Source organism: Pleurodeles waltl, chromosome 11 (genome assembly GCF_031143425.1).
Source record: "Pleurodeles waltl isolate 20211129_DDA chromosome 11, aPleWal1.hap1.20221129, whole genome shotgun sequence".
NCBI lineage: Eukaryota > Metazoa > Chordata > Amphibia > Caudata > Salamandridae > Pleurodeles > Pleurodeles waltl.
Window position 1 is genome coordinate 228,812,997 of NC_090450.1, and position 288,358 is coordinate 229,101,354.

General features: G+C 45.7%; 1 protein-coding gene across 1 annotated transcript; it reads right to left on the reverse strand.

Annotated features, from left to right (window-relative positions):
- Positions 1–89,807: 89,807 nt before the first annotated feature.
- ATP6V1B2 (ATPase H+ transporting V1 subunit B2) lies at positions 89,808–219,704 on the reverse strand. Its single transcript, XM_069213455.1, has 14 exons — positions 219,538–219,704; positions 192,866–192,921; positions 191,931–192,029; positions 189,795–189,888; positions 189,513–189,590; positions 187,959–188,098; positions 187,618–187,719; positions 185,836–185,933; positions 172,524–172,647; positions 134,342–134,492; positions 118,733–118,815; positions 117,821–117,925; positions 96,882–97,011; positions 89,808–91,963 (listed from the first exon to the last, which is right to left on the reverse strand). Exons 1-14 carry the CDS (start codon positions 219,659–219,661, stop codon positions 91,821–91,823), a joined length of 1,527 nt encoding a protein of 508 aa, XP_069069556.1. The 5' UTR covers positions 219,662–219,704; the 3' UTR covers positions 89,808–91,820.
- Positions 219,705–288,358: the final 68,654 nt, after the last annotated feature.

Genomic DNA, 288,358 nt, shown 5'->3' on the forward strand with positions numbered 1-288,358 from the left:
ATATGCTGCCTGTAACCAGCATTGGTTCTGTTGGCGAGGCGATTTCCTCAGGCAGGTCGGCCATAGAAGTTTGCGAGTTGAAGTGGGCTTCTAGGTAGGCAGCACAAACCTCTTCTGAGATTCTGGAACCCAACCTGTGATTAATCCGAGTTTTTTAAAGCGTTCACCATTTTCCAGAAGATGTTAGAATTGTGATGCTTGTGATCCTGGATAAGTTTGGTCCAGAAAGTCTCTATGTTTCCCCTCTTAATGGCTCAAATTACTCATTTAAATTCCTGTTTAGCTTCCTTTAGGGTCACAATGTGGGATTTGTTAAATGAGGACCGGGGTACTGCTCAGAGGGCCTTATTAACATTCCATTTTAGTTGTTTCAAAATGCCAGCCTTGTGTAGCTTCTGATTGTTCAAAGGAGTGGGTTCAAATTGACTTTTAGTTGAGTTTTCTCTTGTAGGGAACTGTTTCATGAAGGTATTGGTGAATGCCTCCCCTTGTTCTGTGACTGAACATGTTAATTGTGGAGGTTTGATAGGTGTAGTTCTGCTTTTTGCTCCAAGAACTCCATTCTTTTAGAGGACCATTTAACCCTTTTTAAGTCTGTCATGTAAATAGACCCTTCTGGTTCTGCTGTATGTTTGTTTTTGATCAAATCGAAGGCAAATTCCAGCCGCGGGGGAGGTGGTCGCTTTCTGATCTTGGTCCCAGTTTGAAGGAAAGGACCAAGCATAACAGGGGAAAAGATATCAGTGTATAGTCAATTAGTGAGTTTCCCTTAGTTGAGTAAACCAAGAGGGCTGGTGGGATGTCCCAGTTGAAGCGTTCATTTAGGACCCGCAAACCTAGGTGCTCCAATTTGCTCAGCAAGTTTTGGCCCATTGAGTCCCTCCTTCCTAGGTTTGTTTGTGCTTGTTTGGGGATTTCCCATTGGCGTTCTTGGGCCTCTATAAACTTCATTCCTTATGGACTGACTGAGAAGTTTCATGTTGAAATCACCCTACACTACTAGTAGCGAATTTGGGTGGAACCCCCTCTACTTTAAGGATTTTTTTTATCAGCTTTTTTGATGTCTTGATGCAATCCTTGCACGTAGGTGGAACATCGATGTTTATTAGTACTACAGTGTGATATTTCTCGCTATAGTCCAACGTCAGGTGCATTATTTGAAGATTTTCAGAAACCGTTCTTAGTTCCCTGCTCTTGACTTTAATTGCTGTTGAAAAGTATACCCCTAAGGCGCCTCTACTTCGGCCAAATTTAGCATTTTTGAAGGATGGAATCAGGTGTGGGAGAAGCCTGGAATGGAGACTGGTTCCTGGGCCCACAATTCCTGCAAAGTTATGACAGCAAAGGACTGGAGGAACACTAATAGTTCCTGGTCTTCTAACTTGTCCCTCAGGTCGTGCATGTTCCGTGAGCAGAGTCTTGAATTGGATATTCTGTGGTCTGATCCTGCTGCTATGATGTAGGTTCACTTACATAGTGGCTGTCGGTTCATTGTTCCCGTGATCCACTCCTATTTGTTGCTAGGGGGACTCCTTTCTGTGTTGGGAAACTGAGTGGGTGTTTAGGGCCGAGCGCGTTACTTTGTTAACTTTTGGAGGCAATGAAACTTTCGCATTTCTGAGTACCAAGTAGGGTGTCGATGAGGTTTTCATGTTCCTAATCTGAACATCTATATGCTGCCGCAGAGGGCGTGGGTACCCTGGTTCAAAGAAGGTTTTCACTATAATTCCCCCAGTCCATAAATTGTTTGCTCTCATTTAGGACTTTCTGAGTTGTTTCTGTGGATCTCCAAGTGACCTTGGTTGAGTCGCTGTAGTGCCCTGGTGCTGGGCTAATGAACTGAACAGACTTGATTACGTCAGACACTACCCCTGCTAATGAGGATGAGGGAATCTGCTGAAGCAGCCTAATTATGTTGTCTCGGTTTAAAATTACTTCCGTTTCCCGTTGGGCAATATTTTGGATGAAACAGGGTTACACTTGGTACCCTTTTTGGGAGAGTCTATTGTGAGTTCCTGTCTGGGGGCTTCAAACTGTTTATGACTCCGTAGGCCTGGGGCCTGTTCAGGGCAGGTGGACCTTGGGTGAACTTGAATTGAGGGGATCTATTTAGACGTGTTTGCCATGGGAGATTCTCTATTACCTCCCTTGCTGACAAGGACCTTATCTATTATTTTATCCTGCTGTTGAACATGTAACTCCCCCTTCGTCCTGGGGGATTTGAGAAAGGCCGTGCCCTGCAATTGTGTTTAGGAACTTTCTTTTTATGAGGAGAGCACTTTCCATGTTTGTCGATTTTGGAATGAGTGGGGAAAGATTTGCCATTCCTGAATGTTTGCGGTCCCTGTGAATGGCAGCAGGGGTACCTGGGCCCAAGGTAGGATTGTCTGACGTCCTTCGCTGATTGTTTTTTAGGACAAGAAGACAGATGGCAGTTTCAGAAAGGCCAGTTGCTGGATTGCTTGCTGTACGTCTCTGGGGCATTGGCTTGAAATTCAGAGTCTGAATTTGGTAACTTAGATGGTTGATTTCTAATGGTGACTTGTTCAGATGTTGCGTCATTGTGTAGGGGGAAATCTGCGTTGTGTCTGCCTGGAGTAAGACCTGCTGTGTCGAAGATGGCATAGTTCAATAGCCAGTCTTTTGGGGGAAATTTTTGTTTCATGATTTCTGTTTTTGGCCTCATTTAGACTTTGTTTTGCACCCTTGATGGGCTCCTTCTTCAGCGTTGGTGATGTATTTTGCATTGATTCGTCCACTTTATTGGCAACCTCTGAAGATGCTGCATTTTTATCCTCATCCCTAGTCCTCTCTTCATTGCCCTACACCCATGAGCTGCCCATTGTTGGAGTCCTAGTTGAACTTTACCAAACATCATGAGGCATCTGTGCAGGCCCCTCCGCTGTAAGTTTGTTTGTTCGTTTGATAGTTCTTTACCCAGGGCTTTCCTACTAAGAGCTTCGCGTTCCTGCCATGAGGGTAAATCCATGCTTGCTTTCGGCTTGTTGATCACTTTTAAGTCCTCAAAGATTTTCCCCAGAAACTCTGTTAATGTGCTCAGCTTCTCCAGGACTGGGGAACACGTGCATCTTGGTGTGAGTTCCCTTGTTTCGTTGAGCGTTTTTAATTCTGTCAGGTCAGCAATTTTGCCATCAATTCCAGCCACATGGGCTGCTACAGCGTTTAGTATCTCTCTTTGAACATCCATGTTGACTGAGTGGTGCGCCAGAGTGTTGACCATTGATTGGATGGTCTTCAGCATGGAAGGCCAGGTGCCATTGTTAGACTGGTCAGCTTGGTTTGATGTTTTTCCGGGGGATTGACTCCTAGACATTGTCATAGTTTCCTCTATGATACTCCTGTAGTCCTTCTCTCATACATAAGAGGCAGCTGTGGGCCGTCCTTTAGGGCAGAGGGGCCACCCCCCCCACCTTTTGCCCCTCATGAAGAGTGGTTGTCAGACTGAGCAAAGGTCAGCCTGTCAGACATTCTTCATGTCAGCTCAGGCAGCCAGGAGTGAGACATGCAATTTGCACAGACTCCTGGCTGCCTGAGCTGAACTTTGCTGGGCTGAAGAGGTCACAGCTCCAATGGGCGTGACCTCTTCAGCTCAGCAAAGGTGCCTCGAGGCACTCCCCCTCGGTGACGAGGGGAAGCGTCACCCATTGACTTTGACCTGGGTGCTTCAGATTTAAGCCCTGAAGCGCCCAGGGCAAGTGTCAATCAGTGACACCTCGTCATAAAGTGGGGTAGGGTCAGCAGTACCACTAACCCCATCCCACTCTGTGACGAAGTTGGGACTGCTGCCTTCCCTCAGTGGCTGACCAGCGGTCAGCCAGTGACGGAAGGCAGCAGTCCCAACCCTCCTGAGACCTCCGAGCTGAAGGTAAGTGTGTGTGTGTGTGTGTGTGTGTTTTTTATTGACTGTTTGGTGCGTGCGTTTATGTTTGAATGTTGATGAGTGTTGTGAATGGATGTGCATGCGTGTGTGAATGAATGAGTGTGAGTGTACTTCTCGCCCGCCCCCCTCTCTCCTAAAATTACCCACCGCCACTGATAAGAGGCCAGCAACTTGTTCCACTCCTCGTGTTAAGTTGGAGAATTCAGTTTCTACTTCTATGGCATTCTTTGCCAGAGACAAGCGTTTTTTTGGCCGCGTCAGACCTTGCTTTGCTTTTTGGACTCTCTTGGACTTTCCTTGCCCTCCTGTTGGGTACTTGCCTGTTTAAGGGGGTGCTACCCATTTTTGAACCCACTGTCCAGTGCGGTGGTTGTTTTGCTGATTGCAGGGGACTCCTGTTGGGGTTCTCTGGGATACCGGTGGTTTATGTCTTTACTTGAGTCTGGATTTCGTTCCCTCTTGCCATTACTGGACTGTTTGAGCTGTTATTGGTAGGAGTCTGTTCCTGCTTGATTTCCTTTTCCCTTTTTTGTGCTATTGGGGCTTGGGGAGCTTCCCCGCGTTCCTTCTTCTGAGTTACCTCATTTGCCCAGCTGTTGACATGGAGTGGGGATGTCATTGAAATCGTTGATAGTGTGTGAAAACTGGCAAGAATTCAAGGTCACTGGGTGAAGGGCAGTTGGAAATTTTACCTACTGTTTGTATAAGAATGGTCGGTGTGAGTGGAACGGGGAACCCCGTGATTTGTGCAATAGTCTAATAAATTGAGGCACCGGTGTATTTAAAGAATTGAAATTTAGTGGCGATTTTAGGCTGTCTGTCTGATGGGGAGCCCGGCCTCACAAACATTTATAAGCATGAATGCACTTTCGTTGGGTTTCTTGCGTTTGCCTCTGTGCCGTGGTGAACTTCTCATTCTCCCCGACCTCATGGTTAGCTGTCCTTACTGTATGAAATGACTGCTGTAGCGCCGTGCTATGATGACAGGGCAGTTGCTGCTGTGTCCTGTGAGACCCCACACAGCAGGCTTTGTACCAGACTTTATGTATGGGTGATAGCGAGTTGCTGGGGATCACTTGTTTATTATTCTTAGGTACTTTGAGAGGTTTCTATAGGAGTCCTCAAGAGACCTTAAAGTTCGCTTTTGGAGTAACTTGTTTGAATGATTGGGCCTTTTAGCTGACCCTGGTGGCCCCTGGGCCTATTGGGCCTGGGAGCTAAGGTGACTGTGACCAGTTGTATGTGCTCCATGAGGCTTGCTGCGTGAATGCCCTTGCTTGCTTTACTTACATAGTTGGTAAAATTGCTTGGTGCGGGCTCCTCACGGCAGGGGCATAGGGCAAAATCTTATGCTTCTGCTCTCCCAGCACTGCCTCACTCCTGACCCCTTCCGCAGGTCTATATTTATTGCTTATGCCAAAATCGGCGGGTATGAGCCAGTGCTTAATTTGTAAATAAAAACGTGTCGGTGCCCAGAGCTCTCCTCTTAAACACGTGGCTGCTGCATTTAAATGTGCGAGCACGGAATACTGTGGCAACATAATCCTGAAGCCATTTCGGGCCTCTTTAATTCATTAAAAGCCACTCTCTGCCCCCTCAGCTCAGTCTTGCAGCTTTCTGCTTTCTCACATTGTGACGCTTTTTCGTTTTTGTCTTTCTCATATGTGTCTTTTGCTCGCAGTAAATGCTTGAGGCAGAAGAATAGGCGCCGGCCCTGAAAAATAAGTGCTGGCGCTCAAGCAGCAAGCACAAATTAAGCACTGGTATGAGCACGCTGTTGAGAGTTCTGTGGGTTGTACTATTGGCTGGATGGCTAGCAGGCTAATATTATGTGATCTTCCTGAAGGGTGAGGAACACACCTGGTAGCAAGCCGTACCCGGATCTAGCAGGGCCACTTTTGTGGCTCAGGGCTAAACCAACCAGTCAGTGGGCGCTGGCAGCACTTCCCCTCTCCCTGTAAGCTACAAAACGCTTTACGACTGCCAGAATACGTACGTGCAGAAACGTCCAGGGTAGATTGCCAGGTGAAGTTTAAAAGGCCAAAATTAGGCTGAATAGCAATAGAGTTAGGTGGCAGTGATACTTTAGGCAGCTGAGGTGACTTTAGGTGATATAAGTGCCGTACAGGGCCGGGTGCTGGTACAATAGTACAGAGAACGGGAGAGCAAGGGAGAGTGGGGGAGAGTGGGAGATAGTGACGGGCGACATGGGGCTACAGCGAGGCTGCAGGAAAACAGTATCCTGTGATGAGTTTTGGGGTATCACTGATTTCGGGGTATCACCCTTCATCAGTCAGGCTTGCTTTAATCCAGTGGCACAGTGAGCATGGGACCAATGACCGGGCATACCCTTCCCACCTAGGCTGACGAAAGCAGAAAGAACAGATGGACGGAATGCTCAACAATGCAAACTTTCACCTCCCCCCACCAATCACAGATCTGGGTTTAATCCATCATTTTGTTGCTCACCACACCACCCTGGTTTGGTCCCAACCACATGCAAATCAGTCTTGACCCTGCTCCCCATAGTCCACATTAGTCCAGCCCGGACTGCTAGCCCAGGTCAGTTCCTCCCTGGACTGGAACCCAGCATCCTGGGACTGGTTTTGGAGTATTGCCCCTCATCAGCCAGACTAGCATGAATCCAGTGTCACAGTGAGCACAGTAACCATGTCTGGCATACCCTTTCCACTTAGAGCAACAAAAACAAAAATAACTGATAACGAATGCTGAACAATACAATATTCACCCCCAGTCACACATCTGGGTTTTATCCATTGGTTTTTTGCTCACCACCCCACCCAGTTTGGACCCAGCCATATGCAAACCCGGTCCCAGGATGCTTGTTTCCAGTCAGGGGAGGACCTTGCCTGGCAGTTCGGGTGGTCTGTTCCCATAGGGAGCAGGGTCAAGACTGATTTGCATTTGGTTGGGTCCAAACTAGAATGGCATGGTGCACAAAAAAACATGGATTTAGGTCCAGATCTCTGTGTTGGGGGTGAATGGTTTACACTGTTCAGCATTCCGTCAATCAACTGTTCTTTTTGCAAAAAGGAAAAAGGCAGACGTGCCATATTTACCATTCTACAGGGCATTCCTGCTGGCGCACTTTTGGCTGCATAGTGCCAATGCAGGCACCCGCGCATCAGTTTGCAAGAGTGCCTGCACCTTCCTGCACAAAAACAACCTTCAGAGGTATTTTCCTCTTTCTATGTGTGCTACAGAATGCAGCACACGTAAAAAGGAAAAATGAGAAGAATTAAAGATATTTCTCTTTGTTATGCCTCACCTGGGAAAGTGTAGCATTTTGATTCACTCCCTTGTCAACCACTAATGGTAAATCTGAGAATGCTCTAAAATTCATGGGTGGATGTGTGGGAACACCCACGCTCCACCCATGGAACACCTCCCTGTCACAGACGAACACAAGGCAGTGATTTGCACTGCATTGCTTTACTCTAGATTCATCATGTCATGCAAGGTCGCCTTGTGTGGTCTGATACATCTCACTTAGGATTTTCATCACCCTTGTGCCTCCTTACGTGGCAGAAAGGCGACACAAAACTTTGATAAATATGGGCTCCAATCTCCCTGCTCCTTAAACAATATGAATGCAACTGGAACTCATGTCAAGTCCTGCAGATCCTTCAGGTCAACTTTGCACTACATTAAACAGCAACGAAAAGTGCCAGGAGCAGGTGCCGATGCCAAAACCACTCCTTTAAAGTGATGTTACATCATGTCTAATTGACGATACCAGTAGTCCATTATGCTTGTGGCAATAACTGTACAATATATCCGTGACCCGACTGGGGAGTTCGTGAAGCTGCGCTCCACTAATGTGATCCACATTTTTGTCTTGAAAAGTTGACATGTATGGCGTATGAGCCACGCAAAGCGGCAGCATTTTGGAGGCAAGCTGAACGCTTCCTTGTGTGCAAACAGAAGTGAATGTGCATGAGCGCAGAGCTTCTGCTTCCGCCTACTTCACAAAACGCTCACATGTAGAAATTCTCTCCACCCCATATTAGAAATATTCATGCAATATTCATAAATCTAGGGCTCACGAGGTTCACCGGTAATATCCATCCATCCAATACATAATTTTTTTGCACACCATGCCACCTCAGTTTGGACCCAGCCATATGCAAAGCAGTCTTGGATTTTTTTGAGTTCCAGGTCAGACAGGGAGCGCCTGGCCTGGCAGTTTGGGCTGAACTGTTTTTCTCGGAATAGGGTCAAGATTGATTTGCAGATGGCTGGATCCAAATTGAGGTGGCATGATGGTAAAAAAAAAAACCTGTGAACTAAAGTGTGCGGCCTGACGGATCGCCAGTGGCTGAGATTAACAGAAGCATTTCATCTATCACCTTGTTGTTGTTGTATGTATTTGGATCCACAGCTCCGGATGGACAAATTCATTTATGAGACACCCTTGAAGAGGTGCCTGTGGCTGACAAAGAATGGGTTAGGCTCAAGATTAGTCTCATGGGCCAATACACTAAGGGGAAAAATAGTCTTAATGCCAGACTTTTGTATTTATTTGAGTCCATCTCTGCTGGTAGTCTTTGGCAGATAGTCTCACCAATTGGTATTTTCATGTTGGAATGAGGAAGTCTCCTGGGGCTTTAGGGTACTTAAAATGTGCCCTTCTGAAAGAAATTCACTGTTGTATTTCAGGGCAGTCAACTATTGAACCGGATGACAGAGAGGAGGGCACATTGTTTCTCCATGTTTGATTTCATCATTTTCATAAAACGTTTACTGGGCTATAAGTAAGCCATAAAAGCACAACAACACATTCTCTTAATACACAGGCGATACAAACAAATAATTAAAAAGAACAATCAAAATAATATTGCTCAACTAATCAAAGACAAATAAATGGGTGTCAGTTTTATAAGCTTTACGGTTTTTTAAAACGGAGCGAATAAAACTGATTACTGCCATGCAAATACTTTCAGAGGCGAGCTGTTGAATGAGAAGCATTGCCGATTTATACCTCCTAATACAAAGATCATTCCATTGAGGATCACGTAAGCGTCTCCGAGGAAAACTGTACAATTTACAAAATAACCGTGTAAAGTACGAAGGCATCCAGTCAAGATTGAAAGCAGTTCACGATCCTTGAGAGCAGCACAACATCATCTGCGTTTAGGAAAACTGGAACGGACGACTTTCCATCTGTGGTCAAACTTTCGCTTGGCAAATTAGAATTGTTTCCAAGTCATTACTAGATATAGAAAATAACACCGCCAAAACATATCCCGTCTAACTCCTCATGAGAAACCTAATTTTTCTGAACAGACCCGTCTAGCAACCATGGCTGCTGTATGCGGGTGTGAGGGGCATGGCCCCACTGCTCATGGGAGGGGAGAAAAGAGAGATGTAGGAATACAGAAGCAGCACAAGGCCAGGAGGTTATATTTAAATTAGTTTCAAGATCGGTTTCGATATTTTTTCTTTTTGCTGTGTGGGAGCTACTATGCATGTGCCAGGTGAGGGTATTTGTCGTCCTTTAGGCACAAGCAGTGTTAATTATGTCAGGTGCGAAGGTGGCCTTGTTTTAGGCATTTCAATCTTGATAGCCAATCTTGATTGGCCCAGGGCGCATATTTATCTGGCCCAGGGCGTGCCTGCAAAATTCCACGGAGAATCAAGAGCTGGGGCAGGACTGACAGGCTGAGTCAGGTAGGAGTGGTGGTGTTTGGCAATTGGCTCCTCCCATCCTTATGTTTTCATCAATTGTTGGGAGGGAGGCGTCAACAGGAAAACCAATCTGTAGTTTCTTTCTCTGGTGTGGAGGTATTAATGCTGCAGTGCAGTCACTGTGTTACGGGTGAGTGCTCTAAACTTGCCTGCTCCAGTCCTTTTTGCTCTGGGATTGCTTCAAGCACATCCCTTAACCCTTTCGCTGCTAAGCCTGCCCCCTCCCCTCACAGGCCATCATACCTTTTTGTCCACATAAGCTATCCTTGCCAAATGTGTGCCCTTTTATTCCAAAATCCTGGGAAGTCCAAAGGTACCCAGGGTTTGTGGGTTCCCATGGAAGGGACCGAAATTTTTTAGAAAAATGGGGAAAAAAAACGTGCTGCAGAAGAAAGTGTCTTTTTTCCCCTGCAAATGGCATCAACAAAGACTTTGCAGTGTTAAACTCACCATCTTCACAGCTTTCAGGAACAGGCAGACTTGAATCAGAAATCCAAATTTTTCAACACAGTTTTGCATTTTACTGGGACATAAACCATTTTCCCTATTTTTTTTAATACTTTCAACCTCCTTCCAGTTGGTGGTAGAAATGGGTGTGAAACCAATGGTGGATCCTGGAAAGCTATACATTTCTGAACAGTAGACAACATTTTGAACTCAGCAAGGGATCATTTGTGTAGATCCTTCAAGGTTTTCCTAAAGAAAGTAACAGTTGAAATAAGCAAAATATTGAAATTGAGTTGAAAAAAACAGCCATTTGTGTCTACATTTTTATCTGTAACTTCTTCTATGGCAGATTTTCAAATGCAATATACCGTTACGTCCACTGGACGCTTCTGGCTGCGGGGATATAGAGGGCTTGTAAGTTCACCAAGAAACCTACGTACTCGGAGCCAATGACTGAGCTGCACCTTGCAATGGTTTTTCTTTGTGTACCTGGAATACAGTAATTTATTTGGTAAAATGTGAAAAATTGAAAAATAGGTATCAAAGAAAACTGTTTATTTCCGAAATGGGAACAAGATATGGAGTTTAGAAGCAGTGGTTATTTGTACATCTCTGAATTTTGGGTTATCCTTACTAGCATGGGAATTAAAGAGCATTTATCAAATTTACGGCCCAGATTCTGGTAGGTGTCACGTGGCGCAGTGCAGCATCCAAAAAAGCTGTGCTGCATGACAAGGAGAAAGCAGGAGAGTGCCATATTCACATAGAAATGGCACTCTTCTCCACTCTCCCTAGCGCTGGTGCTAATTTCAGCTGCCCTGCGCTACGCACACACCTCAGCACCATAGTGCTAGGGTGTGTGCGTGAGTCTAGCATAGGTTTTGGAAAGGAAGGGTATCCTTCCTGTACAAAATACTATGGCCCATATTTATACTCTGTTTGCGCCAAATATGCGTCAAAATCTTTGACACAAATTCAGCGCAAACCTAACACCATATTTATACTTTTGACGCCTGACCCACGAACGTCAAAATTCAGCAGTGTGCGTCATTTTCTGGATCCGGGAAACCGCCTTGCATTAATGACATGCAAGGTAGGCGTTCCCGTCCCAAAAATGACTTTAAGGCATGTTCGCCTTATTTATACTCCCGCGTCATTTTGACGCACAGGAGGGGGCGGGCCTTAAAAAATGGCCACATCCTAATTTGTGCCATTTCTTAACGTCTGGGTGAGGGAAGGCGTTAAGGGACCTGTGGGCTAATTTCCATGGTCTCTGATCATGGGAGCAGTCCACAGGTGCCCTTCCCTGCCCCCAGGGACACCCCCCCACCCTGGAGGACACCCATGGATGGGGGGGACCCATCCCAGGTGGCATAGGGGAGCTTAACTTGGGCCCCCCCTACATGCCACTGTGCCCAATGACCATGCCCAGGGGACAGAAGTCCCCTGGGCATGGCCATTGGGGGCTTAACTCCTGTCTTTCCTAAGACAGGAGTCATTTCAATGGGGGTTGTGCGTAAAAAAATGGCGCAAGTCTGGTTAGAGCCATGATGTTTGACTCTAACCTGACTTGCATCATTTTTTGACGCACAACCCCCATTCTTCCCTACACCTGTGTTTTGGCTGGTTAGAGTCATTTTTTTTTTTACTCTAACCAGGCCGCAGCGCCGGCTAACGTCAATCCGTAAATAAGGCCCCCGCCTGGCACGTTGGAATGGCGTTAGTGGCAGTAAATTTTTTCATGCAAACCTGCGCTGGCACTGGTTTGCGACAAAAAGTATAAATATGGGCCTATGTTTAGACAAGTGCAAATGCTTTTTCCACTTTGTGTGTGCTGTACAGTGCAGCACCAATGCAAAGTCAGAAAAGCAGGGAGAAATGAAAACAATTCTCCGTTTGGACCAGCTTTTAAAAGGCATTAATTTTTGGCGCTAAACTCTTTCTTCTGGTCTTTCAGAATTGGGATTAGCATAAAAAAGCATGGGTGGTAGCACAGGTACTTCCATGTACCACCCATGTAACGCCCCCTTGACGCAAAGTAACACAAAGCAGCATTTCGCACTGCTTTGCGTTCTTTGCCACACAAACCAATACGTTTGTGAATGCCCAAAAAGTTTAGCGTTTGGTTTAGTGTTGAAAAAGCACTGCTAAACTGATGCTAAACCGTTGATAATCTGGGCCTACTTCTTTCTCACAAACTGTCTTACATTTGGAAGGCACAAATGCAGAGAAAGACACTTGATTATTCTACTGTTCTGTGTTCCCCTAAGTCTCCTGATAAAAATGGTAGCTCACTTGTGTGGGTAGGCTAGTGCCCTCAACAGGAAACTGCTCAAAACACAACATGGATACATCAAATTTTTCTATGTAAAACTGACCTGTTTTTTGCAAAGAGGGTAGCTGTGGTTTTTGGGCCCTACCTCAGCTGGCACCTAGGGAAACCTAGCAAACCTATACATTTCTGAAAACTAAACACCTAGGGAAATCCGGGGAGGGGGGGGGGGGGAAGGATGACTTGTGTGGCTCTCATCAAGTTCAATTTCCCAGAACCCCTTGCAAACCTCAACATTTGCCTTAAAACACATTTTCCTCACATTTCTCTGATGAAAAGTTCTGGAATCTGAAGGGAGTCACAAATTTCTTACCACGCAGCGTTTTCATCCTGCGGCGATACCCAAGCAGGGATCCACTAGGGAGGCTTACCATTGGAAAGGGGATATTCTCCTCTTCCTGGTGAATCCTCTCTGGTCTGCTTGGTGGGCTGAGATAGCCCCCTGAGCACGAGCCAGTAAAAGTGAATTGAGCCGATTGGCTCATTTCACTTTCTGTTTTAGTGAAATGACGTCAGTGCGCAGCGTACACTGATCATTATTTCACTGAAACAAAAGAAACAGCCTCAGGAGATGGGGGAGCTCGCCCCCATCTCCTGAGGTGGTTTATTTCTAAAATAATCCCTCTGGTGCCCGCACCAGAGGGAGTTCTAGTGCCATGTGCGGGGACAGCTGGGAGCCGTCTGATGATGAACAGAAGCACTGTAGCGTTGGACGGCTCCTGGCTGCCCGACGCATGGAAGCAGTTATACTGTCCGTACGGCAGAGCTTCGCACCACACAATCATCCAGTCCTGATGGCAGAACAGGTTCTTTTTCCGAGAGGACTGCAACACGGAGTGCAATGAGGTAACACTAAACATTGGCATTGCACTCTCTGCTTCTGCAGTCTCTGCATTGGCTCAACATTTTGTAAGTAAAGGCAAATCACTTAATCTCTTTTACCTACAAATTAGTCCATTCTTGGGTAATGTAACTTGTGCACATGCAAAGCACTCCTGCACCTTCAGGTTGAGTTTGCGCTATGTAAAATAAACATAATAAGAACGGGCCCTGCCGCAGTTAACTGGGCGGCTGACTGATTTCTAAAGGTATATGTTTGTGCACATGCACAATCCATCACCCCAAAGCATTGAAATAATGTGTAGTTATGTAAAGTCCAGCTTGCCTGGTGACTTAGGCCTATTTCCGTAAGTCACCAGCTGCCGCTGCCATAGCATACCCTGGCAAACAAGTCCTGAAGTAACCTTCTCAGAATGGTAATTAAAGGCATCTCCATTTTCTTGCATTCCATCAGCTCCCATAGTTTCAAGCGGTTTACTAGATCTAAAACGCTTACTATATCGATAAAACCCTTGTGGATGGATTCCTTCCTTGATTTGGTGTATTTCCCCGTTAACAGGAGGCGGTTGAGACATTACTCCACCATTCCCAATACCAGGCCGAATCCATATTGGATCTCTGAGAACGTCCCACTTTTTTCTCGCCTCAATAGTAGGACTATGCTCAATATGTTCAATGTTGAACAAAGAAACAATATGAAATGATAGCAGGTTCTTACATACCTTTTTCAAAAAAGGGGCTGCGATTGCCTCTGTCCAGGTGTGTCGATTTATGCCAGAGATAGCAGCATGTATCGCACTCATCAAACAGCGTTGCTCACAAAGGTATACTATATTTAAAAATGTCGACCAGTACACCAACCGGTCCCAAGGCTTTGCCCGATACACTAGTCATCAATGCATTGCTTTCTTCCTGAACTTGGATTAAATTGGAAAAGTTAGACAACCTCTCATTGTCGGCCACTGCTTCATGCAACTCTGAGATAACATGCATATCTGTGGAGTTAAACACTTTCGAGAAATGTGCAACCCATTTATTGGCAGGAAGTAAGGTGTCAGGGGATGACAGTGTTATTGCTAAAGAAGGTGGATATTTACCACCATCCAAAAAGCCCCAATATCTTCACATTTAGCAGCTACTGCCAGCTCTTCTCATGCTTTGGCCCTGAATTCTTCCTTCCTCTTTTTTAGGGTTGAGTGCGCGCAAACGCTCCGGCCCCTGCTGTAATCTCTCTGTGGGCTTTTAACCATGCCCATGCCTCGCCAGTCAGTTTGATTGGTTTGTGGGCTTGCCTTTTAAATTTGCTTGATTTCATGAGGGACAGGTATGCACATGTCATGCCATTTCTGGCATTTAGCCCTCCTCTACAGCACCCGTATACTACTGAAAACATACGAGGTGTACTCTGTGTTTTCAGAATGGCTTTTGCACTACTTTATCTTTTTATTTCCTACGCAGCACGATCTCACTGGGCAGTAGTCGAGCACTTTCATGACATTGTTCCTGTTACTTGGATAATTATACTTTTGCTGGTTACATGGATAATTCTACTTTTGCCGGTTACATGGATAATTGCACTTTTGCTGGTACGTTTCACTGCAAGCAAACTTCTGTTTCCTTTTCTGTGTCTTTCACGCTCATGGCGACCGTCGGCTCGCATAAGTGAAACTGTTTTACTTTTCATTATCAGTTTATGTGGCAAGAAAAGTTTGGTTAGGAGTTTACAATGCTAACAAGCTCTAACTCGAACAAATGCTAGACCAATTGCATTGAAAATACTTGTTTATCTTGGTATAATAAGCCCACACACTTTAATTTTGTTTGTACCATGTGGCACTTTTTTTTTTTTTTTTTTTACAAGCAGCTTAAAGCTGTTTATGGTTACTATAGCGAGCATGGTTAAATCAGCCACTTCAGGCTCACACAGGAGGTGATTCCTAACAGTGAGCCTAAGGTGAATGGCATCACAAAGGGACTGAAAAGTGCAAACAGTACCCGGGCAATCCTCACAGGCCAGCATGTTTTAGGTCTACTAAAAATCCAGAGGAACCAATTCTCTCGCCCAATCCAACCCTACATCTTGTTTTTTAAACATATTTGACAGCCAGGCCCTTTTTCTGCTTAGTTTTCACACCATTGTGGATGGTAAGTAAGAGTTCCTTAATTATTTTGGAATTACCTTACAATTTGACACCAAGGTGCTTAAGGTTGAAGTAAATAAAATTAAATCAGTAGTGCTCCCCGAGCCCTTTCTTGTGAATGTCAGGGGCCTGCAGCGATTTATGTTTGATATTACTAATTTATATTATTTTTTTAGCCATATCATACAAGTGCTTACATTAGGAAAACACTTTTTAGCAAGAACCATAATAATACTGTCAAAACGAAAACCATAAAAAAACATCCACCTATGGATATTCCAAAACAGAAGTAGTACATGTATCTGAATTAGCAACACAAAGAATATACAATTGAATCTGCTCTATAAAGTGAAGTAAAACTTTCAGAATAAACACAGCGATAACATTTAAACCTTCTATATATCAGGGTACCCAAGACTACCTCGGTCTGTGCACCTCAGTCCCTTCCCGCCCCCAACTCTTCTGTACTTTGGAGAAAAAACAGCAAATATCAAGAATACAAGATGAAGGAGTAAGAAAAGACAAGCATTTGCAATGTAATGGGTCTCGCATTTGCTTGACTTACAGCTATTAGCTTTGTAAAGTCCTAACCAGACTTTTATTGCCACATAAAATGATAATGAAATGTAATACAGTTTTACATAAGCGACCCGATTTAAAGTGACACGCCATGAGAGTGAAGGAGCACACAAAATGAAACAGAAGTTTGCTTGCACTCAAACGTATCAGCAAATGTGCAGTAAGATCGTGCTGCATAGGAAATAAAAAGTAGTCCAGAAACTATGCTGACAACATGGAGCCTCGTATGTTTTCAGTAGTTGGCCATGGCACTTGAGGAGGGCTAAACACCGGAAAAGGCATGACGTATGCATGCCTTTCACAAATAAAATCAAGTGATTTTTAAAAGGCGAGCCCACGAACCAATGAAACTGATGGGCGTGGTTAAAAGCCCACAGAGAGATTACACCAGGCTAGAGCACTTGTGTGCTCGACCCTAAAAAATCAAGTGTCTGAACTACCTGTTTTGGGATCTGTTCCTTTGTGAGCAATAGTGGTGGTTGGTCTTCTCTGGTTGGAGCTTGTCCTCAACCCCCCCACCCATCAACTACACCTCTAGCCCACCAGACCGAGCCCAGAGGTCCATAAAAGCTATTGGTGTTCAGCATCTCGGTGAGAGGAAGCTACCCTAGGTGGCTCAAAGGTGGAGGCAGTGTTCTAATTTATATATGACCTGTTTGTGAGAGGCAATAAGAAACACCTCTCTGAGTCGTGGGGAGTGTGGATGTCTTGCAGTGTCAGAAGGGGCAGTGTTTAGCAACTGCCATCGATTTATATTTGAAATCAAACTAATTATATCTTTAGTAAGATGTTCAGAAGTTTAAATGTGTTAGGTTTCAGGCAATGCCTTACATGTTTCAGCATTTTTCAACAATGGAGTCAGGCTTAGCAGGTTCAAAGATTATGCGATATTTGGCAATAAGGGATATCCGCCAAAGGCAGTGTTTATTTTTTAAGGATACAGTTTGTCACATATGTCATACATATACAACACAGAGACTGATGAATTCTAGTCATGTCACCACCTTCTACAAGAACCCTTTATAATTGCGTGCAATGCCCTCTCCCATTTGTGTGGCGTGCTTCTTCATAGGGCATGCTACCAAACACCAGATTGTACAGTTGTGCGTTCCCAAGGTGGACCTCTTTAAAGAAATTAAGCTCCTAACAATATTCTTGGATTGGTTGAAACAAAAGGTAAAAACTGTCTAAAGTGATGTCTGATATATTTGACTTTAATTGTGGGCTCTCTTTGACAAGGTTATAATATACGTAAATGGTCAATGGGCACTTTTCACAGTAACGTCTCTGGCTCAACATGTTTCTGCTGGAATTTAACATCCAGACGTGTCAGTGGCCTTCATCAGAACTCACAAATTCCTATTGCCTCCAAACCATAGATACTGTTCATCGCTAAATGTGTTGGTGTTATTAATAAAACAATCTTATTTTACTTTCAATTTTAGACACTGTAGTAATCCACTAGAGACAGAACAATACAAGCACATTTTTATAAGAAGGTGTCATTTCGAAACAAGTGACATGCTGTCATGATGTTCACTAATTTGTCAATAAACATCCTTCATCCCTTTAATTCTTCATATCTTGTGCTTAAACGAGAGAACATTGCAAACAAGTGACATAGCAGGGCACACAAAGGGAGTGAAAAACTCAGTGTCTGTGGGTTTCTAAACTACAATCTGTATCCTAATCTTACCCAATCATCACAAAAGGATCCCGATGTACGATGCGATTTTGCGGTTGCAAAAGTCGATTTGTGCATTTTGTGACTGCAAAGTGGCCTTTCCTATTGTACCATCGCTATTTTCTGAGCCGGCATGCAAATACCGACTCTCAAAATAGGGATAGTGACTCGCAATTAGGAAGGGGCGTTCCAAGGGTGTCCCTTCCTAATTGTGAGTCGCGGTGTTATGTATGATTGTTTTGAGACCACAACTGCAGTCGCAAAACAACCATGGTTAACACCAATTTCAAATTACTGCTAACCCGTTTGCAAATGGGGAGAGGTCCCCAAGAGACCCCTTCCCCTTTGTGAATGGAAGCGAAAATATTTTGTCAGAGCAGGTAGCGGTCCCACAGACCACTGCCCACCCTGAAAAAATGAAAAGAAAACTTTTCATTTTTTTGTTTGAAATGCAACCCATTTTCCTTTGAGAATAACGGGATGCATTAAAAAAAACTGCTTTATTTAAAAAGCAGACAAAAAAATGGTTTTCTGCTGCCCAGCAGGCCATCATCCCTGTGAGTGCGGCCATTCCCAATGGGGTTGCAAACTGCGACCAATCTGATGAATATTGATGATGTATGTCATTTGCGACCCCAGTGGGAATCACAAACAGTGCACTTAACACTGTTGTACATTTTGTTTTGCGACTCACAATTTGTGGTCCCCAAATGGATCGCAAATTGCGAGTCGCAAAACAAAGGTCGTACATCTGGCCCTAGGTCCTCTAAACCCTGGGTGGTCACAGGGTGGTTGCTGTGTAGTCACACACTACCACAGTATAAAGTGACGAACGAAGACAGAAGTTCATCGTCCGTAGCTTTATGTAAATTTGTATTATATAGTCAATCATAATACTCAGCAGCATGGCGTAAGATCATCAGTACAGTAATAAGCCGTCACCTGGCTTGCTTGATTATGGAAAAAAACTAAAGTGGAAAAAAACAAAAAGAATCTGGTTTCAGTATAGGAGCTCCTATCATACTATTTTATTAGCACTGAACAGCAGGTCCGCACCTTCTTGGTGCATAATTGCTAAAATGTCAGCATATATTGAGTAGGGGCAGAACAACACAGCACCGATTCTCTACTCGCTTGATCAAGGGGTCAATGCCGTATTCAGGACATGCCCCTACCTTCTAACAATAAGTGGAAAAGAACCAGCTTTTTTTATACCACGTTGTGTGTAGTACGCAAGTGAAGTCTTAATACCACACATCTTTAGTTATCATGTTTAAAGTCCAAAACACGAGAGCGTTGTGAATAGAATACACTGGGCACTAATGGACACCATCCAACGGTGAGAAGGTTCCTCCCCAAGCGCAATCAACCAGAAAGTAGAAGTTAGACATATGTATAACACTGACCTGTACATCAACAGCATCATACGTTTTTCAATGACCTTAACCAATGTTCACGAGAAAAAAACAAGTGATTATTTTGAAATGATTCTGGTTGTTTTCCATGAACACTTCCGTAATCTATTCGTCCAATGAGGAATCTATGGGCATAATGTGAGGTTATACATGTACTGTATTTTGATAGTTTACTCAGTTTTAGATGTCCTGAAGACAGATTGTGTGTGCAACTAACATGAACAGTCTCTAAGTGGATTTCTCCCCACCATTCTGTCATGCTACAGAATAGAACCTTTTATTGAATGGTCAATATGATATTCCTTGGCAGCAGCCGAATATCACTCAGACCCATCAACCTGCTACCCAATCTATAGATCCAGTGCTGTTCACATTTCAACAGTATACATTTCAAACTATTAGCATTACATCGTGTGTCTGGCTTGTCCAAAACAGTACTCCACAAGTGGCCTGCGGTGTAATTGTATCCTAAGAAATGTGAAGGGAGTTTTGTCATCTTTTTTTGGACCAAATGTTACTCCTGTGCTCTGATATATGTATTTTTACTCTTGTAGTTGTTATGCCTACATAAAGCAGATTACATTGACATTTACTCAGATCGATGACACTCTTTGAATTACATGAAGCATGCTGGTTCAAACCGAAGGATATTTGAGGCCACTATTAACAGACTTGGGTGTGCTGGTGCAGTGGCAAATGCTGCACCCACCACAGGGGTAATCTCCCTTGGCTGGTGTGAACGTCCGTAGGGTCAAACCTTATGCTACCAGATTCAAGCCAGCCTGGGTCATGAGGGGTGACACCCTGAAACCGGTCCCAGGATTCTTGTTTCCGGTCCAGGAACGGACTGGCCTGCCAGTTTGGGCTAGACTGTACCCATGAGTAGCAGGGTCAAGACTGATTTGCATATGGCTCTGTCCAAACCGGGGCGGCATGGCTGGCAAAAATAAATGATGGATTTAGGCCCATATCTCTAACTGGGTGAATGTTTGACAATGTTCTGCATTCCATGCATCATCTGTTCTTTTTCTAAAGGAAAACATTAGTTTCTGCAAGGAGAGAGTGTTGGAATTAATAATGTGCCAATATTTATTGATACTTCTTTTCACTGCAATGGATGCTGTGCAGCATGTGGGCACACATTCAACCTGTCCTTTTTTACATGAGGCCTATTTCACGCTCGTTAGTACGTTCTATATATGTCATATATACATAGTGCTTCTGCTTTTCAGTTAAAACAGAGTATAACTGATAAGACCATGCAAAGAACAGAAAGATAAAATAGCTGGTCCAAGTGTAATATGTACACCTGCAAGGAGCACATCAGTCTCATTACTAATTCCGAACAAACAGACTCTCGCCCTACAGAATATGACACTTTGTAGTACTCATGTTCACTTCCAAATAAATACAGTAGGCCCAATTCACAACAATTTTGCTGTAAATTGATGTGGCTTACAATTATAGTACTCCCGATTTACTCTTGAATTACAGGAGTACTATCGGCTTCCACTGGAATGCAGGAGTAAAGCAAAATCTTTGTGAATCTGGCCAATATATGGTAGGCACGGCACAACCATGCATAAAAAAAAAGAGAAGGGAAGAAAATCTTTAAAAAAGTACAGATCTCGCTTTGTGGTCTTAACATATTCAGCACGTCACTTCCTTCCTTTGTCACACTTGTTAACTTCATTCACTGTGTGACTTGCACAGTCAAACAACAAAAGGTATTCTGTAGGGCCTGAAGCTTTTATTACCTCAACTGTTTTTTCCATAACGCAGCTCAGTCTGCTGTAACCCAAGGTTATTATAGCCAACAATATACATAGCAATTCCTCGAGCAGGCTTTTCTCCTCTGACCATACAGTAATAATACATCTATTAGTTATTTTCTTTATTGGTATTTTGAAACAAAGAACAGGACAAAGTAAAACCGGCATTCAATAAAAGAGCATGCTGTACCCAACACCATGTATCTCGTATTTCTCTCATATCTTAAACAGAAAATCCTGTTTCAGCTGCTCATTGCCATTGGAGTAAAGAAAGAACTGCAGGGGGGGTTGTAATCCCCAATATAATCTTTTATCTACTGCAAATTAAATCTGAATGATGGGCAAACATATATATTCAACCATGCACCTTTCACATAGGGTGTCACAAATCTAATGTGAAGATGAGTTTGCGTGCTGGAAAACAAGATAGGAGAAATAATGAAAAGTTACACTTCAGAGCATATACATGGGTTGAATAGAAGGGGCTGAGGAGCAGGAAAGAAGTAACACAGCTTGACAAAATCAGGCTGACGCAATTTAGAGAAATGTAAAAATGACAGACTACCTTTCCTGCGAAAATAAAATGTTTTTGTGAAAAATGTAAATATGTTTTTAAAAAAGGACTGCAGTCTTCATTCGTTTATGTCTACTGCAACTCAGTAGTACATAAAAAGCAGGAAGATAGAAAAGAACGGGGAGAAAAAGGTATGAAAGTAAAAGCGCATGGGTAGAGAAGATGGTGGTGGTGTAGATGGGAAGAGGGATTTAGCTAGGATGGATTAGAAAAAAAGGCAAGTTACAGCAGGTGGGGAGCAGCAGGATACTCAAGACAGGTGGAAGCGTGAAAGGAGCAGGGAGGGTGGGTGACTTCCCATTAAAAACATAATAAAAAATATTGGTGGGGTTAAAGAGAGAGCCCTCCCTGCCCCTTATAAGGCTCAATTCACCAAATAACCAACCACCACCTAACCTGGAGAAATCAATATTTCTTCATTGATGACTTTTAATAGCCTGGTGAAAGCTATGCATTATTTAAAAAAAAAAAAAAGAAAAAAACTTAGCAAGATTGATTTGGCGGTAAAAATCCTTCAAAACCATTTTCTTCATGGTAGTATTTCACATAACTATTTGCAAGACGGAGGATGAAGGCTGTCGACAGAAAAGTGCAAGGACAGACAATCGCCACTTCTTCTGCTCTACTTTTCCTTTGTCTCCCAGACCTGGCTGAGGGCAAGAAACCAGGCTACAGGCGGGCCCCAGAGGTTCCAAATGGCCATCTGCATGTACGCAAAAACCACAACAGAACATTCTGGAAAGCGGGCAATGGGTGCTTTCCAGTAGATCCACTGAGGACGACCTTTTCCATTCTGCAATATCCTGGAAATATAAACTAGAGCCTCCCTTCGGCTTAGTGAATACAAATTTGCTGCTGCTGTTGCCTTCAGATCATAAAGCTTTTCCTCTTAGACCTAGAGGTCCTGAGGAAACTCTGCTGGCTTGCTCTCCTGATGCTGCTCCTTTCACTACTATTAAAACCCCTAGCCAGACAACAGAAGTACTTTTTAGCCCTCACAGACGGCTGTCTTACCAATCTACTGCTACAAGTGGGTGAGAGCCGAGTGATGCCCCTATCTGGCAAGCACATTCCCTCTTCTGAACCAATTTTATTTTTATATTTTGATATCCCACTGTGTGTACAGAGGTCCAGCACCTGCTAGTTGCCTTACTTCGATTGAGAAGAACCTCTGTGGCCCAGAGCAGGGATCATGGGCCAACATACCATGTGTTTGGGCCAGGCTGTGTCTCACCTTGGTAAGTCTCCGATGACAAAGAAGGCGCACCAAGTCATAATATATTCACATTTAACCTTCAATCTGGAATAAGGCTTAGCTGCCTGGGGCACAAACTCCACTGCAGAGCAGGAACAATTGTTGGTACCAGTGTGCTGATCTCTAATGCATGAACCTTATAGATGTTATAAAGAGGCCACACTGCAGAACCATGGAGTGTGAGGGTGGTGAGGAATCTGCACTTAAGCTAAGTATCTTGTTGTTCTGACGGATATTCTTAACAGCAGATTTCTCACATTTGAATAAATACCAAAGCGGTATCTCTCCAGGTGGAGGGTCTGTGGAGTGGGCTCAAACCAAAAAGTCTGCAGGACAGAGTGGACAAAATGCCCTTCCTGCCGCACCTAGCAGTCAAAGTATTAGAGAACATATGCACCAGTGTCAACGGCACAGCCTGGCAGATATTAAGAACAAGAATTCCATTTGCTAACATAGTGGTAGCAACCCTAGCCGTAGTGGAATGGGCATTCAAACCTTTCAGCAGCTGCTTCTTAGCCAATGCATTGCAGAGCTTGCTGCAGAAGACTATCCAAATGAAGAGTCCTCCTCTGCACAGCCTTCCCTCTCTTTGGCCCTAGAGAACCCCACTAAAAGCTTATCGTCCATGTGGTGGTTTTCAGTACAATCAATACAAAAGGTGCAAATCCTTTTGGAGTCCAACTGATGAAGCCTGTCCTCCTCTTTCCAGGGGTAAGGTGGGATGCAAAGAAGAAAAGCAGGGAGATGGATTGCCCACAACGAAAAGGAGCGACTACTTTAGGCAAAAAGACTGTGCCAGAGAAATGACGGAGGCCGTGGTCAGCAACAAAGTTTATTGGTATGATCAGGGGAAGACAAGCAGTCTGTGAAAGTTAACCAACAGATCTTCATAGAAAGCCTGATCACACAGCAATATGAATGTTACTTACCTTCAGTAACGCTTTTTATGGTGGATACAGTATCTACCTGTAGATTCCTCACCTTTGGAATATCCCAGTAGGCAGCACTCGACGGAAACTTTTCCATAACTTTCCACATAGACAAGGACGTCACAATGGTACTCCTTATGACGTCATTGGAGCCATAAGAAGTCCTTGCTGAAGTGCTGACATCAGTTTCATCCACTTTTTTCTAGGCCTTTGAGGCAAACAGGTGAACACCAACATCACAAGGAAAGCATGTTCGAACTTAACCCAAAGATTTTTTTATATATATATATATATATATATATATATATATATATATGGAAACCAGTGTACATCTGTTCGTGGCATGTTCCGCTGCAGATTCACATGCTATGCACTGTTCCTGCCATCTAGTGTTGGGCTCGGAGTGTTACAAGTTGTTTTTCTTCGAAGAAGTCTTTTCGAGTCACGGGACCGAGTGACTCCTCCCTTTCGGCTCCATTGCACATGGGTATCGACTCCATCTTAGATTGTTTCCTTTCCGCCATCGGGTTCGGATGTGTTCCTCTTCGCTTCGGTTATTCGATTCGGATAACTTCAAAAATTGCCAAAAAGCGTAGGTATTGTTCTCGATCGCGACCCATCTTGCATTGACACCTCGGCACCGGCGAAACACACCTTTGGTTGCCTTTCGGGGCACCTGTGCCCATACTGGGCCTGGACGGCCTGACCGCAAGAGGCGTCGAAGCCTCATGGACCAGACCCTGTTCTGATTCTGCCCTCAGTGCCACGCAAAGTATCCATACACGGATCAACATTGGGTCTGTAATCTGTGTTTGTCACCAGATCACTGAGAGGATACTTGTGAGGCCTGCAGGTCCTTACGTTCCAAGAAGACCTTGAGGGATCGAAGGGCGAGAAGACTACAAATGGCGTCGAAGAGCACCGAAAACCTCGACGCCGAAGAAGAGGAGATGGCATACATATCAATATATATATGTATATATACACACACACATACAATTTGCAACGTATATACAATATATACAAACAATTTACTTCTTGGTATATCCAGACAGGCAATGGGGTAGATACTGTATCCACCAGAAAAAGTGTTACTGAAGGTAAGTAACTTGTTCTTCTGACTGATACATCTACCTGTGGATTCCTCACCTTTTGAAAAGAGTCCCAAAGCAGTCTCGCACTCGGACCAAGAAATCCTGTAGCACTGCACAGGCAAAATGGCCATCCCTCCTCACTTCAGAGTCCAAGCAGTAATGTTTTGCAAAAGTGTGGAGGGAAGCCCAAGTTGCTGCCTTGCAAATGTAACAACAGGTACACCTCTAGTCAAAGCCCAAGAGGCAGGCTTAGCTCTGGTTGAATGAGCTGTTATACCCTTAGGAGGTTCCTTCTTTGCCAAAGCATAACATATTTTGATGCAAAGTATGACCCACCTTGACAATGTTCATTTGTGGGCGGCTTTGCCCTTCATCTTGCCTATGTAGCCAATTAACAACTTATGGTCCGTTCTGAATTCGCTGGTCCTGTCCATGAAAAAGCACAATGCTCTCTTTGGATCTAGAAGATGCAGCCTTTCCTCCTCCTTAGAGGGATGGGGAGGAGGGTAAAAGGACGAAAGAGTGATGAACTGCCCCAAATGAAAAGGAGTCACTTACCTTTGACAGGAAAGCCACCTTGGTTCTCAAAATTACCTTGTTGGCATGAAAAGTGGTAAACTGGAGTTTTACACTCAGAGCCTGCAGCTCGCTAACACGTCTGGTCGGCGTGATTACCACTAGAAAAACAGTCTTTATCGTAAGGAGACTCAACGGGCAACTATGAAAAGGCTCAAACGGTGTGCCCATTAGGTACGCTAAAACCAAATTTAAATACCACTGACACATGATGAATGGAATGCGAGGAAACATATTAGTCAAACCTTTAAGAAACCTTCAAATTATAGGGGACTTAAACAATGAGGGTTGGTCAGCTAAACAAATAAATGCAGTCAAATATTCTCTCACTATTGCAACTGCACAACCCTGTCGTGCTAAAGAAAGAGCAAATTCCAAAACATTGGATAAGTGAGCCTTTAAAGGGTCAACATGCCGTTCTTCACACCATCTGACAATTTTTTTCCAGCTACCAGCATAAACAGTTTTGGTAGTGCCGCCTGGCCAATAGAATACCATCCACCACATCAGCAGGAAAAGAAATGGAATTCAGGTTGCCCCATTCAATCTCCAGACATGTAGGTGGGGGTGTAGAACCCACCACTGCGACTGCGAGAGGAGGTCTTCCCTGTGAGGGAAATAAAGCAGAGGGCACAGTGACAGTTGAAGAAGGTCTGTGAACCACACTCTTCTTGGCCAATCCGGGACTATTAATATGACTTGGGCCCGGTGTTAACGAATCTTCCTCAGAACCCAAAGAATCAAAGGTATAGGGGGAAAACACGTAAAGCAACTGGCTTCTCCAGTCCAACTGAAACAAATCCTCAGCGCTCCCTGCATCAGATACTGGAGATTGCAGAACAACTGGCAGTGCGCGTTCTCGCGAGTGACAAACAGGTCTATCTAAGGCACCACTGGAGAGCCCTCAAGTGCCAACGTGCATGAGCGACCAACAGAATACAGGAAGTGAACAGAATAGTCAGAAGCAGGACCTTTAGGACTGGAACAACTGCTCCATCCCGAAACATAGAAGGAGAGTAGGTACGATTCACTATGAACAAAAGGCTCCAGGTGAGACTTGGGTACATTTAACGAAAAGCCCAGGTTGAACAATAACTGGATCGCCACTTGCAAATGGTGCAGCACCAACTCTGGAGACTGCTTTGATTAACCAATCATCCAGGTAAGAGAATACTGGTATTTACCACCTTCTGAGATGCGCTACAACCACCATCTTTGTGAAGACTCGAGGTGCGGACGTAAAACCAAATGGAAGGACTGCAAATTGATAATGCTGCGGCTCTACCATGAACCGGAGATACTTCCTGTGTGACTGCAGAATGGGGATTTTTAAAATACACATTCTGCAAGTCGATGGAACCCATCCAGTCTTCTTTGTCCAGAGCAAGAAGAACATGAGCCAGGGTCAGCATTTTTAACATTTCCTACCTGAGGAATGAATTCAAAATCCTTAGATCCAGAATTGGGCGTAAAAGCCAGTCCTTTTTGGGAACCAGGATATCTCGAATAACATCCCTGACCCCCTTGAAAGAAGTGTTTGTACTTCCTGCTGAAGCAAAAGAAGATGTTCTCCTGAACAATAACTATGCTGGGGTGGAAAGTGAGGGGGAAACTCTTGGAAGGGTAGGGCATATTCATTTTCGACAATGCTCAACACCCAATTGTCCGATGTTCTGGACCTCCAAGACTGTAAAAAATAAATTAGCCGCCCTCCCACAGGCAAAGCGTGCTGCAAGATGTCAGAACTAGGGTTGCTTTCCTGCACTGGTGGCCGGCGAGGCAGAAGAGGAGGAGGGAAGCTGATGGACAGAATCTCTCTCTGTCTTGACCTGCCAAACCCTCTGTAGGACCGATACAGGGGACTGGCCAGCTGCTGTTGCTGCCTCCCTCGAAAGGAGTTGTAAGACCAAATCCTCTGAACCTGCGCAGTGGTCTGTAGGCCGAAGAGAGAGACTAAAGGCTCAACGTTTTAACCTTTCAAGGGCTGAATCTGCTATTGCTCCAAATAGTCTTGACCCATCAAACGGTAAATCCATATGAGTATTTTGAACATTGGTGGAGAAACACGAGAGAGATAGAATGCGTGTGTGTTTATTTATATGTGTGTGTGTGTGTGTATATATATATATATATATATATACACAAACATGTGGCATTTACCAATTTTAATGCCATGCTACCAGAGGAAAAAGACCTTCTTAGCAGTCTGTTATATACTTTTTGATTCTCTTTCCCCAGGGGCTGAAGGAAAGGATCCAGGAGCAGACCTGTAAGAGCATGAAGTCTGTACCACTAGACTCTCCGGCATCAGATGCTGACTCAGGAATTTAGGATCTCTTGAAGCAGTCTTATATCTCCTAGCTATTGGCCTTGACACTGCTGAAGTCGACATAGGCTTCTGCCAAATCTTCAAAATCGGTTCTGTTAATGCCTCATTACCAGGCAGCAAGGGCTCTGAAGAAGAAAGTGAAGAATGAAGGACCTATCAACAAATTGGACCCCACCTCAGCTGTTGGGAGAGAGAAGTCCAACATATCAGCGGACTTGCGTACGACTGTATGGTATGATGTAATTTCAGGTGGGGGCACACCCTGTGGGGACAACCCCTCCCACTCTGGGGAAGTATCCAGACCACTAGCCACTTCAATCCCCTCAAAGTCATGATTTGGGGTAATAATCTCATCTTCCTTGATGTCCCGACCTTGATGTGAGGCTATACTGCTCCTCCTCCAGCTGTCTCAAAACCTCTCTCCTGGATCTTAGTCTTGACTCCAGCAACAGCGTCAGAAGAGCAAAGGCTGACGTCGGTGATGCTGGAGATGCGAATCGTACTGAACAGTGACACAATGTTAGCTGAGACCTCTCCGATGTCGGTACAGGCGCCACTGGCGCCGATGATTCCAGCAGAGAATCAGTCAGAAGTGGAGTCATCTTCTGCTGTGCCGGCGAAGGCCAGGGCAACTGGGCCATTGGTAAGAAGGGCAGGAATGGAGCCTGCTGGTATGGCACTGGGAATCCTCCAAATGAAAAGTACATTGGACCACTAGGGGCCGGCCGGCGAACCTGAGGGAGTTGTGGCCCTGGCGAAAATGCTATACATTTATAAAATGGGACAGATCCGCCCCAGGAGCAGGAACGCTCGGAAACTTTTGCTTCTGTTGAGGAGGATGAGAAGGGCCTGATGCTAATAGAATCTCTTCCTGCTCTGGGGGAGTCACCGGAGAAAATTGTAGCGACGCCACTGGCGAAGTCTGAATCTCCACTAGCGACAGTGCCAGGGAACTTTTGGGTGACTTTAGAGAAGATGTGCGAATCTGTGGAGTCACAGCCCTGGAGGACAGGTGCCATTTTTTTGTTTGTGCTCCTTCCTGAATGACCTCAACAAGCAATGTGATGGTGACTTCGAGTGAAGCTGGGACCTCAGATGACTCAGTTTTTCTTTCTTCTTTGCTTTCTCAAGAAACAGGTTATTTTCCCTCTCCTTTAACGCTTAGGGGTTCATGCTTTGACACGACAAACACAACAATGTTGTGGTCAGAGCTCAAGCACCACAAACAGTCCCACATGCGGGTCAGACACAGACATTTGACGCCGCACTCTCTACATGGCTTAAAACCTGATGTCTTCGGAAGAGACATTGTCCCATATAGGATAAAAGATGACTTCCCTTCGATACAGAGTATCACCAATGGAGAGCCAAGAAAAACCAATACATGTGGAAGGTGCAGAAAAAAGGGAACTGACGTCAGCATGCTGGCGAGGACTTCTTGGGGCTCCGATGACGTCACACAGAGTCGCGTGCGGAGCCGTACCATTGTGATGTCCTTGTCGACTTGGAGAGCTATGGAAAAGTTTCCATCGAGTGCTGAGGAATCCACAGGTAGATGTACCCATCAGAAATATATATATATATATATATATATATATATGGAAAATGTCACTTACCCAGTGTACATCTGTTCGTGGCATGTTCCACTGCAGATTCACATGCTGTGCATATACTGCTGCCATCTAGTGTTGGATTCGGAGTGTTACAAGTTGTTTTTCTTCGAAGAAGTGTTTGAGGAGTCACGGGATCGAGTGACTCCTCCTCTTCAGCTCCATTGTGCATGGACATCGACTCCATGTTAGATTGTTTTCCCACAGCGGGTAAGGTAGGAGTGATAGAGTATAAAGAAAAGAGATGTCCATGCTAATGGAATGTTTAATATGGAAAATGTCACTTACCCAGTGTACATCTGTTCGTGGCATGAGACGCTGCAGATTCACATGCTTTGCACATCCCACCATCTAGTGTTGCGCTCGGAGTGTTACAAGTTGTTTTTCTTCGAAGAAGTCTTTTCGAGTCACGAGATCGAGGGACTCCTCCCCTTTCGGCTCCATTGCGCATGGGCATCGACTCCATCTTAGATTGTTTTCCCCGCAGAGGGTGAGGTAGGAGTTGTGTATTATAGTAATAGTGCCCATGCAATGGAGTAAATATGTATGTACATAATGTGGTTTAAAGTGATATATTTACAAATTTACAAATGTTCAAGATCAACTTCTAAACGGCTACAGGCTCCCGGGGAGGCGGGTGGGCGCAGGTGAATCTGCAGCGTCTCATGCCACGAACAGATGTACACTGGGTAAGTGACATTTTCCGTTCGACGGCATGTGTAGCTGCAGATACACATGCTTTGCACAGACTAGTAAGCAGTTATCTCCCCAAAAGCGGTGGCTCAGCCTGTAGGAGTTGAAGTTGTTTGAAATAAAGTTCATAGTACTGCTTGTCCTACTGTGGCTTGTTGTGTTGTTAACACATCCACGTAGTAATGTTTGGTAAACGTATGAGGCGTAGACCATGTGGCTGCCTTACATATTTCAGTCATTGGAATGTTTCCTAGAAAGGCCATAGTAGCACCTTTCTTCCTAGTTGAATGTGCCTTTGGTGTTATAAGCATTTCTCATTTTGCTTTGAGATAACAGGTTTGAATACATTTAACTATACATCTGGCAATGCCTTGTTTGGATATTGGATTCCCTCTATGAGGTATTTGAAAAGCAACGAACAGTTGTTTTGTTTTCCGTATTTGTTTTGTTCTATCAATGTAGTACATTAAAGCTCTTTTGATGTCTAATGTATGTAGTGCTCTTTCAGCTACAGAATCTGGTTCTGGAAAGAACACTGGTAGTTCTACAGTTTGATTTAAGTGAAACGGTGATATGACTTTTGGTAAGAACTTTGGATTAGTTCGTAAAACTACTTTATGCTTGTGTATTTGAATAAAGGGTTCTTGTATGGTAAATTCCTGTATTTCACTTACTCTTCTTAGAAATGTGATGGCAATGAGAAACGCAACTTTCCATGTTAAATATTGTATCTCACATGAGTGCATGGGTTCAAACGGTGGACCCATGAGCCGTGTTAAGACAATGTTGAGGTTCCACGAAGGAACTGGTGGTGTTCTTGGTGGTATAATTCTTTTTAGGCCTTCCATAAAAGCCTTTATGACTGGGATTCTAAAGAGTGAAGTCGAATGCGTAATTTGCAGACAAGCTGAAATTGCGGTGAGATGTATTTTAATGGATGAAAAAGCTAGCTTTGACTTTTGTAAGTGCAGTAAGTAGCTTACGATGTCTTTTGCAGATGCGTGTAAGGGTTGAATTTGATTATTATGGCAGTAATAAACAACTTGTTTCCATTTATTTGCATAGCAATGTCTTGTTGTAGGTTTTCTAGCTTGTTTTATGACCTCCATACATTCATGTGAAAGGTCTAGATGTCCGAATTCTAAGATTTCAGGAGCCAAATTGCTAGATTCAGTGATGCTGGATTTGGGTGTCTGATCTGTTGTTTGTGTTGAGTTAACAGATCTGGTCTGTTTGGCAGTTTGACATGAGGCACTACTGAAAGGTCTAGTAGTGTTGTGTACCAGGGTTGTCTTGCCCAAGTTGGTGCTATTAGTATGAGTTTGAGTTTGTTTTGACTCAATTTGTTTACTAGATATGGAAGGAGTGGGAGAGGGGGAAAAGCATATGCAAATATCCCTGACCAACTAATCCATAACGCATTGCCCTGAGACTGATCCTGTGGGTACCTGGATGCGAAGTTTTGGCATGTTGCGTTTTCTTTTGTTGCAAATAGATCTATTTGTAGTGTTACCCATCTTTGGAAGTAAGTGTTTAGTATTTGGGGTTGAATCTCCCATTCATGGATCTGTTGGTGATCCCGAGAGAGATTGTCTGCTAACTGGTTCTGAATTCCTGGAATGAACTGCGCTATTAGGCGAATGTGGTTGTGAATCGCCCAATGCCAAATTTTCTGTGCTAGGAGACACAACTGTGTTGAGTGTGTGCCTCCCCGTTTGTTCAGATAATACATCGTTGTCATGTTGTCTGTTTTGACAAGAATGTGTTTGTGTGTTATTATCGGTTGAAAAGCTTTCAACGCGAGAAATACTGCCAGTAATTCTAAGTGATTTATGTGAAACTGTCTCTGTTGAGGGTTCCATTGTCCTTGGATGCTGTGTTGGTTGAGGTGTGCTCCAAACCCTATCATGGAGGCATCCGTTGTTATTACGTATTGAGGCACTGGGTCTTGGAAAGGCCGCCCTTTGTTTAAATTTATAGTGTTCCACCATTGAAGCGAGGTGTATGTTTGGCGGTCTATCAACACTAGATCTTGAAATTGACCCTGTGCCTGTGACCATTGTGATGCTAGACATTGTTGTAAGGGCCGCAAGTGCAATCTTGCGTTTGGGACAATGGCTATGCATGAGGACATCATGCCTAATAGTTTCATCAATATTTTGACCTGTACCTTTTGTTTTGGGTGCATGGCCTGTATTACATTGTGAAATGCTTGTATCCTTTGTGGACTTGGAGTGGCAAACCCTTTTGTTGTGTTGATTGTTGCTCCTAAGTATTGTTGTACTTGACACGGCTGAAGGTGTGACTTGTTGTAGTTGAGTGAGAAACCTAGTTTGTGAAGGGTTTCTATGACATACCTTGTGTGTTGTGAGCACCGTTCCTGCGTGTTTGTTTTTATTAACCAATCGTCTAGGTACGGGAACACATGTATTTGCTGTCTTCTGATATGAGCAGCCACTACTGCCAGGCATTTTGTAAAAACTCTTGGCGCAGTTGTTATCCCAAATGGCAACACTTTGAATTGGTAATGTACCCCTTGGAATACAAACCTTAAGTACTTTCTGTGTGAAGGATGTATCGGTATATGGAAGTACGCATCTTTTAGGTCTAATGTTGTCATGTCATCTTGTTGTTTGAGCAATGGGATTACGTCCTGCAGTGTCACCATGTGAAAGTGATCTGATTTGATGTAGGTATTTAATGTTCTGAGATCTAATATAGGTCTTAGAGTTTTGTCTTTTTTGGGTATGAGAAAGTACAGTGAGTAGACTCCTCTTCCTCTCTGATGAATTGGTACTAACTGTATTGCATCTTTTTGCAACAACGCTTGAACTTCTAGTTGTAGAAGATCTATGTGTTGTTTTGACATGTTGTGTGTTTTCGGTGGGACATTTGGAGGGAATTCTAGAAATTCTATGCAATAACCATGCTGAATAATGGCTAGGACCCACGTGTCTGTTGTTATTTCCTCCCAGTTTTTGTAGAACTTGGTTAGTCTCCCCCCCACTGGTGTTGTGTGTTGGGGATTTGTGACATGTAAGTCACTGTTTGTTTTGTGGAGTTTTGGGACTTTGGAACTTCCCTCTATTCTTTGGGAATTGTCCCCCTCTATATTGTCCCCGAAAAGTTCCCCGCTGGTATTGGCTCTGATAAGTGGGCCTTGTTTGTGAGGTTGTGGGTTCAGTGCTTTGTCCTCGAAACCCCCCTCGAAATTGTGATCTTCGAAATGTGCCTCTGCTCTGTGGGGAGTAGAGTGCGCCCATGGCTTTGGCCGTATCAGTGTCTTTTTAAAGTTTTTCGATAGCAGTGTCCACCTCCGGCCCAAACAACTGCTGTCCGTTAAATGGCATATTCAGCACAGCTTGTTGTATTTCCGGCTTGAATCCAGATGTACGCAGCCATGCATGTCTCCTTATTGTTACTGCTGTATTGACAGTCCTAGCAGCTGTGTCTGCTGCATCCATTGCTGACCGTATCTGATTGTTCGAGATACACTGTCCTTCCTCTACCACTTGTTGCGCTTTTTTGAAACTCCTTGGGCATATGTTCTATAAAATGTTGCATTTCGTCCCAATGAGCCCTGTCTTATCTCGGCAACAAGGCTTGTGAATTGGCAATGCGCCACTGGTTGGCTGCTTGTGCCGCCACTCTTTTCCCAGCCGCATCGAACTTACGACTCTCCTTGTCTGGAGGTGGTGCGTCTCCTGATGTGTGTGAGTTAGCCCTCTTGCGTACTGCACCTACTACCACAGTCTGGTGTTAACTGTTGTGTGATGTACACAGGGTCTGTTGGTGGCGGTTTATATTTTTTCTCCACCCTTGGAGTTATTGCCCTTCCTTTGACAGGCTCTTCAAACACCTGTTTGGAATGTTTTAGCATTCCAGGTAGCATGGGGAGGCTCTGGTACTGGCTATGTGTGGACGACAGTGTGTTAAATAGAAAGTCCTCTTCAATTGGCTCCGTATGCAGGCTAACATTATGAAAAGCCGCTGCCCTTGACACCACCTGTGTGTAGGCGGTAGAGTCCTCAGGTGATGACAGTCTGGCTGGATAACAGTCGGGACTGTTATCTGACACTGGCGCATCATAAAGATCCCACGCGTCTGGATCATCCTGACTCATCCCTGTATGAGTTGGGGATTGCATCATTGGTGGAGTGGCTACCGGTGATGGCTGTGGAGAGCATTGTGGTGATGGTGGCGGGGTTACTTGTTTAGCCACCTTTGCCTGTGGCTGCTTGTCTTTCTCTTGGAAGGCAAGTTTTCGTTTCATCCAAATAGGAGGGAGAGTACTGATCTTCCCTGTTTCTTTTTGGATGTGGAGCCTTCTTTGTGTGTAATCTGGCTCCATTGACTCTAGTTCCTGTCCAAATCTATGTGTTTTCATTTGTGAGGACAGGCCTTGTTCCTCTGTGTAGGAACTTGTTTTCGGTTCCGAGGCCGGATGTTTCGGTACCAAAACCTTTTCGGCTGCCTTTTTCGGCTCAGACGCCACTTTTTTGCTCTTCGGCGTCGTGCTCTCTCGGTGCCGAGATTGCTCTGACCCGGTGTCTCGGGGTCGTGTCTGCTCTGTGCCGGTATCTCCACCGGAGTCGGATGACTTCGACACATGCATGCCCTTTTTTGGTGCCGATGCTCGGTCACCTATTTTTCGGGTTAAGCCATGGCCTGCTGGCGGTGGCGTCCCCTGGGCTTTTATGGTCTTTGCGTGAGTTTTGTGTATCGACGTCTTACTCACGGTTTTTGGCATCTGTTCAGGTTCGAGCTCTTCCGAGTCCGATTCCTCGATGGAGAAGGCTTCCTCTTCTTCTTCCATCTGTTTTTGTCCTGTCGGCACCAACACCATCTGTAGTCTTCTTGCTCTTCGGTCCCTTAAAGTCTTTCTGTACCGAAATGCTCGACAGGCCTCACAAGTATCCTCCTTGTGTTCTGGAGACAGACATAAATTACAGACGCTGATCTGTATAAGGATACTTGTTGTGACATTCGGGGCAGAAGCGGAATGGGGTCCGTTCCATTAGCCTTGAAGACGCACGTGGTCGGGCCGACCAGGCCCCGCCGGGGAATCGAAAACCCCGAAGGGCCACCGGAGCTCTTCCAAATTCGGTGTTGATCTGTTGTAACTAACCCGATACCGAACGCAAACAATACCGTCGATTTTTCCGAGATTTTCACTAACTTTCCGAACCGAAGCGTGGAACGAAAAGGAACACGTCCGAACCCGATGGTGGAAAGAAAACAATCTAAGATGGAGTCGACGCCCATGCGCAATAGAGCCGAGAGGGGAGGAGTCCCTCGATCTCGTGACTCGAAAAGACTTCTTCGAAGAAAAACAACTTGTAACACTCCGAGCCCAACACTAGATGGCGGGATGTGCAAAGCATGTGTATCTGCAGCTACACATGCCATCGAACATATACATATATATATCTCTACCTATGTACAAAAACTTAAACGCCTACAGGCTGCCGCGGAGGTGGGAGGGTCCATGTGAATCTGAAGCGGGACATGCCACGAACAAATGTAGACTGAGTAAGTGACATTTTCCGTTCGATGGCATGTGTTGCTGCAAATACACATGCTGTGCATAGACTACAAAGCAGTTAGTCCTCCCATAAAGCTGTGGTTAGCCTGTAGGTGTTGAAGTTTTTTGAAATAATGTTCTGAGTACAGCTTGACCTACTGTGGCTTGCTGTGTTGCTAAAACATCTACACAACTGTGTTTAGTAAATGTACGTGGTGTTGACCAAGTAGCTGCTTTACATATTTCAGCCATTGGTATGTTTCCTAAAAACAGCCATTGTAAGCACCTTTCTTGCTTGTGGAATGTGCTTTAGGAGTAACTAAAAGCTGTCTGGTGGCTTTAACGTAGCATGTTTGGATGCATCTTACTATCCATCTTGCTAGTCCTTGTTTTGAAATGGGGCAACCTGCATGAGGTTTTTGTAAAGCTACAAACAGCTGTTTAGTTTTCCTGAATGGTTTTGTTCTGTCTATATAGTACATTAGTGCCCTTTTAATGTCTAATGTATGTAGAGCTCTTTCTGTCACAGAATCTGGCTGTGGGAAGAAGACTGGCAGTTCCACTGTTTGATATAAAAAGGTGATACTACTTTTGGAAGAAATTTGGGGTTAGTTCTTAGTACGACTTTATGTTTGTGTACTTGTATGAACGGTTGTTCAATAGTAAAAGCTTATATTTCACTGACTCTTCGCAATGATGTAATTGCGACTAGGAAGGCAACTTTCCATGTTAAGAATTGCATTTGACATGAGTGCATAGGTTCACATGGTGGACCCATGAGTCGCGTAAGTACTATGTTTAAATTCCAAGAAGGAACTGGAGGTGTCCTGGGTGGTATGATGTGTTTTAGGCCCCCATGAAGGCTTTAATAACAGGGACTCTGAATAAAGAGCTGTGCTGTACATTTTGCAAATATGCTGAAATTGCAGTAAGATGTATTTTTATGGAAGAGAATGCTAAATTTGATTTTTGCAAATTAAGTAAATAGCATACAATATCTTGTATTGATGCTGTAAGAGGGGCAATCTGTTTAGATTGACAATAATATACAAATCTTTTCCATTTGTTAGCATAGCACTGTCTAGTAGTGGGTTTTCCTGCTTGTTTAATCACTTCCATATATTCTGATGGTAGTTGCAAATATCCAAACTCTATTACCTCGGGAGCCACATTGCTAGATTGAGTGTGTTGGGATTTGGGTGTCTGATCTGTCCTTTGTTTTGTGTCAACAGGTCTGGTCTGTTTGGGACTTTGGAGTGTGGTACTACAGATAGGTCTAATAAGTTGTGTACCACGTTTGACAGGCCCACGTTGGCGCTATGAGTATCATATTGAGTGTGTTTTGACACAATTTATTGACTACAAATTGAATGAGTGGGAGTGGGGGAAAAGCGTGAGCAAATATCCCTGACCAATTGATCCATAAAGCATTGCCCTTGGATAGGGGATGTGGGTGTCTGGATGCGAAGTTTTGGTATTTTGCGTTTTTGCTTGTGGGGAACAGATCTATGTTTGGTGTTCCCCATTGCTGGAAACATTTTCTTGAGGGTGAATCTCCCAATCATGTGTTTGTTGATGATTTCTGCTGAGAACATCTGCTAGTTGGTTGTGTATCCCTGGAATGTATTGTGCTACCAGGTGAACTTGAATGTGTATTGCCCATTTCCAAATTTTTTGAGCTAGGAGTAGAAGTTGGGATGAATGTGTCCCTCCTCGCTTGTTTAGGTAATACATGGTGATTGTAGGAAGTTGGCTCTGTATACTGTATACTATTTCAAAGTAAGAAATAGTGTGCACAGAGTCCAAGGGTAAGATAGTGGCAAAAAGAGATAATTCTAATGCTCTATGTTGTGGTGGTGTGGTTGAGCAGTAGGCTTACCAGAGGGTAGTGTTAAGCATTTGTTGTACACACACACAGGCAATAAATGAGGAACACACACTCAAAGACAATTCCAGGCCAATAGGTTTTTATATAGAAAAATATATTTTCTTAGTTTATTTTAAGAACCACAGGTTCAAGATTTACAAATAATACTTTAAATGAAAGGTATTTCACTCAGGTATTCTAGGAACTTTTAATTATCACAATAGCATGTACAGTTTTGTCAATAATGGCAATAACCTATTTTAAAAGTGGACACTGCAAAAATCAACAGTTCCTGGGGGAGGTAAGTAAATGTTAAGTTCACAGGTAAGTAAAACGCTTGCAGGGTTCAAAGTTGGGTCCAAGGTAGCCCACCGTTGGGGGTTCAAGGCAACCCCAAAGGTACCACACCAGCAGCTCAGGGCCGGTCAGGTGCAGAGGTCAAAGTGGTGCCCAAAACACATAGGCTTAAATGGAAATAGGAGTGCCCCGGTTCCAGTCTGCCAGCAGGTAAGTACCCGCGTCTTCGGAGGGAAGACCAGGGGGTTTTGTAGGGCACCAGGGGGGACACAAGCAGGCACAGAAAGTACACCCTCAGCGGCACAGGGGCGGCCGGGTGCAGAGTGCAAACAGGTGCCGGGTTTTCAATAGGAATCAATGGGGAGACCCGGGGGTCTCTTCAACGGTGCAGGCAGGCGTAGCCACCACCTGGGCTAGGCAGAGGGTCGTCTGGGGGTCGCTCCTGCACTGGAGTTCAGTTCCTCCTGGTCCTGGGGGCTGCGGGTGCAGTGTGGTTTCCAGGCGTCGGGTTCCTTGAAGCAGGCAGTCGTAGTCAGGGGGAGCCTCTGGATTTCCTCTACAGGCGTCGCTGTGGGGGCTCGGGGGGGGGGGTCAACTCTGGCTACTCACGGGTTTACAGTCGCCGGGGAGTCCTCCCTGTAGAGTTAGTTTTCCGCAGGTCGAGCCGGGGGCGTCGGGTGCAGAGTGGAAAGTCTCACGCTTCCGGCGGGAAACGTGTGGTCTTTAAAAGTTGCTTCTTTGTTGCAAAGAGTTGCAGTTTCTTGAACAGGGCTGCTGTTCTCAGGAGCTTCTTGGTCCTTTGGATGCAGGGTAGTCCTCTGAGGCTTCAGAGGTCGCTGGACCCTGTTAGAGGTGTCGCTTTTGCAGTTTTATTCGAAGTAGGGAGACAGGCCGGTGGGGCTGGGGCCAAATCAGTTGTTGTCTCCGTCCTCACTGCAGGGCTTCAGGTCAGCAGTCCTCCTTCTTCTTTAGGTTGCAGGAATATATCTTCCTCGGTTCTGGAAGCCCCTAAATACTCAATTTAGGGGTGTGCTTAGGTCTGGGAGGGCAGTAGTCAATGGCTACTGGCCCTGAGGGTGGCTACACCCTCTTTGTGCCTCCTCCCTGTGGGGAGGGGGGCACATCCTAATCCTATCGGGGGGAACTCCTCCATCTGTAAGATGGAGGATTTCTAAAAGTAAGGGTCACCGCAGCTCAGGACACCTTAGGGGCTGTCCTGACTGGGGAGTGACTCCTCCTTGTTTTTCTCATTATCTCCTCCAGCCTTGCCGCCAAAAGTGGGGGCAGTGGCCGGAGGGGCGGGCATCTCCACTAGCTGGGATGCCCTGTGGCGCTGTAACAAAGGGGGTGAGCCTTTGAGGCTCACCGCCAGGTGTTCCAGTTCCTGCAGGGGGAGGTGAGAAGCACTTCCACCCAGTACAGGCTTTGTTCCTGGCCACAGAGTGACAAAGGCACTCTCCCCATGTGGCCAGCAACATGTCTGGTGTGTGGCAGGCTGGCAACAACTAGTCAGCCCACACTGGAGTCGGGTATGTTTTCAGGGGGCATCTCTAAGATGCCCTCTGGGTGTATTTTTACAATAAGGTGCACACTGGCATCAGTGTGTATTTATTGGCCTGAGACGTTTGATACCAAACTTCACAGTTTTCAGTGTAGCCATTATGGTGCTTTGGAGTTCGTATTTGACAGACTCCCAGACCATATACACTTATGGCTACCCTGCACTTACAATGACTAAGATTTTGCTTAGACACTGTAGGGGCATAGTGCTCATGCACCTATGCCCTCACCTGTGGTATAGTGCACCCTGCCTTAGGGCTGTAAGGCCTGCTAGAGGGGTGACTTATCTATGCCATAGGCAGTGTGAGGTTGGCATGGCACTCTGAGGGGAGTGCCATGTCAACTTAGTCATTTTCTCCCCACCAGCACACACAAGCTGACAAGCAGTGTGCATATGCTGAGTGAGGGGTCCCCAGGGTGGCATAAGACATGCTGCAGCCCTTAGAGACCTTCCCTGGCATCAGGGCCCTTGGTACCAGTTACAAGGGACTTACCTGGGTACCAGGGTTGTGCCAATTGTGGAGCCAAAGGTACAGTTTAGGGAAAGAACACTGGTGCTGGGGCCTGGTTAGCAGGGTCCCAGCATACTTTCAAATCATAACTTGGCATCAGCAAAGGCAAAAAGTCAGGTGCTAACCATGCCAAGGAGGCATTTCCTTACACCTCCCCCCAAACAAAAGAGGATGAGACTAACCTTTCCCAAGAGAGTCTTCCTTTTTTTAGTGGAAGTACCTGGAAAGGCCATCTGCATTGGCATGGGCAGTCCCAGGTCTGTGTTCCACTATAAAGTCCATTCCCTGTAGGGAGATGGACCACCTCAGCAGTTTTGGATTTTCACCTTTCATTTGCATTAGCCATCTGAGAGGTCTTTGGTCAGTTTGAACTACAAAGTGAGTACCAAAGAGGTATGGTCTCAGCTTCTTCAGAGACCAAACCACAGCAAAGGCCTCCCTCTCAATGGCACTCCAACGCTGCTCCCTAGGGACTAACCTCCTGCTAATGAAAGCAACGGGTTGGTCAAGCCATCATTATTTGTTTGGGACAGAACTGCCCCTATCCCATGTTCACAGGCATCAGTCTGCACAATGATCTGCTTGGAGTAATCTGGAGCTTTGAGAACTGGTGCTTTGCACATAGCTTGTTTCAGGGTGTCAAAGGCCTGTTGGCATTCTATAGTCCAGTTTACCTTCTTGGGCAGCTTCTTAGAGGTACGTTCTGTGAGGGGTTTCACTATGGATCTATATTCCTTCACAAAACTCTTGTAGTAACCAGTCAAGCCAAGGAATGCCCTGACTTGAGTCTGGGTTTTTGGAGCTACCCAGTCCAGAATAGTCTGGATCTTGGGTTGGAGTGGCTGAACTTGGCCTCCACCTACAAGGTGTCCCAAGTAAAACCACAGTTCCCTGCCCTATCTGACATTTGGATGCCTTGATAGAGAGGCCTGCTGCTTGCAGGGCCGGCAAAACCTTCTTCAGGTGGACCAGGTGATCCTGCCAGCTGGAGCTAAAGACAGCAATATCATCAAGATAAGCTGCACTAAAGGACTCCAAGCCAGCAAGGGCTTGATTCACCAACCTTTGGAAGGTGGCAGGGGCATTCTTTAAGTCAAAGGGCATCACAGTAAACTGATAGTGCCCATCAGGTATAGAGAATGCTGTCTTTTCTTTGGCTCCTGGTGCCATTTTTATTTGCCAGTACCCTGCTGTCAAGTCAAAGGTACTCAAGTATTTGGCAGCACCCAATTTGTCAATTAACTCATCTGCCCTTGGAATGGGATGGGCATCTGCCTTGGTGACAGAATTAAGTCCTCTCTAGTCCACACAAAACCTCATCTCTCTCTTGCCATCTTTGGTGTGAGGTTTGGGGACTAGGACCACTGGGCTAGTCCAGGGGCTGTCAGAGTGCTCAATGACTCCCAATTCCAGCATCTTGTGGACTTCCACTTTGATGCTCTCTTTAACTTGGTCAGACTGTCTAAAAATGTTGTTTTTGACAGGCATAATGTCTCCCGTGTCCACATCATGGGTACACAGGTGTGTCTGACCAGGGGTTAGGGAAAAGAGCTCAGCAAACTGTTATATGACTTTCCTACAGTCAGCTTGCTGTTGGCCAGAGAGGGTGTCTGAATAGATCACTCCATCTACTGAGCCATCTTTAGGGTCAGTGGAGAGGAGATCAGGGAGAGGTTCACTCTCAGCTTCCTGGTCCTCATCTGTAACCATTAACATGTTTACATCTGCCCTGTCATGAAAGAGTTTGAGGCGTTTCACATGGATCACCCTTTTGGGGGTCCTGCTAGTGCCTTGGTCTACCAGGTAGGTGACCTGACTCTTTCTCTAGCACTGGGTAAGGGCCACTCCATCTGTCCTGAAGTGCCCTGGGAGCCACAGGCTCCAGAACCCAGACCTTCTGCCCTGGCTGAAACTCAACCATAGCAGCCTTTTGGTCATACCACATCTTCTGGAGTTGTTGGCTGGCCTCAAGGTTTTTACTTGCCTTTTCCATGTACTCTGCCATCCTGGATCGTAGGCCTAGTACACAGTCCACTATATCTTGCTTAGGCTCATGAAGAGGTCTCTCGCAGCCTTCTTTCACAAGAGCTAGTGGTTCCCTTACAGGATGGCGAAACAGAAGTTCAAAGGGGGAAAACCCTATTCCCTTCTGAGGCACCTCTCTGTAGGCGAAAACCAGACATGGCAAGAGGACATCCCATCTCATTTTGAGCTTTTCAGGGAGCCCCATGATCATGCCCTTCAATGTCTTGTTAACCCTTTCCACAAGACCATTGGTTTGTGGATGGTATGGTGTGGTGAATTTGTAAGTCACCCCACAATCATTCCACATGTGTTTAAGGTATGCTGACATGAAGTTGGTACCTCTGTCAGAAACCACCTCCTTAGGAAATCCCACTCTGATAAAGATACCAATGAGTGCTTTGGCTACTGCAGGGGCAGTAGTGGACCTAAGGGGAATTGCTTCAGGGTACCTAGTAGCATGATCCACTACTATCATATACTGATTCCCAGAGGCTGTGGGAAGTTCAAGTGGACCTACTATGTCCACTCCCACTCTTTCAAAGGGGACCCCCACCACTGGAAGTGGAATGAGGGGGGCCTTTTGGTGGCCACCTGTCTTACCACTGGCTTGACAGGTGGCACAGGAGGTACAAAACTCCTTTACTTTCTGGGACATGTTGGGCCAATAGAAATGGTTGACTAACCTCTCCCAAGTCTTGGTTTGCCCCAAATGCCCAGCAAGTGGAATATCATGGGCTTAGGTCAGGATGTACTCTCTAAACTCCTGAGGCACTACCACTCTCGTATTGGCACCAGGTTTGGGATCTCTTGCCTCAGTGTAAAGGAGTCCATCTTCCCAATAGACCCTGTGTGTTCCACTGATCTTTCCTTTGGTCTCTTCAGCAGCTTGCTGCCTAAGGCCTTCAAGAGAGGGACAGGTTTCTTGCCCCTTACACAGCTGTTCCCTTGTGGGTTCCCCCTGGGCCTAAGAGTTTAACCTGATAAGGTCCCAACTCCATGGGATCAGTTCCCTCAGAGGCCTTCCTGGGAAGAGAGGTTCTTTTTCTTTTGCTGTGTTGAAGCTGGTTCCCCAGTCTTCTTTCCTTTTCTCTTGGAGGGTTGGGCCATTATTCCAGGCTCCAACACCTCTTTTTCACCCTGAGCCTTGCACTGTGCCCTTGTCTTGACACACACCAGTTCAGGGATACCCAGCATGGCTGCATGGGTTTTGAGTTCTACCTCAGCTCATGCTGAGGACTCCAGGTCATTTCCAAGCAAACAGTCTACTGGGATAGCAGAGGAGACTACCACCTGTTTCAGGCCAGTGACCCCTCCCCATTCTAAAGTTACCATAGCCATGGGATGTACTTTAGTCGGATTGTCAGCGTTGGTGACTGGATAAGTTTTTCCAGTCAGGTATTGTCCTGGGGAAACCAGTTTGTCTGTCACCATTGTGACACTGGCACCTGTATCCCTCAGAGCTTCTACACTAGTCCCATTAATTAAGGATTGCTGCCTGTATTTTTGCATATTAGGGGGCCAGGCAGCCAGTGTGGCTAAGTCCACGTCACCCTCAGAAACTAATGTAGCTTCAGTGTGAACCCTGATTTGCTCTGGGCACACTGTTGATCCCACCTGGAGACTGGCTATTCCAGTGCTAACTGGAGTAGTAGTAGAAGTGGAACCTTTATTGGGACAGGCCTTGCCTCCAGTTTGGTGTCCCTGCTGATTACAGCTACGACACAAGGCCTTTTTGGGATCAAAGTTTTTACCCTTGTACCCAAAATTTGATTGTGAAGAGGCTTTGGACCCTCCCTCCTGAGCAGGTTTTTGGGGCCCTGTAGAAGACTCTTTACTTTTACCCTTGGATGTCTCAACACTCTTCCCCTGGGGAGTCTTTGTGACCCCTTTCTTTTGGTCACCCCCTGTGGAAGTCTTGGTCACCCTAGTCTTGACCCAATGGTCTGCCTTCTTTCCCAATTCTTGGGGAGAAATTGGACATAGGTCTACCAGATGCTGATGCAGTTTATCATCGAAACAATTACTTAAAAGGTGTTCTTTCATAAACAGATTGTACATCCCATCATAATCATTTACACCACTGCCATTAATCCAACCATCCAGTGTTTTGACTGAGAAGTCAACAAAATCAATCCAGGTCTGGCTTGAGGATTTTTGAGCCCCCCTGGACCCAATCCTATACTCCTCAGTTGAGAATCCAAAGCAATCAGGGTAGCCTTCATGAGGTCATGGGATTCTGCATCTTTTCCAGAGTGTGAGGAGTCTATCCCTACACTTTCCAGTGAACATTTCCCAAAGGAGAGCACCCCAGTGAGATTTGTTTACTTTTCTGGTTGCACAAGGCCTCTCAAAAGCTGTGAACCATTTGGTGATGTAATCTCCATCTTCATATTTTGTTACAATCCCTTTGGGGATTTTTAGCATGTCAGGAGTATCTCTGACCCTATTTAAGTTGCTGCCACCATTGATGGGAGCTAAGCCCATCTCTTGTCTTTCCCTTTCTATGGCTAGGTGCTGTCTCTCCAAAGCCATTCCTTTGGCCATCCTGGCTAACAGGAGGTCATCTTCATTGAGGCTGCCCTCAATGCTTCCAGAGTTACAGGACTCCCCTGTGGGAGAAGCAGCATCTCTGACTATCACTTGTGGAGTCAGGGTTGGAGGAACCCTGTTCTCCCTAACTTGGAGTGGAGGGGGGACATTGTCCTCCACTTCACTAGCTTCATCCTCTGTAAGGATATCTTCAGAGGGGATGTCTCTAGCAAACTCTGGCAAGAGCTCCTGGAGCTGTACTTTGGTAGGGTTTGATCCAGTATTTAGTTTCTTGATTCTGCAGAGAGTCCTTAACTCTGACCTCCTAAGATGCAGGTAAGGTGTGAGGTTGAGCTCCACCACTGTCTTCTGCAGCAGACATCATTTTTCTAAAAGTTGGGATGCTTTTTAAGAATCTATAACTATTTCTAAAACTTAATTCAAACTTTTACAAAACTTTTAAACTCTAAAAGAAATGCTAACAGGGACTAACACAAGGCCCCAGCAGGACTGTGACGGGTTCTTTATCCCGAGTTGAAGAGATATTGGAAGAAGGCGACAGACTCGGCTTTTATGGGGTTAGTGAGTTTATTTCTGTTCGTTTGCGCTAGACAACTATATTACTTTTCAAAGTTGTCTTGTGGTCAGACTCCAAAGAAATTAATATGAATCCCTTTATTCTTTTTCAGGGTTCGGTGGTGCTCCGGGAATAGCCTGGTCCGGTTTGGAGAGAGGTCTCGTTCTCCCGACTCTCAGTGACACCGGGTTTCCCAAAACAAAGAATGAGAAAGGAACAGGTAAGTGGGGGAAAAAGTAATTAAACACAGTTAATTAAGGTTAGTAGGGCGTGGAGGGGGGGGGGGTTGTGAGAGTGGAGGTAGGTGGGGGCTACTTTTCCTTCGTGGTTTATTCTTTGTGAACTCTTCGTGCTCCCCTTTTATACTATCCCACTGCTTCCTGTTTGCGGCACTTTGTGCTATTATAGTCAGTTAGTCTCGGTCTTATTTACACCGTCTCCCCTTCTCTGCAGGATCTCAGCCCTTTCCCCTTAACGCCACGTAATCCAGCTAGCCACCCGGAACCCCAGTCCCACTGTCGGTACGCGCGTACCTTGGTTGGCCACGCCCCTCCAGGGATGTGGCCGGCTTCCAGGTGATCTCCCGACTTCTCTCGAGCAGGGGCGGGAGGCTCCCTGAGCTTTCCGCTCCTCAGCAATGCCTCTTCCTTCGTGGCGGGGTTTCCCTTCCCGGTCGGCGGCCCGCGGCGTTCCTCCTCTCGGCTCCTCGTCGATCCAGCGTCTCTCTCTCTCCTCCTCGCGTCGTCGTCTCCTGGTCCGTTTTCTCTGTCGGGTATTTCTTCCTGACAGGTGGCGTTGGACGTCATCACGTCCGGAGTTTCTCGGGTGCCCCCGGGGTATCCCTCGGCGGTTGTCCTATCTGCATATGAACCGGCGTCAGGAGGCGCCCGGTTACACATCCCCTCACATGAATTGGGCTGGTCGAGCCCCACAAGACCCGGAAACCGGGATAAATAGTCAGCCTGACCCATAAGGTCACCAGGGAGATGGCAAACCTGGAAGGAGAAAGGTTGGAGCTCTATAAACCATCTCAATATACGATTGTTGGTATTCTTATATCTTGAGAGCCAGGTAAGGGGTGCATGGTCTGTATACAACAGGAAGGGCCTGCCCAAAAGGTAATATTGGAGACTTTCGATTGCCCACTTAATGGCAAGACACTCCCGCTCTATAATGGGATACTTCTGTTCTCTGGGAAACAGTTTACGACTGATGAAGACGATGGGATGGCTTATTTCGTTTTCATCTTTTTGAAAAAGGACGGCTCCCACTCCGACGTCGGAGGCATCAGTCTGGAGATGAAAGGGTTTATCAAACTCAGGGCATTTTAAAATCGGTTGAGTAGTGAGACACCTTTGTAAGGTATGGTAACTATGAAGTTGAGTCGGGTTTAGTTTCGTGATATTGTTGGGCTGCCCTTTTCTTAAAAGGTCGGTTAGGGGGGCAGCCAAACTGGAATAGTGTGGGATGAACCTTCGATAGTAACCTACTAGGCCTAAAAAGGAACGAACCTCCTTTTTCGTGGTGGGAGCATTGGTGTGCAGGATGGCTTCGATTTTATTCATTTGGGGTCGAAGTATGGCTTTCCCAATGTGATATCCCAGGTAGGAGATATCATTAAAGGCCAGTCGGCTCTTGGCGGGGTTGGCTGTCAGTCCAGCCTTCCGTAAAGCCGAAAAGATTTCGTCTAGGTGTACCAAATGGTCTTCCCAGGTCTCACTGAAAATAACGATGTCATCCAGATAGGCCGCCGCGTATCTGTTATGAGGTCGTAATATAGTGTCAATGAGACGTTGGAAGGTGGCGGGTGCCCCGTGTAACCCGAAAGGGAGAACATTAAAGTGATACAATCCTGAGGGAGTAGAGAAAGCCGTTTTTTCTTTGTCTTCGGGGGCCAGCGGGATCTGCCAGTATCCTTTGGTCAAGTCGAGGGTAGACATATATTTAGCCTTTCCCAACTTTTCTAGGAGTTCGTCTATCCTCGAAAGGGGATACGTATCAAATTGCGATATGGAATTGACCTGTCTAAAGTCAATACAAAAGCGTATAGACCCATCAGGTTTGGGCACCAATACTACTGGCGAGCACCAGGGACTTTGGGAAGGTTCTATGATGTCTAGGTCTAACATTTTCTCGATTTCGTTTTCTACCAGGGCTTTCCTAGCTTCAGGGATACGATAAGGCCTTAATCGTACTATCTTCCCAGGTGGTGTGATGATTTGATGATGTACCAGTCGTGTTCTACCGGGCATCGAGGAGAACACCCGGATATGATTATCGAAGAGTTTGTTTAAACGTCTATTTTGGTGAATTGAGATATCTGCATTTATGGTAGGAACTTCCCTCCCGCCAGGGGGATCAGTGGGACACCACCCTATCTCTAATTCCTTAACGGTGTTAACTAGACAGCCTTGTCTCTGGTCGCTCAGAGGTTCTTCCCATCGCTTTAATAAATTAACATGGAAGATCTGTGACCTATTGGGATTATCTTTGAGCTGAACTTTATAGGTTACGGGGTTTACAATTCCTATTACGGGGTATGGTCCCTGCCATTTTGCTAACAGTTTGTTGTCTGAACTGGGAAGAAGCACGAACACCTTATCTCCTATGGAAAAAGATCTTAATTGGGTATTCCGATCATAATTCCTCTTCTGTTTGTCTTGGGCCCTCTCCATGTGTTCCCTTACGCTTTCCCATACTGTGTGTAGGTGGGTTTTTAACTCACGGGCATATTTCAGAATGGTCTTTTCTCCTTCTTCCTCTTCCCATATTTCAGCGGCCATATCTAGTAGGGTCCGGGGTTGTCGCCCAAACAACAACTCAAACGGACTATGGCCCGTAGAGGCTTGTTCATGGGTCCTAATTGCGTATAATACTAAGGGAAGTTTTCTATCCCAGTCTTTACCTGTCTCAGAGATAGATTTCTTTAGTAGTGTCTTTAGGGTACGGTTGTACCTCTCCACCAAACCATCGGTTTGTGGATGATAAACCGACGTCCGCAATTGTTTAATCCCTAATAACTGACATATTTGTGTCATCAAGTTGGACATGAATTGGGTACCTTGGTACGTTAAGATTTCCCGAGGAAACCCGATTCGGGAGAAGAACCCTATCATGGCGTGGGCAACACTCTTGGTGTTAATACTAGAGAGGGGGATAGCCTCAGGGTATCTCGTGGCGTAATCAACTAATACTAATATATAACGATTGCCTCTAGAAGAGGGCAGAAGGGGCCCAACCAGATCCATCCCTATTCTGGAGAAGGGAACATCAATGATGGGAAGGGGTTGTAAAGGGGCCTTTGTCCGCGAGCCTGGATCAATCAATTGGCATTTAGGACACTGTTGACAGAATCTCCTAATCTGGGAAAAAAAACCCGGCCAATAGAATTTCCTCAACAAATACTCTTCTGTTTTCTCCCTTCCATAGTGGCCACCCCCTGGCTGGCTGTGCGCTAAGTGTAGGACTTGTTGCCTATAAGGTTCGGGAACTATCAATTGTTTCTTTTCTTCTTGGTCTTTGTTAGTGACTCGATATAATAGGTCCTTAACTATGGTGAACGAGGGACCCTTATCCTGGAGGGTCCGGGGTCGTGCACTCTTCCAGGCATGAACCAAACTGGGGTCTTCTCTTTGGGAGGTCCGGAAAGGGGGAAGGGTAGTGAGGGCAAGAACCTTTGTAATTACCCTCGCGGGACTTGAGTTCTCTTGTGTGTAGGCTTTCTTAATTTTTCTTTTCTCATTCCGGGAGGGTTTGGGTCGTACCCTCGGAGGTGACAGAGGTATGTTGGAAAAGGGAGCGTCTTTCCACCAGGTATTCGTCTCTTCGACCTGTCGAACACTATCCAAGAGTTTCGAGAATTCCGAAAAGTCAGTTCCTATTATGGCTTCTTCAACTAGCCGTTCTACTAAACCCACCCTTATGGGGGTTTCTTTTCCTTCCCATGTGAGGGTTGTCCAGATTAGGGGATATTCTCTGGTTTCCCCATGGATACAACAGATTGATACCGTAAGTCCTGAAGTGAAGTGAGGTTTATCGAATAAACCAGCCCTGACTACAGATTGACTGCACCCTGAGTCGATGAGGGCCACTGTGGTTTTCCCATTGATAACCAGTCTCTTTTTATAAGGGGTTTCTCTTTTCCCAGTATAAAAGACTCTCCCCCTAGTAACTCCTATTTCCATGGGTTCTGTTTTTTCTGTTTTCAGGGGGCAACCGCGAGCTATGTGCCCCCATTCTCCGCAGCTATAACACTGAGGTTGTTGTATGTATGGCCGTTCAAGTCCTCGTGTCTTCCCTATGTCCTCATTGATTCTTCGCCCCACTGACGAGGATGCCCCAGAACCCTGACGCAGGGGACTAGGTGCTGATCGAGGAGGTGGGATCTTGAATTCGAGGGAGCGATGAAAGGCACAGGCTAACTCGATGGTGGTGTTGGTATCTGGGTTTGGATGTTGTTTGATCCAGTTGCGCGTATTAGGGGGTAGAGCGTCTAGGTATTGTTCCAAGAGCACGATCTCAATGATGTCTTCCCGGTTAGTCACTATGGGACCTAACCATTTGAGACCCAGATCTTTAATCCGGAAGTATAGGGCCTGGGGATTTTCGGAGGGCCCCCACTTGGCTTTTCTAAACCGGACACGATAATGTTCAGAATCAAAACCCACCCGTTCTAAGATGCTCTTTTTAATATCCCTATACGGGGTTGTTCCGCCTGGGTTTACCGCTTGATAAGCAGATTGGAGAGTTCCTGTTAATAAGGGGGCGATATATTGGCCCCATCGCTCCAGAGGCCAGGTAGCGGAAGTAGCGACCCGTTCAAAATTGGTGAAAAAGGCATCAGGGTCTTCACCTTCTTGATATCGTTGTAAGACCGAACTGGGCACATTCGGGTGTACTCGGGTGGCAGCGATTGTATCCGTGAGATTTTTGATGGCGGTCTCATGAACCAACTGGTTGTTGGCCATGATGGTGGCCTGACTTTTAAGGGCATTTTGTAGGGCCTCTCTTTCCAACCTAGCCTCTTTCTGTTGCTCTTCCCACACTATTTGCAGGTGCCTCTGTCCTGCGGCCAACTGTTGCATCATATCGGACATTGTTGGCTTTTCTTCCATGGTCTAGAAGTCCCTGTCGCCTGTTCCAATATCCCACTTCTGACACCACTGTGACGGGTTCTTTATCCCGAGTTGAAGAGATATTGGAAGAAGGCGACAGACTCGGCTTTTATGGGGTTAGTGAGTTTATTTCTGTTCGTTTGCGCTAGACAACTATATTACTTTTCAAAGTTGTCTTGTGGTCAGACGCCAAAGAAATTAATATGAATCCCTTTATTCTTTTTCAGGGTTCGGTGGTGCTCCGGGAATAGCCTGGTCCGGTTTGGAGAGAGGTCTCGTTCTCCCGACTCTCAGTGACACCGGGTTTCCCAAAACAAAGAATGAGAAAGGAACAGGTAAGTGGGGGAAAAAGTAATTAAACACAGTTAATTAAGGTTAGTAGGGCGTGGAGGGGGGGGGTTGTGAGAGTGGAGGTAGGTGGGGGCTACTTTTCCTTCGTGGTTTATTCTTTGTGAACTCTTCTTGCTCCCCTTTTATTCTATCCCACTGCTTCCTGTTTGCGGCACTTTGTGCTATTATAGTCAGTTAGTCTCGGTCTTATTTACACCGTCTCCCCTTCTCTGCAGGATCTCAGCCCTTTCCCCTTAACGCCCCGTAATCCAGCTAGCCACCCGGAACCCCAGTCCCACTGTCGGTACGTGCGTACCTTGGTTGGCCACGCCCCTCCAGGGACGTGGCCGGCTTCCAGGTGATCTCCCGACTTCTCTCGAGGAGGGGCGGGAGGCTCCCTGAGCTTTCCGCTCCTCAGCAATGCCTCTTCCTTCGTGGCGGGGTTTCCCTTCCCGGTCGGCGGCCCGCGGCGTTCCTCCTCTCGGCTCCTCGTCGATCCAGCGTCTCTCTCTCTCCTCCTCGCGTCGTCGTCTCCTGGTCCGTTTTCTCTGTCGGGTATTTCTTCCTGACAGGTGGCGTTGGACGTCATCACGTCCGGAGTTTCTCGGGTGCCCCCGGGGTATCCCTCGGCGGTTGTCCTATCTGCATATGAACCGGCATCAGGAGGCGCCCGGTTACAAGGACTTTTTAAAAATTTAGAAAAATAGCTCAAATTTCAAAAATCAGTTTCTAATGACAATTTTTGGAATTTAGTCGTGTGATCATGTATTGGCTGAGTAGTCCAGCAAATGCAAAGTCTTGTACCCCGCCGCTGATCCACCAATGTAGGAAGTTGGCCCTGTATATACAATTTCCAAGTAAGAAATAGTGTGCACAGAGTCCAAGGGTTCCCCTTAGATGTAAGATAGTGGCAAAAGAGATAATTCTAATGCTCTATTTTGTGGTATTGTGGTCGAGCAGTAGGCTTATCAGAGGGTAGTGTTAAGCATTTGTTGTACACACACAGGCAATAAATGAGGAACATACACTCAAAGACAATTCCAGGCCAATAGGTTTTTATATAGAAAAATATATTTTCTTAGTTTATTTTAAGAACCACAGGTTCAAGATTTACAAACAATACTTTAAATGAAAGGTATTTCACTCAGGTATTCTGGGATCTTTGAATTATCACAATAGCATGTACAGTTTTGGTCAAAATGGCAATAAGCTATTTTAAAAGTGGACACTGCAAAAATCAACGGTTCCTGGGGGAGATAAGTAAATGTTAAGTTCACAGGTAAGTAAAACACTTACAGGGTTCAAAGTTGGGTCCAAGGTAGCCCACCGTTGGGGGTTCAAGGCAACCCCAAAGTTACCACATCAGCAACTTAGGGCTAGTCAGGTGCAGAGGTCAAAGTGGTGCCCAAAACACATAGGCTTCAATGGAAATAGGGGTGCCCCGGTTCCAGTCTGCCAGCAGGTAAGTACCTGCGTCTTCGGAGGGCAGACCAGGGGGGTTTTGTAGGGCATCGGGGGGAGACAAGCCGGCACAGAAAGTACACCCTCAGCGGCTCAGGGGCGGCCAGGTGCAGAGTGCAAACAGGTGTCGGGTTTTCAATAGGAATCAATGGGGAGACCTGGGGGTCTCTTCAACCATGCAGGCAGGCACGGGGGGCTCCTCGGGGCAGCCACCACCTGGGCTAGGCAGAGGGTCACCTGGGGGTCACTCCTGCACTGGAGTTCGTTTCCTTCAGGTCCTGGAGGCTGCGGGTGCAATGTGGTTTCCAGGCGTTGGGGTCCTTGAAGCAGGCAGTCGCTGTCAGGGGGAGCCTCTGGATTTCCTCTGCAGGCGTCACTGTGGGGACTCAGGGGGGTCAACTCTGGCTACTCACAGGCTCGCAGTCACCGGGGAGTCCTCCCTGTAGAGTTAGTATTCCGCAGGTCGAGCCGGGGGCATCGGGTGCAGAGTGGAAAGTCTCACGCTTCCGGCGGGAAACGTGTGGTCTTTAAAAGTTGCTTCTTTGTTGCAAAGAGTTGCAGTTTCTTGAACAGGGCCGCTGTTCTCGGGAGCTTCTTGGTCCTTTGGATGCAGGGTAGTCCTCTGAGGCTTCAGAGATCGCTGGACCCTGTTGGAGGCGTCGCTGTTGCAGTTTTCTTCGAAGTAGGGAGGCAGGCCGGTGGGGCTGGGGCCAAATCAGTTGTGGTCTCCGTCTTCACTGCAGGGCTTCAGGTCAGCAGTCCTCCTTCTTCTTCTTTAGGTTGCAGGAATCTATCTTCCTCGGTTCTGGAAGCCCCTAAATACTCAATTTAGGGGTGTGTATAGGTCTGGGAGGGCAGCAGCTAATGGCTACTGGCCCTGAGGGTGGCTACACCCTCTTTGTGCCTCCTCCCTGTGGGGAGGGGGGCACATCCCTAATCCTACTGGGGGAATCCTCCATCTGCAAGATGGAGGATTTCTAAAAGTAAGGGACACCTCAGCTCAGGACACCTTAGGGGCTGTCCTGACTGGGGAGTGACCCCTTCTTGTTTTTCTCCTTATCTTCTCCAGCCTTGCCGCCAAAAGTAGGGGCAGTGGCCGGAGGGGCGGGCATCTCCACTAGCTGGGATGCCCTGTGGCGCTGTAACAAAGGGGGTGAGCCTTTGAGGCTCACCGCCAGGTGTTACAGTTCCTACGGGGGTGAGAAGCACCTCCACCCAGTACAGGCTTTGTTCCTGGCCACAGAGTGACAAAGGCACTCTCCCCATGTGGCCAGCAACATGTCTGGTGGGTGGCAGGCTGGCAAAAACTAGTCAGCCCACACTGGAAGTCGGGTATGTTTTCAGGGGGCATCTCTAAGATGCCCTCTGGGAGTATTTTTACAATAAAGTGCACACTGGCATCAGTGTGCATTTATTGTGCTGAGAAGTTTGATACCAAACTTCACAGTTTTCAGTGTAGCCATTATGGTGCTGTGGAGTCCATATTTGACAGACTCCCAGACCATATACTCTTATGGCTACCCTGCACTTACAATGTCTAAGGTTTTGCTTAGACACTGTAGGGACATAGTGGTCATGCACCTATGCCCTTACCTGTGGTATAGTGCACCCTGCCTTAGGGCTGTAAGGCCTGCTAGAGGGGTGACTTATCTATGCCATAGGCAGTGTGAGGTTGGCATGGCACTCTGAGGGGAGTGCCATGTCGACTTAGTCATTTTCTCCCCACCAGCACACACAAGCTGACAAGCAGTGTGCATGTGCTGAGTGAGGGGTCCCCAGGGTGGCATAAGACATGCTGCAGCCCTTAGAGACCATCCCTGGCATCAGGGCCCTTGGTACCAGGGGTACCAGTTACAAGGGACTTCCCTGGGTGCCAGGGTTGTGCCAATTGTGGAGACAAAGGTACAGTTTAGGGAAAGAACACTGGTGCTGGGGCCTGGTTAGCAGGGTCCCAGCATACTTTCAAATCATAACTTGGCATCAGCAAAGGCAAAAGGTCAGGGGGTAACCATGCCAAGGAGGCATTTCCTTACAGTGGTCATGTTGTCTGTTTTGATTAGGACATTCTTTTGAGTGAGAAGAGGCTGAAAAGCTTTGAGTGCTAGGAAGACAACTAACAACTCTAAGTGATCTATGTGTAGCTGTTTGTGTTGGGCATCCCATTGTCCCTGGATGTTGTGATTGTTGAGGTGAGCTCCCCAGCCAATCATTGATGCATCTGTTGTAATTATGGTCTGAGGCACAGGGTCTTGAAAAGGCCACCCTTTGTTTAGATTTGTTGAATTCCACCACTGAAGGGACATGTATGTTTGGCAGTCTATCAACACTAGATCTTGAAGTTGACCGTGTGCCTGTGACCATTGTTGTGCAAGGCACTGTTGTAAGTGCCGCATGTTCAGTCTTGCATGTGGAACGATTGCAATACATGATGCCATCATCCCCAATATTTTCATGACTAATCTGACAGTGTACTGTTGACCTGTGTGTATCTGTGCGATTATATTTTGGAATGCCTGTATTCTTTGTGTATTTGGACTTGCTAGCGCTTTTTGAGTATTTAGTATTGCACCTAAATACTGTTGTATTTGCGAAGGTTGCAGTTGCGACTTTTGGTAAGTTATTGAGAACCCTAGCGTGTGCAGGGTTTGTAGTACGTAGTGCGCATGGTTTTGACATTGCGTCTGACTGTTTGATTTTATCAGGCAATCGTCTAGATATGGAAAGACATGTATATGTTGTCTTCTTAGAAAGGATGCAACTACTGCTAGGCACTTTCTGAATACCCTTGGAGCTGTTGTTATTCCGAAAGTTAGCACTTTGAACTGATAGTGCTTTCCTTGAATTACAAACCTGAGATATTTTCTGTGCACCGGGTGGATGGGTATATGAAAATACGGATCCTTGAGGTCTATTGTTGCCATGAAATCGTGTTGTTGAAGTAGTGGGATAACTTCCTGGAGAGTTACCATGTGAAAGTGTTCTGACAGGATGTAAGGGTTGGGGGTCCTGAGATCCAATATTGGTCTTAGGGTGCCATCCTTTTTGGGAACTAGGAAGTATAGTGAGTAAACTACTGTCCCTACTTGGTTTTGTAGCACAGGTTCTATTGTTTGTTTGAGTAATAGAGATCTGCCTTCTTCCTGTAACAGACTGATGTATTCTGTGGATAATTTGCGTGGTTTTGGTGGAATGATTGGTGACGTTTGTATCAATTCTAGGCAATAGCCATTGCAGATAATTGATAGTACCCAATTGTCTGTGGTAATGTTTTGCCAATTGGTGTGGAACTTTTGTAGTCTTCCTCCCACAGGGTAGGCGTGGAGTGGAAGGGAATGAAACAAGTCACTGTTTATTGTGTTGTGAGGTTTGCTTAGCTGTTTGATATTTCCCTCTAGTCCTGGGATACTGTCCCCTATATGTGCTCTTAAAACCACCTCATTGGTATTGAGGTTGGTAGGCGGGTTTTGCCTGCGAAGTGGGTGCCTCAGCCGTTTGAGCCCTAAATCCACCTCTAAACTGAGGTTTCCGAAAGGATCCCTTGTATTGTGTGGTATATAGTGCACCCATAACTTTTGCAGTGTCTGAATCCTTACGCAATTTTTCAATTGCAGTATCCACTTCTGGGACAAAATTTTGTTTTTTGTTGAACGGCATATTCAACACCACTTTTTGGATTATGGGTTTGAAACCTGAGGACCTGTGCCATGCATGCCTCCTTATTGTTGCAGCAGTGCTGACACTCCTGGCAGCTATGTCTGCTGCATCTAGGACAGACCTAATCTGATTATTGGCGATGGCTTGCTCTTCCTCCACTATTTGCTGTGCCCTTTTCGGATGTTCCTTGGGGAGATGCTGAATTATATCTTGCATCTCATCCCAATGAGCCTTGTCGCATCCAGCCAAAAATGCCTGAGAGTTGGCTATTCTCCATTGGGTGGCTGCCTGGGATGCAATTTTCTTCCCTGCTGCATCAAATTCCTACTCTTTTTGTCTGGTGGGGGTGCATCACCTGATGACTGTGAGTTTGCCCTCTTTCTGGCAGTGCTTACCACTACGGAGTCTGGAGGGAGTTGCTGAGTTATATAGACAGGATCAGAGGGAGGTGGCTTGTATTTCTTTTCTATCCTGGGAGTTATTATCCTTGCTTTGACTGGCTCGCTAAATATTTGATCAGCATGTTTTAGCATGCCGGGAAGCATAGGGAGCAACTTGTATGTTGAATGCGTGGAGGAGAGTGTATTAAATAAAAAAAAGTCCTCCAACGGTTCAGTGTGCATGGTGACACTATGGTATGCTGCAGCCCTAGTTAAAACTTGGTTGGCCCTGTACTATCCTCAGGTGGTGAAGGCTTAGAGGGATAGCAGTCTGGGTCATTGTTGGGAATGGGATCTGGATCATAAAGATCCCATGGGTCTACATTGTCTTGTTGCGAATCAAGCGAATGTGATGGTGACTGCATTGGTGTAGGACTTGTAGTTGGAGGGATATGCAGGTGAGGCTGAGAATGAGGAGGAGAAAATTGAGGAGGTGGTGGTCTCTCCTTTGGCTTTTGCACTTTAGCTGGAGGCTGTGTAGTGTCCAATTCCTCCTGAAAGGCTAATTTCCTCTTATGTTTTGGGAGGAGTTGCTGTTAAGATTCTGCCAGTTTCTTTGTGGATATGAATCCTGGCTTGCCTTTCGTCCATTACTTTAAATACTGGCTGTACTTGAGAGTCCTCCCCCGAAGTTTTATGGCTTTCTTTGAGTGTCTTAGAAAGTCCATGCTACTCGGTGTAACCTGCTCTTTTTGGCACCAAAGCTGGCTTTTTCGGTATCGAAAAAGATGGTGTTTTGAATGGTCTTGGCTCCGAAAGGGATTTCTGAAAATTTCGACTCCGAAGAGCGGTGTTTGCTCGAGTCAGACACAGAGCCTTTTGTTGACTCAGATGGTTTCGGAGGAGTGGCCTTTTTTGGTGCCGAACTGGCGCTTTGGTCACCGGGTGTCTTCTTTCGGGTCGAGCCATGGCCTTCCGGCAGTGGCGTACCCAAGGCCTTATATTTAGGTCTTTGTGATGGTACAGGGGCAGGCATACTCGGGTGCTGTCCTGCCGTGACCGGTCTGTCTTCCTCAGATTCCTGGTCGGAGTCGGAACCTCAAACGGAGACTGCTGTCTGCATGATCTCTTCCTCTTCAATGTCTAGATGTTCAGAGCTTTTGGACACCATCTCGAGCCTTCGTGCTCGTCTGTCCCGAAGTGTCTTTTTTGATCGAAAGGATCTGCAGGCCTCACAATTTTCTTCCCGATGTGTTAGGGAAAGGCAAAGATTACAGACGAGGTGTTGGTCTGTATACGGGAATTTGGCGTGGCACCGAGGACAGTATCGGAATGGAGTCCGATCCATAAGGCTTCCACGCGGTCGACCCGAACAGGCCCGAGTTGGCCATGCGCGCCCCAAAGGGCGAATAGAGATGTCTATTTTGACGGTACCAAAGTGTCAGGAGAAGATGTAACCCGATCGATACAATACCGACGAGAAATGAAGCGTTTTTAAAGTTTTACGAATCAAACTATCGGAGCAAAAGGAAACACGTCCGAACCAGACAGCAGAAAGAAAACAATCTAACATGGAGTTGATGTCCATGCGCAATGGAGCCGAAGAGGAGGAGTCACTATATCCCCTGACTCGAAAACACTTCTTCGAAGAAAAACAACTTGTATCACTTCAAGCCCAACACTAGATGGTAGAAGTATATGCACAGCATGTGTATCTGTAGCTACACATGCCATGGAACATATATATATAAAATGTCACTTACCCAGTGTACATCTGTTCATGGCATGTAGTGCTGCAGATTCACATGCTATGCATTATTCCGCCATCTAGTGTCTGAGTGTTACAAGTTGTTTTTCTTCAAAGAAGTTTTTTCGGAGTCACTGGATTGAGAGACTCCTCCTCACGGTCATACTGCGCATGGGCATCGACTCCATTGTTAGATTGTTTCCCCGCAAAAGGGTGTAGGAAGGAGTGATAGAGTATAATAATATAAATGTATAGAAATAGTAAATAAGAATAGATGTCTATGCAAATGTAAATGTATCTACATATGTACAAAAGAGAAACAACTGCAACGACTACAGGCGTCCGGAAAGGAGGGAGGGTGCATGTGAGTCTGCAGCACTACATGCCACGAACAGATGTACACTGGGTAAGTGACATTTTCAGTTCGATAGCATGTGTAGCTGCCGATACACATGCTATGCATAGACTAAAAAGCAGTTACTATCCCCAAAAATTGCAGTGGATAGCCTGTAGGAGTTGGAGCCGTTTGAAATAATGTTCTTAAGACAGCTTGACCTTACACAATAATGTTTTGTAAATGTATGAGTAGACCATGTGGCAGCTTTACATATGTCTGCCATTGGTATGTTTCCTAAGAATGCCATAGATGCACCTTTCTTTCCAGTGGAATGTGCTGTAGGTGGGATTAAAAGTTGGCTTTTTGCCTTCATGTAACACGTTTGTATACATTTACCAATCCATCTTGCTAACCCTTGCTTAGAGATAGGATTCCCTTTATGTGGTTGTCGAAAGGCAACGAAAAGCTGTTTTGTTTTTCTGAATTCTTTGGTTCTATCCACCTAGTACATTAGAGCACTTTTAAGGTCAAGAATATGAAGGGCTCTTTCTGCAATTGAGTCTGGCTGTGGAAAGAAGACTGGCAATCCCACTGTCTGGTTTGTGTGAAAAGGTGATACCACTTTTGGCAGAAATTTGGGTTTTGTTCTAAGTGCAACTTTATGTTTGTGTACTTGGAAAAAAGGTTCTTCAAGAGTGAATGCTTGTATTTTCCTAACTCTTCACAATAAAGTAATGGCAACTAGGGAGGCAACTTTCCATGTTAAGAATTGAATCTCACAAGAAGGCATGGGTTCAACAAGTGGGCCCATGAGTCTGGTGAGTACAATATTTAGATTCCAAGTAGGAACAGGTGGTGTTCTAGGGGGAAAAATACGTTTTAATCCTTCCATGAAGGCTTTTATAACTGGAACTCTGAAGAGAGAGGTATGTTGAATAGTTTGCAAGTATGCTGATATTGCAGTAAGATGGATTTTAATGGATGAGAAAGCTAGATTTGATTTCTGTAAATGAAGTAGATAGCATACAATATCTTGTATTGATGCTGTAAGTGGATCAGTATTTTTAGATTGACAGTAGTAAACAAATATTTTCCATTTGTTAGCAAAGCATTGCCTGGTTGTAGGCTTACATGCTTGTTTGAGAACTTCCATGTATTCTAATGGACGTTTTAAGAAGCCAAATTCTATGACTTCAGGAGCCAAATCGCTAAGTTGAGAGCACTGGGATTTGGATGTCTGATTTGCCCCTTGTTTTGTGTTAACCAATCTGGTCTGTTTGGAAGTTTGGAGTGAGGTACTATTGACAGATCTAGGAGTGTTGTGTACCAATGTTGTCGTGCCCACGTTGGGGCTATGAGTATCATGGTGAGAGGTCTAACTTAGTTTGTTGACCAGAAAGGGAAGTAGTGGGAGAAGGGGAAAAGCGTAAGCAAATATATCTGACCAGTTGACCCATAGAGCATTGCCCTTAGATAGAGGATGTGGGTGTCTGGATGCGAAGTTTTGGCATTTTGCTTTTTTGTCTGTTGCCAATAGGTCTATTTCTGGTGATCCCCACTTTTGAAAGTACTGTTGAAGTTCCTGAAAGTGAATCTTTCATTTGTGTGTCTGTTGGTTCATCCTGCTTAGGAGATCCGCTAGCTGATTGTGTATTCCTGGAATGTATTCTGCTAATAGATGAATGTGATTGTGAATTGCCCATTTCCATATTGGTTGTGCTAGAAGGGACAGTTGAGATTCATGTGTCCCGCCTTGTTTCTTCAGGTAATACATGGTCGTCATATTGTCTGTTTTTATCAGAACAATCTTGTGTTTGGGAAGGGGTTGAAAAGCTTTTAGGGCAAGGAACACAGCTAATAATTCTAAATGTTTTATGTGAAAATTTCGCTGTTTTGAATCCCATTCCCCTTGAATAGAAAAGGTTGTTGAGATGGGCTCCCCAACCTATCATTGACACATCTGTTGTTATTGTGGTCTGAGGCACAGGGTCTTGAAATGACCGCCCCTTCATTAGATTGCTGAGATTCCACCATTGAAGGGACTTGTGCGTTTGGCGATCCAACAACACTAGATCTTGCAATTGGCCCTGTGCTTGAGACCATTGCTGTGAGAGGCACTGTTGTAGTGTCCTCATGTTTAGTCTTGCATGCGGTACTATTGCTATGCTGGATGCCATCATTCCTAATAGTTTCATGATAAATCTTACAGTGTATTGTTAATTTGGCTGCATTTGTGGTATGAGATTTTGGAAAGCTTGTATCCTTTGTGTATTTGGATAGGCTAAGGCTCTTTGCGTATTTAAAATAGCACCTAGGTAAGGTTTCACCTGTGCTGGCTGAAGATGGGAATTTTGGTAGTTGAGAGTGAACCCTAGTGTAGGTAGGGTCTCTATTACGTATTGAGTTTGTTGTTGCCATTATATAAAATTACTTGATTTTATTAGCCAATCGTCTAGATATGGAAAGACATGTATGTGCTACCTTCTTAGGTAGGCTGCGACTACTGCTAGACATTTTGTGAAGACCCTTGGAGCTGTAGTTATGCCGAATGGTAGAACTTTGAATTGATAATGTTTTCCTGCTATCACAAACCTTATGTATTTTCATGAGCTGGATGGATGGGTATATGGAAATACTCATCTTTGAGGTCTAATGCAGCCATGTAAACCTGTTTTTGTAGTAGTGGGATGACGTCCTGCAGAGTTACCACGGTAAAAGTGTCCTGACAGGATATATAGATTTAGGGATCTGAGGTCTAGGATGGGCCTGAGAGTGCAATCCTTTTTGGGAATAAGAAAGTATAGTGAGTATACTCCTGTTCCATTGTTTACAATATGGGCCCAATTCTATTGCTTGTTTTAGTAGTAGCGAATGTACTTCTTGCTGTAATTGAACATTGTGTTCTGGGGACAGCTTGTGGTAACGTGGAGGAATGTTTGGAGGAGTAGAAATCAATTCTAGGCAATAGCCATTGCAGATAATTGACAATACACAATGGTCTGTGGTGATGTTTTGCCTATGGGAGTGGAATTGCTGCAGTCTTCCCCAACAGGAAATGTGTGGGGTTGAGGGATGGCGAATAAGTCACTATTTAGATGGGGTAGTGGCTTGTTTTGAAGTTTGGAACTTGCCTCTGGTTCTAAAGTATTGGCCTCTATAAGACCCTCTAAATCCCCCTCTCTGGTACTGCTGTTGCCCTTGTTTTGTCTGGGAGGTAGAAGCCTCAGTGGATTGTGGCTTGAATCCTCCTCCTAACTGTTCTCTGCGAAAGGAGCCTCTATAGGGTGTTGTGTATAATGCTCCCATTGCTTTGGCAGTGTCTGATTCTCTTCTCACTTTTTCTATGGCAGCGTCTACTTCAGGGCCTAACACGTGTTTTTTATTAAAAGGCATATTGAGCACTGTCTGCTGGATTTCTGGTTTAAAACCAGGAGAGGGGGCGTGCCCAAGATGGCGGACCACATCAGCGACGCGCGGCCTGTCTGGGGGAAGCCTGGAGGCTCCCCCCGAGCTGTGAGACACCCGTGGGGCACCTGCAGCTCAGCATCGGCCCGGAACGGGTGTCGGCGGCTCCCGCGGAGGGGCGGGGCGGGGCGGGGCCCGGCCTCAGAGTGGGGGCGTTGTCGCGGCTCGGCCGAGGAGACGGCCTGGGCCGCGGTGCGTGCTGTCCTCCAGCGGCCCTTGGAGTTTTGGGCACCGGGGGGGGGTAGGAGGACCCAGGGGCTCGCCTGGGGCCCTCGAACTGGGGATTTCTGCTGTGGGCGCGCTGGAGGAGTCGGGGGCCCCGGCCTGTGCCCTTGGCACGGGGTCCCGGCGCCGGTGATCCTTTCTGCGGAGCAGCGGACGGAGGATTGGTGGAGCGCAGGGCCCTGTCGGAGGCTGGGGGCCCGGGGGTGGGCCCTGCACTGCTGCTTGCAACCGAGGGACTGCTGAACAAGTTGGCGAGTGGCGGCTCCTGTCGGTTGGATCAGGTGCGGTCCCTAGCAGGGAGGCGGTTGCGGAGCGACACAGGAAGGAGACTCTGGTGGCTCCGGGGGACCGAGTTGGCGAGTCGCGACCAAGTCTGTGCAAAATGGCGATGGCAAAATCAAAACATGAGCGTTCAGTGAGGGACATGCTTGCAGGAATGCGCCTGGCTTCGGGGACCATCCCGGAGGAGGTGTCTGGAATGGGGACCCCGGAGAGCCGGGCTGAGAAGGACTCAGAGGAGAGCTCCCCAGTAACAAAGGGCTTTTGGACCTCCCTGTTTGACTCGCTCAGGGGCGATATTCAAGAGCTGCGCAGGGACATCTCGCAGGAGGTGAGGGAGCTGCGAGGAGAGGTTTCCTCCTTGGTTGAACGTGTGTCGCAGCTAGAAGATAATGAGATCCCTCGTGGCGAGGAGGTGGCTGGTCTGCAGCAAGAGGTAGTCCGCCTCCGTGAGCAGCAGGATCTCCTCCAGATGGCGGTTGAGGACTTGGAAAACGGCTCCCGGCGACAAAATATTCGCATTAGAGGGGCTCCGGTCGGCGTGGAAAAGGAGGACATTGGAGCCTACATGGTGGACTTATTCTGCTCCTTGCTGGGCCCGGAGGAGATGCAGGAGGTAGTCCTGGATCGGGTCCATCGGGTTGGGCATGCGGGGGGCCCTGGACGCCCCCCAGATATTCTGGCTTGCCTCTATAACTTTGTTCCTAAAGAAAACATCTTGCAGCGGGCCCGCAATCTGCAGCATGTAGCCTTCCGAGGGCATGATCTACAGCTATTCCACGGTCTATCTGTGCGAACCCTGCAGCGGCGGAGAGAGTTTAAACCGATCACTGGTTCACTTGCGGGCGCATATCGTGTCGTATTCCTGGGGCCACCCGTTCCGCTTAGTCTTCCGCTGGGAGGAGCAGCTTCGGCAGGTGAAATCCGTCCAGGAGGCTGGTCGTGTCTTGGGCCTGCAGGATATAGGCCGAGAAGCCTGTGAGGAGGCGGCTCTTCCGTCGGAGGGTCCCCCTCGTTGGCAGAGAAAAGAGAAGAGAAGGAAGGTGCAGCGTCCGACGGCCTCGGAACTGAGATCGGAGAGAGAATCCGCCTTGAACAATGTGACCGCCGGAACGTCGGCCTAGGAGGAAGCTCGGGGGTGTCTGGGTCTGCTTTGGGCCACACTGCTAACAGTATGCTGTTTGTCGAAAGGGTCAGGGTGGCGGGGGCGATGGGACAGGTTACTAGTAATGGGTGGATATACTGCCCCGTGGAGACTTTACCTCGTGGAGTTCAATAATCGAGGACTACTGTGTTGTAGGCACCTGTTGTGCTTGTTAGTTATTTGTTGCTGGGTTTACCTGCAATACTGGCTTTCTGTAGTGACACTCCTGGACCTGAGGGTTATAAGCGATCTGGAGTTCTGTGTAGGGGCGGCCCCCTGGTGTGATTCTGCTCCTTTGCTTGATCCCCTCCGCATGGGTTATGACTAATAAATGTATAAGCTTAAATGTTAGGGGGCTCAATAACCCCACCAAGAGGCTTGCCATACTGTCCGCCTTGGAGAGATCGGGGAGTCATATATGTCTCCTCCAGGAGACACATCTTGTCCATAAGGACACCTATCGTATGCGGTCTAAGTGGTTCCCCAGGCAGTTCTGGTCTTCTCTACCATCAAAGCATGCAGGAGTGGCGATACTTCTCTAGCGATACTTCCCTGGGGAAGTAGTATCACAAATGCATGAGGTCCCGGGGAGGCTTTTAGCCATGAGGCTTAGAGTGGGATGTTTCTCTTTTACAATCGCTTCATTATATGCGCCTAATTCCCAACAAGAAACCTTCCTAAGACAGGCTTTGACTCCGCTGCTCAAATCTCCTGATGGAGCCGTACTGCTGGGGGGCGACTTTAACCTGGTGCTGGATGGGGATCTGGACCGATCAGGCCAACGGTATGGGCAGACGGGGTCTTTGTCGGATGCCGGTCGACAGTGGCTGAGTGAGTGTGGTCTGGTGGATGTGTGGAGGAGGGCGCACCCCTCGTTGCGAGACTATTCCTTTTATTCATCAGCAACCAAAACATATGCTAGGTTGGACCTCTTTCTGGCAACTCGGGAGCTTCTCCCCCGGGTAAGAAACTCAGCGATTGAGCCACATGCCCTGTCGGATCATGCCCCAGTCTCAGTTGAGATCCACATGGATATGGTGCGGGTTGGCACACAGGGCTGGCGATTTAGAGACTCGATGCTCCAGAATAATTCAACAGTAGAGGCGATCCGAAGGGTAATTATCGAATACCTTAGGTTTAATGATGATGGGGCCATAAGTATTGCAACGTTGTGGGAGGCACTGAAGGCTGTCCTGAGGGGTGAGGTGATGTTGCTTTCTTCTAGGGACAATAGGGCGAGGAGACAGCTTAGGGAGGGGCTGAAGCAGAGAGTGAGGGCATTGGAGTGTTCACATAAACGTACTGGTGCTCCTAGAGTATGGCACGAGCTCGAGAAATTGAGGAAGCAGTTGAGGAGACTAGACTGAGACAGGGCAGAATACGCGGTAATCCGCCTTACACAAAAGTATTATTTAGGAAGTAAAAAAAGTGTGGGAGGCTGCTGGCACATAGGTTGAGAGCGCAGCGGGCAGCGTCACTGATTAAAATGGTCCGCTCCCCCTCAAGAGCAGAAGCTCATATGAGCGACCAAATAGCGGAGGCCTTTGCGGAATTTTATGAAGGCATGTATAGGGCTGAGGAGCCTAGCGTCTCAACAACAGAATCCTTTTTACAGGATATAGCTATTACTTCCTTGACAGCACAAGAGGCAGACTCGTTAGACCAACCTATATGGGCAGAGGAGGTTATATCTGCAATTGCTAGACTGCAGACCGGGATATCGCCTGGCCCTGACGGTTTTTCTGTGCTTTTTTATAAAACCTTCTGTGTGGAACTTGCACCCGTCCTGGTGCGACTCTTTAACTCCTTTCATCAAACAGGCACCCTCACGTCTAGCATGTTGGATGCCACTATCGTGGTCATCCCGAAGCCAGGGAAGGATCCTGAGGAGTGCGCCTCTTACAGGCCGATTTCCCTCCTGAATATCGATGCCAAACTATTTACTGGTATCTTGGCACACCGCCTCAATTATTATATGCCGGGCCTGGTGGATCCTGATCAGGCGGGGTTTATACCGCACATGCAGTGTAGCGATAATACCAAGAGATTGCTCCACCTATTGGATAAGACAGAGAGCTCTAGAAGGGAGGCGCTCTTTTTGTCCATTGATGCCGAAAAGGCGTTCAACAGGGTTTACTGGCCGTACCTGTTTCAGGTGCTTTCGCGCTTCGGACTGGGGCCGGGCTTTATGGCATGGATTCGCTGCATTTATCAGGCGCCACGAGCGGCGGTGCAGGTTAATGGGACCCTCTCTTTGCCCTTTGCGGTCCAGAGGGGGACTAGGCAGGGCTTTACATGGAGCCTTTGGCTCAGAGGCTACGTGACAACCCGCAGATTAGGGGTGTGAGGTTTGGAGGGGACGAGCATCTCATATCATTATACGCGGATTATGTCATCCTTACTTTGGCGGAGCCTATGACCTCACTGCCGGCGCTAATGGATGTCTTAGAGGAATTTGGTCGGGTCTCAGGGTTCCGAATTAACATGCTAAAATCGCAGGCTATGGGCAAGTTTATCAGTCCTGAGCATGAGCGGGACCTGAGGGCCCGATTCCATTTCATGTGGTCTCCCTCGGGGCCTCCATACCTGGGTGTGGAGCTCGGTTCCACAGTGGCCCGCACGGCATCGTTGAATTACGCGAAACTGACCCCGGAGGTGCAGCGTGACCTAGAGACATGGGGGAGGCTTAAATTGTCCAGGCTGGGCAGAGTGTCAGCCGTTAAGATGACCATCTTGCCGCGTATATTGTACTTGTTTCAAGCACTTTCTCTGGAGCCTCCGTCACGAACGATAGGGACCCTCCAGTCGGCGGTTCTAAGATTCATAAGGGAGGGGAAGGCAGCGTGACTACCACGACAGGTATTGTATCGACCGAAGCGGCAGGGTGGGTTGGCGGTCCCTTGCCTCCTACGGTATTTTCAAGCCTCACAATTGTGTTTCCTTTTGGAATGGGGCCGTCCGTCCTCCGAGAAACATTGGTGCTTCATGGATCAGGCGGTGGTCGGATCTCACATATGGAAGGAACCCTGGCTTAGGCATCAGCTTAGAGCACGGGGGCTGTACATATCCCCGGTCACAGATGTTTCGATGAGGGTGTGGGACCGGGTCGCTGGCAGAGGTGGCCTGATGACCTTTCCCTGGGTGCGAATCTTGATTTTGGCCCGGGAGTAATGCCGGAAGCGTTACGTTGATTGTATGAGGGGGGTTGTAAAAGGGTGGGATACTTATTCGACGAGCAGGGAGTTATACCCTTTGACCAGCTTAGGGAGACATATGGTTTGACCGAAGCGGATAGGATGTTGTACTATCAAATTCACCATTGGGCCCTGCAACCAGCCAATAGAGCATTAATTGACAGGCCGTTAACACCTTATGAAAAATGGATCCTCACGAAAAAGGGTGACAAGCGAGTGGTTTCTGAGCTCTATGCCCTCTTGCGGGAGGAGGCCCCTCTGCCCAAGACGAAGGGTCAACTGAGATGGGAGACGGAGTTGGGAGAGAGCTATCGGAGGATGAGTGGGAGAGTGTTTTTTTATAGAGCACACCACACAGCTCATAACGCAGCAGGTACTGAGACAGCTTATAAAGTGACCACCTCCTGGTATTACACCCCAACCAGGATTCATGCCTGGGATCACACTAAATCTAATCTCTGTTGGAGGGGATGCGGGGGGAGGGTCGCTGTACATTTATTATGGCATTGTCCCAAGTTACACCGATACTGGGAATACATACTGGACACTGTTGACATGGCTTTTGACACTCAGATTCCTCGATTCGCTGCATATATTTTGCTTGGCCTTCCCAACCCGGTCTCCTTCCCTTTGAGGTCACTGAGGGGTCGACAGATGGCTTTAGCTTTAAATGCTGCAATCCAACTGTTGCTTTCTGGGTGGGGCTCTGAGCAGATCCAGACAACGACTTCATGGTTACATAGGCTCTGGTTTATCCTCGCTATGGAAAAGCTCTCCCTGGCCTCGCTGCATCGGAGCGAGGACTTTAAAGAACTATGGCAACCATACTTGTGTATTCTATCTGGGGAGTTTTCTGAATTGACATGCCCTACCTATTTCAGAGTCCTGAATTTGACTTGAGTACAGAGGGCGAACTCTCAGGGGGAGACCCACACATGTCCAGGATTATATTATAAAGGAGCCATGAGATTATCTGCTTTCTGTACTATTGGCCAGCCGCGGGGAAATGCTGTTGTATTTTGTATTTAATCTTTCTTGTTTTTTTCTTATTGTTTCGCATGAACTAAGCTAAGTATGAGTCTAATAGCTCACTGAGATGTGGTTTGTATGCAATGTTTTATACTTTGAAATTAATACACAGATTTGATCCATAAAACCAGAGGAACATAGTCATGCAGTATAGTGAGGGCAGTGATAGTGATGGCAGTATTGACCATTCGAGCTGCTTTATCTGCAGCATCAAGGGCAGACCATATTTGATTATTGCTTATGACCTGATGCTCTTCCATAATTTGTTGTGCCCTTTTTTGGTGTTCCTTTAGGAGGTGTTGTAGGAGTTCCTGCATCTCGTCCCAGTAGGCTATATCATACCTTGATAGCAAGGCTTGCGAGTTTGCCATTGGCTGGCAGCCTGTGTGGCTACCCTCTTGCCAGTAGAATCAAATTTTCTACTCTCCTTGTCAGGGGAAGGAGCATCCCCTGATGACTGGCTATTAGCCCTATTTCTAGCCGCACTTACTACCACTGAGTCTGGACAAACTTGGTGGGTAATATAAACAGGGTCTGTAGGGGCAGGTGTATATTTTCTATCAATGCGTGGTGTTATCACCCTAGCTTTGACTGGCTCACTCAATATATGTTCTGCATGTTTAATCATGCCAGGTAGCATTGGGAGGCATTGATATTTTGAGTGCGTGGAGGATAGTGTGTTAAAGAGAAAATCCTCTTCTAGGGGTACAGTGTGCATAAGCACCCCTTTGTACGCTGCTGCCCTGGAAATAACCTGCGTGTATGCATTAGTGTCCTCTGGTGGAGAAGGCTTAGATGGGTATAAATCTGGGTCATTGTCAGGAATAGGATCTGGATTGTAGAGATCCCAAGGATCAACCGTATCACCATGTGAATACTGGGAATGGGTTGGTGAAGGCAAAGGTGGTGGGCTAGTGGGTGGTGGGGAAAAAAGAAAGTTATGGTGAATGAGGGGGAGAAGTATGGATAGGTAATGGCTTCTCCTTTTGTTCATACATTTTGGCTGGTGGTGGAGCAGTGTCTAAATGTTCTTGAAAGGCCAATTTCCTCTTAGTCTGTAGAGGAGGTGCAGTAATTATTCTGCCAGTCTCTTTATGGATGTGAATCCTTGATTGACCTCATTTATAATCTCAAGGATAGGTTGGATCTCAGTGTCCGAAGAAGGCCTATAAGACTGTTCTTCCAGTGATTTAGAGCTCTGTTTAAGATGGCTCGAAAGTCCTTGCTCTTCTGTATAAGAAGACTTTTTCGGCTTCGAAGATGGTAGTTTTTTCGGGCCTGAAAATATGACCAGTTGTTTCGGCTCCGAAGCAGGGCTTCGAGGCTTCAACTCTGAAGAATGAGTACGCTTGCTTGAGTCGGAAATACAACTCTTGATGGACTCACTCGACTCGGGTACCGATGCAGGAGTGGCCTTTTTCGACGCCGAACCCGAAGGTCAGTCGATGAGTCTTTTTTCGGGTCAAACCATGGCTCTCTGGCAGTGGTGTACCCAAGGCCTTTGATGGTTTTGTTATAAGTGGGTGTAGGGGCAGACGTACTCACGTTCTGACCAGCAGTGATAGGCCTATCTTCTTCCAATTCTTGTTCGGAGTTGGTGTCTCTGATGGAAACCGCTGTCTGCACCTGTTCTTCCTCCATGGTGTCAAGATGTTCCGTACTCTTTGATGCCATTTCCAATCTTCTGGGTCTCCGATCACGCAGGGTCTTCTTGCATCGAAACGGTCAACAGGCCTCGCAATCTTCTTCTTTGTGATCAGGAGAAAAACACAGATTACTTACAAGGTGTTGGTCTGTGTAGGGAAATTTTGCATGGCATCCAGGACAAAATCGAAATGGAGCCTGATCCATCAGGCTTTGACGAGATAGGCTCGAACAGGCCCAAGTCGGGCGCACGCTCGCCCAGAAGGATGAAATTTAGTTTCTGATGGTACGATCGATTCGAGGCTAGGTGGAAACGCAATTGAAACAATACTGACGATTAAGGGAGCTTCTTAAGTTTCCCATTCAAAATCTCGGAGCAAGAGGAAACACGTCCGAACCCGACAGCGGAGAGAAAACAATCTAACAATGGAGTCGATGCCCATTGGCAGTATGACCAAAAGGAGGAGTCACTCGATCCCGTGACTCCGAAAAGACTTCTTCGAAGAAAAAACAACTTGTAACACTCGGAGCCCAACACTAGATGGAGGAATAATACATAGCATGTGGATCTGCAGCTACACATGCCATTGAACACACACACACACACACACACACACAACATTTGATGGCAACATACAAGCACAGCACTTTAGGTGACCCATATGATAAGGCCAAGGCCTTGGCAGGCAAGAACAGAGTGAACAAGAATGATAACAGCAGAGCACACAGGGCCTGCCAAGTAGAAATGGCCCATCATCAGACCCAGAGCTGACAGGAATGAAAGGAGGGAGGGTTGCATCAAGTCAGCAGAGTTAGCGCAACTGTGCTTGAACGGTGTACACTGTGGTAGGTAAACACGGTCGAGGGTATGCTTATTCCACAGGTGGTCCGAACCTGTATAACCAGCTAGTCCGGTAAAAAGATGGTGAAGTGCAGTTGCGCCAACAGAGCCTAATGCTACCTCGTGCAACAAGCGGACGCAATCATGACAGACAGTCTTCAAAGTCAGGAGATGGTCATTCAAATAAGAAATATTAAGACCAAATTAAGGTCCAACTGTGGCATTACAAATTGTCTGGGAGGAAACGTGTCAAACCTTTCATAAACCTTATCACAATAGGTGATTTAAACAAGGATCGCTGGTCCAGCAGAGGCAGACAGGCTGAAAGGGTAGGTAAGGATAAGTTACTTACCTGTAAATCCTAGTTCTCTTCCAGGGGTATCCTCATCAAAGTCATAAACATTGAATATTCCCGCCCTTGTGCGGGGACCCCGGAGCATATATAAAATATATACACATTATACATGTGTAACAAACAGTCATGCAGGCTATCATGTTAAAAACAGGCTAAAATGCTTTATTTCTATGAAGTTTTTTTTTTTTTTATTTTTTTTTTAAATACTACAATAGAGCATAAATAAGTACCCAAGCTCCTAAAACTAGGCTTGGGGAAGTAAGCAGTAGCAAACTCTAGTGAAAAAATAGAGAAAACTGCATTGAAAAACAATGAAGCATTCTTAGCCAATAGGCTGCATGTAGGTTAACACAGGAGAACCATAAAAACTTTGGCACTGTGCCTTTAAGACCCTGAGCACCTCCAGTATCCCACCATGCCTCAGGGGTGAAGGAAAGGTGACAGTTGGTTCACAGTTAGGTCAGTTCTTTTTACGGTGACAATTTGTATAATTGAATCAAAATACTGTCTGTCCTGCACTTCCAGTAGACGTGTGTCCGGGGAGGAGGGTGGGTTGTTTATGACTTTGATGAGGATACCCCTGGAAGAGAACTAGGATTTACAGGTAAGTAACTTATCCTTCTCTTCCAGGGGATCCTCATCAATAGTCATAAACATTGAATAGATTAGCAAGCCCATCCCTAAACCCAGCGGACTGTCCGATAGAAGTGCAGGAATAGACATGTCTTACGCAAATAAATTCCTTAGAGAGGCCTGCCCCACTTGGGCATCCGCTCTTGCATCTGAGTCTAAACAATAATGCCTTGTAAAAGTATGGACAGACTTCCATGTAGCAGCCTTACAAATCTCAGATATAGGAACATTGTTAAGGAGAGCAGCAGTAGCCGCTTTTCCCCTTGTGGAATGCGCTCTAGGCCGCGCTAGCAATTGTCTATTAGCTAGCTGGTAAGTATTAACAATACAAGAGACTATCCATCTTGATATTGTTCGCTTAGATGCTGCTTCTCCTGTCCTTAAATGACCATAGTTCACAAACAAGCGGTTAGAGTGTCTAATCGATTTTGTCTTGTCCAGATAAAATTTCAGCACTCTTTTCAAGTCTAATGAGTGCAATGCTTTCTCAGCCGGAGTTTCCGGATTGGGAAAGAACGTCGGTAAAGTTATGGTCTGATTAATATGGAATTCTGACACCACCTTCGGAAGGAAAGATGGGTGAGTTCGTAGAACTACTCTATTGTCATGAAAAACCGTGTACGGTTCTTTTGCAGACAAGGCCTGGATCTCACTGACCCTCCTCGCTGAAGTAATGGCCACCAGAAAAGCCGTTTTCCACGTAAGGTGTTGTAAGGAGGCCTTATGGATAGGCTCGAAAGGAGGGCCCATAAGTTTTGCTAGGACTATGTTCAGTTCCCACGGAGAAGGCCTCCGAATTGGCGGAAAAACTTTCTTCAAACCTTCTAAGAAATCCTTGACTACAGGTTTCGTAAAGAAGGATTCCTGAGAAGGTGACTTGCGATAGGCAGTAATAGCAGACAAATGTACCTTAATAGATGATACTTGCAGACCGGATTTCGCTAGGTGAAGCAAATAGGACAGTATGACGTCCTCCTGCGCCCGTATGGGATTATGGCCTTGCTGACAGCACCATATGTAGAATCTCTTCCACTTAAAAGCGTAGGAACGCCGCGTGGAAGGCCGTTTGGACTCTTTCAAGATGTTCATGCACTCCTGCGAGAGTCCTAGGTGCCCATACTGCAGGAATTCAGGAGCCATGCTGTTAAGCTCAGAGAGGGTAGGTTGGGATGCAGAATCCTGCCCTCCATTCTGCTCAGAAGATCCGGTCTGCACGGCAGCCTCCTGTGAGGTTTTTCCGACAGGTTGAGGAGATCCGTGTACCAGAATTGTCGAGGCCATTGTGGCGCTATAAGAATCATTCTGGTCCTGGATCCGTAAAGTTTGCTGATCACTGCCGGAATGAGGGGAATCGGAGGAAAAGCGTAAAGAAATGTCCCTGACCAGTCGATCAACAGGGCATTCCCTCGAGATCCTGGACGGTAGAACCTGGATGCGAAGTCTGGGCATTTCCTGTTTACATCGTCTGCGAAGAGGTCCAGTTGAGGCCGACCCCATTGCGCGAAGATGTATTCTGCGACTTCGTCGTGCAGGACCCAATCGTGAACGTCCTCCAGGTGTCTGCTTAGAAAGTCTGCTTCTACGTTCTGCTGACCTGGCAGGTGAACTGCTGTGATTGACATTCCTCTGGCCAGGAGCCAATGCCATATCGCTTGGGACTCTCGTGAAAGGGGTAGGGATCTCGTTCCCCCTTGTTTGTTCAAGTAATACATCGTGGTTGTATTGTCCGTCTGTATCAATAGAGTTTTCCCCTGAATTAGCGGTGTGAAAGACTTGAGAGCCAGATGGACCGCTCTGAGTTCTAGCAGATTGATGTGGTACTGCTTCTCCTTGTCTGACCACAGACCCTGCGCTTGAAAAGGACCCAGATGAGCCCCCCATCCCTGAAGAGACGCATCCGTTACCAGAGTGTCGGATGGAAGTACCTGGTGAAACGGAGCGCCCACTGACAGGTGAGGTCTGTGCATCCACCATCTCAATGACTGCAGTGCTACCTCCGGTAGCCGCATTGTGTCTTCCCAGCGACCTGTTCTTTGGCTCCAATTGGCCTCCAATGCCTCTTGGAGGGGTCTCATGTGGAGTCTGGCATTTGGGACAATAAAGATGCACGATGCCATGGAGCCCAGTAGTGATGTCACCTGACGTGCCGTAGGTGCGCTGGCTCTCAACAGGTCCTGGCACTTCATGTTTATTGAGGACAGTCGTTCCTCCGAAGGATACACTTTTTGTAGTTCTGTGTTTATGATAGCTCCTAGGTAGTGAAGACTCTGCGTTGGAGTCAAGGTTGACTTCTGGTAATTGACCTGAAGACCTAGAGCTTCGCAAACTCCTAGTACAATGTCCCGATGGCTTCTCGCCTGCTCCGGAGAAGAAGCCTTTAGTAGCCAGTCGTCTAGGTATGGATATATGTATATCCTTTGTCTTCGTAGATGCGCCGCCACCACTGCCATACATTTCGAGAAAACTCTTGGAGCAGATTTCAGGCCAAAGGGTAGAACCCTGAACTGGTAATGCTGTAACGCTACTCGAAAGCGCAGGAATTTTCGATGCTTTGGAGCTATTGGGATGTGGAAATACGCATCCTGCAGGTCGATGGAGCACATCCAGTCTCCCTGATGCAGTTGAGGGAAAATTTGGTGAAGCGCTAGCATTCTGAACTTCTGCTTTCTTATGTATTTGTTCAGCAGTCTTAGATCCAGGATTGGCCTGAAAACGCCCTCTTGACCCTTCTTTGCTACTAGAAAGTAACGGGAGTAGACCCCCTTTCCTCTGTGGGCAGGTGGAACCCTTTCTATGGCATTCTTTCTTAGGAGGGCGAGAGTCTCCTTGCGTAGCAAGGTGAGATGAGCCGGATTGTGTTTGGTTGGTGGCAAGTGTGGTGGAGGCTGCTTGAAAAGGAGAGAATAGTCATGTTCGACAATATTGAGCACCCATTTGTCTCTTGTGATAGAGTGCCACTCGTGAAGATGAGCAATAATACTTCCCCCCACCGGAGTGGTGTACAGTGTCGAGGGAAGCGAGACTTCATTGCTTAGTGGGTGCTTTTGGAGTGGACTGTTGAGGTCTACTTGACCCTCGCTCCCTTGTGTTTCTTCGCTGAAACAGAGGGCGTCCCTGTCGTTGCTGAGACCTTTGCGACCAATGAGGGGTTTGAACCCTCTGTTGGAAAGGGCGTCTATCGTACGGTCTGTACCTCCGCCTGAAATCTTTCCTTCTTTCGAGGCCTACCGCCTTCATGGTATCCACCTCGGTCTTCATGCGGGCCATCTCTTCGTCTGCATGGGCACCGAATAGAGAATTCCCGGCAAATGGGAGATTCAGGATACGTTGTTGTGCCTCCTGTTTCAAGCCAGTGAGCCTCAGCCAGGAAGATCTCCTCGCACAGATACCATGTGCGTACCCATGAGCCGCCAAATCCGCCCCATCCGCTGCCGCGCTGATAACTTGGTTAGATACCAGGCATCCTTCCTGTAGAATCTCTTGGAAATCTTGCCTGTCTTCTCTGGGCAGTTTTTCTGTAAATCTACTGAGGGAATCCCACAGAGAACGATCGTACCTGCCCAGGAGCGCAGACGCACTAGAGACCTTCATTGCTGAAGCCGCTGTCCCGCACATCTTTCTTCCCAGAGAGTCTAAATGCCTGCTCTCTTTATCCGGGGGTACCGTGGATGAAGATGCCACCGGGTGGGTCTTTCGGGCGGCAGCTATGATCACTGAGTCTGGTGGCGGATCCTTCCTAAGGAATAAAGGGTCTTGCTCTGGAGCCTTGTACTTTTTAAGAATCCGAGCCGGGGCAGACTTAAGCGAGGCTGGGGCCAGAAAAGTGTCCATGGTCGGCTGCAACAAACCAGGCACTAGAGGCAGCAACTTTTTCGACGCTGATCTCTGTTGTAGCGTCTCAAAGATGATTGATGAGGAGGTAGACGGTTCTGGAACCTCTATATTGAGTTTCTGCGCTCCTCTTAGCAACACCTCGTTGAAAGTGGTTATGTCATCCACTGGTGAGACTCTAGCAGGTGGTGAATCTGTAAGAGTAGGTGAGTAACGCCCGACAGAAGAACCTGATGAAGACCAAGAGGGTGATCTTCTTGAGCGCGACCTGGATCTCCGTTGAGAGCGAGATCTGCTGCGGGACGCTGTAGCCGAGCGCCTAGGCCTCGCGGTCGGCTGTCGAGGAGCTGAACGAGCCCGTTCTGCCCCGGCTGTCGGCGATGGCGTTCTTGGCGGGGAGGCAGTGGGTGAATACATTCGCGAATATTGCGAATCTGGGGAGGCCGCTGGTCTGTTGAGGCTCTCCAGCCATCTCGGAGATAGGTTGATGGGCGAGACATGCCCAGGAGATGCTCTTGACCGAGAAGAGTCGCTCGGTATGGAGACCACTGGAGACTGAGCCTTGTCTGGCGAGGGGCGATGTTCTGCTCCCTGTTGGACAGGTAAAACCTGCGTCGACGTCGATGGCTGTTTCGACGTCGAAGGACGTCCAGACGGTAGGTCCTGCCTCGACGTTGATTGCCTCGACGTTGATTGCCTTGACGTCGAACGGCGTTCCTTGGACCTCGACCTGCTCGCCGTCGTGTGCCTCGACGTGGAGCGATGGGAGGTTGACGGCGGATGTTTCTCGTGCCGTCGTGGAGATCTCGACGTCGTGTGTCCTGACGTCGGGGGGCGCACAGCCTTTGGCGGCGACCGGACATGCCGGCGATGGCTCGACGTCGATCGGCGGGCTGCCGTCGACGGAGACCTGCCCCTGCTCTGATGTTCCCTCGACGCCGTTCCCTTCGACGTCGGGTGTGTCGCCGTCGACGGCGATCTATGCCGGTGGGACGGTGGTAGCGACGACGTCGACGGTGAACAAACAGGTATTTTCCTACCTGTCGACGTCGACCGGGCCATTCTCTCCTGAGAATGGCCTTCTGGATGCCTGGGGAGTGAGGAGGACGATGTTCTTTTCCTCTCCTGAAGCCCATGAAGTCGGATCTTCTCTCTGTCTTTCAGAGTCCTCCTAGACATGTTCTTACAGTACTTACAAGTGTCAGGGCAGTGACTCTGAGGCAGGCACACTATGCACAGAGAGTGGGGATCTGACTGGGCCTTCTTCTTCCCACAAGCAGGGCATTTGACAAAAAGAGAAGGCATTTTTCTGTCAGAAAAAACCTTCCTAGCTCAGACAAAGATGTTACTTGTCGAGTGAAAAGTGAAAAAACGCTTTTTTAAAGAATTTTTCTGAGGAAAACTCAGAAAAACTGAGAGCTCAATGCTCCAGGATCCTCTCAGAAGAAGCCGGAAAAAAGAACTGACCTAACTGTGAACCAACTGTCACCTTTCCTTCACCCCTGAGGCATGGTGGGATACTGGAGGTGCTCAGGGTCTTAAAGGCACAGTGCCAAAGTTTTTATGGTTCTCCTGTGTTAACCTACATGCAGCCTATTGGCTAAGAATGCTTCATTGTTTTTCAATGCAGTTTTCTCTATTTTTTCACTAGAGTTTGCTACTGCTTACTTCCCCAAGCCTAGTTTTAGGAGCTTGGGTACTTATTTATGCTCTATTGTAGTATTTAAAAAAAAAAAAAAAAAAAAAAAACTTCATAGAAATAAAGCATTTTAGCCTGTTTTTAACATGATAGCCTGCATGACTGTTTGTTACACATGTATAATGTGTATATATTTTATATATGCTCCGGGGTCCCCGCACAAGGGCGGGAATATTCAATGTTTATGACTATTGATGAGGATCCCCTGGAAGAGAAATAATGTTTTAAGGGCCCACTGCAAGACCATGCTGGACCAAAGACTAAACCTAAAGAGCATCAGACAGCTTGGCCTGTGAATGGTCAATCTTGCAGATACCACACAAGGCCACAAATCTATCTCAGCAACTGGTATACATGGACTTCATGGACGGAAACCTGGTGGTGAGGATGACATCCATCCTTCAGGAGGCAGATCAAAGGCAGTCAACTGCTGCAGCTCAATCTCCAGGCACAAAATTTAGGATGTGCAGTACCACTTCCATCTGGCCGAATCTGGAGATACTTGGAGGACTTGTGTTCTTGATCTTTTTCAGGACTTGGGGTAGGAAGGGCGAGAAGACATGTGTAGTCCCATTGGAGCCAAATGCATCTCCTAGCGAGTGTGTTCACAAAAACGGCAATGCGCAAAACTTTGATCACTGCACGTCCAACAGCAACAAAGAAATGTAGCTAGGGTTCTCCCCACTATTGGAAGATGCCCAGCGCCACCTCAGTATGTGGACATCATTTGTTATCTTGAAGATGCTGGCTGCTTAGCACAACGCCTGTGGATTTACAGAATCCAAGTAGTTTGCAATCAGAGTAATGCCCTCATGCTCAAACTAACTGCAGAGATACAGTGCCTCATGACACAAGGCACAGAAGCCCACTTCGCCCTGCCTGCTGCAATATCACATGGTGGTGGTGTTGTCCGTGAGAACATACACTAGCCTCCCCTTTATGGACTGCAGAAATTCCTTCAGTCAGATGCATGTCCCGCATCTCCAAGAGACTGATAGTGGGCCAAGCTTCTGATGGAGACACTAGTCCTCGCATCTCCACCTCCCCCAAATGACCCCCGCAATCAAACAGTGATGCATCCGTGCCGTCAGATCAGATTGTAGACGGGAGAGGGATCTGCTACTGAACTAACTGCATTTAAACAGCTACCACTGCAGATCATGAGACGTTTCTCCAATACCTGGATGGCATCCAATAAATATCCTTGCTGCTGGACCAACTGGAACTTCAGATTCCATTGTAGAGTCCACATGTGCCACCTGACCATCACAAGGAGGATGCAGGAAGTGAGGCTGTTGTTGCTTATATGCCATCCCAGTGGAAAAGCCTCAGAATTTTTTGAACTGATGCGGAAACTGTTTGGCAGGGGGTCAAAAGGCCCAAGACGCGCACAGTGTTTCTATATTTAAAGCGCTCTAAGGGAGGATCAGCTTTTTCACTGAAAAGGGGTGAGCCATCCAAGATAGTTGCTTGTACAGCTCCAGAAAATCGTAAGTCAGTGGAATACATCACTGGTGTCAACAGCCCTTTCTGGGCAGTAAGTAGTATCTAGGCTGCACGAATCACATATTTTGCCGAATTTTATCCTCCATGAAGTGCCTCAGGCAGAGGCCTACAGTCTTCCACAACTGCCAGTAAGATTTTGCTGGCTATGTCCCAGAAAGCATGTGTGTAGCAATCTAATAAACAGGATTTACTGATCTCTAAGCCAGGCTATCAAAAGAGAGCATACATTTTTCTTAGACTGCATGCGAAGTTAGGAGCAATATGTTGTTCATCTTGCTGGTTTAAGCATGAACTTCCAGGCTTTCTGAGTAGGATGTTTAGTTAGAAAATCAGGATTGCGAGATGCTGGTCTGGGACACCCAGCCACCTACCTATCCATCGATGGACACGAACAGGGTTTTGAACAACTGCCCATCAAGGTATCAGTGAGGGCCTCATTAATAGGGATCCGGGGCTCAAATATTGCTGGCCCAGGCTGCAAAATTTCTATAAGGACATTTGTTTTGGTCTCAATTGAATGGAAGCTACAAATCCAGGACCTCAGCTCCCTGTTGGACTACCGCAAATAACAGTCTCTTTCGTTGCCGATCCTAGCAAAGAGTGAAACCCTGTTTCAGGGGAGGTATCAAGCCCACAGGGCGCTCTTAAGTCTAAGTAAAAGTTGTCATCTGTATAGCAAGGTGGGGTAAAAACAAAAACCAGATGACAGACAGAACCAGAAGCAACCTGACTGGAGACCCCTGCAGTTCCTTGGCATCCAAAGGTAGGCCAGAAGTAGCTGGAAGTGCACAAAAAGCCTGCAGCATGGCCTCCATGAAAGCATCAGTATGCTGCAGTGTTGCAGATGGCCCGGGAAACTCTTTGGACAATGGAATCAGTTGTGGAATCAGCTCTGCAATCTGGCATTGTATGAAATCTGTTGTTTTAGGTGGGGACATCTTTCTCTAGCAGCCTAGATTAAGAAGGGAAGTCACTGGAAAGCTTCCAAAATTGGAAGCAGAGCTCCGCATCTATGTTGGAAGCCACAGAAACAAGGGAGCCAACATCAGCATGCAGGGGTGGTGTTTTTATGTGGCTCCACTCCATCACTTCAGGGGCAGTACTGAAACAATGCAGAGCAGTATGGCGCCACTGAGCAGTGTGTGAAGGAAAACTCTCAGATCCAATCTGGCACCAGCACTCGGGGAGTTTCTAAGGTTATTAGTAGTCATCTTTGAGTGAGTCCTTTATTTCTGAAGAGTACAGTACTTTTGCTGGATACCCACTCAAAAACCAAGCAAAGCATCAGGCAGCAGATGTGGCACGATAAGTCACTAGACACAAGGGGTTTTTATATCTGGAAAGAAGAATGAGGTGGGGCTGGCCCAACCTGGCATAGACTCTACCCCCCACCGACAGAGGTCGCAACCTTGTTGCAGTACCCAAAGGGCGCAAAACCCACTGGATACTAGATTTTTTTAATACATATCTGAGGAAATTTGGTGTATTATATGGTGTGGTTGTGTAATCTCACTTTGACCTTCTCAGACATCTAGAGCCAGTAGAAATGGTTGACCAGCCGTTCCCAAGTCTTGGTCTGCTCTAGGTGCCCAGCCAAGTGGATATCATGGGCCAGGTTAAGGTGAAATTCCCTGTATGGTTGAGCGACCATTAGTATCCTTGATGCCCATGGATTGGGGTCCCTTGGCTCACTATAGAGGAGCCCCTCCTTCCAGTATACCTTACGGGTGCATGTTTGAAAGCTGCTGCAGATTTTCTAGAATGGGACAGGTCCTTTCTACACTGCTCAGGTCCTCCCTAGAGGGACCCCCTGCTCCTTGAGATTTCTGCCAGATCTGACAAGTTTCCAGGAGTCAGTTCATTTTCAGGCACCAGGCCTCCCCCTGAAAGTTGAGCTCCTTCTGTGCCTGTGGACCTTTGGAGGCTAGGCTGCCAGCCTTCCTACCACTCCTCTTGGCTTTAGGGACCTGGTACTCAGTTTCAGGATACAGGATCCTCTGACTCTCTCAAGGCCTTCTGTGCTCTGGTTGTGACACACCCATTCAGGTAGACCCAGAATGATTGCATGTGTCTTCATCTCTACTTCTGCACAAGCAGACGTTTCTAAGTCAGCAAACACTCGCCTGGGATAGCAGGAGATACAGCTACCTTCTTTGGGCCAGTGACTCCTCCCCCACTCAAAATCAACTACAGTTAAATGGTGTGATTGTCAGCGTTGACAGTCTTGTGCACCTCCTCAGGTAGGATCTGGTTGAGTAAAACCATGGTAATACTGGCATCCGTATCCCTCATAGCATTCACCTCCACTGATTTTTGGCCAATGCCTATACCTCCATGCTAGGCCAGTGGGCCAAAGGCTTTATTTTCTCTGCACCCAGGGGCACTAAGGTGGCTTCTGTGTACCCCATGGGATCTCATCCCATGAAATCTCTACACTTGCCAACCATTTGGACTGTTCACCAATGGGTATCTTTTTGGTGCACACTCCTTCTCCCCTCTTGTGCCCCGGCTGGTTAGTCAAAGCACACACCTGCCTTCAAGGGTTCAGAGCTCTGCCTGATTCCGCTTTCCTTTGAATGGGATGTGGCTTGTGACTCCCATCACCCAAATTATTTTTGGGGCTCTTTGGTGCTATCTTTCTTTTTATCCTTTCCACCCTCATTCCCCGAGAAGGGGCCTGACCACTTTTCTTCTGGTCATCACCCAGGATATTTTTAGGGACTCTGGCTCTTACCCACTCATATTTACCAGCTCCCTGAGGCTAGACAGCTTAGAGTCCAACAGATGCTGATGCAACTTGCCTGAATGACAATTTGTTAAAATGTGCCCTTTAAACAACAGATTGTAGATCCACTGAGAGGAGTCCACTGTGTTGCCATTAATCCACCCATCTAGTACCTTAATTGAGGTGTCAGCAAAGTCTACCGTGTTTGTATGTTACCTTTCTGAAGGGATCTATGTTTCAGCCTATACTCTTCAGAAGTTAACCCAAAAAGCTAAACAAGAGCTGCTTTCATGTGGGTGTAGGATTCAGCAGCCTCATTTAGTGTGAGTAGGCTACCTCTATTAAGCCCTGGTGCTAACTCCCACAGAAGTGTTCCCCAGTGTTTTGTCCCCACCTTCCTCATCCTGAGAGCTCTCTTGTATGAGGCAAGCCACTTGTCAATGTCATACCCTGGAACATAACTAGGGACAACATTTCACCAGGGGAACACCCATCAGCACCTCCAGATCTGCTACAACCATCTTCTCTGGGCTCCAAGCCCAGCCTGGTCCTCCTTTCCTCTAGCTCCAACTTTCTCTCAAGCAGAGCTATGACCCTCTTTTCCAAGTGCAGGGCTGCCATGCTTTACTGTATGGACCTCTGGCTGTGCCCAGAGCCATGCAGGCTGCGTGCCTTGGAAACCTACTTGGGCAATCCAAAGGGAGGGTGGGTAGGTTTTCTGCCTGGCCCACTGGCTCCACTCAACAGGCTGTGATTGTTCTTTACATTTTTCTTATCCCCACTACTTTGGGGTAATTCGTTCCTCAGGAGTGGAGGTGCTCTACAAGCCCCCCCTCCCTTGCTCTCAAGGCCTTAACACAGGCTTCTTGGCTTTAGCTACCATTATATTTTGTCTCCCTAAACAAAATGTCCTCAGATCACCTTTCTTGTATGATGACAGATTTGCAAATCAAGTTCCTCTCCTTGTCAGAAAGTGTCTCCTAAGCTTTGGTCGAAAACGTTTTTCCTCCCAAAACTTGAGCTTTACAGGGAACTTTGGCAACTTTTCAAACTCTCCTCCACTTCTTGGAAAAGCTTTTGCAATTCTTTGCAGACAGTACTTAACAAAAGGCACAAAAATACTTTTTGGGAGCAAGAAATTCTTATCAAGTTAGGTGCCCAACTATGCAGATTCCCGGGTCTTAATTTAAAAAACTGTATGATTCTGCTAAACACTAGTTTTGGAATCCATTGCTAGCACCATTGTGAGGAAAATGGGTGTATTATATGGTGTGGTTTTGCAAACTCACAGTGTAATGCACTTACCAAAGATTTTAGGTCCAATAGGATTCAACTATAAAACCCTACGCTCAACCCTGGATAGCTGAGGCACTGAGCAGCAAGACTTGCATAGAGGAACAAGTGTTAAGCATTTAAACAGCACCAAAACAATTGAAGAATCCACATAAAACTCAAAAAATACAGTATGTTTTTTAGGGTCGAGTCTGCGTTGCATGCGCTCGCGCATGCGTATCGCAGCGAGACACTTTAGTTACTAGAAAAGGGCTCAGAGCCCTGTCGACGTCACGTCAGTGTCCTTCATTGGTTCATGGGCTTGCCTAGTAAAATCTGCTTGCTTTCAGTAGTCGAAGGCACGCATATGTCATGCCTTTTCCGGTGGCTAGCCCTCCTCGAGCGCATCGACCAAGTACAGAAAACATGCGAGGTTCGCAGTTTTCTGTCTGATCGTGGACTATTTTTTTCTCGATTTTCCACGCGATTTCGCTTGGCAGAACTCCAGCGCTTTACACATTTAATTTCACTTTTTTTGGTTACCTACATAAAAGTACTTTTGCCGATAGATGAAGTCGGGTTAGGAGTTTACAACGCGATCAGCTCTAACATGAGCAAACGCGAGACCCGTTGCATTGCAAATGCTTGTTTATAAATTGGTTTAAGATTTCTTAAGAACTTGGGGCCAGATGTAGCGAAGGGTTTTACCCATTCTGTGTCTATGGGAAAATGTGTTCGTACATATGGCCCTATATGGTTACTGAGATACAAATTTTACAGTCAATAATCAAGCAATTTCACTCAACCATGAACAAGCCTTGGTAAAGTCAATGAATTAGACACTTAGGAGCTTTTTCAATGAAAACTTAGATAAGTGCCAGTGTGGTTGGTTAGAAGGAATTGGGGCAACTAATGCTAGAAGGGTGCTAGTCAGGGGGACCACCAAGTTCCTCAACAGTTACATTCACAGAAGAAGCAGTCTTTCAACAGTTTTAGGCACTTTATCTGCGTTTCAACTGATTCCTACGGAGTGGTCCTGATGCAAAGGATTAAGGATGCTCCAAAGATTCCTTGGCCCACGAAGAATGTGAGGGGGGTGGGGGGGGGGGTGGGTGGAGGAATCCTGGTTGCACAGTTGACATCCCCCGAAACGAGCTCTGGTCTGGCCAAAGTCCAGTCACCACTGGACTAACAATTAGGCTGGTGTTGCGGCCACAGGCCAATCCTTCCTGGGTCGGTAACTCACCTTCTGAGGGTCCCAGCAACTCTCAGATAGCACTCCTGGGCTCAGCGAAACCGGGTGCAACTCTGTGTCTGGTCTTGGTCTGTACTGCATGGCGGTGGTGGTAGTCGGGTGAAAACTTTGGGCTAACAACTTGCCCCAGCTGACTTCTTCATCTGTTGTGTCCCTGTGCTGCGAACAGGCGCTCACAATATTACCAGGGAAAGAAAACTGAGAAAAGGAACTTGGTCTGGGCTAGACCACCTTGACATCGGGCCCTACTGCCACAACACCAGGCAGTATTTAGCCCACCAAAGAAAAGAAGAATGGTGGTGGAGGTTAACCTCCTCTCTGCCAACACAACTACGCACAAAGAAATCTCAATTTTATCTCATTTTCCAAGAAGAGTGGCTGTACTATTGGGTTTTAGATATGCCCGCAACCAGGGAACCCTACTAACACCTGGACATTTCTGAACCTCAAGATACATGATCGGACAAGCCCCAAAATGCAACACAAAGGCATCAATTTTTTATCACGAAAAGCAATCCTTTCTGTTGATGTGGGGTAGCTGTAAAATTCAGCATGGACCTGGCATTCACCCAAGGAAACCTCTAAAACACAGACATTCTGAAAACTAAGACACCCAGAGGAGTCAAGGTTGGTGTGGCTTGAGTGGATCTCAGAACGTTTTCTTATCCAGAATGCCCTATGAACATCAAAGGGCCAGATAAAGGCTACTTTTTTCATATTTATGTGAAAAAAAACCTATGGAACTTTCAGTGTCCACTCTCACACTTCTCCTGATTGAAATGCTACCTCTCATGTGTGGGTGTATTTAACACAACATTGGAAGATACTAAAACGATAACCATAATAAGACCTCATTGACTTTTAACAGTCCACGATTTTACCAGTTGCTGTTGCGGGTTATAGACCCAGCCACACAAGCGGGGTATCATTTTAGCTGGACAAGTGTGGTAACGCAGGGTGGAAGGAATTTGTGGATCCCCCAAAAACTATGGAACTTTGTCACAGAAATATGAGGAAAACATGTGATTTTACCCAAAGATGGACGTTTATAGGGCATTCTGGATAAGAAAACACAGATGGTTCAGCACAAATAACTCTTTAGTGATTTGGATGTTTGTAATAAAACACTGGGGGATCCACGCAAGTCACACCTCCCTGGATTCTCTTGGATGTCTAGTTTTCAGAAATGTTTGGGTTTGGTAGGTTTCCCTATATGGCTGCTGAGCCCAGGACCAAAAATGCAGGTCCTCGTACCCCCCCAGGCATAAACAGGTAGTTGAGGTGTCCACATAGTGTTTTGGGGCACTAGGCCTACCCACACAAGTGAGATACCATTTTTAGCGGGAGACTTGGGGGAACGCTGGGTGGAAGGAAAGTTGTGGCTCCTCTCAGATTCCAGAACTTTCTGTCACCGAAATGTGACGAAAATGTGTGTTTTTGGCCAAATGCTGAGGTTTGCAAAGGATTCTGGGTAACAGAATCTGGTGAGAGCCCCACAAGTCACCCCATCTTGCATTCCCTTAAGTGTCTAGTTTTAAAAAATGTGCAGGTTTGGTAGGTTTCCCTAGGGGCCAGCTGAGCTAGAGGCCAAAAACTACAGCTAGGCACTTTGCAAAAAACATGTCTGATTTCAATGTAAAAATGTGATGTGTCCATGTTGCGTTTCCTGTCGCGAGCATTAGGCCTACCCACGCAAGTGAGGTGTAATTTTTAATTGGGAGACTTGGGGTAATACAGAATAGCACAACAAGTGTTATTGCCCCTTGTCTTCCTCTACATTTTTCCTCCAAATGTAAGAAGACAGTGTGCAAAAAAGACATCTATTTGAGAAATGCCCTGTAATTCACATGCTAGTATGGGCACCCTGGAATTCAGAAATGTGCAAATAACCACTGCTTCTCAACACCTTATCTTGTGCCCATTTTGGAAATACAAAGGTTTTTTTGATACCTATTTTTCACTCTTTTTATTTCAGCAAATGAATTGCTGTATACCCGGTATAAAATTAAAACCCATTGCAAGGTGCAGCTCCTTTATTAGCTATGGGTACGTAGGGTTCTTGATGAACCTACAAGCCCTATATATCACCACAACGAGAAGAGTCCGGCAGATGTAATGGTATATTAGTTTTGAAAATCTGACATCGCAGGAAAGTTACAGAGTAAAACGTGGAGAAAAATGGCTGTTTTTTTCACCTCAATTTCAATATTTTGTTATTTCAGCTGTTATTTTCTGTAGGAAAGCCTTGTAGGATCTACACAAATTACCCCTTGATGAATTCAGAAGTGTGTCTACTTTTCAGAAATGTTTAGCTTTCTGGGATCCAGCATTGGTTTCATAATCATTTCTGTCACTAACTGGAAGGAGGCTGAAAGCACACAAAAAATAGTAAAACTGTGGTTTTCTGATTCAAGTCAGCTGGTGATTTTAGTACCGCAAACCCTTTGTTGATGCCATTTTCAGGGAAAAAACCACAAGCCTCCTTCTGCAGCCCTTTTTTCCCCCCTTTTTTTTAATTAAAAAAATAAATAAATAAATAAAAAAAAGAATTTTTTGCTGTATTTTGGCTAATTTCCTGGTCTCTTTCAGGGGAACCCACAAACTCTGGGTACCTCTAGAAATCCTAGAATGTTGGGAAAAAAAAGGATGCAAATTTAGCGTGGGTAGCCTATGTGGACAAAAAGTTATGAGGGCCTAAGCGCAAACTGCTCCAAATAGCCAAAAAAGGGCCTGACACCTGAGGGGGAAAAGGCCTGGCAGCGAAGGGGTTAAAGTCAGACTGTTGCATGACAAACAGAGGGGGAGGAAACAAGGTTGCAAACCTTTCAAAAAGTGCATGACAACTGGAGAATTAAACAAAGAAGGCTGATCTACCAACCGCAAAAAGCAGAACACAGTTTTTGTCAAGGGACGTCTAGCTGACAAAATGACATGAACTACCTCCGGAAAAGGGTCAAATGTGTTTAGCTGTCACCACTCAATCTCCAGGCATGAAGGTGTAGATTGTGAAGGCCAGGGTGTAGAATCCTACTCTGCTGCTGTGCCAGCAGATCCTCCCAAAGGCCCAGCCTCAGAGGACAGATACTCAAACCCAGGAGTTCTGGATACCTTATCCTCCATGCCCAATCCAGAGCCACTAAAATGACTTGGCCCGATCGTTCCTGATCATTATTTGGAGCAGAAATCGTATCAGTGGGAAGAAGTACAGGAACCCTGAGTTCCATTCTAGATGGAATGCACCTCAGACCGAGAGCACCTTGGAAAATGTGCAAAGTGCTGTCACTGTACATTCTTGGCAGACGTGAACAGATTGAACCAAGGTTCTACTGATCTCAGAAGACACCCTGCTCCATCTTTGGGTATAACTCCCATTCATGATTCGTTAGGCACGGATGGCTGAGCTCCAGCATTTGATATTGCCAGGTGGTTCATCGCAGGAAAATTCCTTGGTGGGCCAGCCAATTCCAGAGGTGCAAAGCCTCCTTGCACAGGGTCTGTGACCTGCACCCCACCTTGTTTGTTGCAGTACCACATGGTAGTGGAGGTTTCCATAAGCACCTGTATCACCCTCCCTTTGATGGATAGACAGATGGAAGGCCTCCCATGCTAAACAGATGCCCCTCAGCTCCAGAACATGCCCTGCCACCACCGCCATTACTTTAATGAACACCGAGAGGCACTAGTGAGCCCAAAAGGGACCACAGCAAACTAAAAATGCTCCTGTCCCTTCTCAAACTGCAGGTAACGCTACTGGGCTGGCAGGACGGGTGACTGAAAATGCTCCTGTTCCACCACAAATTGCAGGCAATGCTTACAGGCCGGTAGGACGAGAAGATGGAAACAGGCATCCTGCAGGTCCAATGCTACTATCCAGTCTTCAGGGCCTATGGCAGTCGAGACCTGGCCAGTGTGAGCTTTTTGAATTTTCCTTCAGAGGAAGACGTTGAGGACACAGGATTAAAATAGGATGAAGGCCTCTGCCCTCTTTTGGAACCAGGAAGTAGATGGATTAAGAACCACAACCTACTTCTGGCTCAGGTACCCTCTCAATAGCCCCTTTGTTCAACAGTGCTTGAACTTTATGCCACAAAACGGAAAGATGGCCTTCTGTCAGTCTTTGGGGAGACAGTGGAAGTTGCGGCAGTGTACCCCTTCCTAATTGCAGGAGCCACTTGTTTGATATTATGGCCTGCTAACCCACCCAATCTGGGGATGTATTGGCTGGCCATAAGGGGGTACCTCTGCCAAAACTGCAAAAGAAGTGATGGGGCTGATGCAGCTAGCAAGGTGGGGCAGAGAAGCCCAAGAAGAGGGCTGTGGTCCTGCTGGCCTTGAAGCACTCGAGAGCGGAGTCTGCCTTGACCCTAAACAAGTGGGTTCAATTGAATGTCATGTCCTTTAGGGTTGGCCAGACATCACCTTAAAAATGGTTGGACCGCAGCCAGATGTGCCCAATGGAACTGGTGGTGTTCAAGTCACAACGAATTGTGAACTTGGCAGCATCCAAACTTTCCTCAAAAACCTGGGCACGGAAAGGTTGAAGATCTTCAGGGACACCTGGGAGGAACAGAGCCCAAGTATGCAGCTATCATTTAGTGACTTGAGTGCTAAGCTAGTGGATGAAAATACTAATTTGCCAAAGGTTTCCAACACATTTTGCCTCTGTCTGCAGCAACAGTTGGGAATGTGTTGGCATTGGTCTCACTTGCGGATGCTAGGGAGACAGAGCCAAGAGAGAAAAGGCGGACTGCTTGGGGCATAGGCGATGGCGTCACACAATCGGTCTCTTGACTGGTGGACCAGAGCATGGTTTGGCCCATGCCCCCAATAAGGTGTCTGTTAAGGCCTTGTTACATGGTGGGAGGGGCTTAGAAGTTGTTTGCCCTGGCGTGAGAACTTTAGTCAATACACAGGGGGTGAGAGAAGGCCCATTTCAAGGGAGGTCGCAAGATCACTAGCCTACTACAAGTCATCATACCAATTATCATCTTGATAGTGCTGAGCCAACTCATCACCCGCAGAGCAAGCGTAGGAACTGTAGTCTGGTACAGTATCAGCCGAGGTCAGACTGGCCCCATCTCGGAGTCGGACAGTAATATGGGAAGCGTCTTGTGCGGTGCTCATGTACTCCGTACCGGCAATGAAGTCTTAGGGACAAGCGTGTGCCATGTCATTGGAGGCGGGGTCTGGACTGGGGCCAGAAGTACCGCAACCGACTAGGAGGGTTCAGCTGGAGCCAAACGTGAACCCGCTGGCAGCACTCCAGGTGAAGCTCCTCTCAGCTCCTTGGAGCCTGAAGATGTGCCAAAGGGACTTGAGAGGGGGCCAAAGAGCCAGAGCATGGCTGCACGGAACTCTTCAATCAGTTGCAGATGGGTCCATAAATTCATGTTGTGCTGGAACCAGTTATGGCATCGGGTACAAATGCCTGATATAGCAGTGACATTTAGGTCCATGGTGCCGTCCCAACGCCTGCTCAGGTGAATGAGAGTGGCAAGAAGGGGCTGAGTTGCACTTCGATTTTTTTTGTTTCTTTTTAGACTTACAGATGCTTGGATCACAATGAAGACCAGTCTCATGAGCAGCTTTGTCGACTCCTGCAGCAGGTACGGGACCAAACTTTGAACTTGGAGCTCAGTTTCTGTGAGGAATTTTCTTATGCTTGGCGATGTAAAGTTTCTCCTCGCAGTCCAGGTGACCTTTGGGTTCATCAACCTGCAGTATTTGGAGTCATGGCTACACCCCAGGCATGTGGGGATGTGTCACAGACATTTGCTTGCAACAGCCCCTATAGTGCCTAAAACATGTTTTAAAGGGAGACATCTCTTGCACACTGTGGAAAAAATATTGAGGTAAGGCGCCTCAGAGATGAATGGAGATCTGAATTCCTGTCAGGAGGCACAGAAAGAAAGGAACTGACACCAGAGCACAGAAGTGGCACCTATATAGGCTACAATGGTAACTTCTAAAGCAGTACTGGTGCACCAGTACTGCTGAAAAGTTTCCTAATCCATTCTGACACACAATGAATATTCAAAAGGCGACGAATCTTCAGCTAGAAGTCTCAATCAGAATGGGTGTATTACTTTAATTAAAGCACAAGCAGCAGAATGGACTGTTTTACTCCATGTTAAATTGAAAGTACCACAAAACACTTGTGGCAAGTGGCTTGCTCGCTTAGGGCAGTATTAGAAAAAGGGTGCACTGTCCTTGTTTGTGGAGAGGTGCTCTTTTAACTAGGTGTGCCACTCGCAGAGAGGGACAGTGCCCCCTGTTACTGATCTGTCCCCAGGACAGTTGTGAACTTGCGCTGCCCCCAGGGAAGCACATTAGTGAAAGGCAAGATGATTGATTGAATCGGCCAGTCTGTCTCTTTCAAGGGAGACAGACATACCCATACAAGGCGGGTGCACTGTGTGACTGCATCTGCCTGCAAGGGATGTGGGGGTGGTGGGGAATGGTCTGTGAGATCATCCCCCAACCCCCTCTAACCCCCTCGAAGGGTACCCTCAGGGGGTACTGACTTGCGTGTCATCTCTTTGTGCCTCACAATAAGTGCGGCTCCTGACATACTTTTTGGCTTTGTGCTTGCTTCCTCAGTATAGCACTACGTTTAAGAGAATTGTAAGCTAGCGCCTCCAGCCATACCAGAAGCTAGTACACAATTTCTATTTTCAAAAATAATTAATGTTTTTGGTATTATGGTCCTCTTTAAGTTATCCCATCACTCAAAAAGGTCGTTTGAGAGCATGCACAACATATGGAAGGTTAAAAATTTAGAAAAATCTAAGTTAATGATTTCTTTTCTAAGCTGTTGATTGAAGGGTGACATACACTCAGTCTCAGGGTAACCAATTTGCTGTGAAAAGCAAACCTTTGAATAATGTGAAAACAAATCTCAAAATCAAAATATGAGTAGGTTATGGGCATCAACACATTTATTTTCAATATTCAACTGACATTTCATGTAACACATTTATCATGCGAATGCCCTATTGAAAATTAAATATTTGAAACCTTTCATATAGAACTTCATTTTGGAATGGATTCAAGAGCCAGAGCCACAAAAGCTTGTATAACCAAATTACACACAGACAACAAAACTGTTCACTTGCATAGGGGAATAAAGCACTCAGGAAATAGCCATTAGCTCAGGGCTATGACTCAATAATACCTTTAGACTTTACATTTCTGAAAGCAGAGTGGGGCTTCCTGAGCCAGGATCTATGACTGCCTAATTCGGGTTCAATGTATATGCTAAATTTGCTCTAATCTGCTCTACATAAAACAAATCTTGTACTTTATTATCAGTCAATGCATGTAAATAAATACTATGAATTATGCACACAAACTAGCTTGACCAACCCTTACCAGAGGGACAGGGAACTAGTACCTTTCAAATCAGATTGTTTTGCGAGATGGAGAATACACAGACTTTAAGGTCCTCTCATCAAACGACAAAAAGCAAAACGGGGTTGTTTATGTTAGGTTGTGCAAAATAAAAGGTTGATTATTCTAGCAGAGTATGATGGGGAAGTTGTCACGCCTCCTGTACTTTGCTAGATTAAGTTCACAAGCTAGAACTTTTATCTCTTGTTAGATATGAAGAGATCTTTGTCTACAATGTGTGGGAAGAATCCAATCTCCGGAGGATCTCACTTGCCCCATATTATATGTCACGCACCAACTGAAATACCATATCTATTTGAACAACAGAATCCCTTCAAATTAATAAACAAATAAATACATCTAAGAGAGCTACAATCAGAAGCATGTATTTCCCATCAGTTTAAGTGTTTGTCCATTAGTGTGAGGCATGTCTCTGTGAATGGATATCCCCTCTCTGTTAAAGCCTGGAAAATTCTTCTTGGATGGCATGTGCATTCAAAGGTGTTCATATCAGCTCAAAATCACAAACAGTGCCATAAACATACAGTACTGAAATTGTGCTCTTGTTCCAAAGCATAACTTCAACAGCAAAATAGGCATAAGCGAGACGTACAGGCAAGAGAACAATGGAATACCTCAATAATTCTGATTTAGTAGGATCAGACTTAAGCTGCAGGTATGCAGAGGAGGAAGAAAGGCTGTCTTCTACCATAGACTTTAAGAGGTAAATGGTTTATAATTGATGTTTACAGGTGTACTGTACCATGTTGGCCAACACAGAAACAATAGTTTACCTGTAACAAACTACAAAATGCAGGATGGTTACGGGTGTCTCTTGTACAGTGCTAGAAGGATCAAACAACCCCTTACAAGCTTCGACAGTAGGCAATTATTTTGTTTATAATCCTACTGCTGGAGCACAAGATCTCTTACGAAGAACTAGATGTGGAAGCAGAAATATTTTCTTCTATTTTAAAAAAAAGCTGGACAGCCAACCTGTAAACTACTAGATGGTAGGAGTTGAAGGCAGCGTCTTATTAAGCATCTGTAGTATCTGCCCTCTACAACTGCAAAAGGTAGTCACAAAAACAAAAAGCATAGGTCATAGAAGTAGGTTATGAAATGCAGTCGATCGAGATTCCTTCGCTTCTACCTGGCCAAAGATAATATTTTAGACTCACAGATGTATGGGGAATATTTTAAGAAACAGCTGTAAAAGAACTTACTAAAAATCCTGTAGAGTGAGAGTCATCACTTAGCATTAGTGTATTAAATAAAAAGAAAAGCTCACAAAAAGGCATCACCAATCAAAATCATTATTAGAACTGCCTCTGGGACCAATACCTCAAGTACCTGTGAAGTTATTTTAAAACTCTTCTCCATTCACACATTACATCTGGCAGAAAAGCACGCAAGCCTCGCTTCCCATCTTTTTTTCTGACAATACAGACACAAAAACAACAAACACAATCAAAAGACAGTCAAACACCTGGGAGAGGACACAGAACATGGGAGGGTGAGTCAAGCAGTGACAGGCTGGCTAGTGTTTCGCGGTGGAATCGCGTGGATAGAACTCTGCCACCGTGGACTGTGGAATCCTCTTCAGCATCTCTTTGGGGAATATTCGCAGCAGCTGCCAGCCAATGTCCAGCGTCTCAAAGACTGTACGATTATCATATGCACCTAATAGGGGTTAAAATGAATGTTAAATAAACACATTAAAATAAAATAAATACAAATGCAGCATTATCACTAAGGTGATTAACATGGCTCTATGGGGTCCTGCACTTTCAGCATAACATTTGCAAATACTGGATTCAAAGCCTGCACCTTTCCTCCCTCTAGGCGCATTGACTGCTTTGAAAGAGGTAACATCAGTAAAGTTGCATATAAGCTTTCTTCCACCAACAGTACTCAATGTAGGGCATACCTAAAAATGCCTCGGAGAAGGAACTCAAATTCTACTCAACTCAGGTTCCATAATTAAAGAACAGGAAAGTCCCTCTTCCATGGTAAAAGAGGTGCAGTCAAACTGATTCATGGTAAGGTTTTGAATAACTTACTCCTACCTTTTGAATTTGGAAGTAAAATGATTTCTTAGAGAGGAACACAAATACCATTCTATATTACTCTACTTTCAAACAAAAGCTAAGCCCTTTTTAATATTTTGGATCAGCCTACCAGGATTGCACTTCGATTTCGGCACGCCAATCAACATTACTGATGTTTATGCTTTTTATGTTCAAGCTCTTCTGTGACAGGCAAAGTTGTCTGCTCTCACACCGGCAGAAGAGAAGTACTATTTGCCACCTTCCAGGAGCTTTGAGTGCTTCCCCTTCCATAGGTAAACTCAGTTGCAGGTCCTCATACCATACTAATTCGGTGCATGCTGACAACTAACAGCAGGGAAGGCATAGCTCTGAGAGATGGAGGACAGTATCATTGAATGGAACTGATATTTTAAAGTGTCATGATGTATAGTGAGCTGTTGTTTTAGATTGTCAATAGCTTTGTTCTGCCTGCATGCTGACAACTAGTATGGAGGCGCAGGGGGAGCCAGGTGTTTATTCGTTCCAGCCATCTAGTGATAGCCACTGAAACTACTGCTGCTACTCATCCTCCTCAGCCACAATCATCTTTGACAGAGAGGTGGTGTGCAGGCGCACTCTACCTATTGCTGCATGAAGGGGGGTTCTCCCTGCACCTCCCCACACACACATTGTCAAAAGGCACTGCGCAGTGGTTGCCCTTCCACAGCAACCCCCTTCCTAGGGAGGGCAATGACTGCAGATCTGACGGGATGTTGTGGCATGTGTGGGTTAAGCTCATCTCTGTATGCTTTGTAGGCTGTGTGGCAGTTTAGGCTAACACAACATCTTTATTATGGCTTCTCTGACAGGTAAATAGAGAGTAATACCAAGGGAAAAGCCTCGACCTGCAGAAGTGAGAAAGAAAACAAGTTCTTTCATAACTCTGTACTATCTTTCTTTCATTACCCCATATATCTTGATCAAGTGCCCATCACATAACCTCCACCAAGTCAGCAGCAGAGAGGGAAAGCACAAGACCACTAATGTCAGTCATTTACCCGCTATGTGTAAATGGGTTCTGTAACTTGTGATGTGTGATAAACAGCATAGAAGTTACTTACCTGTAACTGTAGTTCTCCACTATTGGCATCTTTCATAGATTTACATGCTTGAATCATTTCATGTCATCAAAGTGGGAGTGCCACAGTACATAGAGAGCAATAATTCAAAAATATGCAAAAGATATTCACTTTAATTGCTTATCAGTGTTATTAGAACTGACCCAAAGTCCAATCAGGCAACATCACCCTTTAGAACCTTCACCACAAAGACTCCAGTCTCTCAGATTTTCTAGGACAAGTGAGATAAATAACGAGAAGATATAAGGAGGAGCCTCTATGGGGGGGGGGGGGGGGAGTTACATGTGAAGCTATGAAAGTTTACAATTGTGGAGAACTACACTTTCAGGTAAGTAACTTATTTTCTTCTCCAGTATTGGATCTTCATTGATTCCCATGCTTGAATCCGAATAGTTAGCAGTAAACATCATAGTATAAAAAATACCATGCAAACAAAATAGTGGAAGGTAGGAAGAATAGTGAACTGCTTGTCCTACTGCTGCGTCTATTGTTTCTGTGACAACAAGGCAGTACTAAAAATGTCACAGCTAGACCAAGCTGCTGGTCTACATATATGTTGAATGGGCACACCTGCGAAAAGACTAGTGGAGGTGCAGACAGCTCTGGTGGAGTGGACTTTGACTTCGTTCGTCAATGGTTTTCATGCTTGTCGATGACAAAAAATTGTATGGCGGAAGCAATCCACCCTGATATAGTCTGTTTAGAAACAGAAATCCCTTTCTGAGGTCCCCCTAGACCAAAAACAACTGGTCTGCTTTGTGGCAGTTGTCAGTCCTGTGTATGTAGAATTATTGTTTGATATCTAATGTATGAAATGACTCTTCCGCTGGAGTGTGAGCATTTGGAGGAAAAGTTCTCAATATAACTTGTTCATTTAAGTGAAAGTCTTATTGGACCTTAGAAATCAATTTAGGATTAGTCCCGAGGGTGACACTGTGAGCCTTGAATTGGAGTGAAGGTTGTTTGATTGAAAACGCCTGGATGTCCCTGATCCGATTTGCTGAAGTAAGCGCTAGTTGGACCGCTGTCTTCCAGCAAATGTATTAACAACTCCACCTTGTGAAGTGGCTCAAATGGGTGTTTCATCAGTTGCGATAGTACAATAAGGAGGAGGAGGAGGGAGTTTCACTGGAGGAAACAATCTGAATAGTCCCTTAAGGAATTGTTTTATTATTCTTGAGGACCATAACAATGGTAAGTTACTAGTATGACAAAATCTGGAAATGGCTGCCAGATGTACTTTGATGGATGAGTGAGAAAGAAGTGATTTTGCTAGATGAAGACAATACGAAGTATCTGTTCTGGTGAAGATGAGAAAGGGATACCTCAGAATCCATAGGTTTATATGTCTTGTTTGTGGTCTGCACTCTAGCATTAGAGAGTACCCCTTGAGAATCAGAAGGAACACCTAGGTTAGCAAATTCATGGAACTCAGAAGCCAGGCCTACAACTGAAGAGATGTCGGTTTGGGATGATGGACCTGGGCTTGGTTAATTGTTAACAGGGTCAGTATTGGTCCTAACGGAATGTGAGGCTGCTCTGAGAGGCGTGGCCACTCTGGAGCTATGACAGCACTAATCAAGGCTCACTCTATCTTCCGTAGAACTCTTGGGATCAATGGAATCAGGGGGGAAAGCACAAGCAAAAATTCCTGACCATCTGATCAAAAATGCATTCCCCCACGATCCTTAGGGGCAGTTGCCAACTTGCGAAGTACTGAGATTTGCTGTTCTCTCTTGTCGAGAAGAGGTCTAAGCTCGGCTTGCCCCAGCGATGACAAAGATGATTGAGGGTTCACTGGTTGAGATCGCACTCGTGGCAGGTCGTGGTGGTCCTGCTTAGCGAGTCTGCAAGGGTGTTGGACACTCCTGGTACATGTTCTGCCCTGAGAGTTTGTTGTGTCGAAGGGCTCAGTTCCAGATCTCTTGCATCTGAAGAGATAGCGCTGGTGAACATATTCCACCTTGCTTGTTGAGGTAGTGCACACTTATGGGGTTGGGAAGGATGTGAGCGCCAGAGCAAAGGCCTTTCATTCCAATAAGTTGATATGGAATGCTGTTTCCTGGGAGGTCCATTTTCTTCTCACCGTCAGGTCTTGGAGATGAGTGCCCCAACTGTCAAGGGACGTGTCTGTGGTCATGACATATTCCAGAATCTGTGTTAGGAAGGAGAGCTCCTCGGAGATGTTGGATGTCAAACAACCATTTCATGGCTTGCGTCATTGTGGACGTAATCTGAACAATATTGTCGAAAATGTTTTTAGCCATTGTCTGTCCAACTCCTCCTGAAGTGATCTCATTTGGAGACAGCAGTTTGGAATAAGGGGAATACAAGAGGAAAGCATCCCCAGGAAAGACTTGTAGAGCCAGGGGTACCAGTTACAAGGGACTTACCTGGGTGCCAGGGTTGTGCCAATTGTGGAGACAAAGGTACAGTTTAGGGAAAGAACACTGGTGCTGGGGCCTGGTTAGCAGGCTTCAGCACACTTTCAAGTCATAACTTAGCATCAGCAAAGGCAAAAAGTAAGGGGGTAACCATGCCAAGGAGGCATTTCCTTACAATGACAGACTGCAAAGATGTGGGAAGCACCAAATAGCTGAAAAATATGGGCCACTTCCTAGTGCTATGAAAATTAAACGGCATATTTTCTTTACATTCTGGCACTTCCTCAAACAACTGTTATGTTCTTTTAATTACCTGCAACTAGTTTTCTCATTTAAAATGTTTATGCTGTGTAATGTGCAACAGGTTATTTTTTTTAAATTCTGTTTTCCTGTGTTAAAGTAAAAAAATGCACTTTACAATGATTGAAAATGTCCCATTTTGAGATAAGTTAAGATATATTTTTGCTTTTGCTCCAGAATTTCGAATTTTTCCATTTACTTTTTTTGTTGTTGTTTTAAACATTTTACCATCAAGCAGTGCCAATGATTCTTGTTCTCTGGGCACATGCTGAAGCAACTAGTAGGAGCTTTCATGCTTCTCTATTCAGTTTGCAAAGGACTCTTGGGACAAATGGAATCTGTGAAAAAAGAATAAGCAAATATTTGGCACCACAGAATCAAAAGTGCTTCCTTTTGTCTCCGCATTACATCACCTGGTGGTGGAAACAGGCATTTACAGCATTGAGAAGAGGTGAAGAGGAGGCGTGCCCCATCTTTGAAACACTAACTTTTTTTCTTTCATTCAATTCCCATTTGTGACAATCTACTTTGTTCCTGCTTAGGGCATCTGCCAAGGAGTTTTGCATCCTAGGCATATGCTCTGTTAGTGTGATTCCTTGCTGTAGAATCCAGTACCAAATACGTTGAACTTCCTCCTTGTTGCTGGTGTAGTAGAGTAACCTTTGTCTGTTATTGGAAGCAATTCTTGGTGAGAGGTTATTGGTATTCAATAGTGCCACATTAAATATCCGGTAAAGCTATAACGTACCTTGAGCAATAAAGTTCTTTTCAAACTTTTGCAGAAACTCGAGGTAAAGAAGATCATCTGAGGTCAGTGCTTCTTCCCCCACAACTGCTTTCATGGCCTGAACATCCTTGCCGATAGCGTAGCAGGCATACTGGCAAGAAGAAAGGAGAATGTTCAAAATACTTTCACAACAGCATAAACATCTTCAAAACAAGGTACTCTTTATAAGAGTTTCTAAATTAGATCCCATCCTATAATAACCTCATCCTTTATCTCAAAATAATCCCCCTCTTTCTACATTTGTCAGGCTGATCTGCCTTCCCTGTCAACTAAAACCTTTAGCAGATATATCTGGTTCTGGTAGTTGTGGTGGTTGCAAGCAGACGTTTAATGTTGTAAGGGATGCATCACATCAACACAGCAGATGTAATGTAGGGTGGATGAGAGGGAACTCTGAAAGTATTTCAAAGGACAGCCTCGGGTAGTGCAATGAGGTACAACTGGACCACTGCACAGCCTGAATCGGAACTCACTGTGCATGTAGTTTGCACAGTGGATGTGCAAAATAAATAATGGCCCAAAACACTATGTTCAGAGGTGCACTTTGATACCATGCCTAGAAAGAATTAAACAGCATAGATGTCCAATTGGCAGTATGTGCTACTAGAAATATCTGCGACTAGATGATTCATATTTGCTGAGCCTGGCAGAGTACAAATATACGTCCAAAAATACATAACCACCAAATCCGAATGAAGAATCTTCTAAAAGCCCCTCCCTTGATTCTCTTTTAATGTATTTATTCCTAAATGTATTATGCGCCAACATGTTGCCTTGCAGATGTTCTGTAGGACTTGCAAAAATTGGCCATGAGAATGTGGTTTGTCTACCTCCAAAAGGTCCTTTGTTGCGACCACTGAACTGGGTTTTTAGCAAACACAACCCTCCTATGGCTGTGTAGCCCTATAACTGCCACTTGGCATTTTCGTGCCCTGTCCCTCTACGACCATCAGGTTGCACAGATGTTCATAATTAGCATGGAAACTATTCAGTCTGAAGAGGTTTTCTTAGAACTTATATACAGTCATTTTTATTGTGGGGAAAAAACAATATCAAGAAAGCAGGCTGAAGAATAAATAAATAAATATAAATATATATTAGCTTTTTCCTAAATAGCCATCTTCCTGTAAGAAAACAGCACCCTGCGAGCTGAGAAATGATGAAGAAATATAACAAATGAAATAACAGATGACAGATTGACAAATGACAGAAAAAAAATCTTGGCACAAAAACAAAGGCATAACACTTCATCAGGTGCCAGAGAAACTGTTACAAAAATAATTAAGAAAATAAAAAGCAAGCAGTGCCCTGTGTTGAGGAATCCTACTCCAAGGACACTGAAAGAAAACGCACTTGGTGGAAACTGCATCTATACTGCATTTTGGGGGCAGTGAAGCTATGAGTTGGTTTGCTTATACAACTAGTTTGCTTTGATTTTTCTCGTTTGCAAAGGGACAAAAATGAAAACAAGTTAGGCAACAACTATCTTCCTATGCGTTTAAAAATCTATTTTCACTTTTTTTTTTTATACAGACATACTGAGAAATATATTAAGTAGACGGTTATATTTAATAGAAAATATTATTTTGCACTGTTAAAAATAGTTCTACAATCCAGGATGCAGGAAGCCATATTCATGATATATGAATAAAAACACAGATAACGACAGAGAAGGAAAATGTTACTTACACTGAACTATCTGTTTGTAGCGAGTATTACTGTAGATTCATATGCTCTGCATACTCCTGCCATCTAGTGTTGGGCCTGAACTTTTTGCAACTTATTTTAATTTTACGATGTTAGAGTCAGAATACTTGCTGCGACTCCTCCCTTGATCCAGAATGCATCAGCACAACTGCTCCACCTCAAATTATTTTCTGCTCAGTGAGCGACTAATGTAAGTGGAGTGCAGTATTGAAGACAGTGTGTGTTGTGCAAAAGAAAGTGCAACAGTGAAGAGATAGGAAACATTTGATGATCACGAGCTTTTGAAGGGGGGAGGGGGCGTATGTGTATTTACAGCACTACATGTTACAAAAATATGGTTACAGGGTAACATTTTAGGTTTTTTAGCATGTGTTGCTTTGCAGCGTCCATGGAGGAGCGGATCTGGTTGTTGGAGATGGCCTGTCCCTCCTCAACCACTTGTTTTGCCCTATTTTGGAAGTCTTTGGGCAGATGTTCAATGAGATGTTGCATCTCGTCCCAGTGGGCTCTGTCATAGCGCGCAAGTAGTGCCTGGGAGTTCGCGATGCGCCACTGGTTTGCAGCTTGTGCTGCGACTCTTTTACCAGCTGCATCAAACTTGCGGCTTTCTTTATCTGGGGGTGGTGCATCTCCAGATGTGTGAGAGTTGGCCCTTTTCCTAGCTGCTCCTACAACAACAGAGTCTGGTGGCAGCTGTGTTGTGATGAAAGCCGGGTCTGTAGGAGGCGGCTTATACTTTTTTTCCACCCTTGGTGTGATTGCCCTACTTTTGACCGGGTCCTTAAATATGTCTTTTGCGTGCCGGAGCATACCAGGGAGCATAGGCAGGCTTTGGTAGGAGCTGTGGGTGGAGGAGAGTGTGTTGAACAGGAAATCATCCTCGACCTGTTCTGAGTGGAGGCTTACGTTGTGAAATTGTGCTGCTCTAGCCACCACCTGAGAGTACGCGGTGCTGTCTTCTGGTGGAGATGGTTTTGTAGGGTATGCCTCTGGGCTGTTATCTGACACTGGGGCGTCGTATAGGTCCCATGCGTCCTGGTCTTGGTCACCCTGGCTCATGGTGGTGTGAGCTGGGGAGTGTGATGGCGTTTGTGCTGGTGAAACGTTAATCACGGGCGGAGGAGAGGGTGGTGGTGTAACTCTTTTCACCACTTTTGGTTGTGGTGCTTGTTCCGTCTGGAACTCCAACCTTCTCTTTCTCCTAATGGGGGGAAGGGTGCTTATTTTTCCTGTCCCCTGCTGAATGAAGATACGCTTTTGCGTATGGTCCGCATCAGTTGCTTGTAGCTCTTCCTCAAACCTATGCTTCTGCATTTGGGAGGTTAGCGAGTGCTCTTCTGTATAAGAGCCTGAAGCTGGGTCGCTTGCAGTTTGTTTCGGCGTCGAAACTGTGTCTGCGTGTTTTTTCGGCTCCGAGGTGACTTTTTTCCTTTTCGGGGCCGAAACCTCTCCGCGTCGATCTGTTTCGGTGCCGCTGTCTCGGCGTCGAGCCGTGTCCACACCGGCATCTCGGTGTCGAGGCTTGTCTCCAGCACTTTCTCGGTCCCGAGAAGGCTGCGTGCCGGTGTCTCGACCGGAGTCGGACGATCTCGGCACTGTTTGGGCCTTTTTCGGTGCCGACGGTCGGTCACCGATTTTATGGGTTGAGCCATGGCCTGGTGGCAGTGGCGTCCCCTGGGCCTTGTAAATGTTTCTTTGTGTGGTTTTCGACGTCTTACTCACGGTTTGTGTATCGTCGAATCCTTCGGAGTCTGAGTCTTGGATCGAGAAGGTACCTTCCTCTTCCTGTTCCTCGAACTCCCGTCGGGCTGTCGGTGCGGACGCCATTTGAAGTCTTCTGGCTCGACGGTCTCGGAGTGTTTTTCGGGACCGGAACGCACGACAGGCCTCGCAGGTGTCTTCGCTGTGCTCAGGTGACAGGCACAGGTTGCAGACCAAGTGTTGGTCTGTGTAGGGGTATTTATTGTGGCATTTGGGGCAGAAACGGAACGGGGTCCGTTCCATCGGCGTTCTTCAGCACGCGGTCGGGCCGACCAGGCCCCGACGGAGGATCGAAAAATTACCCCGAAGGGCACCGGAGCTCTTCGATCTTCGATGCGGTGTTGAATGTAAGTATGCCGATCCCGAACGCAACAATACCGACGAAAATCTTCCGAAATTAACTATTTTTTCTGTTCCGAAACTCGGAGCGACAGGAACACGTCCGAACCCGATGGCGGAAAAAAAAACAATCGAGGATGGAGTCGACGCCCATGCGCAATGGAGACAAAAGGAGGAGTCACTCGGTCCCGTGACTCGAAAGACTTCTTCGAAGAAAAACAACTTGTAACACTCCGGCCCAACACCAGATGGCGAGCTATTGCAGAACATGCGAATCTACAGCGACAGATGCCATCGAACATATGGTTACAGGGTAACATTTTAGGTTTTTTAGCATGTGTTGCTGTAGAGACAGATGTCTTGAATAGATTGTAAGGCAATCTATCTCCAAAGCGGTGGCTAGCAGAAGATGCAGATGTCTGAAGAAGTGCCCTTATTACTGCTTGGCCAACTGGAGGTTGCTGAAGTGTCTGCACAGAAATGTTAGGTCTAAGTGTGTGGCGTTTATCAGGTAGCAGCCTTGCAGGTATTCAGGTGAGATAAATTACTTAAAAAGGCTAATGTTGCTCGCTTTTTATTTGTAGAACGTGTTTTTGGCACATAGTAGAGTGATATCCACCAAGCAATGCCAGCCTTGGAAATAGCACACCCCAAGTAGGGTCTGTAATGAAAATGTCACTTACCCAGTGTACATCTGTTCGTGGCATCAGTCGCTGAGATTCACATGGTATGCATGAGCTCGCCATCTGGTGTTGGGTCGGAGTGTTACAAGTTGTTTTTCTTCGAAGAAGTGTTTTCGAGTCACGGGACCGAGTGACTCCACCTTCTGTGCTCATTGCGCATGGGCGTCGACTCCATCTTCGATTGTTTTCCCCGCAGAGGGTGAGGTAGGAGTTGTACTATAGTAATAGTGCCCGCGCAATGAAAAATGTAAGTATGTACCTATTAAAGGATTAAGTAATATATATACAAATGTACAAAATTGAAGGTAACTTCTGAACTGCTACAGGCTTCCGGGGAGGTGGGTGGGTCCATGTGAATCTCAGCGACTGATGCCACGAACAGATGTACACTGGGTAAGTGACATTTTCAGTTCGATGGCATCTGTCGCTGTAGATACACATGGTATGCATAGACTAGTAAGCAGTTAGTTCCCCATAAGCGGTGGTTTAGCCTGTAGGAGTAGAAGTTGTCTGAAATAGAGTTCTTAATACAGCTTGACCTACTGTAGCTTGTTGTGCGGATAGCACATCTATACAGTAGTGTTTGGTGAATGTGTGAGGCGTAGACCAAGTGGCTGCCTTACAAATTTCTTGCATTGGGATGTTTCCTAAAAAGGCCATTGAAGCACCTTTTTTCCTTGTTGAATGTGCCCTGGGAGTAATGGGCAGTTGTCTTTTTGCTTTAAGGTAGCAGATTTGGATGCATTTAACTATCCATCTGGCTATACCTTGTTTTGATATTGGGTTACCTGCATGAGGTTTTTGGAATGCAATAAATAGCTGTTTAGTTTTTCTGATGTTCTTCGTTCTGTCAATGTAGTACATTAATGCTCTTTTGACATCTAATGTATGTAGTGCTCTTTCAGCCACAGAATCTGGCTGTGGGAAGAATACTGGTAGTTCTACCGTTTGATTTAGATGGAATGGAGAAATAACTTTTGGTAAAAATTTTGGATTAGGTCGTAGGACGACCTTATTTTTATGTATTTGTATAAAAGGTTCTTGTGTTGTGAACGCTTGAATTTCACTTACTCTTCTTAGAGATGTAATGGCGATGAGAAAGGCAACTTTCCAGGTGAGGAATTGTATTCCGCAAGAGTGCATGGGTTCGAAAGGTGGGCCCATGAGTCTTGTTAGAACCACGTTTAGGTTCCATGAAGGAACAGGTGGTGTTCTTGGTGGTATAATTCTTTTAAGCCCTTCTATGAATGCTTTGATAACTGGTATCCTATACAAGGAAGTTGAATATGTAGTTTGCAGGTATGCAGATATTGCTGCAAGGTGTATTTTAATAGAAGAGAAGGCTAGCTTTGCTTTTTGTAAATGGAGCAAGTAATTTACTATATGTTTTGGAGTTGCCTCTAGTGGTTGTATCTGATTATGATGGCAGTACCAAACAAATCTTTTCCACTTACTTGCGTAGCAGTGTCTAGTGGATGGCCTTCTGGCCTGCTTTATGACTTCCATACACTCTTGGCTAAGTTGTAAGTGTCCGAATTCTAGGATTTCAGGAGCCAGATTGCTAGATTCAGCGATGCTGGGTCCGGGTGTCTGATCTGTTGGTTGTGTTGCGTTAACAGATCTGGTTTGTTGGGCAGTTTGATGTGTGGTACTACAGACAGATCTAGCAGTGTTGTGTACCAGGGTTGTCTTGCCCACGTTGGTGCTATTAAAATGAGTTTGAGTTTGTTTTGACTCAATTTGTTTACTAGGTAAGGAAGGAGAGGGAGAGGAGGAAAAGCGTAAGCAAATATTCCTGACCAGTTCATCCATAGGGCATTGCCTTGGGATTGCTTGTGTGGGTATCTGGACGCGAAGTTTTGGCATTTTGCGTTCTCTTTTGTTGCAAATAAGTCTATTTGTGGTGTTCCCCAGAGTGTGAAGTAGGTGTTCAGAATTTGTGGGTGGATTTCCCATTCGTGGACTTGCTGGTGATCTCGAGAGAGATTGTCTGCCAGCTGATTCTGGATCCCCGGAATAAACTGTGCTATTAGACCAATTTGATGGTGGATTGCCCACTTCCATATTTTTTGAGCTAACAAGCTTAACTGCGTTGAATGTGTTCCTCCTTGTTTGTTTAGATAATACATCGTTGTCATGTTGTCTGTTTTGACAAGGATGTATTTGTGGGTTATGATTGGTTGGAAAGCTTTTAGTGCTTGAAAAACTGCTAATAATTCTAGATGATTTATATGCAGTTTTGTTTGATGTATGTTCCATTGTCCTCTTATGTTGTGTTGATTGAGATGTGCTCCCCACCCTGTCATGGAAGCATCTGTTGTTATTACGTACTGTGGCACTGGGTCTTGGAAAGGCCGCCCTCTGTTTAAATTTATACTGTTCCACCATAGAAGCGATAGGTAAGTTTGGCGGTCTAGCAACACCAGATCTAGAAGGTGACCCTGTGCTTGAGACCACTGTGAGGCTAGGCACTGTTGTAAGGGCCTCATGTGCAGTCTTGCGTTTGGGACAATGGCTATGCATGAGGACATCATGCCTAGGAGCTGTAGTATTGTTCTTGCTTGTATTGTTTGGTTTGGAGACATGTGTTGAATGACCCTGTTGAAATTGTGGATCCTTTGTGGAGTTGGCGTTGCTACTCCTTTTGTCGTGTCTATTATGGCTCCTAGATATTGCTGTACTTTGCTTGGCAGAATGTTTGATTTTGCAAAGTTGACGGTGAACCCTAGATTGTAGAGGGTTTGTATGACTTGATTTGTGTGGTTTGAGCATTGTGTGAGCGAACTGGTTTTGATTAGCCAGTCGTCTAGATACGGGAACACATGTATTTGCTGCCTTCTGATGTGTGCAGCGACTACTGCTAGGCATTTTGTGAATACTCTTGGAGCGGTTGTTAAACCAAAAGGCAATACTTTGAATTGGTAATGTATTCCTTTGAATACAAACCTTAGATATTTCCTGTGTGATTGATGTATTGGTATATGGAAATATGCGTCCTTGAGGTCTAGGGTTGTCATGTAGTCGTGTTTTCTGAGCAATGGTAACACTTCTTGTAGTGTGACCATGTGAAAGTGGTCTGATTTGATGAATGTGTTTACTACCCTGAGGTCTAGAATTGGTCTCAGTGTTTCGTCCTTTTTAGGTATCAAGAAGTACAGTGAATAAACTCCTGTGTTTATTTGTGTGCTTGGTACTAATTCTATTGCATTTTTTTGCAGTAGTGCTTGAACTTCTATCTCTAGAAGCTGTGAATGGTATTTTGATAAATTTTGTGATTTTGGTGGTATGTCTGGAGGGAATTGCATGAATTCTATGCAATAACCATGTTGGATAATTGCTAGGACCCATGTGTCTGTAGTTATTTTGTCCCATGCTTCGTAATATTGATGTATCCTCCCCCCCACTGGTGTTGTGTGGGAGGGGTGAGTGACGTGTGAGTCACTGCTTGTTGGTAGTGGTTTTGGGGCTTTGAAATCTTCCTCTATTTCTAGGAAATTGCCCCCCTCTATACTGGCCCCGAAAACCTCCCCTGTACTGTCCCTGGTAGGTGGGCGGTGCGGACTGTGAGGTGCTAGCTTGTGTGGCCTGACCCCGAAACCCTCCTCTAAAAGGTGTTTTGCGGAAGGTGTTATAAGATCCTCTGCTCTGCGGGGAGTAGAGTGCGCCCATGGCCTTGGCAGTGTCAGTGTCCTTCTTGAGCTTTTCTATGGCTGTGTCGACCTCCGGACCGAACAGAAGTTTCTCGTTTACTGGCATGTTAAGCACTGCCTGCTGAATTTCTGGCTTGAATCCAGACGTTCTGAGCCATGCGTGCCTACGGATGGTAACCGACGTATTAATGGTTCTTGCGGCCGTGTCTGCTGCATCCATGGAGGAGCGTATTTGATTGTTGGAAATGTTTTGACCCTCCTCAACAACCTGTTTTGCTCTTTTTTGCAGATCTTTTGGGAGATGTTCAATGAGATGCTGCATCTCATCCCAGTGGGCTCTGTCGTATCGCGCTAGCAGCGCTTGTGAATTTGCGATGCGCCACTGGTTTGCTGCTTGGACAGCAACCCTCTTCCCGGCTGCATCGAACTTCCTACTTTCTTTATCTGGGGGAGGTGCATCCCCAGAAGTGTGTGAGTTTGCCCGTTTTCTGGCAGCCCCTACCACCACAGAGTCTGGTGGCAGCTGAGAGGTGATGAATACAGGGTCCGTAGGAGGCGCCTTATACTTTTTGTCCACCCTAGGCGTCACTGCCCTACTTTTAACTGGCTCCTTGAAAATGTCCTTTGCATGGCGTAGCATGCCTGGGAGCATCGGCAGGCTTTGGTAGGAGCTGTGGGTTGAGGAGAGGGTGTTAAATAAAAAATCATCCTCTACTTGTTCCGAGTGTAGTTCCACATTATGGAATAATGCTGCTCTAGCCACCACTTGTGAGTAGGCTGTGCTGTCTTCCGGTGGTGATGGCCTAGTTGGGTATGTGTCTGGGCTGTTATCAGACACTGGTGCGTCATACAAGTCCCACGCATCCTGATCTTGGTCATCGTGGCTCATGGCGGTGTGAGCTGGCGAATGTGACGGGGTGTAAGTTGGCGAAGCCGGAGTTACAGGTGGAGGCGAGGGAGGAGGTGTTACCTTTTGTGCTGTTTGTTGCTGAGGAGTAAACTGAAGCGTTCTCTTTCGTTTGACAGGTGGAAGGGTACTGATCTTCCCAGTCCCCTGCTGAATAAAGATACGCTTTTGCGTGTGATCCACGTCAGTGGATTGCAGTTCTTGTTCAAATCTATGTTTCTTCATTTGAGAAGACATAGAATGCTCTTCAGTGTAGGAGCCAGAAACAGGGTCTGATGTCGCTTTTTTCGGCTCCGAAAACCCAGTCGATTGTTTTTTCGGCTCCGAGGTAACCTTCCTCTTTTTCTGTGCCGAAAATTCTTGGCCTCTATGGTCTTCGGCGCCACTGTCTCGGCGTCGATCCGTGTCGACACCGAACTCTCGGTGTCGATGCTTCTGTTTAGCACTCTCTCGGTCCCGAGGAGGCTGCGTGCCGGTGTCTCGACCGAAGTCGGACGATCTCGACACTGAATGGGCCTTTTTCGGTGCCGATTGTTGGTCACCGAGAATTTGGGTGGAGCCATGGCCGGTTGGCAGTGGCGTCCCCTGGGCCTTCTTTCCTTTTTTAAGGTTTGATCTCGACGTCTTACTCACAGTTCTTGTAGAGTGTAGCTCGTCGGAGTCTGAGTCCTGGATGGAAAAGGATTCCTCCTGTTCCTCTTCTGTCTCGAACTGTGGACGCTCTTTTGGCGTGGACGCCATCTGGAGTCTTCTCGCTCGACGGTCGCGCAGAGTTTTTCGGGACCGGAACGCCCGACAGGCCTCACAGGATTCTTCGCTGTGCTCGGGTGACAGGCACAGATTACAGACCGAGTGTAGGTCCGTATAAGGATATTTGTTGTGGCATTCGGGGCAGAATCGAAACGGGGTCCGATCCATCGGCGTTGTCCTCCACGCGGTCGGGCCGACTAGGCCCCGACGGGGTGCCGAAATCTACCCCGAAGGGCACCGAGGCGCTTCGATGTTGAACGCGTCGTCGTATGTGTCTATCTCTAACCGGATCGCAACGATACCGTCGAAAATCTTCCGTCTTCAGCTATCTTTCCGTTCCGAAACTCGGAGCGACAGGAACACGTCCGAACCCGATGGCGGAAAGAAAACAATCGAAGATGGAGTCGACGCCCATGCGCAATGAGCACAGAAGGTGGAGTCACTCGGTCCCGTGACTCGAAAACACTTCTTCGAAGAAAAACAACTTGTAACACTCCGACCCAACACCAGATGGCGAGCTCATGCATACCATGTGTATCTACAGCGACAGATGCCATCGAACAAGACTAAAACAAGTTGATTGGACTTTCTGATTGGTTTAGTTCTGTTAAAATAATACATGATGGCTCTTAACTTTGAGTGTGTGAAGCGCCTTTTCAGCTACAGAATCTGGCTACCAGAATAAAGAAGATAACTCAATAGTTTGTTTGATATGAACCAAGACAACCTTAGGCAGAGATGTATGGTTACTACAAAGAATTGCCCTGTATAAATATGTACCTGAATGTGTGGTTCCTGTATTGTAAAAACTTGGAGCTCATAATACGTCTGAGTGAGGTGACTCCAAGACAAGAACTGTAAGGCACAAAAGTGGAGAGGCTTGAAAGGAAAACTGATAAGTTGTGCAAATATGGCATTGAAGTTCCGTAAAAGGGGCAGGTTGTATCTTTGGAGGAATTACCCTCTTTAAACCTTCCTGAAAGCCTCAATCACAGTGACCAAGAAAATAGATGAGTGCTGTCTTGTGCAGACAGTGACCGAACAGTGTATTTGAAAAAAAAGGCAGCAGCTGCTGGAATGCCTTCATCCCTTGTTGGTTGTCATATGCTTTGCCTGCACTGAGACTGATCCTAGGAAGGGCTGAACTTGTTGGGACTGAAGATGCAACTTTTTGGAATTGATGGTAAAGCTAGTAGAGACACTGCTAGCAGAGTGTGTACTATGCGTCGCTGTTTGCTGCTGCTCTTTATCAGCCAGTTGTCTAAGTAGGGAAACAAGAGTGGCGTATCAGCACAGATGAGCCTCTACGACCACCAGGCGCTTCGTAAATAACTTTGGGGCTGTGGTAACCCTGACAGGCAAAACCTTGAACTGGTAGTGTTTTCCTCTTACCACAAAGCACGGCTACTAGGGATGCACTAGGTGTACTGGGATGAGAAGCTACATGTTTTTTTTATCCATCGCTGCCATGAAGGCACCCAGTGTAGCAAGAGGTGACATTTTGTAACATGACCACATGAAATTGTTCAGAGGCTATGAACTTGTTCGGTGGTCGGAGGTCAAGGATCTGCCACAGTGCGCCAACAATTTTGGGGATAAGAACCCCGCCTTACGGTGGTGCGGAAGAACAGGTTGTATGGCATCCCTTGCTAGGAACACCTGCACCTCTTCCTCCTGGAGATGAGTGGTCTAGCACAGGGCGGCACAGCAGGATGTTGTGTGGGGGGGGTGTGAAATCTGAGGCAGGGCCCTTTCTGCAAAATTGAACGAATCCTCGAACCAATGTACTGCTTTCACAATGTGACAGGAAGTTTGTTATCCTTCCCCAACCCATGTAGTATGAGGAGTGGGAATGGGAGTCAATGTTTTGTAGCAGAGGAGCCTTATGCAAGGCCACCTCAACCTCTCCCAAGCCATGTCCTCTGCAAGTCCCTCTTATGAAAGGCTTACATTGCTGGGGGTCCTGAACAGGGGGTTGATACTGCTGGTAAGGTGGTCTCTGTCTGAGCCCCTTGGCTCTTACCTTCCCTGGTGTGCTGCTTGGGAAAAGTGGACTTTAGAGTTGGGGGAATGCAGGGAACCCATAGACTCTGCTATGTCTGCATACTTTTTGATTACTGCTCATGTACCGGAGGTCTGAAAAGATGCTTGTTATCAAAAAGTACATTTACAGGGTGGTATTGCACCTCTGGCCTAAACTCAAACACCCTAAGCCAGGCACACCTGTGAAGGAGGATGCTGGTATTGATTCCACTATTGCTGCATTTGCTGCATCAAGGGAACAAAGGGAACACTGTATATCAGCGTTGTTAATAGCTTTGTCCACTGTAACGAGCTCCTGTCCCCTCTTTCAAGAAGATGCTTTACGAGCTCCTTCATGGCCTCTCAGTGCTACCGATCATACCTAAAGAGGAGGTCCTACGAGTTAGCAATTCTCCAATGAGTGATTCCTCAAAATCCACTCCTTTGCTTTGACTATCAGGGGGAAGAGAATTTCCTGTGGCTTGTGGAAAGGCCCCGTTACCAGCATCGTGAACTACTACTGAGTTGAGGATTATGTTTCTTCGAATATAAGTCAGATCATCAGGGGCAGGCTTGTATTTATTTTTTTTTGTTCCTGGGGGTGACCACTCTGGCCCTAATTCGATCCTTCAAAGGTACCAGTAATGAAATTTAACCTGCCCTTCAGCATGGGAAGTGACTGACGGACCACTTCGTTTTAGACACTTTTTCCAGTAGGAAGTCATCCTCGTTCTCTACTGTATGCAGCTTCACCTGGTGAAGCTGAGCAGCCTGTAGTTTATTACTGCATGATAAGAAGTAGTATCATCTGGTAGGGACATTTTTACAGGGAATGGCTCGAAATTCAGGTCACCCTGCGGGCCAACTTAAGAATCCTCCAAAGGATCATCTTCCTCTTGAGGCCTGAAGGTCACTTCACATGGGTCCTGCGAGTGGCAGGGACTGCCTACATCAGAGTCTGTCCTGTGTGTCTGGTGATGGGGAGTGTGGAGGCAAAGGAGGTGGAGACGGAGAAAGCTTGGAAGAAAGTGGTGGAAATAATTTAGGGCTAGTAGCCATATACCAACCTCCAAGGGCTTGATGGCGCAGAAAGAGGAGGATGGAATTCTTCTTCAAAGGCAAAACACCTCTTCTTTGGAATGGGTCCATTACATTTTTTCTGCTTTTAATCAAGAATATAGGACAGTCTCTCAAAGAGCTACCATTTTAAGGTGTCTGTCTTTGGCGTCGAAAGGGTCCTTAGTATCAACTTCAGGGGCCGTGAGGTGTTGGCTTTTGGATATCAACTTCAAGGGGTCTTGCTGACAGGCATAGGGCCAAGGTATCACTGGCTCTCAGTGTTGAGTGAGGTTGAGGCTTTAGCACCTAAGGACACTGTGGTTTCCCCACCGGCTGAGGCTTTTCAGTGCCTGGGTGGTGAGCTGGTGATGGAGCAGGGTGAGGGTCCATGCCTTTGGCTCTGCTGGACGTCGAGCCAATGTGTGGAACTGTACACCTTGAAAGTTTAGGTTAATTACACCTCAACTCTGGGCCTGATCCCTGACTCCATTTGCAGCAGTGCTCTGCCTCAGATGCTGGTTGCTTGGGGAGCACAAGGCTTACCTTGAAGTAAAGCCCCTGCGTGTGGTGTAACCTTGGTCTTCAGTCTTGAAGCTGGTGCCTGCTGTAGTGCTGGCTCATGGAATTCAAGCTCTTTCTCAACGTCGGAGGTCTCAGAAAAGCAGACCTAGAGTTTCTCCTGCTCCTGGCCTATGGGGATGTGAGAAGGGCTGGGTTTTTTCTCCTTGAAACAGACTATCTCTTTGGCACCAAAATGTTGGTCTTCGAAGAGAACTCTCTGTGCTGCATCTTGAAGTGCGCTCACCTTCTCTCCCTCCTGTGTCGCAGAATCTTCTTCCAGCGGAAGGAGAGGCAGGCATCACATGCCGAACGTCTGTGAGCTCCTGGGTGAGGCAGGGCTTCAGAGAAGTTGATTCTGAAAAACTAATTTCTTCAATGGAAAGCTATTGGTTTTATCTATGGGGTAGAAGAGAGCTGCAGAACACAAAAGAAACAAAACAGAAAGTAATCCGCTGCTTTTAACACTTTGACTTCGGAGCAGGGTTCAGAATCGTCCGAGCCCAATAGTGGAGGTGGATCTGTTGTGCTGATGCATTCCAGACCAAAGGAGTAGTCACAGTACGTCTTTCTTTTTTAAAGAAATTCAAGTTGCAAAAGTCTGGTTCAAACACTAGATTGCTAGAGTTTGCAGAGCATATGCATCTACAGCCACAAATGCGGGGAACCTATGTATTTCTAACCATTGGATTGCCTCGGATGTCTGCTTGTGCACAGGAATCTTCCACAAAGAATCTTCTACAGAGGAATGATGTATTAAAGATATTAAACAGTTCCATTGATTTCAAAGGTACAGGAAAAGCTGCAATTTACTGCATATATCAAGGCATTGGTCAGCACTGACAGTGTTAAAAGTTTAACAGCTCTGAGTTTCATGTTGTGTTATTAACCTCCTTTCAGGACTATTGTATCCACAAGGGTATTTATGTGACTAAAAAAACTAGATATAGTATCTACAATACGCAGCATCTGTCTGGGTGGCAACAGTAATTCCAACACACAAAGACACGGTCTCAGACTGATATGTTAATCCTCAAAGCACAGGACAGTGCATATATTGAGATTGCCATGATGTACTCCTCAGTTACAGTTTTGCTAAAAAAATCAGACTGTTAGCAAAAAATACCATAAAAGGCCCAAAACCTTAAAAAGGACCTTCCTTGAGAGTAGGGGGCCTGAATGCAGAACAAAGTGACCTAGGAGGGTCAGAAAAGATAGCTATTTTTAAACAGTGCTGAACTGGCATCAATAATTTGGGGACTCATTTTCTGTGTGCCTCAACTGCTGTGAGGCTTTCATAATATGACAGTATACACAAAAACGTACAATTTCAAAACAGGCTTTTGAACTTGTTTCGGAGTTAAGGACTGTTTTGACACACAAACTGTCTTTGATTATGGTTTTAACATACAAGTGTCCCTTCGTTGGCATACCTTTCAGCACCACAATTGTCCTCAAAACGCCAGGAGAGAACTCAGGTTCCTTCACTAATAAACCTACAGAGTCCTCATATTCCTGCATGTCTTAATAGATTAATTGTTTCTCCGTTTAGCAAAGTAGTACCTTTGTCTGACCCATCTTACAGTGTCAACAGTGCACCTCAAAATGTTGGGCAAGAAGAAAGTTTTTGCACGCAACAAGTTCATTCTATGAAAGTCTGTTGGGGCAGAACAGCAATGAAGGCTCTTTAGCAACACTTTCTCAAAATTAGATATGAACTACAGTACAGTTAATCTGCGAGCACTCAAACTCTCTTACCATTATTAACATACTTATGTGCATTACTCTTGTGTTGAAAATGTTAAATATGCATTACAGGCTTTGCAGCATGTTAACACAGTATGCCTGTGCTATGCATCATGTATTTTGAATGTGGTTCACTTCGTATCCGTGCATTAGGCCTAAAATTCAAGCTCTGAAATGAACGAGAGCTTCATTGCTTTTTTTTCGTACAAGGGGATGCAATGTTTTCTGTGTTCAAAACTGGTAAATCTACTGACCTATGCTGTCTGAGTTAAAGCAAAATTTGCTATTTTCTTGCCTAATATTAGCAGTGGCTGCAGCTATGAACTCTTCCCTGTAACAGGCTTCTTATTCTAGTTCGGGGCATCTGGTGCAGTAGATTCACATGCTCTGCATACTCCTGCCTTCTAGTACTGGGCTCGGACGTGTGCAACTTATTTTTGTTTGAAGAAGTCTCCTACAGTCATGAGGTATGGTGACTTCACCTATTGAAGGAAATGCTCATGGGCATCAGCTCCATAGCTAGCCATTTTTTCCCGCCTGGAAGGCAAAGACTTAGATAAGGCATAAAGATACAGAAAAAATGAAAATGTGAAATAGAGAAGTAAGGTAAGAGAATCAGCAACGAACCCAGGTGGCTGGGGAGGAGGGGTAAGCGTATGTGAATCTACAGTACTATATCCCACTAACAGATGCTTACAGGGTAAGAAACACTTTCTGTTTGTAGCATGTGTAGCTGTAGGTACACATGCTGTGCATAGACTGCCTGAAGATGTTGCGGACGATTGAAACAGTGTGCATAATAGAGCCTGGCCAATTTTAGCTTGTTGTCTAGCCTGGAAATCCACACAGTAATGTTTAGGTAAAGTTTAAGGAGTGGACGAAGCAGCTGATCTACAAATATTAGCTAGTGGTATATTTCCCAAGAAAAACTTTCTTGCGAATGGAATGGTGTATGGGAGGGACATGTAGGGACCTTTTAACTTTAGCATAACAAGTATGAACACCCCACACAAACCAATGAGCAATCTCTGCTTTGGAAATGGCACGCCCCTTGGCTTGGAGTAGGAAACAAGGAAGTGTTGTGTCTTACGAAAGGATTTTCTTCTATCCATATAATACATTAACACCCTTTTGACATGCAGGGTAATCAAGGTGCTTTCTGCTACAGACTCTGGATGTGGAAAGAAAACTAGCAAGTCGATCGTTTGATTGAGATGAACTGGAAACCACTTTAAGGATAAATTTAGGGTTGGTTCTGAGGACCATGCTATCTGGATAAATTGGAAGAAAGGCTCTTCCAAGGTGAGAGCGTATACCTCGTTGACTCACCTAAGGGTAGTAATTGCTACAAGGAACACTACCTTCCATGAAAGAAACTGAAGCGGGCAAGAGTAAAAGGACTCAAAAGTTGGACATACAAGTCTAGTTTAGATGTTGATGAGATTACACACCAGGGCAGGAGGAGCCTGGGGTGGGATAACTCGCTTAATCCCTTCCATGAAAGCCTTAATGAAAGGTACCCTGGAGAACAAAGTGTGCTGCCTACTCTGCAGGTAAGCAGCCACAGCAGCCAAATGTAACCAAGTGGAGGTTTAGGCAAGGCCTGACTGCTGAAGGAGAAGAATATAACATCCAATGTTCTGTAATGAAGATGTTGAGAGGATTCATACGCTTTGGTAGGCAAGAGTGCACAAAATACTTCCATTTGGCCGCATATCAGGCCCTGGTAGTACGTCTGCGTGCTTTGCGAAGAAGGGACCTACATTCTTCTGATACTCTGAGATAACCAAACTCTATGACCACAGGAGCCAGATCGCAAGACTAAGCTGCTGAGGACTAAGATGCCGAAGAGTTCCACAGTCTTTCACAAGAAAGTCCAGCCTGTTTGGAGACTTCTCGTGAGTATCTAGAGAGTTCTGATACAGTGCAGTAGCAAGGCTGGCATGGCATGTTGGGGCTCCTAGAATGAAGCTAAGGGGTGTCTGCCTCGGCTTGCAAACTACAAACCGTAGGAGCAGGAGAGGCAGAAAAGGAGTAGGCAAATATCCCTGACCAGTTCATCCATAGTGAAATTGCCCATGGACCCTGGTAACCTGGCACCTAAGTGTGAGCATTTTGCATTTTCGGTGGTGGCGAATGGGTCTATATGAGGAAATCCCAACCGCCAGAAGTAAACGAGTAGGGTCTGGAATGGAGTTCCCTCTCGTGGACTTGTTGATGCATCTTGCTGGGTAGGCTGACCAGCTCTTTGCGGAGACCAGAAATGTACTGTATGACCAATCGCACCTTGTGATGTATCGCCCATCTCCAGATGCTCTGAACTAGATCAGACAGCTAGGGCAAATATGTGCCCCCCTTGCTTTTGGGGCTAAAACATGTCTGTGGTATTGTCCATGCAGACTAAAACAGACTGTTGTGAATGAGTGGAAGGAATGCTCGAAGAGCAAATTGAATAGCCAGCAGCTCCACGTGGTTGATTTGTAAGTCCTGGTGCACAGGTGCCCACAAATCCTGTATCGCGTGATACTGCAGATGCGCTCCAAATCCAGATAGCAAGGCGTCCGTGGTGATGGTCTCTGTGTGGAACTGGGTCTAGAAAGTGCTATCCCTGCAACAAGTTGTTGGCATTCCACCACTGCAGAGAGCAATATGTACGGTCCCAAATCACCAATAGAGCCTCCAAAGACCTACTGTCTGAAACCACTGTGCTGATAGAAACTGCTGTAAGGGACACATGTGTAACCTTGCATGAGGAACTATTGCAATGCAGGGCACCATCATGCCTAACAAAAGCATTATTGTGCTGAACATTACATGATGATCTGGCAGAAAAAGAGGTAGCAGTTTCTGAAAAGCATTGAGCCCGCTAGGCTTGGATATTCCTTCCGCATCTTCGAGTCCAAGGTAGTCCCAAGGAACGGTTGTACTTGGGGGCTGAAGGTGAGATGTGGCTATATTTAGCATGAAGCCCAGCTTGTGAAGAAGCTTTATGGTGGGTTGCATGTCCGCCAGACATTGCTGCTGTGTTGTGTTTTTGATCAGCTGGTCTTCGTGGTAAGGGAACACATGGATGCCTCCCAGTCTGATATTAGAGGCTACCACACCTAGACACCTGCTGAAGACTCTAGAGGCTGTTGTGTCCCCCGAAAAGCAGCACCTTGAACTGATAATATTGTTCACTCACCACAAACTGCAGGAATCTTCAATGGGTGAGATAGGTGGGAATATGGAAGTAAGCGTCCTTCAAGTCAAGGGCAGTCAAGAGGTCACTTTGCCGCAACAGGGAGATGACCTGAAGTGTGACCATGTGGAAATGTTCCGACAGGATGTACATTGTGAGGGGCCAGAGGTCGAGTATAGGCCTGAGGGACCCATCTTTCTTGGGAATGAGAAAGTACAGTGAGTATACCCCTCAGCAGTGATGTAGTGCCAGCACCAGCTCTATGGCCCCTTTGGCAAATAGTGCGTCCATCTTCTCCTGTAGCAGGCGTCTGTATTCGGTGGCCAACTTGGAAGTGTATGGGGGAATTTTGGGTAGAGTTTGGGTGAGTTCTAAACAGTACCGTCCTAAATGATGTCTAGAACCCAGTGGTCAGAGATAATTGCTTCCCAGTGAGGCAAAAACCCCTGCAACCTGCCAACAAGTGTTAGATAGCTGGGGGGGTGAGGAGAGTGTCACTGTTTTGGGGCGGTGGCTCCTTTAGGAGCTGCCCCTTTGCCTCTACCCTTGCCACTACTCCCCTATAACCTCCTCTGCAGCAACCTCATGAAGGGGTCTGCTGCTGTTGTTGTGTATGCGGTGGAAGTCTCGGGCGTGCCAACTGTTTTGGCTTCACCACAGTACTGTGGGCAACGAAAGAAGCCATGGGCAATGGGAGTCTGTAGTGAACCCGTGGCTTTAGCTGTATCAATGTCCTTCTTGATCTTTTCAAGCATCTTGTTGACTTGAGGGCTGAAAAGATGCTTACCATCAAAGGGCATATGAAGACAGTGTTGCTGCACCTTTGATTTAAAACCGGAGACCCTGAGGCCATGCATGGCAGCGGAGGAGGAGACTAGAACATCGCAAGCAGACGTGTCCGCGGCATCCACAGCACAGTGGATGTTGGGACTGGAGATAATTTCCCCCTCCTTAACCAACTCATATCCCGCTTACAATTTTGCCCTGTGAGATGTTGGAAAAGATCCTGCATCTGGTCCCAGTGGGTGTGATCATACCGGAAGAGCAAGCCCAGGGAGTTGATGATGAGCCACTGTGTGGCAAATTGCACTTCATCTATTTTCTTGCTTTACCACTCTGTTGGGGACGCATCCCCTGTGGTCTGGCCGAATGGACCACTAGAGAATTGAGGCGTAACTGCCCTCTGATGTAAGGTGGGGGGAGGTCTGAGGAAGAAACCTTAAACTTCTTGTCAACTCAGGCGTGATGATTCTAGCTTTTACAGGCTCATTAATGATATTCCCAGTAGGCATGAGCATGCCCTTTAAAATGGTCAAGTACTGGAGGGACTTCTGTGTGGAGGAAAGGCTTTCTAGCAGGAAATCATTCTCCTCAGGCTGGAGATGGAGCTCAACCTTATGGAAATCAGCCGCCCTATTTAGAACCTCATGGTAGGAGGTTGTACCTTCAGGGGGGAAGGATTGTCAGGGTATACAGTAACAGAGGATAGTGGACCGATGAGCAGTGGGACTGTTTGGAGTGACAAGGGACGGTGCAGAAGGCCCAGAGAGAACACAAGGATATGTTGAACTGGAGCTCCCATAGAAAAGTCTGAATCTGACAGCAGAGAATACCAATCTGACAAGGGAGCTTATGCCCATGCACTTTGCCTACAATAGGTGGTCACCATACCTCATGACTCAAAAAGACTTCTTCAAACAAAAACAAGTTGCCCACGTCAGAGCCCAACACTAGAACGCTGGAATATGCACAGCATGCGTATCTAAGGCTACAGATGCCACAAACAAAATATTTTTGATGTGCTTCCAAAAGAGGCATTGCTTTAAGCTTCAAGCTGCAAACACAGGGTTCCAAGCAAGTTATTCTCTGCCTACTTCATATAAATAGTAAGGCAGAGAAAGGTAAATAAACAGACTCCAATTTGGGAAAGGCAGAGACAAAAATCGGTTGCTGGTAGGCATGATGTTGGTTGGGACAGCGTGCCACTGAACTCAAGACATTCTGGCCAACAGGTATTACATGGCTATACAATAAACCTATATATAACATAACATTATATTATTTGTAGTTGCTGAGCTACTCATTGTGATAACTTTTAACCAAATGATTTCAAACTGCACATAATTATAAGATATCAAGTTTTGTGCATGTGCCAATTCTGGGGTTTCAGGTGGGGCCCACTAGCTTTAATCTGTTAAAGCAAGTAATTATCTGATAGGTCTGTCTCATTCTGAGCATCCCTCTAAGTATACTTAGGTATAAATAAATTTATAAGCTTTTTCTCCATACAGGCTGTGTCCTCTGGGGCCTAGGGAAATCTCATGTATGCGACCACCAAAAAAAGTTGTGTCTCACGACATCCTTTTGAGTTAACACCAATTAGTTAGAGTTTTACTTCTTCAAAAAAAAACTCAACCATATTAGTAGAAACACTAAAATGCAAGATAATAAAAAAAAAAAAGATTTATAACCGAATCATGCCATGAAGCTTGCATAGCAATTGTAAACACAAAAGAAAAGGGAATGATATGACGTACCAGCTGGTTAGACACATCAGCATGATCTTTCCTTGTCATGCCTTCACCAATGGCAGATTTCATCAACCGGGACAAAGATGGGAGCACATTAATGGGCGGATAGATCTAAAATGGAAAATAAATAGGAGCAACATGATAAGCGAAATACAGCAGATCGTGTCAGTGTAAATGGGCACTCACCTTATACAGCACATTACAACAATGAATACTAAAGCTAAAGGGTTCAACCTTTAATTACAGAACGCAAATCTCACATTGTGAAATAACAGACATCACCAGTTTCAGAGGGAAAACATCTCCTAAAGAACTGCTATTAAGAAAGGTCTGTTTCCTCAAGACAGAATGCTATTTTGAGGCTATTAAAAAAACGCATTCACTATATTTTTTAAGGTTTGAAATACCTGCAGTCTCAGAGTCTGTTGGTTGTTTCTTGTTCAAACTCAGGAGGTGTTTTAGCAACTGAATCTTTTTGACAAATTATTAACCAAAGGGAAAAAATTTACGTAGCCAGTCAATTAGAACTGTTCACGTGTAGAATGACTACCAGAGTGACTTTACATTCTCTTGACAGAACACTGAATGTAATTGATCAAAAAGAGAACAGGGATTCGCAAGGTGTGGCAAACATATCTAAAGTTCTCTACAGGCTACAAAACTGAACGGTGATCTCTTTAAATCAATGTCAGGATTCTGAATGAGGCCTAATGGTGTGGACATAAAACAATAAAATGGGAAGGAAGTGAAGATCGAATACAGAAGACATTCTGTACTGGTCTTCTTGATGATACCACATCACTAGAATTTCTTACTGGTAGGCCAACACCTCATTATTTGAACGTAAAATAAAAAACACCTTTTTTTGCATGCAAAGGTAGCCCCAAAACATTTTGATTACATTGATCATGCTCTCACCTGTCTGTTATGCAGCTGCCGATCCACGTAGATCTGCCCTTCAGTGATGTACCCTGTCAAGTCAGGGATGGGATGGGTGATATCTGGAGTAACATAGGAAGACATATGACCATTAGAGAATGGTACATTGCAATGGTCCTTTTCCAGGGTTTGCCATGAAAGAGAAGCATTCAAACGCAGATGAGAAATATTAAAAATCAACAGTAGTGTAAAGTAAGCCTTCCATTTCTCTAGACAGAGTTATGTGTACTTGTATTGGGGCACAATTCAATTCTGAAAACAGATGTTCAACAACACATGGTCACAGTTGAAGGCTTTTGAGAGTTTGTTTAAACATGTTCTGCGTGCACACATCCACCAGTCAGGTAGTATATGCTGGGCTAACCAGGGATATCCAAAGCTCCTGTATACAGATCCACCAACCACCAAACATTTCCCTCAATACGGATACAAGTTAAGGTTCCTTCCACAGGTTGCCTCAGTATTCCTGAAAAAACAGATTGAACGAAGGAGGAAATATGAACCCTATACATACTAGATTACAGGCCTGTCAGTTTCTTCTTCTGTATTCAACTATAAACATGCATATTTTGCCTGGAATAAGGAGACCTGCTTTCCCGCGTCCTTAAAGTTAAAGTGTTTGCAATTATATAGACACCAAAAACAACTTCCAAAATTACCGCACACTCAGGAGATCAAAAGTAGAAAATGTTTATTTTAACACACCGCGTTTCGGCTGACAAGCAGCCTTGCTCACGCGTCCTTAAAGTTATAGTGTTTGCAATGTATATATTTTATATATATATATATATACACACACACACACATTTTCCAAAAACGCTGCGACATGATGAAGCACCAAAAGGCTGCACAATATCCAAAAGCTCGTAATAGGTAGAGAGTGAACACAATTACAAAAAATCATTCATATACAAAATCGTCGTCTCCATTTTATTGAAAAAGTTCCTAAACAAAATTAAATATATGGCACTTCCAAAAATGACATCTAATGAAAAATCTATTAAGTGCCCAAAATGAACAACAAACACACCCTGTCCCAGCCAAATGTCGACGCGTTTCGGCAACAGCCTTCAACTGGACATATATATATATATATATATATATATGGAAAATGTCACTTACCCAGTGTACATCTGTTCGTGGCATTAGTCGCTGCAGATTCACATGCTGTGCACATCCCGCCATCTGGTGTTGGGCTCGGAGTGTTACAAGTTGTTTTTCATCGAAGAAGTCTTTTCGAGTCACGAGACCGAGGGACTCTTCCCATTTCGACTCCATTGCGCATGGGCGTCGACTCCATCTTAGATTGTTCTCCCCGCAGAGGGTGAGGTAGGAGTTGTGTATGCCAGTAATAGTGCCCATGCAATGGAGTGAATGCGTATGTACATAATGAAGTTTTAAGTAATATATTTACAAATGTACAAATGTTTAAGATCTACTTCTAAACGGCTACAGGCTCCCGGGGAGGCGGGTGGGCGCATGTGAATCTGCAGCGACTAATGCCACGAACAGATGTACACTGGGTAAGTGACATTTTCCGTTCGATGGCATGTGTAGCTGCAGATACACATGCTGTGCATAGACTAATAAGCAGTTATCTCCCCAAAAAGCGGTGGTTCAGCCTGTAGGAGTTGAAGTAGTTTGAAATAATGTTCTTAGTACAGCTTGACCTACTGTTGCCTGTTGTGCAGTTAACACATCTACACAGTAGTGCTTGGTAAACGTATGAGGCGTAGACCATGTTGCAGCCTTACATATTTCGTTCATTGGAATATTTCCTAGAAAGGCCATGATGGTAGCACCTTTCTTTCTGGTTGAGTGTGCCTTTGGTGTAATAGGCAGTTCTCTTTTAGCTTTAAGATAGCAGGTTTGAATGCACTTAACTATCCATCTAGCAATGCCTTGTTTTGAAATAGGATTTCCTGTATGAGGTTTTTGAAAGGCGACAAATAGTTGTTTTGTCTTTCGAATTAGTTTTGTTCTGTCAATTCAGTACATTAGTGCTCTTTTGATGTCTAATGTATGTAGTGCTCTTTCAGCTACAGAATCTGGCTGTGGGAAGAACACTGGTAATTCTACCGTTTGATTCAAGTGGAACGGTGAGATTACTTTTGGTAAAAATTTAGGATTGGTCCTTAGAACAACTTTATTTTTGTGTATTTTAATAAATGGTTCTTGAATGGTAAATGCTTGAATCTCACTCACTCTTCTTAGAGATGTGATGGCAATTAAAAATGCAACTTTCCACGTTAAGTATTGCATTTCACAAGAGTGCATGGGCTCAAAAGGTGGACCCATGAGTCGTGTTAAGACAATGTTGAGGTTCCATGAAGGAACTGGTGGTGTTCTTGGTGGTATAATTCTCTTTAGGCCTTCCATAAATGCTTTTATGACTGGTATCCTAAATAATGAAGTTGAGTGCGTAATTTGCAGGTAAGCTGAAATTGCCGTAAGATGTATTTTAATGGAAGAGAAAGCTAGTTTAGATTTTTGCAAATGTAGTAAGTATCCTACTATCTCTTTTGCAGATGCGTGTAAAGGTTGAATTTGATTATTATGGCAGTAATAAACAAATCTTTTCCACTTATTTGCATAACAGTGTCTAGTGGTAGGTTTTCTAGCCTGTTTTATGACCTTCATACATTCCTGTGTGAGGTCTAAGTGCCCGAATTCTAGGATTTCAGGAGCCAAATTGCTAGATTCAGCGATGCTGGATTTGGATGTCTGATCTGTTGTTTGTGTTGTGTTAACAGATCTGGTCTGTTTGGCAGTTTGATATGAGGTACTACTGAAAGGTCTAGTAGTGTTGTGTACCAAGGTTGCCTTGCCCATGTTGGTGCTATTAGTATGAGTTTGTGTTTGTTTTGACTCAACTTGTTTACTAGATATGGAAGAAGTGGGAGAGGGGGAAAAGCGTATGCAAATATCCCTGACCAGTTCATCCATAGTGCATTGCCCCGAGACTGATTTTGTGGGTACCTGGATGCGAAGTTTTGGCATTTTGAGTTTTCTTTTGTTGCAAATAGATCTATTTGTGGCGTTCCCCACATTTTGAAGTAAGTGTTCAGTATTTGGGGGTGAATTTCCCATTCGTGGATCTGTTGGTGATCCCGAGACAGATTGTCTGCTAACTGATTCTGAATCCCTGGAATAAATTGTGCTATTAGGCGAATCTGGTTGTGATTCGCCCAATGCCATATTTTTTGTGTTAGGAGACACAACTGTCTCGAGTGTGTTCCTCCTTGTTTGTTTAGGTAATACATTGTTGTCATGTTGTCTGTTTTGACAAGAGTGTATTTGTGGGTTAATATGGGTTGAAATGCTTTCAGAGCTAGAAACACCGCTAACAGTTCTAAGTGGTTTATATGAAACTGTTTTTGCTGAATGTTCCATTGTCCTTGGATGCTGTGCTGATTGAGGTGTGCTCCCCACCCTGTCATGGATGCATCTGTTGTTATTACGCATTGTGGCACTGGGTCTTGAAAAGGCCGCCCCTGGTTTAAATTTATACTGTTCCACCATTGAAGCGAGATGTATGTTTGGCGGTCTATCAACACCAGATCTAGAAGTTGACCCTGTGCTTGTGACCACTGTGATGCTAGGCACTGTTGTAAGGGCCGCATGTGCAACCTTGCGTTTGGGATAATGGTTATGCATCAGGACATCATGCCTAGGAGTTTCATTACTAATTTGACCTGTATCATCTGGTTTGGATACATGGCTTGTATTACATTTTGGAATGCTTGGACTCTTTGTGGACTTGGAGTGGCAATCCCTTTTACTGTGTTGATTGTTGCTCCTAGGTATTGCTGTGTTTGACACGGCAGAAGGTGTGACTTTGAGTAATTGATTGAGAAACCTAGTTTGTGTAGGGTTTCTATGACTTAATTTGTGTGTCGTGAACACTGTTTTTGCGTGTTGGTTTTGATTAACCAATCGTCTAGGTACGGGAACACATGTATTTGCTGCCTTCTGATATGTGCAGCTACTACTGCTAGACATTTTGTAAAAACTCTTGGTGCAGTTGTTATTCCGAATGGCAACACTTTGAATTGGTAATGTATCCCTTGGAATACAAACCTTAGGTCCTTTCTGTGTGAAGGATGTATTGGTATATGGAAATATGCATCCTTTAGATCCAGTGTTGTCATGTAGTCTTGTTGTTTGAGCAGTGGGATTACTTCTTGTAATGTAACCATGTGAAAGTGGTCTGATTTGATGTATGTATTTAATATTCTGAGATCTAGTATAGGTCTTAGAGTTTTGTCTTTTTTGGGTATTAGAAAGTACAGTGAGTAAACTCCTGTGTGTCGTTCTTGTTTTGGTACCAATTCTATTGCCTCTTGTTGGAGCAATGCTTGAACTTCTAATCCTAGAAGATTTATATGTTGTTTCGACATACTGTGTGTTTTCGGTGGGACTGTTGGAGGGAATTCTCGAAATTCTATGCAATAACCATACTGGATAATTGCTAGTACCCAAGTATCTGTTGTTATCTCCTCCCAATGTTTGTAAAATTGGCTTAATCTTCCCCCCACAGGTGTTATGTGATGGGGATGGGTGACTTTTGAGTCACTGCTTATTTTGAGGACTTTTGGGGCTTTGGAATTTTCCTCTACCTCTTTTGAATTGTCCCCCTCTATATTGCCCCCGAAAACTTCCCCGCTGATATTGGCTTTGGTAAGTGGGCCTTGTTTGTGATGTTGTGGTTTCTGTAGGTTGTCCTCAAAACCCTCCCTAAAAGGTGTTTTGCAAAATGTGCCTCTGCTCTGCGGGGAGTAGAGTGTGCCCATGGCTTTTGCCGTATCAGTGCCCTTCTTGAGTTTCTCAATAGCAGTGTCGACTTCCGGCCCAAACAACTGCTGTTCATTAAATGGCATATTTAGCACGGCTTGTTGAATTTCTGGCTTGAAACCCGACGTGCGGAGCCATGCGTGCCTTCTTATTGTTATTGCAGTATTTACTGTCCTTGCAGCCGTATCTGCTGCATCCATTGAAGACCGTATCTGATTATTAGAGATACTTTGTCCTTCTTCCACCACTTGTTGTGCTCTTTTTTGGAACTCCTTGGGTAAGTGTTCTATCAAATGTTGCATCTCATCCCAGTGTGCTCTGTCATATCTTGCCAAAAGCGCTTGTGAATTGGCAATGCGCCATTTGTTTGCTGCTTGTGCTGCAACCCTTTTGCCTGCAGCATCAAATTTGCGACTCTCTTTGTCTGGAGGTGGTGCGTCTCCCGAGGTATGAGAGTTTGCTCTCTTACGAGCTACCCCGACAACTACTGAGTCTGGAGTTAACTGCGTTGTAATATAAACAGGATCTGTTGGCGGTGGCTTGTATTTTTTCTCCACTCTTGGAGTTATGGCTCGGCCTTTAACAGGATCTTGAAAGATTTGTTTTGAATGTTTTAGCATTCCTGGGAGCATAGGTAGTCTTTGGTACTGGCTATGAGTGGAGGTTAGCGTGTTAAACAAGAAGTCATCCTCAATTGGTTCTGAATGCAAGGTGACGTTATGAAAGCAGCTGCCCTTGCGATCACCTGTGTGTAAGATGTACTGTCCTCAGGAGGGGACGGCCTGGTAGGGTACGAGTCTGGGCTGTTGTCCGATACTGGAGCATCGTAAAGGTTCCATGCATCGGGATCATCTTGACTCATGGCAGTATGAGTCGGGGAGTGCATCAGTGGAGGAGTTGCTACTGGTGATGTGTGCACTGATGGTGGTGGAGAAGGTGGTGGAGTTGTTTTCTTTGCCACCTTTGCCTGTGGCTCCTTGTCCTTTTCGTGAAAGGCAAGTTTTCTTTTTATCTTAATTGGAGGAAGAGTGGTTATCTTCCCTGTGTCTTGATGAATGTGGAGCCTCCTTTGAGTATAGTCTGGCTCTACAGCTTGAAGTTCCTCTCCAAATCTATGTTTTTTCATTTGGGAGGCCAATCCTTGTTCCTCTGTATAGGAACCTGTTTTCGGCTCCGAGGCTGGATGTTTCGGAACCGAAACTTTTTCGGAGGTCTTTTTAGGCTCCGAAGAAACCTTTGTAATTTTCGGCGTGGTGGTGTCTCGATGCCGAATTTGTTCGGTGCCGCTGTGACGGTGCCGAAATTTCTCGGAGCCGATGTCCCGGGTCCGAGATTGCTGTGTGGTGGTATCTCGACCGGAGTCGGATGACTTCGACACCAGCGTGCCCTTTTTCGGTGCCTTGGCTCGGTCACCGCTTGTTTGGGTTAAGCCATGGTCTGTTGGCGGTGGCGTCCCCTGGGCTTTTGTTGACTTCTCGTGAGTCTTATGTTTCGACGTCTTACTCACGGTTTTCAGCGTTTCTTCGGCCTCGAGCTCTTCCGAGTCCGACTCTTGGATAGAGAAAGCTTCCTCTTCTTCCTCGAAATGCTCTTGTTCTGTCTGCGTCGACGCCATCTGCAGTCTTCTGGCTCTTCGGTCTCTTAACGTCTTTCTGGACCGAAACGCTCGACAGGCCTCACAAGTATCTTCCTTGAGCTCTGGGGACAAGCACAAGTTACAGACCAGATGCTGATCCGTATACGGATACTTGTTATGGCATTTTGGACAGAAGCGGAATGGGGTCCGTTCCATCAGCCTTGAATTCACACGTGGCCGGGCCGACAAGGCCCGACGGGGGATCGAAAAAACCCCGAATGCCCACCGGAACTCTTCTAAATTCGGTGTGGATCTGTTGTAACTAACCCGATACCGAACGCAAACAATACCGACGTTTTTTCCGAGATTCTAACTAACTTTCCGACCCGAAACACGGAGCGAAAAGGAACACGTCCGAACCCGATGGCGGAAAAAAAACAATCTAAGATGGAGTCGACGCCCATGCACAATGGAGTCGAAATGGGAGGAGTCCCTCGGTCTCGTGACTCGAAAAGACTTCTTCGAAGAAAAACAACTTGTAACACTACGAGCCCAACACCAGATGGCGGGATGTGCACAGCATGTATATCTGCAGCTACACATGCCATCGAATATATATATATATATATATATATATATATATATATATATATATATACAAAAGGCAGAGAAGAAATCTATATACATGAATTTTCAAATCCATCTTGATTTCATAGTTATATTTTTAAATATAATTTGATCAATGTATTAAAGAAATGAACACGAAAGATGCTTTAAGAATGCATTGCTGGTGTTTGGTTGACAATTTTGTTTTTTCTGCTGAAGAGATGTCCCGGGAATCCACCATGGAGAGGAAATAATTACACACCTGGACTTAATTTTTTCAAGCATTGGTAGCGTTCATGAATACACATGTAGCATAAAGATTCCGCAATATGCAGATGATTCACAACTCTCCCTGAAAGTTTCCTCTGCTTCGGACATCCAATGCCTTTAACAATTCTCGCACGCCAGGCCTGGATGTCCAGTGCCTACCTGAAGCTCAAACCAACCAAGATGGGATTCCTGGTATTTGCCAAGAACATCAAACAAGAGACAGTGCAAACCTGGCTCAATTACATAAATCTTCACAGCTTCTAATCCTCAACTTTCACCCAATGCCAAGTCACTTGGATTCACTGTGGACACCAAGCTCACCCTCAAGGAACATATTGCCAAAAAACAAAACATGACCTTGTACAGTCTCTCTCTTCTAAACAAAGCCTAACTGTTTCTCCCAAAAACTTACTTTGAAACTGCTGTTCAAACTTTTGTACTCTCTCATCTGAGTGGTGATAATGCCTTGCTGCATGGCCTCCCAGATTCCACATTGGCACTTCTTAGAGTCATCCCACACACCACAGTATGTCTACTCCTGGGCCTGAAGAAATATGCTCACATCATCCCCATCCTGATGGAACTCCATTGGCTCCCTCTGCTGGCCCCTAACATCTTCAAAACCAGTGGCATCATTCCGAAAGCAATCAAGACCAACAACCTAGCTTATCTTGCAAATAAGCACACCATTGCTGGTGGTTCTTGGCACACCCATTGCCAGCACACCATCAGACTGCACACTAAGAAAGGTAAACAAGCATTTGCAATGCAATAGGTTTCGCATTTGCTTGAGTTAGAGGGAATTGCATTGTAAATTCATATCTGGACTTTTCTTGCCACATAAATTGGTCAACCCTGCCTCATAATTTCATCTTTTCCGGTCATTTAATTCCAGTGGTCCTGCATATAACTAAAACACTTCAATTACCTTCTTCCAATAGCTGCAGCAAAATATGAAAATGTTGCCATTTAGCATCCTAATTTAAATCGGTCATGCTATTTTCAATAGAATACCACTTTCACCACCCCGCCATCAGAGTTGCTGGCTGGCTAACACAATTCCCCAAAAAAGACACAAGACAGCCATAGAGGAGAAATAAACTAGAATGGTCACCCAAACATATCAAGGGTGTTCTAACAGTCATAGTGTAGTAAGGATGTTAAGGTGTCCTTAATCATGGTCATAATTGTAATAAGGAGAGATTATTAAAACATATACAACTATCATATACAGGGAGTGCAGAATTATTAGGCAAGTTGTATTTTTGAGGATTAATTTTATTATTGAACAACAACCATGTTCTCAATGAACCCAAAAAACTCATTAATATCAAAGCTGAATATTTTTGGAAGTAGTTTTTAGTTTGTTTTTAGTTTTAGCTATGTTAGGGGGATATCTGTGTGTGCAGGTGACTATCACTGTGCATAATTATTAGGCAACTTAACAAAAAAAAAATATATACCCATTTCAATTATTTATTATTACCAGTGAAACCAATATAACATCTCAACATTCACAAATATACATTTCTGACATTCAAAAACAAAACAAAAACAAATCAGTGACCAATATAGCCACCTTTCTTTGCAAGGACACTAGGACAATGGGACCACCATCAAAATGCTGTTTCTGTTTACATCATCTCTGGGTCCCGACACTAGCTTAGTGGGGCTCCAAAAATAATAACCCCTCTCACCATTCAATGTCTTTTAAGCTTTCACGGGCGCTAGACGTACCCACACAAGTGAGGTATCATTTTTATCGGGAGACTTGGGGGAACGCTGGGTGGAAGGAAATTTGTGGCTCCTCTCGGATTCCAGAACTTTCTGTCACCGATATGTGAGGCAAACGTGTTTTTTAGCCAAATTTTGAGGTTTGCAAAGGATTCTGGGTAACAGAACCTGGTCAGAGCCCCACAAGTCACCCAATCTTGGATTCCCCTGGGTTTCTAGTTTTCAAAAATGCGCTGGTTTGCTAGGTTTCCCCAGGTGCCTGCCGGCTGAGCTAGAGGCCAAAATAGACAGGTAGACACTTTGCAAAAAACACCTTTTTTCTTTCAAAAAATGTGATGTGTCCACGTTGCGTTTTGGGGCATTTCCTGTCGCGGGCGCTAGGCCTAACCACACAAGTGAGGTATCATTCTTATCGGGAGACTTGGGGGAACATAGATTAGCAAAACAAGTGTTATTGCCCCTTGTCTTTCTCTACATTTTTTCCTTCCAAATACAAGAGAGTGTGTAAAAAAGACATCTATTTGAGAAATGCCCTGTAATTCACATGCTAGTATGGTCACCCCGGAATTCAGAGATGTGCAAATAACCACTGCTCCTCAACACCTTATCTTGTGCCCTTTTTGGAAATACAAAGGTTTTCTTGATAGCTATTTATATTTCAGCAAATGAATTGCTGTATACCCGGTATAGAGTTAAAACGCACTGCAGGGTGCAGCTCATTTATTGGCTCTGGGTACCTAGGGTTCTTGATGAACCTACATGCCCTATATATTCCCGCAACCAGAGGAGTCCAGCAGATGTAACGGTATATTGCTTTCGAAAATCTGACATTGCAGGAAAAAGTTACAAAGTAAAACGTAGAGAAATAGTGATGTTTTTTTCACCTCAATTTCAATATTTTTTCTTTTTCAGTTGTTATTTTCTGTAGGAAACCCTTGTAGGATCTACACAAATGACCCCTTGCTGAATTCAGAATTTTGTCTACTTTTCGGTAATGTTTAGGTTTCCGGGATCCAGCATTGGTTTCACGCCCATTTCTGCCACTGACTGGAAGGAGGCTGAACGCACAAATTTTTTTAAAAATGGGGTATGTCCCAGTAAAATGCCAAATTTGTGTTGAAAAATTGGTCTTTCTGATTCAAGTCTGCCTGTTCCTGAAAGCTGGGAAGCTGGTGATTTTAGCACCGCAAACCCTTTGTTGATGCCATTTTCAGGGAAAAACCCACACGCCTTCTTCTGCAGCCACTTTTTCCCATTTGTTTTTTAAAAAACGAAATTTTCACTGTATTTTTGCTAATTTCTTGGCCTCCTTCAAGGGAACCCACAAAGTCTGGGTACCTCTAGAATCCCTAGGATGTTGTAAAAAAAGGACACAAATTTGGCTTGGCTTGCTTATGTGGACAAAAAGTTATGAGGGCTTAAGCGCGAACTGCCCCAAATAGCCAAAAAAATAAGGCTCGGCACCGGAGGGGGAAAAGGCCTGGCAGCGAAGGGGTTAAAAGGCAAGGTTTGATGTTGCCCAGAATTGTCAAAAATGTATAACAAGTGTTACATAATGCAAACAGATGCTTTGGGAGCTTGCTTCTTTTAAGTCATATTGAGCAATGCTACAACGTCCTAGCTGAGAATTTCCGCAATTCAGTTTTTGGGAAATCAAAAGTGCTCTGTCAGCAACTGAACCACACTTGAGTGTTCATTTACACAGTGTTTTAGCACTCCGGAGACCCATGGTCTCTTTCTGTCGGAGATTTTTACTTTATTTTAGGAAACAGACCAAGTTACTTATGGAGGCAAGTAGAGTTCACATAGAAGAAAGCAGATTGATGAAAGCTGGGGATTCTGCAAATGCAGTGTTATGCAAACTATAAACTTCCTCCCATTTTGGCTCAGTTATGTCCAAGTGATCAAATAATGTTCTACAAAGACAAAGCGGCCCTTTGGAATGCCCTTGCAGCAGAAGCAGCTTCACAGAACAAAATGTAGATTTGAGGCCGCTATCATCCAAAAAAGCTTGACCTGATAACCCTGGAGGGAACGGAAGAAGGAGGATCACAAAATAACCTACCTGAAGTAGAGTATCTAGTGAACAAGCAAAAGGAGATGCGAAGGGGAGTAGCTTGTATGAGAATTTATCAAGGAATCACAGCAAAGTGTGGTTTTGCTGCTGGAGTGCCAAACAAATCAAGTGTTGACTGTGCTAGCTCCAGAGTGCCAGGTATTGCATTTGGTGGAAGAGGAACATGGCTGTAATCCTCGGGGAGACCAGAATCAGCACACACTCCTTAGCCTGGCGTTCTGGTGAAATTAAAGGAGAAATCCACAAATTCTTTGCCCCATCTTGTGGCTCACCATTTTAGGCTGCTGTCCCAACGTTCAGACTATAGAAGCATAGATCCTAACTCATGAAAAGTTCTCAAGATGGGACAACATTTTCTTGCAGGGTACCTCAACAGTGATCCTGCATGATCTTAAGTCTCTTGCGTCAAGTGCCTTGAATGCTAGAAAAATCAAGCTTCAGCACAGACCAGACCGCAAGTAAGAGTTGTGTGAGACAGCGAACCACAAGCTGAACCGAAGGGAAGTTTGGGTGTTCTTAGAGAAGGTGGAAGAACAAGACTCCCTCTTTTCACACAAACCCACGAGAAGCTGCTAACCTAAGCTTTTCAAGCTAGCACTCCAATGCTTTGAGGCAGATAGTCTATCTGTTGCTGAAACATCTGTAGGTCACAAATTTACCAATTACATACAAAGCCTCAGTCTTATTAGCTTTAAACTCCCACTGGCACGCTGTTATAGACTTCCAGGTTTTTAGTAAGTCCTTTACCATCCCACTACAGCTGTTGTGTGAACAGGTGAGGGGGTGAATCTTTGAGTCACTTGCATGACTATAAATGTTTTTTTTGTGGTTTTTATTTTTTCTTATTATAAAAAAGGTGTTGCCTCTAGGTTTGCATCCATTGAAAAAATCCCTTTGACTGAGGAGGCTGTTGCCAGTGTCTAGTTTGTGAGAAAATACTCTTTCTGGGTTGTCTCAGAGTTTGCAGGGTGTAAAGTGGTATTCCCTGCACTGTTCTGTCAGCAACACCACCCCTTTCAAGAGACATTTTGAAAATCTGCAGACCTCATGTGGTTTTAGTTGTTTCACTGGCCTTTTTCATAGATTCAGGGGGCTGGTAAATATGTGGACCGAACAGATCACTGACTAGAAGAGGCTTGTCCACTATATGGGTCTGTACCTCTTGTTTGAGACAAGAAATGTGTAGCAATACGTGCCTTGGGAGCACAGTTCCCATGTTGAGCTGTTTGCTCTATCTGTAGAGTCAAGTGCCGATTTGAGGCACATGTTCACAATTTTCTTGCAATCCTCTATCACTGCATAAGATTTTTGTTTTTGTTTTTCTTCTGGCAGAGAGGACACAGGGTCCTCCGCGTCCTCCCAGAGCTCAAGGGTATACCTTTTCAGGATGGCATTAGAGGTGGGAATATGCCACTGGGTAGCTGTTGCTCTCTCCATCTTTCACCTCACTGCCTCCAGTCTCTTGCTGTCTTTATCTGGAGGCAGACTCACAGAGGCATCTGACATAGCCTTCTTCTTGGCTGTAGATAAATCAATGGTCAGGCTCCACATGCGACTGAATATGCATGGAATCTCAAGAAGATACTCCACATTTCTTCTCAATTCTGGGTGTTACAGCTTTTAAAGTGACTGGCTTGCTAAAAGCTTCTCTTCACTGCCTAAACTGTGAGCACTGCATCTTTATGTAGACGGTACTTATAGCTCCTTAGAGGAAACACGTCTTCTCTCTCAACCTTTATCTGAACCCCAAAAACCTCTGATGTCCTCTTAACCTTATAGTACATGGATTTGTCAAATGGGGGTGATGGCCTGGAAGGCTAAACACTGACCTCCTCTTAGGGAGAGTCTGGCTCAGTATCGTTCCAAAGTCTTTCCTCTTCTTCCTTTTCCTCATATTCTAACTCCTCTGCCTCGGGGTGACCTGTTCAACCTTGTGTGGTGTTTCTTGTATTTTTGACACCTCTGACCCTTGACTTGGTCTTTTGTTCCCTCTAAAAGCTTGTGTGGGGGTCAAAGCTTCTTCAAATCCCTTTTCCTATTGATGAAATACTAAAATTTTGTCTCCGATGCCCTCTTCTTCCTCTAACATCACACTGTCAGAGGGCTTTCTGTCCTAATAGGACTTTTCCTTCAAAGATGCCTGGCCCTACTTCCCCTTTTGATCGCTATAGTCCTTGGAAGTAGATCAAACCCTTTTCGTCAAATCCTTACCAGTGACTTTTTCTTTTGACTCCGTAGGACGGAAAGTTTCTCTAGATCCTTTAACTGCAAGTTTTATCTACATTGAGTGTTATGTGGCTCTACCGTTTAGCTCAAATAGTTAATCTGAAGCATTTTTATCACCAGCCTGGATGCCCTGTTTCTTGTTAGCTCCGCCAGCCATTTGTTATATGGCATTATACGCTAATATTCTTTTGCATGTCAGACCATCAGCCTCCAGAAGAACTTCCTCAAGGTTTGATTCTATCTGGTGTTTGCCCTGAGCTGCCTTGGCCTAGACCTTATCCTCTGTAGAGAAACCTATGTATTTTATGGCTGGAGCATTTTTCTTTTGCCTTTCTAGCTTTGCACATCCAGCACCACCCAATAAACAGGTAAAATCGTGTACCTGTGTATGGAAACCTTGGACTGAAACAGTGAACAGAAATAACAATCTACTGACTTATTGTCCTTTCAGAAACCAGACCATGCATACTGGAGGTCTGTTAAGAGCAAACTTCTGATTGCAGCTTGGGCAGAATTTAAAGATTGGGCTCATGATACAAAATTGCATTGTGGAACTTCAGGGACTACATCTTCATCAACACTCTTTCTCCAACTACATCGAAATAGCCCCGAGAATATTTCTGAAACCCCCAAGCTAGTGTAGAGCATCAATATCAGATATTTGATCAACCACTTCAGTGTTTCTTTGAGGTCTCTCGAACTTTAGAAGAGTTCATCTGGAATTTAAAAAGGCAGTCACCTATTGGGGCATTAAGTTGACAACATATTCATGCTTTGCCTAGTCAAGTCCCACCAAGAGAAGAGAAATTTTTTTGCTAATCCATCGCCTCTGGACCCAACCACTACATGGAGAAATTATGCACAGTATAAGAATCTAGAAGTTATTCCACTTTCTAAGGTAAGAATTGTAGGTTGATTTTAATAAGCCCTACCAAGTAAAGTAAAGAACAGAGGGCACTACATATATTTTGCAAGAAGATATCTCTGAACTTATTTTTAAGCAAAGACTCCTCTTGCTCCGTTTCAAAATCATAGTAAAAACCTATGTAAGGTACAGCACTCAGCACCATGCTCTGAAAAAAGGCAGTATATTAAATCACCATGATTGTCTTAGATATTGACTTTTCTTTTTATTCTGCTTTTGGCTGGGCTTTATCTTTTCCTCTTTTACTTGTCTTCCAACTAAGAAAATTAAACGTATCTGCCCTTCTCTTCATACTAAAAATCTTCATCAAGCTGATCAACTCTAAACCAGACTGTACCAATACCAGCTACTCAGGCCTCTCCAAGTTACAACAAAGTGCCTAATTAAGAGTGGCTCACCAAATTCCGTAGCATGAGTAAACCCCTAGTTTATGCAAGGAAGGAATGACATGTTTGATTTTATTTAACGCATCTGACAATTATCGGATGAGTTGGCTAACCCACCATTCATTACATTTCAGCAGGTCAAATCTGCCAAAATATAATAGGAGGAAAACATACAGTATAAATGTATCATGCAGATTCTGGTGCATTAAACACCAAAATCCTCCTGTTTCTCCCCATAAACTCACAATGGGTGTTAAATATTGCACCCGGTAAATAATGTACCCCAAAGTATTGTTTGTCCGCACTGGCAAAATCACTCATATGCCATCAAGGCACTGACCTCACTCATCGCCTTCTGCAACAATCCTAAAGTTGTTCCTCTTCAACATTGACACCTTTTGTCCATCTCACTCAGTTGAGCATAAGCCACTGGAAAAGGAACTACACCAACAAGATTTGATAAGAAGTCTGAGTCAGAGCTGCGTCTTAGGAAAAATCAGACTGTAACAGAAATATAAACCACAAATAAATGTTATATTGTTGTCTTCTAAGACTACTGTATTTATGACTCCTAAAGGATTTCCATTTGGAAGGGATGTGTAGGGGAAACAAGCACATTTAGGAAAAACAAGACTTGCTGAAATTCACCTTCTCAAATGCTAAATGTCTAAAGTTTCTGCTTGTACAGTATTCTAATATCAGTAATAGTTTAATGTAGCAGGAAAGGGAAAGTATGAGGCAATCAGAAGCAAATAAACAAATACAAGGATTGCTCTGAAGGTTAGTGAGTGAAGTTGCTAACAGAAATGAGAAGCCACAGTGTGCTGCAATCTCTCCTTCCCACACACCAATAGAAGATGCAAAACAAAAAATTTGTGTATAGCGATCACCTGCAGAAACGAAGCATCACAAAGTAGGAGGTCCTTACAAGGAAGCTACTTGTATGCTTCAAACTTAACCAACTAGAAACAAGTGCAACAGATAAAGGACTCACCATCGTTTGGCATAGTGAGAATGGGAATTTGAGTGATGGAGCCATTCCTTCCTTCTACACGGCCAGCCCTTTCATAGATGGTAGCCAAATCTGTGTACATGTAACCTGGGAACCCACGTCTGCCGGGCACCTCTTCTCTGGCTGCAGAGACCTTAAGACAAAAAAATAGTGTAATATGTGTAAGAGTCAAAAAAAGAAAGTTACTTTTGTGGCAAATCTGGTACTCTTAAATATGATGTCTACAACAAAACAAGGCAGCAGAAGGAAGAGTTGCTTACCTGTTGCTTTACTATCTATTCCAGTTGCCAGGTGGATGGCAAACTCAAATGTTACATTTTCAACTTTATGCATCTATAAAGATGTTTATCATTCCCTTTTTATGGTTACTTTAGAAGACAGGGAAATAGACAAAAAACTGTTACAACCCTACAGAGGTAAGGAAAAAGGGAAGCTGCCTTTCAAGATTTGTATTTTAGGTACCTGGGCATCCTTTGCATCAGAAAACTCGGCCAATGCACCTTTTTACATGAATTTAATTTTTAAATAGGCAGTCGATCTCTAGAGTACTAGACTCAGTTAGGAACCTGGGGAGGTTATGCTCACTTGAGAACAAGTTACATCAAAGTAAATTTGCATTATCCAGCATGGGATCCAGCCCAGACTTAGGATCTTTATAGAACAGGTGATTACAAGGTGTAGCTCAACCCCAAAGGATGAGGTGATAGAAGGACTTTTTAACAAATATATTTCTGAAGGTCATACAAAATATGTGGCACCTGATTCTCAACTTCAAATCCACCTAATAATGCGATGTAAAGGTATCAACCAATCTACAAATATCCCCCATATGGAACATTAGGAGAAAAACAAAAAAAGGAAAGCCATTGCGGTTGCCTTCCCTTTTGTTGAATGAACACTGTTGGTATCTAAAATGGCCCAGAATTCTTTCTGGTAGCAGAATTTATGTATTCACAATTCATCAAGAAAAAGATGGTGTACTCCTAGTTTAACTCATTACTTTATGCATGAGAAATGAAACTACTTAAGGTGTTTCTTAAGTCTTGCATAGAACAGCCTTTCACTTTCTCAATAAGTAGAGTTTATAACACTTGGCCTCTCAGAATCAAGTGAGTTTGGGGAAAAACAATAAAGGTATTGGTTGTTTGACATGAAGTGGAGACACATTTAGGTAATAAAAAAAAGTGCTGAACAAGTTTCATCCTTTTTCTGTGAAATACTAGAAAAGACTTGTCAGTGAATAAATCCTGTAACTTGCTTATTTTCCTAGGAAAAGTATAGCCACTACAAATGCCACCTTCCAGGACAATGCACAATAATAACACCGGTGCCCATGAAATCTCATGTAATCATGTGGGCAAGATAAATAAATAACAGGTAGAAACAATAATGGAATATGAATAAACGTGCATTTGGCATCTCAAATTGAAAGATTCACAAGTTGAATTTGAATGAACTATTGGCTGTCAAAGAGCAATGCATCTGTGGCACCATCTTGTGATTGCATAGGAAGATTTTCAGATTCATTTGAGCATCCATGAAGAGAGATTATGAACATCTTAGTGTGCCATTGTGTGAAAAGAGTAAATAAGGATAAAACAGGGAAGCACATCACGGGAACCTCTAGTCGTATTACTGGTCTTTGTTACGATATGTGATCGTTCCAATGACATACTCTCTGCATAACAATTCCATTCATGGCCGCTTAGTACATTTCTAAAATACTAACAAGACATATGTAGGTATGTCAAATCGCTCCATCTGCAGCAACGTTTATCCAATCCTGGACTTAGCAATGATTAACTTAAGAAAATAAATATTCTCTCTCAGAATGCACTGACTTGGTAAATAAAAGCGCAGGACCGAAAACATGGTTCTAGCCTACGTGGAGCAAGCTGGTTAGATATATACTTATGTTTAGATCGCTGCTTTTAAACAAATTAAATGTATCTTGAACTTTCACAAGATGAAAATAAAAAATAAAAAATAATAATAAAAACTTACATACATTCATCTATTCTACACTGGTTAAAAAATAGATTTTTTGATTTTCATGTTTTTCACACAAATTAAGGGGGTTATTCTAACTTTGGAGGAGGTGTTAATCCGTCCCAAAAGTGACGGAAAAGTGACGGATTTACCACCAGCCGTATTACGAGTCCATTATATCCTATGGAACTCGTAATACGGCTGGTGGTATATCCGTCACTTTACCGTCACTTTTGGGACGGATTAACACTCCTCCAAAGTTAGAATAACCCCCTAAATGTTTTGCCATTTAGCAAAAAGAACAGCAACTGATTCACAAAATATTTTAATGGCCTTAGGTATCTTCACCTTTTATTGTTCTTGCTGAAAAATGCTTTCTTGCAATTAGGCATTGATGTCAAAAAGGGTTTATTAAGAGCCCTTTTTTAAAAACTAGGAAGAGTTACCATCCGAGAACCACCTATTGATTTGAATCACATAGATAACACAACAAATGCCTGTCACAAAGTATTTGCTGTAAAAACACTGTCATGGAAGAAAGAGAAATCTCCATTTCCAAAAGAATTGGGCCCAATGGGACCGATATGAAAAATACACCTGAATAATCAGGAAATTGAATCTTGGTATTGTAGGTAGGTGGCTCTTTGTATAGTGGACCAAAAAGAAGCACACAGTGTAAAGAGTCCAAGCAAACCCAGAGGCACAAATGACACCCCAAATGCTCTCTTTTGTGGTTGTGTGGGCGAGCAGTTAGGCACTGTAGGAAAGTAACCCTTTTTATCATCGTCATCCCAACTTTTTGCCTGGTATTCGGTGCTATTTCGACTGAAGTGCACTGGATTCCTGCCAACCAGGCCCCCAGTGCCAGGTCTTTCCTCTAAACTATGCAAATGTTCCCCAAATGGCAATACCTTTGGTCCTCTTGTAAGTCCCTAGTAAAAGGTACCCCTGATACCTAGGGCATGGGTACCAAAGAGGGACCCCAAGGGCTGCAGCATGTATTGTGCCACTCTCAGGGACCCCTCACCTAGCATGTGCAGACTGCCATTGCAGGCTGCGTGTCTTGGTGCAGCTAAAAGTGATAACATTGTATGCAATATATGTAAATCGCCCATACAGCAGGCCTTACAGCCCTAAGGTAGGGTGCATTACATTGCATATAAGGACATATCTGCATGAATAGATATGCCCCTGCTATGTCTTTGTCAACTCAGACCTAGCGAGTAAGCAGGGAAGCCATTTTAAGTACATGTGCTGGACACTGGTCAATATGAGCTACGTGATGGCTTCATTGAAAATAGGGATGTTTGGTATCAAACATCTCGTATTAATAAACCCTTACTGATGCCAGTAATGGATGTATTATTATATATCCCCAGATGGCACCTTAGAGGGGCCCCACGAAAACCTAACATGTACCCATGTGCAGACTGACCAGTTTCAGCCACCACAAGTCTTAACCGCCACCAAATACCCCCCTTCCCCAACCACCCACCAAGGGCCAAGCACCAAAGTCGACTCATCCTGCAGCTGTTGTGCCTCCAAAGCCTGGGAGGATAGCCTGCCTTTAACAAAGACCCAGGAACTCCTGTGAAGCAGCAGAACTGCTTCCATGAATTTTTGCCATCACCACTGACAAACTGCGAGGACTGTGAACCGACAAAAACCTGATACCGGAAAGCACCACTGCAGCACGGCCGTGTCCAACGTTGCCAGCATGATTAGTCAGCCCTCCAAAGATGAAGTCCACTGTGGACTTGTCCATTGTGGACCCCCAAGACCTCGCCTGTCGCCTCATGCATGCAGGCTCCCTAAACTGCGAGTGCTCCGCTGGAGAAAAACAGACCCTCCAAGCACCTCTGCACCTGTCACCCCTGACCACGGAAAAGAGGACCACAGATGTCCCCAAGTCCCCCGACATCTCAAGGTCGGAACCCCCTTGTTGGTTCCTTCTGACTGGATTCCCAGTCCTCACCTGCAGCATCTTCTTCGCCAGACCAATCTCCACTGAGTAACGGTGGGCACTGGATGCCGCACTGCAACCTCGCACCCAGCCACCGTAGCACCGCCAGATGTAACCTATGGTCCTTCCCCATGGTCAGTACTTACCTGTAGTCTAGGAGATTGGCATCGTAAGTTGCTGTACTAGACATCAATGCAGTACTTGTTGCTCTCATCACAGGATAACATTGCAGCCTCTAAAAAATGCACTAAGGCCCTCATTACAACCCTGGCGGTTGGTGGAATAGTGGAGGTATTACAGCCAACAGGCTGGCGGTACCTACCTCCACTATTATGACATTGGCGGTTTGGCTAAAGCCAAACCGCCAATGTACCACACTGACCGCCATGGCGGTAACGACCGCCGGGCTGGAGATTAGTCTCCAGCCCAGTGGCCGTCACTACGCCACCCGTGGCATTATGACCACGCCCACCGCCATGGTTTCAGTGGTTTCTGTACTGCCAATGAAACCATGGCAGTAGGCACTATCAGTGCCAGGGAATTCCTTTCCTGGCACTGATAAGGGTTGACCCCGCCCCCCCTCCCCAGAGTCCTTCCCCACCCTCTCCCGACCCCCGCACATTTACACACATACATACACACCCATAAGCATACACACATTCACCCACGCATTCACAAAAACTCATGAACATACATATAGGCACACACGCAATTACACGACAACATGCACGTACACTCACACCCACTTATGCATTACACCCCCATGCACGCATTCACACACACTCACACAACAACCCACCGCCCCCTCCTCTCCTATCGGAGTACCCAACTTACCTGCTTGCAGGGGGTCCTCCGGTAGGAGATGGGACGCGGCGCTGCTGCCAGCAGCAAAACACCACCAAGCCGTATCATGATACAGTAGGCAGTGTTTTGCTGGGGTGGCGCTGCTGCTGGCATCAGCGCCACTTTACTGCCAACCGCCACCATCTACGTCAACGGAATTCCACCAGCCTCCTGGCGGTATTCCGTCTACGGTCATAATGGAATGGATGGTCGGTAGCCACGGCGACGGTATGCTGGCAGCCGTTGCCGTGGCAGTAGGCAGCATTTGCCGCCAATTTCATAATGAGGGCCTAAGTGTCGACTTTTCAAAGCTGCAAAGTTACTGCTTGCAAAAACGTACTTTCTTGATCGTAATGAATCTGGTGCTAAAACATATATAAAGATACTTTTTATTTTTGTAAATTGGTGAGGATCTCCTTCTCGAGTTGTCTGCCTCATTTATTGACTGTGTATTTGCAATGTCTCACACTCCTCCCTGGTAAGCCTGAGGCTGCCCGACCACACTACCCCCTAAAAGAGCACCTTGGGATTGCTACAGCAAGCCCCTATCCAATAGAAGGGAGCCCCTGGACACTTTACACAATATATCTCATTTTGATATATCATATAAAAAGCCTGCTTCCGACAGGCATTTCAGAGGGTAGTGCTAAGCATGTGTTGCACACACAAAGGCAGTAAGCAAGACATACACTCAAAGAAATCTAATACCAAGTTTTAACAATAATACGTCCTTTTATATACATTTTGATATCAAGTGAGTACTTTTCTAGTTATGAATTTTTACAGTTTTCAAATGTTGACAGTGCAACTTTTGGTCTAGTAATGTTATCCTATGGAGGAAAAACATATACTGCATACAGGTACTTAACAGTGACTTACAGGACCCATCTTTTGGAGTTAAGGTGAGTATGGGGCATGGTCCAAGGCAACACCAACAGGTCACTTCAGAAGGCACTGGAGCGCCCAGGTGCAGAGGTGCTTTTTAGCGTTCGGTGCCCTAATGTTATTCTATGGGAACATATAACCGCATTTGGGCACGGATCAAAGACCTACTTGGCTGTTCTTCTGGAGTTATGGTAAGTATAGGGAAAGGTTCAAAGCAGACTCAACAGGTCACATGAAGAGGCACTAAGGCGCCTTGGTGCAGAGGTGCTTTTTAGCCTCAATGCCCTAATGTTATCCTATGGGAAAGAAACAGACACTGCATACGGATACTTAGCAATGACTTACAGGACCTTTCTTCTCGACCTGAGGGGAGTATGGGGCAAGGTCCAAGCCCACACCAACAGTTCACCATGGGGGGCTTTGGGGCATCTGGGTGCAGAGGTGTGCTACGGCGTTGGGTGTCCCATTCACTTCAGTAAAGATCAATCCAGACAGAAAGAGGCTGCAAGCAGGAATTGGGCAGCCAGTCCTGGCGAACCCACAGGGAGCACGACCCTTGAGATCCTCAGGCACGTAGGGACACTGTTGGCACACTTCTCCTCGAGCTGTGGAGCTTAAGTACAGTGGTGTCTTTTGGCATCGAGTTCCGGTGCAGGGGATACTCGTGTACTCCAGAAAGAGGCTACAGGCAGAATCAGGAAGTCCACTGTTGGCAAACCCAAAGTGGGCCTTGCCTCTGGAGGGCTGGGGACTACACTGGCACCTCTGGCCTACTTCAACTCGGGCAAGCAAGCAGGGGTGCAGTGATGGTGTCCGGTGTTGGGTTTTGACAGTCGAGTCCTCGTGAGTCTTCTTTGGTGCTTGCAGGGTAGAGGGAAGCAGCTCCATTACTCCACAGAAGATCCTGGTTACTTCTCAAAGACTTTTGAAGGCAGGACAAGTAGTCTTTGGAGCAATTGTCAAGGACAGCAGGGTTGGGGCTAAGTCAGTTGCTGCTCCTCAGTTCCTGCTTTTCGTGGCTCTTCAGGTCCTCCTTCCGTAGTCCAGCGCATCTGAGGTCCTGGTCCCCTAAATACTCAATTAAGTGGCATTAAGGGGAATGAAGGGTAGTAGCCACTGGGCTACTTACCCCTGGGGTCAGTATGCCCTCAAGATGACCACTTCCTTTGGAGAGTGGGCATCACAATGTCCCAGAATTCCTAATTCCACCACACACAACATGGTGGAATTCCTAAAGCAGTGTTCCTTTCAGGATGGTCACCCTAGAGGTGTGTCTAGCCTGCAAATGCACCACTTCTACTGCATAGCTAACCTGTCCAGGTCCCAAATGGGCCCCGAGGTGGGGGAGATCGGCATCTCCCTTCTGAAGGAAGCCAGATCTGCCTACCAAGGGCGGTGCGCTTCTTTGACGCTCCCATGCTTTGGAATGCAGATTTGCAGGTCGTTATGTCTGGAGGGTGTGCTAACACAGGCTTTGTTCCTCACCATCTGAGAGCAAAGGCTCTCACCCTTTGTGGGAGTGGCGGGGGTGTCAGAAACTTGTCTGTTGGTGGAAGTCAGTCATCCCACCAGCTGTTGGGAGGTTTTCAGGGGGCACCACTAAGGTGCCCTCTGGGTACATGTATTATTATATCCATCACTGGAATCGGTGAAGCCATCATGTAGATGGGGAACTCTTGTTACCCTGTGTCCAGCACATGTATTTAAAATGACTTCCCTGTTCACTTACTATGTCTAAGAATCGACAAAGACCTGGAAGGGGCAGGTCTGCTCATGCAGATATGCCCTCACCTGTAATATAACGCACCGTGCCTTAGGGCTGTAAGGCCTGCTGTAGCGGGGACTCACAAGTAGTGTTTGGGGACATGTCACCAAAATGTGTACCATGTCAGGTTTTCACTTTTTGTGGCATCTTATCATACAGCCTGTATGAGTTTGTTTGATGCTGGGTCCCTTAGAATGGTACAAGCTCTGTTGCAGCTCTTGCTGGATCCTCTTAAAAGGGGGAGGGGGGCCTGCAACCAGAACCCAGTTTCCTACAGGTATCAAAACAAAAGAGGCCACCTAGATTACTGAAGGTCTCTGTTGCATGAGACAATGCTGGTTCTTTCCCAGAAAGGTCTGGCTCTTCTCATGAAGCAATCAGTTGAATTTGCAGTGCTCAAAATTTACCACACAAGAGGTACTTGCTTTGGCATGAACCTGGACTTCTTCGTAGTCAAGAAAAGCAACAAGTTGTGAAGGAGATGACCAGACCTACTTGCCTGTGATTCACATGTTCTGTACTATTCCACCATTTAATGACTATCTCTAAATCTACATTTTACTTTAGGTGTCAACCAATGAATGGCCCACTGTGACCATAAACCCACAGTGCACCTAGACTGGATTTCAATTTTAGATCCTTGTTTTGCTCTGTTTAACCTCTGCAAGCGCTCTTCCAAAGGAGTTTTCAGAAGCCAGCTGTTCACATATTAGACTTAGATACCTACGGTACCAATATTTCTGGTAGATACATAATCTTCCTGCAGATTTCTCACCTGAAGAATCCATATGGTCCAGGAAATCTACAGCGCCGAGAGGCACCATGCGACTTTAGCTGTGGTTCTAGCCACTGAGAAGGACAGCACTGGAGTATGATAGGTGCCAACGGGCAGGCTGACATCAGTTTGTGACACTTTCTCCACACTCCAACAGGTGTTCTGAATGACTAGTTCCATATAGCCAAGGAAGTCATGCAGCACAGCTCTGGCAAAGTATCCATTACTGCATGCCTGAGTACTGAGGTGGTAGTATTTAGCAAACATATTCATGGCTGATAGATGTCAGGCACTAGAATGCCACTGGTGAGATGTAGAAGCACCAAAGGCCCTAGTGGATTGACCATGGATGACTTCTGTTGGGCCATTGTTGGTGAAGGCATGGCAGTTTGTTTATTTTTAGTTTTTTCATACAATGGCCCAGCTGGAAATGGTGCATTTGATCATCTTTTGGCAATTCTTGGCTTCTAGCAAAGCCCAGAAATAGCTGGCTACCCACTATGCCTGGTTAGATACAGTTGATGCAGTAAGAAACTGCACTCCTGGAATTCAGTCTATGCAATTTCTCCGCTTCCTTGGCAGTAAGAGGAGGAGAAGGGAACAAGGACAGAACGCCACATGAAAGGCCGAAACCACCTTTGGCAAATTATCCAGGTAGACAACTGTAATAACTGTGAAAGAAGGGACGAACTGAGAGGGCCTTATTGTATCCAATCCCACAAGCTGAGGGGATTGCTACCAACAACGTCTTCAATGTAAGAAGGTGAACTGTGCATTGACCCGAAAGGGGATGCCAATAAAAGTAGTTAAAACAAGATACAGACCTTACTGAGGAACAATGAATGGGGTGAGAGGTAGCACATAAAGCAAATTTTATCAGAAAGCATGCCATAAAGGCAACTGAAACAACAATGACTAATCAGGGACATATGTGAAAGGCGATAGGAAAGTCAAGTAACAGAGTTTAGCCACTGCAAGACCATGCTGTGCAAGTGACAGTGCACAATGCAGGGTATCAGAAAAGAATGATTTAAAGTGATGCATCACTTCTGACTGACCTCACAGCATGCGTTTGTTCTAGGAACCTGCAAACGGTATTCTTCAGCAGGTTTTCTTGCAGTCAAAATAACATCTGCAATGTTGTCAGCACGGAAAAAGACATGTAGCTGACACTAATCAATCTCCATGCGTGCAAAAACAGCATGCAGCAAATGGAGCGAAAGACCATCCTGCTTAAATGGTCCACCTTTTATGGCACAGGAAGAGGCAGCTGAATAACAAATGTTAAAAGATCAGCGAACCTGATACTTCTTGTCTAATCTGCAGCAATCAGAATTACATCTGACTGATTCTCCCTCACCTTTTTGAGGACTCTGGGCAGGAGTGGGATTGGTGGGAATGTTTACAATATGTCCTGACCCCAGCTGAACCTGAAACCGAACAGGGAACCATTCAGAGGGAAGAGTGTAAAAATGAAGACATTTCCTGTTTTGGGCTGTGTTGGAGAAATCAATGGATCGACACGTCAATTCAGAGAAAATCACCTTCATCACTCCGTTGTGTAGTTCCCAATCGTGAAGCTCCAACAAGAGGTAAGAGACCAGCAGCACTCATGTTAAGGGAAACTGACAAATGAGCTGCTACCATGAAAATCCACTGTTTTCCACAGGTGAATTGTCTCACAACATCAGGTCTACAACCCCAATCCATCGTGCCTGTTGATGTCATGTACGATCATGGTGTTGCAGGACAAGACCTGAATGGCACTCCATAAGATGAAAGAAAGAAATGGCTTCATGGCAAAATGCACTCCCTGCAGCTCCAGCACATTTATGTGCAGACGCCGCTCAGATGCGGACCAAAGACCCGCACTGTTATGTCACAGAGTGTAGAGACTTACGTAACCATGGCAGCTTGCGCATATGGGTGCGGGTGAACAGATGACTCACCACCAGACTGAATGGACTCAATCCACCAGAGCAGGTATACTGCCAACTGGTATACTTGCACAGGGCACAAGAGGCTACCTGCATATTAGAACCACTTGTGGGCTTCCATCCATCACCAGGCAAGCAGATCCAGCAGGATGCACAAGGCCATGAGATCATACAGAAGACCAAAAGGAATGGTAGATGGGATTTTAATGAGGTAGCTTGTAGATTCAGTTGCAAGTGCAGTGTCCATCTTCAAAGGAAAAGGTAAACACAATTTGATGTCAATCCATGGAGGATAACATTATACATTACTCTTTTTTTTGCCCTACTCATAGCGGCAACAATAAGAATTTAGAACTTTAAAACATTTTAACTATCTATATAACTCAGGAAAACAGAGCTTTTAACCTTCTTTTGTTGCTGCTACTCACAAGATAAGTACTGCCTCTGTCTTAACTTCATTTTAAGAGGGCCAGGTTTAGTTGTGAGAGGAGAATGAGGTTTTGGAGTTATATAGGCATTGAGAACAATGTAGCTTTGATTTAAGTAGGTATTAAGCTTTTGGGTTTGTATGATGCTTGAGGTTTTTTTTTTTTTTTTTTCCGGGGTTTGGATATTCTACGAAGTTAAAGTTTAAGTTGCTTGTTTTGTTCAGGGAGACCGAGTTTGTTAGGAAATTGAAACGGCTACTGATAAATATAGAAACAATTTCCTGTTGGTTTCCAACCGGGCTCCTAATTTGGTTGTTATGGAATCTTTTAGACCCGCGAGCAAGAGCCTCTTGCAAGAAGTCAGTTTTCAATATGCATCTTGCACATGTGCAGACAAGTTTCCTTTGTGTCACATGCTTTAGAGGAAAGTATTTAGGCTGGTATACGCGTTGAGCACATGACGTTTTACATACTCAACGTGTTGGTCATTTTGACAAGTTGGGAAATTTGCCATTCGATTAAGTAAAGAGTCAATTTTATAGACTAGGAAGCGTGTTTGACGCGATCATTTGACAGTTAGTTTTCATGTCATTTGTGTCAGGAATATGTTGGAATATCAGTTTAACGGGGTCCTGGAGGATAGATTAGAAAGTATAGTGAAAAAGGCATTTGGTAAGTTAATGGGGTAGATTTCTGACACCATAGATAGGAAATTGGAGTCTTTAAGGACAAATATTGAAAGAAGGAAGCTTAAAACTTCAGTATCCAAGGGATTTCAGAGTACTGAGGATACAGAATGCACTGGTTGGGAAGGAAAGGTCCAGAGGAAAAGATTTTCTGGGAAGTCAAAGAAGGTAAAAGTAGTAGAGGACAGTGCCTGTAGGTACGGTGTGGAGGATGGGCATGATAAAGGCTTGAAACATGTTCCAAAAACATATATTTCTGATGAGATATCAGAAGCTGAGATAGATTAATTATACTCTTCGGATTTTGACTCTGACCAGGATGTAGTTCGGTTTAAAAGAAAGGTAACATGAGACAAGGCATGTAAGGCATCAGGATCGAAGTTCACAATACTTGGTACATTTGGGGATGAAATGTTTGATCCTCTGTTAATTAAGCATCGGCCATCCGACAAGTAGGCGTGTTCACCACATGTGGCTAAGCATATTACCTTCTGATTAAGAGAAATACTTAAAGAAGTCAGATTGAGCTTGAGATCTGAAAGCGCCCGACCCTCTCTGCCAGATAAGACAGCAATGACTTCAGATATGGATCAGAAAATCTTAGCATTTATTTAGTAAGAGTGGGACGGATCCTAGGAATGGTCTGGCTAGGGGCTAGAGATTTTACAAAGGACTGTCTTTTAGACATCACTGGTCTTCTAACAAAGATTATTCAGATGGCGGAGGAAGTGTATTTGAATGAGAATCCCGAAGATCCAGGGAAGCTTCGCCTGTGGGTGCAGCAAGCATTTGTTTACTTGGGAATGCTAATACCGTGTTGTCAAATGAAAGAAGGAAGATCATTATATTGAAAATTGATCCTAAATTAATGGAACTGGCTAACAAAGAAGGAGGTCAGTCTTCTAAGGGTTGCCTTTTTGGGGATGATTATGAAGGAGATGGCAAAGTACGTGGGAGTGTTTAACTCTATGCAGAAATCACAAAAAGATATCAAGAAAATATTTGGAGAGAGCGCTTTTTCTAAAGCAGGGAAAACAAGGGGTTGGTTCCCCAGCCAAGTACAGGTTATTTCAAGATCTTTCGTGGGTCGTGGATAAAGACCCTCCCTTGGATCTGGTCAATTTGGATATAGAACCTTTCAGGGGGGTTTTCCCGCAAAGACGAGCTAGACGGAGATCATCAAAAGGATATAGGCATTATCAGGACTTTCTGCAGTTAAGTGCTTTTAAAGACCATTCAGATCTCAGTAAAGTTGGGTGGCAGTCTAGCCCAGTTTTATGGAAAATGGACAAGGGTGACTCAAGAACCTTCGGTTTTATAAAGTGTCATGGGATACAAGATAGAATTTGTGGAGAGTTCAGTAACCGTTGCCAAGGAAGAAAGGACGGTAGAAACAAAGGAGGTAGCACATTTAGTTGCAAAACGAGAAATTGCAGAAGTGGTAGATTGTTCTCTAGGCTTCATCAGCAACATTTTCTTAGTGGAGAAGAAGGACAAAGGGATGAGGCCCGTGATAAACTTAAGAGTACTGAATCATGTGGTTGTGTACCATCATTTCAAGATAGAAAGTATCCATCTGTTGAAAGATGTGCTGAGAAGAGGCAATTTGTTAGCAAGGTTGGATCTGAAAGATGCATATTTAACTCTTCTGATGTGGTAACCACAATATAATTTTCAGCAGTTCAGATGGATGAGAAAATTTTTGAAGTTCAAGAGTCTTTCTTTCGCCCTTTTGTCTGCAACATGGTTTTCAATTAAGGTGCCATGGCTGGTGGCAGCCTGGATATGGGCGAGAGGTGTCCTGTTGGTCATATACTTAGACGACATTTTACTAATGAGTCAGGACAGGGAGGTGGTTTTACAACACACTAAGATAGGGTGACCAGACATCCCGGATTTCCCCCGACAGTCCCGGTTTTTAGAGAACTGTCTTAGTGTCCCGACACTTCTCTTTATTTTAAATAAATGTCCAGTTTTTATAGACAAAGGTCAGATTATTAAATAAATGTCCCGGTTTTTAGGACTAAGGTCACATCATCTAGGGAAGCACAAGTTAAATACGTCTACAAAGTATAAAATAATTAAAGTAATTTATCTGTTACTGTCAGGCAAGACAGTCCCCTGTCTGCTCCTAGCAGAGACAAGTGGGGAGCAGAGAGCAGTGGGTGGGGGCGGGTTGTGGGTGCAGGGTGGGAGGTGAAACAATAGCTAATTCTATATGTAGTCTTGTGTGTGTGTTATATATATATATATATATATATATATATATATACACATATACACACACATACAAACATATACACACACACACACACGTATGGGCACACATTCACAAAGCTGTGCAAAAAAACGGGACAGACCAGATATAAAAGTGAGAGTAAAGCCTTTAGTCCTTCTTTTATGTCTGGCCTTTCTCGGTTTTTGCTCCACAAAATTCGGTCACCCTACACTAAGATGGCAAAAGAGCTGTTGGAAAATTGGGATTTTTAGTGAACAGGAAGAAATCTTGTTTGGTTCAGAGTCAAGAAACAGTTTCTGGGTTTTGTGGTTGAAAAGAATCGAATAGAGATGAGATTACCAGGGGAGAAATTGAAGAGGTTGAGGAAGAAATTGTAAAGGGTTTTGATGATGGAGGAGATAACATTAAGGATGTTGCCAAGAATTTTAGGGTTACTGTCGTTGACAATTCAAGCTATTTTTCGAGGTCCTCCTTATTATCAAGCTTTGCTAGGTTGAAAAATAAGTTTGAGAATAAACAGGTCATATTCTCAGACAAATCTGTTAGAGGATCAGGATTTAAGGGCAGAGTTGATTGTGTGGCTCCAGAATGCAAATGCTTGGAACGGCAGGCCTATTTTTGGGGAGGACCTGAAACTGGTGATCGAGCCGGTCGACAGTTTGGAAGGATGGGTGTGAGATGAGGAACTATGTCTGGGGGCGGCTGGTGGACACAGCAAGAGAAGAACTTGCACATCAACTGTTTGGAATTGTTGCCGGGTTCATTTGCAATTTGTTGCTTTACTCAAGGGATGCTGAAATGTGTGATGCTTCACATGGACAATGTGTCTGCACTAAGATATGCCACCAAGATGGGTGGCCCTCGATTGACGGGATTGGTATATCTGGCAAAGGTGTTTTTGGGAATATTATTTGAGCAAAGGGATGTCTATTGTGGCTGAGCATATTCCTGGTCTAAGCAATGGTGTGGAAAATTCGTTTTCGAGGATTTCAAAGGCTCAAGTGATTGGAAACTGACCTTAGAGGTTTTTCTGAGGATTCAGAAGTTTTGGGGTCCATTGGGTGTGAATCTCTTTACAAACAGGATGAATACTCAGTTATTGAGATTCTTCTGGTTGAAGACTGGATCTGGAAGCAATGGGAGAGATCTGCGTTCTTGCAGGATTGGAGAGGGCTGGCTCCTTATTGGTTTCTTCCTTTTGTGATGTTGCAGAGATAATTGGTGCAAGTGTGCAGGTGCAAGGCTACATTGTCTGTCATAACTCCGATCTAGTGGTCAGAAGCTTGGTTTCTTATCATGAAGGAAATGTCGGTGGATTACTCTGTATGCTTTCAGAGATTCATGGGTATGCTTTTACGTTCTCAGGGAAGAGTACAAATAGTCTGGTTGTGCAGGGCCTGCTAGTGTTTCAGACATATCAGAATCCTGGGCGTCAGGGATAAGAAATGCATATAGATGAGCGCGGCAGAAATAGGTTTACTGGTGCCTTTGATGGTCTTTTCATCCCATGTTAACTGATGTGGTTAATTATTTGACTGAGTTGTTTGAGTCAGAACTTTCTTATAGAATGGTACATGCATATAGATCTACTATTGCGGCTTAGCATGCTTTACTGAATGGTCAGAAATTGGTGGTTAAGAAAATCATGGATAGTGTAGGAGTTTCGAAACCACCAGTTGTCAAGTATTTTGTGGGACATTAGGCAGGTTTTATCTGTGGTGGAAGATTGGGACGACAATGTAAGTTTAAGCCTGAAGCAGATTTATTGGAAGCTGACTATGTTGCTCTGTTTGGTGTCTTTTACAAGGACTTTGGATGTCAGGGCCCTGGATGTCACATGTTGGGCTTTTCAGCCTGAGGGTGTTTGTTTCTATATTAAAAGAACAAAAACATTATCTAAGGCAATATTTCATCTTTTTTTTTGCATGAATAAAAGACTGTGTGTTCAGTTGTTTGAAAGAGTATAAGAGGAGACCAGAGTTTGCGAGACAACTGTTAAGATCTTATAGGATGCCACAAAGGCTTGTTTTACTAGCGAACTTGGCAAGGTGGGCGAGAGGGGATTAGAAAGGCTGGTTTGTATGTGAGTAAATTTGGAGCGCATTCTGTTAGGGGTGCATATGCCTTAAAAGCTTTTGCTTTGGGTGGATGACTGCAGGATATTTTGGGAGCTGCCGATTGGTCAAATGAGAATATGTTTAGAAATTATTTTAAACCTCTGGTGAGTGGTATTGATAACGTAATTACATGGCGTTGAACTTGCATAATGTTAGCCTCCGTGGCTTGACATAAAATGTATATTTTCCACAGCCTGGTGGGCAGAAAATCTGAATTTTATTAAAGACACAGAGGCTACAATTATCCTGCCACTATCTAGTAAACCACCCTGATGAAGTTTAATTTTTGATTTCAGAATAAACTGATCTTGGAAAAGAACGTTCAGATAGATGTCAGCAGAAGAAATTGTTATATACTGGAAAGATTGGTACTCTATGTTTTTTCTTATCTTGTTCTCAGGGATTAGATGAAGGATGAGAGCTGCGTGTTCCTGAGTAGTTTTATAGATTGTTAAAATGTTTTGAAGCTCTAAATTGTTACTATTTGTATCTGCCGTGAGTGGGGCATCAAAAGAGTAATGCATAATCTTAGCCTACGTGTCTTTAATAATAATAATAATAAAAAACAAAATTACAAAAAAAAAAAAAAAAAGCTTTCCGCCAAAGGGTTCCTTAGTGTTGAGAGAGCGTAGCTTATATAATCTATATTAACATGAAATGTTTATGACTTAAGATGTGATGATGCCGCATAGAAACTATAGTAATATCTATTTTGCTTAGACGTGCGCTTGAATTGTGACCAGGATGAGTGGCCACCAATGTATACGCGAGCTAATAATGATGACCAAAATGTTTATGTTACGTTCAAATAAGCTTATACTAACACTTGCGTTATTAAAACTGTACTGGAAATCTCATAGGCCTTAAGTTAGCATGAGCTGCAGCTGAGCTGCAGCTTAGCTGTTTGGCTCTCATATTAAATGCATTTTTCTATTTTTCAGTGTGACTCACAAGGGGCCATGACCCTGTTTGTTCTTTTTCTTCAAACTTGGAAGATAAATGTAATCATGTTAGATCCGTTCTCAGGCATATTTTCTTTGCCCATGGAATAAATGTTAAAAATAAATTGAAACAGTGTAGATTAATGTAATGTACAAGGTCATTCAAACTGGTGAAGACAATGGAACTGCTGAACAAAAGATGTGCAAAGAATTACAAAAAGATGAAGTCACACCGGACGTGCCACCTCCGAAGACGTCAATTATGAAGACCAATCAAAAACTTGTAAAACAATATGGGGTGAAGATTAGGATTACCTAATGTGTTATACGATAGGTTAAAGATAGTGGGGTATAGCAAATGTCCAATAGAATTTTCGGGGAATGTACTATGAAAAAGGGATAAAAACCCATGTCACGGGAAGTCAGGAGAATTAGGTAGGGAATGCTATTGATTTTATCCAGAAACTCTGTCACTCGGCTTGGTTACTTGAGATTTTATTAAAACCATCCTCACCCTTAGACTGCCCATTTACACTTTACCTCCTTATGAGGGAAGTGCCCTTTTGTCCCAGAGCCGAGTTCTGACTGATGGCGATTTGACTGATGTTCTGAAGATGAAGACTGAACCTGAGCGCTGACCTAATCTTTGGAGGGTAATTATGACAATGCATTTGTAATTTGTCTGTTTGCTTTTCCTTTCTAGGTACCAACTGCTTACTTTTGACAGAGACCTTAGCTAAATGTTTTCCAAATTGGTGTTCTAAATTGTTTTGCATGAAGCCCAACATGCTAATGTTAATCAGTGGTTAGGACAGGTGTTCACCAAAATTGACACAAATAGACAAATGACCAAGACTATGCTTTGTTGAACTGACGCAATATTGAAACTCTGCAAATCTTGATCTATGTTCACGCCGTGTTATGTTCTAATGTTTGTGATTCTTGCTTTAATGAAATCTTATCAAAGTTACCATATTGTGACTATGCTATTATGTTTCTTGGTTTTGAGGTTAACGCATCTGCTCTTAGATTGTAACTAATAGGAAATAAAACTCATAAAATTCTACTAAACTGGTGTGGTTATTCATGGCTGCAAGGTCATGGTAGAGTTTTGAATTGATTAATGACTTTGACTAAAGTGAAATGCATTGTCGTGATAACAATTTATAACATTATTGATGCACTGATTGACATATTGATTACCTATCTCGTCCTAAGGTGTCTCTCAACTGGGTCAAAAGATTCATTGGCCTAAAACGTGTTCTGATGTGTAATAAATTATCATAAAGGGACGCGTTAGCAGTTCTGGTAGCAGAGCGACGGTTTGGCACTTTGGGGCCCTAGGACGGAGAATTATTGTTTAAATTGTTTTTCTGAGATAATGCAAATTGGAGGTATGTTGTGTTTTTAAATTCACCATGACTTTCCCGGGATCTCAGAGCCTGCCTAAGTGAGTTGGGAATGTTCTCTGTGTCATAGCGTGTGTGGTATAGGGTTTTGCGCTTGCTCAGCTTATGCCTTTTTGCAGGTGATTGTGAAATCTGCGTGTATTTAGGCCAGGTAAATGTTGTTTTAGTAGGAGTGGGTGTACTCTGTAGTATGAGAGTGGGGAAGTCGGCGTTCTTCATATGAGTGTGGCGCTTTGTGCTAAAAAATTATCCACGTGGTTGGTTGTTCATGTACGGACCCGTCGTGGTCTAAGACTCCGGAGTATATTGACAAGTGTAGGAGACACTTGGGTTTATGTTGTAATTTGTGAGGTTTAATAGGTCAATCGGGCGAAGTTGACAAGTCGAGTTTGAGTCAAATTGTATGTGTGAAACCTTCGATGGAGATTTGGCAAGGTCTAAAGTGCACTAGGACGAACCATTGACAAGTCGAGAGTAGGATTTGCAGGTCGAATTCTGCTTGCGTATGCGGGAATTGAAAAGGAGAGAGTAGCGGCCGAGGCTTCAAGTGAAATCTCTGTAAAATTCTGAAGCGAATGCGTTACCCTTCCTGTAGTAAACAGGCAGATTTGTGAATGGTGTTAAAGGTGGTCGCAGTAAGAATTTTGCATTAGTTTGGTGTGAATCCAGTGAGAGGCGGACGAGCCGCAAGACTTTTTCAGCTGCAGTGTGTGAGTGTGACATCAGTGGTGCCGTGCTGAGATAGGTCAGTTGTCGAGAGGGGTCGCGCACGGATTGGCTGCCGTCCGTGAGGGGCAATAGGTTGAGAAAGGTGGGTGAAGAGTGTCCTGGGAATTAAAGTCACTTTCTGATTAAATACAAATAAGAGAAAAAGGCAAAAATGAATTTTGTTAAGGCTTTTAAGAGTGCTCTGAAAGGAGACGCATACATTATGGCGAGTGAAGGGGAGCCTACACCGCCTGAGGGTACTCCAGCTTACATAGTTATGGAGGAAAAAGGTGTTGTGCCTTGTTTATGGATGAAACTGTGGCGCAAATTAACAGAGAAAGAGGGATGGTTAGCGTTCCCAGAACATGGGATGTTCAATATGAGGGTGCTAGAGAATTTGAGGTGGATGTTAAGTGTACAGAAACCACCTCCGAGGCCAGCTCAGTATGAGGCTTTAGCGATTTGGGATTTAATGGCTCTTAAACAGAGAGAAGAAAAGTTCCAAAGAAGAATAAAATGAGCAGAAAAGACTTATGCAGAAGCTAGGTGGGATAATGAGAGCAAAATGTGGAGACTGGGAATAGTTGATGGATTGAAATTGTTCCCAGCAATAACACAGGGAGAAGAGATGCAGGGAAAGAAAGCCACCTGTAAAGCAAACAAAGACTCTAGTAAGCCTAAGGAAACTAAGAGACCTTTGGAAGAAGAAGATGATTCAGACGATGAAGAGTTTATGGATCAAATATTACATGATCGCCCACCACCTTATGCGGCAAGCGATAATGTCCCGAGCACTAGTACGGGTCCTGAGAACCAGACGCAGGAGAAGAAAATTAGTTACTTACCTGTAACTGCAGTTCTCCAGTATTGGTATCTTTCATAGATTCATATGCTTGAATCATCCCCGTCGTCGAGGTGGGAGCCTCACGGTAAGTTTAAATAGATAAAGCAGTAAGTCAGTAAAAGTAAAACCAGTAGGCCCCAGTAGGCCTCATAAGGTATTTTACAGTCTATCCACTTTGTTTTGTGAAAAGACCCAAACTTCAGTCTCAACCAATCAGGATTCAGCCCCTCCCAAACAGTCCCAACAGAGGCTGAATTCCCTCAGATTTTCTAGTAGGAGTGTGAAGTTTAATATCTGTATAATAGGGGAGCCTCTGAGGGGAGGAGGGTGGGTCGCATGTGAATCTATGAAAGATACCAATACTGGAGAACTGCAGTTACAGGTAAGTAACTAATTTTCTTCTCCAGTATTGGATCTTTCATAGATTCACATGCTTGAATCAGAATAACGAGCAGTAATGCTTTCTTAATTAATGAATTACATTGACTGCAATTCTATTTGTAATTTCACAAATGATGTGAATCCCATCAGTTCAGCTTTAAAAACCACATACCTATTAATATATGTACATCAATAGACATTCGAATAGAAGAGCAATAACAGGTGTGTGGCAGAAAAAACCTGTACTCTTTTTATGATGATGAAGAGTACGACAAGCTAAGACATTATAAAGAAATGAACAATCTGAAGCAGAAATGTAGAGTAAAACACACTGTAGCTATTAAGAAGACTAAGAACCAATAATGAACATACCTGGAGTGTGGTGGTGGGGTGTGTTAGAGGCTCACCTTATCGAAATAAATGCCTCAGCACTGCCTGCCCCACTGCTGTATCGACATTGTTCGTTTCTTCGAGACAGTAATGCCTCGTAAATGTGTGTTGGCTGGACCATGTTGCTGCTCTACAGATGCTATGTAGTGGTACCCCTGCAAATAATGCAGCAGAAGTGGCCACCGATCTTGTAGAGTGGGCTCTGACCTTGGTGTGGAGCGGTTTTCCTGCTTTTGAATGGCAGAATTGAATTGCCAGACCAATCCATCTTGCTATAGTCTGTTTGGACACCGCGTGTCCCTTTCTTGTTCCTCCGAAAGCTACAAACAATTGATCCGACTGGCAGAGAGCTTGAGTTTTCTGCAGATAAAACTTTAAACATCTTTTAATATCAAGGGAATGTAATGTTTTTTCCGCTACTGTTTGCGGATTTGGAAAAAAGGTTTTTAAGATAACTGGTTCATTTAGGTGAAACGTTGAAGGAACTTTCGGGATGTATTTTGGATTTGTGCGCAAGATGACACCTGAGTTTGTGAATTGGAGAAAAGGCTGTTTGATAGTGAAAGCCTGAATGTCACTGACTCTCTTTGCTGAAGTAAGAGCTAGCAGTAACGCTGTTTTCCATGAAATGAATTTTTGGTCAGCTTTGTGGATCGGTTCAAAGGGGGCTTTCATAAGCTGCATCAATACCACATTCAATGACCATAATGGTGGAGGCTTTCTAACTGGCGGGAAAACCCGAAAAAGGCCCTTCATAAATTGTTTGACGATTCTAGTGGAACACAAAGAAACTCTGTCTGGAGATCTGCGGTATCTGGAGATTGCTGCCAGATGTACCCGAATAGAAGAATATGCAAGCCCTGATTTTGCAAGGAGCAGGAGATATGGAAGTATCTGTTCCGGAGTAGAGGACAAAGGATGTATATCTTGTGTTGCATACCATATACAAAAACATTTCCATTTAAGTTGATAGGTTTTGTTGGTAGTGTCCGCTCTAGCTTTCGCCAATATGTCTCTACACTCCGGGGAAATGTTGAGATTCAAGTATTCATTGTATTCAGGAGCCAAGCTGACAAATGAAGAGATGACGGATCTGGGTGTCTGACTTGTCCCTGGTGCATCGTTAAGAGAGTCGGGCTCTGTCTGAGTCGTAGATGTGGTCGTTCGGAGAGCATGAGGAGCTCCGTATACCAGACTTGTCTGGGCCATTTGGGAGCTATGAGCAGAAGGCGACACCCCTCCGCCTTCAGTTTGTTGATGACTCTCGGAATGAGCGGGATCGGAGGAAAAGCGTAGGCATAAACTCCGGACCATCTCATCGAAAACGCATTCCCCCACAAATCTTTTTGGGGAAGCCAACTTGCGTAGAACTGGCATTTCTTGTTCTCGAGAGTGGCAAATAGATCTAAGTTCGGTTTGCCCCATAATAGAAAAAGGCTGTTGAGAGTTTTCTGGTCTAGTTCCCACTCGTGATAAGGAATCACTGTCCTGCTCAGGGTGTCTGCTAGAATATTGGTTTGTCCTGGCACATGCTCCGCCTTGAGTGAAATATTGTGCTTTATGGCCCATGTCCAAATTTGTTGGGCTAGTTGCGAAAGTTGTAGGGATCTTGTGCCTCCTTGCTTGTTTAGATAAAACATGCTGGTTGTATTGTCTGTCCTGATTAAGACGCTTGAACTCTGTATCTTTGGTAAGAAAGCTTTCAGAGCTAAGTGTATTGCCTTGAGTTCCAGATAATTGATGTGAAGCTGACGTTCTTTCTGATTCCAGACTCCGCTGATTTGCAGGTCCTGGCAATGTGCCCCCCATCCTGCAAGAGAGGCATCTGTTGTTACTATGTAACTTGGTGTTTGGAGAAGAAAAGACAGTCCGTTTGACAAATTGGTTAGATTCGCCCACCACCTCATGATGTTCTTCATTGGAGGCGTTATGCGAATCTTGTCTTCGAAGGAACCGTTGACCTGGGTCCATTGTATGTCTAATTGTTCTTGTAGGGGTCGCATATGGAGCCTGCAATCTGGGACTAGCGGAATGCATGAAGATATCATTCCAGGCAATGATTTGTAGATGCGGACTGAAACGAACCTTCTTCTGGAGAGCCTTTGTGCCAAGGAGGTTAACTTTTGTTTCCGCTCGTGAGATGGGTAGGCTTTGTTGCGGACTGTGTCCAGAATTGCCCCCAAGAAATTCAATTCCTGTTTGGGATAGAGTTGAGATTTCTGATAATTGACTACGAACCCTAGGTTGTGTAGCAATGGAAGGCAATGGAAAATATGATTTTTCACTTGCGATTTTGAGGGTGCCTTTATAAGGCAGTCGTCCAGGTAAGGGAAGACCTGGATCTCTGACTGGCGGAGATGTGCTGCTACCGGAGCTAACATTTTTGTGAAAATTCTGGGGGCTGATTTGAGGCCGAATGGCAGAACTCGGAATTGAAGGTGCATACTTCCCACTCTGAACCTTAGGAATTTGCGATGGTTGCGATATATGGGGATATGAAAATAGGCATCCTGGAGGTCTAGGGATGCCATGCGATCTCCGGGATTTAACAGACGCAGGACATCCTGTAGAGTTACCATCCTGAACGATTGCTTCTTCAGAAACTTGTTCAGGGCTCTCAAGTCCAGAATGGGGCGCCAGTCTCCTGAGGGTTTCTTTACAAGGAAAAAACGGGAGTAGAATCCCCTGTTCTTTTGAAATAAAGGGACTGGTTCCACTGCTCCTTTTCTCAACATTATTCTTACTTCCCTGAGGAGTTGGTTCAACCTCGGAGGCGGTGGGCCCGATGGAGGAACAGTTGGTGGTGTTTGAGTGAATTCCAGAGTATGACCTCTGGCCAAAACATCGAGTACCCATCTGTCCGATGTTATCGCCTTCCAGTTGGGGAAATAGGAAGTGATGCGACCTCCGACCCTCGATGTTGGTTGGTGGGGAAGCGTTGAGATGATCAGCGGGTCATTGTTTCCTGCCTGTATCTCTTCCCCGGGCAGCTCCTCGTCCTCTAGCTGGGTGTTTGTAAGCTGCGGCCGGAGGCAATCGATAATGCTGCTGTTGCTGATGGTATTGCTGTCGTGATCCTGTGGAGGAAGATGGATATTGTGACCTGTATTGCTGGTATCCACCTCGAAAGGAGTAATTACCTCTACCCCTTGCTCCACGAAAAGGTTGTTTTTTATATTGCAGGGTACCTAGGGATTTTGCCGTATCGGTATCCGTCTTGATAGCCTGCAACATGTCGTCGACGTGTTTGCCAAACAAACTCTCTCCATCGAAAGGCATGTCAAGAACACGAGTCTGGACTTCTGGTCTGAAAGAAGTCGCCTTTAGCCATCCTTGTCTGCGCAGGACTGCTGCGCCAGCTAATTGTCTAAAGCCAGTGAGAGAAATGTCTATTGCGCTGTCTATTATTTCTGCGGAGACCCTTTCTCCCTCCTGCAAGACCTTCTTTGCTTCCACCTTGACGTCTTCTGGCAGTAAATCTAAAAAAGCAGACATGTCTGCCCACATCTGGCGATCGTACCTTCCCAAGATGGCGAGGGAATTAGCCGCCTTAACGGTGACTGCGGCCACAGAGGAGAATTTCTTGCCAATATTGTCTAATCTCCTTCCTTCTTTATCCGGGGGAGACGCAATAGGTGTGGAGGGGTTTTTGGAACGTCGCTGAGCCGCCTGTGATATCACAGAGTCAGGTTTCGGCTGTGAGACTAGACAGGCCGGAGAATCATCTGGGGCCTTATATTTTTTCTCTAGTCTTGGCATTTGTGAAGGCACTGTTGCTGGGTTTTTCATTGCCTTCAAACCCTCCTGCCATAAGAAATCGACAATGGGTATGGCTCGTACAGATCATTTTGATGGCTCTTTAAAGTCGTACAAAAAACATTTGGTTTCATGAAAAACAATTGCAAGGCCAAAACGTTTCGCCGCTCGCTCTATCAGATTATGGAAACCTCCTATGTCCTCTGGAGGAGAATCTACTGGACCTGCTGGCGGTGGAGATGGTGTGGGGACGAGGTAATCATCCCATTCACTATTCGCCGAATCTCTTAGCTCACCCTCTTCCCTTTCGTCATCCGATGAGGGGCAAGTTTCCTGGGGTTGGCTAATTACAGGTATAGTAGCCTGTGGCGTTACGGAAAGGCTAGTAATATGAGCTTGCCGAGGTGTCTGGTAGCTCTCAGGTCTAGGTGGCGTGGACTGAGTTGACGGTGGAAACCTTCTATAGTTGTCCTTCAACATAAATTGAAGATCTGTTACTAATGTGCTAGGCATAGCGAGGGGCGATGGTTGTTGTGTCTGTGGATAAGATGTTGAGGCATAACTAGGCTGATACTGTTGATCCTCTTCCTCGTCAAACTCCTGGCATTTTACATTGAGTTGTGACGGGCTACTAGCTGCCCCAAACATTCCGTCGTTCTGCGAGTAAGTGTCGTCGTCCTCATTCTCTAAAAGATGTTGTGGTGGGTATGGCAACACTTTACTTGGTGAGGTATGCATCGGAAGAATATCAGACGCCTTGTCCCCTATATTAATAATTGAAAGGGGTAAGAATCTGGAGGAATCGTCCTGATGGTACGAGGAATGGTGAGGGGAAGTATCCAGGTAGGTGGATGGTTTGTATATTGTTAATGCTGTAGATGATATGATCGTCGACGGTTCACTCGTCGGCGGTTCCCTCGTCGACGGCTCTCTATTGGCCCGTTCTGTCGTCGACGGTTCTCTCGTCGACGGTTCCTTCGTCGTCGGCGGCGTCTTTACTAACGGGTCCTTTGTCAGCGAATGCTCCGTCGACGGTCTCTTCTTCGACGGGTACTTTATCGACGACGGTTGTGTAGGTGCCGTCGTCGGCAGTGCCTTCTTGAACCTCATTGAGAGGTGTTTCGTAGACGGGAGTGCCCTGGTTGATTGGTGAACCCAGGAGGCCTCCGCTGTCGACGATGTGGTTGCCGACGAAGCTTTCTTAAAAAATGTTGCCGTAATTATCGTCGTCGATGACAACGGCGACGACGTCATAATCATCGGTGAGGCTGGCGTTGTGAACGTCGACGATACCGTAGTCGCTGTTACCGTCGACACAGTCGTCGACGGGGTGGTCGTCGACGGATGTTTTTTCACCGAAAAGAGTTGTTCTGGCTCTTTTTGTGGTGACAGAGACAGAGATGGCTTTTTTGAGGTACTTTTGTGGTGTAAAGGCGTAGTAGGTTCGGAATGAACCTTTTTTGGCCCATGTTTAAATGTCTCTGAATGAAAAACATCCTTTTTCGTCCCAATAGAGACTTGTCTTGTCTTCTTGAGCACCTTCCTTGGTGGTTCATCCGACCCTCTGCTTCTCTCACCTGTTCTTTTCTGAGGGCGAGAAGTTTGTGATGATACCTCGCTGTCATCTGAGCAAGGATGCTCTAAGGCTTTCTGTTTTTGTAGCCATAAGAGAAGTCTACCCTCCCGGTCTTTGAGGGTTTTTTGACTAAAGGTGCGACAGATTTTGCAGTCTCTCACCTTGTGGTCTGGATGAAGGCAATAAATACACTTCTTGTGGGGGTCATCAACATGCAGTCTCTTCTTCCCACAGGTGTCACAATCTCTGAACAGACCCTTTTTTGCCTTTTCAGACATAGTGGAGCTGTAGCAATGTTTCCTGAGAGAAAAAACTAATCTTCAATCAGAAAATAGGAAAAAACTGAGCAGAGCTCAGGGAGACTCCCTTCACACGACGTGCGGTAGAAAATCTGAGGGAATTCAGCCTCTGTTGGGACTGTTTGGGAGGGGCTGAATCCTGATTGGTTGAGACTGAAGTTTGGGTCTTTTCACAAAACAAAGTGGATAGACTGTAAAATACCTTATGAGGCCTACTGGGGCCTACTGGTTTTACTTTTACTGACTTACTGCTTTATCTATTTAAACTTACCGTGAGGCTCCCACCTCGACGACGGGGATGATTCAAGCATGTGAATCTATGAAAGATCCAATACTGGAGAAGGGAGTTACTGATACGGTACAGACTAGTGACACGGGTTCGATACAGAATGGTGTCAGTGTACCCACTGCACCAGACATGCAGATACAGTTGCAACCTCCACCGCAGATACAGAGAATCTATCCAGATGTCCCTGTACTAGAGACTACTACAAATCTGATAGTGCCGCCAGACCCGATATATACAAAATCGAGGTTAGTACAGATTGAGCCAACTCCGCAATTGCTGACCCAGCCACAACTGATACCAGGCTATAACCCAGCAGCTGGACCTCCGTTAATACCTGCCCCGGCTTCGCTGGATCAGACCTTTGGAGTCGCTCATCCATGAGGTTTGGGACCAGGTCAGACACCAGCTGCAATATCATTGCCAATTACTGTTGGTCCACCGGTGCCATTGTATGCACAAGGTAAGCCTGGTGTATGTGATCAGGGAGTAATGGCCCAAAATGTGCTAAGAGGAGGGTCCATAGGAACCCCTCAGTTAATGGCCCCAGGAGAACAAGCGGTTGAAAAACCACCATTGGAAGCAATGAGACAGGCAGGGCTAGGGGTGTTAACCCCACAGACAATAAATATGAACGCTTCACAATCGGCAATGATGCATGCAGGGAACATTTCACTGCAAGGTTTTACAGTACAACAGTTGAATGAGTGGGTAGAGAAGACCTATGCTTCACAGAAGACTACAGTGACTGCAGTAGAACCGGAAAGGATAGGGAGAAATGAGTACCTGAATTTTGTGAGACTGGGGGTGGAAGCTGCTGAACTAGTGGATGGAACAATGGGGGTAAACAGATTAGAATCATACACAGAAGCAGAACTGAGATATCTGTGTCCTAAGATTACTAAAGAGGTAGGCAAGGTACATCAGAGATTAGTGAACTTAGCAGACAAGTATAACACTGATATTGAGAACACTAAACATTTGAAAAGAAGTTACAGGTTAGACTTTGATTCAAAAGACTTTGAGCATATGAGGTCTGCTGGAATGAAAGCACATTTAAAAGAAATACTGCAAAGTGCGCAGATCTGGGGAACGTTAGAAAAGTGGGAAGGCAGATGGACAAAGAAAAGAGATCAGGAGAAAGGTGATAGTCCAGGGTCAAGTCAGGCTAAAGCTTCACCCGATACAGAATCGGTAAAAATACTACCCATGAGAGAAACAGCTGGTGGAATTTTAATTCATGTGCTGTGGTCCAGAGGAGACATCCTATCTTTTACAAATGATTATCCCAGGTTGAGGGAGAATCCGATCGAGTGCTATCAACAAACAGACAGGTTTGTGAAGCTTGCAAAGTGTCTCTGGGAAGACTTGAATGCTTTGTTTGAGATCATTGTTCCGCCTGATTTGTGGCTTGAGTGCAAGAGAGGGGTAGACTGGCCGACGAAGGAGCTCCCTCTGAGGAGGTGATGAAGTACTATCATAAAGTGATTGAATTTTGGAAGCAGAAAGTGCCTGACTGGCAGAAAATCGACCGGACCTCACAGGAGGTTAAGGAATCAATACATGCTTACTATGAAGGGTTGTTAAAGGCATTCAAACATTATAGTGGTACTGAGACCATTGAGCCGAAAGACATGAACCATCTCGTGTTCAGATTTGTTGAAGGGCTGAGACCAGAGGTTAGCCAGATGATTAAGAATCATTTGATTGTTGGCAAGCGAAGCCGATTGATGAGGTGTTGCAGTATGCGAAATACTGTAGTGATGAGATTGAACTGAAGCAGAAAAAGTTGAAGGAGAAAGTGATGGTGATGCAGATAAGGGCTGCACAGGCAGGAATACAGGGAAATGGAGTTCAACAGATGATACAGCAGCAACCGGAAGTGAATGGTGTGTTTCAGGCACAACCGAGAGGTCGAGGTTTTGTGAATCGTGGTCCAGACTTGAATACTGTTGTGGTTCAAAATTATGCACAAGGGATGAAAAGGATGTCACCATGTCATGCGTGCGGGGGCATTGGAAACGGGAATGCCCGAATGTGGTGCAGGACGGTGTCGTTTAACAAAGCACTAATGTCGGTACATTGCAAAATATGAAAGGTCCAAAACTGAGAAATCAAAACCCGAACTTCCAAAATAACATGATTCAGATGCAAGGGTTACAGCCCATGCAGCAAATGCAAATGCCGGACGTTAAACCAGCGCAAATGCAGCAAGTACAACAGCAGGTTCCCATGGTACCTAGAAAGCAAATGCAATTACCAATGGCTCCGATGGGACAGCAACAGGTGATGCTTCCTCAGGTCACAGGTCAGGTGATGAGTCAAAATAATACAGTACAGCAATTCCCATTGCGTGGTGAAGATGGAATGAATGAGGAGTGGTCGGATGACAGCTCAGATAGCGAGGAGTGCAGGCTTGCAGCGTCCCTAGAGGTAGATCAGAGGGGACCCTATGTAGAGGGAAAAGTAATGGGTCACAAAGTTTCATTCTTGGTCGATACTGGCGCTACACGCTCTACAGTCAGAAGTGCAGAGGTTCCGAAATTACCCCTTTCAGGGCGTACCATAAGGGTGCTTGGAGTAGCAAACCAGTACCTGACAAATCCGATTACAGATCCAGTGCAAGTTGAGATTGGCAACTTCCATGGACTGCATAAGTTTGTAGTCTGCGATTCGAGTCCGGTATCCCTACTGGGAAGAGACTTGCTGTGCAAGACAAAATGTTCGATTACATGTTACAATGATGGAATTGAAGTGCAGACGAACAGTGATGATGAAGGGGATGATGGTCAGTTCTCAGAGTTAGAGACAGGAACTGCAAATGAAGATTACCCCTTGATTACATTACTCCCGATGCTTACAGTGATTGACCTACCTGCCGAGTTACAGGGAACAGTGACAGAGAAAGTGTGGGATTTGACAGGAAAAGAAGTGGGATTGATAAAAGGAGTAGAACCAGTTAAAGTACAAGTGAAGCCAAATGCAGTGTTTCCCCAGGTGCCACAATATCATATGGCACAAGATGTTCTTATTCAAGTGTCACAAATAATTGCAGACTTTGTGAAACAGGGAGTCCTGAAGGAAGTGTTGAGCAGCCCATGTAATTCACCGATAATGGGTCTGAAAAAGCCCTGTAGGAAGGTTCAACTTGTGCAGGATTTGAGGGAAATAAATGAGATTGTGGTAAAATGTTGCCCCATAGTGCCCAATCCAGCAGTGATCATGTTTCAGGTTCCATGTGATGGCGAGTGGTTCACCGTTGTGGACCTGTCACAAGCCTTCTTTTCAATACCTCTTCACGAGGACAGTCAGTTTTTTATTCAGTTTCAAATTCCTGGACAAGGTGTACAGTTGGTGCAGAATTCCTCAAGGGTTTTCTGAGTCACCGTCCATCTTCAATCAGATATTGAAAAAGGACTTAGAATCCTTAGTACTGCCTTTTAACTCGACTCTAGTGCAGTACATTGATGACTTGCTGATTGCATCCAGGACAAGGGATGACTGTAGGTATGACACAATTGCTTTACTGAATCATTGGGAAAGAATGGACATAAAGTGTCACCAAAGAAGTTGCAGTACTGCCAGAAAGAAGTGAAATACTTAGGACACTTAATTGAAAGAGGGTCCAGGAGAATATCGAAAGAAAGAATAACCGACATTTTGCAAATGAACCCCCCAACAACAAAGAGAGATGCCAGGATGTTTTTGGGAATGGTGGGCTACTGCCGTAAGTGGATACCCAACTTTTCAATTATCTCAAAGCCTTTGATAAAACTGACAGGTAAAGAGATTAAAGACGAACCGTATACCATAGCTTTATCCAAGGAAGAGCTTGAGTCATTCATGGAATTGAGAGAGTGCATGTGCAGGGCACCAGCTTTGGGTATGCCTGATTACACGAAGCCTTTTCTACTGTTTTGTCATGAACGTGATGCTTGTTCTTTGTCTGTCTTGACACAGATCCATGGAGGTGCAAATCGCCCTGTAGCATATTTTTCAGCTACCTTGGACCCCGTCGCAGCAGCCTTATCGGGTTGTTTGCGCGCAGTTGCAGCAGTTGGTCAGAGCTTCACGCAGTGTGAAGGCATAGTAATGGGATACCCCCTAACAGTAATGGTTCCGCATTCAGTTGAAATTTTGTTGACTCAAACCAAAACTCAGCACACGACAAATGCTCGTCTTACCAAATATGAGACAATTATACTGGGGTCACCTAATGTTTCGCTGAAACGATGTACTGTGTTGAACCCGGCAACTCTATTTCCTGCTGAGAATACTGAGGTTAATAATGAAGAGGAAGTCGAGCATGATTGTCTTGAGGTAACAGAACTATGTACCAAGCCACAACCTGATATTCAAGATACACAGTTAAAAGAAAATGACTGTATTATGTTTGTTGATGGATCCTGTTTGAGAGACTCAGTCGGAATGCTGAGAGCCGGTTACGCTGTATGTACCATAGCTGGTATCATCGAAGCTTCCTGGCTCGAGAGAGTGTATTCCGCACAAGTGGCGGAGCTAATTGCCATTACCAAGGCATGCCACGCAGCTGAAAATCTGAGAGTCACTATCTATACTGACAGTAGGTACGGATTTGGAATTGTACATGATTTTGGCCAACTATGGTCGCAGAGAGGTTTCATGACCTCTTCTGGTTCTCCTGTGAAAAATGATGAACAAAATAAGGATTTGTTACATGCGATTCAGTTACCTCTTGAAATTGCCGTGGTGAAATGCAATGCTCACGTTAAATCACAAGACTTTGTGTCCATGGGAAACGGCTATGCAGATCAAGTCGCGAGGTTTTGCGCATTGAACTGTATATCGTTCAAGGATCAGTGGGAATTGTTACCGCAAACTGAAAATGAAACATGCTTGAACCTTGCATTAAGGGTGGTTGATACCCTAGATGAGCTAAAGACACTACAGGGTCGTGCTAGCAAAGAGGAAAAACGCTCCTGGCAAAGAATGCAATGTGTACAGAGGGCGGACGACTTGTGGGTCTCAGAGGAGGGGAAATTGGTTTTGCCAAACAGTCTTCTGTCACAATTCGCTAGGCTCTACCATGGACAGGCTCACCTCGGGAGAGATGCAATGATCAGGTCATTCAAAATCGATTGGTTTAGCCCAAAGTTCAGACATGCCGCAGAGGTTACCTGTCACAGGTGCATCATCTGTCAACAGATGAATGCAGGAAAAGGGACTGTGGTAACTTTGAGCCACATAGGGAGAGCTGGTGGTCCATTCAGCAAGATGCAAATGGATTTCATTGAAATGCCTGTTTGCGGAGGATTGAAGTACGTGTTTGTGATTGTGTGTGTTTTCAGTCACTGGAATGAAGCTTACCCCACACGTAGAAATGACAGTCTCACAGTTGCAAAGCTGCTTCTTAGGGAACTAATACCCAGGTTCGGGTTTCCGGTCTCTATAGAATCAGATAGGGACAGACACTTTGACAATGAGGTGATTAAATTCTTGTGTGCCGCATTAGACATTGAACAGAAGCTGCACTGTAGCTACCGCCCTGAAGCATCAGGATTAGTAAAGCAAACGAATGGTACCTTGAAATCAAGAAAGGCAAAGATGTGCGCAGCTACCAATATGAAATGGCCAGATGCATTACCCTTAGTGCTGTCAATGAGGAACACCCCTGATAAGAAGATAGGACTATCACCCCATGAGATCTTCATGGGCAGAGCTATGAGGTTACCCGCAGTACCTGCAAACGCTCTAGTGAATATCACAGATGATATGGTGTTGGACTACTGCAAATGCTTGGCTGATGTGATTCGCTCTTTCTCTCACAAGGTAGAAGCTAACACATTGCCACGATCGGTGATCCAGGTCACACCCTACAAGCCGGTGACTGGGTGGTTGTCAAGAACCACGTGAGAAAGTTGTGTTTGGAGCCGCGCTGGAAGGGGCCATATCAAGTAATTTTGACAACAACCACTGCTGTGAAATGTGCAGGCGTTCCAAATTGGATACATGCCAGTCACACAAAAAAGGTAACGTGTCCAACTGATGAGGAACTTGAAGTTTCCGGCACAACAGTTCCAGAGAGGGAAGTCTCAGGGCTAGAGAACAGCCAGGAGAGAACTGAGACTGCAGGAGAGCCCACTGAGGACAGCCTAGTCCCTCAAACAGTGAACGAGTTCGAGAGAGGTGACAGTGTGCCTATCTCAGTAGAGGCAGCAGGAGAACTAAATCAAGGAGAGGTTCTCCCAGAAATAGACGGATACGGGTTAGAACTTGAACCCATTACAGATCCAGAAGAAGAAGAAGAAGGGCAAATAAAAGAAAGAGACCAAAGTACTCCGGCATCCTCTGAGCCAGTTGCAGGTCCATCAAGAGAAAACACCATATTACAAAAGGAGGGTGCTGTTCAGCGTCCTGAAAAGACAAATCGGAAGAAGACGCATAAGGGAGATAACTGGCCAGAGAAACAGGCTGCAAAAGCAAGAAGTGTACCAGGTGAAACAATAACAGAAGAGACTGATACATCCCGAGTAGAAGATCTGAGTGAAGGAGAATTGCAAGGTAAACGCAGACAAAAAAGAAAGAGAACCGCAAATAGAAGGTACGCAGGTCCTGATTGGGCATATGCAACAACATCTGAATAGCAACAAGAATTCTTAGCGTTCTGTTTTGATTGAGAAGTACCGGGCCAATACTACAGTACCTGAAGTAACTCAAAGAAAAAGACTTTGTTAAAATCAAAAACTGAAAAACTAAAGAAAAGAGACTTATAAATTATCGGATGGGACACTGATAACCTGATTTGACTTTGAGAAACCTGATTAAGACAAACTGCTAACCTGATTTGACAAAGGGGTCCTGGAGTGAGTGAAACACTGTAAATATACGCAGAGAGAAAGAGACTTTTGGATCAAAGAAAAAAAAAAAAAAAAAAGAAGAGAAAAGAAAAGAAAAGGTTTTATATCGTCCTCAAGTTGATTGTTATTCTGCTATCTGATTCTTTACAGACATGGCTTATAATAGAGGTAGTAACAAGAAGGGTAAGGTGTATGGTCGGTTGAGTCTTATATTAGGTATTGTGTGTGCAATAATAATTGTGGGAGTGATTGTGGGAATGCCGTGGTTGGATAAGAAAGTGACTAACAATGTTTCAAAACCTGAGACTACAACATTAACACCGTGGGAAAAGTTTGAGCAGGATGCAAAACACTTGCATGAGGGAACTAATTAAAAAGGGGAACTTTCTACTAATGTCTTCTATCGCTTGCTGAATGAGTACGTTGAGACAATGGATGCGAAAAACTTGTGTGTACAAAGATTCCTTCGTCAGTGCAAGAAGGGGTCACCTATCATAGCTTGCCGTTAACTTATGGGATAAGCTGTAGCTTGCTATTAACAAGATTATATAATCAAGAGCATGTGCAATACTTTTATTCAAATCTGAATGTTGTGTTTTCTTTTGTGCCTGTGATGGAGTTTCTGAATAAGCTAGCTAAGGAGCATAGTATAAAATTAGTTAGAGGCTTCTTTGAACCGACGCTTACATTTGGGACAGCTTATGCACACCGCAACAATCTGACTTGCCTATTGACACCTGTAGAGAAAAGCTTCTTAGATCACACCGATGATAGACGCAAAGCATTGAAGGAAAGATTAGAAAAGGGGTTAGAGAAACGCACTTATGTAAATGATTATGCTTACACTGCAATAAAGACGCAAGGCAAACTAGCTATAGATGCATTACATGTAGGAAGGCTTTCTATATATAGGCCAAAATCTGAGCAAGACACTTTATTTGTGGGAACGAGTGAATGCAGACACGTGTTTTAGTTTCAGAGCAAATGGACATTTATGTTAAATGGACAGGATCCAGCAATCCCTGGGATCTATTACATCTGTGGACTTGATGCTTATTACCGTCTTCCTAAGGGATGGTATGGGACATGTTAATTGGGAATAGTTTTCCCAAAGATTTACCAGATCGATGACTTGAAGCAAATATCTAAACGTCTGAATTACAACATGCTAGACAAAAACGAGAGACAGTGGCTGCTGTCGTTGGTGACATATTTGGAGCCATAATTCCTTCAGTAGGGGTTATCTTAAACTCCATAAAGATTCAAAAGTTGTCTACTATTGTGGATAACATACTGACAAATTTTACAGGGGCTATACTCCTGATGGATACTGAACTTGCTGCAGAAAGAGCTATGACTCTTCGAAATCGGCTTGCTTTAGACATTCTTTTGGCAAAGAGCAGAGGAGTCTGCAAGATGCTCAACGAGCGTCATTGTTGCTCATATATACCCGACAATAGTAAAAAGATTAGAGGTATGCTTACTGGAATAATCGCGTACTCGCGTTTCCTGTCGGTCTTACAATATCACTCAGCCGAAGACTAGCGTACTCGCCTTTCCGTCTTTCACGTAGCAGCTTTTGGAGCTTATTCCTGCTCATATTGTTAATACGATCTGGAGGCGCAATAAAGGTTATTGTATTGGATATTCATTGATGCTTGGACTAATGATCAACATAGATGGTTCATAATCGTACATTGGACTTTAGAAATCCTGTGATGAGAGATAATCATCACTTACTTTTTGTGTAATTTTTCGTGGATGGTGCGTGATGATGGTTGAAGTTGGGTCAACCTTTTGAAAAATTAAGAGCCCTGAAGAAGTCGTTTGGGATCGATTTGAAGTGTTCCCAAGACGAAACACGTGTTGGCTTGAATTGTACCGGCTTGAATTGTACCATTTTGGAGATATGTTTATACCTATGAGGAGCGAATATGTAAAGCATTAAATGGACTTTTTGAATTTGTATTAAAAGTTGATACTCGAAATTGCAGAATTTTCTACAGACTAAATATCTTTTTTAGGTGTGCCACACCATGTAATCCTTTTTGATGGGTTGTTTCTAACCTATAAGGGGGTGTTCCCTTGTGTAGGCACCCAGGTTTTTCTTTGTTTTCATGTCTACTTGATTTATAATTGATGCTATTTGTTGATCCTGAGCGCCTATTTAACCCCATTTTTCACCCCACTAGCAAATGAGGTATGCTTACTAACCTAACTAGAGATAGTGCAGATTTGAAGGAACCTGGAGTGTGGGAAAAATTTGGAAAAGGAATTGCCAGAGTAGGGAGCTGGTTTATCAATATTTGGAATGGGGTACTTGCAAAAATTGTAGGAGGTCTATTAATAGTTCTGAACTGTCTATTAGGATTATGGGGAGCGTGCAAAATTAATGATAAAATTAAAAGAAATTGGACAAAGAGAACCAGGAAGAATGAAGAAAGTGAAAGGGAGAAAATGTTCAACGAAATTTGGGAAAGTTCACATAAGGGACAAGATGTTGAAATGCGCATTATGCGTAAGGTGAAAAATTAAATTGAAAGGTCAAAGGGAAAGGTTTGTGTGATGATGAACGTCATCCAAGGAGGGACTGAGAGAGCGTAGCTTATATAATCTATATTAACATGAAATGTTTATGATTTAAGATGTGATGATGCCGCATAGAAACTATAGTAATAGCAATTTTGCTTAGACATGCGCTTGAATTGTGTCCACGATGAGTGGCCACCAGTGTAAACGCGAGTTAATAATGATGACCAAAATGTTTATGTTACGTTCAAATAAGCTTATACTAACATTTGCGTTATTAAAACTGTACTGGAAATCTCATAGGCCTTAAGTTAGGATGAGCTGCAGCTTAGCTGTTTGGCCCTCATATTAAATGCATTTTTCTATTTTTCAGTGTGCTGACTCACAAGGGGCCATGACCCGGTTTGTTCTTTTTCTTCAAACTTGGAAGATGAATGTAACCATGTTAGATCCGTTCTCAGGCATATTTTCTATGCCCATGGAATAAATGTTAAAATAAATTGAAACAGTGTAGATTAATGTAATGTACAAGGTCATTCAAACTGGTGAAGACAATGGATCTGCTGACCAAAAGATGTGCAAAGAATTACAAAAAGATGAAGTCACACCGGACGTGCCACCTCTGAAGACGTCAATTATGAAGACCAATCAAAAACTTGTAAAACAATATGGGGTGAAGATTAGGATTACCTAATGTGTTATACGATAGGTTAAAGATAGTGGGGTATAGCAAATGTCCAATAGAATTTTCAAGGAATGTACTATGAAAAAGGGATAAAAACCCATGTCACGGAAAGTCAGGAGAATTAGGTAGGGAATGCTATTGGTTTTATCCAGAAACTCTGTCACTCTGCTTGGTGACTTGAGATTTTATTAAAACCATCCTCACCCTTAGGCTGCCCATTTACACTTTACCTCCTTATGAGGGAAGTGCCCTTTTGTCCCAGAGCTGAGTTCTGACTGATGGTGATTTGACTGATGTCCTGAAGACGAAGACTGAACCTGTGCGCTGACCTAATCTTTGGAGGGTAATTATGCCAATGCATTTGTAATTTGTCTGTTTGCTTTTCCTTTCTAGGTACCAACTGCTTAGTTTTGACAGAGACCTTAGCTAAATGTTTTCCAAATTGGTGTTCTAAATTGTTTTGCATGAAGCCCAACATGCTAATGCTAATCGGTGGTTAGGACAGGTGTTCACCAAATTTGACACAAATAGACAAATTACTGAGACTATGCTTTGTTGAACTGACGCAATATTGACACTCTGCAAATCTTGATCTATGTTCACGCCGTATTATGTTGTAATGTTTGTGATTCTTGCTTTAATGAAATCTTATCAAAGTTGCCATATTGTGACTATGCTATTATGTTTCTTGGTTTTGAGGTTAACACATCTGCTCTTAGATTGTAACTAATAGGGAATAAAACTCATAAAAGTCTACTAAACTGGTGTGGTTATTCATGGCTGCAAGGTCATGGTAGAGTTTTGAATTGATTAATGACTTTGACTAAAGTGAAATCCATTGTCGTGATAAAAATTGATGACATTATTGATGTATTGATTGACATATTGATTAGCTATCACGTCCTAAGGTGTCTCTCAACTGGGTCAAAAGATTAATTGGCCTAAAACGAGTCCTGATGTATAATAAATTATCATAAAGGGACGCGTTAGCAGTTCCAACTTTGATTTGTAATTTAAAAATGCTGCCTTTAATTTCACTATGAAGAATACCTGTAAACATCTCTGGAATCCCACATAAGGCAGTGATTGTCTATCGTTTAATATCAAAGAAGATACCATAATCGATAAAAGCCTTTATGTTATTAGCTAAAGTTCAGGTACAGTGGAATTGAAGTGTACTGCAACAGACATGTCAGATATGATCACAATACCAGCCCTGGTACTGTAGAAACTACGCTGAAGTAGGTATGCTGCTCCAAAGTCTACTAACTACCCCAGACATCTGATTTGTGAGCAGAAATAACAAACAATGGATCGTTCTGGAACATTACCTGTGTAATCGCTTCCCTCCCAACAAAAAAAACCTGAAAACTCCTTATCACCTTGTCCTTTGGAAACAATAAAAAAAAAAAACACATATTATCAAATGCTCCTACGTAGCTTTGAAACTGGATGACACAAAAGAATAGGTTCCTCTATGATTTGGCTTTGATTGCTGCGGAGTAAAATTTGGAGCAGGATATGGAACAGCAGTGGCTCAATATGAAACATCACTAGGCTGCAAGCCTTACACTCTTATGTACAAAGGTTTGATAAAATGCAGCAGGAGATTATGAATGGGTTCTGGGATTTTAGGATGGAAACTGGCAGATGTCTTGTGTCTGAATGTTAGTGCTCCTCCACAAGCCAAAACTGTCACACTAACCTGACAAATCAATTAATTCATTAACTAAATTGTTCCCCACAGAAAGCCCACAAATGTTAGAAATCTACTGAAAGTGTCTAAGAAGCCAAAGTTCTCATGACTACTCGAATGAGTACAAAACGTGCAAAAATTACCTGAAAATGAACACAGAAAAGAAAATCACTACATGGAAACAAAAGAAAGAGAACATACCTCTCGCAACGCTTCTGCATACGAACTCATATCAGTCAGAATCACCAGCACATGCTTCTCGCATTGGTATGCCAGGAACTCTGCAGTGGTGAGAGCCAGTCTGGGTGTGATGATCCGCTCAATGCTGCAATGCAGAAAGTAACAACTATCAATTCCTGGGTAAAGCCTGAAACATGTATCACCAATTTATGATGGGCATACATAAGGCAAAGATCACAAATTGCAGATGGGGAGGATGTGAGACGGCACCCTGGAATAGTGGTATTATCACATTACTATTACCAATGTAAGGCCAGTTCTCCTGGGACTTAGAACTCAAGGGCAAGTAGGCACTCTTTGCACCAAGTATTGATATTGTTAAAGAAACCACATGAGGCCGTACCGTATATGCCTGCAAGCTCAATGAATTGCGATGCACCTATTCTTTCTGCTTTGACTTTGAGGGGGCTGCGACGTACAACAGTCAAGGTTACTCTTAGAGGGTGCTGTGTGTAAGAATGCCATATTCATTTAGTATATATATCACATACAAAAATGTTTTTTCCAGGTGCTTGTTTTATTCTGAAGAAAGGAAGACTTTGTGTAAGATAACACTGCTAACCAACTTATGGTAGGTCAATCAAATTAAAAAAGAACGCTATAAGATTCAGCTCATAGATCATGGACTTCTGTTGGAGACTGACAGGTGGTGATCAAGGATAACTGTCAAACTGAAAACTTCCATTAGCTGAAACTAAGCGCCTGGTTTCGCAAAAGGCACAGAGTCAACAGTTCAGTCACACATATTACGTGATTGTGCAGATGCCTGCTTTCCAGGGACAGAATTGGCTGATTCGTTAGAGTGCATGTTGGTTCCATTTCGTCCCCGTAACTGAAAGACCCAGACTTGGCTCAGCAGTACCACTGGCTCCTTCACAAATCAGACCACAATCAAGAAGCCTGCAGTGAATAGGGCACTGACGATGGTGAACTACTTTCTGGAATGAGCTCAGGTGTGATTGTTAAGCAGCATCAGCCAGCCAGTAATCACCGGCAGGAGTGGGCAGCACAGGGGAGGTCACTTCAGCTCAGATGGAGCTTAGCACCATCAGGCAAAAGGTATAACTTGTCATGCTAAAGTGCACAAGGCTGATTCAGCAATGCTGAATAGGACGAAGAAGCAGGAGAAGACTGCTTGGACAAAGCTTATTTGCCACACCACTTGAACTCGCAAGTTGCTCTGTTCTTCACATTATGGAGGGGACTTTCTCCAATGAACTCTAGTGAATCTTGGGTCGGGCTGAGCAGGAAACACTCTTCTCTGCTTCAGGCAATCGTCAAGCATGTAAGGAGTTTAGTAACAAGGAGTTCAGATGGGCATGAAACAGGGCCGGCACCTGCCTGACAGTCTTCCTCCTCTACTTCAGACAGCAGAAGTGGCAAGTCTCCTTAGATCATATGGTGTATAGCCTACTTTGACAGTGCAGAAAGCCAACGTTTTATGCCTCTGCTCTCCGCTTTTCATTAAAAAGATGTACAGAGCTCTTCAACGTCAAAACTCCAATTAATTTTGCAGTGTCACAAAAACAGTGAAAGTTGGGATCCGGCTGGGTTCAGGCCAACTGAACACTCAAATTCAAAACTGGTTCCAAGATTTTGGAGGGAACTATTCTTTCAAAGTGCATTTCCTGTGGGTGTGGCACAGCTTCATTGCAGGTACCTTCCAAAGTGAGCTGTCACTCAGAGGTTGTTGATTAGTAAGCAGAAAACCTACACCCAAACTGAGGCTTTTGTAGTGCTATTACTTCTCTGGCAGTTCAGATAACATTATTTGGAAGAAGGGCAAACAGCTCACCTCTGTTTAGCCTTGCAATGCTGTACATGCCCTGGACCATAGTCTTAGTCTACATATTGCACCTTTCAGATAATATGGTGACCTCCTGGAAATAGGCTTGGTCCGTGGAAGGTAAACACAAAAGACTGCACATGCTCCGATCAAGAATCGGATCTCATAGTAGAAACATACGGTTGGCTTTACAATAAAATCTGCAGAGAGCATGGAGGACAGAGCAGTGTAGGGGGAACAGGCAAAGAAAAGGGAGACAGACGTGTCAGCTACCACTAAATCCCACAGAGCAATTTACAAGGAAATGTTACTTACTTGCACCTCCAGTTCTGCATCGTAGGAATCCTCACTTAAGTCATAAACATAGAATATTCCCGCCAATGTGCGGAAACCTTGGATGTCTTCTTTTCCATAATAAAGCAGGAAACAAAATATTCACTGGACGTAGGCATTTCAAAGTAAGTGATTTATATGTTACCTACATAATCTAAAGTTTTTCCTCACAGAAGTATCCTGTTCAGGAAACAGCAAAGGCTATGATGTAGCACCTAGCTGAAAAATGTTACCTCCCGAGGTCAGACACACATGCAACCCTACGCTTCAGTAGAAGAAAATGAAGAAAATATTGCCTGCTAGGTTAAAGTACAAAGGCTTAACAATAAATATTGGAGCACTCAAATGAGTTAAGTTGCTGTCATTTCGAAAGATGGTAAAAAAATTAGTCCACAAGTGTATAATCTTTCTGTATATTTTTAATGTACATCAAACAACCCGGTGAAGCCTGAAAGATAGCTGAGAGCTACACGGTAGAAGCTGTATTGTTTCCCCTAGATAGCAGGGTACGTGATATTGTGCAGCACCTATTCTCTTATTACCGTGTGTTATAGCAAATACAAATCCTGTACTGTATTTTATAGGATATGTAGCAAGTGTTGAACCACAGCTACTTGTTTCGTAGGTAAGTGCACTAGGCCAAATAGATCTCACAACTCTTTAAAGGATCTACCACATCTCCCTTCCAGCATGCACTGTAACGCCAGTTTGCCTCACAGCCTGTCCCCCCTCCCCCCCAATTCCATCTTTGTCGAGGCTTTCTTACCAGAGAAATCACTATTTTAAAATTCACTTTGTCTATTAAGTCCCTTCAGCTAATGCACATTTTTACTACATTGTGAGTCATCTTTATTCACAATGCCGTCACTTTTTATGAAGTGTCCTTCCTATGGAATGAAGAAGTCTGCCACAGATCCTCAGTTGGTCCTTGTACTGTGCCTCACTAAACACATTTGGTAAAACCCTGTTTGTTCTGTAGGAAGATGTCAAAAAGAACTCTTAAGGACAGGGAAGAATAACACCAAAGAGGGCAGCAGAGGATTTGCAGGATGAACTGGACAGGGCACATAGGAGGCCCGGTCAGAGAGAGTGAGTCTTCTACTGAACCTTTGCATGCTCCACAAAGGGTTGCCTGAGAGGGGAGATTCAAAGAAAGGAGACAGCAGAAACATTACTGCCACCATTCCCAATACTCCCGAAGGTCACAGACATCGATGAAAGTTGCAGCAATGACATGTTCACTTCTGATGAATAGTTTGACAGCAAGTTTGATGTTGAAGAAGCTCTCTGGCTAACACTTGGACCATCAATGGCGAGGACTTCGTTGAAGACATGATTTTCGATTGACATCACACATCTCTCTTCTACGTTCTCTTCTGAAACACACAGCTGCATGTGTATCTAAGTCAGAGGAGGAAACATTTGGCAGCTAGGGGCTGCAAATGTAGCCTTTTGAGGTTTCCTGAACTGGATACTTCAGGGAGTAAAACTCTTCCAGCTTAACACTATGGAAGAGACACAAACAACTTACTTTGAAATGTCTACTATACTATGGCAAGAATATTAGATGTTTATGACATTAGTGGGGAGTCCTACTATACAGAACCCCAGGGGATAGGCATACCAACCTAGGGATAGCCATCTCCTTTTCTACCCAAGCACTAACATCCAGTGCTTAATTTGTAACAATCAAGTGCCAGGCCAAAAGTATTTCTCAGGAGTCTGCTCACCTGGCACTACCCAGCTCCTGCCACATACCTGTGACTGCAGTACCTACATATATTAAATCAACACTGGTAATTTCTACAAAAAAAAATTTATAGACACAACGCACCACCACGTGGTGGATAAATGTGTGCCGGTGTTTAGAAAAAGGTGCTGGTGCTGAGCACTAGCAAAGACCAACACAAATGAAGCATAAGCATTGCTAGCACAAAAACTTCATACACCCCATGGGGCACAGTCTTAACAGAAAACAGTGATTTACATAGGGAGAGCAGTCAGGCAGTCTACCCACTGCAGAACAGGGGAAAAAGGATATTATGACAACTATTAATCAGCTGCCACCAACCATTAACTTTATCATGGCACAATTATGGTGATGGTAGTCAACCACAATAAAAGTAATTTTGTTTTCGGTGTACCCCACCGGCCAAACAGGATATAGTAGACAATAGCACATAAAACACCTGTCAAGGTACTCATGACAAGAGTTCAGCGCAGGAAAACCAAACAGGTCCGTAAAAATGAGAAAAGAGGAGAAGGATGGCACATGGTTACAATATTATGGTTTTTCAACTGTAAACCACGCAGAGAAGCTATATGAATAACAAACTGCAAAAGGGCAAGTTACTTCTATGTATCCTAATCCTAAAGCATCCAAGGCAGACCCAAAGGACCTCAAGAACTTCTGGCCCATCTCCCTGCCCCTCTTCCCGGGGAAAGTCAGAGAAAATTGTCAACAAACAACTGACCCGTTTCCTAGAGGAGAACAACACTCTAGACCCATCCCAATCCAGATTCCGCAGCAACCACAGTACCGAAACCGCCCTCATCGCCACCACCGATGACATCAGGACCATACTTGACAACGGCGGAGCCGCGGCCCTCATCCTCCTTGGCCTCTCAGCCACATTCAACATCATCTGCCACCACACCCAAAGCACACGCCTCAACGACACAGGAATCCGCGACAGAGCCCTGGGCTGGATCACCTCCTTCCTCACCAGCAGAACTCAGAGAGTCCGCCTTCCTCCATTCTGCTCTGAAGCCACCAAAATGATCTGCGGCGTACCCCAGGGATCGTCCCTCAGCCCGACCCTCTAACCTCTACATGGCTCCGCTTGCTAACATCGCCCGATCTCAAAACTTCAACATTATCTCCTACGCCGATGACACCCAGCTGATCCTCTCCCTCACCAAGGCCAACCTCCATGAAGGAATGAAGGCCATTGCCGAATGGATGAAGAACAGCTGCATGAAAATGAATTCCGACAAGACTGAGGTCCTCATCTTTGGCTCCATCCCCTCCGCATGGGATGACTCCTGGTGGCCTGCGACACTGGGAACCGCACCCACACCCACCTACCACATACACAACCTGGGATTCATCCTGGACTCATCACTATCAATGACCCAGCAAGTCAAGGCCATCTCCTCCTCCTGCTTCAATAACCTCTGCATGCTTTGGAAGATCTACAAATGGATCCCCACTGAAACCAGGAGGACTGTCACCCAAGCCCTCGTAAGCAGCAAATTGGACTGCGGCAATGCCCTCTACACAGGAACCACGGCCAAGCTCCAGAAAGGACTGCAACGCATACAGAACGCATCCGCACACCTCATCCTGGACATCCCCCGCCACTGCCACATCACAAACCACCTGAGAGACTGGCTCCCCGTCGACAAGAGAATCATGTTCAAACTTCTCAACCACGCTGACAAGGCACTGCACAACACAGAACCAGAATACCTCAAGACGGCTCTCCTCCTACACCCCGACCAGACAGCTTCGCTCCGCCAACCTTGCCCTCGCCACCGTCCCACGCATCCACAGAACGACCACCGGTGGCAGATCGTTCTCCCACCTCGCCGCCAAGACATGGAACACACTTCCCACCCACCTGTGTCAGACACAGGACCTACTTACCTTCAGGAGACATCTCGAGACATGGCTTTTAGAGCAGTAGCCTAGCTCCCCCCGCCCAGCGACTTGAGACCCTCACGGGTGGGTAGCGCGCTTTACAATACGCTAATTGATTGATTGATTGACTGAAGGAAACATAGCTCACTTTCAGCTCAGCGAGTGCCATATGCTATTATCAAAGCATGTAACAGTCACTGAGTTATCAGCTGACCGAACACTTGAATTATCAAAGGCTGGAAAATGTCATATTGTCCACATTCACCAGTCAACGATGAGCTATAGGTCGAATATTAAAGAACTATGATTTGTGAGACTTTGATAATCCAGATCTCATTAGCTACTCAGGCAGCACTGAATGAGCCTCATCATTAGCCTTTTGTCTGGAAATTATAATTATTACAAATGGACCCCATCACACTCAGCAAATGTAGGAAATGGTGCACCATAAAAAGAGCTGATGTGTGATTCATTGAATCATATCCCAAATGCCTGACCTACTCTCTGCTAAGGAAAAGACCTATCTACATGTAGACAACCAGCTCAGCCCCCTATAAACTGCAGCTTCTGTGAAGGAACCACAACGTTTCATGAAACTCTACATCAAACAAGTTGTAGGTCAGCTGCGGATGCTCTTTAATCTAGTTAAAAGAAAGTGCCTTCAGCATCCAATTATCCACACACAGATCGATGTGAACCATGAGCCCATAAATAAACCACCTTTACATTTTTTTAAAACTGCTTATTCCCAATGCAAAACCTAAAAATTCCTCTCACCCCCCAAAAAAAAAAAAAAAAAAATGCGTTTCTGCAAGATCAGGATAAGGAATTATGCATCTTACAAGTACATAGAAACCATCCAGTCTCGCAACATATATAGCCTGAACAATCTGCAGCAATGTTATTATTATTTTATTTATTTTACATAAAATGTGTTCAGTAACTCAAATTCAGTCAGGTGTTGCACCCCTCAGCCCCTAATCTCAGGGCAGTAAGTATCTCAGATAGCACAAATGAAGCATGATCAGCATCTGATCTGAAGTAAAAACATACTCAGGTTGTCCAGGTTTAAGGTTAAGGTTGTAGTGTGTTCCCTTGGGCCTTGGCCCTACATGCCTGACTTCCCTTGTTCCCTGAACGTACACCTCTTACTCTTATGTGGTCCCTATGTAGTAATCCTTTGGTGGGTAAACAGTACCTCCACTGGGTTAATTTTCCACAGCTTCTCAGAGGGACTTCATTTAACACACCCTGGTGGTTAAAGAGTGCTTCCAGGGAGAAGGCCTTCTGTCAGTCTCAGGTGCTTCTAAGGGGATATCATATAGTACTGTCTTAGTGGTTTAACCGGGTCTCCAAAAGGCCAGGTCTTTCAACACTAATGGGAAACAAAGTCTGAATGGCCCTAAAAGGTGCAGCTGGTCTCCATCTTGGCAGGGTTTGTGAGGGTTTGGGTGTATTATATGGTACTGCTGTGTGGCCTTACTGTGTAATACACTCGTAAAAACTGTCTTAGGTCCAGTCAGCTCATTTGTAAAACCTTTAGCTCAACTCTGGGTAGCTATGTCTTTGAGCAGCAAGGCTTAAACAAAGAAGATGGTCCGAGGCATTTTACAGTACCAAACAATGAAATAAAAAAAAACAATTAAAGAAACTCAACAACAATTTATAAAAGTCAAGTATATTTGTATGAATTTTTAGAGCACAACATGAGCAAAATCCACTGGAGGGTTCTGGAGATACAGATTTTTAATTCAACCTCAAACAAGCATTGGTAACCGTAAAAAATGTGCAAACTTTTGGAAACCTTGTAAGAGTTGAGTTCCGGCTGGCTTCGGCACCCGAATCAAACTGTGAGAAGGCCTAGGGGGCCATTGAGGACTACCTGGACTGTTACCTGGCCACCAGAGCGTTTTCCAGTCTTGTTTCAAACTTTACAGCACAACTGCCATAGACTTCAATGCGGTGGTCCCGATGCTGCTGATGCAGGAGATGAGGATGCTCAAAGATGTTCTGGGTGCTGCGAGGTCAATAGGGGTGCCTCTGCGATTGTTCCCCCGTTCATGGGTCAGGTGGGGTGACTTGGGCACAGAGATTGGGTCCCTTGAAGTCCTCTTTGAGACAGTAGAAGGCCAGCGGCAGCTGGGCTAAGGATCCCTGAACACTGCAGTCCCATAAGTATACTTAGGTGGAGGCTGGTATCCCTCTTGGGAGGCCAATCTAGACTCAGACAACATTGCAGGGTATGGCTGATTGGCTTGCAATTTTTTGCTGTCGAGGATCGGTCTCTTAATGTGCCCAGCGGCAGTCAGTGGAGGTGCCTCCAAAGTGGCAACTGACTTGCAGAGTTGGACTACTTCAACTTTAATTTCCCTGGTGCTGGTTCCAGGAGATAAGACAACTCACCCTTGGAGTCACTTCTTTGATCTGGCGCTGGTGCACAACTTTTCCTCAAGCCAGGCGCCATAGGACAATCCTCTCTTCGCTAACACAAGGTGCAACAGGTGCAGTCCCGCAGACAGTGCAGCCTCTTTACGTGCAGTCCAGAAGTCAGCAGGGCAGTTCTTCGGTCTAGTTCAGACATGAACTGAGGATCAGGGTGCGATATATCTATATCTATCTATCTATCGATCTACATATATATATATATATATATATATATATATATATATATATATATATATATACATACATACATACATACATACATACATACATATATATATATATACACACACACACACCAAGAAAGTGCCCTGGGGGGTTAAATAGTTGACTAGCCAATGGGCTACAAGGTCCTCTCCATCTTGGTGATGCCTTTCCGGCTATGTGTTGCATCTGGCGATCCCAGGGTGCACTATTCTGCCCAGTATCAAAATGTCAGGACCCTTCCTCCAATGTTAGGAGCTTGGTAGCCCATCCTAGAGGTGTGGCTACCTGTGGGCTACACGCCCCTCCCCCTCAAAAACAAAAAAACAGTTTGGGAACTGGTCCACTCTCTGTCAATGTCTCCAGCCCGTCTACCTCAACAAAGGGCAGCTTCTCAGGAGTGTGATCACAATTTGCCCATCAAAGGCTGCTTTGTCTTTGAAGCTCGCCCTTTGGGCTAACACCCCAAGTGGCTTCATACAAAGGGGAGTAAACACCTTAAGCGTGAGTGTCGTTCACACTACTCCCTAGGAGGGCAGAAAACTGTCAAGTGACTACTGACTGTGTGAGGCCACTAGACCAGCTGAGTCACAGAGCGGCAACTTTCTAAAAGTTGCATTTCTTTAATAGTGATGTTAAATTCAACTTGGGCATCAAGTTGGGTTAAGTGCCACAATTAATTTGATGCATTCTAGTACCCAGCTAGATAGTCCCACTCAGAAGTTAGCAAGGCGGAGGTGACAGCCAGTAATCCTATGTTAGCCAATGGAGCTACTAACTTTTCCACCCGTAAAACGACAGATTTAGGAGCGTTGCTGTTAAGACGCATATAAAAATGTGTGTCCTCCTTAATAATATATAGCTGCTCACATTAGGGCTTGACAGGCTTTCGTTACGGGAGACTTATATAGACTGTTAAGGGAAGTGGGGGCTTTGCCATTAGTTAAAATTGCAAAGTCAAACTAGCAGCATGACCACTGCTCTTTTTTCTCCAAAAAGCCTGTTTCCTTTCAATAATGTACTGAAATAACTGAAAATAGTGCCATTTGGAGTTTTTGGTGTGGTCGAGAAGGACTGCTGGTGTAGGTGTTACACCCCTCTTCCAATGCTACTTATTCTGTGCTGTACAGAATACTGGTGAGGTTGTGGAGGAGGATAAAATAGTTGAAGTCGTTTGGAACATAGAGTCCTTGTTTAATTTAAAATATATATGTTATTAGTGGCAGAACAGGTAAGCAGGGAAAGCAAGGACAAAATAGTAAATAAGTCACCATTCGGCACATCTTGCTGCCCACAAGGTAGGGTGCATAACGTTAAGAGTGTAACAGGTGTGACATTAAATAAAATAAAAATAAATTAGAATAGGACTGTCCTCCTAGTAACTAGGCCCAAACTGATACTGTCACTGGTCAGGAAAAGTCTAAGTATAGATTATTTACTTAAATCTGTAACTTTTGACCCATATTGGCTACAGACTCCATTCAAAGACGTGTTTTTAATAAATATGTAATCTAATGGTGGAGTTGGATGTTTAATAAACTGGAAATGCAACCTTTACAAAATTACCTTTACCCTTCCTTAAGCAGCTGAAGGACAATTTTCAGCAGCTCTCCAGCAACTGTCTAACCAATATGTGGGTTGAACTAGGTGCAAAAACGACTCTCAGAGTAGGTACAATGGCCTGAGAGTGGATTGTCTGCGTTGGGGCCAACAGGAATTGCTGGAAAAGTGGTTAGGCTGGCTATCAGGAACATTTACCACATTGGTTAGGGAATGCTCATGTGTCACCCAACCCACTACCTGGTGCCAAGCATAAAAGTGAAATGGAAGAGGACTGGATCTGCGGTCTGTGACCCGAGTAGCCATGAAGGACTGGACATTCTCCCCTTTTTACCTAGGAGAAAGAAGTGGACTCCCAGGGCCAGTTGGATGACCTGTGTGGCTACAAGGGCAACACTAGCTGCATGAGTTTGTTTTCTTTAAAGTGCCCAGCTGACCAGTGGCAGCTGAACTTGGACTAGACTTTGCGGTTGGCCCCTGCTTGACACTGTGAGCATTTTTTCCCTTTTTTTTTATTTTTTTTATAATTGTATCTTTATTACATTGTTAGGTCAAAGCCTAAAGCAAAGACATCTTGGGGACATTCTGAAAGCTTCCCTGGGAATACATTCTGCCCATTGCTTACTTGCTTACCATTGGCTTTGTGGTATTTAATTCACAGTTGCTTGCTTTTTATTTGCTGACTTCATTTGTTTTAGGCTATTTAATTTGTCTAGGTCCCTCCCATGGAGCATAGCCTGTTCACCATTGTTCCTTGTATTCTTCCACATGTGCTGTTTCTGTATAACAGACCTTTAAATTGTTTTCTAACCTTGTCACATTTGCTCTGCATTCAAAGACAAAGGTCAAATGTCAGGCTCTGTTTTCTGAGGGAGCGTGGTGGTTTACTTTTCTTTCTCTGACTCAAAGCGAGAGGAATTATGTGACAGTCTTGCTAAGTGCCCATGTGAGAGGACAGGCTGGAGGACGTTATTGTTTCTACCACAGAACAATATTCAAACGTGGCATGTTTCAGAAAATACGAGAATTAGAAAGCACAAATGAAGTACTTTTTTTTTTTTTTTAAGAATTCTGAATTGTGGAGGAAACAAATATTTTTGTATGAACAAAATAAATCAACTCTATGATTCTGCACAAAACTCTAGGTTACTCCACTCTATGGCACTTTACACCACTCCAAGCTACGCCGATCTACGTCCCTCCAGTTTAATCCAATCTATGCCACAACACTCTCTGCCCCTCTACTCAACTCTATACGCCACTTTCCTCTAAGCCACAAATGTTTAGCCCTGCTGAACAGCAGCCATGTCGGTGTACAACATTGCTAAAAAACATTGGCAAAGCCAATAGCTCTTGCATAGGTGAGATCTACTGGCTTTGCCAATACTTGTTTCCATCAAAAAGACAATACACAAGGACATGGCATTACCAATACAAGTCTAAAACAAAATATATTCTATTACAGAGACAGACACAATCAACAAGGATAGCAACACCTACTTCAAAAAGAGAAACACACTCTCCCCCTAAGTTGTAGCTCACAATATCCATAGGTTAATATTAATAAAAATACACCCACTTCTATGGACTACGTCTTTAGTCGGAAAAACATCTTTACTCTGAATTTGGACTATCCTAAGCTCCTAAATAGGCAGACCCTGTGCTCTACAGCATATGGAGAAGTCCAGTCTGATTGGCCCCTGTGCACTGAACCTACCTGGGGTTTCAATGTTGCTTCAAATTTTATCAATGATCTCCAATGCCATTAAGTGAAACAAAGGGGTGCCTTCTTTTTCTACTGGAGTGCAATTGCCAACATGACTGTCCACAGACACCGAGACATTATTTACCCATCTGTCATCCACACACAGACCTGTGAAAAATCTAAAAGCTTAGAGCAGCCATTCACTCATGCGCATTGCTAAATTTCCAACCACATCCTCTCCAAAATTCACGACTTGCCGTGGAGTACATCTTATATATTTTAGAGGGAGTGTAATACCATCTGCAAAGGAACGTGTAGTGGACTCACAAAGCATATAAATCAACGTCCCTCCACAACACTTCCCATTCCCTGGAAGCAATTTCTCTTTCTGTGTTTCTTTCAAACTTATTTTTGCATGTTCATAGTGAGGACTATGGCGGGGGTACTATCGGACTTCAAAACTGTTTGGACACAATACCCCCGGAAGTAGTAAAGATAAAAATGCCTTAAGCGTGTCCTCATGAGTAACAATATCTTTCATTAAAAGGTGGTGCATCCAATATCTGAGTGGAGAACATGTCAATCTTACCGGATCCCCAAATCGAAATACAAGCTCACACGAGACGCGCAATTTAATTTGAGGCTACATTCGCTTCTTGTGCCATCTGTCTCGGGGACTCAATGTTTGACTGAGTGGAAAGCTGCAATTGGCCCTGATTGTAGAATTTGCGGCCCAGGACAAGATTGTGTCATATAGGCCAGTCGACCCATTTGAAAGCTTTCTCAGCATCAAGCAAGAATTCTTATTTACTGAAGCTCATACAACTGGTCCTTAAGATGAAGAATAGTGATACTAGCCCTTATGACAACTATTGCTTTGAACTGCCCTCCAGTTGTTGCAATTCTCCTTAGAAGAGCTGGGGAAATGTATACTTTATACAATGGGTTCATCTCTTTCAGATCAGCTTCTAAGTATTGCATTTCTAGCTGGCTCACTTTTCTAAGGTGGGTCATCAAAGCTATCAATTTACCTTGTAATACTGCTTAAAATGCATTCAAGACATAGAATATGGGCATGTGTGACTACTTAAGCCAAAATATTATTTGATATGGGCCTCTGCTTCTTTCCCCAAGAATGGGATCCCTTCGTAGGGATAGATGAAGATATCAACACTCGTCTTCACTTTGTCTCTGACCTTTATTATTCATCAGTGAAATCTGTGTGATCTGAAATTGTTATCAGTCATATACTAGTCTTTTGGACTAGAGGTACTAGGGCACTGCTTCCTATAATGTAACCAATCCTAGAATATGCTCTGAAAATATAGGAAAAATAGGTGTATTCCCATGCATTCATTTTCTGTTCACTCCATATAGCTGTCAAACCTATAGAATTCAGGATATTCTCATGTTTTTGTTAAAAGAATTAGTTGCTGACATTCATTTATTCAGTCTACTACATTCCCCATTCCACACTGTGTTGAAGACACCTGGGATTATAATCTCTCCTTTGGCATAGTCTACAAATTGTAATATGCCAACATATCTCTTGCTTTCTTGCAGACCCTTTGGGACCATCCTGTAGGTACATGATACTTACGTTGGGTCATTAGCCAAGTTCAGGAAGAGGCACACATTGTCCATGGACCCATTTTCCTCAAAATCAGACTTGAAAAAACGAGCAGTCTCCATATTCACCTGCAAGCAAACACACGTTAGAACCTCATTATGCATCTTGTGTGGATGATGAAAGAAAACCATATTCTAAGTAGTATTACAGTCACCAGCATATGGTGCATCAATTCATTCCACTATTGCAAACTTTTCTATTCGCTAATTAACACCCGTATTTAAAAGACTTTAGTGATTACAGTTGCAATATAGTTGTGTTGCAGCAAAATAAAAATAAGCTCATCAGCTTTTCACAAGTCTATACAAGTCTTATTTTTTCCTCGATAGCAGAAAATATTTATCATAAATTTGTTTATTATTTTACACAAGACAAACACACAAAATCTATAATACAACACTCCAGTCCGAATATCCTCCAGTACCTGTCCCCTTTGCACACAAATATTCCAAACTCAGCCATGTGCCCGTAGGTTGCCTTTGGCTCTGCAGTATCTCTTCCCATCCCCAAACGGGCAGGCTTGTGTCTATTGCGATTTCTGCCGAGACCAGTCAGTCATGTTTTACCTTGTGTCCACCATCATGTCATTCCTCTTCTCTGCCTTTACCGGATCCGCTATAGGCTCGCTGAGCCACAGCTACCTAGATTCTTTTGAATATCTGTGGACAGCCCCACCTTTTGCATATCTCCTTCTCCACCAGTTTAATGTCTTCTATCCCTGCCTCCCAGTCGTGCCACAGCATAGGGGGGGTGGGGGGGGTGGGGGGGAGAGACTTTGCCCCTCTTGGCCACCATGCAGCCCATGGTCACTAGGTCTGAGGGGCCCCATATTCCCAACAGCTCAAGTCTAGGCTGCAGTTTCAGGGGCATCCCCATGGCCTCTTCCAATGACCCTCTAACCGCCTCCCCAAAGGAGCTCAGCTTGGGGCAGCTCCATAACGTGTGCATGAACGTTCCCTCTAACCCACAGCCTCTGAGGCAGAGTGCATTCTCTGTTATGCAATGATGTTCTATTAAAATATTCCCTGTGGACTCTTAAGATGAATCAGTCAACAGCTTGTCTTTTTTGCAACCTCTGAAGGAAAACCTAGAGCCGTCAGCTAGTTCTCCTCATCTATTTCTCCCAGATCCTGTTCCCATCTTCCATGTAGTCATGTGAGAAGGTCCTGCGTGTACCTCATTATAGTGCCATGTCATTGAGATGAGTTTGCTGCTGATACTTCCATCCAGCAGTCCCCCTTTCAAAGGGGAGTCCTTTTGGGTTTCCTCATCTTGGGGCACACAGTTCTGGAGTGTATGGCGCAGCTCGCCATATTGTAGCCATTGTGACTCTGACATCTGGTATTCTTTCCTCAGAAAGGCAAACGGGACCACTTTGTTGGCGTCCCAGATGTCTGCCAGAGAGGAAAGACCAATATTATCCCAGCCCGGGATGCCACTCAGTGCTGCAACTGGCATCAGTCTGGTCTCTTCCCATAATTGTGTTTTGGTGTCAGCCTCTCATCCCATCCCATCTCTCATCAGTCTCCTCCAAATATCAACTACTGTCCTAGCTGCTGCCTCCACACTCTCCCTAGAATCCAGTTTGTAAAGTCAATATCTGGATCAGTACCCTGGGGAGGACACCTTTTAAAATAAATATGAAAAAGCTAAAATATACAACTGGTGCAATTTAAAATAGATTTCAATTACTAACAGACTATGAATAACATGCAAAGCCACTTCCCCAAAACAGAATATTATTATACTTACACCCATTGCGGCAAAGACGATAGCAAAGTTGTCTTCACTATAATCCATAACATCCTTAGATTTTTTAACCAGCCCTGCCTGACGGCAGATCTGAGCAGCAATCTAAATGAAGATCATAAAAATTTGTAATACTAAAAGCAGAGAAACGTAGAAGGACCAAAGTCCTCATTTGCAAGTTTAATTCATCATCACTTTTAGCATAATAGGGGGAATATAAATCCCCAGCGAGACAACAGGTGGGAGCTAACTCTTATTTCTGACCCCGTCAATGCAATCTTAAAAACAGCAGAAAATCAATTAAATTTCTACAGATCACTGTAATTCAGTACAGCAGTACTCACTTCATTATGAGGTAAACCAGCAGCAGAGAAGATGGGTATTTTCTGACCTCGAGCAATGCTGTTCATTCCATCAATAGCAGAAATGCCAGTCTGAATCATTTCTTCAGGGTAAATTCGACACTGAGGGTTGATTGGTTGGCCTAGTTAAGTGTAAAAATAAAACAAAATTAAAAAAAAAGAAAGTATTTATAACCACATTCGGTATGACCACTACAGGGGGGCCCCTATAAACCAAAGCCATTATTGACAAAAAGAGCAATAAAGCAGGGAATTAGTACAAAGAACACCATGGACTACAGCAGGGTAAATGCCCAGGAGCCAATTCAAGGAAGATCCATATTGTGTGCTGGAGAGAGGAGACAGAACTGGGTACTATGTTTTACTTGTAAAGGTTCCAGGAAAAAATCTCATAGGAGATTGCTTAAATTGTTCAAAATAGACATGGAGCAGTGTTGTGGCACAAATTTCACATCGCCTTAACCATGGGTAGCTTGCTTATATTGACTTAGATTCTAGCTGGTAACTCAGGGACAGCGGTAAAAAGTAGGGAGCATACCTTAATGTCAACACTCTCTCGTTAAGTCAGATAAGGTAGAACAAGAATCATCATTAACATCAGGGATTTTAAAAGATCGTGAAATTCATCATACCGGACAACGCTTCTCATTAAGAGTTTGGCGGTCCAACAACGGGACCGGCGAACTCGCAAGGAGGATGTATTACAATGTTCCCGCTGGGTTACCCAGAGTAAACACTGCAAAGTGCGTTCCCACCAGTCAGTCCGATGGGAACAGTGCTACGATATAGCACTCGGCTCCCTTAAGGGAGCTGAATGACATATCGCAGCACGAAGGGAGCCGTCCAGCAGCCTCGGAATGCACACTGCCTGAAAAACAAACAGTGTCCATTCCGAAAGTGCTGGGCAGGTGGCCCCTGCACTGCCTATGCCACGGCAGTGCTGAGACCCACCCTATGGCCCCCTGTACTTGTTCTCCGCCAGCCTTTTCATGGTGGGGAAACCACCATGAAAAGGCTGGAGAAGAACAAGGTTGTAAACAGTCGGGCAGAGCAGAGGTTCAGCGCCGCCCTGACTGACTACAATCAAGACGGCCGTGGTCCCCTGGAGGTTCTGCCCGCCAGGGTCTTAATTGGAGGTCAGACTGCCGATATTGCGGCGGTCCAACCATCAACCTGAGTGTGGTGGTCTTCTGACCACCACACTCGTAATGAGGCCCAACTATTGCTCAACTAGACATATTTTTGAGCATCATGCAAGGAACTGTGTACAAGACTTTTCATGCAGTTTGTAGAAAATAAACTAACGGATAATCAGTAAGGACGATCAGGTAAACAAGGCTATTTAATGCCCATAAAATTAAATTGAATTATTGAAAATACATGAAAAAAATAAAAAAAAACAATCAAAATAATTGCAAAAAAATAAATAGAAAATAACATAAAAAAAGGTAGAACCCTTACCAGGACTGTTTCCTAGTGTTTCTAGTGGCAATGCTCTTAACGGAGCAGTCAGATTAACTATGAAAACAACATTACCCATGATATCCAGATAATCTTCTGCTAGGACAGACGGGCCTTTGTCAATTGGCTTTCCGGATCCGTTAAAAACACGACCTTGAAAATGAACACAAAAAGAGTAGACTAACTCAACGGAAGACTGGAAAAATACAAAGTTGGAAAAAGAGGTCATACCAGTATATAAAGCACTGGTCTTTAATGCAATTAAGCTGTAGAAACCACCATGCTCATCACCACTAGTTTGAAAGAAAAAAATAAATAAAACAGTACAGTTAACTACAAAATGCTGAAGACACATACCCAGCATGTCCTCGGATACTGGGGTTCGGAGAATGTCGCCTGTGAACTCGCATGCTGTCTTCCTAGCATCAATACCAGACGTACCTTCAAATACCTGTAAATTCACCAATACACATCACTAGTAGAAGAAAGGTTTACCGGCAATTCTGTTCAGACATATGAAGTCATGAATATATGTCCAAAGCAATTAGATTACTTCTAAGGACAATAAAAATGTAACATCCGAATCATAATTATTAATTATTACATTTATTTCTCCACGAAAGATCTAGGTTTCAATTGGAATTTTTAGGTTTCCTCCCTGAAAGGTTATCAGCAATTGTGTGCCAATAGTTACATCAACAACCTTCATGGTAGGCAGACGTCAGACATGATAATTTTAGTGGAGAATTAATAGAAGAAACAATATGTCTTACACTAGGTGTCGCTCAGACTTAAGGGCGAGATGCTCTGTGTGACAGCCCTAGAAAAGTAGGGCCTGCTCCGAGCAAGAACATGGTGAATAGAGCTGTATGTAGTGCTTTGTTCTAACAAAACGGAGTTCAAAAATTATATTCAGAGAAAAGGTACACTATTTCCAACAAGTGGGTTCAATGTTTTCAATATACAATGAATTTTTTTTTTCCCACATCAATCTTAAGAGATGGGTCAGACTGCAATTGATTAAAAATCTAATAAACTAAGGGCATAAATGCTTTGTTGGTTTAAGAACCTGTTGCAAATGTCTTAACGTAGGATGTACTGGCACAGCCACTAGGTCTGATGTTGCTTTCCCATGGATTGTTTAGTCAAAGCTTTTGTAAAACTTTGTTGGGGGAACCGCTGGGACTTTAACAATATGAAAAAAAAAAAAAAAAAAAATCTGCTAAAAAGCAACAACATTTTTGGTCTCAAAAAGTATATATTGATATAGTGGTGTCTGGCACTGAAAGAAACTACTTAGTGTGTGGACATGCACCTTATGAAAGATTCTATCACTCACAGCAAAGTTAGCCGGTGGTTGAAGTGGGCTGGCCCTTTGGCCCCTACTCTATGCTTTTTTGAGTGGAAGAAAATGTGAAAAACATAACAGGCCAATGGATGAGGAGGGCAGGATGAAAACTATCTTTATTTGAATATATTATACTTATTATTTTAGTAAAATCAAAAGGTCAAGGTTAATACCAGATCTAAAATTAAAATCGGTCAAAGAGGAAACAAAAATAAATTAATTAAAATGTTAACAAAATAGATATTAAAAGTGTTCCACCACTCAGTATTAATCATTCATCAGGGATAAAACCCTTTTAATTTGTACCTCTGCCGGGAAACACTGAGTGCTCCCAAGTGGGTGGTCTGCTTCCAACACTTTCCCTACACTTATATACCACTCCTTCCTATTTGCAGATGCGACCAAACTCCCTTCTGGAGCAAAAAATACATGTTCCTTTATTGATTAACGACACAAGGTTGGGCAACAACAACTCCGCAATCCATTTGACTTTTGTTCATGGAATTTCTCTATTGTTTTTAATTCTATAATAAGAAAGGAGTAGGGGGGACAGTCTTCAAATAAACACATAGACTTGTCAGTTAGAATGAGGTGGCAAAAGTATAGAAATTTAAATCAGAAGGAAACGGGAGTGAAGCAGGAAAGCATTACGATTTGCCTCACATGTACAATCAGTTGTAACACACTGATAGCATTTCTGAAATCATAACACATTTTAATCATGCTCTGCTAAAAGGAAAACTCGACTAATCAAAGCCTGGCTTCCTAGGCATTGTATAGGCTCATGCTTGACACTGAATAGACCCTGCAGCTGCACATAATCTCAGGATCAAGCATAGCATTGAATGACTTGTGTATGACGATCGGAGTCATGCTTCAGTGAGTGATGTACCTCACTTTTTAACATTGGTCCATCGTAAAGTCCCTATGTTCATCCAATCTGGTATAAACAAAGAAAGTTTATAAAAAGAAATAACCAATAAAGCACTCTCTTTCTGTCCCTTTAACAGAGGGGCCCCTATGATATATTTCAGGAGTATAGAAAAAAGAAGGATGGAAGTAATGGAAAGTCTCTAGTCAGAAGGCACATGAATGTAAAAAGGATATGGTATATGAGTAACTATTGAAAATATGTGTTGTCTTACCTGGACCACTGCTTTTGAGCCGCTGACCTCCAGGACTTGTCCACTCCTCCTTGTACCATCAGGAAGTGTTAAATGAACAATCTCTGCATATTTGGGGAACTGAATAAGTGGATGGAGGAAAAGAATAACAAGGCCTCTGAATAAATGAAGAAAGACCAATGCATACAAGAACAGAGTCAAGTTCGTCAGAAACTCGTCCTTCCAGGGACTATGAAAAGCTGAGAGTAATTTAAGTGAAGATATTGGTTTATCGAATTCTAACTCATTGAGACGGTAAAACTTAGGAAGAAAAAAAGAACTACAACTCATTACACCAAGGTGACCGCAGAACCGATGTAAGGGTAGATGAATTTTAAAATTATTCAACTCAGTGAAGCCACAGTACATAAATGTAAAACTTTCAGATAAATGCCTCTCTGCTTTACCCACTCAGCAAAGTTTAAACCGGGCATTATTTTCATGTGTGGTAAAAATCTCACATTCTTAAATTAAAACATGCACGTGGACTAAACAGGAAAAAAACGTTAACCTTTTTATTTTTATCAATCACTACCCTAAAAAGACAGCATCTTCTAAAGGAAGGGAACCCAGAATATCACTTAACTATTCAAGAATAACATTAAAACAGGAGAAAATAATTTGTCTAGATTTGTCTTATAATTTAATAATTAATGAGGATAACCAATTGATGCTGCATTTGTACTCCTAGGTGGTGTTTAAAAAGCAAGGGGCTAATGTGCTTGTGATCCTAAAGAGTGAACTGGTATGAATGAAAAAATGTTTATCCACACCAGAGACTAGGAAAACTGTACATCTAGGATTGAGTGTGCGTTTGGAAGCAAATATGATGGCCAGGCATTCAAGTAGCTTAATTCTCTAAAAAAACAAATTTGAATTTCTTAAGTCTGCGTTTCAAACAAAAAATTTCAACGTACCTTCACTTGATCCAAGATTACCAGAGGACCATTGACACCGGACACTGTCTTGTAAGCTAAAATAGGAGATGGGAAGTTGAAAATTTCATCATACATAAAACAGTTCCTGATGTATCAACATTAGAAAAGTTCCCTGGGAAATCATTCAGGATAATCTTGAAAGCTAAAGTGCCAAATGACAAATTAATGGTACACACAAAACCCTTAAAGAGGAGGTTCTTCAATCAGATACCAATTGAGGAGACTGGAGGCCAACTAATTCATTTGCAGGGAAAAGCATGATCTACACTTAGGAAACACAGAACAGGACCTTGGTGCTTCATACAAATGTAATGATATTTCAGACACCTAAGTAAAAGGAAGTAAGTGTAAAAGGAACTTGCATTGGCCATCTGAAGTGATAGCTTGCATGTTTTGTTAATGTTTATACTTGATGTTTTCTAAGCTCTTTCATTTGAACATAAAAAGGAAGAAGGGGAGAAAAAGGAATTATCAAAACATGAGTCAGGATAAAGCTTCCCTGCTGTGTACAGAGGTGTGAAGACAACAGTCTCTTTTTTAGGCTGAACACCTTCACTTTGCTCATATTTTAAACCAAAACAGACAAGATCTGTTTTGGATAAGATTTGGTAGTTAATTTTTCACTTCAAAGTGGAAGAATTAAAAAGAACATTAAATCTAAAAACAAAAACGGACACGTCCATGCTTCTTTTAATAGTATTTTTTTTTAAAGCAGCACTTGCTGAAACAGAACATTTTATTAAATTATGGAATATTAGGCATAAACAAGTATTGTCAGGTGAAAAAAAAAAATCCAGAAAAAAAACGTACTAAATCCAAGTATCTTCTTCTAAAAATAATGATGTTGTTATGGAAATTATGATAATTTCTAAGGCTTATACAGTTGTTTCACTCAGTGCAAGAACCTTACCAGATTTTCAGGATTACCGGTGACTATGCAAAGCGTACAATTCATTTACTCAACCTTATAAGTATTCCAGAAATCTGGCATGACGTTGGACTCTACCAGACAACATTTGATGCCTCTGAATGTATATAAACAGTAAAATAGTTTTCAAAAACTGTAAACTGGGACTGAAGAAATCCCAAATTATTCATATTCCATAAAATAGCGTTCAATGGTAACCAATAAAGGTGGCCATTGCTTTAAAACGTTCCTGCATAACAAGGGGTCAGATTGCAAAAAACATTCTATTTGGTGGAAACAATGGGTGTTTCATACGACAAGATAAGATATTACAACCCCTATTTTCAAGGTACTCAGCACTTGCTAAGTTCATTAAGGATGCCTAAGCATTTACATGGTCACTCAACAGAGCATATAGCTTTGGTGTCTACAGAGTATATCTAGAGTCTACCACGAACACTGTGGAGAATAGCTATTGGTCCTCAAAGAAGAATATGGTAAGCCTGTAGATTAGTGACAGCTGTGATTCTAAAAAGGAAGGACCCCTGGGAGAGGAGTAAAACCATTCAGACTCTGACTGTACTCTATTACTTCAACTCATGTGGATGTAATGAATTATAAAAATGGGCTTCTGATTGATGTGTATGACGAATGCGCAGGATGAATGGGTCATCAGAAAGTACGAATTACATGCACACAATATGGTGGATTCCTGGGCAGGGAATAGCCATTCTAAGTTCTGACTTCTCTGGATGCGGACTGGGCCTTGGAGAACCTCTTAGCAGTTTCACCCATTTGGATTTAGATTGCAATATATATCCTGCTCTGAACACTGACTGAACATAAAAAGAAAGAACGCATCAGAGCGCACCATGGTGCAGATCTACTTTCAGATTTGCCATAGACAGTTGCCACTGTTCATTGTGCGTGATTTTTTGAAGACCAAATCAGCATAAAGACGGCATATGTGAAACCTTTCCCTACGTGTTTATTTAGGTTTTTTGTTAAGCACAAGAAACCATCAAATAATGGAGTGAGTGCTTTGGTGGGGAGCAGCCAATCAGCTTCAGACAGAAGTGACAACAGCACCACGTTTAGATGGGACCCCAAAGATAATAAAACCTTGAGGCGAATGAAGCCCGTGAAGATAGTGATCTGGTCCGAGGGGCCTATAAAGGTAGAGGTATGTATCCACACAAAGAGGGTGAAAAGAGGACCAGTTGCCCGAATGCCTCAGTGAAAAGAAGGGCTTTTAAAGATATTTTGAATTTTGGGCAGACACATTTGAATCTCAAGGAAGGGAGTTCCATAAGGGCGAGCACATGTAGTGAAAGGAATGGCAATGAACCTAAGGTTTTTGCGTGGTTGATATAGGCCTGAAATGATTTTCAAGAAGTTTGGTGTGCGGCCATTGAGAGACTTGTGTACAAGGCAAAGTGTTTTGATGATTGTTCGCTCTTTTTATTTTTTTACAGGATGGTACTTGAGTGACTTCACAGCTTCGGCGATGTGTTGATGATGAGGATTCAAGTTAAACTGCAGGCAAGGTGCAAAGTTTGAACTACATGGAATTTGGGAGGGAAGAGGTGGGTAGAGTATGTGTCTACGTTGTTGCATTAGTCTAGGTGAGAAATGATTGTGGCAAACATGAAGGTGATTTAGTTCAAATAAAAGAGAATCTGTAGAACAACTTTTAAAAGATGAAAGTGATGTAAAACTATCTTAGCAGCAAGGTTTATCTGACGGGTGAAAAAGAGATCACTGACAAAAGAGTAACCCAATATTAAACGCTGGGTCCACCAGTGTTGGATGGGGACACAGGAGGTCAGTTTTTCTATTTTCTAAGGCCAGGGTAGAGGGATTCAGACTGTGCTGACTGGACCCAAGAGAAGGTTTTCAGTTTTGCCACCACTGAGGCGAAGCATCCATCTGGGTACATGAGAACAGGAAAGAGCCAGTTTAGAAAGCTGGATGGATTCTTTATCAACCTTGAGGTGAAAGAGTGCAGCCCACGCGTATGTGATGCCCTAACTTGTAAGAGATTTTGGTGGCAGAGACAGGAGCCATGTAAGCACTGAACAACAGAGGGGACACTACAGAGTTGAAATGTCCCCCTTGTGATGTTGGGTTTATTGGAGGGAAAAGGAACTATCTTCACCTGATTGTCTGCAGTCTTGTAAGAGAGAAGTGAGCCATGCCAGAGTTGACCCGCCAGTGGTAGCCAATGCAGACAGCATTTTACTGATCATCTTGTGTACAAGGATTACACAAATGCTGCTGAGAGATGTAGCAGGATGAGTGAGCAGAAACAGCCCTGGTAACAAAACTTAAGGTGTTCTTCCTTGATGTTTAGCAGTGACGTCTCTCCCCTCAATGGTCTGATGCCTGATAGGATGTTGCTTAACATATGGGTAGTTTCAAGGTGGGCACTATTTGGTGAGCGATTACAGTTTCAAGTGCCTTGGCAATGCAGAGAAAACTGAAGATGGGTCTGTAGTTTGCTAGGTTATCCAAACTTACGCTGTGAGTGTTGGAAGGATTGGAAAGTGGGATGAGTGTCAGAGGCCATGTGATTTTGAATATTAGCCATCCTATTTGTCAAGACACAAACATTTGTTGCAGAGATCTGAGGAAGGGACAGTTCACAAGGAAGAGTATTTGTTGGAGAACGCCTCTAAATATGGACAAGTTCTTTGGTGTAGTTGGTGCATTCAGGGATCTGGGATTGGCAATAAGCTCTCTTTGATGTGGAACAGGCAGATGTGTAGCCTCTGGAATGGAAGTGACAGGCCATACTATCATCTGGAAGGTTGTATTTGATCTATCGTTTTTCAAGCACACTGCCTTGATGTTTCATCCTACTGTCTAACGCATGTTGTTCAGACAGCAGCATTGGAAGCTTGATACTGATGTAGAATTGGATTAGGAAATGATCAGCCCAAGGGAATTTCTAGATATCAAAGAGCTACAGCTCCAACATTAAGGTGCACTACAGGTCCAGACAATGGCCACATTCACAGGTTTGTTGGTAGACAATTTGAGAGAAACTAAGGAACTCAACATCAATGAAGAGGTTATGGGTGTAAGTGTTGGATGGAAAAACTGCCCTGAAGTTCAGAGCACCCAAAATAAAAGCTTTATCTACGAAACAGAGGACAAACCAGAAGAGGTTAAGATGGTCAGAGTGGAAGGGGTGGGAGTCTCTCTTATGTAGGTGACAGATTTCTGCACAGACAAGTGAAGTGATAGGTCATGCACAGGAGGTACTTAAAGAATGTGCATGTGAATGAGCTCATTAAAAGCAAAGGAATCAAGATGGATCAATGCTACATGAACACCTCTTAATTGTGTTTTTCGTTATGTTATAGTTGGTGGTAGGAGGCTGGCTATTGATGGGACAAGTAATTCTTGAACATGGTCTCAGTTATACCTAGGAAACAGAGGCCACTGGTTAAGGTGAGATTGTGTACGTTACAGACATTCTTAACTTCAGATCATGAATTGATGAGTTCACGCACTAATGTACTGGTGTGAAAGGAGAAGCTACTGAGTCACTGACAGCATAAATGGGAGAAGGAGCACAATACTGGGGGTCAAGGGAGTAGCACTTGGGGTTTTGATGTCATGTGGGCTGCTGAGGTGAAGAACTCATATGGGAGAGGTCTCTAAATAGTTATTTGAGCTTCTTAAAGTTTTGAAAATTCAGACAGAGTTGAAGTCAGACAGGATAAGAGTCTTTCTGCTGTTATCAATATGGAGAGTGAGTATGGGGTTGTGAGTTTCTACCTGACCAGTACTGTGGACCATTAGGCAGTCGGGTAATTTTGAGAAAAGGTCTTGTTCCAAGATGGGATATTAGGGGTACCAAACAAGAGGTCACTAGTGATGTCTATTCGCAGTGGGTGAGTTACATGCTCACTATTAGGGTCAGGTGTGGGAAAGAAGCAGGTTTATTATTAATTTCCTTTTGCTCGGTTTGAAATTCTGTATGCCTCAAAGGCTTCCTCCAAAGCATAGAGCCGAAGATGCTGAGGTGTGCAATTGAAGTGTCCAGGAAGACCATGAAAGGTAGAATAGTGGTAGTTTGAGTAATGGGCTGGCTGAAGCCTAGCCGACACAGCCATTGGGTATGGGAGGGTGTATAAGTGCAGGAATATGGAAATCCTATCACTAGACACCCATGACATACTGTCTGGAGTCAAGGACAACAAGTGTAATGTTCATTTTGTCCACTAGACAACTAAGCCAAAACCCTTACAGCGCAGACCATTCGACTTTCAGTTCACAGTATCACAATCTGGATCTATAAAAGATTGTTTGCCACTAAGGCAAGGACCATTCCTTATATCTAACTTGTTCAAACATGTTTATAAGATTCAACAAGCCAAAGCTTTATTATTAAAGAAAGCACTCCAAAGAATTATAGTGAACTGTGAGCTGAGATTCCATTACTGGCAGTGGTTCAAAACGTGCAAACATCTTTACACAATTTAACAATTTGCAGTCATTTATAATGTTCTCAGAGTGCTTACTGATTACATGCAAAAGCAAGAAAGTAGGATTGGTAATTATTGAGCAGATTCTTGAACACAGTCTGAGTAGATTCTTGAACACAGTCACAAAAGTACACCTGCAGATTTGTCCTTGCATCTCTGCAGATTTAGAACTATCAGTATTTTACAACAGCCTGACAAAGAAGGCCTGGAACCTACTCCTAACATTGTTTTGTGAGTTCAATTTTCACACCAGCAAATATAAACATATTTGCACAAGCGAATGTCCACTGAGCAGTGGTCTGTGGTGGTAGTTAAAATGGTACCAATGCCAGAGTGACAGCTGAAAGGTAGTTAGTATAGCAAATTAAGACACAGTTTACCTGACAAACAGAGGAAATGGCTGGGTAACTGCTGAGTGGCATGTTCGTGAGATGCCAGGACAGTATGTCATGCTACAAATGTGCAATAATGAAAGGTGACAGCACTAGTGGAGATCAAGAGCGTGTTAGTATATTATGGTCTTAGATGACCATAGTTTTGGTTTGGTAGAGAGTGAGAAGTGTGATTCGTTCAAATTTGAAGCCTGAGGCAAGGCCCTGCATTTTACTAATTTATCTTTATCCTGGTGAGGTGGTGGTCCCCATATTTATAAAGGATCAGCCGGAGGAGGTGGTAGTCCTCTGGGCTTGTGAAAGCCCTTGGAGGGCCCCCCGTGAGCCCCCCTCCTTTTTTTGCCCCATAGTGTCCCTCGGACCAGGCCACCCCAGGAGCCACAGAATTTGTAATAGCGTGAAAGTGTTTATTTTTATTTTTTTTAAACAAATTCACAGCGATATTTGCAAACCTTGCTGTGAATTAAAAAAAGAAACATTTTTTGCTGAGGGGTGCAAGGGGTACTCTGCACCAAGGCTAGTGGGTTAGGATTCACATACCCTGCCCCCTTTTCTTTTTTTCCCATTTGTATTTGAGACTCGACTGAAACAGAGACTCAAAATGGCTGCCAACACTTCCTGGTCGAAGTTTTGACAGCCAATCAGATCTTTTCATGAGATTGGCAGTATTTGTGAAGTCATTGCGACCCTATATATACACACTCATTTGGATTTCCTTTAATTTCTCTTAAACTACTGAATGTATTTACACAACTTAAAAAGGGGTGATCAGCAGACCAAAAGCTACCTTTTTGCCAAATTTGATATAATTTCATACAGCGGTTAAGGCTGAGGGTGTGTCTAAGGAGTCTACGGGAATTAACATTGAAAACACATTTTTTTTAACCCCCTCCCCCTTTTTCTCAGTCCCCACTTGACGTATCACCCCAAAACTTTCAATGCACAGCAAGATCCTTGGGCACACTTTTTTAAGGAAAATTTTGTGAAGATTCATCAAGCGGTGCCAAAGATATTCCCAAGTCAGGAAATGCTTTTTCAATGGAAACTAGGTCCTAACTATAATTACCTACAGGCAACCGCCAGCATTTTATATATATATATATATATATATATATATATATATATACACACATACATATATACACACACACACACACACACATATATACATACACATATATACATACACACACACATACACACACATACACACACGTTTATACATATATAAACACATACATATATTTAAACAGATAAAAATATTTCCAACATATTTTATTAGTTTTTCACAAACATGAACATATACAGCCAGCAGTGAAAAGCAATAAATGAACTGTTACATTGAGTGTACCAGTAGCAAGGCGAGTATGGGTGACAGAGCACTTGTTAATACATGAAGAATCCTGAAACCATCCTGACGGATAAAATATATATCTTGCATTGCCACTTTTCTCACACAGTATAAATTACATGCTAAGGCTGGTAACTCACAACTCCCACCTACCCCAACTCAAGCACCAAGATAGTCTGGCCCTCTACACTTGAATATCACGTTACAAGAAAAGGTGGGCATGTCCACAGCAATTTGAATTAAAATATTGAGTGCTCTCTTTAAACTTCAGATGGGAAGGGACTAGTAGAAGCCTGTAGCCATACCTGCAGATTTCTAATCTGTATGGCAATTATCAATCTTAACCTTAACCTGCTCCCTGCAGTCAGAACTGTTCAAGCATCATGTCCCATACCATGGAAATGGATCGTCTGCATAACCTACTGTATTCCTTCTTCCACAGTACTGAATTCTCAGCAGCACCCCACTGGCATACCTCCTACCACCATCCCAACACCAAGGGTGGCACTGGCGAATTCCAATGGCATGTTATCAGCCATTTAGCAAGACGTAATGCCAGCTCCACAAAATGCACTTCGGTCAGGGAATTCCTCGATCTTGGGTATAGCCCCGGTATGCAATGTTCCATTGTGTCCCAATATGTATGCTCTGTTAGTAACGCAAGCGAGTCACAGACTCCTTCCCAGTAGGACAACAAGGAATGGCATGCCCATATTATGTGTAGTAGGTCTGATCCTCAGTGTGACACCGGGTACAAAAGGACCCCACAGAGAGGAAGAGTGTTTGTACTTTTAAGGGTGTCAAGTACGCCCTATGTAATATTGACTAATGATAACTTTGAATTGTGTATTGCGAGGTATGAGAGTAAAGTACTCCCGGAGGAACAGCTGTTCCGTACCATGAAGTGGGCGAGCAAGGCCGGCTTCCCATTTGCCTCACGGGGGGGCAACAATACTTGGGCCCTCGGTGCTGATACTGCCTTCAATAGGTTCCCATCTAGCAAATCAGTGTGGGACCGGTAGATCTGAATGCCCAGGTCCTGGAAAGAATGCTGGGCCACTGGGATATCATGTGGACCTAGTGGAATCATTCTAGGAGGCAAGCACATCTCTAAACACGAACACATTGGATTCTGCATGATTGACCAGCAGGTCAGACTGATCCCCAAATAGTTGGAGGGTTCCAGCTATGGGTGTAATGGTCGTGTCACAAGTTTATATAAGCATGTCATCCCCGTAAAGGGAGAACATGAGTGAGTGGTGCTCGCATGCGATGTCCCATCCCACCCCATTGTGGCCCAGTCTTTGCCCGAGTGGTTCCATTGCCAATATGAACAGTAATAGTGAAAATCAACAACCCTGATGTGTGTCCTGTGATATTGCATATTATGTAGAGATTTCTGCATCTGTTCTACTCCTAGCCGTTGGATGGGCATAAAGGACTTCAACCCAGTTGATAAAGGTAGCCGGAATATTACATTTCTGTAATACTGAGAATGGGCAATGCAAGTCTAACGAGAAACAACCTGCATTAGAGAAGGGACTACATGCTATTTCCATGATTTGGCAGAGGTGCCTAATATCTAAGGAAGTACTCCGATGGGGAACGAATCTGCACTGGTCAGTATGTACCAGATGAAGTAGTAAGGAGAGTAGCCTCTGGTTCAGGTCGTGAGAGTGAGTGACAGAGAGGGGGGGAAAGACAGACAGAGAGGGAGAGGGGGGGAAAGACAGACAGAGAGGGAGAGGGGGGGAAAGACAGACAGAGAGGGAGAGGGGGGGAAAGGCAGACTGAGAGGGAGAGGGAGAGGGAGGAAAGACAGACAGAGAGGGGGGGAAGACAGACAGACAGAGAGGGGGGAAAGACAGACAGAGAGGGAGAGGGGGGAAAGACAGACAGAGAGGGAGAGGGGTGAAAGACAGACAGAGAGGGAGAGGGGTGAAAGACAGACAGAGAGGGAGAGGGGTGAAAGACAGACAGAGAGGGAGAGGGGTGAAAGACAGACAGAGAGGGAGAGGGGGGAAAGACAGACAGAGAGGGAGAGGGGTGAAAGACAGACAGAGAGGGAGAGGGGTGAAAGACAGACAGAGAGGGAGAGGGGTGAAAGACAGACAGAGAGGGAGAGGGGTGAAAGACAGACAGAGAGGGAGAGGGGGAAAGACAGACAGAGAGGGAGAGGGGTGAAAGACAGACAGAGAGGGAGAGGGGTGAAAGACAGACAGAGAGGGAGAGGGGGAAAGACAGACAGAGAGGGAGAGGGGGAAAGACAGACAGAGAGGGAGAGGGGGGAAAGACAGACAGAGAGGGAGAGGGGGGAAAGACAGAGAGAGGGAGAGGGGGAAAGACAGACAGAGAGGGAGAGGGGGGAAAGACAGACAGAGAGGGAGAGGGGGGAAAGACAGACAGAGAGGGGAAAACGACAGACAAGGGGGGAGAGGGGGACAGACAGACAAGGGGGGGGACAGACAGAGAAGGGGGGGGGACAGACAGACAAGGGGGGGGACAGACAGACAAGGGGGGGGACAGACAGACAAGGGGGGGGACAGACAGACAAGGGGGGGGACAGACAGACAAGGGGGGGGACAGACAGACAAGGGGGGGACAGACAGACAAGGGGGGGGACACAGACAGAGGGAGACAGCGGGGGGGACACAGACAGAGGGAGACAGCGGGGGGGACACAGACAGAGGGAGACAGCGGGGGGGACACAGACAGAGGGAGACAGCGGGGGGGACACAGACAGAGGGAGACAGCGGGGGGGACACAGACAGAGGGAGACAGCGGGGGGGACACAGACAGAGGGAGACAGCGGGGGGGACACAGACAGAGGGAGACAGCGGGGGGGACACAGACAGAGGGAGACAGCGGGGGGGACACAGACAGAGGGAGACAGCGGGGGGGACACAGACAGAGGGAGACAGCGGGGGGGACACAGACAGAGGGAGACAGCGGGGGGGGACACAGACAGAGGGAGACAGCGGGGGGACACAGACAGAGGGAGACAGCGGGGGGGACACAGACAGAGGGAGACAGCGGGGGGGACACAGACAGAGGGAGACAGCGGGGGGGACACAGACAGAGGGAGACAGCGGGGGGGACACAGACAGAGGGAGACAGCGGGGGGGACACAGACAGAGGGAGACAGCGGGGGGACACAGACAGAGGGAGACAGCGGGGGGACACAGACAGAGGGAGACAGCGGGGGGACACAGACAGAGGGAGACAGCGGGGGGACACAGACAGAGGGAGACAGCGGGGGGACACAGACAGAGGGAGACAGCGGGGGGACACAGACAGAGGGAGACAGCGGGGGGACACAGACAGAGGGAGACAGCGGGGGGACACAGACAGAGGGAGACAGCGGGGGGACACAGACAGAGGGAGACAGCGGGGGGACACAGACAGAGGGAGACAGCGGGGGGACACAGACAGAGGGAGACAGCGGGGGGACACAGACAGAGGGAGACAGCGGGGGGACACAGACAGAGGGAGACAGCGGGGGGACACAGACAGAGGGAGACAGCGGGGGGACACAGACAGAGGGAGACAGCGGGGGGACACAGACAGAGGGAGACAGCGGGGGGACACAGACAGAGGGAGACAGCGGGGGGACACAGACAGAGGGAGACAGCGGGGGGACACAGACAGAGGGAGACAGCGGGGGGACACAGACAGAGGGAGACAGCGGGGGGACACAGACAGAGGGAGACAGCGGGGGGACACAGACAGAGGGAGACAGCGGGGGGACACAGACAGAGGGAGACAGCGGGGGGACACAGACAGAGGGAGACAGCGGGGGGACACAGACAGAGGGAGACAGCGGGGGGACACAGACAGGGAGAGACGACGGGGAGAGACAGACGGGGAGAGACAGAGAGGGAGAGACAGACAGGGAGAGACAGACAGGGAGAGACAGACAGGGAGAGACAGACAGGGAGAGACAGACAGGGAGAGACAGACAGATGGGGGGAGACAAGAGGGAGACAGACAGATGGGGGGAGACAAGAGGGAGACAGACAGATGGGGGGAGACAAGAGGGAGACAGACAGATGGGGAGAGACAGATGGGGAGACAGACAGATGGGGAGACAGACAGATGGGGAGACAGACAGATGGGGAGACAAGAGAGGGAGAGGGAGACAGAGAGAGGGAGAGGGAGAGAGAAGGAGAGGGGGACAGACAGAGAAGGAGAGGGGGACAGACAGAGAAGGAGAGGGGGACAGACAGAGAAGGAGAGGGGGACAGACAGAGAAGGAGACAGACGTGGTGGAGAAGGAGACAGACGTGGTGGAGAAGGAGACAGACGTGGTGGAGAAGGAGACAGACGTGGTGGAGAAGGAGACAGACGTGGTGGAGAAGGAGACAGACGTGGAGAAGTGGACAGGGAGTGAGAGGAAGACAGACAGAGGGACATGGAGTGGGAGAGGGAGAAAGAGGGAGAGGCAGGCAGATGGAGTTGAGGGAGGCAGAGGGAGAGAGAGGGAGGCAGGCAGAGGGAGAGAGAGGGAGGCAGGCAGAGGGAGAGAGAGGGAGGCAGGCAGAGGGAGAGGGAGGGAGAAGGAGACAGAGGGAGAGGGAGAAGGAGACAAACAGAGGGAGAGGGAGAAGGAGACAGATGAGGAGAAGGAGACAAACAGAGGGAGAGGGAGAAGGAGACAGACGAGGAGGAGGAGAAGGAGAAGGAGACAGATGGAGAAGTGGACAGAGTGAGAGGTGGAAGACAGACACGGAGAGGGAGGGAGACAGAGGGAGGGAGAGGGAGGGAGAGGGAGGGAGGGAGAGGGAGGCATATAATCAAGACCAAAGTTATGAGGTGTAGATCAAAAGGTTGTCCATCTGGCAAAGAGTACAAGTGGTCCTTCAATAATAATACCCTTGAGATAGTAAAATCATATCCCTACTTGAGAAGAATTGAGGAGCATGTTGCCCATACATCGAACAAGGCATATGCTCATGGAAACGCACTGAAGGCACTTTAAGGGGCAACAGGCTATAGGCATTTTAACCATCTCCTAACTGTATTTGAAAGTTCCCTCAACCCTTTTATTTGCCGTAGAGACAATTAAAGTTAGTCATTGGCATTTTATGCATAAGGTAAACAGCAAGGTTTTTCTCAATTTTTGCACTTCAAATTCCATGGTTTCATTAGAAGCATTAAGGTTAGAACAAGAATTGGTGAGCATATTTACAAGAGGTCTAGCTGCTATTTTGAGATGGTAACATTGCACTTTATAAGCTAAAGATCATAGTTTAAGGAGCTTTATAACTATGCAATGTCCTCTTCTTTCTGCAGAATCTGGAACGTTCTAAGCTATGTTCAATTTGCACTTCAGCACTTTACATTGGCGAAATTAGACATCCAGAATATGATCTATGTTCAACTTAAAACCTTTTTAAAGTGTAATATTAGGAATTTCTCAACATTGTATTATATGAATTTAAGTTGAGTGAACCCTCGTTTTTATGTTATTCACTCTTGTCAACTGGCCACACCACGGGCATATCTAAATTGGAATCTGGGAGATAAGGTCCGAAGGTGTGTAATGCTATGTAGGATGAAATGCTTGCTTGTAAATACTTTAACAGATGCCTGGCGGAATATAGCCTGGGGGTGATAGAATTTGTAATCTTTGGCATGTAGATGTACAGGCGATTGAGCAGGTTATATTTGTTTGCCCAGTGTTAGGAGTTTATCAACAGAGGTTTTTAAACCCACCTTTTAAAAGATACGGAGAAATGCAAAAGCAGCTATGGCATTGATACTTTGTCCAATGAATAAATTAATGTGTGTAAAACTTTTTAAAATGTTTAGCTCTTTTTTTTAATTCGTATGAAATTGATCCATCTTATATACTGTAGATCTCACTGTAAGATCTAAAAACTTTCATTAAAACTTGAAACTTGAACCTGAATGTGCATCATCGAGCGGCTCTGACAATCAAGCTGAGGTCCGAAATTTTACAGTTTTGATCTGGCATGGGTGTGGCAGGTTTAATGTAAAAGGCCCTCGAGATGGGCTTGATATGTGGATGACCCTCAACAACGATAGATGTCAGAGGTAAGTGCTTCAATTTATTGACTTTTACGCATTTTCGTTTTCACTGCGAGACTCTAATTCACTTGAACTATTCCACTAAGAAGAAGTCCTGTTTCACAGAGATTTAACACATATTTGTTTGGTGTGTACATTAACTCACTAATCTATGTCACTATGGTGGTCATTACGGGGTAATGTAGCGTCCGTACCGCCAACAGGCTGGCGGTACGGAGGCCCTCATTACGACCGCGGCGGTAGCGCCGCGGTCCCACCGCCGGGGCCGGCGGTTTCCCGCCATTTTAGCCCCGGCAGTGATAATCCACCAGGGCAGCGCTGCAAGCAGCGCTGCCCTGGGGATTATGACATCCCTACCGCCAGCCTGTTTCTGGCGGTTTGCAGGAAGAGACTGGCAGTAAGGGGTGTCCTGGGGCCCCTGGGGGCCCCTGCACTGCCCATGCCACTGGCCTATCAGGGCCCCGGCCAGCTTTTCACTGTCTGCATAGCAGACAGTGAAAAGCACGACGGGTGCAACTGCACCCGTCGCACGGCCGCAACACCGCCGGCTCCTATGTTGCGGCCTCATCCCCGCTGGGCCGGCGGGAATGTCATAATGGGGGCCGCGCGAGTGCGGCGCAAGGCGGTTACCGCCTGAACCTTTGACCTACAGGTTACCCTCACATCTCTTTAGCAGGTGCATTAACCTCTGAGTTTTTCTCCCAGAATTAAAACAGGAGACATACAGATTGCAAACATATCTCGCCAGCAGCTGCAATCACCCACTAGGTGTTCAGAAATATGGATTACACACAGTAAAGTGCAGTTGAAGCCTTAGTCCCATGAGACATCATTCCCTTTTTAACCTGGCACATGCAGCACCTGTTTATTTTTCTGCTTTTTATCCTCTTATTATTTGTTTTTTTCTCCTTGTCTACTCCCTTTCAAGGTTGGGTCCGTCCTTGTTTGCAGCATCTCTTTTCCTATTGTTTATAGGATCAAGTTTGCGAGTGCGTGGGTCTTGCTTGCAAGATTCTTGTGTACAGTAAAGGGCTTGGAGCCCGCCTGTCGATCATCATTTGTTGGTTTGCGAGGCACTCTGCTTTACAGTCTCTCAATCATCATGGCAGGCATGACATGATTTCTGTTCCTCTGTGTGGTGCAGGGACCAAGCACTGATTGATTCAACTTAATTAGTGCTCATCCACTGCTCCCAGCGTGATCGAGGTACTATTTTGTTATTTTTAAACTTCTAGTGCCCTGCAAACAGAAGGCTTGTGACGGGCAAAAATGTGCCCAGCAGGACAAACAAAATTGCAAAGTTTTATTTTTTAAAGCTAACTTTCTTTGATTTTGCCAAGTCTTCTTTTCTCACTTGGCACTCATGTTTACTGGTTTTTGCTTGTGGGCGCTCTTCTAAAAAAAAATGACGACTAACTTGTTCGAAATATTGCTAAGCATTATGTGTAATTTCTGAAATGATGCTTTAACACATTACCGTGCAGTACACTGCAATCCGCCCCAATCCAATCCACTACAACCCACCCACCTCCAGTCCTCCTAACCCACCCCAGTCCAATCGGCCACACTCCAATCCAAAACAATAAATCCCGCTCCAATCCACCTCACCCCAATCCAATTCACACCAAACCAACTAAATCTGCCCCACTCCAATCCGCCCCACTCCAAACTCCAATCCACTACAATCTGCCCCACTCCAATCCGCCCCAATCCGCCCCACTCCAATCCGCCCCACTCCAAACCACTACAATCTGCCCCACTCCAAACCACTACAATCTGCCCCACTCCAAACCACTACAATCTGCCCCACTCCAAACCACTACAATCTGTCCCACTCCAAACCACTACAATCTGTCCCACTCCAATCCAATCCACCTCACTCCAATCCAATCCAATCCACCCCCTCCATCCCAATGCGCCACAACCCAATCCATCCCACACCAGTACACCCACCAATCCAATCCCCCAAATCCAGCCCAATCCACTGCAGTCCAGTCGACCCCACACCAGTCCAAACCAACCCCACCTCAATCAGATACACCGCAATCCACCTGACTCCAATCCAAACCCACCCCACCCAACCCAACTCCTATGCACTCCACGGTAACCCACTCCAATCCCACACACTCCAGTCAGCCCCACCTCAATCCAATCTACTCCACCACAATCCAGCCCCTCCAGTCTCCCTCACCACAATCCACCCCACCCTATTTCAATCCACCCCAGCCTATTTCAATGCACCCCAATCCAATCCACTCTAGCCGAATCCACCCCACTTCAATCACACCCCACCCCATTTCAATCACACCCCACCCCATTTCAGCCAACATCACTCCAGTTTATCCAGCCTACCCCACTTAAATCATCTCCAATCCTCCCCACCCCATCCCAATCCAATCCACCCCAGTTTAGTACACCTCAATTCAATCCATCCCATTCCGATCCACTCCAATCCAACACACCTCACCCCATTACAATCCACCCCACCACATTTCAATCCACCTCACTCCAATCCAATCTAAACCAAACCACTCTATTTTAAACCACCCCGCCCAAATTCACCAAACTCTCTAACCCACCATACACTACTCCAATCCACTTACTCTATCCCAATCCAACCCACCCCACCCCACTCCAATCCATCCAGCCTGCCTCACTCCAATCCAATACACCTGAATCCATTCGACCCCACTCCAATCCACACCACTCCAGCCTGCACATATCACTCCAGCCCTAACCACCCATCCCAATCCAATCTCACCCACCCCAATCCAGACTAATCCACTCCAATTCGTCATAATCCAATTCACCACAATTCAGTCCCCCCCACACCAACCAATCGAATCCCCCAATCCACCCCGGTCCACTCCAATCCACCCCACCCCACCCGAATCTGATACATCCCAATCCACCCCCTCCAGTCTGTCCACCCCAAGCCACCCCACTCCACTTCAATCCACCCCACCCAATACCATTTCAGTCTACCCCACCCAATTTCAATCTACCCCACTCCAAACCACTCCATCCCAGTTCAGTCCACCTCATTCCAGTTTATCCAGCATACCCCACTCCAATCATATCCAATGCACCCCACTACAATCCACCCCATTCCAATCCATCCCATTTCAATGCACCCTACTCAAATCCACTCCACCCCAGTTCAGTCCACCTCATTCCAGTTTATCCAGCATACCCCACTCCAATCATATCCAATGCACCCCACTACAATCCACCCCATTCCAATCCATCCCATTTCAATGCACCCTACTCAAATCCACTCCACCCCAGTTCAGTCCACCTCATACCAGTTTATCCAGCATACCCCACTTCAATCCACCCCACTCCAATCCCATCCAATTCATTCCACTACAATCCACCCCAACCCAGTTCAATCCACTCCACTCCACCTCAATGCAATCCATCCCATTCCAATCCAATTCGTTCTAGCCCCACTGGAATCAGACTGGGGCAAATATGACCCCATCTACCCTACAGGATAAGCAGACCCCCTCACTATTCAGGCAAAAATAAATTATCCTTATTCATGTCTAGTGGGCTTTCTGACCATCAGAGGGTGGCGATTTAGAGTAAACACTGTAATGGCTTTGGGGGGAGGGGGAGGGTGTGAAAGACTGAGGTTTCCTTTGGAGGGAAGCACACCTACTCAAGGAAAATGTTTGTGAGAATACTTGTGCCACGAAGAGCTGGTGACTTTCAGCACCTTTGTGAATTTTTACTAAAGAAGGTTTAACTAAAATAAGCAGTTCTCAAAGTTCTGCCCAGTGATTACAAGACAAGAGTCCACAAACTAAACTGCACTAGTGGAGGTTAGGCTTTTAGGGGACGAACAAGCAATTCAGTCAGAAGCTGAACAAGCAAAACAGATAAAATATATCAATGACAAACTACTTGAATACAACTCGTCTGGAAACAGTTCACACCAGTTTTAGTTTACTGTACACAGCGGCAACTGTGCCTAGCTAAAGAAACAGTGGATTCAATTATGTCAACATCAGAATGTTTTGTGTAATCATAAAAGTAGCAATACGTCGATTAACAGACAAATGATATTAGTGATTGTAATAACACAGGCATACGCTGTATGCAGTAAAACGTTGCCGCACTTTCAATTCAGAACTGCAAGGTGATACATAATGCAGAAATGTATTTATTTAAAATTTCACGGACAAAGAGCAGAAAAGGAATGATTTTTGATGGAAAAGTGGGCTTTCTACAGAATATGAATTAGATTTCTACTGGGTCAGCTAATGGTAATGCTTTGGAACTCACTCCAAAATAAATTAGAAAAATCAGCACCTGAAGGTTTCTGAACGTGTACGAGATGATGTATTTATTATAATTTATTCATTTCAAGAAGTATATTAAAAAAACTCTGAAATACTTTGGCATGTGAACATAATATACACGTGTATGTTATATTCTTGCATGAAAAAAACAAGGGAAAATGACTTTGCTGACCTTTTTGTTTTTAGGTTGAGCGTAAGATTATGACCTCAAGTATACAAGCGTAAGCGTATGACCTCAAGTATACATCTGTGTTTACATGTTTACACTTTTATTCTCCCTTGACCAGTGCTTCACTCTGGCTACAGTCCTGCCCCAGCCCTGCACTTTAACGTTAGCCCTTTCCTCTGCCCCCAACCCGCTCCTCCCGCTACCCTTATATGCGCCCTGGTCAGTGCTTTCCTCTGCCCACAGTCCAGTACTTGGCGACGGTGCTGTTCTACCACAATTGGCGGCCCCGAGCTCCTTTTAGGATGTTTGATGGAAAATGAGGGCCATTCTGACACAACAAGAGACCCTCCTCCCCAGCCAGGCTACAGGGGAATTCAGAGCATTACTGTGCGAGCCCCATTACCACCATCCTACTACAACCCATCTATACCACTCACCTTCTAGGGCAGAAAGAAACTCACACTGGAAATCTGAGCTTTAGATGTATGCAGGACACTAGATTTATGTGGCAGAGAGGACCAAACTGAGGCAGGGTCGAGCAATTTATGTGGCAAGAAAAGTCCAGTTATACATTTACAACGCCAAAAGCTCAAACTCTTGCAAATGCGAGACCCACTGCATTACAAATGCTTGTGTTTCTGTCTCTCCACAAGGAAAATATTTTGTTCCCTACCTGTAGAAGCCCCCTTCACGTCTCCCACTCTATTAAAGGAGGTATGAGGGTTTTACTACTGCCCTAGACCAAAGTATATTTCTGACCATTTAACCAGTGGGAAGTGAATAGCCTTTATATACCAAAGCCTGTAGGTATATGGATGTACGCAGGCTTCCAGAGCTTAGCCACCTTTGAACGCCGAATTCCCACCTACATAATTAGATTTACTCATAGAGAAACCTTTGTAGGGAAACTCCACTTACAAGTGTAAAACTTTTTGGAATTTGAAAAACAGTTTTGTAAATGAAGCGATTTTCTCATTAAAAAAATGCAACAATGAAGCCCCGTGCGCTAAAATCTGAGTGCATATCAAGCCACGCCACAATAATTTAACATTATGCTCAAGATAGATGGAATTTGTGAATGAACCAAAATTGCACTTCCAATTTTGTACCATCCCAGGCAGACTTTCACATGGTCTAATACACGTATCTGAAACTGTCAGCGGAACAGCACTAATTGCGTGGTTATTCATCATTGGCAAAGTAACTTTGACCATTGATCATGCCAGGGGTGACAAACTATTTTGCAAGTACTTAGATGAGCTGTAATTCTAGACATTGCTAGGACGATGAAACGATTTTCATACATTTCAAACATTAAATTCAACTTCTAGATACCAACACTGACAACTTTCTATAGGCTACAGGGAGGTTCAAATAAATGGCAATGTCAATCGTCAATTGCATAAGTATGTAATTCCCTAGTTTTCAAGTGAAATGTTTAGAAACAGTTCTCTAAACTACATGCCCACAAAAAACCGAGTGTTACGAGCTCAAGCCAAGAATTTGCCAGAGTACACCGAGGCAAGCTGATGAAAGTTCCTTTTATGTTAGCAAAACGCTTACCAAACAATAATTAGCAAGTGAAACTGATTTCGTTAACGTTTAAGAAACCTTCCATCATAATACAAATACTTCAAGATCCAAGCAAAATAAAAAAAGTAAAGCCTGCTTATCGAATATGCTCAGAAAATGTAAAGGACATTGACATGGGTGAGGATGATGTTATGAACAAAACCCGTACGTACTAACAGGATCTTCTATACAGGCTAGGAAAGGATATCGATTACAAGTTACTTTACTGCAAATACGCAGCATTTTATTTATTTACATGACTGATTAAACTTCAAGTTCCAAATGAACTCAAAAGTGCAATACAGGATAAAACAAAGTAGCACATTAGACAAAATTAAAAGGTTTGCATCAAGAGCCACGTTGCAAGTAGCTTTAAAGAGAACTGGTCAGTTATTTATCGGGAGTGACAGGAGCCTCAGAGTTGACAGAAAGTTCCAGTTAGAGCGCAGAGATACTCTAAAAGAATATGCATGCAGAGGCATGTCGTACATCTAACAGGGCTCACAGGATGGATGAGGGTATTCAAAAAGTAATTAACAAGTCGGAAGGAGCCCTTTCCTCTTGTAGCTTGCCCACACCTGCCTGTGTTGTTGCTCTCCCTCACTCTCAGCCCACATGCTGACTTGCTCTCCCTTCACCTCCAACCCCTCTTCCTCGTTGTTGTCTGCTACTCCGACCACTCCATAAACAAAAAAGGCACTATGACGCCCACTCCTCAATAAACAAAAAAAGTCGCTATGACGAAGCCAGTGCGACCAGGAGATATGACTGAAAGCTTTTAAAAGAGAGCAACAAAGCAATGATTAATTTGTCGGATGCAACCACACTTACCATAGGAAAAAAAAAGTTAGCACGCAGCAGATTGGCTGAGTGACATATTCCATTTCCTCTTTTAGCTAAAAATTTCCTACCTTTGAAAATGCTTCCGCAAACAAGCCTAAAAAAGTTCTGCATGTGACCCAACTTCCCTTAAAGAGCAACACTCATGTAAACTAAGCACCATAGGTCCAGTTCCAGGAAATTGAGCAAGAAACACCTTCCAGTAAGTCATGGCCCTATGGCAAATGTAATCCTAGTTGCTGTTTTCCTGACGACTAGGGATGACTACCGTTGGGGATTTGAAATGAACTTTAATATTGGGGTCCCGAAAAGTGGGCAAGGAATACAGCTTCAGGGATTCTGGTCACAGAACAACCTTGGACTATCACCCTGGAACCAAGGTCGTAACAAAGGGAATCACCCCATAAAATAAGCTTTGAGCCAGAATAAAAAGGAGTTAATCCTAAAAAGAAGCATTCCAAAAAAACCATCATCCAAACAACAAGAGATTTATTCAACAACGTGGTCCGAACTGAATGCGTTGAATTATTGTTAATATTCTTCTTTCGATCACAACATTTACAACAACATTACATACACAGGTGGTTGCTAACCACACAGAATCCCTGTTGCAAGTTAAGATGAAAGTCAGGATATGTTCTGCCATAACAGAACCAGGACTTGCCCGACCATCTGCTCTGAAGAAGTCAAAACGAAGGAGAACGGACTCGTAAAGAACGTGGCCTTAATCAAAAGGCATTAGAGCGCATAATCGGAAAAAAATGAAAATCGGAAAAAAATGAAGATCAGACTTAAGAACGAGGAGAGATGAAAAGTAGTCTGACATGGACAGCAGCTCACCAGGACAGCCAACGAGCCTAAGAAAAGCTACAGTCTGCAAAGACGAACATCTCTGTAGGAAGTCACTGCAGGGTGAGCATGAAGGGGTGACATTGTTTCTTGATCCTGTCAGTGGAAGATGGTAAACTTAAACCAACCAAAAACGAACCTCAGTAAGTTGCTAATGACATGCTTGGTTCTACCCCCATTTTGCCCGTTTTAAGACTGCATCACAAGGGTATTGCAACCTTGTGCCCGTGCCACTCAGTTTAGTAAATAGGAGAGAAAACTTGATGAATGCATAAATATCTGAGTTGTGAGCGTTCGTCCACTGCCACAGAACTGCAACTGGGATGATAGCTGTGCTACAGAGGAGAACCGTACATGTAGATAATAACAAATTTCATGCAAACCCCGCCTAGTAACAACGGTTTGAAACGGAAGAATTCTTCAATTGGACATTACATTTACACTTTCTAAATGGACGTTCCTTTGACAAAATCAGACTCATAACAACATTATAAACTATGTAGAAATGAAACCCAATTGCTGTACTCTTAATATACTTCATTACCAAATAAATTCCAGCTGTAACAGGTCTATGAGTAATCCACATCAATAAATCTCTGTAGGAAAAAATATATTTAAAAAAAAAAATGAGGTGGAAGGCTAAAAGTTACGCTATTAGATTTGTGTTTGCAGACTGTGTGTAGTACTTCTGAAAATGTTTTACAAAGTCTAACAGATACACACATTTGGATCTACAGGATGTACAGATGCATCAACTTAGAGAAACAAAATCACAAAAATTAGGAATAATATGCCTACGATTCATAACGTAGAATTTTTGGCTCTGCAGAGTAAATAAGCTGGATCTCAGAGTTAAATTGGAGGGTACTGAAGTACATTGAAACCTAACCACATGCACACACGTTCCAAGCATTGCGCACAGAAAGGGGAGTATTATCAGGAAACTTACTTTAGATGTTTGTACTTATTTTGTATTTACTAAAATGTATTTCTTTTCAAATTCTCTCCTTCCTGTATGAATTCACTGTGAAAACGTGAATATTTGCATCCTTGTGAATGGCTAATTCAGGAGTACGGTGGACTTTCCCAAAAAGTTGGAAAACATTGCAATATGCTTGTGAAAACACACAATGTTTTACTATGTGAATGTACAACACATTTCCACTGCATTTCTCGGACCACCACACTGGAAATGAAGTAGCAATACCCAATGTCCTAAGCTCAAATCTACGTTTGCATAGAGTACATATGAATTATGCAATCAGCACAGAGCTTAACTGCGCGTATGTAAAGTAATTTGGTGAATCGCTGAATAAACGCATTAGGAAATTAGGATTTTTCTAATACAAAAAAAAAAAAAAACTGTCCTTGAAAAAGCTTTCTGAATAGGCCCTTTCATTCCAGGACTGAAAAATGGTTATAATTGCAGTGTCACCCTGAACACCAAATTACTACTTCAAACTCTTTTCCCGTGAAATAGCAAATGCAATTGCCTGGAAGTCATGTGAGCCATGAGTAACAATGCATCTTTTCTGCCAGTGCACGTGACTTCAAGGATCAGTCTAGATCATAAGTCTGCGAAATAAAAAATAAAAAAATAGAACTGTTTCACCAACTGTTCCTCTTTCCATAGTTAAAACTTATTTAAGCAAATAGGCTCTGCACAGATTAAATTATAGAATAATAACCCCCGAAAAGTAATGTATTTCAACATACTGAATGCACTACCTGTAATTATTAACAGTTTATCGTAAGTAGCCATATTTTTAAATATACTGTGGACAGATGACCTGTATAAACTATCTGAAAAAAAAACCTTAACAGCCTAAACCAGTTGATACATTTAGCTATGGTTTGATTAGAGCAGTGGTTCTTAACTCGGGGTCGGAGAATGCCTGGGGGTCTCTGAGTTCTACTCATGGGGTCCACAAGTGTTTTATAAAATCAAACAACATTAAAATTAATAAAGTCAAATTAATAAAGTTTATACAATGAAAGAAACAACACTGAAAACTGGCAACTTTGTCCTATATTTGATTGTGAATTAAACAAAATATTTCCACATTTGAGCATGTGTGTATATTTGTTTTTGCATTTTTGTGTATTGTTTTGAGGTTCCAATCATAGAAATTGCTTAGGTAGGGGGGACCCCCCACATCCAATAATGACTCAGTTGAGGTTCCCGGATTCCAGTAATGATTCAGTGGGTGTCCACAGTAGTCAAACGTTTAAGAACTGCTGGACTAGATGATAGTAAACTACTGTGAAGGGCCAAACTTTGTTTTTAAAGTGTTACAAAGGTTTTGATAAATATTAATATGGTCAATATTATTTTTCAGCCTATAAATCACCTATTGCAAAAGTAATTCTATATTGTTTAGAAAAAAACAAATGTTCTTGCATTCTTGGAAGAAATACATATAAGTCAATGTAAATTCAGAACTGAGGCCTGAAAAAAGTAAATGTAATCTAGAAGAAATATATATCTTCAGGTACAAAATGAATTATGGATGGCAAGATGAAGGAAAATATACTCTTACGTGACACCACCTAATAAACTGCAGAAATAAAACCAAGTTAGTCACAGATTAAGAATTTGCCAGGGTACGACAACACAACAGCACTACACTTCAATGTGTCACTCCTTAAAAAAAAATATATAAAGTCAAGTAAAAGTCTTGGGGCTCCGTTTAAGTAATAAAATAAGTGTGGAACATCTAACCACTTAATGCAGATATACCTTTTCACTGTACTCTATCTTGGTGCACAAATGGATCGTGTACACAATCAACACTCGGGTGTATTGATGACTTGACAGGATGAACTAGTACTTCATAAAAAGCGGAGTACCAGCACAAGGTCAGCAGAATATTTCTTCTATGTTCCACAGGTCTAGCCATTCCCAGCCGCCCCATCAATCACCCCACATATATTTGCACATTTAGGAATTAAGATTATTGGTCCACGCTTCCCAAGAGATCCTTGATCCTCCATGCAACCCTTTACAGTAAACCTGGATACTGAAATTTGAAAAACTACGCTTTATAGGAGGAAGCTTTAGGGAAACGGGGTCTTGGCAATTATGTATATCCCGGGCTGGTTCTGTGTTGTTGACATATTTGAGTTCCCACGGTCAAGGAAACAAACTGAAGGTCTCATGCATCAGCATTTTGTACCTATGAAATAAAACATCTGTACCCATGGCAGAGCTCTACAGGCACGACAATCGGAATGAGCGTTGTGTCACATGACAGCTTATCAGGCACTGTATACGAAATTAGCTTCTCATTCACCGCAGGCATTGCCTAGCCTCTGAGATAAACTGCCACTGAAGGAAATCAATTGCTACCACAGATTATAAAGTGAGAAAAGATGAGGGTGTTTAGGGAAAATAAATCAAGAGTACAGAATGAAATATCAACGAAATACACCCCATCCGGGAAGTTTAAAGTTTAGTTGAAAAAATGAAAAACAAAAACTGTTGTAACTTGTTGCACTTCCCTAACTGTAGACCACAACTCTGCAAACAGTTCCTGACTTGAAATTAAAAAAACAGAAATTAGGTAAAACAAACTTAGCATAGATGGTATGGTAATCTTTATGACTGATGTTTCAAACAGTTTTTAGCACTGACATTTTCAAGTGCAAATTCCGTCATAGTACAGCCTCATAAAGTTGTAGGCTGTCCAGTGTGCCTCATCCTGAAAACTTAACGTTTTCATCCCAAATCTGTCTGACACACCATTTTATGATGGCATGTTCTGGGGACTGCGTAGTGGTTCATGTCCGTTTGAGTGGACACAGGCCAGTGGGCTCTGGGGGTGTGATTTTGGTGCCAGAAACATTTACCAACTGCACATGCATATATGAGGTAAGTAGGAAGCCCTTAGTCTACCAATAAGAGATAGTCTAGACTAGGTGATGCTAGCTATAGCATCCCGGAAATATGACTTGGTATGCAAGATGTTCCGTCTAATGTACGGTTTTGGATATTGTGTATGATAGAGCTGAACAATTGGTAATGTTGAAAATTCAACGAAAGCTAATTAGAACTTTGAAATGTTGTGAAGTCCATTCAGGACAATGGAGTGGCTCAGGGCTTATGACGGCTAGTATAAGCCTTCTGATCCAATATTCCAATGTTTGTCTTTCTGTTTCCCCCATTTTAAACGTAGAACATTCTACCCTTAGTGGGTGCGATGTTCTAATAGCCCTTCTGCCTCAGGCTATATACCTGCTGCTAAAGGCCACCACCCTTGTTGTAGGCTCTTGCCAGAGGCTCAGGTCAACAACTATAGTTCAGGGCCTTTGACAACCGGTACAGCCCTCAGCAGCGGGCTACATGACTATAATATAAAACATATTTTCTGTCTTATGCACACAAGAAGTGGTCAGACTATTATGTTTTCTTCCATATGCTTGTCCAGGTGACAAGCGGTGTTTGGACCAACACAACAGCTAACTACACTGCAGTTCCATGTTGTATTGTGTATTTTGGATGCTCTGTATAGTTTTGGAAGTTTGCCCCCTCCCGGCGGTGACAGTCTGAATATCTCACATAATTATAGGTATATTTATAGAAGAAATCTAGACAAAAAGGAAAGGCTGTCCTTTCCATGTTTACTCCAGGCAAGCTTAATCACAGGTGGCCGCTCTGCTTTTCCCTGTTCTAGACCACACCATTGGGTAACACAGCAGTATATAAAAACCCTAATGCATGAATTCGATCATTCACTGCAGGCCCAGAAATACAGAGGGAGACGTCAGCATTTAACCTTTCAAACACCAGGGTACTACATACTGCTGCACAATGATGCCAAATAATCTCGGTGCACTGGTTAAGGGTATGATGTGCCAAAACGATTAACTTTAACACCATACACATGCATAAATTGGGAATCTGTAGGATTTCCGTATGAGCACATGGCGAACCCCTATAAGCTTTCTGTCCAATTCGGAAAGCGCGGAGGAGGGGGGGGGGTGCTTAGCCAATGTAAATTTAGTCAATTTCTCTGCAGTCCACAGTTTGTTTATATTGAGTCGATGGTCACTACCATAAAGGGTTTCTCTGACACTGCTAAACCTACCTACTACTCATCCCTGTGGAAATGGTTCTCGCCCAGAGCCGTACGAGTCAGTTGATCATCACCTTCACATTAATTGTGAGCTGACAGTCAGGCACCTTTCTATTTATCTGTTGATGACCTTCAGCGCTGATGTGTACACCGATTCACTGTCTTGGCTGGCTCACTTAGTGGAACCCTGACCCCCAGGTCCCACCTAACCACGTTCTTAGATTGAACCGGGTGACAGTGTCCCTCCCTCGCTGTCAGCCTGGGCTCTGTCAAGTACTACCACCCATCACCCTTTAAGCATGCATTTCTAGCCTAGCACAGAGATGACATCCTCCCCATGCAGGGAACCAAGCCTATTAATTTCTAACTCAGATATTCTTCACAATCAGTCATCCTCATTTGAGATCAAGCAATACTTTTACCATAGGGTGCCACAGTACGGAATTAAAATGATTTATTTTCTATTTGTCTGAGGTTGCGCGCCCTGTCGTCAGTAAACACTGACCTAAAGCTTCTGCTCGGATAGGTACCCTCCTCTCACGGCCCCCTGGTGATTTTGAACCCAGACTACCTCGGTTAGACCAGGATCACGACGTTCTAACATCTCTATCCCGTTCTAACCCCATGAACAAGGTCACTCACTCAGCCTTGGTTGGCTCAAGTAGTTTCGCGTCAAGGCTGCTGCATGCTCCCGAGCACCCGCGGTGGGGCTGCCTGCCTCGCCTAAAGCTCCGTTCACCATCCCTCGGATCACTTTCATCGCCATCTCTGACTGCTGACCGGCTCTGTCACGGGACTGCGTCGTCACCGCGCAGGCGTAAAACCTGTATATCCTAGCGTGTTACGTCAACGCGCAAGGGGGTGGAGGAAGCGGAAAGGAGCTGGCCGCAGTACTGACGTGATAGATGCCTAACGTCACGGACGCTCTAAGTCCGTATTGCCACCGAACAGAAATACAGAAGCCCTGCTTAGAAACGCTAGATTCTCAAAGTAATATCAACACGTACATCACTTTTGTGCGGCGTTTGCGGGAGTTGTGGTTTTTATGTGTAGTACGAAACAGGTATTGTTCTACTCCAATTTGGCTGCATACTGGCAATGTACCAGTTTCAGGCTTGAGAATTTAATGGCTTTATTTTTGCTGTCTACCCCACGCCTCAAAATAGCTTCTACTTTAATAGAAGTCAATGGGGAAAATATATTTTCCCGATTATTTTGTATAATCTCCCATTTTCATTTTCTTAAATGTTGGCATGTATGGTATCGAACAAGCATGCATGAGCATGACCCCCTTTATAAATACCTGATGGAGCCTTGGACCGCTCTCCTAAAATCGGTCATCCGTGGATCTTTTTAAGTTGTCTCAAAAGATGCAGGAAATTAGCATTAGTCAAACAATTTCCAATTAACAGGGTAACACATTTGACTTCACAATGATGGTCTGGAATAAAAGTAAGAGTTGTATTACATGTTAACAAGTTAAAGTCTAAGATTATCTAGTTTAGGACCTACGTTAATCAAAATTTCTAAATCTAGGGCAAATCTAAAAAAAACGGAAAAATGTAGAAAAAGGAAATAAAATGCTCATGCATATATCAAAGGTGTCAGCATTTCAGAAGCTCGGTCAAAAGACTTCTTAGTCTCACTCTGCAAAAGGGGAACACATGAAGGGCAAAGTATAGAGGTCTGTACTTCTCAAAGTCCAAAGGAAAGTGAGAGCCTAACAACCTGTATGAGTGCTAAATATTACACAAATCCTTCCAGGCAACACCCCTAGTCCACACCATCAGGTCTCCGTTGTCTTTTCTATTCTCACGTTGTAAGCTGCAACATCGATGGATTTTCCCAGAGCAGTCCTGAGAACGACATCGCCCTTGAGCCCCGCAACATTCCTGAATGAGGACTGTCAGCTCACGCTCTGGCTTTCCATGTTCCTCCATCAAAGTCCCTTTCTTGGTCTCTTTATTGCTCAGACAGTGTTACATCTATTTCCAAACTAACATTTCATGTGAACATTCAAGCAAAGAAAAAGACATGAAAGCAGAAATTTAAAGCATGTCGAAAGGAATTCAGGCCCAGTCATATCAAGTTAACAATATAATTTAATGGTGCACATTTAATGTGTGTCATTTTTGCATTTGTAACTTATAAAATATATGAAAGTGTCAGTACATCAAACGCAAATTAATTAATGTTACATTTTAAGTGAATGCAATGCAACTTCGAATTCATGAGCATAAATGCAACTGAGAACTACATTTTAAATTCAAATGTGAAAACAGTGCACAAGTTTACATAAAATCTTTCTGATTTCTAAAGTAACTACATTTCAATAATTTGAGGATGGTTATCTTTCATCTCTAAAAAAATTAAATGTATTTAATAAGGTCATGGCACACAGGATATTTATGAATCTCTAGTTCTACAATGAATGCGCTTCAGTATAGGGTCCAAGTGCAATTCTTTATGCCAATAACATTAGAACACACAGAGTATGTAAGGGTAAGTGCACATACATATTTCATATTTGTGACATCTAGGGGAGGAGTCAAACATACTCTCCCCAATCCCCCTATAATGGCGTATCAAGCCATCACATCAAGATATAGATCTCTTATCAGAAGGACCATTCAAAGCCTTATACATGTACTCAGAAATTTTTGTGTGGATTCCTCCAGATGCTTCATGTCATCCTAGTATCAGCACTGTCTATCTTCTAATTCCATATCTGCTCTTTACCTATTTTTCTCCCTTCTTCTCCTGTGCACATTTGTAACCCTAATAAAGCCCAAACAAGATAATTCCCCAAAGAGCAATTATCAATAAACATCTCAAGATGCTTCCAAAAATTCCTTTCCCTAAATTTTCAAACTATCTGCCAACAGCAGACAAACCATTCTTCTGCTTCCCATGCACCTGTTGCTTCCAGTTGCTTCATGTCTTTCTTTAGATCAGTAATGTTCTTAATATACTTCTTCAAGTCCTTACTATTGTCAGTGATGTAAGTACAGCATTGCTGAACTTTTAACATCCTGCAAACTCCTCTCTCCTTTGCAAGAAGAACATCTAATGCATCTGTTTTGTCAAACCATAAATTTAACCACTGCCATCTCACTGTATATAACTAAGAATGGTCCAGCAGATTTGTAGGAGGCTTGTCAACTACAGTGGACAACGTTCTAATCTTGTGAGAATCCAGTGTCACTCCTGCAGATGTACTAATTGTACCAAAAATGTCTCCAACAATTTCACTAGTACTAGCTCCTCTTCTCCTCCTGGTATGTTCTCTCCCTGCTGGATAATCAAGATGTCTCTCATGATAGATCTTCAGAAAAACTACTCCCTTATCATCTCCTGGGTAACATATAATAAACATTCTCCCTACAAACATAGTAAACTACAGGAATAACAGGATCCCCACCACCTAATTATAATTACCAGTTTCCTCTGATTTCAAAGGTGTGATCACATTCAGCGGCGGTCTCTGTGCAAGGGCGTTGAGGCTCTGCCCCTTTAAATTTACATTTACAGTAAAAACAAAAGCAACCATAGCAGTGTTAAATCTATTTTAATTCAAAATACACACTTGTAAGTTGCTAGAACTGGGGGCACTGTCTACCCCACTCACCGCATTGTTGCTGTGATCAACAACACACTCTAGTGTAGACACATGACTCACGGCCTTTCACTACCTGCTTTTGCATTGCTCTCCTGGGCAGGCCCAAAGTCGGAGTGTTTGCCGGGCTGACATTCTCACAGCTCTGAGGCCTGTGAGGTCATCAGCTTGGCAAAGGCTGAGCATCAAGACCCAGTCTCCGCCCCCTGATGACATTGGAGTAAAGTTAAGCCCGGGCATTTCAGATGCAAGTGCTGTAGCGCTAAGCCTCCACGTCAATCAGGGAGTGGAAAGCATTGTCACCCCACCCTTTCCCAACTCGTCACAGGGTGGGGTGGGACCCACCCTGTAATGAGTTGGGAAAGGGTGTGGTAGACTGGTTCTAAGCGGGAAGGCAAGAAATCAAGTCTGCATGAACTCGACTTGTGTGGCCAGGACACACTACTTCCTACGCATGAGTTGGAGCTGGACACCATTTTACCTCAGGTGTGTGTCTGTTCAGACACATAACTTACTGCAGACAGTGCCAGCAGATAGTGAGACAGGCCAAAGGTGTTCCTTGCGCACAGCAGTGCAGGCTTGTGTGGTGGCTCTTCAACGTTGTGTGTGCCTATGAAGGAGTACACAGAGTAATATAAAAAAGGTGAGAACGGCCTGGCCTAGGCCCATTTGGTTTGTTGTAATTGGGTCCATTTCACAGTCTACTGTCCCCCCAAAAAATGTTGCGGTGCAGCAGAGGGGGCCTTAGGCCCCCAGCACCCTGGGGTTTTGCATTTCCAAAATTGCGATTTCTGGTTCAGAAATCGCAATTTTGGAAATGCAAAAAATTTGCAGATATGGGCCAACAGGCCCATAGGTGCAATTGGGGCCGGTATCGCAATTTGCGAATCGGTAATAGCATTTGCGATTTTTAAGAAATCGCGATTACCGATTTGCAAATGTGATACATGGCACTTTGCGAGTCGGAAAAAGCGATTTCTTAAAAATCGATATTTCCGAATCGCAAATGACCTTGATGATACATCTGGCCCAAAGTGCCTCTGTCTGTTTAGTGGCAATATAATTTCAAAGCTCAGTTCAGTCACAAAGTTCAGTTCAAGGGGGCTCAGTTGGATCCGAATTATAACAAAATGTCCAGAATTCTGTCTCCCGGTCACTGGCAGCAAAATATGTCAATTCAACTCTTGCTCTCTTTGATTTCTGCACTACTGGCCCTTCATCACCACTGTCACTTAGACAGGAGTCATCAGTTTCCTCTGGGATAGTGTGTGGTAGCCTCACTTTAGGTAAACTCTGTCCTTTTGACCACTGGTCTCCTGCCAATACTCGCTTTACTGCTATACTAGGCCCTTCGCCAGGATCTGCATTTGGCGCAGTCAACACTTCAGGATTAGAACTTTTCATTATGACTTCAGCTGTTGACTCATCCAGACCTCCCTCAGGCCGAACATGTGCTGTCCCAGACTCATTTTGGTCCCCAACAGTTTGATTACCCATATCCCTTTGTCTCACCTACACGTAGGGGAAAGGTACTGTTATAACATCAGGGAGACAAGGGACTCTGTGAGTATGCGTTGCATGCACTCAGTTGGGGAGACACCCACACTTCATAGATGTCGTAGTGACCAAGATAACCTGGGACGGTCCTCTCCACCGACGCTCAAAATACATTTTGCGGATGTGTTTCTTCACCATAGCCTAGTCGCTGGGACTGAGGTCATGGCACTGCTCTTGTTGAGGCGGAGCTGTAGCCTCTCCAACCTGATGAGACACAGAACACACCACATCAACCAATCCTTTGCAGTAATCAAGAATCATGCCATCTGTAATGCTCACAAAGCATTTCCTGGAACAACTGGCAATCTCATGAAGCTCTACCCATGATGATTTCATGAGTAGACAACACTGTCTTCCTGTCAGGAGTACTGCAATGACTCCCCAACACAAGGGACAAAGCATCAGACCATTTCATAGAAGTGGAAGCACACACTTTAGCCAGTCTGGATTTCAATGTTCCATTGACTTGCTCCAAGAGACCTGAAGCCCCAGGTCGATAACTGCAATGTAGTCTCTGCTGCACTTGCACTGTTGGAAACAATATTCTCAGGACCTCATTTTTAAAGTGGGTCCCTCGGTCTGACTCCAGAAAACGTGGGAACTTGAATCAGGGGATAAGTTCCCATAAGAACAGCCAGACTACTGTGAGACTGATGTTGCTTCTGATTGGGTAAGCTTCAACCCAAAGTGAGAAGATGCATACGATCACAAGGACCTATCTTAGCCCGTTGCCCAAAGGTCAAGTGTACCTGAAAAATAGGCAACAGATCTGCAAGAGTTTCTGTGCACATCCCCCCTCCTCAATGTATAACCAAGTATAACATAAGTTGTTATCAGGCATTCCCAGAGCAGGGGCACAACAGAGACTTTCCTCTCAGCTCTGAGAAGGCACACATGCAAATGTCAGCTCAAGATACCAGATCTGACACATGCTTGTGTGTCAGCCTTGGTAAAGGCTTGGCTACTAAGGTAAAGTTAGGGATGCACTGGTGACAGTAGCCCAATTCTCATGAACATCCTGACTTCTTTCTGAGTTGTTGGTGGATTCATCTGCAGAATCGCTGAGATTCTTTCTTGTGACATCTTCCTCGCTCCCTTCTCAATGTGATGTTCAAGGTGAGTAACTTTTTTCTTACAGTACTGCAGTTTTTCGGGGACACTTTTTTGTTGTGTTTATTGCATTTGTAAAAAGACAATAACCAGCAATCAAAACAAAGTTCTGTTCACAGACAGTAATCAGCCAGCGCAGTCTGCGAAGGCTGCTGGCAAAGATAACAACCATGATCAGTCAGCAGGGTAAGTAACAGGATAAAGCAGCCCTTTATCAAAACATTATCATCCAGTAATGCATGTGAACATGAGAAACAAAGCAGAAAGCAAGAGTTGAAAGAAGGAAAAACAGAGAAAGAGGGGGATAAGAAGAAGCAGCGTTGCCGTCTGAACACTCCTGAAAAGGGGACCAGATCATCCCAACGCCTCCTGAGGAGGCAAAGCTCAGCAGAATGTTCTAGGGGCGAGGCATGAAAAGCTCCCTGGGCGCGGGCTGCAAGAAACGTCGTCAAGGGGAACCATATATCGCACAGGCGGGAGCCCTCCGGCATCAATTCCCAATATGTCGCCAGCTATTTCTGACAATATGCAGCATCCTTCAGCCATTCAGCACATCAGGGTTTCCGCCCCGGCCCCAGCAAATCGCCAACCTGCACTTTGCAAGTAGCAACAACAATCCCACCAACCGTCTGGAGGAAGAGGGGCCCTCCCTTACATAACCCTGAAGCACCACCTCAGGGGTGCAATGCAGCTCCAGGCTCTTCATCTCAACAAGCGCGCACCGCACCTCAGACCAGTATTCACGCAGCTCCCCGCAGTCCCACTCCAAATGCAGAAAGCCCGCCTCCAGTGCCGAACAGCGTTCACAGCGAGCATCCACATTTAAACCAATTTTTTTCAGTCAGCTAGGTGTGTAATATAGACGCTGTAAAAAAATGAAATGTATGAGGCGAAGTCTGTAATTAGGGGAGAGTCCCCTCATCTGGGCGCAACAATAACGCCACTTTTCCCTCTGAAATGGGCACACCTAACTCTGCCTCCCAACGCACTTGAGCCCTAGATTCAGCAAAAGGTTCTGTATTTTGAAAACAAACATACATACACGTGATAAGTCGGTGGGCAGATTGTGCCTTGTACAGCAACTCCAGCACCTGACATAGAGGGGGCTCCTCGGGAAAGCAGGGGTACCACTCCCGCAGCAAGGCCCGCATTCTGGAAAAATAATAGTCAATGAATCGCTGAGTCACTGTGGTCACCCAGCGCAGTCTCCAAGGAGACAAACGTTCCTGCCGGAAACCAAGACCCTAGCGTGGTCATATCTAACTCCTGGAGGCGCTCAGACAGCTGGCCATCCTCCAACGGCGCACACACTTCTCACAGCCCGCTGTAGCAAGCGAGTCCAGGCTCACGCCGAGCATCCCACAGTGTCTATGCCCCGTCGACGGGGCTGAGGTGGCCCGCCAACCACCCCACCCAATCTATCCGGCCACACCGAGTCGGATTCAGGAGCCAGATGCGGTAAATAATGAACGGGGTGCAGCCAGAAATAAACAAAATGGGCCTGTGCACAATAATAACAAAGTTCCAAGTCCAGGGCCGCAAGTCCACCCCACTCGACCGGCAAAGTCAGAGTTTCCCATAGGATTCTGGGCTGCTTCCCGGCCCATACAAGGGCCACAAGCAAGGATCTGAACCGCCTCAAAAAACTAGCAGGAAGAACAAGAGGCAGGATAACGAAGAGGTACAAAAACTTAGGCAAAACCACTACCTTGGCTATCGCAATGCGTCCAGTCAGCGAGAGCGGCAGCGAACGCCAAACCGCTACCTTTTCCTCCAGCCACGTAACCACCATACCATAATTAGCCGACCACAGCTCATCCACCTTCCGACTCAGCCAAATACCCAGATACCACACCTGTCAGTCCACCCAACACAGGGGGTAACCAGAGGGGCACCGCACAGTAGCATCAGATAAGGGCAGCACCACCAATTTAGATGAATTTATCATAATTCCGGAGATCCGACCAAAGTGGACCACTTCATCCAGCGGGACCTCAAGATGAAGCTGCGGATCATGGACATATAGGGGGTCATTCTGACTTTCCCGCTGGGCTGGCGGGCGACCGCCAAAAGGCCGCCCGCCCAGCGGGAAAGCCCCAGCAATGAGGAAGCCGGCTCCGAATGGAGCCGGCGGAGTTGCTGGTGTGCGACGGGTGCAGTTGCACCCGTCGCGATTTTCAGTGTCTGCCAAGCAGACACTGAAAATCTTAATGGGGCCCCCAGGGGCCCCACGACACCCGTTCCCGCCATCCTGTTTCTGGCGGTGAAAACCGCCAGAAACAGGATGGCGGGAAGGGGGTCGGAATCCCCATGGCGGCGCTGCTTGCAGCGCCGCCGTGGAGGATTTCCTGGGGCAGCGGGAAACTGGCGGGAAACCACCGGTTTCCCTTTTCTGACCGCGGCTTTACCGCCGCGGTCAGAATGGCCCCAGAAGCACCGCCAGCCTGTTGGCGGTGCTTCCGCGGTCGTTGGCCCTAGCGGTCCATGACCGGCAGGGTCAGAATGACCCCCATAGTGCAACATCGTCTGTGTAGAGAGAGATTAGGACAGTGCGCTGCTAGAACGTCAACCCCCTGTGATTATAATGCTAGCGTAAACGTGCTGCAAGGGGTTCCATAGCCACCACAAAAAGTAGCAATGAAAGAGGGCAATACTGACGAGTTCCTCTAGCAATCGGAAAATAATCCGAAAACGACCCTTTAACCCTCAATCGAGCAGTCGGCTTGGAATACAGCAGACGGATCAACTGAATTTATTTAGCACGGCATCTGAAAAGACTGCCACCGCGCAACCCTCAGGCCCAAACATATGAGAAATCGCAAAAATGGTACGGAGACTATACGATGTCAAACGACCCGGCAAAAAACCTGATTGGTCCGGCAATATCAGGGAGGGAAGCAGGAACTGCAGACACGTCGCAATAAGTTTCGCCAAAATGCTAGTGTCTATTTTTATGAACGAGAGTGTCTGGTAAAGGTCACACCTGCTAGGATCTTTCCCGGGTTTTAAAATCGTCACAATGAGAGCTTCGTGCAGCGAAGGTGGGAGGACACCACCTTCAAACGCTTAAGCGTAAACCTCAAGAAGGCGCTGCACCAGGATATCAGCATATTTCTTATAAAAGGCAGGCGTCAAACCATCCAGACCCGGGTCCTTATCACTGGCTATGTATAGCCTGAACCACATCGTCAACCGAAAAGGGGACGTCAAGATATTGCCTGTGTGAGTCTTCAAGCCAAAGCAGACTAATCTCCTCAAAGTAATTGACAGCATCCGAAGCATTCATTCCTGGGCGCTCGGCATACAGGTCCAGGTAAAAGTCGGACATAACGTGCTGGACCTCAGCCGTACCTGTTCGAAGTGTCCCCTCCGAGTCAGTGAGTTCAACGATATAATTCCCGGCCCATGGCTAACGGAGCATAGCTGCCAGCGTCTTCCCAGCCCGTTCGACTTCGCCATAGCGGCGCGCTTTTCCTCTTTACCCATAACATACCTCACACAGCGCCTCCTCCTCGTAACAGGACAGCATCTCCCAGAATTCAGCCAAAAGGCTTGTAGACCAGGCAGATGCTAATCTCCTTTCCAAATCGGCCAGGCGTGCCTCCAGCCCTGCCAGCTCCCCTCGAAGTGCCCTCAACTCCCCATGTTGCTTAGCAAGACAGATGCCCCGGATGACAACCTTAAAGGCCTCCCAGAGGGTGCCCGCCGAGGACACCGAGCTTTGATTTATGCCGAAGTAGTCTACAATAGCAGTACGGATTTCTTCCCGGAAGACAGAATCTCTCAGCGCCCTGCAAGGCAGCCGCCACGAAAATGCACGGCCAGGGCACCCGGGCATCTGCAGCTCCAACAGGACCGGCGAATGATCCGACAACGTGCAGGGCATATGCGCAACAGATTTCATCCAGAGTTCCACATCTCTGGTGCCCAACCAGCGATCTATTCTAGACCAGCTGCCGTGCGAATAATTAACGCACGTGCCCTGCCTGTCCCCACCATGCTTGGCTCTCCACAGATCCACCAGAGCACCTTTGTCCTTAATATGCGCCAATGCCCTTGCCGCTGCTACATGTTGAGGTCTGGCCTTGCTCTCCCGGTCCGCCACCGGGTCCAGAACCACATTAAAGTCTCCACCCCACAACAGAGAACCAGGGCCCAGCGAGCCAATCAAGCGCCAGACCTCCGCAAAGAACCCAGGGTTGTCAACATTGGGGCCATAAAAGGAAACAGGGCAAAACGGCCAATCATACAACGTACCCTTCAACATGACATATCGGCCACACAGATCCAGCAGCACCCTTCCCATGCGCCATGGCAGTCCCTTCCTAATCAAAATCGCAACACCTTGTGCATATCCAGAGTATGACGCCATGTGACTCTCACCAATCCAGCCATTTCTCACCATCGCCTTCGTTCCCTCAGACAGATGAGTTTCCTGCAACATACAAATATCAACCGCATGACGCTGCACAAAAGCTGATAAAAGCCTCATTTTGCGGCCATCATTCATCCGCCTAACATTCCAATTGAGACACCACACAACCGTCGTGCCTACGTTTACCATCCCAACAGTCACTCCAGCGCATGCCATCCCCAGCCATCCTACAGGAAGCAACAGCCTCTAATAAAAGAAAAGAAGAGAGAGGAGGAAAAGAGACAACACCAACAATTTCAGTAAACCAAGCAGCTAATCCCTACCCACGCTGGCTCCCCAGCCCAGTAGACCACCCCCCACCCAAGCTCAGAACCCACAGCAAAACAATAAACGTCTGATTTGGACTCATCCGACGGGGCATCAACGAGGCCATCCGATAACCGCCCCGGTAGGGGTGGGTGAGCAGGAGCATCAGTATAGCGTTCAAAGTCCAGCACTGACCACCTCGGAACCAGCTCATCGCAAGCCTAGGTCCAGGCCAAGCCCGCAGGCAGAGGAGCAGAGCGATCGGCAGCCGCAGACCAGAGTCTAATCGTTATTACTTCCATCAGGGAGTTCATCCCCCGCCCCCTCCGCCACGGCACAAGCCAAAGGCGTCTTCTTGGGAATAGTCTTGACATACTTGGCTGCCAGCTTTGGGTCAGTAAAAAAGTGCAACTTGCCCTTGTGTAATACACGTTGCTTGGCAGGGTAAATGAGAGAGATCTTAGTGTCCGTCTGGCTCAGGGTACGCTTGACTGGAAGAAACGCCCGGCGCGCAGCCTGCACCCCAGGCGTGTAATCCGGAAAAATGCTGAGCTCACTATTGTAATAAATTTTTGTTTTTGATAACTCACCCTGCCTGTTATGGTCTTTTAATTGTTCTACACAACCAGACTCCTTATCTAACTAATGTATCATTTAAAGTTTTTTGTTCTTTGTGTATATATTTAGACCATAGTGGATTTTAAAAGCCTGATGTTTCCCCGATGAGGCCCTACCTTTAATATTTGGAGGGTAAGCATTGTGGAATCTTTGCCAAATTGGCTCTCTTACTTTACTAATGTTGTACCTTTGTCACATGGCACCTTTGGGATTCCTCACAAATGTATGGGGTAATATCTCAGGATAGTGTGAACACACCACCTTTGACTATTATGAGATGCTTTGACTTTGGTTTCTTTCTTTCCTATTTTTTCTAGGTTTTTTGATTTCCTTATTATGGGAGTCCTAATTGCTTAAAGGATTAGGTACGTACTAAGGTCCTGACGAATCGCATTAAGATCATTTATTGACTAAAAAACGTCGAGAAACATCTTGACCTACGATACAGAGTAACACAGGGGATCCTGTGTTTACTTTCTTTTTTTTTTACTACTCTCTATTACGAGATCTAGTAATTATACTAACCTTACTTTTATATGGGGAGTGTAGACATTAATCTACCATATCCCTGTGTATTGTTTTTAATCATGTCAGAAGTTTAAGCATAAGAATACATTTACAATTCGTTACCTCTAGTCATTTTTAACCATCCTTATACCAATCCTTCACTATCTTTTGACCGGTTGTGCTTTATTCTCAAAAGATCTCCGGCAAAGAGCCCCCGTGTGGGGCCCGTCAGGCATTGCAGTGCCGGCCTGACAAGGAGCTTGGCCCTATGATGAAGCATGTCACCGGAAGGTGAGTGAGGGCCCTTGCTTCGAATATTTTGGTTTCCATTGAATGCAGAACCACTCAGTTTGAAAGAAACCTTCTTGCTTTTTTGGAACCGTGTGTACCTTTTTTGATTTATTGATTGTAATAAATCACTGGACACCAGTTCCCGAACCAGCCGGAGTATGGTATCCTTGTCTTGGTGGTTCAATAAACGCACAATGATCGGCCGCAATTGTTGCGCCCGCTCCACCACCAGCACCTGAGAAAGCTCGCCAGGGAACAGTGATGTAAACATAGTCTCCACATAGTCCTCCATGCGTCCGAGGGCCGTTGATTCAGCCAGACCCAAAATGGGAACATTATTGCGGCGGGATCTGGCCTCTAGCTCTTCATTTTTATTACGAATGAGCTTTAACACACGTTCTATCCTCAACAACTTATCTCAATCTGCGCGGCAGTTGTCTTCCAAATCCGATGTCCGAGACTCTACATGATCAAGACGGGTGGCATGGCCATCCACCCTTTCCTCTAGACGATTCATCTGCACAGTGAGATGGTCCAGCTTCCCATCAATACTCGCCAGGCTGTGTTTAAGATCTGCGAACATAGCCTTCACAGTATACGATTGAATGTCCTCTTCCTGGGGCAGGTCATCCATCAACTACTCGCTTGGCTACTTTTCTTTTTGCCCTCAAATGTCAGCTTGGGCTGTTTCTGATCCGCCTTCCCCATGTCTGGTCACACTCACGACCTCTCACTGGTGGTTGCCGTGAAAGTCGCCTGCCCAAGTGGCAGCCCAGGTCAGAAGATATGCAGGAGGCGCACCTGCCCCCCAGCCGGGCCAAGAGTCTTGCACTAACACTGGCAAGTGTAAAAAAAAAAAACAGTTTGTCGTGCCAAATAGGGCCCAGCCGCCAAGGCGTAGGCGCAATGTGCAGCAAAGCCAAGCGTTACCACGCAGCCCCCATAGCAAACATCAGCGCTAGGGGCCATGAGCGCAAGACCTACCTTCATGCCCCCACTCGCGGGGCCAGTCTTCATGCACTGAGGCAGCACAGCAGGGAACCAGGCTGCGTTGCGGCAGCCAGGAGCAGGGCAACCATACAGCTGCCCCCACATCGATGTCCACCAGTGTCCAGGTCCAGACGCAGCAGCAGGTCAGCCCCCTTCTCCAGGCAGGCCCAGTGACAAGGAGCGGAGCGACAGCACAGCCCCGCCCACCCAACCCATCTGCCAACCAGCCAGCAGCAGCGCCCACGGGGCCCGTGGGCCGACTCACCTGCCGACTAGGCACCCTCGAGTAGCCCACCTGACAGGGGCCCGCGCGGCTCTGGCCGCAAGCGTCAGCGTCACAGGCTCCCCAAAGTGGAGAGGGGAAGGGGGCCGAGCAGCGTCAGCCAGCCGTGGGAGCGCCGAGATCCAGGCCACTCCTGCGTTGCACCAACGAGACAGGCACCAGGCTCAGCGCCGCCTTGGCTCTCCGCGCTTCGGCTGCCGGTCCCGCAAGGGAATCCGCGGTGCCCTGGGTTTCCCCAGCCAAGCAACACCTCCCCACACAGGGGGGAGCCCCAGCCAGCACCCGGCAGCTGATCCTGGTAGAAGTAATGGTGGATAATATCTCCTGCTCGGCAGAGCCTCACAGAGTGGCGGCCATTAGCAGGAAGGCCAAACCACGCTCCCCTTGGTCGGGAATACTTTATGTTCATTCTCAGCTAAGTGGTTCATCAGGGCAATGGTATCATGTTTACAAGCTTTCCGAGTATTTGACACCACCAGGAGGTCATCAATATATTGAACCAAGACTGGATGAAAGGCAATTCTAAGGACTCCAGATGACTTTTGAGGATCAGGTTGAAAATGGAAGGACTCTCCATGTACCCTTGTGGGACTCGGCACCATGCACAAGCCAGAGGCGCCTTCTTGGGAATAGTCTTGACATACTTGGTGGCCAGCTTTGGGTCAGTAAAAAAGTGCAACTTGCCCTTGTGTAACACACGTTGCTTGGCAGGGTAAATGAGAGAGAACTTAGCGTCCGTCTGGTTCAGGGTACGCTTGACTGGAAGAAATGCCTGGCGCGCAGCCTGCACCCCAGGCGTATAATCCGTAAAAATGCTGAGCTCATTATTGTAATAAAACACTGGATGCTGTTCCCGAGCCAGCCGAAGTATGGTATCCCTGTCTCGGTGGTTCAATAAACACACAATGATCGGCCGTGATCTCTGCGCCCGCTCCACCACCAGCACCTGGGAAAGCTCGCCAGGGAACAGTGATGTAAACATAGTCTCCACATAGTCCTCCATGCGTTCCATGGCCGTTGACTCAGCCAGACCCAAAATGTGAACATTATTGCGGCGGGATCTGGCCTCAAGCTCTTCATTTTTATTACGAATGAGCTCTAACACATGTTCCACCCTCAACAAGTTATCTCAATCCTCGCAGCAGTTTGTCTTCCAAATCAGATGCCCGAGACTCTACATGATCAAGACGGGTGGCATGGCCATCCACCCTTTCCTTTAGGCGATTCATCTGCGCAGTCAGATGGTCCAGCTTCCCATCAATACTGGCCAGGCTGTGTTTAAGATCTGCGAACATGGCCTTCACAGTGGACGATTGAATGTCCTCTTCCTGGGGCAGGTCATCCATCGACTACTCACTTGGCTACTTTTCTTTTTGCCCTTAAACGTCAGCTTGGGCTGTTTCTGATTCGCCTTCACCATGTCTGGTCACACTCACCATCTCCCACTGGTGGTTGCCGTGAAAGTCGCCTAACCAAGTGGCAGCCCAGGTCAGAAGATATGCGGGAGACTCACCTGCCCCCCAGCCGGGCCAAGAGTCTTGCACCAACACTGGCAAGTGTAAAAAAAAAACAGTTTGTCGCGCCAAATAGGGCACAGCCGCCAAGGCGTAGGCGCAATGTGCAGCAAAGCCAAGCGTTACCACGCAGCCCCCACAGCAAACTTCAGCGCTAGGGGCCACGAGCACAAGACCTACCTTCATGCCCGACTCGCGGGGCCAACCTTCATGCCCTGAGGCAGCACAGCAGGGAACCAGGCTGCAGTGTGGTAGCCAGAAGCAGGGCAATCATACAGCCGCCCCCACCTCGATGTCCTCCAGTGTCCAGGTCTAGATGCAGCAGCAGGACAGCCCCCTTCTCCAGGCAGGCCCAGGCGCACGGAGCGGAGCGACAGCACAGCCCCACCCACCCCACCAAGCTGCCAACCAGCCAGCATCAGCACCCACGGGGTCCGTGGGGCGACTCACCCGCCGACTGGGCGCCCTTGAGTAGCCCACCCGACAGGGACCCGCACGGCTCTGGACGCTATCCGCAGTGTCACAGGCTCCCCAAAGTGGAGAGCGGAAGGGGGCCGAGCAGCGTCAGCCAGCCGCGGGAGCGCCGAGATCCAGGCTGCTCCCGCGTTGCACCAACGAGGTGGGCACCAGGCTCAGCGCTGCCTCGGCTCTCCGCGCCTCAGCCGCCAGTCCCGCAAGGGAATCCGCAGCACCTCGGGTCTCCCCAGCCAAACGACACCTCCCCACACAGGGGGGAGCCCCAGCCAGCACCCGGCAGCTGGCCCTGGTAGAAGTAATGGCAGATAATATCTCCTGCTTGGCAGAACCTCACAGAGTGGCGGCCATTAGCAGGAAGGCCAAACCACACCCCCCTTGGTAGGGGATACTTTATGTTCATTCTCAGCTAAGTGGTTCATCAGGGCAATGGTATCATGTTTACAAGCTTTCCGAGTATTTGACACCACCAGGAGGTCACCAATATATTGAACCAAGACTGGATGAAAGGCAATTCTAAGGACTCCAGATGACTTTTGAGAATCAGGTTGAAAATGGAAGGACTCTCCATGTCCATTGTGGGACTCAGCACCATGCCAAAACACGTCTGCCGAACTGAAATGTGAAAAGGCCGTGGTTATCACCATGCAACAGTGTGAAGAATTAAGGGCCAGATGTATCAAACTTTTTTGCATTCCCAAACGGTGCGAATCGCACAATTCGGTATTCCCAGTGCAAATAAAAGGAATCGCTTAAATAGAGATTCCTTGTAACTGCGACATGAATTTGCGGGTCGCATTCTGTGTATCGCAAATAGCGACATGATCTAGCGAATCGCAATCTGCGTATCGCAAATTGCGTCCTGGATTTGCGAATCGTGGATGCGATCTGCAAAATCATGTTGCAATTTGCGATACACAGAATGCGATTCACAAATTCCGTCTCGCAATGCAATGCATCAACAATTCGCAAATAGCAATTATTTGCAGAATTGCCTTTTGCACGTGCAATTTGCCACGAAGTGAAATCAGGTGGTAACCAGGTGCAACCTATACAAAGAGGCCCAGAATGACTCTGCCTCTTTTCCACAATGGCTGCACTCTACGTGATAGCAAGGAGGATGAGGATCCTGGCAGGTTTGAGAAGAGGGAGGAGGAGAGAGGAGCACATTTTTAGAGTGTGCATAACCCTTTTTGACCAGACAAAGGAGTAGATATATGAGAAGTACAGGTTAAGCTCAGCGATTATACTTTACCTGATAGATGATCTACAACCCATACTGCAGCGCACCACACACAGGATGAATAGTATATACCCACCCATGTGCAGGTATTATGCTTCCTGCGCCTATTAGCCTCAGGGAGCTATCAAGGGGTTATAGCAGCAGCTGGAGGGGACTCACAGAGTGCTCTCTCACGATTTTTCAATGCATTTCTCAATGCCATGCTGAGCAAAATTCAACAGTACATAAGATTCCCCAACACCCCACAGGAATTACTACGGAAAAAAATCGATCTCTACCAGATTGCCCGATTCCCACATGTAATAGGCGCCATCGATGGGACACATGTAGCTATCGGTCCGCCATCGGCCACAGAGTATGTTTATCAGAACCGAAAAAATTCACATTCCATGAACATACAAGTAATTAGCAATGCCTCCAACATTATAACCGATCTTGTGGCCAGATATCCAGGTAGCACACATGACTCCTACATCTTTCGGCACAGTGGAAGTTACACGAGACTACTAGGTGGTGAGTTTGGCGAAGGATGTCTAATGGGCAACGTAATAGTTGACAATGTCGCATTGATGTAAATGCGACGTCACGTATAACGTACTCATTTTACTCTCCTGTCATTCCAGGAGACAGTGCCTACGCCGTGCGGTCATTCATACTGACGCCCTATCTGAATCCTGCAACACCAGCCAAAAGGAGGTATAATGCTGCTCACAGGACAACCCGCAGCGTTGTAGACAGAATCTTCGGCCTGCTGAAGAGCCGCTTCAGATGCATACACAAGTGGTGGTGCACTACAATAAAGCCCTGAAACAACATGCAAAATCGTGGCTACATGTGCTATGTGGCACAACATTGCTACAACGAGGGGCATACCTGTGGAACCCACCAAACCGGACTCAGATGAGGATGGTGATCCCTTGCCACCCCTTCACCCTGTAGACAGAAGCAGTGCAGCAGAGGGCGGACAAAGATGTGCTGACATCATGCGCAACCATTTCTGATGTAAGTAATGACAATACCACGTCAATTATATGTATTGCTGTAGGTAGCATCTTTATTGTTTTGACTTCATGTAATATATTTGTGACTAGGACATAGCTATGCACTATAGACAAATAGGTGTGAGTAACAGTGTCACACTATTAGCATCATAGTATAACTGTTTTGCTACAGGTTAAGCTAGTCTCCTACATCCCTCATCATTACTTCCTATGTCCACGCACTCCACTTGAGTGCTCAGTGGCCTCGGTGGCACCTCTTGTAGCGGGTTCAAAGACAGTACTGTGTCTGGTACTACGATGCCTAGGATCCATCACAGAGGCTGAGAGACTTCTGAGGATAGAGAGCTCCCCACTATCCACACCACCAAGTTCGCTGTTTGTAGCACTCTATGCTGTCTGCATTGTCTCCAAAACATTGGTTATTTGCACCAATCCTTGTGCAACATCCCGACTTCAATGTGCTATCTAAACTTGTATGCCCACAGCACGCCGTCATGTCAAGGCAGTTGAGGTAGAGAGACAATTGACAGATCTGCAGAACCCATCCAACCTGCCCATCAATTGGTGATGGCGCCTACGGTGGCTGACATGCTCCTGCTGAATGCACAGTGCAGAGTTCCCTAACAGTGTTTGTCATCTCCTTTGTGTTTTCTGCTGCTGTTTGCTGTCCTCATGCAGCTTGCACATGTTTTCATTAAGAGACTCTAACTGCTTGTGCATTAATCCCATGTTGTAATTGTGAGACTCAAACTGCCTGTGCATTGCACCCATGTTATTATCGATTGACACCAACTGCCTGGGCATTGACCTCATGTGTTTACATTGCAGGCGCTGCACTTTCAGCATGGAAGCTGCAAGGCTGCCAAAGAGTGATGGGCCCTCACCTTCCTCAGTGCACAGTCTGCCTGCATCGTGACGCCTCCTGAGGGAAGTGGACTGACACTTGGGCAGGGACTGCTGTCTTACTGTGATTCTAGCCTCTGGGTGTGGTGTGGGTTCTTTAACCTGCATTTCATCAGAGTCCAGGTTGTACTCTGGGAGAGGTAGCACTCTTGCCCTGCGCCTAGTTGGTGCATCAATGAAGTACTCACTGGTGTTTGAGTTGGACTGTGGCTGTGTTTTGCTATCCCCCACATTTCCACCTTCTGCTGCGTCAGGGCCCGGAACATCTACAACGACAATATGCAGCATGGCACTTTTGATTATTACACAAATAGTTGCATAATAGTATTAAATGTACACTGACATAGTATCACTAAGAGTCTTTTGTGTTGTTTCTCTATTTGGCTTAACACTATCTTGCTATTTATGTGGTATTTGCACTTTAGGGGTGTGGACTACCACTCCCATAAGGCATTGTTGGGTTGTATGTAAGATGTGGCATGGACTACTTATCACACTGCATTGTGCCAATTGCTATTTTCTAAGGGGCATTTGTACATGCACATATGGGGAAACACATCATTACTGCTCTTACCTTTGCTGGTGCTGGGTGTCCATGAGGTGTCAATGTCAGTGACACCACTGACACCTTCAGGAAGCAGTGTGGACTCCACCATGTCTTCCATTGGTGTGGACAGTTTCTGGGTGGGTGGTCCTCCTCTGATGCAATTCCTGCTCACTGAATTTGAGCTTGTGCTTTCTGTCACCTTTCTCCTGGCTGGTTCACAAGGCTGCCTCTCTGGTGCTGGACTGTGTCTCTCTGCCTGCTCCTGTGGGTGTGGCTCCTGGAAACATCATGGGCTGACTCACTTCCTGGTTGTGATGTCATCAGGCTGTTCCGGTTTGCAGTTTTCACAATTTGCGATTTGCAAAAAACGATTCGCTATTTTTTGTGATTCGGTATTTGCAACTCGCAAATTGTGTTTGTGAATTTTAGGAAATCGCTATTACCGATTCGCAGTTTTCATACATCCCATTTTGCATTTCTAAAATAGCGTTTTCTTGAAATTCGCTATTTAAGAAATGCAAACCATGAGCTTGATACATCTGGCCCTAAGCTTGGCAAAGGTCAATCACTGTGACCCACTCTGCCTCACATGGAATCTAAAGCAAAAATCACAGCTGGATTTGGTGCCATAGGACAACAAGGAAGTACAATGACATTAATCCTTCTCAAATCTTGCATCTTACCATTAGGTTTCTGCAAGCCCATAATTGGTGGGTTACATGGACTACTCATAATCTCCTCTAGGACGCCATGTTGAGTCAATCACAGGATTAATCCCAGCAGTAGTTTCAGGGGTCAGAATATATTATGGGATTTTCGAATATTCAGCATTAGGTTTCACTGTTATGCAGGTAGGCTCAGCTCCTTTAATGTATCCTATGTCTTTTCCTGAAAGTCCCAGACTTCAGGTAGCACTGTGTCCCTCAGCTCTTGGGGCAAATCATCACTTGTCAACATGGGCTACAATCTGATATCTGAATTCTGACTTGCAAGTTTAAAGGCAACGTCCTACTCAAGAGTCTTGAATTCAGCACCTTTCAGGGTACAGTAGATGGAACAATTAACTTTACATAAAAGGTCAAGTCCAAGCAGACTCACAGGACTCAAATTACACACCACAATTTGGTGATTCTCTTCAAAGGACCCTATTTTAACAGGTAAGGCTTATGTAAGAGGGCTAGCCAAGTGTTTATAAGTGTTTATTAGCAACTCCTACAACCTGGATTCTTTTTAGAGGGGTAGATTGGGAACCTCTGCTGTTCTCATAGTAGAGCGGATAGCACCAGTATCGATGAAGAATGATATGGGGTGACCATTCATGTCACCATCCACAAATGGACCACTCTGCTATACCTCTAAGGATGCAATCCTTCTCTCCTCTCAGGCACAGTCACTGGGACAGATCTGAGATGTAGTCCTCATTTGCAAGTATCATAGAGTATTGTGAAATGTACCCTGATTCACAAAAGGGTTATTGTTTGCGTTGTGGCCATGATTCAGGTTAGATTTGGGAGCATTTGCATTCTGTTGTGGCATTCTCTGAGTTTGGGGAACATTAAAATTCTGCGTTCTCTGTCTCTGTACATGCTGTGTGTGAACTGGATTAACCTGTGTCTGTACAACTCCACCATTCTGAACCTGGTTCTCATTCACCATAGTACCAGCATTGAAACAACATTCCTTCTTCCAATGCCCCATCGTGCCGTAGATGTGGCAAGGATTAGCTTTCTTCAGAGGAACCACATCAGTCCCTATACTCAGATCAATTAGAACACCATGACCTCTACTCTGTTGTTGAAATTCATTACCAACGTGCATCACTGAGACTCCCTGCTGATACACTCCCTGCATAGGACCAACATTCCCTACAAACTGTTGACTCTGACTTTGTTTTGCAGCTTTCATTTGTGCCACCTTCAGCTTCTCTTTCACTTTCTTTCGCTTCATCTCCAATTCATCACTACAATATTTTGCATATCAAGATTTCACCAATTGACTTACTGTGCCAACAAATGACATGTTCCTGAATCATTGTGCCAATCTCAGGTTTCAGTTCATGCACAAATCGGAACACAAAGGCGGTCATTATGAACATGACGGTGTGGCCCGCCATGCCGGCATGGTGGGCCACACCGCCATATAATGTACCTCATGAGGGCCGCCATCGACAGCCCTCACTCCCCGCCAGGGTGCCTCCGTCAGGCAGCCTAGCAGCGGTCGAAAACATTATCCGACAGGGCAGCGGTGCTGCCCCTCGGATAATGTTTCCTCAGCCACCAGCCGAAGGCTGGCGGAAGGGGTGCACCGGGGCATGGGCAGTGCAGGGTCCCCGGTGCGGTGCCCCATCACGCAGGTCGGGCAGTGATCTGCGCCACGGGTGCAGCTGCACCCGCCGCACAGAGGCATTGGCGGCGGCTCCAATGTCCCGCCGGCCCACAGGAGTGTTCTTTCTGTGACAGGCGGGGATCCGGGGACGCTGGTGGTCAGTGTTTTGACCGCCATCATGAACACAGCGGTTTTTACCGCCGTGTTCATAATGAGGGCCAAAATGTCCCATATCTTTGGTCTCAATGGTCTCTGTCACACTATACTGTTTAAATGCCTGCAGCATTCTCTCATAGTAGGAGTGTATTTACTCTTTGGTCTCTTGGGTCGTTCTGTCAATCTTGAACCAATCAATGTCTTTAGGCAATACCTTTGATTTAACAAAATGTGATTCCTTGATGATACTTTCTCATCACCACTGGAGACCGACCCTTTGTTACTGAATGTCTCAGGGGTTCTTTCTCAGGCCAATCAACATCTATCTTGCATTCAGCTTACAAATCACCCAGGATCACAATTTCAAACAAGATATTTAAATCTGTCCACAGGACCTTCGATATTTTCACAAACCTGTCAACCTGTCTGTACCATTCTACTGGCTTTTCTCTCAGTTTTGGGAAATCGTTTGAAAATTACACAACATCATTCCTACTCCAGGGCACATGGACATAGCCTCCATCAGGATCTTCTCTCATTGGGAGTGTTTGTATATCGTCTTCCTCCTGATCTGCTCCAGCTGGAGGCAGTTCTAACCTTTCTTTCTTTGGTTCTTTCTTCTTTACCCATCTGCCTTCCCAACTATCTAGCTCTCTCCATTTTCAAATATAGCCTGTTAATTCCTTGATTTGTAATTTCATTCCTGATAGTCTCATGTTAGAGAGATCTTGGTCATTAAAGCTTAAATGGTAGCTTTTCTGTAACGCCTTGGATTAAAATAAATTTTGTATTTATGAGTTAAGTTGACCAACCTTTCATAAGCTTGTCCTGCACTTCTTGTGATATTCCTGCAAGCGAATAAGAGTTCATTCTTTTGGTAGGTATCTTATTGAGACATGTCAAGATTTCCAAGTATCATTTCATTTAATTCCAATTTTAATTTAGCCACATCTATTGTCTTTTCTCTCTGGGGATTGAGTTGTCTTTGCACTTGTTTCTAAACCTTCGCCTTCTTTTGGAATGTCTAAACCTTTGAGCCAATCATCTAGTTTCTGGGCACTAAGATCTGGTTGCTCTGCTGGGGTATTAATTATTATTTGTCCCCTAGAGGTACTCAGATTTGTATGGTTCTTGATATCCAAATGGACATGTCAGAATATGGCGAACCTAAGAGTATTCCTGTCCTAGGGGAACTGCAATTAGCATTGGGAATTACATTCATTTTGGGCAAGACAAGGGTGGTGATTCTTGAGGAAATCTTCCATACATGGAAAATCCTGTCTTAGTTACTGTAGGATCTGCACTGGCCGCACGTGGAATATTCCCTTGAATCAGATCTGAAGGAATTCTTCTCATTGTCAAGCCCACAGGATTGTTACCTGAGGTACCCTTTTCAATAGGCACTGCTTATGTATGTGTAGTGCTTCCTGCTACTCCAGGTTTATACAAAGGAACTACAGGACCAATTGTGATAGGAACTGTGAATGTATGTAGTGTATCTGAGGCAGATACATTTTGAGTGACTGTCATCCCTGAACCCTCTCCTATCGAATTAGAACTTACATCTACTGGTGTGGTAGTCAGATCAGAAATCCCATTGATTATTGCATTACTCACCTCTCCCACTTGGGTCACACCATATGGGGCTGAATGATTTAACAATAGTTCATTTATGAAATCCTCATGTGAATCACTATCACTGTTCTCCCTTCTGTTCTCGGTGCCATCTACATCTTCTTTATTTTTCTTTCACTTTTATTTATTCTTCCCCTCTTCTTCACCCATCAGTGCAGGATATAACCTAGTTCTCTCAATCACATCTGTTCTCCATATCTTCTGTTCTCCATCCCATCTAGCATCTGCACAAGTTTGCATTGGTTTCTTGACCCTTCCTTCATATTTAGCCTTTTGTTTCTGTTGAGTAATGTGTTCCCAAGCATTAAGTGCTTTGTATTGTGCAAGGCTAGGAGGCAGTTTCATATCATACAACGTACTCCTCAAATGTTCAATAATTCTCAAATTATGTGTACCTTAGCATGAAAATGTCAGTGCACCCTCTTTCACAGTGAACTTATGCGACTGTTCAAGCCAAATACATGTGTGAGGACCCATATTTATCACCATGTAATGATCTGGCATACCTTCGAGAGGTGCCTCTTCACCCACTCTTATAGTCACATTTCCGTTTTTCAGACTTGATACAGTGCTATAAAGAATTTCATTTTTCAGTCAAAATATGCGGCTATCACAATAACTTTTTGTTCAAACCAGGAACTGATTCTTCACCCACAACTCTCTGTTTGGATTCGACAAGCAATACCACTGTGACTCTCTATGACCCATTCAATGAATACCAGTGTGACTTTATACCAACTGACCAATACCAGCGCAGCACTCCGTGATGTTAACCTCACTCCTTATAGCGGCTCACCCTTCTTTACAATTTTTCACAAACTCTCTCTCTCAACAATCTATGCATAAAAACATATGCAAGCAACTTCAACGACTAACTGCTTCATTAAAGAAATGAAAGTTATTCAGTCACTTCAAAAATGGTCTGGAGTAATGCTTTCCAACCTACCCTGATACACACTCAAATGATACCTAGACCAGCGGGGTCTTTTTGGGATTGATACAGTTACTCACTCTGCACTGAGATTCATTGTACCAATCATCTTATAATCACGCAAAGATATGGTCCCTATCCAATGGTGGTGCCAACAATGTCTCACAACTAGTGCCACAACACAGCAGACAAGTACAGCATAATATATTCTACACTTTTCTCATATCCTGGGACCTTAAGCAACGACGGACCTGACAACCACTTCAACTTCTTTGCCTTAAGCTCAACATTCACATACAACTCAAAATGTCTTTACAGAATACCATACTATCACTTCAAGACCACCACAAGCTAAGCATAAGCAATCACAATGCACAACCCTATTAATATTCACATCTCCGCTGCTACAACTCATTCCTGAACCACTGAAACTCTATCACTCCTCCAAACGAACCATGAGCTTTGGACGTTTGGGCTGGATTTGGGCAATTTCTGAATGGGACAACCTAACTCACTCACTTCAGTGACAAAACCATCCTACAGTGCTACCAGTCGACAGAGCGTTGGGCCACTCTCCTAAAATTTGTCATCCTTTAGACCTTTTTAAGTCGACTTGAAAGATGTAGGGGGTTAGCAGTAGTCAAACAATTTCCAATTAACTGGTTAACACATTTGGCTACTGTGATGCTATTAATTGTGTTTGACCAATGACTTTGTGTTTCACCACTGCGCATATTAGTTGCTCAATGTTCACCAGTAGCACATTATGGGGGTCATTACAACATTGGCGGTAAAAGGCGCTTACCGCCGTGCAGAAGACCGCCAATACACCGCGGCGGCGGCGGTAGTCCGCCACAGCTATTATGACACACATCTCGGAATCTGCCGAAATTCAGACACCCACACAACTCCGCCACACCAAAGGTCAGTGTTAAACTAGCGAAACCAAAACCTCCACCTCCACGCCAACAGAAACATGCCCATGCTATTACGACCCACGAATCCACGCGGCGGTCTTTCAACTGCGGTATTCCATTGGCGGTACACACCGCCGCGCTCAAAATACACACACATCTCCAAAACACCGCCAGATTGGACAATTCAAAATACACACAGCTGATACACATACACACACCACTCCCACACACCCAACACAATATAAAACACACACCCACATCACCCACAAACCCCTACGACCACGATTTCGAGACGAAGGCCAGAGAGACAGGACAGCCAAGATAACACCACCATACAGAGGCACACAACACCATCACCCACACCACATCCACGCACAAAACACCACACACCACTACACATCACCACACACATCAACACTCACACCGCCCCACACATCACACACACCACCCCATGTCACGCCAAAGACACCCCCGCTTCTCCGAGGAGGAGTTCAGGGTCATGGTGGAGGAAATCATCCGGGTAGAGCCACAGCTATTTGGCTCACAGGTACAGCACACCTCCATAGCCAGGAAAGTGGAGCTATGGCAAAGAATCGTGGACAGGGTCAGCGCCGTGGGACAGCACCCAAGAAATAGGGAGGACATCAGGAAGAGGTGGAACGACCTACGGGGGAAGGTGCGTTCAACGGTCTCCAGGCACAACATCGCGGTTTCCGCGGACTGGCGGCGGACCCCCACCTCCTCCCCCACAACTAACAACATGGGAGGAGCAAGTCTTGACCATCATGCTTCCTGAGGGCCTCGGAGGAGTCAGTGGAGGATGGGACACTGGTAAGTCAAATCGTAACTATCATATCCCCACCCTACCTGCATGCTCTCACACACCCCCACCCTCACCCCCTCCCCTATCACTACAACTCCTCACTAAAGTACTCATAACACAAACCACCCATCCCAACACCAAGCCCTGCATGACACAACTAAGCATGGACACCCAGCACTAAAGCATGCCCACTGCACATATGCATACAACCCCCTAAACCACCATCACACAAGCTCCCACACAGGAATGCTTGCACTGGGGTACACGCTCACCCACCCATTGCACACCATTACACACACACATGCAATAATCATGCTCTTATGCCCCTGCAGGAACCCAAAGGACCGTCACCACACCAGAGGGTCCAGACAACACCACTCCACCCCCAGAAGAGGCCCACAGTGACGATAGCAGCTCTGCCCTACTGGATCCTGATGACCAGGCCGGACCATCGTGGGCCTCGGGACTGTCGGTTCCCCTTGCACAGGCACAGCCCAACACCGACTTTCCACCCTCTGGTAACACCAGCACAGCACCCACCCAGCGGGCCCAAACCTCCGTACCCAGGACAGGTCAATCAGCGGTGTGTCCACCACTACAGGGAACCCAGGAGAACCCACCACCCCAACAACAACAGGGACCTGGGGGCAGTGGTAGTGGGCACACGGTCAAGGGGACGGAGGCACAGGAAGACAGGGGAACTGGGAGGGCTGCTGTTGCGACAGGGGGCGGACAGGCCAAGGGAACCCACTCTCCACGAGGCCCTATCCTCCATCATGGGAGCATACCACCACTCCCAGGAGATGATGGCGACGGTCCTGGACAAGTTGCAGGAGACCCTGCGCCTGCAGGAGGAACAGTATTTGGGGTTCAGGGAGGAGCTCAGGACCATCAGCTCCGCCCTGGGCACCATCGTAGGGGTGCTGAAGGACATACAGCAGACCTTGAGGGACACTGTGGCACTCCAAGGGGCCCCTGACACTAGCCAGGACGATGAAATGCCCACCACCTCCGCCGGCGCTAGTGGACAGGACGCCCCGCCACAGGATCACTACACCAGCACCCCACCCCCTGTAGACGGACAACCACCACGCAAGCGGTCCCTGAGATCCAGGAACAGGACAGAGCAAGATGGCAAGACCCCCGCCAGGAAATGAGACCACCCTGTTTGTCCTCCCACTGTCCCACTTTGTTACCCTGTCCATACTTAAACTGCCCCAGCTCCACTTCCTATGCCCAGATGGGCAGTGTACCTGTGAGACTAATAGACTGGACTCTGCCATGGACATTCCTCCGCCATCACCCATCCTCATTTTACAACCCCCTCCCATTTCTGATCACTTCAATAAACACCCTTGAAACACAAAACATTCTGGAGTCAGTCTGTGATTTAGTAAATATGTATTATCAATGACAGTGTCATAATGCCTTTCCTATTGTAAAGCTAACATACCTATGTCACACATCACAAGTCCTTGAAGGATGCAAGCAGATGACACGTTGGTAACCACACCTGTGAAACCGTAATGGAAAGGTACAACTCAGTTACCAAATACTGGTTGAAATCGACAGACAGGATAGAGGTAGACGTGTGAAAGTTAATGTAATGGTAAAAATGAAAATGTTCTCACCTGTGTGTCACTGGAAATATTGCTGTATGACTGACTCCCTGTTGTCGTTGTCTGCTTCCTCAGCTTCCTCCTCATCACTGTCCACAGGCTCCACAGGCTCCACAGCTGCTACAACACCGTCATCTGGATCATCCTCCTGCAGAAAAGGCACCTGGCGTCGCAAAGCCAAATTATGAAGCATCGAGCAGGCGATGATGATCTGGCACACCTTCTTCGGTGAGTAGAATAGGGAACCACCTGTCATATGGAGGCACCTGAACCTGGCCTTCAGGAGGCCGAAGGTGCGTTCGATCACCCTCCTAGTCCGCCCATGGGCCTCATTGTAGCGTTCCTCTGCCCTGGTCCTGGGATTCCTCACTGGGGTCAATAGCCAGGACAGGTTGGGGTAACCAGAGTCCCCCAATAGCCATACATGGTGCCTCTGGAATTGACCCATCATATCAGGGATGCTGCTGTTCCGCAGGATGTAGGCGTCATGCACTGAGCCAGGGAACATAGCATTTACCTGCGAGATGTACTGGTCTGCCAAACAGACCATCTGAACATTCATAGAATGATAACTCTTCCTGTTCCTGTACACCTGTTCACTCCTGTGGGGGGGACCAGAGCTACATGGGTCCCATCAATGGCACCTATGACGTTGGGGATATGTCCAAGGGCATAGAAGTCACCTTTAACTGTAGGAAAATCTGCCACCTCAGGGAAAATGATGTATCTCCTTAAGTGTTTCAGCAGGGCAAACAACACTCTGGACAGCACGTTGGAAAACATAGGCTGGGACATCCCTGATGCCATGGCCACTGTTGTCTGAAAAGACCCACTAGCAAGGAAATGGAGCACTGACAGCACCTGCACGTCAAGGGGGATTCTAGTCGGATGGCGGATTGGTGACCTCAGGTCTGGCTCCAACTGGGTACATAGTTCCTGGATTGTGGCACGGTCAAACCGGTAGGTGACGATGACATGTCGCTCTTCCATTGTCAACAGGTCCACCAGCAGTCGGTACACCGGAGGATTCCGCCATCTTCTCACATGTCCCAGCTGACGGTGCCTACGAAGGACAACAGCGACGAATCAGTCATTATTCCTCCAGGTATGTACCCACAGTTACACACAAGACTAAACCACTCACAAAACCCTTCCTGTATGTGTGTTGAGTGTAGGCCTAGCTATGTGTGACGCAGAGGTAAATTAAGCTATGTGGGCCCCTGAAATGGCGGCTGCCTGACCTCTAAACTGGGACAATGGGATTGTGGGGTAACTGCGCTGGCGTTGCACACCGTCGCGGTAGGCGGTCGTAGACCGCGGCGCAATGCTGCATTGGTTGACATAGGACCCTATGGGTCCCAGGAGCCAATGAACAGGTGCGCCGGCGGTGATGATACGCACCGCCGCAGACGTCACCGCTGTGGACGTCACCGCCATTTTCTATCTGTTCAATCACTAGATACCTGACCTTCGACAGGAGAGGACCTACACTGCAAGTGCTGCTGTGACCTCGGTCTAGAAGCGACGATGGCTGCTGCGTCTGGGGAAGGGGCCCCTGCCTTCACTGCACAGGAGTTGGAGAAACTGGTAGATGGGGTCCTCCCCCAGTACACGCTACTCTACGGTCCTCCAGACCAACAGGTTACTACACAGGGAGCACGTTGTATGGGCTAGGCCTGGGTGAAGAGGGCTGGTTGGAAGAGGGAAGGGGGCCGAGTTCATAGAACATTAATGCATGGGAATGAATGGGCCACATGGCCAGAGTAGGGAGGGGGCCACTCACATCGACGGTGCAGTTGGTAATGACTGTTCCTCTTTCCTTGTGCATGTCATGTAGGTCAGCGCCCACCAGAAGAGGGACATCTGGCGTGCCATCGCCAAGGAGGTCCGGACCCTGGGGGCCCACCAGAGACGGGGCACCCACTGCCAGAAATGATGGGAGGACATTCTCCGCTGCAGCAAGAAGACGGCGGAAACTCAGCTCGGGATGGCCTCCCAACGTGGGAGGGGTGCCCGTCGCACCATGACCCCCCTGATGTTCCGGATCCTGGCGGTGGCCCACCCGGAGTTGGATGGGCGCTTGAGGGCATCACAGCAGACACAAGGGGGTGAGTACACTCTCATTCTGCTGACTTTGCGTGCAGTGGAGGTGTCTGGGTGGGGGAGGTGGGCTGTGGCCAGGGCGAGTTTGGTAGGCAAGGCCCCTGTGTAATGCAGGCCATGTGGCACTTTACCCCACCTCACCAGAGTGCCAAGTACAGGTATAGTTGCCCCTGTGGCATCCATGTGTGCAGATGTCCACCATTGCCATGTAGGCCATATCCCAGAAATTGCACCTGCAGAGGGCAGGAACACGGCGTAATGCAGGGGGCTGCTGTGTCTGTCTTGTCCGCCAACGGTAGCGGTATGCCATGCACTCAAACTCTCTTTCTTCTGTCTCCCCCCCCTTTTTCTGCTCTCCCTGTCCTTTTGTACATCAGCATCATCAGGCAGAGGTACAGTGGCACCGGAGCACGAGGGAGCTGCATCCCACATGGCCATGGAGGGCCACACCACGGACTCTGAATGCACCAGTGGGACGGAGGGCGAGGGGAGCTTCACGTTGGCTACCAGATCATCAAGCAGCGACACGGACTCGTTCGCCGATGGGGGCTCCTTTGTGGTGGCGGCACCATCTGTGCGCCCCACTTCTACAGGTACAGCCGCCACCTCCCCTACCAGCACCGCCCTCCCAGCAGCCCCTCAGCGTTCGCCCCGTGCCCGCTCACCCAGGAGGATGGGCATCACCTTCGCCCCAGTCACCCCTGCTGCCCTCAGTGAGGAGGCCATTGTCCTCCTCAGGTCACTCACTGTTGGGCAGTCTACCATTGTGAATGCCATCCAGGGTGTAGAACGAGAGTTGCAACACAGTAATGCGTTCCTGGAGGGCATTCATTCTGGTCAGGCTGTCCTTCAGCGAACCCTGCAATCTCTGGCCTCAGCACTGATGGCAGCCATTGTCCCTGTGTCCAGCCTCCCCCCTCCAACCTCCTCCACCCAGACCCAATCTCCTGTACCCCAGCCCATCCCAAGCACACCTACAGACCAGCATGCACACAAGTAGCTCAAGCAAACATAGGCACCACACAACCCACAGGCACTCACGCAAGCCTCACCCATGTACAGACACAGCAACATCCACTGCCTCCACTGTGTCCCCCTCCTCCTCTTCTCCCTCCTCCCTCCCAGTCTCGTCTACACACACACCTGCATGCACCACATCTACATGCACCATGAATCGCACAAGGAGACCCAGCACCCCAAGCCGCTCACCTGCACTCACCACCTCCACTGCCATTTACACGTCCCCTGTGTCCTCTCCCAGTGTGTCTGTGACGCCCCCTCCCAAAGTACACAAACTCCGGCAACCACACACCCAACATCCATCCACCTCACGACAGCCTCCAGTACCTGCACCTGCACCCAAAACACCTAAAGTGACACCTCCGACAACCACCTCCTCTTCCTTTACTCCCAGACCCCCTCCAACTACCCATCCCAGTGTACGTCAGAAACTGTCCCTCTGTAAAGTTGACCTTTTTGCCCCCACCCACCCTCCAATTCATCAGTCCTGTCATAGCGCCTCAGCCAAAAAGCCTCCAATACCAGTGGTGCCTGTTCAAGGTTTGCGGAGTGCACCGGCCACCAGGGCAGGCAGTGTGACCCGGAGCCAAGGCACTGGCAGCCCACCCCCTGTAAAGGCTCTAAAATTGGAGAGTGGACGACGGGACCGTGTGAAGACTCCTGGTGGGAAAACAACTGACATGGGTTCCAAGGGGATTGGAGAGTCAGCTGTGACTCCACCAAAGGTGGGGAAGGGCCAGAGGAAGTCTGCCCAGTCTGTTGTGTGTGTCACGGCGGAGAAGGGCGGCATCATTCCCGGCGGTCGAGACACAACCGCCAGCACCATCGTCACTAGTCAGGAGACCCCCGCCACCGCCAAAGTCAGTGCCCAGGAGAGCCCAAGTATCGTCACTGGTCAGGAGACCACTGCCACCGCCGGCGTCATTGCCCAGGAGGGCCCAAGTATCGTCACTGGTCAGGAGACCACCGCCATAGTCACAGCCCAGGAGGGCCCAAGTAGCGTCACTGGTCAGGAGACCACCGCCAGAGTCACAGCCCAGGAGGGCTCAAGTATCGTCACTGGTCAGGAGACCACTGCCATAGTCACAGCCCAGGAGGGCCCAAGTATCGTCACTGGTCAGGAGACCACCGCCGGAGTCACAGCCCAGGAGGGCCCAAGTATCGTCACTGGTCAGGAGACCACCGACAGAGTCACAGCCCAGGAGGGCCCAAGTATCGTCACTGGTCAGGAGACCACCGCCATAGTCACAGCCCAAGAGGGCCCAAGTATCGTCACTGGTCAGGAGACCACCGCCAGAGTCAGTGCCCAGGAGGGCCCCGGCTGCTACAGCCCAGGTGGGCTATGATGGAACCTCATGCCACACACCAATGCCCAGTGTAGGGAACGTCATGCCACACACCAATGTCCGTACCAGAACCGCCATGGCAAAGCACGGCTGAACAGTCCAGAGACCGCCATGGCAAAGCACCGCTGAACAGGGCAAAGACCGCCATGGTAAAGCACTGCTGAACAGGGCAAAGACCGCCATGGTAAAGCACCGCTGAACAGTCCAGAACCGCCATGGCAAAGCACCGCTGAACAGTCCAGAACCGCCATGGCAAAGCACTGTTGAACAGTCCACAGACCGCCATGGCAAAGCACTGCTGAACAGTCCAGAGACCGCCATGGCAACGCACCGCTGAACAGGGCAAAGACCGCCATGGCAAAGCACCGCTGAACAGGGCAAAGACCGCCATGGTAAAGCACCGCTGAACAGGGCAAGACCGCCATGGTAAAGCACCGCTGAACAGGGCAAAGAGCACCATGGTAAAGCACCGCTGAACAGTCCAGAGACCGCCATGGCAAAGCACCGCTGAACAGGGCAAAGACCGCCATGGCAAAGCACCGCTGAACAGGGCAAAGACCGCCATGGTGAAGACCGCTGAACAGGACAAGCACCGGGTAGGAATGAATAGTCCGCCACATCAGGCATCCTTATCCCATGTGCAGCTGGGACAGTGACAGGACAGGAACTTTCACGGGGAGACTCATCCAGTCTGGGCACCAGTCCCCCTCCAGAACCAGTGGAGACATGCATCCACTACCTCAGTCCTGCACAGGATGAAGCACTCTGGGCACCAGTCCACCCCAGAACCAGTGGAGAATGTTATCGACTTGAGAGACTGTGGCTTTGCACTCCCCAGTATGGCACGGTGGGAACCCCACCCACTGTAGAGACTTGAGAGACTGTGGCTTTGCACTCCCCAGGATGGCACAGTGGGCACCCCACCCACTGTAGAGACTTGAGAGACTGTGGCTTTGCACTCCCCAGGATGGCACAGTGGGCACCCCACCCACTGTAGAGACTTGAGAGACTGTGGCTTTGCACTCCCCAGGATGGCACAGTGGGCAACCCACCCACTGTAGAGACTTGAGAGACTGTGGCTTTGCACTCCCCAGGATACATCAATGGGCATGGAGCCCCGTCGTGGATCTGGCTTTGCAGTAATCTGGCTGAGGTGCCCCCCCTTCCCTTCCCCCTGAGGTGCCTGTAGTATTTCTATCTGATGCCCCGGCAGTGTCCTCTCCGATTGTGGTCAGGTGTCTTTTGTGGGCGTCGCCCATGCATTTTTGGACGGTTGGTGCACGGACATTGTTATGTACATATCTGCACTCCTTCTCGTAATGTATATATTTCTGACTGAATTTCGTATATATCTGTATATTTTTGAAAGACATGTATATTGCAACATTACAATGTTTGAACGGATTTCGCTTTGTCTTTTCATTCTTCCGGGGGGATTGTGGGTTGTTACTGTGATTTTTGTGGATGCATTGGTGTGTATGTTGTAATATGCGAGGGTGGGGGTGGGGGTGTTTGGTGGGTGTCCCCCTAACTTTTGCCTCCCCCCTCCCCCATGTCGTAGGTGCAGTACTCACCGTTGTCTTCGGCGCCTACGTAGATGGTGGTCGTAGAGGAGCAGAAAGACAAGGGCAGGGAGTATTTGGAGTTCCGGGTCCATGGAGTCCTCGTTCCTCGTGGGATGTGTTCAGGTGAGCGTTTCCCCATTGCAAAAGCTGTTTCCGCCGTGTTTTTATCCACAGTGAATCCGCCCCGAAAAAGGTGGCGGATTGGCGGGTTGTGATACTATGGGCGGTACATTGTCTTCCGCCTGTCTGTTGGCGGTGACCGCCGTGCTGCTTGTCTGTACCGCTGTGGCTGGCGGTGTGTTAAAGTGGCTGTCTTTGTTGGCGGTTTCCGCCTGGGTCATAATTCCCTTTTTTTGTCTGCCGCTCTGTTTGGGGTATTACCGCAGCTTTAACACCGTCCGCCAGGGTTGTAATGACCCCCTATATGTTTTATTCAGTTTAGCTGCCTATTGGCTTTGACATGGCATTAGCCATTACTTTCTGTATTCAGTTTAGCCGCCTATTGGCTTTGACATTGCATTAGCTATTACATTCTGTATTCTGCCTATTGGCTTTGACATGCTGTATTCAGTTTAGCTGCCTATTGGCTTTGACATGATATTAGACATTACATTCTGTATTCAGCTTAGCTGCCTATTGGCTTTGACATGATATTAGACATTACATTTGATATTTAGGTTAGCTGCCTATTGGCTTTGACAGGACATTAGACATTACATTTGATATTTAGGTTAGCTGCCTATTGGCTTTGACATGACATTAGACATTACATTTGAAATTTAGGTTAGCTGCCTATTGGCTTTAACGTGGAGTTAGACATTGCAGTTGAGAATCCAAGCTGTATTTTTCCAAGCTATGTTTTTCCACAAGATGAACCAAGCGGTTTTCTTCACACCATACTAGACCTGATAAGAGAGAGTACATTTGGGCCCTCATTCTGACCTTGGCGGGCGGCGGAGGCCGCCCGCCAAATTCCCGCCGTCAGGTTACCGTTCCGCGGTCGAAAGACCGCGGCGGTAATTCTGACTTTCCCGCTGGGCTGGCGGGCGGCCTGCGGGAAAGAGGCTTCCACGATGAAGCCGGCTCGGAATCGAGCCGGCGGAGTGGAAGCTGTGCGACGGGTGCAGTTGCACCCGTCGCGTATTTCACTGTCTGCGCAGCAGACAGTGAAATACATTTAGGGGCCCTCTTACGGGGGCCCCTGCAATGCCCATGCCAGTGGCATGGGCACTGCAGGGGCCCCCAGGGGCCCCGCGACCCCCCCTACCGCCATCCGGATCCCGGCGGTCGGACCGCCGGGATCTGGATGGCGGTAGGGGGGGTCGGAATCCCCTCGGCGGCGCAGCAAGCTGCGCCGCCTTGGAGGATTCTATGGGGCGGCGGTACACTGGCGGGAGCCCGCCAGTGTTGCCGGTCCGACCGCGGCTTTACCGCCGCGGTCGGAATCCCCATTGGAGCACCGCCGGCCTGTCGGCGGTGCTCCCGCGGTCCTCCGCCCTGGCGGTCTTTGACCGCCAGGGTCAGAATGACCGCCTTGGTGTTTTCCTTTCTGTTCAGCCTTGGGAATAGGAGAAGTCTAGGAGATCTGGCCAGTCTCCAAAGGCTTGCGTAGTTTTCCCGAGTCTGAGAGGAGGGGGCACGCTTTTGTAAGGATGACTCTGGGCTACAGTGAGTTAGATTCAAATCTGCTTGACTTCAGGCTGGAGCTAGACGTCAGTTGCCAGTCTCCCGTTTGGGTAGATAATCTCTTTCTCGCAGTTGACCGGAGTCATCAACTTGTAGACCCCAGAAAGATTAAGCTGAATATTTAGGCCCTGCCGCCTTGCTCAAACGGTGATGAATTTGACTTTTATGCTTTGCTTTGAATATATTATATATATTTGCTGTGTACATTGCAACTGAGAAGTACTGTGATATATTTTGTTTTCTTGCTGCGACTACTATGTGCTTGAAATCTACTAATTCGTCTCTCAAGAACTTGTGGGTGGGGAAGAATTAACAACAATAAAGGTCTTCTTTGAACTCAGAAGTGCATTCCAGAGAGGTTCTGTAAGCTCTGATATGAGATATGTAGGAAAGCAGAACAGCTACACAATGAAGACTAGGAGTCAGGAATACAGTTAAGAGTTTTATTACATGTTAACAGTCAGATTAATGTAAATCAATCTCAAAAACATGCTGTAAAGGTACAGGATTACAACAGGATAGCTAAATAAAGTTTTGGCACATCAGCATAAGGCATACAAGAAGTTTAGTTACACTACTACAGAAAATTAACTTTTTTTTTTAAATATATATTTTTATTGTTATATCAACCATCAAGAAAAACAAAAGGAAGACACAGGTGGTTACAATTGTGCTCCAGGGTGTAGGATAATACAAATTTTGTTTGTTTTGCGACATTTTGCTATTCTTGTGCAGGATCCTCCCCACCCATGCATGCACGGCGACGTGGAAGCCCCCGCGCTCATGAGCGAAGAGGTTGAGGAAATGGTGTACATTGGGAGCACAATATTAGCATACCATGCAAAATAATAATCAAGAGATTGAGAATAAAGAGGAAGAAGACGAAGATAGGATCAAGGTCGGGCCGAGCGCGTGCAGGAGGGGGAGAGGGGAGGGGGCAGAGGAGGAGAGGGAAAGGAGGGTGCAGCCAACCACCCATAGTCAAACGGGCCCACCTCTGAGACAGAGCCGTGCTACCCACGCCTACAACCCGGAAATGGGTCGGAGCGAGCCTCGGGACCTGGCCCCCGACAGGGGAGGGGCTGAGGGAGGGACAACCACCCAGTCGAGGGAAAGGCCACAGCAGTGGGTCTAGCCATGGTGAACAATGTGTCCATGTACTTTCCCTCCTTTATTTAGCTCGCTACTGGTGAGCCTCGGTGATTTTTTGTGCGATATATCTAGGCTCCCCCCAGTGACCGTGTCACAATTATGTTTGCTGATTTACAGCTTTATTATGTTTGTGGGGATAACCGATTGTGATGGTGTGTTAAATGCAACTTTTAAGCGCCAGGCTTTGCCTGGTAAGTGATATATTCAGGGAGGTCGCTTGTCATCTTTGCTTTCTATAGCTATCACAAAGGAATTCCAGGTGTCCAGGCCCTTGACCAGGATCCCTTTTTCCAGGAGGAGCTGCAGCATCTGTGCCTCAGCCCTGGCCCAGCGCAACAACTCATCTCGCCATTGATTAGTACCCAGGGCACCAGAGGCTTTCCAGTGCATAGCTATAAGACGTGTATACATCACCAGCGCTAGGGCTATACATCTGTGTGTTTGTTTCCGTTTTTTGGGTCTGGCACCTATTCCCAGTAAGCATAATTCGGGTGTGGGAGACAGTGGGATATCTGTCCACTTGACCAGCAAGGTTATTATGTCGTTCCATGCGTGTCGGACTGGGGGGGGAGTCCCATGTCATGTGGAAGAAGGTGGCCTATGTAGTTCTGCATCTGGGGCACATCTGTGGCGATTGGGGGAACATAAGGAGGCGGGTAGTGCCAATGGAAGGGCCATAGAGAAGTACAAAAGGCGCAGTAGTATTATCATCTTTGCTATGGCTACTCTGCTCATGGGCGAGAGTGGGAGCGAGCACCAAAAAGGCAAGGAGCCCCTAATAGAACTGATCACTTGACCGAGGTTGCCGTCCCTGAGGTCCCGGACATCGTGATACACATTTATTCCCAAGTATTTAAAAGTGGTGTAACACCACTTCAGGTCACCCGGATTAGAGGTCAACCGGTGTGTTTCAGGAACCGGATGCATAGGGAATTTGCATGATTTTGACCAGTTCACCCTCAGCCCGGCCATCGAGCCAAATCGATGCAACAGCCTCAGCAAGTCGGGCAGGGACTCTGTGTGATTACGGAGGAAAATTAGTGCATCGTCTGCGTACAGGGACACTATCCGGTGTGCGTGACCGTAACGAAAGCCCCACGACGGGGCCAGTGTACAGAGTCGAGCGGCTAATGGTTCAATGGCTAGAGAAAATAAGTGTGGGGATAATGGACATCCCTGCCTGGTTCCTCTTTCTATGTTGAACGTCTCGGAAATCATGTCACCTGTCTTGACCCTCGCCGTTGGGCTAGAATAAAGTACCTTTACCCAGTCAATATATGTCTGTCCGAAGCCCATGCGGCAGAGAGTGTCTGTCAGGAAAGGCCATCCTAGGGTGTCAAAAGCTTTTTCTATATCTAGTGACACTGCTACCTGATGATGTTCGCCCTCTGGGGAGTTTGCCATAAGGCATAATAAATTCCGTATGTTACTGAAGGTGCTGCGGCCAGGTATGAAGCCGGACTGGTCTTGATGGATCAGTTCCGATAACCATGGGAGCAAGCGGTTGGCTAAGATTTTACTGAGTAATTTGCAGTCTGTATTCAGCAACGATAATGGCCTATAGGAACGAACATCTAATGGATCGTGACCAGTTTAAGGCAGTACCACTATCAGTGTCTCGCGGCAAGTATCGGGTAGTTGACCACATTTTAGGGCTTCCGTTAACATTGGTAGATATGGGGTTAATATTTGAGCCGGGAATGTGCTGTAATATTCAATGGGTATGCCATCACTACCGGGTGCTTTGCCGTGTGTTAATTGTTGTAGGGCCTGTTGTATTTCTGCGAGGTCTATCGGTCTATCTAGGTCCGCCACCTGTGTGGCAGTTAGGCGGTTTAAACTAATACCTTTAAACAGCTTGCTTAATTGTTCTGCAGAGGAAGGGGGTGGGGCCTTGTATAGTGTGCAATAATAGTCTCTGAAGGCCCTATTTATTTCTACTTGGGTATTTACTATTAAACCTGTGTCAAGGCGGATGGCTCCTATGGGGGAATTCCGGTGTTCGTTTCTTAATAGCCATGCCAGGAGTTTACCTGATCTATCCCCTTCCGCATGTGTACAGGCCATGTAATGGCGATAATCGAAGGGCCTGAGCCAACTATCTACCTAGTTCCATTGAGTACGTATACTAGAGAGCTCTGCGTGTGTAATTGTGCCCTCTGCAAAATTGCACTCTGAGGTGTGAACCTCTTGTTCTAATTTGCGGAGCTCTTGTGACAGTGTTTGTCGTACTCCCACTGTCATAGATATGCATGCCCCCCTTATGACTACTTTGTGTGCATCCCACTCGTTTGCTCTGGAGCTCGTTGACCCATCATTTTGGTTAAAGTAAGAAGAGATGTGTGTGGCTATTTCTTTTCTGAACGGGGGGTCTTGTAATAACCAGGTTTGAAGACGCCAGGTTGGGATCCAAGCCAGCGGTCTACCCCATCTGATATGAACAATGAGTGGACAGTAATCCGAGATTACCCTGGCTGTGTATTCCGCGCCCGTGATTCTATGCGTTAAGCCTTGCGAAGTGAGAATTAGGTCTATCCGGGTATGCAGTAGATGCACTGGGGAATGTTAGGAGTATTCCCTGTTGTGTGGGTGTAGGTGTCTCCATGTATCTATCAGACGGCTGTCTGTCACCCATGATTGTAGCATCTGTGAATTTTTGGTTACTGGGGCGGCCACCATGGGGGGTGTGATCTGTCCATATCTATTTGCGGGACGCAGGTCATGTCCCCGCCCCAAATGCTGGGTATAGTTAAGTCATTTGATAAGTGTGAGATCGTTTTTTGTAGGAATTCGCCCTGTCTAGCATTCAGGACGTATAGCCCATTAATCACTAACGTTTTCCCATCCAGCAAGCCCATGTGTTGTATGAACCTGCCTTCTTTATCTGTTATGCTGCATTGTACTGTGTAGGGGACCCCTGGTGCTATCCAGATCTATACCCCTCTGGTGAAAGACGAAATTCCAGAGCCATAAACCAGTCCCGGCCATCTCCTTTGTAACCGTGTAATATCTTCTGGTGTGATGTGTGTTTCTTGTAGAATGGCTATGTGAATGTGATGGCGATTTAGATATGCATATATCTTATTGCGTTTAGTTATTCCCGCCATACCCTTCACATTCCAGGTTATTATATTGTATATTGGTTCCTTATGCATTGTATTGAGTGGTATTGTGAAGATCCATGTGACTCGACCCAAAGATCCCAGCTCCAATTTCGACTGCCAACCCCAGCCACCCGCCACGCACGCGCCCCACCCATCCCACCCGCACACCCCGAGCCCACCTGCGAAGCAATATCGACCCTGAGGAAGTGGGATAGACCCCAAGATAGGAAAGGAAGAAGAAAAGAATCAACAAAATAAGATATTTCGGGCAGAGCCCGATTTTAAACAAAGTGGCACAACTGGTGCGTAAACTAGAGTCCGAGCTGTTCAGTTCCATTCGGGTACCATTCAGGTGGTGGGGGACGTGGATTGATTGAGGCTGGGCACCAAGTTGGCCCACCTCCAGGATGCTTCTTTCCGTGCGTGGTCCTGTGTGTGGCCGTGCTATCCAGCACCAGTCAACTGGGGTTTTCTTGAACAACGGCAGGCCGGTCCCCATCGCGGAGCAGCCGCGATCTTCTGTGTGCAACTACGGAGAGGGGGGAGCCTGACTCCAAATATTGCATCATCTGGGGGCTTAGAGTTTGTCTGCCAGACGCGGAGTGAGGTCGGGGCCAACCAACAGGGGGAGAGGGATGGGCTGGACTCACTTCCTGGTGAGCCGACGTCATTAATGTCTGCTTCGATCCTGGTGTCTGTTAATGATCGGGCAAATGTGCTGGTTTCCTTTAGGATTTGCGCTTGATCTGCTGCTATCTGTGACTTTGTTGGTTGCGTCGTTGCTTTTGACTTTTTCTTCCTTCTGGAGCTGGAGGTGATCCATTCTTCGTTTGCTGCATCTTCTTTGGATGGATCGACCAGGCCCTTGGCATGAATCCATGTCCATGCGTCCTCTGGTGTGGGAAACATAAGAGTTTTTTCATCTATAATTATTCGAAGGCGAGCTGGGAACATGAGTGAATAGGTGATTCTGTGTTCACGCAGTAGTTGTTTGATTTTGACATATGATGCTCTTTTACACTGCACCTCCATTGTGTAGTCTGGATAGGCTGTAACATTGCTGTTTTCCAGGCTGATTGGGTTTGAGGTTCTGAAATGTTGGAGGACTGAGTCTCTGTCTCTATAATTTAGGAACCGCGCTATCAGAGGTCGAGGTGGTACTCCGGGCCGCGGGGGTCTGCCAGGGATTCTGTGAGCTCTCTCTATTACTGGAGCTTTGGTGGTGTCCTGTATTTTCATTATGTCTTTCAGCCAGTTCTCTATGAATTCCTCGGCTTTGGGTGACTCTACTCATTTCTGCCTTTGAAGTAGGTAAACGTCAAAGGAAAGTAGTGCTCAAGACACTGCCTTTCCTGCCTTGGCCCCAGACACACTCTAGGGGGATGGAAACTGCTTTGTGTACTGACAGACTCAGCCCTATTCAGGTGCAAGTGTCAGCTGCTCCCACCAGTGTTGCCCATGAAGACCCATCAGGATATGCAGGGTACACCTCAGCTCCCTTTGTGTGACTATCTAGAGTGAATTCACAAACAGCCCAACTGTCATCCTGACCCAGATGCGTGTTCCACAGCCAGGCAGAGGCACAGAATGGTTAAGCAAGAAAAGGCCCACTTTCTAAAAGTGGCATTTTCAAACTTAAAATTTATAAACCAACTTCATCAAAAGATGTATTTTTAAATTGTGAGTTCAGAGACCACCCCCTCCATATCTCTGCTGCCCCCCCTTGGGAATTTACACTTGAAAGATATTTGAAGGAAATTCCCATGTTAACCTATGGGAGGGATAGGCCTTGCAATAGTGAAAAACGAACTTAGCAGTATTTAGCTATCAGGACATGTAAAACACACCAGTACATCTCCTACCTTTTAAATACCCTGCACCCTGGCCATGGGGCTACATTGGGCCTACCTTAGGGGTGACTTATATGTAGTAAAAGGGAAGGTTTGGGCCTGGCAAGTGGGTACATCTACCAGGTCGAATTGGCAATTGAAACTGCAGATGCCGACACTGCAGTGGCAGGTCTGAGACATGTTTACAGGCATACTCGTGTGGGGGTTAAAATCAGTGCTGCGGCCCACTAGTAGCATTTGATTTACAGACCCTGGGCACCCATGGTGCACTATACTAGGGACTAACTAGTGCATCAAATACTCCAATCATGGATAAACCAATCACCAACACAATTTAGACAGGCAGCATTGCACTTTAGCACTAGTCAGCAGTGGTAAAGTGCCCAGAGTCCTAAAGCCAGCAAAAACAAAATTCAGCACAAGATCAAGAACAGGAGGTCAGAAGCCAAAGAAACTGCTGAAACCCTGCAAAAAGGGCCATTTCCTACAGCAAGTATAGGGCTTCTCATTTAATGATACACATTTTGGAAATTGTGAAATACACAGATGTCAGCACTGAGCACTTGCCGCACTAAGCTACATTGATGATATTATAAAGTAGTACATTGAATAATATAGGAGCCAGGTGTGAGGTCGACAATGGAGATTTCAAGCGCTGAAAATTCTTAGAAGAGAGAAGGAATTAGCTTATGTCATGGGAAACAGGAAGTGACTTTTTACAATCTGATATCATTGATAACATAGGATTTGACAGTCACTCAAACTCAAAAATATTTTATTTCGGTCAAAAGACCATAAAAGTAGCAAATGAAAACATTACAATATTCATTAAATTCATAAAACAATAACATTATTACAGACATTTATAAAACAAACTCTAAATATAATTATTAATATAATTAATACAATCGAATCATGTATAATAGTCAATAAAACAGGATCAGTAATAAAATCCATAAAACCAATATAGAAACATTTCAAGAAAAAATGGGCTTCACAATCAATTACAAGCATTTCAAATGCCCCAAGCCAATCTCACACATAAAACTAGAATTTAGTTGGATACTCTATTATTACCTATGACCAAAAATGATCAAATATATATACATATGCATATAAAATTCATAGTGCTACTCATTCCAAATACAAACACAAATAAATGAGGACTTTTACTAAGACATAAAAAATGCCAGACATCACAAATGGCCGGTTGTGAACGTGCTGCTTGCCTAATCCCCCACATAGTTACTAAAAAACGAGATGCAGCAAAAACTAGACTTTGACTAGCATCAAACCTTAAAATATGGAGGGCATTTTTATGTTCTCTAACACTTAAAAGCCGATGGACTGGAGTGATCCACTTTTTCCTGCTCAAAAAAATAAGCTGGATAGTAAAACAACACCTGTTCTATCACTTATCTTTCTTTTTTTGTGTTGCAATTCTTTATTTAGGAATCAGAAAAACACACTACAAAGCTTTAGATTGTAATATACATTCTCAACAGCACATGAGCAAGAAAGAGTATCCCCAAGATCGAACATTCGTACAAAACAAGATCATAAAGTGCTGAATAAGACCATAGTTAAAATCTTATTGGCATGTATAACAGCAAGAACCATTTGAATGCAGTTATTAGTAGACCCAACCACATCTCTAACGGATAATTGTAAGGAGGGTCTAGAGGAGGAGGGAGCCTATCGGTGTGGCAGTATACGGACTATGTCTGCCGTGTTACCCATGGACTAGGACGTGCGGTGGTAAAGCAGGAAAGGTTGATGAGAGGCTAGATATAGGGCCCCATCAATGATAGGACTCCAGTCCTCGAGGTATAGAGTTGGAAGAGCCTTATACAGGACGCAGATATAGGCAGATGAACATCGTGAATATGGGAGCAGAATGGGAGATAAATAAGAATGGATGAGGTGCAATAGAGTAGGCCAAAAGGATTTGGAGACATTGATAGGAAGAGAGAGAATGCAACATGTGAGAGAAGAATGGGGGAAAGTCAGAAGAAAAGAGTGAGGGAAGGGGAAAGAAAGAGGATATCTAAGAAGGATAGAAAAAGAATGGAAACGGGGAGGGAATATACAGTCCGATGATGATTGAAGCAGACTGTGATATTGAGGTGAAAAATAGCACTGACAACTAGAAAAAGATTAAGAGATGGGTCCGTAAGAATGGGAAAGAGGATGATGAGAACCGGAATATCCAGACCATCCATAATGATAAAACGAACATCACAAATAACTTCAACACCAGTACCGACCGGGGGGGGGGAGGCGAGGGAATGGGGAGGGAAGGGCAGGGGAGTGAACGGCATGATCAAGATGGAAGGCTGTTGTAGGCAGGAGGGGAGGGGAGAAGGGGAGCGTTTTCAGGGTTAGAGGAAAGGGAGGGAGACAGAGGAAGGAAACAAACGTTTCCTGAGTTGTAGGTTGGGGCTATACCCCTAAGTGGGGTATCATGCATACAGCCTGTCATCTAGGTTGTTCAAAAAGGGGGCCCAGGTCTGGAGGAATACTTCTGCCTTATCTTGAAGGTTATAGATAAGGCGCTCCTGGGAGGCGGCTTGGTATACGGCTGACAGCCATTGCTCATGGGGGAGGGGAGGTGTTGTAGCACACCAGTGTTCAAGGATACAGAGTTTGGCTGTTGCTGGCACACTGTGCAGAAGTCGCGATTGCAGGCGGGAAAGACCTTGGAGCTCACCTGTGTCATGTAAAAGTAGGAGAGAGCGGGGAAGGGAGGGCGGCAATGGCAGAACTTACCTTAATGTGATCCCCACTGCCTTCCAGTAAAGTTGCATAATTGGGCAGTCAGTGAGGGTATGCATCAGGTTGCATTTGGGGTGGGGCAACGCCAGCAGGTCGCTTGTGGTAGGAGCCTGCGGTTCTGAGTTTCTGGGGTGTGCAGTAACAATAATGCAACATTTTGAAGAGACAGAACTTCAGGTGAGCGTTGCAGGCACCTAGCTCTCTTGCCACCCATAGGTCAGCCCATTCCTCTAGCTCATAATCCTGTTGTAGATATGTCTGCCACTTGGTTTTGAGCGTTTCTAGTAGAGGCAAGGAGAATAGATGACGGTTTATCATGTTATGTATGCCCGATACAACTCCCCGAAAGGAGCCCCAGGTTTCAAGGTAGTGAAGTACTGGAGAGTGGTGAAGCACTCACGGACGGGCTCCCATGTGGTGGCAGAGACAGTTTTAGAGCTGAAGGAATCACCACACGTGATGGTCAGGTAGTGGAAATTCTTCCCGAAGGGTTGTAAAGGGCTTCAGATTCCCGTTGGTCATAAGTTGATTAATATGTAAGAGTTCTTTGCTCCGCCAAGCCTCCCAGTTGATCGTTTTCCCCCCTATTAGCATGCCCAACTATCCCATATGGGGGCCCGATCATGGCTCCTCGGATCCACTCCTAACAAGTGGTGTGCTCTCCTCCAGGAATTTAGCATGGCTTGATGCATGGGGTTAGTGGATCTGGGTAGGGTAGCACCCGTGCTGTAGAGCAGATGGAGGCCAGGTAGTGCGTATGAAATCGTACGTTCTGCTGTGACCCACAACAGTGGGTTGGGAACCTCCGGGAGCAGGAAGACAAGCTGTTATAGCTGTAACACTAGGGTGTAATGTTCTGTCGAGGGTAACACCATCCCTGCGCACTCACAACATGCTAAGAGGATAGCCTTGGAAAACCTGGGGTGCATTGACCCCCACACAATGGTACATATTCGCCTATCCACCTCTCGAAGTAGAGACAGAGGAATGTGTAAGTGTAGCATTCCTAGAGCATTGAGAAACTGTGGTAGGGTCACCATGCGGACTCCCTGCAATCTCCCCCATAGAGAGAGGCCTAGGTGGGACCATTGTCAAAATCCCTCTTCATGTTGATAAGGAGAGGGTCTAGGTTGTCCGCCACCATGTGTTCCAGGTCCTTGTTGATAAATATACTGAGGTACTTAAGATGGGACTGTTTCAACTGAACTGGGAAGTTCTGTACTGCTGGGCAGACTGTCACGTGAGATATAGGGAGCGCTTCGCTTTTGTCCCAATTTATTTTGTACCCTGACAGTGCTTCAAATTCGACTAGGTTCGACTAGAGTGCTGGAAGTGATCGAGTGAGGTCTGTGAGCGTTAACAATATGTCATCGGCATATAGGTAAATGGTGGAGCAACCGCCAGGGATGGGTACCCAAGAGATGAGGTTGGATCTACCGATGAGAGCGGCTAGGGGTTCCACAGCTAGTAGAAAAGGCAATGGAGACAGTGGGCAACCCTACCGAGTTCCTCTCCTAACTGGGAAAGCATCAGAAAGGAATACCCCACAGTTTACATGTGTTGTTGGTGTTACATATAACAAGCGGACCTTGTTGATGAATCCAGTCACTAACCCGAACCCCTTCAAGATTTCAAAATTTCTATCCTATTGAATGCTTTTTTGGCATCAAGGGATAGAGTGAAGGCCTCCTCTCGGGAATCACGGGCGGCCCATAGAGCATGTGAAAGAGTACAAAGGTGGTTCCTGGAGGAGCGGTCGGGTACAAAACCAACTTGTGTATGGTGAATAAGGGATGGTAGCACTTTCTTCAGGCGAGTCACCAGGACTCCTGCCAGTATCTTTATATCCCCCTTAAGGAGAGAGATGGGGCGATGGCTGGCACATAAAAGAGGGTCTTTCCCAGGTTTGTTTAAGACTGCTAAAGATGCCCTATTGGAAATAGGGTTCAGCGAACCTGTGCAGTCTGCGCCGCGAAAGGCATCGTACAGGGAGTCCACTGTCTCCGCTCAGGTCCATTTGTAGAATTCTGCAGGGAACCCGTTATGGCCTGGGACCTTATGATAGGGGAGTTTAGCTAGGGCCTACTCAATCTCAGTCTTGCTTATTTCTCCCTCTAGGAGTGCCCTGCCGTCCTCTGTAAGGCTGGGAACCTGTGCCTTATCGAAGAACGCAGACAATTTCTCATGATCCTCTAACGCTTTGGGAGTATAGAAGGTCTGATAAAATCTACCGAACGCATTAGAGATGTCCTGTGGGTGAGTGAGGATCGTATCATCACGATCCCGGATACCTGGTATATCCAGCACTGCGTCCCGTTGATAGAATTGGGCAGCTAGTAACCATCCTGCCTTCTCCTAGTGCTCATAGTGGCGTCCTATCATCTGCTGCAGTGCGTATTGTGCCTGGGAGGTATATAGAGCTTTCAGTTCCATTTTGGCTTGTTCGAGACTACGGCGGGCGGAGGAGGAGGGAGTCGTGGTGTATTCGAGGGTGCACAATGCTGTTCGGTCTTCCAAGGCTTGTGGACGGGAATGTCTCTGACCGTTGGCAATGACAGCGTCTCTCATGACTTGTCCCCTTATTGTTGCTTTCACAGCTGCCCATAAGGTCTGCGGGGTGGAGACTGAACCCTTATTTTTGCCTAGATAATCAGCGACATGAGAGATGAGTTGTTTTTTCCCTTGTGGTGTACGATATCGCGAGGTGTTTAGAGGCCATGGTTTGCGTCCAGGGGTGTTTAAGCCCAGGTCCAGTGCCAGTAGCACCCAGGAGTGGTCTTATATTGCTGCCACCAATATCTAGGAGTCCTTGATCCGTGGGACCAAGTTATGAGTGGTAAGGAAGTAGTCTAGCCTAAATTCTGTACCACGGACTGTTGAGACATAGGTGTACTCGCGATTAAGCGGGTGGGATAGACGCCAGTGATCCACCAAACACTGCTCCGCGTGTATGTCCCCGAAGAGGGCTTTGTACGCATTGTTACCCACGTCCAGATTACCCGTACGATCGGGCACCACGTCACATGCCAGGTTCCAGTCGCCGCCCAGAAGATATTGTGAGGCCCCAAACTCCATTAAGAGGCGATTGAGAGAGCGGAAGAAGAGATGTTTGTTGCCAGTAGGAGCATATATAGATCCTATACAGATTGTATGTGTACCTAGTCTAAGTTTGGTAAGGATATATCGGCCTTCCAGGACGGTCCATGTCTTAAGTACCTTGAATTGCAAGGACCTGCGGATAAGGATCACCACTCTGCATTTTCTCCCAGTACCGGGTTCACCGGTCCGAGCTGACGTGATCCAGCTGTAGAGTACTCGCCCCACCCAGTCCCTACGAAGCTTCTCCAATTCCTGTGGGAGAAAGATGTGTTTCTTGCAACAGGGCAATATCTGCATGTTTGGATTGCAGATATGACAGAACCTTCTTTCTCTTGATGAAGTGTGTGAGACCATGGACGTTCCAGGAGAAAATGTTGTAGGGAACAAAAAGAAGAAAGAATGGGGAGTGTGTCCTCGAGGAGCTCCTCGCCTATGGCCTAACGTGGGAATACGGGGGTCATCCAAGGAGCTAGCTCTGGGGACAACGGCATATTTAGAAAGGAGGGATGCTCCTAACGTCAGTGTCCCCCTTTCGTGGACTGGGAGCGCCAATATTGTCAAACAACCCACGACATGGACATGGAGTGCAATCTTTCAACATCAATGTCAGCTATAGCAATGGCCGTTCCCTCTACACCCCTGTCTGGGTCTTTGTTGAAGGAGGGTGCTTGCCATCAGGAGCAACACTCGGAAGATTTATAGTAGTACTGACTGAGGAGAGGGCCACAAGGGGGCCACAGCGTGTGAGAACAGCTATGTTTACCTGAAGCGGCAGAACGACTTAGAGACCTGGGAGAGTTGGTGGGGCAAGGGGGTCTCTAGTGGTCTGAGAATGCGCATCTATATAAGAAAGTTACCCTTTGTGCCCTCAGATCATGCTGAACCCAAGGAAGCCGAGGCAGCATAGCCACGAGTGGAAAGCCCCTAATCAGCTGTAGTGGTGAAACCTTAAGGATTCCACCTCCTCCACCAACAATGCAGGATCTCCACGAGCATGATATATCTTATGAAAAACATGAGCAGTGTACATATCATAACCCTGAGAACAGGTTCAAACAGCAATACTGTAATACAATACAAACAGATCAGCAGCTGAATAGGCCGTGAAAGTCTCGCTTTGTGTCTACCATAGAAACAAGAATAAGAACAAGAACAGCAACAACTTCTATATCAGTAGCAAAAGTGACAGTAGCCGATAAATAGGTTTAGGGTACTTAGCCGTACGACGAGTGCATATTGTCAGCATCCATATAGGGAAAACTCTGCTGTTACGATTGTCCCCCAGCATACGTGTCAGTCAAATACAGGAGGTGGCGGTTTCAAGGAAGATCCGGATTTGTCTCTGTTAAGGTCTTGAGTAATAGCGATCACAGCCTGAAGGACATGTTCTCTGCCTTCCCGGGATCTCTGTGGTCGATTATAAGTCCCACCCCTTTTCTGCTTCGCCGAATTGGCATCATGCCTGTCATGGTCCGAGTATGTGGGCGGTCCTTTCGGGGAGGGAGAGTTTGACTGCATACATGTGGTGGTATGGTGCATGGGTTGCATGGTAAGGGTAGCCAATAAGGAACTGATGTCTGCTGGTTCGAAGAAGTCTCTAGATCTGCCATCCTGCGTGATCCACATGCGAGCTGGTTCAAAGAGGCCAAATTTGATATTCATGTCTCTAGCTGCGGGCGAAGGGCCAGGAACACTCTCCTCTTATTGGTTTCACAGGAAAAGAATGTGGCCATTCGGCTATCAGACCCCTCCATCCTATAAGGGCCATGTGCCCTCGCCGCCATGATAACCTGACGTGCCTGCTCATGACGGAGCAAACAACCGATGATGGGGCGAGGCTTTCCTGAGTCTGCTTTATGGAAGAGGCCAATTCAGTGGGTCTGTTGGAACTCCATCGCTGGGGAGAAGGTAAGGCCTGTGAGCTCCGGTAGCTCTCGGTACCCTCCTTGCGTTCCAGTATGCTGAAAAAACAAACATTGTCTCTTAGGCTCCTGTCCTCCAGGTCCTTAAGTTTAGCATGGAGGCGTGGCAACTCTGAATCGCGCTCCGGTAGCTGTGCTAGTTGGCCTTCAACTTCTGTAAGATGATGGTCGAAGTTCGTTACCTTATCATGGAAGATGGCAATGTCCAACCGAATTGAGTGAGAAGCCCTGGAGAGGTCCGTTATCTTTAAGTCCATGGCTTCCAGGCGATGGCCCACAGCTGCAATTTCCTGGAGTCCAAATGTGCTTCATTCGGGGAGGCCTCAGGACCGGGGGCAGCGGGAGCTGCAGGTGAGGCCATGGGGCGAGGTTGGGGGATAGCTTCAGAGAACAGTAGTTGGCGAGTGTGTTTCCCCGCCGTCTTGCCGTTGGGCATCGCCAAGCAGGGGGAGGCACAGACTGCCTGCGTGGCTCTTCCTCGATAACGGGTAGTGGAACGGCCAGCTGACGTGTCCCTTCGCAGCACTAAGTAGAGGTGTGAGTCATGGGGTTTGCCCCTGCACTCCATGGCATGAGTCGGTTCTCCTGGAGGGATGGTCCCGGGTATATAGCAGACCACTCTTGTTACCCTCAGAAGATTCTGTCACTGCTCTGTAAGCTGTGGTGGTATCGCAGTGATAAGTAACCGTCTCGTGGCACGGTATGGGATGAGGAAGAGGGTGTGGGCGTTGGTTGACCAGAATCTGGCCCTTGAAGAGTAGGGTAGAGAAGAGCGCTCCCCAATAGGGAGTAAGGAGTGGAGGTCACTAATCAAACGAGGGGAGGGCAGCCTAGGACGTCCGATGACTCCAACTAGGTGTGTCCTTGCTTCTGGCCCTGTGGTGACGTGAGGTTGCCGTGGATGGGCATTTTCCCTCAAAAAAGCTGCATTGCTGTCATCATTAAGGGCCTTTCATGCTTCACTGTGAGCCCCTGGGTCCCTCTGTTGAGATGGGTTGTTGTTCTGTAACTGGGCTATGCAGCTACTAGTAGTTTAGGCAGGGAGAGCTATTCCCTGACAGTTCTTGGGCTCCCTCCTGTCCACGATGAAAAGCGCAGTGTCAATGCTTTGTTGTCTCCAATACTGAACTGCGCTGCCTATGTGTCCCCCTCACCTCGGGCAGGCAGTACGCCGTGGCCCAATGCAGCAATCCAAGGGCTGCAGGTTGGGGGAACAATCGATGCTCCCTTCAAGTGCTCTCTCCCCTTGCTGGCTGTCGTTCCGCGATCAGAAACAGGGGTGGCTGGAGGGAAGAAGCGTCAGGAGAAACTGCGTCACGGGGGAGCCAGAAGAGTTTACTGACGGCCGCACACATGGTCGTTCCTCAGGCCTCTAATGCGTGCTGCTGCACCCAGCCTCCAATAAAATTAAGCCCACAGCTCACCGTGAGGCAGTAGGCCCGAAAACACACTGGGATCGCCCCAGCCTCAAAGGGAGGGGTTCTGTCTGGCCCACCCGGTCTGCAGGATGTACTGAGGACGGGGAAGCCCTCGCGTCGGTCCTCTGCCCTCTCAATCACCCCCCGGCATGGTCCGCGTCACGGAGCACTTGCTTCAGGCGGCCATTCTCGCTGCGGCCTGACCACGCCCCATCACTTTCCTTTCTGATCTACAGGAAGTACAGGTACACCCACTGGTGCCCATACTACGGGTCCAGTTATCGCTAAAAAAGGCAATTGGCAATGTTCTGTGTCTAAACTGCAGATACAGTTTCTGAGCCAAAGGGGGCTCTTTTTTATCAAGGAATTGTTCAAAATGATAAATTACCTTAGTTTGAAAAAAGCAATCATTCAAAGTACCTTGAGAAGAACCTGTCAAAATTTGCTCTAATTTAAACTGGAGATATATTTTTTTAACCTGGGTTTTACTGATTGTCCAGGCAACCTCCGTCTCCTCCCACAGTCCTCTGCAACCTATCTTGGTTAGAGTTATATCACATACCTAAAACAGGGGATAGATCTCGATCTCAGCAAACCTAACACTTCTCGGAGACTGGCTCTGTAGTAAAAAAAACTCGGGGCTGGCCCAGATCCAGTAAAGTATTGGCCTGAGTCCCAACCCCTCAGTTATAGGCCTCAAGCCCAGATCAAATCTAAGTGGAATTGGCAGTGTACTGTTGGGAAGCCCTAATAGTTGGCATAGGACATTGTTTTCTGCAACTCGTAATTTAGGCACAGTTGTGTATCCCTAGAGTTCAGACCCATATGTTGCTGCCCCCAAAGCTTGCATTTTATACATTTGGATTGCAGGTGAAATTGGGCGAAAAGATAAACTTTGCTATGCTCTTAATAACGCCTCACTATGTTGCATAAGTTTTAAGTCTCCGTTTCTCCATATCAAAGCTCCAATCCATATCCTCGGTGAGGTTCATCCCTAGGTAATCAAAAACCTTGACTCACTCTAGGGGGACACTGATGAGCTAAGGGTTAGGTTGCATAAAGAGGTCAGGATTTAAGATCATGAATTTTGTTTTCTCAACACTTATTTTGAGATCCTTCTGGGCACAGAACCTCTCAAAGACACGATTATATGATATCCATTCAAAATTAATATAAAGTTAATAGAATAACAAAAACCTCAGTAAGTAAATTGAATGGTTGACAAAAGCGGTCCACGCACACGGATATGTCCAAAACATCTCCTCCCATCAAACAAGTCTATAGAAGGGCACATCCAGAAATAGTGTTGCTTCCTGAATTTTCTGTAGCTCTCAGGTTCTCTGCGCTAAGCAGAGCTCTGAGCAGAGGTGAATTTACAGATTATGGGGGTTATTCTAACTTTGGAGGAGGTGTTAATCCGTCCCAAAAGTGACGGAAAAGTGACGGATTTACCACCAGCCGTATTACGAGTCCATTATATCCTATGGAACTCGTAATACGGCTGGTGGTATATCCGTCACTTTACCGTCACTTTTGGTACGGATTAACACTCCTCCAAAGTTAGAATAACCCCCTATGTTCTAGCCCTTCCCACTGGGTGTGACATTCAGCGTACTGTGAGTGAGAGCACAATCTGACCTCCAGATGTATGCATCTACCTCAAAATGAGTGAGACTTGACAGCAAAACACAAAGAAAAGCAGACGAAGCATAATCTTTTGTTTAACAAACAAGCTTCAAAAATTGGATAAAGCAAATGATTCATAAATACTGCACAATCAAAGTCTTCAGGAGCTCCACTCTTTTGAGTCTCTGTGAGTCTGACTGATCATGCCTCCTACTTGTGCTGTTGTACAGATACTTCAGATCAACCAGAAGTCACAACACTACTCTCCTTCCCCCAAGTGTAACAGAGAACCTAAAGTGTGCAGAGTCCAATAATTCAGTCCATGACAAAGATGACCTGTACTTGGAACTGGGTGCATTTGCGCTAACACTGCCAATTTAGGTGGAAAGCCGTTAGTTGATAAAATGAATTGCTTAGATTTTTTTTATAAAGCTTCCTTATATCCGTTCCTAAATGAGGTCCTGTATGTTAATGTGCTGTTGCAAATGTGAGGTTATGGGTTCTGTGGGAAGTGTAGCCGGTCATGTAGGTTCAACTTTTGCTTTTCTTCAGAAATCACCTAATATGGGATTCTCCTCAGTCAACTCCTCAATGTCTGGGCAATCGTTTTAGCAGATATCCACAAGACATTTAGGCTCTCATTATGACATTGGTGGTAAATCCCACTTACCGCCATGCCGACTGCCGCCAACATAACGCCGCTGCAGCAGATATCCTCCAAGCATATATTGACACACACATACCAATCCGTCACTATACAGCCACAAACACAAGTCCACCAGCACAAAGGTCAGTGATAAAATGGCGGTATCCAAACCCACACCGTTACGCCAACAGAACTACACCCACAACATTATGACCCACGAATCAGGCGGACATTCAGTGTCAGTAAACCATTGGGGGTACATACCGCTGCGCTCAAAATACACACACTCAAACAAAACTACACCACATTGGACAATTCAAACCACACACACCTGGCACACATACACATACCACACCCACACCACTATAAAACACTCACCCACATTACCCACAACCCTTTACGCCTAGAAAGAATTGCCACCAGAGAGACATACAGCAGGAGCACCCACACAACCTGAGTCATATAACATCATCACCTATACACTATCCACGCACCTTACATCACACACCCCAACACATCACCCCACACACCCTCACCCACACCACTCACACTACATCCATGGCACCACAACAACACCCCAGGGTCTCAGAGGAGGGGCTAAGGGTCATGGTGGAGGAAATCATACAGGTAGAGCCACAGCTATTTGGAGCACAGGTGAAGCAGACATCCCTTGCTAGGAAGATGGAGCTATGGCGGAGAATCCTGGACAGGGTCAACGCCGTGGGACAGCACCCCAGAACAAGGGATGACATCAGGAAGAGGTGGAATGACCTACGGGGGAAGGTGCGTTCCGTGGCAGCAAGACACCAACTAGTTGTACATAGGACTGGCGGTGGGCCCCACCTCTATCAACATGGGAGGAGCAAGTCTTGGTAATTATGCATCCTGGCCTGGCAGGAGTAGGAGGAGGACTGGATTCTGGTAAGTCAAATCTCTATTACTATCACCCCCCCACCTGCATGCCATCACAAAACCCCACCCTCACCCTCACTCCCATTACTTCACCACCTCCCACATACCCCACCATCACAACCCACTCATCCCAATACCAAGCCCTGCATGCAACACCAATGCATGGACACCCCTCACAGACCTGCATGGACACCTATCACCACTGCATACACACTTGAGAGAATCCCCTAGCCCACCAAATAACAACTCACACAAAGGAAAATCTTCCAGGGCAACAACAACCATAGAGGGCAACACACCCTTGCACAATATGTCACATCCCCACAGGTACCCCAGCCAATGTCACCGGAGAAGAGGTGCCAGCAACATCCAGTCCTTCCCCAGAAGAGGCCCACAGTGATGACAGCAGCTCTGCTCGCCTGGATCTTGATGACCAACCTGGCCCATCAGGTATCTCCGGACAGTTGGTTACCCAGGCACAGTCACACACCACCACAGAGCCTCCCCCTCAGGAAACACCACCCCAGCACCCACCCAGCGGGCCCATACCTCTGTCCTCAGGACACATCAATCAGCAGTGTATCCACCTCTACAGGGACCCCAGGCCACCTCACAAACACAGGACAATCAGGGACCTGGGGTCAGTAGCAGTGGGCACACAGTTCAGGGGACAGAGGCACAGGACAATAGGGAAGCTGGGAGGACTGCTGTGCGACAGGGGGAAGACAGGCTCAGGGAACCGACTCTCCAGGAGGCACTCACCGCGATTCCGGGAGCATACCAACATTCCCAAGATACGCTGGGACAGATACTGAACAAGCTGCAGGAGAACATACGGCTGCAGGAGGGACAGTATCTGGGGATCAGGGAGGACTTGAAGGACATCAACACCACCCAGGTCTCCATTGGAGGGCTGCTGGCAGACAAGGCCAGCACTATAAAGGAGGCAGTGGCACACCACCGGGCCCCTGACACTAGCCAAAACTGCCACTAGTGGACAGGAGGCTCCGCCACAGGACCAAAAGGCCATCAGCACCCCTCCCCCTGCATAAGGAGAGCCACCCCGCAAATGTTCCCTGCAATCCAGGCAGAAGCCAGAGACTATTGCGAAGACCCCCACCAGAAATAACACTCTCCTGATTGTCACCCGTATGTCCCACTCTGTCACCCTGTCCACCTTGAACTGCCATTGCTCCCCGTCCTATGCCCCCTTGGAGAATGCACCTGTGATACAAATAGACTGGACTCTACCCTGGACATTCCTCCATCATCAACCAGCCCATTCCATTACCCCTTACCCCTTCTACTTCTTAACACTTAAATAAACACCCTTTGAAAAAATACAAGTATGGAGTATGTCAAATGATTTAAGTATGTATTCATTTAACAAGGTTTAAACATTGCAATTCAACTGTACAGTAATGTATACATAGGAAAGACAGACCTGTACTTTGCTGCAGCAACACACCAGGAGCGATTGTGGGGCACAAATATCTGCAAATAGAGATGCCAAAGGGTACAGTGAGTGGCCATAGAAGTGGGAAAAACAGCCTGCCAGTGACAATGTCAAACATAAAACTATCAATTAAATGTGAATTTACACTGTCTTACATGTGTATCATTGGAAGTATTGACGAATTATTGCACTTCTGTTGTCCTCATCCTCGTCCTCTGCCTCCTCATCTTCACTGTCCACAGGGTCCACTGCTGCCACATGGCCATCTCCAGCCTCCTTCTCCTGCAGAAAAGGGACCTGACGACGCAAGGCAAGGTTGTGCAACATACAGCATACCACGATGATCTGGCAGACCTTCTTGGGTGAGTAGCACAGGGATCCACCTGTTAGATGGAGGCAACGAAACCGGGCCTTCATGAGGCCAAAGGTCCTCTCTATAATTCTTCATGTTCGCCCATGTGCCTCATTGTAACGTTCCTCTGCCCTTGTCCTGGGATTCCTCACAGGGGTCAGGAGCCATGAGAGGTTGGGGTAACCAGAGTCACCTGCAAATATTGAGTGACAACTGTTAGCCACACACTAACCCTTAGGGCCCAAACCATACCCATACACCAACATATATAGGGTAGGAACCAGGGATCACCTATTAGCCACACCCTGTGCCTCTGCAGTTGAACCATCACATTTGGGATGCTGCTATTCCCCAGGATAAAGGCATTATGCACAGACCCAGGATATTTAGCAGTGACATGGGAGATGTACTGGTCCGCCAGGCACACCATCTGCACATTCATGGAGTGAAAATTCTTTCGATTTCTGAACACCTGTTCATTTAGCCGAGGGGGAACAAATGCAATATGTGTTCCATCAATTGCCCCAATAATGTTAGGGATGTGTCCCATTGCATAGAAGTCAGCTTTCACTGTGGCCAAATCCTCCACCTGGGAGAAAACGATGTAGCTGCACATGTGTTTAATCAGGACAGACAACACTCTGGTTAGCACTATTGAGAACATTGGCTGAGACATTCCTGCTGCCAAGCCCACTGTCACTTGGAAGGAGCCAGTTGCCAGGAAATGGAGCACTGATAGCACTTGCACAAGAGAGGGGATCCCGGTGGGGTGACGGATAGCAGAGATTAGGTCAGACTCCAATTGGGCACACAGCTCTGTGATTGTGGCCCTGTCCAGTCTATAGGTGAGGATAATGTGCCTATCCTCAATTGTTGCAAAGTCCACCAGGGGACTCTACACGAGGGATGTCTCCATCTCCTATTCATCCGCAGCAGTTGCAATCTAGGGGGCAAAATGGTGAGTAGCTGGTCATTACCTCTTAATTCCAACCACTACAGTTCAATGCATGTTGTGATTGTAACGTTAATAATTCGTTGGAGATGTCCAAATGGTGCATTTGTGTACTGTGACGCAGTTAGGATCCATGGCCTGCCCCCCCCTGAAATGGCGTCTGCCTGTCCTGTATGGAGGGACAGGTGGATTTGAGGTTATTCCGCTGATGTGTGCCGGTGCGGGAGGCGGTCGAAAACTGCCATGCAACTCCTCATTGGTTAACGTTGGGCCCTCTGTGGTACAGTGATCAATGGTGATGTACGCCGGCGGTGATGGTATGCACCGCCGCAGACGTCACCACCATTTTCTATCTGTTCACTCACTTGCTACCTGACCTTCAACAGGAGAGGACCTACACTGCATGTGCTGCTGTGACCTGTGTCTGGAACCTACCATGGCGTGTGTGACTGGGAAAAAGGCGCTTGCCTTCACCTCGGCGGAGTTGGAGAGACTGGTAGATGGGGTCCTACCCCAGTACCGAATGCTGTATGGGCCTCCAGACCAACAGTTGAGTACACCGTGGGTACGATGCATGGTGCGTGAATGCATGGAGTGCTGTGTGTGAAGGCCTCATGTAGTGGGTGGGTGGGTGGTGGATAGGCCCTGGGCAGCATGCAGCATGTATGGTGGGCCATGTCTGTGCTAATGGGGATGGGAAGGGGCATGGTGGGCCATGAGTGAAACAGGCAGGACGGTCCGACTAATACCTTTCCCTGTAGGTCAGCGCCCATCAAAAGAAGGGTATGTGGCGTGCCATCGCCAAGGACGTGCAGACCCTGGGGGTCTACGGCAGGCGGGGCACCCACTGTCTGAAACAGTGGGAGGACCAGAGACGCTGGGCACGGAAGACCACAGAGACCCAGCTGGGGATTGCCTCCCAACGAGGAAGGGGTGCCCATCGAACCCTGACTCCCCTGATGGCCCGCATACTGCAGGTGGCCTATCCAGAGCTTGATGGACGCTTGGGGGCATCACAGTGGCCACAAGGGGTGAGTACAATGCCCCAATATACAACTTACGCATGGTGGGGTGGGATCCGGGTGGGGGTGTGGGCCCTGTGGGTGCTCCTAGGCCAGGCCTGGTATAGCAGGGTTGGACCCATGTTGGGCAGGGTTCTGATGTGAAAGTACTCCAACCAAGCTAGTAGGCATCCACAGGTATGCTGCAATTGGCGTTAGGTGTCCCCATCCATGGCCTGGTGACTAGCATTGTGACTGGTAGTGCATTGCCTAGTGTGTAGGGCTGTTCCCTGTGTGAGTGTGTTGTGTACGCCAACGGTGGTGTTGTTGACACCATTGACCAAGTGTATACTTTATCTCTCCCCCCCTTTTTGTTTTGTCACCCTGTCCTTATGTGCATTAGCATCATCTGGCGTAGTGGCAGAGGCACAGGCAACGGAGGGAGCTGCATCCCACAGGACCCAGGATGCTGAATACACCGACGGTGAGGGCACCAGTTGGACGGACGGCGAGGGGAGCACCACTGCGGAGATAGGAGGGGACAGTTCGGACACAGATTCCTCCTCCGATGGAAGCTCCCTGGTGGTGGCGGACACATCTGTGCCCACCCCATCTACAGGTACAGCTGCCACCCCCCTTACCAGCATTGCCCTCTCAGCAGCCCCTCAGCGAGTTTCCTGTGCCCGCTCACCCAGGAGGGTAGGCATCTCCCTTGCCCCAGGCACCTCAGGCCCTGCACCAGTTAGTCCTGCTGCCCTGAGTGAGGAGGCTATTGCCTTCTGCGATCCATCTCTGTTGGGCAGTCAACCATTGTGAATGCCATCCAGGGGCTGCAGCCCAAATGCAACAGACACATGCATTCCTGGAGGGCATTCACACTGGCAAGGCGGCCCAACATAGATCAATCCAGGCTCTGGCCTCCTCTCTGATGGCAGCCATTGTCCCTGTTTCTAGCCTCCCCCCTCCAAGTTCCTCCACCCAATCCCATTCCCCTCAACCCCCAACTTATCCCAAGCACACAGTCAGACGAGCATGCACCCAGGACAACACACAAGATTGGACTTGGCAAACACAAGCAGCACACTTCATCCCACAGTCACTCACACAAACAACATCCAGAATCAGACATACTAACATCCACTGCCTCCACTGTGGCCCCATCCTCGTCGTCGTCCACCTTCCTCCCAGTTCCGTCTCCACTCACACATGCATGCACTGCATCCTCATCCACTACCCCCATCACCAGCACACCTAACAGCACACGTCCCTCACTGGCAGTCATCACCCCCACTTCCATGCACACGTCCCCTGTGTCGTCTCCCACTGTGTCTGTGCCCCCTCCTCCCAAAATACACAAACGCAAGCACTCAGACAGCCAACAGCCATCCACCTCACAACAGCATCCAGCCCATGCACCTGCACCCAAACACAGCAGACTGACACCTCCTATCACCACTCCCTCTTCCTCCACTCCCAAACCATCTCCCTCTTCCCACCCCCATGTCCCTAAAAAGCTTTTCCTCTCCACCATTGATCTCTTCCCTACCCCTCTCCCAACCCGTCCCTCACATCAGGCCAGGGCGGTCAAAACCCAGACAGGCACCTCAGCCACCCAGTCCACTGGCACAGTAGTGTCCACAGCTACTCCAGGTGGGAGAGGATCCCAGGCACCAGGCAGCCACACTGAATGGGTGCCTGCACCAAGTGCTGCAAGGTGCAAGGAAGGGCAAGGAGGCACAGCCAGCTGTTAAAAGGAAGGGCAAGGAGGCACCTCCAGCTGTTGAAAGGAATGCCAAGGAGGCACCCCCAGCTGCTAAACAGAAGGGCAAGGAGGCACCCCCAGCTGCTAAATGGAAGGGTAAGTAGCAATCCCCAGCTGCTAAAAGGAAGGGCACCGCCACCTGCACCGCCATCAGCAACTCCACCAGCACCACTGCCAGCAGCAGCAGCCCCAGTGGGCAGCCGTCCGAGACTGCAGGGGATGGACTCGAGCCTCCCCCCACCACTGCCAGCTCCACCAGCAGCACCACCACTACCACCACTGAGCAGCTGTCACCGCCGGCGGACAGTGTGTAGTCCTGCCTCCATGGGCTGTTGTGCAGTCTGGCCCCAGCAACTCCTGTGGGTCTGACACCCAGGTGTAACTGTGACCTTGCATCATAAGGCACAATACCCCCTCCAGAACCAGTGGAAGAAGCCATCCACTCACCCCATCCTCCACAGGATGAAGCTCACTGGGCACAATGCCCCCTCCAGAACCAGTGGAAGAAGCCATCCACTCACCCTATACTCCACAGGATGAAGCTCACTGGGCACAATGCCCCCTCCAGAACCAATGGAAGAAGTCGCCCACTTGAGAGACTGTGGCCTTGTACTCCCCAGGACCAGGCAGTGGGCAAATCACCCACTTGAGAGACTGTGGCCTTGCATTCCCCAGGACCAGGCAGTGGGCAAATCACCCACTTGAGAGACTGTGGCCTTGCACTCCCCAGGACCAAGCAGTGGGCACATCACCCACTTTAGAGACTGTGGCCTTGCACTCCCCAGGACCATGCACAGGGCATGTTGGCCCCTGCAGGACTAGGGGCGTTGTACCATCTTCTGGCTGAGGTGCCCCCCCATTCCCCGTCCCCCTGAGGTGCATGTCTATTTTCGACCTGATTCCCCTGCAGTGTTCTCTCCTTGTTGCAGGAGTAAGGTGGGGCCTTGAACTATGTGATGTGGCCCTGTGGCCCCCGACATTGAGGACTGGGCAGTGTACCTACATTTGTAAATATGTATCTACTTGTTGATTTTGATGCACGTATTTATAGTATTTTATCTTATTACACTCACTTTAATCAATTACTTTTGTCCTTGCATTATTCCTGAGGGGTACGGGCGTATATGTAACGTTACTGCATCTGGTTATGTGTATGGTGTTAGGGGTGGGGGTGTTGCGTGTGTGTGTCACTCTCTTTTTCCTCCCCTGTATGCTAGGCGGCAGTACTCATCACGGTCGCCTTCCCCGGCGTTGGTGTTCGTAATGGAGCAGAAGGTAGAAGATCATGGGGAACACATGCAAATCGGGCTCCATGGCAGCGTGGTTCTTCCCTCAGTCTCCATAGGTGAGTCCTCTGACTTCTGAGATCTGTTTCCGCCAGGCTTTTGATGTCGTTGGTACCGCCCCGGAAAAGGTGGCAGATTGGTGCCTCATAATTCAGTGGGCGGAACATTGTCTTCTGCCTGGCTGTAGGTGGTTACTGCCGTGGTGCCTGTTGACTTCGCCCTGACGGTCGGTGTGTTAAAGTGGCTGTCTGTCTGAGCGGTTTCCGCCGTGGTCATAATTTCAAATTTATTACCGCCGGCCTGTTGGTGGTATTACCGCCACTTTATCACCAACTGCCAGGGTCTTGATGAGGGCCTTAGTTCAGCATCTGAAAATACAAGGAGGTTCTTTTGGAAGACATTCTATCCTGCAAAACAGTAACCACTGACCCCCTAGTCCTCGGTCACCATATACGTGTGTGGGTCTACCCTGAACTCTTTTGTGTGAAGATTTACATCTTTGCATGATAAAATTTACTTTCCAGAATGTGGACGGGGCTTGTCTTCTAAGTGCACCAGATTTAATCACTCTTTGCTGATGACCACAGTCCTGAACTTTGGGATATGTGGGCAGTATAGATCCTTTCCTTGATCTATTGGGTTTGGATAGATTTGTATGTTCCTTCTAAACACTAATTTAGCTGAAGAGTTTCAAATAATGCTGTTAGATGTCTGTTAGAAATTGGGGTCTTTAGTTGGCAGAGGTATGCACCCTTGTATAAGTAGGGGCCACAACCCTAGACAGGGTAAGTCACAACGCAACCCAAATTATCCTGTGCTCACCCTCTGATTGCTTGGCACAGAGCAGGCAGAATTAACTTAAAAGGCAATGTGTAAAGTATTTGTGCAATAACTCATACAGTACCACAGTGAAAGCACCACAAAATAGATACAATGTATTTGAATTAAATAAGATAAAATGACAAAAATCCAATATGCACAAGTCAAGATAACACTTTTAAAAGGTTTAAAAGTGTCTAAATCCTTAAGAATCAGTGGTTGTATCCTTGTAACACACAGTACCTAGGATGCGTCAAAAATAGCAACACACAGGGGCGCTTAAAAGTATATTAGGGCCAGTCTATGAGAGAAACAGGCCTCACAGTAGTGAAAAACGAATTTGTGAGTTTTTCACTACCAGTAATTATAAAACACATATGCACATAAGTGCAAGTCCTGCCTTTTACTTACATAGCACTCTGCCCTAATGGTTACCTAGTGCCTACCTTAGAGGTGACTTTTATTTAGGAAAAGGGGAGTTATAGGCTTGGCAAGTAGTTTTAAATCTAAAGTCGAAGTGGCAGCAAAACAGCACACACAGGCCTTGCAATGGCAGGCCTGAGACATGGTTAAGGGGCCAAATATGTGGGTGGCACAATTAGTGCTGAAGGGCCACTAGTAGCATTTAATTTACAGGCCCTGGGCACATGTAGTGCACTTTACTAGGGACTTTTAGGTAAATTAAATATGCCAGTTGGGTAGGAACCAATGTTACAATTTTTAGGGGAGAGAGCACATGCACTTTGGCACTGGTCGCAGTGGTAAAGTGTGCAGAGTCCTAAAATCAGCAAAAGCGAGGGCAGAAAAAATAGGAGGAGGAATGTAAAAAGTTTGGGGTGACCCTTCAAAGAGGGCAATTTTCCAACAATGTCCATCTGGAATTCTTCAAAGTTTGAAAGGCCACCTGGAAGATGGGCTTGTGAGGGAACTGGGCTAGCTGGATAATCTTTTTCGTTTTGCATATCAGTCCTTCTACCATGCATTTGGGCCTGCTGCCATAGGAGAGCTATTTTGCAACACCTGTAGCTTTTGTATTCTACAAACTTCCTGAATATTTACCCTTTGAATTGGGCTTCACTGTCTTATTTTCTTTCTTTTGAGGACTCCGTAAGTGAAGAATATATTGTTGAGAGAGAGAGACTATAGCTGCAGCCAAAACATAAGTAAATATAGAGGGGTCATCCATGGTGGTTAGCAGATACTGTCTAGTAGACAAGGGGGCACACTGCAGCTTCATTCCAGATTGCTTGAGGAAACAGGAACATCAGTAGGGTTTCTCTTTGTCAATTGTTAGGAGATCAGCATCCTCCATTGTTGTTCTTTTTGTAATGGGCCCTGACATGAGTTGTACATGTTTTGAAATCGGGAAATGTCCTAAAAAATGCATTGTGAACAACACGGACATTTACCATGCAAGCGTAACAACACTTGCCGGAACGAGTGACTTAACATTTTTTTTAGGGCTTAGGGTGGGGGATGGGGATGGGGTTAAGGGTGACGGTGGGGGGTTTGGGTATTTTTTTTTTTTTAGGGCTTAAGGTGGGGAGCGTGATAGTTTATTTTTTAGGGGTGGGGAAGGGTTTAAGGAAGGGCGGGAGTAAAGAGGAGAGGAGAGGAGGTGGGATCGGGAGAGGATGCAGGGTGGTAAGTGGGGTGGGTCAGGGTTGGTAGGTAGCTTTTAGCGGTGGGGTTGATTTAGAGCTTCGGGTGGTTGGGGGGTCACAGTAGTTTACTTATTAGGAGAGAAGGTTTTAGGGCTCAGGGAGGGTGGATGGTGTCAGGGTAGTTTAGTTTTTAGGGGTAGGGGTAGATTTTTTTTGGGCTCAGGGCGGGTGGAAAGATTGGGATAGTTTCATTTTTAGGGATGGGGTGGAGGGTCAGGATAGTTTTTTTAGGGTTTAGGGTGGGTCAGGATAGTCTGGTTATTAGGGGTGGGGAAGGTTTTAGGGCTCAGTGCGGTTGGTGGCTGTCGAGGTAGTTTAGTTTTTAAGGGCGTGGTGGGGGTTCGATAAGTCTTTTTTTAGGGCTCAGGGTGGGTGGGGGTTGGGGTAGTTTAGTTTTTAGGGGTGGGGTGGGGGTCGGGATAGTTTTTTATAGGGATCAGGGTGTGTGGGGGGGTGGGGTAGTTTAGCTATTAGGGTTAGGGAAAGGTTTTAGGGCTCAGGGTGGGTGGGGGGTGTCTGGGTAGTTTACTCATTGGGGGTTGGGGTAGTTTTGGGCCTCAGGGCAGGTGGGAGGGGTTGTATGACAGAACCATGCATGCAATTTCCCCATATGCCTATACTAAGCATGCTTTTACAAATTTGTCGTAAAGGCATGCGTTGAAAAGACACAGGCGTGGTTCTGACTGCGTTAATAAGGCATGCGTTGTTCCAGCATGCGTGGCTCTGTCAAACAACCTTTGAAATCTGATCCCATGCTCCTCGTTCTTGTACAGTTTCTCATTGTTAACTGAAGGGAGATCGTTCTTCTTTATTTTAGGAGCTGCATGCATACTGACTGTTTTTTTTTAAAGAGCCGAGCTATATAAATGCAATATTAATTCTTAATTTGTAGCAGCTCAGGAGGACTGTCTTTGTCTATACTGTGACAAATATGACAGGTTTGGAGTACATCTCCCACCTTTTTTGTCCAGAAAGAGGAACCAGACCTTTTGTAGCTGCTACCATCCCTCTGTGTCACTCACTAACCAGATGACGAGCCTGTCTCCTGCTTTTTGTCACAAACAGCCTGGTTTCACCACTCAGGAACCCGTGTGCCTGGGAGGCAAGATAATAATACTAACACTGTACTCATATTTCCTGATAATAATCCATTACTAATTCTTCTTGGGTCCCGGAGTAGCGTGCTACTTGCCGAAAAGCGCTTTGACGCCTTGTCAGGGGTAGTAAGCGCTATATAAATACTATTACAATACAATACATAGACAAGACCACTCACTTATATCTCGAATTATGACAGCGAATGAAGTCAGTGCATGGTTGCTCATAGCTACAAACCAAGGCCACTCAGGCAAGTCAAAGTCAATTACATATTAGATGTTTTCCACAGCATTGCCTCGGGATTTTTGCAGGCCGTTGCCTTCACATCTCCACAATCCATGCAGCGTGTGCTCCCCCACTTCGCCTCCCCCCACACTTCCCCTCGTTCCCAGTGTGCCAGTGCGCACGTGAGGAGAAATTAACTTGTATGGTGTACCTATCCCGGTAGTTAACTGATAATGTAGGCTCATGAAGGGTCCTAAATATGCCCTGATCTGTCGGTAGCAGGTATAATGAGGAGAAAGCGCCGGCAGCCTCCTCACAGTAAGCGGAACCGTCCTATACCTTCGGAGTGGGGGCCACATCCCAGACCACGGCGATTCCACACCTCACAAGAGGCAGGAAAATCGGTTAATCTTCTCGAGCGAAGGGTAATTTTGTCCACAGAACCTTCAAAACCAACCAAATGGGGAGTGATCACGATTAATGTCTGCAATAATTTCAAATACTGACCCCCAGAACTTGAATATTGGGGCAATGCTCATAAAATCAGAACTGCGAGGGCACACCGGCCACTTGATTGATTTATGTGTTTTTTATGTTTTGAACCGTTCCATCAGGGCATAACCGAGTGCCAAAAATGTAAAGTGTAAGAGTTTATGTCTATACTTCATGGCGATTAAATTATGTTTGTTTATAGCTCTAACCCCACATTTTATAACCTGTTCATACACAGGTCAGCCAGAGCCGGATTACCAAATAGGCACCGGCCTATGGGTCCCACTCCTTTTATTGGCCCCGCAACAACGGATCAAAATAATATTGATTTGATCTTGGAAGAAAATTACAATCAAGCTTTCTTGAATTGTTCCTGAAAGAAAAAAAATGAATCGACTAAAAGAAACAAATACTTTACATTAAAGACTCTATAGAGAAAATACTGTATTTAAGTAATGTACCCATTAACAACTTAAAGTACAAAAACCATAGATAAGAGCATCTTCTATCAGCTGTCAGTTTGTCAAACATTCGTGTAATAAAATTGGTTTATTAAAATTGTTGGTTGGTTAAATTAAAAACGTATTAGGAGATAATTTGCGAGGGGACCCCGAAATTTCAACTGCCTAGGGGCCTCCACAGGGTTTTATCCAACACTGAGATCAGCCTCCCGGCTGCACGTGCCAGATGAACTATGTTTACCTAGAGGCAGGGGAGCCAACAAATTAACGAGGGCCTGGCTCAGCTCTAACAGCCTGTGCAGGATCTGAGCCCCAAAATGTTTGCCTTGTAAATCATGCAACACATGCCTTGCAATACTATGATAAAGTCACTTCAAAATTAAATACAATTTTATTTCAGTAACATGCAGAAGGGTTCCACTTTATACACCAGTTTGTGTCACACTGTACTGAGGTGTATTTATTAAAAGCAATAGTTTTTAAACATGGACTTAAAACATTTTCCTCTTTTGAATCATAGATACGTTTTGTCTTCCTTTCTTGGTATAGGGCGTTCGCCATGCATGGCAGAAAGAAGGCACATGAAAGCTTGGCTAGTTTTGGGCAGGGGATTCAGGAGGATCTTGAGCTGAACCAGGAATAAGCATCTGGGACGCGCGTGGCTTGAGCCTCCAGTGGCACGCTCAACTTTAGTTTTACCCAGACGTCAGTGTAAGCTGCATAAAGTTTTGAAATTCAGTCACTGTCACTAAAGAGGTGACCATTTGTGACAAATGGTATTTAACTTTTACAGTTAATTCGGAAATGTACCAAAGGAGGTGCTTGTCGCTTGCCATATTATAAAGTATGTGAAGGGATTCAGTGTAGATATGAGCCGTGTGCCAACAAACTGCTGTAACATCTTGAAAAAATGTCCGGTGTTTTACTTTTTTGCTGTACAGCACTCCCATTAGGGCCTCATCACACATAGGGGATTAATTAAATGTTGGGGTTATACCAGTGGCGTACACCACATATGTCAAGGAGGGGGGTGGAAGGGGTCCAGGATGACGGACGACTGGGGAATTATTTTTTATTTTTATTTAAAGAAACCACTTACCTTGCGTCACCCGTCTCCGTCTATTGCTGCCTCGCTGGGACACCAGCACAGATTCCCCAGCAATCCTGGAGCTGCTTACACGCTAAACATAGCATGTAAGCAGCATCAGGATTGGTCTGCCACTCAGACACAAGCCTGGGGTCTGTGCTGTTTCTTCAGCCTGGCTGTGTATACAACTGGGTTAGAGAAACCTAAGTGCCCATGTGTGTTTGGCCGGCCTGAGATGGCAGGCTAAACACACATGCGCACTTAGTGCACTCTCCTCACCCCTCCCACCTCCCCGTGGCCCAGCCCTGCCTCTGCCTGCACCTGCCAGCAGATGAAAAATGAAAAAATAAAACAATAGCAGGCTATCATTTTATTTTTCATCTGCTGGCTCATCCAGGGGGGTGACACCCTTCCGCCATTGCGGAGGAGCTGCCCCTGGGTTATACCTAAGTCTGAGCCGCCCTCCTGCTGATCCCCTACATTGCCCAGTGAGTAAAGCAGATGTATTAATAAGAGTAGTTGGTCTAGGTAGGCAGTAAAGTGGACAGGGCTGTCTGGGCTGACCCTGACTCAACATGATACTTCTCTGTCACATGGGCAAGCGATCCGAGCTGCAAACTATAAATGCATGGCTTTTTTTGTAAATGGATGCTATATTATACACTGGTAAAAATCAACCGCATGGTTGAAGATACTAATGGAAGTTGTTTTAGATGTGTATGGAGATGGAGATTGGGTCCATATGATTTTCCTATGTCCGGAACTGCATGGGTTTTGGATCAATGTGTTCAAGGAGATAGAGGCCTTGTTAGGTCAGGTGATTGACCCGTACCTGCTGGGAGCTCTTTTTGGTATTTTATTTGTGCCAGACAAGCTTCCAACGGTGCTGGCTCAGCGCTGCTCAATAGCCACCTAAGTAGCAAAGTCTTTAATTCTGGTGAATTGGAAATCAAGTGAGGTAACTACTGTAGCTCAGTGGCATCGGAAGATGGGGAGGGTTGTGGGACATGAGAAATTATATGCAAAGTAGATTGGGGCTGGTAAACAATATCACACACTCTGGGCGAAGTGGAAGGATGGCGGGATTTAAGATTTACATTATGTGTTCCGGTTATTCACCAGCAATCCCAAGTTAGGGGGGTTTCGGTACAATCTCAAAGCGGATGTTATATGCACTGTGATATGTTTTTTAGTCACTGAATACTGGCAGGAGATTTCTTTCCTGGTTTAAACCTGATGGGAAGGATGGGAGAAACAATGTTAAGGGACGCCAAGCTATGCCATTCGCTTGTTAGGAAGTTTGTATTTATTTTGAATACGATGAATGCTGATGTGATAATCTGTCTGCTGCCTTATGATAGTTATAGTTTAAAAAAATGTATATTTCTCTGTCAGGTGACATGGATCATGACAATGAGTTGTCAAGTAGTATGCATTTCCTGTAGGAAGTCTTTATCCACTTTATGACGTTCTAAGAGAGTCACTACCTGTGAGAATTTGGGTGTATTATATGGTATGGCTGTGCAGCCTTACTGAGTAATACTCTCACAAAAACTGTATTGAGTCCAGTCAGGCTCATTTGTAAAACCTTAAGCTCAACCCTAGGAGGCTTTGTTTTTAAGCAACAATGCTTAAAAAAGAAAATTCATTGTAGGTTGTGCTGAAATAATTCTTACAAAATATTCGTTCTTAATTGAAAACAGATTTCACTATTAGATTAAAGAGCCAATATGGGTACATACTGTGCACCAGATATAGGGAATATCTATGTTGCTGATTTTAGAGTGCATTATTGGTGATGAGAGTGTCAGACATTTCTCTTAAAAGATCTGCAAATGGCTGCATTATGTTGATATATATCTTGATGTGGAGAGGTACATAGGAATCCTTGGGTTCTTTTTTTGATTGGTTAAAACTCCTTAAGTAAGGATTTACAATTCACTATAACATCTAATGTGGACAGAATTAATTTTTTAGACCTTTTGATCAGGGTCGAAGAAAATAAACGTTACACTAGCCTGCACAGAAAGAGCACAGATAGGCATCCATTACTTTATTACACCAGTGCTCATCCCATGATTTGAAAAACAACCTACCAGTGGGACATTTCCTCTGAGTGTGGAGGAGCTTTAGTAGGCTGTAGTACTATTTCAGGGAAGCAGAGGATTTAGTAAGAAGGCTCAAAGCATGTATCTATCCTCGCGAAAATGCTTAGAATAAAGATTGTGATAGTCTACTTACAAAAAAAGGAACAATCACAGATGGTATCTTTACTTTTGGCAACTGTAGCAATGAGAAGAAAAAAAGAAATGGTGTCTACTGATATCTAACAATTGTAATACCCCACCTCCTCTTTTTACTTTCAAGAGGCTCCACAATTTATATGATAAACTGGTAAATAGATTTTTGAAATCACCTCTGTCGAGAGCTATCTTAACTAGTTTTGGAGTAGAACAGACCCAGGGTCATTTTAAAGTGATCATTTCCTCACATGTGGGACTAAGGCATGAACTCTTGCAGGTTTTTCAACTTGTCCGAATGTGTTTTACTGTACAGAGTGCCCACGTGAACTTCCCTGTATTGGAAAAACTACAGCATGTGAAGACTAGGATTTGACAACGTCAATCCAGAATCAGGTGTATGGTTTTATCGGCACCCATAATAGAGCACTGTATGGAGAGGAGACATACGTTTTCAGATATGTTCTGGTTTGTTGTAGAAACCATTAAGAACTCAAAACGTGGAACAAATATAGAAAAGTTTCTTGCTTTTAAGAAAAAACGTTAGATCTGGAGATTAGGTACAGTACATTCTGGGTTAAACACAGCTCTGAAATGACACCA

Bases quoted from the DNA above. Each gene is read 5' to 3' on its own strand.
- ATP6V1B2 (XM_069213455.1), bottom strand. From the start codon at position 219,661: ATGGCGATGAAAGTGATCCGAGGGATGGTGAACGGAGCTTTAGGCGAG. The intron at 172,648-185,835 runs GTAAGTATCATG...TCTGCATTGCAG, and splicing joins AACTTGGCTAATGACCCAAC to CATTGAGCGGATCATCACAC. The intron at 118,816-134,341 runs GTGAGTCCTTTA...ATGTTACTCCAG, and splicing joins TCTCACTATGCCAAACGATG to ATATCACCCATCCCATCCCT.